At 40.9% G+C, this 216,351-nt stretch overlaps 7 protein-coding genes and 1 non-coding gene across 15 annotated transcripts; 4 read left to right on the top strand and 4 right to left on the bottom strand.

Annotated features, from left to right (window-relative positions):
* Positions 1 to 3,434: 3,434 nt before the first annotated feature.
* On the top strand, positions 3,435 to 64,931 carry PSPC1 (paraspeckle component 1). Of its 4 annotated transcripts, XM_033146281.1 has the most exons (9): positions 3,436 to 3,948; positions 9,814 to 10,115; positions 13,153 to 13,248; positions 14,129 to 14,325; positions 14,908 to 14,992; positions 16,944 to 17,043; positions 38,548 to 38,605; positions 41,781 to 41,959; positions 44,835 to 45,636. In XM_033146281.1, the coding sequence occupies exons 1-9, from the start codon at positions 3,568 to 3,570 to the stop codon at positions 45,018 to 45,020; spliced, it is 1,584 nt and encodes a 527-aa protein (XP_033002172.1). In that variant the 5' UTR covers positions 3,436 to 3,567; the 3' UTR covers positions 45,021 to 45,636. The 4 variants fall into 4 exon arrangements, with proteins under 4 accessions (XP_033002175.1, XP_033002173.1, XP_033002174.1 ...); XM_033146284.1 differs by lacking the exons at positions 38,548 to 38,605; positions 41,781 to 41,959; positions 44,835 to 45,636 and adding an exon at positions 64,877 to 64,931 and having other exon boundaries at positions 3,435 to 3,948; XM_033146282.1 differs by lacking the exons at positions 38,548 to 38,605; positions 41,781 to 41,959; positions 44,835 to 45,636 and adding an exon at positions 27,720 to 27,788 and having other exon boundaries at positions 3,435 to 3,948.
* Positions 15,837 to 16,648, top strand: LOC117045326 (transcription initiation factor TFIID subunit 10-like). Its single transcript, XM_033146285.1, has one exon. The coding sequence runs from the start codon at positions 15,855 to 15,857 to the stop codon at positions 16,557 to 16,559; it is 705 nt and encodes a 234-aa protein (XP_033002176.1). The 5' UTR covers positions 15,837 to 15,854; the 3' UTR covers positions 16,560 to 16,648.
* Positions 61,138 to 61,210, top strand: TRNAK-CUU. Its single transcript has one exon. It is a non-coding gene; the product is annotated as a tRNA-Lys (tRNA).
* A 2,525-nt stretch (positions 64,932 to 67,456) lies between the features above and the next one.
* Positions 67,457 to 88,300, bottom strand: MPHOSPH8 (M-phase phosphoprotein 8). Of its 3 annotated transcripts, XM_033146278.1 has the most exons (15): positions 88,050 to 88,300; positions 86,220 to 86,375; positions 83,862 to 84,983; positions 81,921 to 82,020; positions 80,171 to 80,398; positions 79,271 to 79,396; positions 78,715 to 78,803; positions 78,025 to 78,165; positions 77,334 to 77,420; positions 76,266 to 76,420; positions 74,572 to 74,726; positions 73,173 to 73,300; positions 71,020 to 71,076; positions 70,067 to 70,150; positions 68,664 to 69,473 (listed from the first exon to the last, which is right to left on the bottom strand). In XM_033146278.1, exons 1-15 carry the CDS (start codon positions 88,218 to 88,220, stop codon positions 69,432 to 69,434), a joined length of 2,841 nt encoding a protein of 946 aa, XP_033002169.1. In that variant the 5' UTR covers positions 88,221 to 88,300; the 3' UTR covers positions 68,664 to 69,431. The 3 variants fall into 3 exon arrangements, with proteins under 3 accessions (XP_033002171.1, XP_033002169.1, XP_033002170.1); XM_033146279.1 differs by lacking the exon at positions 71,020 to 71,076 and having other exon boundaries at positions 88,050 to 88,299; XM_033146280.1 differs by lacking the exons at positions 68,664 to 69,473; positions 70,067 to 70,150; positions 71,020 to 71,076; positions 73,173 to 73,300 and adding an exon at positions 67,457 to 67,578 and having other exon boundaries at positions 74,569 to 74,726.
* Positions 88,301 to 90,304: 2,004 nt separating this feature from the next.
* On the bottom strand, positions 90,305 to 134,480 carry PARP4 (poly(ADP-ribose) polymerase family member 4). Its single transcript, XM_033146276.1, has 38 exons — positions 134,448 to 134,480; positions 131,152 to 131,284; positions 130,570 to 130,813; positions 128,883 to 128,976; positions 128,217 to 128,295; positions 127,926 to 128,033; positions 126,392 to 126,541; positions 125,784 to 125,921; positions 125,097 to 125,270; positions 123,793 to 123,944; positions 122,665 to 122,802; positions 121,665 to 121,763; positions 120,349 to 120,541; positions 119,517 to 119,661; positions 118,742 to 118,866; positions 116,610 to 116,741; positions 116,397 to 116,483; positions 115,247 to 115,411; positions 114,950 to 114,996; positions 113,652 to 113,733; positions 112,878 to 113,015; positions 111,691 to 111,889; positions 110,366 to 110,436; positions 108,870 to 109,057; positions 107,095 to 107,194; positions 105,691 to 105,861; positions 104,460 to 104,540; positions 103,701 to 103,781; positions 103,028 to 103,123; positions 101,079 to 101,210; positions 100,853 to 100,897; positions 99,827 to 99,952; positions 98,439 to 98,624; positions 95,652 to 96,404; positions 95,258 to 95,359; positions 94,167 to 94,269; positions 92,845 to 92,974; positions 90,305 to 90,662 (listed from the first exon to the last, which is right to left on the bottom strand). Exons 2-38 carry the CDS (start codon positions 131,281 to 131,283, stop codon positions 90,488 to 90,490), a joined length of 5,361 nt encoding a protein of 1,786 aa, XP_033002167.1. The 5' UTR covers position 131,284; positions 134,448 to 134,480; the 3' UTR covers positions 90,305 to 90,487.
* A 2,185-nt stretch (positions 134,481 to 136,665) lies between these two features.
* Positions 136,666 to 138,934, bottom strand: LOC117045076 (disintegrin and metalloproteinase domain-containing protein 20-like). The gene has a single exon (XM_033145859.1). It carries the CDS (start codon positions 138,856 to 138,858, stop codon positions 136,666 to 136,668), a length of 2,193 nt encoding a protein of 730 aa, XP_033001750.1. The 5' UTR covers positions 138,859 to 138,934.
* A 5,328-nt stretch (positions 138,935 to 144,262) lies between these two features.
* On the top strand, positions 144,263 to 160,317 carry CENPJ (centromere protein J). Of its 3 annotated transcripts, XM_033146273.1 has the most exons (17): positions 144,263 to 144,364; positions 145,669 to 146,168; positions 147,172 to 147,295; positions 148,535 to 148,819; positions 150,889 to 151,027; positions 151,484 to 151,589; positions 152,319 to 153,888; positions 154,312 to 154,444; positions 155,716 to 155,881; positions 156,079 to 156,309; positions 156,656 to 156,755; positions 157,035 to 157,135; positions 157,777 to 157,881; positions 159,097 to 159,237; positions 159,315 to 159,399; positions 159,540 to 159,660; positions 160,049 to 160,317. In XM_033146273.1, exons 2-17 carry the CDS (start codon positions 145,746 to 145,748, stop codon positions 160,239 to 160,241), a joined length of 4,023 nt encoding a protein of 1,340 aa, XP_033002164.1. In that variant the 5' UTR covers positions 144,263 to 144,364; positions 145,669 to 145,745; the 3' UTR covers positions 160,242 to 160,317. The 3 variants fall into 3 exon arrangements, with proteins under 3 accessions (XP_033002164.1, XP_033002166.1, XP_033002165.1); XM_033146275.1 differs by lacking the exon at positions 148,535 to 148,819; XM_033146274.1 differs by lacking the exon at positions 157,777 to 157,881.
* A 236-nt stretch (positions 160,318 to 160,553) lies between these two features.
* On the bottom strand, positions 160,554 to 203,511 carry RNF17 (ring finger protein 17). Its single transcript, XM_033146272.1, has 36 exons — positions 203,374 to 203,511; positions 200,541 to 200,596; positions 200,065 to 200,120; positions 198,617 to 198,716; positions 197,406 to 197,486; positions 195,314 to 195,414; positions 193,634 to 193,805; positions 192,278 to 192,354; positions 190,971 to 191,045; positions 189,361 to 189,635; positions 188,743 to 188,898; positions 188,270 to 188,459; positions 186,702 to 186,873; positions 185,494 to 185,684; positions 183,921 to 184,059; positions 182,896 to 183,055; positions 181,738 to 181,853; positions 181,129 to 181,249; positions 180,259 to 180,379; positions 179,562 to 179,786; positions 177,590 to 177,740; positions 177,164 to 177,282; positions 176,661 to 176,751; positions 174,735 to 174,844; positions 173,727 to 174,031; positions 171,379 to 171,542; positions 170,119 to 170,238; positions 168,478 to 168,558; positions 166,447 to 166,575; positions 165,456 to 165,512; positions 164,816 to 164,932; positions 164,083 to 164,236; positions 162,945 to 163,080; positions 162,569 to 162,755; positions 161,239 to 161,337; positions 160,554 to 160,730 (listed from the first exon to the last, which is right to left on the bottom strand). Exons 1-35 carry the CDS (start codon positions 203,498 to 203,500, stop codon positions 161,245 to 161,247), a joined length of 4,725 nt encoding a protein of 1,574 aa, XP_033002163.1. The 5' UTR covers positions 203,501 to 203,511; the 3' UTR covers positions 160,554 to 160,730; positions 161,239 to 161,244.
* Positions 203,512 to 216,351: the final 12,840 nt, after the last annotated feature.

Below are 216,351 nucleotides of genomic sequence, written 5' to 3'. Positions count from 1 at the left end.
TGTAGTCCAAAAATAGCTGAAGACCTAAATTTGAGAAACCCTGGACTATCTTATTATTTATCATTCTATGCCGTTCTGGGAGCTTTTTTCAGATGAAGAACGGTAAAATGCTTCAAACGTACAGTATAAATAAATAAATAAATAAATAAATAAAGCATGCCCACTAGGAGGCAGTAATAGCTCTCAGTCCTTACCAAACAATGCAGCTCTCCATAAATCCTTCTGCTCTGAGGACAGAAATCATTCCTCAACAAAAAATATTATTGATCTTTTCTGTTTTGAAATTTTTGGGGAAAACAACAGTTATGCACAAAAATGTCACATTGTGAAACAGTTTAATCGGGCTGATAAATATATACCGGTAAATAAAATGTTGGTACAATAAGGAAACAATGTATTAATGAGCAAATAGTATGGGGAAAGAGAAATATAATGGCAAGTTTTTGGGATTTTGCTGCGTTAAGGGGAAATGTTAGCACAATGCTTTTGTAAACGTGCTCAGAATAGATAATTTATCAATATAGTTAAGTTATTTATGACCGTTTATTTTACACTTTCTCATTCCTGGAATGGACGGGCTGTTTCAGTATGACTCTGATGTCAGTAAAATACTTTTTTATTATCTATAGCTTTAAAGGTTAGAATTTTTACTGATGAGATAGTGAGTAGCCCACCATGCTGCTTACTAGCTGTTTACAAATGTTATTAATGAATTTAATTTTTCAATAACATCCTCAACACATTACCAGAGAGTACCAAGTATAGAATATTACATGAGTTAAAAACCGTCCTTCAATCAAAGTCTATTTATGTCATCCTTCAAAATCACAGTTATCCCAATGTGTCTTTCCACAATAAACCATAGGTGGTTGGGGGGTCACCAATCATGTTCACTTTGTGATAAGTAGGCAATAAAACAGAACCATTTGTCCTTAATTGTTGTCATTGTTTTCAGTCTTTGATTTATTAGGATAGTTTTCTTCCATTAAAACAACTGTCCATATTTATTGATACCATTAATTTTAAGATTGTATATTTGCTGCTCTTATTAGTAATCTGATCTACAGGTTTGTTTGTTTTTTTAAAAAATGTTTTTAGCTGATATAGGTCATTGGCCATTTGCATATTGTACTCCACCGCAGGATCCACTGTGATGAAAGGCAAGCTGCAAATATGGCTAATGCATCAATAAACAATGAAATGGAAATATAAGGCATAAAACAGATAAAAGCATCATAAATGACAGCCATAAAACTAGTAAGATTGGGCTGCAGAGCTACCCCATAAACTGTCAGTTATAAAACACATTGAAATATATGGGCACAGAAGAATGAATTTGCTTGGCATGGAAACAAAACAGAGTTGGCATCAGGAAAGCTTTTCACAGAGTGTCACAGTCAAGAAGGCCATGTCTCTCCTCACTACTGATCAATTCTGGGGGATAGGCAGGGCTGGCCCTACAATGAAGCAGTTGCCCCAGGAAGCAGATTCTGAAGGGCAGAGCTTTTTTCTGGAAAAAGTGCCAAAACTCTCCATGAACACCTCCCTTGTTCTCTTAGAATGGCAATGGCGCCCACCTGAGAGGTGCTGGAACTGAGTTCCAGTGAGTTCCAGGCAAAAAACAAAACAAAAACCCAGGCACCCTGGGCAACTTCTAACAAATTATAAAAGCACGGTAGAGTCATACCTCTTCTTGCGAACACTCCAGGTTGTGTTTTTTCAGGTTAAGAACGTGGCAAACCCGGAAGTGTTTACTTCCAGGTTTCACCGCGCGCTCATGCACAGAAGCGTTCTGCGTGGTTTGCGCATGCACAGCATTCTGCGCACTTCATGAATGTGCATAAGCGCTCTATCGCGCCTTTGTGCATGTGCAAAAGCGCCACTCTGGTTGCGGACTTTTCGGGGTGTGAATGGCGCCCTGGAACAGATCGTGTTTGCAACCAGAGGTACCACTGTAAAACAATGAACATTAAAAACTTCCCAACACAAGGCTGCTTTCATATTGTATACCGTACTATACAGGGTGTCCCAAAAGTAGGCAAACTTTTAAAAAACAAACAAACAATAAAAGCTTTATTTTTCTTTACTGATATTGTGAATTATGAGAACTTAAGACAATAACAAAGAAAGTGGTTTCTAAAGCAGTATCCCTACTTTTGGGTCACCTTGTAGTTGATTGTATAGTAACTTATCTCCTTGACATCTGATGGGAGGATGTTTCAAGGGGTGGGCGCCACTACCAAGAAGGCCCTCTGCCTGGTTCAGCCTGGGGGGGTGTGTGTGTGTGAACGGAGCCCACCGCGCCTGCCCAGTCCCTGCCACCACGACACCAGTCCTGAGCGGCATGGCTGTCGCACCCTTCTTGCACCACCCTCCTTTGATCCCAGCCTTGCAAGAATGCGGGGGGGGGGGGGCGGCAGCATGGGGACGCAGCAGTTGTGCCCTCTTCAATCCCAGCCTCACCTTTCTTCGTGAGTCTGGGATCAAGGGGCATGTGGCTGTTGCACCCTTTTGTGCCGCCCTACCCAGATCCAAGCCTCTTGAAGAGGGCGGTGTGGGGTTGGGGTCGAGGGGTGCACGACTGCCACATCCCTTTCATGCCACCCTCCCCGAATGGTCTCACAAAGTGGTGTAGGGCTGGCTCAGGGAGGGCTGCGGGAGCAGTGCAATCCCCTGAAAAATGGACCAGGGCGATCTCCTTGGGAGCCCCCCCCCCCCAAGCCCTGCTCAGAGTGGATCTGTGGAGAGACATTCCCTGCCCTCAGGCTCACACTGTATAAAAGACATGGCGGCACAAGAGGGAAAAGGGGCGAAGAAAGCAACTGCAGCCCCCAATTCTTAATCGGAGTTAATTTGTTTAGTTTTTAAAAGTTTTTATTCCATTTTAATAAAAGTTTAACAATGTAGGACATTTATATACTCTGAATTTGAAAAATACAAAAAACAAGAAACATTTCTTATTGTGACACCATATTTTAACTATTAAGAAAAGAAAAACGGGGGAAATCTTTAAACAGAAAATACAGTATTTGTTGAGCACATTGGTCACCATTATTTCCGTGGCAGCCATCTAATGATAAAAACTTTGCGTTTCAGGGATGATTATTAACGAAGTGCTTCCTTTAGAACGAAAGGTTTCCCCATAGTGACTGGTAACCCCCGCTATTCCTTTCCAGGACTGTGAGATTCAGCGAAGCGGGGGGCGTTTTCTTTTTGTTTCCGCGCATTGCCGATGGTCCAGGTGCGAGGATGACACGCAGGCGCACTGAGCTTCCAAGCCGAGCGCGCTGCCCAGCGGCAGTTCAAATCTGTCGCGCGTGCGCACTAACGAAGCGGGAGGCGAGTTGGAGGGGGCGGGGCGGCGTTACGAGTCGTCAGCGGGTTAGGGCTCCCGCCGCCATTTTGGGTTGGGTTTCTTTTTCTTTTTTTGTGCGTGTGTCTGCGCGCGCGCGGCTTGTCCCTCCGTCGCCGGTGGCCGAAAGAAACGGCGTCGGCGCCCGAGAGCTGCTCTCCGTCCCCCGCCTCCTCTCGTCTCCTCTCCGCAGCAGCGTCGCCTCCGTCGGCGCGATGTCCGCGAACAGGAACCTGAAGCAAGTGAGGATTGAGAACAGCTCCCCGGCGGCTGCCCCGCCGATTAGCATGGTGGGCGGCGGCAGCATGAAAGGGCTGCGCGGTCTGGAGCCTCCGCCGGACAACGAAGCGGCGGCGGCGGCAGCCATGGTGATGGTGAAGGAGGAAGAGGAGCAGGGCGGCGGCGGCGGCTTCACCGTCGACATCAAGAGCTTCCTGAAGCCCGGCGAGAAGAGCTACACGCAGCGGTGCCGCCTCTTCGTGGGGAACCTGCCCACCGACATCACCGAGGAGGACTTCAAGCGCCTCTTCGAGCGCTACGGGGAGCCCAGCGAGGTCTTCATTAACCGGGACCGCGGCTTCGGCTTCATCCGGCTGGTGAGGAAGCGTGCCCGGGGTTTCCCTTGGAAATGGTTTCTCTGTGTGTGTGTGAGAGAGAGAGAGAGAGAGAGAGAGGAAAAGGTTCCCTTGCCCGTCCTCACTCTACTTCACCCCCCCTCACGTGTGAACGAGGCCGTAACGTGTCCATCCTTGCTCGCCCCCTCACTCGGGAACTGCTCTGCAGCAGAAACCGAGCGCGCGCGCACGAGCGAGCGACACTCCCCCTCCTGATAGACTCGCGTACACACACACACTCACACAAGCCCCCACCCCGCGAAGCCGCTCTGCCCGCGGGTGGCCTCCTCCCCTCCTTTCACGTGCCTGCTGTATGGTCCCTTTACGTGAGGCTACGACCTTTCCTTCCGTTTGCCGTTGTCCTCAGTAACCCACGTTCACACCCCAGTTTTGATGAGGAATGAATGGCTTTTGTTCATTTGCAGCGATGGAGCCGATTTTCTGTCCTTCAAACACCCCAGGCACACCTGATGTGGATCCTGTATGAAACTGTTCAGACGAAAGTCCCCCCAACAGAAATGCCATTTGCGATTCTTAGAATTGTAGAGTTGGAAAGGACCCCATGGATCCCTATGCAGGAATATGCAGATGTCCCATACCGGGCTCAAACCTGCTGCAATAAGAACACCATGCTGTAGCTTGCTGAGCTATCCCATGGTCAAGAGTTAAAACGTCTGCACCAATCCTGAAAAAGAGATAAAGCTGTTCCATATTCCCAAGCTCCATGACTATTTCCCTCAAGTTTTTGTCAAAATGGTTACCCCGTTCAAGTATTTAACGGGTGGTCTCACATGTCTTTGTGTGGCTGTGAGCCGCTATCCCCGTTCCCCCCCCTCCACCTCTTATATGCTCATCAAATTGGTTCCACCCTTCTTTATAACAGCTACATGCTGCAATACAGTAGGTGGCTGAGGAGACAAACACGTAATGTTTTTTAAAAACAACAACAAGCAATCATACTGCTTGGTCTGTATTCAGGCTGCTCCACAAATCCAACACCATGGGTTGATAGAAAGTGGGACTAACTTTTCTTTGTGCCCGGAGCAACAACTTTGGTCAGGTAATCCTACTGAGCTCTTCAAACTTAGTTCTAATCATAATTAACGTGTATATCCCCACTTGCTCTGACAAGCAGACATTGACGGGATATTGGAACCAACTCACATCTTTTTTTGAAAAGTATTTAGGCTTCTCTTGCTGCCTCATGATAAAGGGTAATTTTACAGGTCCCCCTGTTTCTTACACCAACAGGATTTCTATGAGAGACACCGTGGCTTCTTAATTCTAAGTGTGACTGGGGACCTCAGCAAACACCTAGGGATGTTTGAGGGTACTGTAGTGTCCCCAGGTGCCACATTGGTTCCCCCAGCTTTAAGATATTCCTCCTTCCCCAACACAAAACTGAGATTATTTTGGAATATTTATCTATGGGACTTCTATGCTGCCCCATAACTGAGGTTCTGTGAGCAGCATAAAAATTACATGGCATTCATAGATTTAAAAGGTGGGGGGGACACTCGTAAATAATAGTCAGGGGTTTCTATGGAGGAAGAAAAGCTGGCTCAGGTGTGGATGTGTGGATGGTTTGACTTTGTGTGGCCTAGGCATTCAAGCTCCAAAACAACCCCCAACCTTCTTCCCATCTTCAGATCTGGGGACGATGCAGTGATCACAGTTCAACTGCTAGGGGGATGATTGGTTTGTTTTTGTTCTCATTTTTATCATGTATTTTGTGTTGTTTATCTTGTATTTTTATGTTGTGACCTGCCCTAAGATTTATAGATGAAGAGTGGTATACAAAATAATAATAATAATAATAATAATAATAATAATAATAATAATAATAATAATATAATTATTCCCAAACACCTCTGTAGATTTAAGCAGGGTTTGAAATTAGCAGGGCACCAGGTGCATTTTGCACCTAAAGATTCTCCATTTGTGAGCATCTCAAAAGGACTGGGTGCCATTTTTTTGTGCCTGGCTGACACTCAAGGATTACAGAAATGTACAGGTGATACTCAAAAAATTAGAATATTGTGGAAATGTTCATTTATTTCAGGAATTCAACTTAAAAGGTGAAACTAACATATGAGATAGACTCATGACATGCAAAGCGAGAGATGTTTGTCATAATTGTGATGATTGTGGCATACAGCTGATGAAAACCCCAAATTCACAATCTCAGAAAATTAGAATATTGTGAAAAGGTGCAGTAGCTACTCAATCCATAACACCTGCAAAGGGTTCCTGAGCCTTTAAATGGTCCCCCAGTCTGGGCTAATAGGAATCACAATCATGGGGAAGGCTGCTGACCTGACACCTGTGCAGAAAACCATCATTGAAACCCTCCATAAGGAGGGAAATTCTCAAAAGGTAATTGCGGAAGCAGTTGGATGTTCCCAAAGTGCTGTATCAAAGCACATTAATGGAACGTTATGCGGAAGGGGAAAATGTGGAAGAAAAAGGTGCACAAGCAGCAGGGATGACCGCAGCCTTGAGAGGATTGTCAGGAAAGGACCATTCAAACGTGTTGGGGACTTTCACAAGGCGTGGACTGAGGCTGGAGTTAGCGCATCCAGAGCCACCACACACAGACGCATCCTGGAGATGGGCTTCAGATGTCGTAATCCTCTTGTCAAGCCACTCCTGAACAATGGGCACCCTCATGGCCCCATAGTATGCCAACATCTTCATGGCAGATTGAGAACAACGTTTCCTAAACTCCTACCTACTCAAATCTCTCTTTTACCTGCAATACATTGACGATATTTTTATTATCTGGATACATGGTCAACAGACCCTGAACACCTTCCACCAGAAATTCAATTACTTTCTCTCCACCATCAACCTAACAATGAACCAATCTATGCAAGAAACACATTTTTTGGACACTACTATAAAAAATATGGGCACATAAACACCACCTTATACCGTAAACCAGCTGACCGACAAACATATCTACATGCTTCTAGCTACCATCCCAAACGTACCAAACAATCCATTGTATATAGCCAGGCCCTACATTACAGCCGCATCTGTTCCAACTCTACAGACAGAAACCCTCACCTACGAGATCTACAGCAAACCTTTTTAGAACTAAAATACCCGTCGGATGAAGTTAAACAACAGATCAACAGAGCCAGACTGATACCCAGAGAGAACTTGCTGCAAGACAGACCCAAAAAAGAAAATTGCAGAACACCACTAGTAATCACATACAGCTCCCAAGTTAAAACAGTACAACGCATCATCAGAGATCTGCAACCTCTCCTAGACAATGACAGTTCTCTTTCTCAAGCTCTGGGAGGAAGACCTTTCATTGCCTACAGACAGCCACCCAATCTTAAACAACTCCTCACCCACAATAATACTACAACCAGACTTAACATGGACACTGGCACCAGAGCCTGAAATAAATCCAGATGCCAACTTTGCTGCCACATACACCCGGACAACACCATTACTGGCCCCAACAACATCAAACATACTATCTCAGGACTATTTAATTGCTCATCGTCTAACATTGTGTATGCCATCAAATGCCAACAGTGCCCTTCAGCTCAATATTGGTCAATCCTGGGCCGTGTTCAGAAAGTGGTGGTGGGGGATGAGTGTTCAGACCCCTGGGCTCTCACTTGCGGGGTGCCTCAGGGTTCTGTCCTCTCCCCCATGCTTTTTAATATCTATATGAAGCCGCTGGGAGAGATCATCAGGGGGTTTGGGCTGGGTGTTCATCAGTATGCGGATGATACCCAGCTCTACCTCTCTTTCAAATCAGAACCAGTGAAGGCCGTGAAGGTCCTGTGTGAGTGCCTGGAGGCGGTTGGAGGATGGATGGCGGCTAACAGATTGAGGTTGAATCCTGACAAGACAGAAGTACTGTTCTTGGGGGACAGGAGGAGGGCAGGTGTGGAGGATTCCCTGGTCCTGAATGGGGTAACTGTGCCCCTGAAGGACCAGGTGCGCAGCCTGGGAGTCATTTTGGACTCACAGCTGTCCATGGAAGCGCAGGTTAATTCTGTATCCAGGGCAGCTGTCTACCAGCTCCACCTGGTACGCAGGCTGAGACCCTACCTGCCCGCGGACTGTCTCACCAAAGTGGTGCATGCTCTGGTTATCTCCCGCTTGGACTACTGCAATGCGCTCTATGTGGGGCTGCCTTTGAAGGTGACCCGGAAACTGCAATTAATCCAAAATGCGGCAGCTAGACTGGTGACTGGGAGTGGCCGCCGAGACCACATAACACCGGTCCTGAGAGATCTGCATTGGCTCCCAGTACGTTTCCGAGCACAATTCAAAGTGTTGGTGCTGACCTTTAAAGCCCTAAACGGCCTCGGTCCTGTATACCTGAAGGAGCGTCTCCACCCCCATCATTCAGCCCGGACACTGAGATCCAGCGCCGAGGGCCTTCTGTCTGTTCCCTCACTGCGAGAAGCAAAACTACAGGGAACCAGGCAGAGGGCCTTCTCGGTAGTGGCGCCCGCCCTGTGGAACGCCCTCCCATCACAGGTCAGGGAAATAAACAACTACCTGACATTCAGAAAAAACCTGAAGGCAGCCCTTTTTAGGGAAGTTTTTAATGTTTGATATTGTTGTATTTGGTTTCTGTTGGAAGCCGCCCAGAGTGGCTGGGGAAATCCAGCCAGATGGGCGGGGTACAAATAATAAATATTATTATTATTATTATTAAACAGGCCAAACCCTACGCCAAAGGATAAATGGACATAAATCTGACATCAGGAATCACAAGAAAGAGAAACCAGTAGGAGAACACTTCAATCTCCCATGACATTCTATACAAGATCTAAAAGTAGCTGTCTTATTAAAAAGGAATTTCAGAAATAGACTGGAAAGAGAAGTTGCTGAATTGCAACTCATTACCAAACTAAAACCTTGGAGAGACCTGGTCTGAATAGAGACATTGGATTCTTAATATACATGACAGAACTTAAAAAAAAAACTTCTCACCTTTTGCTTTTTCTGTAAGACCAATTGCAGTTGTTAACAGTCGTCAACAGGTTTACCACAGCTATCAGCCTATCACCCATTCCCACCACCCTTCTGAGTCATACCCTTCCCCACCCTCTCACTATATATAAGGGTCTGTTGACTTCTATTTCAGTGTATCTGAAGAAGTGTGCATGCACACGAAAGTTCATACCAAGAACAAACTCAGTTGGTCTCTAAGGTGCTACTGGAAGGATTTTTTTTATTTTTTATTTGTTTTTTTTTCTATCCCAGTTTCTAACACTGATTCAATGTTATAAAGAAGACAGTTTGCTTACCATGTTCACTAGAGGGCAGTGGAGAGTGGAATTGTTGAAGCCTGGTCAATTTTCTTTCTATGAAGAAACCCTACTGAGACTCCACATTAATTTTCTCCTCTGGTCTCCTTGCTGGCCCTAGCAGGATTACTCTGACCAGTTAGCCCTGGTGATGCCACATTTATGTTGTATTTATGCTGTTTTTAAGTTGTTTTTTAAACTCGTTTTTAATCAATGTTTTTATGTTTGTTGTTAGCCGCCCTGAGCCCAGTTTTGATCGGGAAGGGGTATAAATAAAAAATTGTTTCTGATTTTAAATACATAGGGTGGGATTCACCTAACCAGCCATGTCTATGGAAGCCCATGCATTCTGAAATTGACTTCGGGTTGTGTGTTGGGAGAAACCCCAGAACAGCGCTGGGGAATGAGTATTGTTCCATCTGGCAAGCTGGAATGCTTGCATAGCTGGAAAAAATTGAAAAGCGCAAAGTTGAATTCCCCCCATAAAATGTTGAAATGAATTATTGATGTGTTATATTCAACTGTACATTATGTGTATATGTTTTTTTTTCCTGAAAAGGAATCCAGGACACTAGCTGAAATTGCAAAAGCAGAACTCGATGGAACTATTTTGAAGAGCAGACCACTTCGAATTCGTTTTGCTACTCATGGAGCTGCTTTAACAGTAAAGAATCTTTCACCTGTTGTTTCCAATGAGCTTCTGGAACAAGCTTTCTCTCAATTTGGCCCTGTGGAAAGAGCTGTTGTTGTAGTAGATGATCGTGGTAGAGCAACTGGGAAAGGTTTTGTAGAGTTTGCTGCAAAACCCCCAGCACGTAAAGCTCTAGAAAGATGCAATGATGGAGCATTCCTGCTGACAACGTAAGTTCCTGATTGAATTTATTGTGGTATATATAAAGAAAACTATATAATTGGACTATCCGATAAAGTAGCAATGGAAGTTGCTCAAAACTCTTGGAAATTTGAACTGATCTCAGAACCTACCGGTAGTTTAGATTTCTTCTTTTCCAGTCTAAAAAAGCTGAATACTGTATTGACAGTGGCTTCCATGAAAGGTTATGACTCTACTTTATAGCGAGTATGTATTACAGATTTCAGAGGCATCCAAGGTAGGGGGAAGTATAAGAGAATGATTTTAATCCTCATGCTACTTTGCAACCCTTCATTAAAGGGTATTGCACCATAGCAGTCTAGTCTGAGAGGTGATGATGAGTCTAAATTCAGTACTTACGTGCTGTATCATGCTGGCTTTTCTACTCATAGCCCTTAGTCTGCATATTTGAAAGATATTGCGTAAGGTGTTGTTTTTTAATGTTTGATGTTTTTTATGTTTCCACATATGCTGTAAACTGCCCAGAGTGGATTGGGAAACACAGCCAGATTGGCAGGATATATATAATAAAATTATTATTTGTTATTATAAAAATTCCTAAAAGGTTGTTAGAGTAATTTAAACTTTGTTTACAATGGCTGTCAAAATAATGGTGGCGTGTCACTTAATATGATAATTCCTTGTTCTTTGTATGCTTTAGCCACAAATAACTTTGAGGTGATCACTGTGTCTGTCTGTTGGGCTAAGAACTGGCCCTGAAATGATATGTTGTAAAATAATAATTGCTTTTATAATTCCATGCTTCGTACATACTGTATATAACCATGGTACTTGGATATGTTTCTTTGTATCCAGTTATGTAAGCCTCTCCCCCTGTAGTAAATCTTTCTGGAATTTTTATTGTAAATGGGATTATTTTAATGAGCCATTGAACTGTAATGAAGTACTAGGTGCAACAGAGCCTCAGAACAGTTGGCTTCAAATACATTTTGCCCAGTAGAGAATGCTGCCGGTTTCTGTGGATGTTGAGGTTCCAATGCATATTCTGTGTAATTTTGAGTTAGGCCCTTTTAGTGTTCAGATTTGTTAGTATTCACAGAGAGCTAAATAAGCTTTGAGAATACTTTTAGAAGTAAGAATGTGTCACCAATAATAAAGCTACAGAGCTATCGTAAATCTGCTCTGAAGTTGCCCAGAGTGGCATCAGCCATTTTTCTTAAGGAATCAGCTGCAGGCTTGGATAAATCAAGCTTCTTCAACAAGTGGGCTGGCCTAGGCCAGCCCTGGTCTTCCCCCAAAACACCCTGATGTGGAGTATTGTTTTGGCAATGGGAATAACATAGGTAGTTCCTTCCATTAGCACCTTAGAGACCAACTAAGTTTGTTCCTGCAAGGAATTTTTTATTTTATTTTGTTTTGACTATGGCAGACCAACACAGCTACCTACCTGTAATAGGTAGTTCCTTAATAGTCCATACCTTTGGTAAGCTCAGTGAGGGCTTCAGCAGTTGCCTGTAGTCAGTGGAGCCCAGCTTTGAGGTTTTATGCACTCAAGAGGTATGTAAAAAGTATTTCAAGGCTATACTATGAAGTTAAAATAACAATCCAATAAGGAATATGAAATCGCATAAAGAAGAAGAAAAAAAGTACAGTACAAAACAACCAGGTTCACAGCCATTACCTCAAAATAATGTACATTCTCTACTTGGTGAATTAAATGTAAACCATATTGATACAGAAAGAATAAAAAGTAAATGTTATGAATAATGGCATATTCCATCTCCATGTTTGGTTGTCATGTAAGCAACAAATAGCTGCCAAATGGAAGTAAAATCCATAAAGTTTACCTGCACCCTGAAATACCCTTAATTTATAAGCCAGTTTCTCATAAATAAATAAAAAAATTACTTTATTGAACCAAATATTTAAAGAAAAATCAAGGACTCCTTTCAGCCATATTATATGGTCAAATGATCAGCTACTAATAGAAAAATTCTAAGTGGTTTGCATAATAAGTGTATTCAGTTCATCAAAAATTGATAAAAGACAGAGTTCACAGGCACTGGTATACTTATTATTTTATTACCTCTTCCCAAAATTTGTGCACATGTTTGCAAGAGCACTACATGAGCCGATAGATTCTGATAGGTTTTGTTAAATAAAGATAAAAGTTGTTAACTCATGGTGACTTTACTCATAAAAAAAAACAAAATTAATTTAAATCAACATTTTCTGTTTATTATTTAGGTACTTCCTAAACAAGTATGGACTAATTAGTTGCTATAACCGCGAATAACACATGGATTTAAAGTGGACCAATGTCTTTATATAGCCTATTTTAGAAAAATGATAGACATTGTGTATATAAAAATGCTTTGGATCATGTCAAGCTTAATTATAACTTAATGCTTGGGATCATGTCAAGCTACTTTAGAATTGCATTGACTTGTTTCATGTAAACAGCACAATAACTGTAATTTTATTTAAAAATATTTTTGTCATATAGTCACCCTGCACCATCTCACACAAAATAAAATCTCCCTAAGAAGGAAAAGCTGCTAGTAGTTACTTGGCATATTGGTGTTCTTTATGAGATGGAAGGTAACTGTCCATGTCCTTTCATCGTTAGTCATAAATAATGTATTACTATCAACTCTGAGCCAGTTAATTTGTATGCACCCTGGTGTTTATATGCAAGCAATATTCCTTCTTAACTAATGTTTGTGTACAGATTCAACATGCAGATTTTGCTTATTTGTCCTATTTGATAAGTGAACTGGGGACATTTGCATATTATGGCATATTATATTAATAATTGGTATTTTCTGGCTTATAAGACAACTGGGCGTATAAGACGACCCCCAACTTTTCCAGTTAAAATACAGAGTTTGAGATATAGTTGACCGCAGATTCTCCACCTGGCGTATAAGACAACCCCCGACTTTTGAGAAGATTTCCCTGGATTAAAAAGTAGTCTTATACGCCAGAATATACAGTATATTAGATTATGTCGCAGATTCATTTTACAGGAGTTTGTTTCATTTATAATGTTGTTTTCTTTTTAAGAACCCCTCGACCAGTAATTGTAGAACCTATGGAGCAATTTGATGATGAAGATGGGCTGCCTGAGAAATTAATGCAAAAAACACAACAATATCATAAGTATGTTTTATACATTCAAATTATAGAATATTATAAAACAGGAAGTAAAGCTTTAACTGCTGAGAGGTGTGGGTCTAATTCAAAAACTTGATTGTTGTTACCAGTAAAGCTAGCCATGACAATGCACCTTTATTTAAAATGGATTGGTGAAATATAATACGAACTAGGGAAAAACTGTTATGGTTGAAGGGCTCTGTTTTTGCCACAACAGAAGTGAAAGCTAATGGATAAGGATGCATAAAATTAGAATGCATCTCACTGGCCTCAGCCACCACAAAACCTACGAAATATCCTTACATTCCACACCGAAAAAAGCTGGCTGAATTAGAAATAGTGCAAGAGATGGGGCTAACTCTAGCTTTCGGAGGGCTCTTGGTAAGATTTTGAACTCCCCCCCCCCCCCGCTTTGATGGGTGTCATGATCACTTTTCCTCTTTGCCCAGTTGGTTTCTCCCTCCCTCTCAGGATTATGTCCAAAGGGATCAGTGGCAGGTAGTGAGGGGCACTGTTCCTTGCTGCCTCCTTGGTTGCTTGTATGAGAGGTTCCTTGACTGAGAAATAGGGGTTGCACAGTAGCAAGCTGTTGGGAGAAGGTTCTGTCTACTGCACTGATGTGCTCCATTTGATTAAAAAAAATTTCCCAGAGCTGTTCCTCTTTCTATGTGTTTCAGGCAGATGTGTGTTTTGAACACTCAGGTGTGTTGCCCCCACATCTTGTTTGGCTTTAAATGAGCTAGATATAAGGAAAGAAATGAATTCTTTTATTTATAAATGCATAAGGTAGACTTGATTAAATAACAGAGAAATTTGTCAGTTAACTGCATTTTGCTGTACCATTTATGAATGCATTCTGTTCATGTGAAATGTGATGTGCTCCTAGGGAAAGAGAACAGCCACCACGTTTTGCTCAACCTGGAACATTTGAATTTGAGTATGCTTCACGATGGAAGGCTCTAGATGAAATGGAAAAGCAACAGCGGGAACAAGTTGATAGAAACATTAGAGAAGCTAAGGAGAAACTGGAGGCAGAGATGGAAGCAGCTCGACATGAGCACCAGTTAATGCTGATGAGACAAGGTATTCTGTGTCCTATTCTGTAATTTTTATTGCATAAACTGAATAATTACTGAAAGTGGTCTGTGTTGTCGCAGGAAATATATATCTAAAGTGTCTATACATTGTGAACATTTCCATATTTTTACAAGCCACAAGCAGGGATTTTTCAGGAAGTTTGTGCAATGTCCAGAGCTAACTGTAGGTAAACATACCATGATCAAACTTAATTGACACTTTGCATATGCTCTGATGCTATGTTCTACTCTATGACCCACAAATGCCAGCTTGCCTCCATTGAAATATTTTACTTCAGCCTTTATAAATGCACCAGGTCAGGAGTGAGCAACCATTATTCCTTTTGTTATTAATGTATGCAGCATGTGTCATTCCTTTTTTAAAAAAATCACAGTTGCATAATAATAATAATAATAATAATAATAATAATAATTAATAATACTGTGACAGGGGTCTAAAGTGCATGTGTAATCTGAAACATAGTTTATAGGTAACATAACTTCATTGTGCTTTTTATTGTCTATTTTTATATTGATAACTGTTCCTGTTAAAATGATAATTACTAGCTGCTGCTTTGACTTTTCACAGATCTTATGAGGCGTCAGGAAGAATTGAGACGTTTGGAAGAACTTAGAAATCAAGAGCTACAGAAACGAAAGCAAATACAATTGAGGTATTCTGTAAATCCATGCTAGAGGGCAATAGCCCTTAGATGTGTGAAATGAGATTTCATAACTCAAAAGATACCATTTAAAACACATACATAGTGAATTGACTACTTAGAGACTGACTACAAAGTCCCATGACCGTGACATAGATGTGGGAGGTTGTGTCAGTAGCTGCCAGTGGTAGTGCCTTGTTTTCTTGATGCAACACTTATTATGTCTTCTCTCCATCATTTTAGTTACAGGAATTATAGTATAGTAATTCAGAAACCTTAGAACTTGTTATAAAATCATTGCTTATATTTTACTATGTTGAATGTTTACCTAGGTTCTTTGTTGAGGTATCTAAAAGTAACATGGGGCGGGGATCAAATCACTCCAAAATGTTTGTGAGTTGTTTAAAAACAGGGTATTAGAAGCTCAATTGGAGTTTATACGGCAGATGAGGAAAGGTATTATGAAGGCCAAGATGATGCCAGTGTGGTTAATGAGCAGAGTCAAATAAGCTATTATAGGCAAGAAGGCATCCTTCAAAAAAATGGAAGTCTTGTCCAAATGAAGAGAACAAAAAAGAATACAAACTTTGGCATCTGGTTGGCTACTGCAATAACAGGGCCATTGGCCTGATCCAGCAGGCTCTTAGGTTCTTAATAATGGAAAAAGTGGTCAAAGTACAACAAATAAAGCAGAGAACAGTAGAAGGATGATGATACCACCATCGCCATCAATTAAATTTCTATACTACCCTTCAACTGAAGATCACGGCAGTTTACAGTATAAAAACACTAGAATATGTAACATAATAACAAACAAAGGGCCATAGATTGTTTAATTAGCCCAAAGGCGGCGACGCTGTTGGCCCGGGACTCCATGAGCGCCATCGGGGGAAGCGGAGGCGGCGGCGGCGGCGGAGGAGGCGGCGGCTTGGAGCCAGACCTCAGCCCGGCCGTCCCCGTCCCCCTCCCCGCCGCGGGGGGAGACAGCGCCAAGGGCAGCCCAGGGCTCGTGGCGGCCGTGGCCGGAGCCGGAGGGGCCGGTGCCTCTTCGTCCTCCTCCTCTTCCTCTTCTTCCTCCTCTTCCTCCTCGTCCTCACTGCTGGCGCATCCCGCGGAGGCGGCGCCCTCGGTGCCCAACGGGATCTTCGCGCCGCCCGGAGTGGCCGCCAACGGGGACTCGAAGTCTGCCGCCCTCGCCGCTGCCTCATCCGCCGCCTCCTCTTCGGCCTCCGCCGCCCCGGCCTCCTCTCCCGCCTCCAGCACCCCACTGGTCGACTTTCTGCTGCAACTGGAGGATTACACGCCCACGATCCCAGATGCTGTCACAGGCTACTACCTGAACCGCGCTGGCTTCAAAGCTTCCGATCCGCGCATCATCCGCCTGATCTCCCTGGCTGCCCAGAAGTTCATCTCCGACATTGCCAACGACGCTTTGCAGCACTGCAAGATGAAGGGGACGGCCTCTGGCAGCTCCCGAAACAAGAGCAAGGACAAGAAATACACCCTCACCATGGAGGACCTTGCCCCTGCGCTCTCCGAGTACGGCATCAACGTCAAGAAGCCCCACTACTTCACTTAGCTGCCTGCCCCCAACCCCCTGGATTCACTCTTGGACTGCTTCTTTTTCTTCTTGGCTGCTGTACCATTAAAGTTCTCCCTTTCTTGAAAAAAAAAAAAAAATTAGCCCAAAGGCTTGGGAGAAGAAAAATGTTTCTGCCTGGTACCTAAACAGACAGGAAGCTACTACAGAAAATGCCCGTTCCAGACCTCTTGTGGAGGAGGCACATGAAGAAGGGCTTTAGGTGATGATTGCAGGGTCTGGGTTGGTTCATATGGGGGCTATAGTTCTTGTAAGATTGAAAATCATGTTTTTGTGATACTTGAAGGGAAGGATTATATAGTTTTTGGAATGAAAAGATGTTATAAGTATCTTAGGAAGATGCATTCTGTGCATAACCATTAGACATGAAGAAGAACATAGGCGCCGTGAAGAAGAGATGTTGCGCCAAGAGGAATTGAGAAGACAGCAGGAAGGAGGATTTAAGTCCAATTTCATGGATAATGTAAGTAGAACTCTTATTTACTGAAATGGACACATGCTTTTTCTAAACCTGTTAGTGATACAAGTATCATCTTCCTGTCTGCCTTTAATTTCTTGTAACTTACTTTCTTTAAAAGTTATTCCTGGAACCAATATAATGATCTAATATTTCTCATAACTCCATAACAGAGAACAGTGGCCACATCTCTAAAGTAAAATGATTCATAATGTAAATGATTACCCCCCTCCTTTTCATATTCATTTCTAACTTATGTTGTCTATGGCTTAGATTCTAAGCATCAGTACTAATAGAGCAGAAACTACTCTGTGTACAATCCTGTGCACTGAGAGCGACTTTCAGAAAAAGCATGTGTTTCAGCTTTCCCAGGTCTGTACTGCTTGTAATTTCCTTTGTGTCAAATTTGCACACACAAAAATGGCATTAATTCAACTCTGATTTTGTCTGCCATGGAAGATTTTGTAGTACACATGAAGCAAGTGTGATATGATGATATGAGAAGCTAGTACATGGAAACTCAAATAAAGGGGTATTTTTGTTCCATTGTTGCTTTCCTCTTCTACATGGTACCGGTAAAAATGAAGAAATAATTATTGTAAATCACCTCAAATAATTCTTCCAATGCAGAATTGCTAGACAGTAACTGGGAACATTTTCTATATCCTATATAAAGACGCGTCTCCAGAAACAAACAGCTTCTAATTGTTTTGTCAAAGGCAAAAAAAGAAATACAGATGATTAAATGAAAAGTGGAAGTAGTACAAAGAGAGGGAGGAGAGCATTTCTTGAAAGCAGAGAAGGGTCAGAATTGTCATTTGGACCCTGTTGAAGTCACCCTTCAGGTCCGTCTGTAAGAGGATATGTTTTTTAATGCAGGTTGTATTTGTCCATAGGAAGGAAATACAACTATAGCCACATTGGTATCCGTCTCCTGTCATTCACTGTAGCAGATGAGTCAGATGCCTGGACTTCTACCCTAGAGTCAAGATGCAAAATTTCCAGAATTTTTGAATACATTTGGGGGGGGATTGCTTGAAAATTTGGGGAAACATGTAAGTTTGCTATATTTAGGCATCTAATCTAAAATTACTACTTTTAAGAATAGAAAATACATTATGTAAATGAGGGGGAGCATATCTGTGTGACAGAGCACATACTTAGGAAGCAGAAATTTCTAGGTTCAGTCCCTGGCACTTTTAAGTTAGAAAAGAAATATGGCAGCAAGTAATGAGAGAGACCTGTCTGAGATGCTAGAGAGCTGTAGCTAGTCATAGAATGATAGAATTGTAGAGTTGGAAGGGAATCTCAACAAAAGCATAATTTTAAAATAGAAAATGGTTCCTAAGACAGTTTACATGTTTTTCATGGAATTTTTAAATAAAACTTTGGAAAAATGCTTTCATATCTATATTGAAAGTTCAACTGCATGAATGGTTAGGAAGGTGCTATATATTATCTTTTATAACTATACTCACCTCTCACATTTAAACTTATATGGAGGTGAAATTCCCTAGAGAGGTTTGCTGAAATAAAATAACGAGTTTGCTGTGTTCCCTCAGTTCTGTTATATGTCCTCGTATGGGTCTTAAATTCTGCTGTGCCTGCACCATTCTTAAGTGTGTTTTTCCTCTGATTATTCATTTGTGTTGCACCTTTGATCCTTTATTATCCCTGTTGATTTTTCTGCAAAGCAGTCAGCTGGCGTGTGGAATGATATGTAAAGGCTTGTGTCATGCTCTTCACCCAAGTGTTTCTAACTAATTAGAGAAAAGTCTTCAGATCATCTCCTGGAATTTTAAAAATAGTGTTATAATACAATAGTGTTATAATACAAAAATAGTGTTATAAAACAATTTTTATGCACTTATTTTTTCTCATTTATGCTATAGCAGGTATGATTAATTCATGATTGTGCAGCACTCAATTACTCCAGCAGAATGTATTAGTCGCCTCCACTGAATTTTGTTCAGGGCGCTGTGAGATGCATGAAAACTGCTGTGCATACATGCAAACCATCAATCACGTTTGTGAGAAATCCTCATAAGGCAAATGTTATTAATGATGAAGATTAAATGATACATATTAGCCATTCATTTTATTTAGCATGGAGAGGGGATGTGAAAGATAGGTTGTGAAATGTGTTGCACTTTTTAAAAAACCTACCTTTAACCTAATGGATAGGGCAAGTTTTAAACAATATCTACATAATCTGGCATCTTAATTTATAGTAAGTGGAATATATATGTAAATTCACAATATGCTATTTATTGAGTTAACAATTTTGAAACTGTATTTGGTTGGTACTGTCCAAGATGCACCCATAAATTTTATCATTGGAAGGCCTACGGTATATATGATCGTATCTTCTGTGAACTAGTGGATATGACTACTGTACTTGAAGTGATGATCTGAACATTTTACGAAATCTGCTGTTCAAAAGAGGATAATCATTTAATGTAGCAGGTAGCTGAAAGTTTGGGGCGGGGGAGGGATGTTCATTTTGCCTTCTTTTCCCAGAACTTGCTTCTAAATCTACTTTTAAAAAGAAGTTGTTTTCAAGATCTTGCAAAATAGATGTAATTGCACATGCTTGTAAACAGCAGTAATAATTACCTTGAGGCTAATGTGCTTCAGCAGCAGCACTTCATGACAATTTTCCATAAAGCTGGTATGGCATTTTTGCTCTATAAGTTAATGTTATGTTGGAATGTGGTATCATCCAGCTGTGTGTAGTTATTTAGCTAATGTTTGCCTACAATTTAATAACCTTTTAAAGTACTACAAAACCTGAAAGATTCTATAACATTTTATGTAGTTATACGTCTTGGTCCACTGGGTTAGCTTTTATGTAGAGAGCCCTGTTTGTCCAGGGCTTTTTCTGCTCTCTTCTTCCAGAGGAAAATATGGGTGGTGCTCATGCATTCTGAACATTTTCTTGTGAAAAAAAAGAGGGTGATGTAACTAGTGGGCGAAAATTTCACTCATATGTTTTCCTTGCTTTGTTAGAAGGGCACATCGTCCTACTCTCTTCCAATGAATGTGGATAAAATCTGCATGTGTGAAGTCTGGATAAGTTGCATATTAAATTAAACATTTATGCTAATGTCTTCTATAATTTTGTAAACGTTTTAATTAGAACTGTCTCCAAGTGACTTGGCCGGTGGTGGCTCCATTGCTACCTCTTAAAAGTTAGAAGGAAGACAATGCAATAAACAGCTTTGCTTGTGTAACCCTAGTTATATGCCATGTGAAGCCCACATGGCATAGCTATGTACATGCTGTAGCCCTTTTAATCTCAGAGACTGCTGTGAATCTTAAAGAGAGCCCCATCCTCATCTTAGGTAGATTTCTTCTCATAGAGTTGTGAACCTGCAAGAGGAAGGAAGAGGACATGTGTGAGGGATGGGGGAGGGGAACTGGGTGGGTAGAAGAGTTCATGCGACTGGCTGCCACTGCAGTTCCATGCCCAATTTAACAGGCTAGTTTTAACTCTTTAAAGCCTCTAAATGATTTGGGCCTGAACTACTTGAAGGACTTCCTTCACCCATATCTACATACCTGCACTCTTTAAGATTAACAACAGAGGCCCTCCCCATTTTTCTGCTGTTTTGGTTAGTAAGATTGGCCAGTACTGGAGAGACTTTCTTTCACTGAAGATTTTTTTCACTGTTTGTGTCAAGTGATCTTTAAATTGGTAACACTTTTTGGATGTGGTACATTTTTCCTGTGCCTCATCTCCTTAAATTATATTTTATTTTACGAGATGAGGTAAAGGTAAAGACATTTTACTGATCCTGTATCTTTGAATTTTAATATGTTAGTACCAGTAGAACATTATTATTCTGTCAAGCAGTGTATAAGTGTTTTTAAATGAATGGGAAGGGAAAACAAAACTGCCTTGTGTAGTGTTTTCAGCAGTACTACTTAACTTCTGTTTTAAAAATCTTTTTACTTTTGGTGAATCACATTGGGGGGTTGACTAATTATAAAAATGTTTATCTGTGTTGTCTGTCCCTTTTATTTTGACAGTGCCACTTTATTGCAGAATTAAATTTGAAACTTTTTTGTATGTATTTATAAACAACTTAAGTTTTGTTTCTTGAACTATGAAAATAAGTCTACTTATGTAATCGTCAACATTTTTTAATTAAAAGGAAGGCATAAATGGTAAGTATACTTGGAATCACAAAAAGAGTCCTTGTTTTTAGAGTTAACACAGAATTGATTTTCAGATGCTTCTACTTGGGACATGTGTGTAGTTCATAAACAAAATCAGCATGTTGTTGTTGTTCAGTCGTTCAGTCGTGTCCGACTCTTTGTGACCCCATGGACCAGAGTACGCCAGGCACGCCTATCCTTCACTGCCTCTCGCAGTTTGGCCAAACTCATGTTAGTAGCTTCAAGAACACTGTCCAACCATCTCATCCTCTGTCGTCCCCTTCTCCTTGTGCCCTCCATCTTTCCCAACATCAGGGTCTTTTCTAGGGAGTCTTCTCTTCTCATGAGGTGGCCAAAGTACTGGAGCCTCAACTTCAGGATCTGTCCTTCTAGTGAGTACTCAGGGCTGATTTCTTTGAGAATGGATAGGTTTGATCTTCTTGCAGTCCACGGGACTCTCAAGAGTCTCCTCCAGCACCATAATTCAAAAGCATCAATTCTACGGCGATCAGCCTTCTTGATGGTCCAGCTCTCACTTCCGTACATTACTACTGGGAAAACCATAGCTTTAACTATACGGACCTTTGTCGGCAAGGTGATGTCTTTGCTTTTTAAGATGCTGTCTAGGTTTGTCATTGCTTTTCTCCCAAGAAGCAGGCGTCTTCTGATTTCGTGACTGCTGTCACCATCTGCAGTGATCATGGAACCCAAGAAAGTGAAATCTCTCACTGCCTCCATTTCTTCCCCTTCTATTTGCCAGGAGGTGATGGGACCAGTGGCCATGATCTTAGTTTTTTTGATGTTGAGCTTCAGACCATATTTTGCGCTCTCTTCTTTCACCCTCATTAAAAGGTTCTTCAATTCTTCCTCACTTTCTGCCATCAAGGTAGTATCATCAGCATATCTGAGGTTGTTGATATTTTTTCCGGCAATCTTAATTCCGGTTGGGGATTCATCCAGTCCAGCCTTGCGCATGATGTATTCTGCATATAAGTTAAATAAGCAGGGAGACAATATACAGCCTTGTCGTACTCCTTTCCCAATTTTGAACCAATCAGTTGTTCCATATCCAGTTCTAACTGTAGCTTCTTGTCCCACATAGAGATTTCTCAGGAGGCAAATGAGGTGATCCGGCACTCCCATTTCTTTAAGAACTTGCCATAGTTTGCTGTGGTCGACACAGTCAAATGCTTTTGCATAATCAATGAAGCAGAAGTAGATGTTTTTCTGGAACTCTCTGGCTTTCTCCATAATCCAGCGCATGTTTGCAATTTGGTCTCTGGTTCCTCTGCCCCTTCGAAATCCAGCTTGCACTTCTGGGAGTTCTCGGTCCACATACTGCTTAAGCCTGCCTTGTAGAATTTTAAGCATAACCTTGCTAGCGTGTGAAATGAGTGCAATTGTGCGGTAGTTGGAGCATTCTTTGGCACTGCCCTTCTTTGGGATTGGGATGTAGACTGATCTTCTCCAATCATTGGAGAAGAAAATCAGCATATCAATTTAATTACAAGTTGCTAATTAAAGAAAACAGTTTACAATTTTTATTGAAGCTATTTTACTATGGAAGCAAACAAATAAAAATTCTGCTGACCTTCAGTAGTGTCCCAGAAGATACTTAGGGTACAATTCAACTGACATTTACTCAGAGAATACTAATTGAAATGAATGGGCTTATATTAGTCGTGCTCATAAATTTCAGTGTGTACTCTTGAGTAAGAATTAGTTGAATTCCACCCACTGTTTACTATTCACATGGTTTGGGATAGTGCTTTTGGCCAGAGGAAAAGTTATTTAACTTGCCTACAGTGCAAATCATTCATAACTTAGGGTGCAGATTAGCATTTTTCTATTAGCTTTCTAAAGTTAGCTTAAAAAGCAGTTCTGGGCAGTCTTGATGGTAAATATAAAATGTTTGCAATTTAATGCCTTTAATCAGTACATAGGTAAAAGCAATCATAAAATGAAATCCTAAGAGAATTGTGGTAGAACATATATTTTGTTTGCAGAAAGTCCAGGTACTATCCCCATCAACTTCTTTTAAAAGGATTAAACAGTAAGTGAGACCCTGGAGTGCTGGTGCCAGATAGAGTAGACCAGTGGTGGCGAACCTATGGCATGGGTGCCAGAGTGGGCACGCGGAGCCCTCTCTGTTGGCACGCGCCATCACGCAAGCAGTGCCGTTGTTTGGGGTTTTCAAATTGGCCAGCAGCTTCCCCCCACAGCTCCTTGTGAGTAAACTGCTCCCACCCGGCCGGCAGCAGCTTAGAGGCAGTTTATCTCCCCAAAGCAGCTATATTCCTGCCTCCCCGCCCCCAGCCATTGGTGGGATTTTTTTACAGCCAGCAGGCTGCAGTTCATGTGATTGGTGGCTTTGTCAAGGGTTTTCGTTGATTGGTTGCTGCCTGCGATCCTTGAGACTATGTGTTGTTTCTGCTCCGCATGCCATAGGAAGCGTTTATAAGGCGTGTGAGTGTTTTTCTCCCCCCCAAAAAACAACTGTGTTCCAAGCCCCCCCCCCTCAACAACTCAGGGCAGCCCCCCCACTCATTTTATTTCAGTATATTAATTATTATCCCATATTAAATTGCTGTGTTGGCACTTTGCGATAAATTAGTAGATTTTGGGTTGCAGTTTGGGCACTCGGTCTCCAAAAGGTTCGCCACCACTGGAGTAGACCATACTTGGTTAGATGAAATGAGCATGATGTGAGGCAGTTTCCTATGTTTTGGAAAATTAAAAAGAGATCCCTGTTTTTGCATTTCACCAGGAGATAATAAACTTAATAGTTCCTATACAGCAGGGGTCAGCAACCTTTTTCAGCTGTGGGCCGGTCCACCATCCCTCAGACCATGTGGTGGGCCGGACTATATTTTTTTGGGGGGGAAATGAACGAATTCCTATGCTCCACAAATAACCCAGAGATGCATTTTAAATAAAAGCACCCATTCTACTCATGTAAAAACACCAGGCAGGCCCCACAAATAACCCAGAGATGCATTTTAAATAAAAGGACACATTTGGGCCGGATTGAGAAGGCGATTGGACCGCATCCAGCCCATGGGCCCCAGGCTGCCTACCCCTGCTATACAGTATACCAAGGATTTCCAACAGGTTGCTTTTGATCTACTGGTTGATCGTGTGGGGTCCGTGGTCAATTGCAGGACCCTGCCCCCCCGACAAAGCTCAACAACTTTGGTAGATCACTGCCAGTTTTTTTTTATACTGAGAGTAGATCAGTATTGAGGATCCTCTAAAATTAGTATGTTTATTTGATTTTAATTTATGCTTTATACCGCAGCTAAGCACCAACAGCCGAGGCTTCCTGTCAAAGTACTCAAAGCTAGCCATTTTTTAAGGTCTTTACTTGAATTGTGCGTCTATAACATGGTGGTACTAATCATTAGTTGGTTTAGCATTTCTTTTGTTTACTGAAAATGCTTTCATTAAGGGTGACTGTTGAATATGTATTGGCAATTTGTGAAGTAAGTGAAAGGCAGTTATTTATATATGTATAATTTCAAATTGGAAACTTCCTGATTAACTTAGTACATATTAGTAGTGACGCAATGAATATATTATTCTTGCTTGAGTTTTTTCTTTTCCTAAAATGTCTTTAAAGGCTGCTGTTCTCAGTAATGGTTCCTTGTGATGTACAGGGTATATGGAATAATTTCCCTCCCTTTCCAGCTACCATCACCTGCAACCTTTGTCAAAATAGTTTTAATATAACTGCCACTAATTGCCTTTGTCCGTGCAATTCATAAATCAAATAAGAAAGGAGACTTGTTGGTGTTTAAATGCCACTACCAAACAGTTGTGGTTGTGGATCACCCTTAATTACATGTAATTTTAATCTGAGAAATGTACTTCATAGGACTTTGCTTGTGACATGAAAATACAAGAGATTCTATCTTAAACTGTTAGGATTGTTTTATTGGAGTTCAGAGGGACAATGACAGGATAAGAAAAAGTTTTGTCAATTAAATTTACAGACTACTGAGTTTCAGCAGAGAGTTTTCCAACAGATTAAATTAGTGTTTCTCAAACTTTGGGTCTCCAGCAGTTGTTGGACTACAACTCCCATCATCCCTACATAGCAGGACCAGTGGTCAGGGATGATGGGAACTGCAGTCCAACAACTGTAGGAGACCCAAGTTTGAGAAACATTGGATTAAATATAGCAAAAACCATACTTCTCCCATTCCCATCTTGGGATGGTGAGCAGGAGGGAAGAGATGCATTGGCTTAACTGTTGGACATTCAGTGAAGGTTTGCTCCATCTGAATACCCTGCAGGACTATTGGCTGCTGGAAAGACAACTACACCCTAGCTCAGGGGTCAGCAAACTTTTTCAGGAGGGGGCCGGTCCACTGTCCCTCAGACCTTGTGGGGGGCCAGACCCACCCCCTCCCGAAAGCACACACACACCGCCGATGCCACTCACACTGACGCTGCCTCGTCTTCGGCAGTGTCAGTGTCCTCTGTCTCAGCGGGGTACAGAGCCCATTCCGCTGGCCTGGGTGGCGGAGGCAGCCTGCATGCTGCTGCCGCTTCCTTTCCACTCAGCCGCTTCCTCCCGCTTGGCCGCCTCAGCAGGAAGGAAGGGGCTGCGCCCAGAGGTGTCCAGCTTCTGATTGGCTGCAGGAACTTCCTGCAGCCAATCAGAAGCCACGCCCATGCAGTTGCCTTCCCAGAGGCATCTGTGGCTTTTGATTGGCTGCAGGAGCTTCCTGCAGCCAATCAGAAGCCATGCCGCGTTGCTGAAGTCAGTCTCCGCGCGGTGAGGCCTCCGTGCCGCGTCTGTTTAGGGCAGGGACTGACTGCGCTGGCGGCAGGGTCTGCAAGGTTCACGGGCCTGATTAATGAGCCCGGTGGTCCGTATCCGGCCCGCGGACCTTAGTTTGGCAACCTCTGGCCCAGCTCTTTATGGGGCATAGCTGTCCAGTTTCGGATTTGAAAATAAGGGATCAGCAGCCTTACCTATCCCGGGGACAGTCACATGGCGGTGGTGGGTGGAGCCAGAAGCAAAAGTGGGCGATACTGGTGTGAACGCGCGCAGTAGGCTTACTGAATTTTGGAAACACTGCCAGTGGGTTATGACACCTGTAAGCACGGGAAATGGCTCCCGCTTGCTTTGAGGCTGCAAGGAGGCGAGGTCTTCCCAGTCCCTGGCCAGCAGGGGGAGGGGGAGGAGCTGCTTCCTTTGAAAAAACGGGAAATTAAAGGGATATAAAAAATAAGGGATAGCAGCGGGAAACTGCTTGAAATAAGGGAGATTACCGGGGAAAACGGGATACTTGACAGCACTGTTATGGGGTCATGAATCCTTTTCTTCCAACAATATTACAGTTTGCTTATATTTAACCATGCGTACCTTAGAACCAAAAGTGGGCCATTTAATTTCTGTCTCCAGCACTCTGTCACCAAAAACACAGTAAAGTGAATAGCTAACTCTCAATACTAGAATGAGGGTTCATTAAGTTAAGCTGAATGTTGGGTGATACAAAAGGAAGTATTTCACACATTGAGTGCATAGTTGAATATAGAATTTTCTACTGCAGGAAGTTGTGATGGTTTGGACAAGCTATAAAAGGGGATTAGACAAATCCATGTAGGATATAGCTGTCAATGGCTATTGGCAATGATGGATATGTTGAAATATCCGAGGCACTAGTCCTCAGAATAACCATTTGCTGGGTATCACAAGCAGGGCGGCTGTTATTGTCATCTGCTGCTGTGAGCTTTCCATAGACACTTGGTTGGCCAGTGTGAGAACAGAATGCTGGACTAGATGTTCCTTTGGTTTGATCCAGCAGTTATGGTCTTACATTCTTAACTGAGCTTTTTTGCTTGGGCATCAGGAAGCCAAGAATCTGGAGGAAATGTGTTAAGAACACATCTTAACACTTCTTAACTGTCTGGGGAGTGGGGAGAATACATAACAGGGGTGAAAGTATATTTAACTGAGTGAAATACAGTGGGGATTAACATGATCCAAGTTAGTCAAAAGGTGAAAAATTAATGTGGATCAATTTTCATCCTGGCTGACTGGTTCTATTGCTAGGTCCAAAGTTCAGGATATTTACTATTTCCCCCCACACCATTATGCCTCAGGATATATAGAAATAATGAAAGTAAGTGAGAAACAGGCTTCTGCCTCGGTGCCACAGGTTTACATAGAGTGCCAAGACTTGGTATGTTCTCATTGTTGAGAATACCAGGAGATTGACATTTCTGTGCTTGGGATGAGGAAGGCACCCATCACCCTTTTTAATGTATCCCAGACCCTAGTGACTCTTCCCAAGTCTCATGCCTTGCTTTGCCCAGGACAGAGTTCTTTGAGCCTCACAATGTTAGTATTGTTTGGGCAATATCTTGGTTACCTTAAATTCTAGTTTTTCATCAAGGTTTTCTTCTCCTTTGCTCATTTTAAACCCTTCTCCCCAATTCTCTGCTTTTTTGCTGTGTTTCTCTCTCCCCTGATTCTTATGGGAAAATCCAAAGCTGTGGAAAAAATAGAGAGAGAACAGGATGAGAAGGCTTTACTTCCTCTCATCGGAGAAGAGGGAACATGACCTAGTTGAGTCTAGGAATCCAGCTGTATTGTCTTCACCTCTTCATATGCTAGCTAGCATTCATGCATGCTAGTTGTATTTAACTGCAGTCTCCCACACTTCTTGCCTCTAAACCTCTTGCCTACTAAATACATTTTGTTTAAGAAGGCTTTTACTGGCGTCTAACTCAGTCATTTAAGGAATGTCAATTGTAGAGCCCAAGAAATAGTTGTATTGTTTTTAGAATGTGTAAATATGGTTTTATTGTTTTTTATATTATAGCTTGTTGAAATGATTTCATTATTTTTAGAATTTGTATCTTTATGTCCTATTCCATTCTTCTATGCTGCTTAAATGGTGTTAATGCTGTGAAATGGTCTATAAATTTGTTAAATAAACTCCATAGGTTTCTGTCTATATCTGTGCCATGGACAGAAACTGGGGAGGAGCCACCAGGGACTGGGATGCATACTGAAGCTAGTCAAACGACTATTTGCCTGTCCCCTGGGTGGAGGAATGGGTTAACCCATTAGTTGATGGGTGCCTTGTTCACTCTAGGAGAGAAAGCATCTTCAAGGTAAGTAACCAATGTATCATTTATGTGTAACCACTGCTCTGTTTCTGTTATTTTCTTGCTTCTTTGATCACAGTTCTGCATATACAGTGGTACCTTGGTTTAAGAACAGTCCTGTTTAAGAATGATTCGGTTTACCAACTCCGCAAAACCGGAAATAGTGTCCCGGTTTGTGAACTTCACCTCGGTCTGAGAACGGAATCCGAACGGTGGAAGGGCATCGGTGGCGGGAGGCCTCACTAGGGAAAGTGCACCTCGGTTTAAGAACAGTTTGAGTTTAAGAATGGACTTCCGGAACGGATTAAGTTCATAAACCGAGGTACCACTGTAGTAGATCTTTGCAGTGTGCTTGCTCACTATATAAATTGCTTTACTTACTATACAAAAGGATAAAAAGTTTATTCAGTACTACTGATCCCTTCAGTTTTTTAATATGGTAGTATTTTGGTAATTGGATTTGCAGCTAAATTAACTTGTGAGATTTTCTGACTCTATGCAGGTTAGAGATACAAACGTTGACCCCCTTGAATGCTTATACAGTACCTTCTTTTCCATGGCATGTTGTTTGCAGTTTGGTTCTAGAACATTTACAGTGGTGCCCCGCTAGACGAAAATAATTCGTTCTGCGAAAATTTTCGTCTAGCGGGTTTTTCGTCTTGCGGAGCGGCAATGACAGCCGCGCTCCGCAAAACGGAAAAAAAAGACGAAAATTTTTCGTCTTGCGAGGCAGCCCCATAGACTTTTTCGTCTTGCGGGGCAGCCTTCCGCTAGACGAATGCCTTCGTCTAGCGAGTTTTTCGTCTTGCGAGGCATTCGTCTAGCGGGGTACCACTGTATTACAGAGATAAAGATAAGGCTTTTATCATTCAATTTGATATGCTTCAAGATACAACTGATTGCATGATGTAAATCTTAGCCACTTAAACTTTTGAAAATGAACTGTACTCTTCGTAGGTGACTGAAGATCACTTCCTAGCCGATGAATTTCCTATATGCATATTACTTTTCATGCATGATGAATATATTTGGCTGTGGTACATGTGTGTTTAAGATTATGCTTATTTGGTGCTCCTGATTGTCTTCCATCCAGGCTGTTGATCAGCTCCATGTCTGTTTATCTGACCATGTTGTGCCATCAAATGTTTCTGTACCATCCATTGAGTTAGAATTCACAAACATTCTAAACAGAAGTGGTACCCATGTAGGAAATTAACATATATGAAGCAGCCTCCTGCACATTTCTTTTTAGTTCTGTTGGCTTGAAGAATGGGGATCTGTTCAGTATCATGTTAAGACACTGAGCCACCACCCACCCTTCTATTTTACTTGTCAGATTATTCTCAGCAGTTCACTGAATAGAGCTAAGATAATGTCTGATACATGGTTTAATTGTGTAAAATCTTAGTATTTCTCAATAAAGGGGCAATGGTGGATGCTGTTTTCTGAAGATTTTCCTTTCATAGGTAAGCACTCATTACAGTCAGGACTTCGTTAGTGAAATAAAACATTTTGGATATTAACTAGAAGAATGCCTGTATACTCAGTGCATTTTTCAATAGAACAAATATGTGCTGTAATTTGCTACTATTCTCAGTTACTAACAGTCTTCAATTGCCAGCATTATAAAAAGGAATATGGAACTACATTTCATGTCATCTATGCAGTAGGAATGTAATAAAATTATTGTCTATCATGAGTGGGTTATGTGTACCCCTCATGCTTCCTTGTACCTCTTTGTACTTACCAAATGATCCAACCTCTTTTGTCAGTAGGCCTTGTAAACTTTTTTTCCTCCTGTTAGCCTCTGTAGTGTATATATGGGTCATTCTTCTGCCTTGTGTAAGGTTTTGGATAATCAAACTGACATTCTCAGCAGCTGCACTGAATTTTCTAGTTATGATTGGCCCTTGTCTCCCTCTGTTGTATTTGAAGCATTAATGATACCACAGCAGCTCATGTATGTTTTTTATGGTTACAGGCAGCTTGTTGTTCACGAAATCCATGCTGCATCTGAGGTCAATTGGAATGTGTATACATTTAATTGTGATACACATAATTTTTAATTACTATTTTAAAAATACATTTAAAATATTTTATGCACAGTAGTTATATTATGGTACAATCTGACATGGTCAACTTTAAATAAGAACCTGATTGTGCTGGAACTGTATAAAAACCACAATAGTAGTAGTAGTGGTGGTAGTAGTAGTAGTAATAATAGTAATAATAATAATAATAATAATAGTTTTATATGCCACCCATCCTGCTGGGTTGCCGGTTTCTTAGATCCAACACCATCTAGGAAATGATTGCTGTATGCATTGTGAATTAAGTATAGAAAATGGAGTCTTGGCCATTGGGGACAGCACTGTGAAATTGTTTCAAGTGTTTCAATGTATTTACAGATATTCTTGATCTATTTATTTTTCATTTCTCTAAGAGAATTAGCTGAATGAAGCAAATAATATTTTTCTTGTGGGAATAAACTTCAGAATAGGTGTTCCAGCTTCCTACATAAGCTTGCTTGAAGAATGAAATGAAAAAATGCCTTAAAAATTGATGTGATAGTTTTCCATTGTTGATAATTCTACCTAAGAATTAAATATAGAGAGCCAGTGTGGTGTAGTGGTTAAGAGCGGTAGACTCGTTATCTGGGGAACTGGATTCGCGTCTCCACTCCTCCACATGCAGCTGCTGGGTGACCTTGGGATAGTCACACTTCTCTGAAGTCTCTCAGCCCCACTCACCTCACAGAGTGTTTGTTGTGGGGGAGGAAGGGAAAGGAGAATGTTAGCCGCTTTGAGACTCCTTCAGGTAGTGAAAAGCGGGATATCAAATCCAAATCCAATATACACAAACATGTCACACGATGTCAATTGACTTATTATGTCAAAAACCTTCATATATTTACCTGACAATAAGTCCATTCTTGGGGGTTAATTATTGTTTGCTAGTCTGTACTGTCAAATATATTTAAGAATAACATGGTATAGTTTTAATACGTGATTTGCTGAGCTATGCAACCACACCTGGATGTATATTTGAGAGAATATTTTTATTTTAACGGAAACCTTGAAAATAGTTTTTAGAAGGAATAAAAATCTTCCTGTTCATTAACGCTTAACCGTTAGGCTCCGTTAATTGAGAAAATACATAATAACAAATAACGTGAATCCAGTAAGACTTTTAAATGAATACTTATGCTTGAAAAATAATAATACATATATGTACGAGACATATGATTTGTTTTAGTCATTCTACAGAAAGAACATTTGCTTATGTATTATAGTGAGACAGTTACTGAGATGGGTGGTGCTGTTTTGCAGCTTTTAAAGATTGGATTTATGGTTGAAGCAATGGAAGTTTCAACCTTAAATCTGGTTCCATATCCAGCTTGGTTCAATATTTTGATTTCAATGCTGCAGGTGCAGAAAATCCCCCTTCATAGAAATATTGTAGGAAAAGGCACAGTGTGCTTCACAGCTTTATTGGATAGTTCCAGGTATTTAGAACAGAAGTCAAGACAGGTGCTTTTGAAGTCAGCCAGAAGAATCATCCTAGGAAAGTTCTGTTAAACTGTCTTGTTCTTTTGAAGTCAGATTGGAGAGTACAGCAATGTCAGCACTCATAAAGGGGTTTCTAATCTAGTTGTATCTTTTCTTGGGAATGGGATACTGTATTTGGAGGCTTTGCACGTGTTCATTTATGTCACAAATTACTTTGTCTGATAACCGCATTTGTGATGCAATTAACAAATCTGAAAGACATAAAAATGTTAGGACTGATTGGCTTAATTTTTTGGTCATAGCTTCTATTTTTATCCTTAACTTCATATTTATGGCCTTTCCCTGATGTCTTGAGTCTGTTCACAAGCTGGAAATAGCAACTAATATGCCAGTTTTGCTAGCCAAGAAAAGTAACTAGAGTAATGTGGAAACCAAAATTTTAAAGCAGAAAAGTCCTCAATTTATCTTGCACTTTGAATGGGTAAGTGAGAGCTTTCCCTCAAGAAAGCATTTCTGTGGATTTCTGCATGTAGAAGTAGTTTCTGGTTGTCTCCTCAAATAGAGCTGCAAAAATTAAGGAGCAAGCCTTAATGAAATTAACAGTTCATATAGTTTCATCTGAAATAGTCCTAAGCTCAATGTTTTTTTTAAAATTTGCAAGTGATTCCCTGTTCTCCTTTGACAGACAGATCACAGGGTGGGTTGATAACACTTGTCAATTATTTGGCCATTCGCTCCACACTTTGCATTTTGAAAGTGAGTTGAGTTCTAATGAGGGACAGGAAAAACAGGCTCCTGCATAGTGCAGAAATGCCTTCCTTGCACCAGCGGGTGGTAAAAGAAATCAAGCGCATGCATTGGTAACTTTGAGACTTGATTACTGCAGTGCTTGGGCCTGGCCCAGATGCTCCATTCTTCACTAGCTGGACCACTGTTCCCCATTCTTTTCCAGTGATGCAGAGGGCTCTTACCCCAACTAGAGGATGGTCAGTATTTATTTATTATTTAAATTGTATAGTGCCCTGTACCCATAGACCTGAGGTTAGTCCTTATGTTCAGGATTCTCCAGTAAATTGGCGTTCATTATTCATGGCTGAGATAAGGACTTCTTTGATCCTGAAATGATTGCATTCAAAGGTGCATCAAAGGTCACAGTGCTTCAGCCAAAGCAGAAGCCAGAGGTTGCTTTGTGTGACACTGCAGTCTGGCCTCTGATACTTAGTGTGAAGTATATGTCAGGATTCATGCCCCAAAGGCATTGGGACATGCCTGGCTGTTGAGCGAAATGAAGTATCGGGACTCTGGTGACTTGTGGGCTCTAAACAGACACAGAACGCAGCAAAATCATCAGTAGACGGTTTACTAAGGCAAAATAGTTTTACATTTGGGTACCAGGTCCCTGGTACAGCAGTCTCAAGCTCAATTCAGAGCGTAATCTAATTACAGTATAAAAATGCCACACCAACGTAAAAACTATATACATAGAGAGAATAAATTAAAGCAAGTACATTAACAGGAAATAAAGAATGAGAGTGAGTTGGCAAGTCCCTGCCAGACAGCAATTATAGCTAGTCCAGGGGTTGTATGACCTTGGAGGAAACAGATAACACAGTATAAAAACAGCAGCTGCATTCCTGCTCCCTAGAGAACTTTTGAATGCTAGAACATACTAGAACACTTCTGTTAGCTTCTATAAGCTTCTATTACTTTCTGTACTTCATAAACATCATCATACCTTAAGAGCCAAACTGTTCTAGCCACAGCCCCTTCTAACCTTCAATATGAACTGCATTTGGTCTTTAGCAGGCCTGTGTTTTAAATATTTTCTCACATATTATAGAGTGTGTTAAATCCACACCAATTCTACTCAGACATAATTCTGGTTGAATTCAGTGGGGCTTACTCCCAAGTAAATGGGATTGGGGTTGCAGCCTGAGTTAGAGCAGGAACTCAATCATATTGTACCAGTACTTTTATCAGTTGCTCAGATTCCCATTCCAACTCTGGACCTAATTCAGATTTCTGGTCTTAGCCTCTTAAAGCTCTAAATGGTGTAGGACCAGGCTTCCTGAAATACTATCTTCTCCAAAATAAACCTACTCAAACCTTGAGATTCTCTTCAGAGGCCCTACCAAGCAAAGTGAGACTGGTGAATGCTACTTAATTGCCTTCTCTGTGGTGGTATTTCAGATTTAGAATGTCCTCTCCAGAGAGCCAGGTGCTGTCTATGGTAATTCTGAGTGTGGTTTAACTTCTGAACTACAGTTTATAAGTTCTGTATGTTTGCGTTGTCTACTTCTGTTCTTCTCCACGCTAGAAATTTTAAATTTCTTTTTAAATGACCCTGTTTTCATTTGTATTTTATATCACGTTGTGAGTTGCCTAGAGAATAGTGCTGTTGGATACTTTTCTACTACCTTTTGGTGTCTTTTTTCCTGGGGTGGGGTGAACAATCTGGTGTCCAATTTCCGACTATATTAAAATCTTTGATTTCTCCATTGATTAATTTGGGCAGCTCTCACTTTTAACTTTGGAAACATTTGTGCATGAGTGGTGCCATTTTGGCTTAATAAGGACCACACTTGAAGAATGAATTTGCTACTATTATAGGACAAATGAGGATGATAGGACAAATGATGTGAAATTCCTTTTATGCTTCTTTGATATAGAGAAAGACTTGGGCACTATCCCAGCAATAATAGCTTGAGGCTGTGTAGAGGGAATGGTAAAATGTGGTTCTGCACTTGCTCATGGAGAGATACGGTGGAGAGCTTATTTGTGGTAGACATCACCCTTCACAACTTCAGAAGATGTGCAGTTTGCCAAGGAGCCTTCGTTTGCTGTAAACTGTCAGTTTGATACTGAGTGAATGTTTCAAATTACTTTATTCTTATTTAGATGTTCTCCTTAAATTATATGAAACAGCAAATTATAGTTTTAGAGTAATCCAGAGCTGCCCCTGTGCCTCAAAGATAAGAAATATTTATTTATGTGTTTGCAAAAAAATATTCAAATATTTCCCCGTCTTGTGTTGCCAGATTATTTTTTGGCCCTGAACCTATTGCTAGGTTTGTTCCTTCATTTCACTTCAGTAATCTGCCCTATGTATTGAATTTTTACTTCTGCTAACTAATACAGAATGCTATGTTTGCAGGTGTTTCCCAAAAGCGGATTGCTATCTGGGGTGGAGCTGCAGTGCCAGCTTCCTGGGAGGTAGGGTGCTGCTGTTTACTGAGAGGGGGAAAGGCAAGTTGGTGAGGAGGTCAGGAGGTTAGCACAAGAACACGACTGGCTGCAGCGATGTGTTTGCGGTATGCCAACCCCTACCTTACTCTTAAGCACCAGCAGCCCAACTGCTAGGAAGCTAGTGTAATGGCTTCACTGAACCCGACGAAACACTACTGGTGTTTCCTCTGCAAAATTAGCTTTCCGCAAAAATCATAGATGGAATGTAAATGCTTTTGCTAACAAAACTGACAGCTAATGGCTGTGTGACATGGCTGTCTCAGAAAAAGCTGCTGAAGCTGGGAAAAGCAAAACAGATTTTGGGTGCTCTCCCACTGAGAATGACCCTTGCTGGGTGTAAGATTTTGTGGACTGACATCTAAGGGTGATGAAAGTTACTTTCTCTAAGAAAAAGGTAAGATATTTGAGAGAGTAATTCTGGGGGTGTTGCTAGACATCACCCATCCATTTTTGCTTTTCAAAGGGAAATATACTCCTTCAGTTAAGTGTGAATCTGATTAAAATAAGATTGATGTACACATACAATGTGATGTTAAATACATGAAGATTGTACCTAATATGAAATGTAATATGAGCCATACATTTAGGAAAACTTGTATTTTCTTTTCTTTCACAATTTACCTGAACCGCCTTGTGAACAAACTGGGCTTACTTAGTCAACATCTCTGTAGCGAAGTATGAATGATTTCTTTTTGTAGATGCAATTTGCACTTTGATTAAAAGGTTAATACAGTAGTTGTAATGGCACAGAGGTTTCAGGATGAAATACAGAGACCCCATACCATTTCAGCGGCAAAGGCTGGCATTGCTAAGCTGGGGGTGGGGAGCGGGATTCTTACTGCACTACTGGGACTTTCCTTGCCATTCAGATTTGAAATGGCCAATCACAATCAAGCTGGTGGGTAGTACTTGGGTGGCAGAACTGACTGGAGCCTATTTTTCTCTTGAACATTTGAACCAGCTGCACAGAGGTTTCAGGATGAAATACAGCTGAGCGGTTTTCACAGCGAGGTGCTGCTTTATTACTCCAACAAAGCTTTTTTTCCCATTTTCTGTTGACAAAAGTTCGAAGTCTTTTCCACCTCAAAATCATACAACTTTCTGTCCATTGTTTTGCATGTGTTATTTGTCCAGGTACATACAACCTACTTCTCTGCTACAATAGTACACACATTCAGCTGTATAAATTTTATATTTCAGCTGTATTAGCTTGGAGGTTCTGTGGTATTTTATCCATTCTGTGTTGTTTATGTTGACGTTACAGATATTCATGTTCTGCTAATTTTTTATTTAAACTCTTGGAACATAATTACACACAAATATGGAATATTTGACTGCATGTCTAACTTTCATTTGTACTTCTGAATACTGGCTTTTAGTACTTTGTGCTAACAATACTACTGCTTGTCCTGAAAGAGCATATGACACTCTTGGTTCTGTGAGTCTGTTAATGAAGTAGAACTAAACACTTTATAATTCTGCATTTTCTTGATTTTTTTTTCTCCACATGAGAAATGTATCATATTTGGGAAAGGAGTATCTTAAAAAAAGTTATGAAAATGTGCTTTCTCATTTAACCTATGACACTTGCACAGTCCCATTCTTGTGACTTCAGTGGAGTCTGCAGTCTGTGCTAAGTTGCAATCGATGTTGGGCACATGGCTTCTCTCAGTATTCTAAACTGGCTTGTAAATATTGTATTGAAGCTGTTTGAAATCTGATGCTTCAATATTTATAAATTGTGTTATGAAATGGTATTAGGAAGTTTAATACTGTTACTGACCACTTTTAGTCTTACAGTAATTTTAATATTTTTGGTTTTAATCTTGTAATGGTTGGATATATTTATCAGAACAGCTTATTTTTGTAGAGTTGCTTGAATTTTATTGGTTTTATTGTGTGTATTGCCTTAGGTGCCTTCTGGATGTAAGGTGGAAAAGAAGAAAACTATGTCTTGCCTTTATTATTCTGTGTTGCAATTTTTAATTACTCCATTCTGAATTTCTTCATGTTCTCTATTAATGGAATTGTTTGAAAACCCACACAAACTTCTAATCTCCAATAATATCTGTTCTACTGGCCTTTTGACTTCACTAAAAAGTCAGCTTTCTCCCCCTTCCCCACCCTATTTTATGAATACTACCATCAAGTCCTATTTTCACCTTTGATAAATATTGTTCCATCTCTTCTATACACCTGGTTTTTAGTAATGCATTCAACAACTGTGTTTTGCATGGTTTGGATTGTAAGGGATAAAATATTAATCTTTTCTTAATTGCACAGTTCAGTGTACCTGCACATTAATGATCTCAAATGATAAGTAGTATGATTTTAAGCCCATATGGCAGTATTGTAAACAAGTCTAATAACACAGAGAGACACTTAATCTTCCACCCACACATAGCTTTTAGTTATGTGAAGACTTGAAAAAAACCCCTTCATTTTCAATTTTCTGAGTTTGCCTGCCTGATTCTTACTGGCCGAGACCATTCTCAATTCAGTGCAGGGTACTGGTGAATGAATATTTGCTCACCTGCCTTATGACAGTGACCTACTGCTGCTATGACTTTACTCCTAATTGTAGTCTATATTGTGAGTTTTCTTAATTTATGGCCATTGCACATAATGCTTCCATTCTGAAACATTTTTAAGACTTCAAGCAATATCATTCCAAACTGCACATTTTTTGATATTATGAGCTGTTATTAAGGCTCAGAAGTATAATAACAACAAAAAACCAATATAAGCAACACTAAATACTTTCATGCTCTTAGGGTCATTACATACTGTTTGTTCTGAATATCTCAGGATTGTCTGTTCCTATCTTTGTGCAAACCCAGAATTGAGAGAAGAATAATACAAACAAATTAAATCCCTATACACTAATTAAATTGTTGCTGATTCTCGATCATGGTAGTTTCTTTATACTCTCTCTGAGTGCACTATGACCTGGTGCAGAAGTAATATTTCTAAATCTATTATCTCTGTCTGTATGGGGACCAGAACATTGCCCCTGTGGCACTGGATGCCTGTGCATCAAAGCTCAATTTGGAGTTGAGAGTATGCAGTCCAGATGTGTAGTCAACCTCTAGGGGTTTGTTTAGTTGTTACCCACCCCTTTGATTCTGCCAGGTATGTGATCAGGAGAGAGTCTAAACTTCATTTACTCCTCCTTGTTCCTTTGGCCTTGAACAAAAATAACATTTACATGAGATCCTCTATTGATCTCTCAGTTGAAAGAATCTTGTGTACTTATACTTTTTCAGCAAGCCCCAAATTGTAGGACTTCGAAGAATTTACTAAGTTTTTAAACTTTTTTTTTGCAGGATTCCTCTGATTTTATGTAAACCAGAAAATTAGATTCATTTTGCAATAACTGTGACAAATTAAGTTTTGCTGATACTTGAAAAGATGAGAATGTTAAAGTAATAAGTGATAGGTTGATTGTGAAAATTATGTTTACTTTCAGAGAGAACAGGAAATGAGAATGGGTGATATGGGTCCTCGTGGAGCATTAAACATGGGAGGTAGGGATCTGAAGCAAAAGGCTCTTGTTATTTCAAAATTTATTTGAGACTGTACATGTTACTCATAAGTATTATACATTGAGAAGTATTCTATATATATGTGAACCTTGTTCTTCAGGAATTTTTTGTTTCAAATGTGAGTTATCTTACAATTAGGAAAAAGCAAATGAACATACTAAATCTGGGCTGGTGGGTTGTTACTTTTTCATTTTAAGACTGTTTCTGAAGAAAAGCAAAATACGAATTGTATCTAATCCAAGAAGAAAAGGTTGTGGGTTTTTAAAAATTACTTCTTGAGATTCACTTATTTAAGTTTTTGAATATGTTGCTATTTATGGAAGACTGATTCTGGAAAACGATTGGAAACATAAAGTACAATTAACATTTATCAAAGTTTCATTGTAACTAGCATTAATGAAGCCCCTTTGTGAAAATTTCAAGCACTATTAATTTTAGCACTATGTGTTCAGTATCACCACAGTGATTTATTATGGGGCAGCACCCAGTTGCCTGCTATGGTTTAGCAATTGAGAATGTGCTACACTCCTTCATGCTTAGATTCCCCCACTCTTCTAATCATGGCTACGTTTTTGTGGCCACTACTGCTTTCTAGTTCTATTTTCTGACCATTTCGAAGAAACCATATTTGGACCTAGAGTCATTATCTAATTTACCTTGTTGATGTTCAAAAGGGTGGTAGCTGCACATGCTTCAGTTAGTCTTGGATGAAGCTGATTATCCAGATTCATTTTATTCTAGTTTCAGACCTAGGTTTGAAACTGAAACTGCTCCGGTTGTCTTCAGAGATGAAATGTGCTGAAGGAGAGTGATGCTGCTGATTCTGTTCACTAAGAAAGCTTTAAACAGTCCTGATTATCTTATGGAATATTGCCTTCTGCATGAACCTCCCTGGCCCTTTCGATCTGAATGTGTGACCCTGCTTCTCCTTACTTCAGATTCCACCTTGTGTGGAGACTGGGCTAGCCTACAGAAGAAGTGAGGCCTTTACCATTGCAGCCCTGAAGTTGCTGAATGTCCTTCTACAGGACCAACCATAAAAGCATTAATTATATATAGCACTGGGCAAACTAAACAAACAATGGATAATAAAGAAGAAATTTGGGTGGGGGGGGGTAGGATTGTGTATTCTCACTGCTTAAAATTAAACCATGTTTTAATTTGAGCTGGTTAGTATTGGTTAGTATTAATTCTGAAAGCAGAAAGTTTCCTTTTGTGAATGGAAATGCTAATTAAACAGCATGTGTTTTAAAAAGAGGTGTATGATTGAAAGCATTCTTTAAAAAAATCTTTAAGATTCTTAGTGCACTTACAGTGAACAAAACTTCTATGAACACTGTCTTTAGAAATAGATCCAGGAATTTTACATGCAACCAGCACACCCAAATAGGGCTTGACTCCACATGTTTAAAAGTGTCCCCCACTTTTAACCTGCTGGAAAGATGTGTAGTTTATTCAGTGAATTTGCTTTAATTTCCAGATTTGTGGGCAGAGGTGGTGGGCAAGATGTCTTGTTGCCCATAAGTATATAACTGAGGCACAGCATTTTGATGTGCACTTCTGGCAGGCAGACCTTTATTGAACTTCAAGCACTTTAATGTTGGAGCATAAGGTCTTTCGTCTTCCTATTACTAGGAAAGAAAGGGAGATGCCTAGTTAAGTCGGATTATCTACATAAAGCTTTGTCAGCTTTGGCACCTGGATTAATTCATAATTCATACATGTGCTCAAGTATGAGGCTTATATGTAATAGAATGAAAGTTCATTTTACTTGTTAGTTTGTTTAAGTGCTTTGTTTACTTGCGTTTAAGAAATATACACTTGGTTTGAGTAATTTCCCCAACAAAACTGTATGTGTGTGTGTGTGTGTATGTAAAAGTGTAAAAAACAGTTGTGGCTGAAGAGTTACAAAGTCTAGCTAAGTAGACTTTATTGAAAATACTTTATTTGAAGCATTAAAATGACAGCTGAATATCATTTTATAGCTGTCCTTAACCAAATGCATAGAGCATACCATTTTGTCACTCATCTCTGTTTCCTAGCACTGGTAAAATTATAACTGTAAATTCTATGTTTCAGAGCCAAAGTAGGTATTATGGTGGAAACAATATTCTGTTTCTTCATGTTTCTGCCCTCCTTTCATGTGAAGCCGGTGTGGTAGAGTAGAGCTGATTTTTCCACCCAAAAAGATCATGCACATTAACCTCCCTGTGCTCTTATAATCATAGGCATTTTTCTGTCAGTCCAGCTTTCTTGGTTTAACAGATAGGAAAGAAGTACAGGAGCGATGGAGTGTGGCAAGATAGTTTGTGTGTGTATAAGGTTCAGGTCTCCTAATTCATATGCCTCTTTTTTATAACATATCAAACATAAACCCCTGCCTTATATGTAATGGGACACTGACTTGAATATACAAACATGTCCCTAAAATCCATGTCCCTGAAATTATGGATCTCACTCTTGCTCTTTCTCTCTGTGTGTGTGCTAATATTTTTTAATACAGTGTGATGATTCCTTCTGCATTTCTATAATGTACAGTTCACGTCTTGTCTCATGGGTATTACTATTTTCCACTACAAGTCAATGTGCAGCTGTTTTTATAAATGAAGAGGTTAACTACTTGAGTATAAATAAGTACAATATGTTCACAAAGTTAAGCGGATTCATACTCTGATTAGTAAAGTTGAGTAAGTTGCGTACTAGTTTCATTCATTCTTAATTGCGCACATGTGAGAGTATCTTCTACTGTAAGCCTCTTAAGTTAATTTTATTTGTCTTGTGATTCAAATTTATTTGCTAAAAACCATTGGGGGAGGAGAAGCTATGAAAAAGTTGTGTTACACACAAATGCTGGCACCAGGCCTCTTTGGATTGGGGCCAACTTGAAAGTTACTGCAGTTACCTGTATGAACTGGTAACTCTTTATGGAAAATAAGTAGAGCTGAAACCTATAAACAGTTTAAACCCTTAATTTCAGCAGTAACTTTCAGTAACTAACTTTTGCTTAAAACCTCATTATGGAAGTAAATGTACAGTCTCAAAGGTTAAAAGCAATTTGTTCATTTAATTGATGTTTTGTATAGTTTGTTATTGTTGTAAATTTTTAAGTCTTTAAAATTCAGTTAGGACAGCTCTAAGTGTAGACTGTTTTGCATAGATGCCTTTAGCCCAGCACCTGCTGGAAACCAAGGTCCTCCTCCTCCACCTCCAATGATGGGCCTGAATATGAACAACAGAGGAACAATGCCTGGCCCTGCAATGGGTCCTGGTCCTGCCTTGGGACCAGAAGGAGCTGCAAACATTGGAGCCCCAATGATGCCAGATAATGGAACTGTGGTAATGTATCACAAAATTTTAATTTTGTCTCTACTTCATTGTGGCACACATCTTTTCTGCAAAGATAACTTCACACTAAAACTAGTTTAGAAAAGACCTTTGAGTTAATAAATACTTTTTGAGATTGAAAATAATTTAAAAACAAACTTAACTGCAGTCTTGTTGACATTGTTATTGACACTGTATTAAAAGTCATTATACCCAAGAATTATGTACACAGAATTAATTGCCAAAATTGGTTTTCAGTCAGGCCGTTTTTCACATTTTGCAATGATCAAAGCAGAGGAATGCAAAAAGAAAACAATATATTATTTTATAGACATCATTCTTATTTTGCTGTATTGGGACAGGTAAACCTATAATACAATTGTGATCTGTTGAAATGACACATAGTGTGAAGATATCTTTGATTAAGTGAATTTTAAGTACAAATTTAATTTGTTAACATGCTAGTGTTATACAAGTGAGGCTACAATTATAGAACTGTCTGTGTGACTCGGCACGCGGAACAGCTTCTTTAGATGGTTAGGTATAATTCACAGGTGGGCAGGCTGTGTTGGCAGACTGCATCTGGTTCTTGCAGTGTGCTCAGACCAGACCTCTGGCAAGAACACATTTCTCCTCGTGGTTCCAGAATGAAAAGGGGTGCCCCTTTCAGCCCCATTTAGCCAGCATGTGCTCCCTGACAGCTTGCCCCTAAATGGTCAGGGGTACCTTTACCTTTACCTTTACTCCTGGTTTAAGTTAACAATTCATCTGCTTAGGTCATAAGAAAGGGATGACTATTGGGTGAATGAAACTTAAAATGTGCAAGATAGCCAAAAAGTACAATTCAAATGCCTGTCAGTACAGTGGTGCCCCGCTAGACGAATGCCTCGCTAGACGAAAAACTCGCTAGACGAAAATATTCGCAGAACGAATTATTTTCGTCTAGCGGGGCACCACTGTATAGCATTCCCTTCTATATCTGAGTTCCAAGGAAATAGTATATGTGCAATGGAAAGAATGATGTTTGCAGATAGAACTTTGTTTGTTGTGTTTTCCTGTATCAGTTTCTTTTTGCTGAAAAGTCAAGGTGATTTTTAAACTTTGTCAGTAAAAATGATTGCGTGGAAACAACAGATAAAGATCTTGCTGTCGCTGATTTTCTCCAATATCTTGAAAGCTGGACTATTTCTGCTCATACTGTTTTTAAAGAGAAGTATATCAGCACCAGTTTTTATATGTATTTTACTCAGAATACTGTTTCCATGACATAAAGAATAGCCAGTTTAATAGGTCCCATGTAGCATGCACAATACTGAATGAGGCGTTTTTCTCTAACCCTTCTCATAAGGGAACCAAAAGAAAGTGGCCTGTATTATGTTAGGTCAATATATTGTGCTTTAAAAGGACATGGAATTTGCGTTTATCAACATACCCTGAATGTTTTGTAGCATAATCATTTATGAAGACTTCTGGAAATGAGCTATGACAGTGCTGTTTGAAAAAGGAATGTTTCTCTGTAGCTAGTTATTTTTTCAAAAAAACTAGTAAACTTTTTTAAAAAATAGCACACATAAAAAAACACTAGTGTACACCCCCATTTCTATGCAGCCCCTGGTGCCCCCAGAAAGTCCATTCTTGAGGTTGGGGGGAGGGGCTCTGGTGTTAGGGCCAGCAGTAGAAATTGGGAATTGTTGGAATTCTGTGTGTGTGGAAGTGGAAATGTCTTCAGCCTATACCACAAAGCCTTTTGGATCCAAGTGTGAAGGAAGTTTATTACTATATTTATATCCTGTCTTTCCTTCATGGAGCTTAAGATGGATGTCTCCCTTCCAGTTTTTCTTTGTGGGCTGAGAGGCTTTTATTAGTCCCATGTCACCCACTGAGTTTCATGGCTGAGTGGGGATTTGAAGCCTGGTTTCCTAGGTCCCCAGTCCAACACTCTGTCAACTGCAGTACGCTATCTTACATTATTTGCTCACTTGAGCTGTCCAAGTCTTTGTAATTTCTTAAATGGCTGAGCCTCTTTTCCAGATTTTTGGAAGGTATACACAGATAGTACTAGAGAAAAGACAGCAGTGAAATCAGATGGGGACATTAAAAAGTATATATTTAAATTTATGCCCCTAGATTCAAAAGAGCGTGTAAGAACTTTACTTATTTGTTCAGTTTGAACTTAGAGTTTTCTGAGTATATCTGAAACTGAGTATAATCTAAAACTATATCATCTAATGCAAAAAATATTTTGCAAATTTTATAATAGCAGATTTTGTTGTTGTTAGTTTTTCAACTAACAACAGGTTTAAATAAAAATGCCTAGAGGATTTGGGGCAGTATGTGGCGGTTGAATGAGCGGGTAACTAATGGCATCTGGCTCCTTTTTTTCCTTCTCCAAAGCTTATTTCCTCTTCTAACTCAAATTAGTCTACCTTTAACTTGAAATGTGCTATAGCTGGTTTTTACTTAACATTTAAAGTATAGATGTGTCTTCCAACAGAAAATGAATTGTGCTTCTACTTTATTTCAAGAAGAAATACTACTTTACAGGAGAATCTGCAAAATATATTTATTATACTTTTATCCTGCTCTTTATATTGAACGCTCAGGGTGGCTTGGAAACTGTTTCTCATAGCATTTTTTAAATCTTTTTTTTTTAAAACTTGGATGTTAGATCCCCTTCCCCTTTTGTCTTAATATACTGGTGGGCAAAACATTTAATTTACTTTTCATCTTATTATTAAAATAATGACTAAAATTAATTGCTCCTTTCTTCCTTCTATGTATCATCCTGATTCTGCTGGACTATCTGCGATCTTCACGAAAACGGCACTTGGTTTCTCCCCCCTTGGTTTTATTGTAACTAAAATGGTTCTAAATGGACTTAAAATAGCATTCTGAAAGATTCCCGCAAGGAGGCCCACCACAAATGGGTTCTCCTATGGTTAGCAGGGCAGGCTCTGAAACTCCTCAGCCAGCTATGGGTGGTGTAGGTGCCGTCAGTGGTGGACCCGGTGGCTTTGGTAGAGGAAACCCTGGGGGCAGCTTTGAAGGACCTAACAAGCGTCGCAGATACTGAAATTTATTTCTTACTTCTGAGAAAATTGATTGACTGTCTGGTGTTATGCCTTTATAATTTTAGCTGTTACCTTGAAAACGGTTTTATTGTTAATGTAGTCATCAAACTTTTTTGGGGGGGTGGGAGAGTAAAACTTACTTTTTTTGTATTCAGTCTTAGGCTTTAACGTAGAGCAGAAATAATGTGCTTCATTTTGCATGTCTGATGTTTGTGACTTCAGCAAAATAAAATGTGACCATGCTGTGAAATTTGTGAGTTCCATACTTACAATAAAATATAATACAGATCTGCTTAAATGATTTTGAAACATTGTTATGAATACTGTCCTTAACTTTAATTGTACGCATAGATTTTCGTTTTTCTTCATAAAGCCTATCTTCTGAAAATTAAATGCTTTATAGATTGTAACTGTATGCAAATGAAAGTGCAGCTTACAACTCATAGAGCAAATGTTGAGGCTTGTGCAACTTGAGAAAATCTGAAACATTCAGTAAGACTTTATAGATCTGTTTTAAAAAGTTCTCACCAACATGTACAAACCTAGTTGCAATGGGAATGTCATAATAATGTATCCTGTGTTCAGCTTTCAAATAAACACTTTGAGTCTTGAAAAATCTCCAAGTAGTAAATATTCACCTGTGGTTTTAGATTATGAATAATAATTTCCTCGCAGGAAACAAAACTCAAATATTCTTTAAGAAAACCAAAATCTTCTTAACTTGACTGGTAATTGTGTGTTAAAACAGTATTTTGCCCTGTAGTTAAGGGTTTCAGTGGATTGTGTAGGTCGGCTATTGCCTTTGTAGAAGATTCATAAAGAATATGAGTTGGCAGTATAGGTTTGAAGACCTTTCCTTCCTTGAAAATGTTAATTTTCCAATGCTCTTAACTAGTACTGTATATGTTTTTTATCTCACAGCATGAAAGAAAATACCTTCCATGTTATAGGGAGCTGGCTTACTATATATATACAGATAATGATCATAACTGCTGCTGGTTAGCTCTTGCCATGGGCAAAATGAGTTTGCATTTGGATGTTTCATTTAAGTACTCACATTTTCAGTAGGATTGTTGGTGCAACCTTTGCCTAGCTTTTTAAAGGCATGGTGTATAGTAGATACAATGTACAAAAGCTTGGACAAAATAAAACTGGGAATTCCAGTTATACAATGCATATTAAATGGACTGATGAGAAGTTACTGACAAATACCAGTATTTATATACCAATATTGTGATTATACTACAAAATGTTTTTCATTAATGTAAATATTGCGTGTTTGCATATGAATATGAACACTGTTAGGTAACATTTTATTAAACCTCAGTGTGTTGGAGTTATATGGAAGACCAGTCCTTCTGAATAACTAAGGTATATTTGAGCTGAGTATGGTTTTGCGAAATATGTGGTAACACCTTTCCCCCTATTTCTATTTCTGCTAAATCAATATGATCATTGCACTTTTTAAATAATTAGAAGGGAAACCCTGTATTCCTGTGCCAAGACAGGACACTAGTGGCCATATTTTCATCAGTGTAACATTTTAGAAATACTGATTTTGGCTGGGTGTTTTATTTTACTCTTCATGGGTGTTGCATAAACTAAATTTGTATAAAATCTGATCTAGATGATCAGTATATTTGTATGTTGCTGTTTGGATCCTGAAGAAGCAGCCATCCTCATCGTATGGCAGGAGTGAAATGTAAAATAATGCAGAAAGATGATAGCCATTTAAATGTAAGAGGAAATGGCTTTTTCCTGCCCTCATTTTACTCTCAACTTTCTAAAAAGGAAAGGTAGAGATAATGTGGACCTTAAGAAGATGAATTTCTTTGAGAAATGATTTGTATGCGTTAAATTTTATTGGTGCATTTTCTGATACTTTCTCAGGTAGGAGTTGCAACACTAGAAAATGTAATGAGGTACCTGAGAATGGGCTATATTGGAAATGTTATATTACTCTTCTACACAATACAAGCAATAGATCTAGGAGGTAAATCCTTGTTAGTAAAAATAATCAATAACTAAATGGTTCACAAGCAACTGATGACCTCTGACTTCACTGTTGACAGTCAGCCCACCCCACAACAACTTGTATTATTTGTGACTCAGCTTAACCCCTGGTGAAGTGGACTATGATGGCTTATGCCATAATAAATTTGTTCGTCTTTAAGGTGCCACAAGGCTGTTGGAATGCTTTCATTGATGAAATAGTTATTCATGTAGTTTAATGGGTGAATTCTGCCTTAATGTTACTACCTGATCTCATACAAAATGGTTTCATTAGGTAAATGTGTGAAATGATTGTTCAAAGGGCTTGAGACAGCTGTTGGTGTTGTGAGCCCCATTATCTTCAGTGGAGCACACTTAGAGAAACCATGAGTAGCACATGCTACATTTTCTTAAGCCAGTGATAGTTCATGTAAACTTCAAGTAAACTTTGTAACCTAATAACTACTTCTGTTTCAGAAAGCTACAGCAAACAAGTTGACGTAACAATGAGCAAGATAAAGCAGTTCAGCTATCACTTTAGTTACCATGTGTTCCTTAATAACTTTTTGTTTTGGAAATGTTTTTCAACATCAACGCCAAACTTCTCAGTTTTCGCTTTTAGTGTTGGAACGAAAACTAATGTTTTCTGTGAACGTCCTTTGAATTGTAGAACTCAATACTTCGTTTAAAACCAGTTTAAGCATTTTGGTATCCAAAATTTTAAAAAAGTGTTGGTTGAGCTGTAAGCCTGTGTTCAGGTGGCACACTGAGCCCAAACTATGACTTAGCGTGGCACAGCAGTAGAACAGGCAGGGAAGAGGAAAGCAGCTGGGATCTCCTCTCTCAGGTTCTACATGCTCATGCATTTATGTTAATCCATGGTTTGGGTTTATGTGACATGGGAATCAGGCCATTGTGTTAATGTTTAATAAGCAAAACATTTATTGAACATAACTAAAAGTTAAGTTAGTAGGTACACTACAGAGATGTTATCCTGTCACATCATTTTATCTTGTACTGGGATTGAAATAAAATAGAATTTTATATCATGATTATGATTCTGCTCTAAGGATATCTTCCTACTTGAGTTTGTAACCTGTGAACTTTTAAATTATATGAATCTCAAACTATACACCAATGGTTTTTATTCTGGTTTGTTCTTCAAAATATATTTTAGATTTCATGGATATGCAATCAGCATAAAATAATGTTTATGGTCAGATTCTTCTGTTTTCTCCTGGTTAGATGTACTATAATGAAGAAACACAATGATTAAGTTTTTGGGACAACTTCAGTTTAAGTAGAAATGCAATCTGACAAACACACAAATTAGAAGAACTTACTCTGTGGCAGTGAAAATGGCAAAGCCATTCTGCAGAATTGATTGAGTAATACTTGTCTTGCCCACTTCCCCGTCTGATGATGTTTCTGGTAACCTGCTGTGGTTACCAAAACCTCTTGCATCTCATCCAACTTGGATTCTTCTTTAACAGCACCTAAATCAGAAGTCTCCTCAGTTAAAAGTGATCTGGATAAATTTCAGTTGTAACAGCCTGAGGATGTTTTGCAAGGTTCTTGTAAGAGTCTTGCCAAATCCTTCCCACATGTTGTGGATCCTACCTTTTCCTTGTCAAGCGAGGCTTGTTGAAGCCATAAAACTGAATATCTCCTTGAGGAGAATGGTTCTCCAGTTCACTTGATGCAATTTATAGATTAAAAACTAAAAAGCAAGAGTCCCTCCTTGGATCCTTTAGATGCAGGAAATAGTTCATTCTTCAGTATATCTTAGTTTATGAATGTGATAGTTGCTGGCATTGAGTCAGCTTCAGGATCTCTTGGATGAGACTGATAACACTGAAGCATTACAGTGTTACCATTATGCTAGTGGCACCATTAAGCATTTCCATTTCCTCAAATTTGAGTGAGGTAGTGGAATTAGGAATCCTAGTTGGAATGCCTAACACGCTGTGCAAGAGTTAATAAGCTGGCACTCAGAATCCTGACTGGAGGTGATAGTAGTTGGTGGGGATTGGTGACTTGTAAACTCTAGATCAGCTCACAGCTTGGTGATACCGTCCTGGATTCCTACCACATTAAGCACTAGATTAGATTACTGAAATGTATTTTATATGGGGATTCCTATGAAAATTACTTTTGAAATAACAGTTACAAAATGCACCTGTTGGAATCAAATAGCCGAATTCTAGCAACCTCTTGTCCTAAAGATAGGCGCATTTGTTTTACAGCACAAATTCAGAATATTTTGGTTTGAATTTTAATACCTAACCTAGCGGTCTTACTATTGCCTATCTGAAAGAACTCAAGTGTTCTTTATGTAACTTCTAGCTCCTTCTTGGTGGTAGCACCCCAGTCGTGCAATTCTGTGTTCAGGGCAGGTCACTTGACATTTCTCTGTGCAGACTTAGGGGGCAGGTGAAATATGTAGTCATCAGACTTGCTTGTTAAGCTGGAAAATAGTTCATTGATCTGGGCTGACTGTTGATTATTTGAACTGCCTTACGGTGTGTGTATACTGATCGCTTGTTTGTATGTTCTAGCTTGGTATCTAATGTTACAAAACATTTAGAGGAGTATATAGTGCAGCACTATAGAAATTTGGGGTGAGATCCAACATACAAGGCGACTTCTCTTCTTCCCTCCCAGGTTGGATTTGATTTAAATCAAACTGATTTAAATCATGATTTAAATCACTAATCAGTAAGGCTTGATTTAAATCATAGTTTTCTACATGAAGACTAATACTTGCTGGTATAACTTTAATATGCAAGTAGATGAAGATTTTTAGAATAACAACTTTTCATATTAGTTTTTTTTACCCCCAGTTTAATAGGTTAATCATTCATATTTGGACAACTTTTCTGTTTTACTTAGGAAGGAGAAAAATAATCATTACCTTAATAATAACAATTTAAATAGATTTATTAAATCTATTCCACTCCAAACAATCAGAAAAATATTGTTTCTATTCTATTCACTGAACTTCTTGAAACTTAGCACTGAAGGGGTTGATTCTGTATTCATAGGTTTGTAGAACAATAGGATTAAGGTCTTTTTCTCAACTCTGTTCATGTTACAACATTTTTGCTGTGAAGAAGAGGCATGTGATCTCTGCTGAGTCAAATTTAGTTTTGAGAACTGCAAAAGTAAACCAAGCATCTGTAATAATATCTTGTAGGCAGAGAAACTGCCCAATAATCTTACAAAAATCTCTGGAAGAGCATGACATTGTGAATGGATTAATGGAATTTATTTACCAAAAAAATTAAACATATACAGCCTTATTTTACATAATTAAAAAACTAATCTTTATTTCATGATGGAATAACCTTTGGATGGTAATATATTTTCCTCAAAAAGCATTTTATTTAAAAAAAATGATTTTATTTATTTATTTATTTATTTTGATCATTGATTTTTATCCACCCTGTTCCCTCCCCCCTACAGTTACCGGCATGCCTCCAAAAATCAGTTCTGGAGGGTTTGGGGACCCCTGGAGCAGATTCTGGTGGTGTAGCGGGGACTGGAAGAAAAAAGAAAAAGGACGTCCTATTGCTTAAGTAGGAGGACATGGTTCAATGTCGTCCTTAGAAAATACTTCAGGTGCCTTTACATTTGACCAGTTGATTTTATATAAAACAAAGAAAAATAAATGTGTACTTCTAAATGTTATTCACAAGGTGCCATGAGTGATAACAAACAGAAAGGACTACTCATTATCCCAAAAAAGTCCTTCATGCTGCAACTCTGTCTAGAAGGAACATGTAACTTTCTATCCATATTAGATTAATTTCTACTAATGTACTTAATATTTTTGATTGTATCCGACTCTAGTATGGTTAGTTTACAGCAAATACCATATACTAAAAGACAGTGCTTCGGGTTCTAAAGCCAGGGAAGTATCTGCAGCATCCTCTGATGGATCATACAAAAATCACCACTTTTAAGATACTTTTAGAAGCAAGAAAAACAGGTGAGTCATCTTGTGTACCCTGATTTTTACCCTTTCTATGAAACTGGCTGCATACTTTGTGATTATTATTTTTTTAATTTGGGAACTAATACAGGAAGTTTGAGTTGTCATCATAAAAAGATAGAGAACTGAACCTAGGATTTTGTAATTAAGGCCATTCAAACTTATCTTTATTCAAAGCCTTCTCTCTCTCTCTCTCTCTCTCTCTCTCTCTCTCTCTCTCTCTCTCTCTCTGTGTGTGTGTGTGTGTTTCCCCATGGAAGCTTATGCAACATGCAGAGTGAAAACTGCATACTGTATGTCAAGGCTTATTGCTAATATACATACTTTTCTAGTTCATCATTAATTGAGAACCAAAAATTGTGCTAACAAGTTTGAAAATGGTTTGATTCTATGTTGCCTTTGGGGTACAACTATTGATCTTTGCTATTGCCCCTTCAGATATCTTTTAGTTATCATTTGGATAAAAGTTCTTGGTCTGTTCTTTAAAAGTGATGTTTTCAAAAAGGTATTTGATAGGTTTCGTTACAGTTTAGCCATTTGTTACAGTGTTGACGTCATTCACTTCCCCTGTTGCTACTGTCATCCATATTGTCTCACTGCTTATAAACAAACAGTGAGTAACTCCTGCAATGAACTTTCCACATTGTTTTACTGGAAATTTTTTTAGAATGTTAGCAAATGCTACTGTTCTACATCTTGAGCATTTCACCTGGGGGATAGATCTGAGATCCCACTGTTGAATAAGGAACAAGTATTCAGAAACTCTTTAATACCTAATATTACTGCAGTATACATTTCATATAGCTAGATACATAATGAAGGTAAGAAGGATTTTAGTCACCAGTGGCTATTAGAGTAAATCCAGCTATACCGATATAACCAGTCACATTGCTTTTCTTCTGTAGTGTGTCTGCACTGGCTTTTTAAACTCTTACATTTATTTAAGCTTGTAACTATATCTCTTGGGGAGAAAAGCATATGGGAGTGGGATAATTTTAGGTGGACAAACAGCAAATGAAGGAGAGGGTTAAGTATCCTTTTACCCCCGTTCTCTACCCAACTAGTAGCTGCTTCCACCTGTAGGGAAAAAACCCAGGAAGCTTGTAATTCTGTATGACTCTTGAGAAGGGTTTTGTTTAAAACCTTGTGTTTGGTGTGAAAATTACTGTATAACTAATTGTAATAAAAGCCACTTGAGCGATCGGTCAGATTTGGATTTTGTTTTAACATGTGAAAAGATGTAAAAAGAACTGAGAACTAATCCAGATCAGTTCAGACGTTACATAGCGATAAGATCAGCATGGTTTGTGGCATGAAGAAACTGTGGTTCTTTTCTGCAGTGGTGCTGATTTCCTGGAACACCCTCTCCTTTACCTCCTCCTCTGAGAGGTGTCAACCGTGATGTGCTTTAGACACCTTTTTAAAACTTCAGTACAGTATTTAGATGGCACTGCTCAGTATTTTGTTATAATATTTTGATTCTGGGTTTTTATTGACAGTATGTCTTTTCATTTTATTTACATCATTGTCGACGTTATAATTTCTACATTGTAAACTGGTTAGAAAAGTGTGTATTGGGGGGGTCTACAAATTAATTAAATCATTTATTGTTCATGTTCTTATGTTTAAATCACTTTGAGATACTTTATAGGAAGAGATTTATAAATAAAATAAGAAAATGAACAGGAAACACTTTACCATGGAAAAAGTCTGATCGAGATGTTCCATTGGCAAGATGGATTCAATGTCAGTTTATTTTTAAAAAGAATCAAAGCAAGGTGATGCTTTTCTGTGGGAAGATGAAGGGCTTTTGAGATTTCAGCATCTAGCCATCACAATGAGGCGAAAACATGAAATAAGACAATAGTCGTGTTTAGGTTCAACAGGAAACTTGGGCTTCCTATTATTACATGCAAAAGTCTCTGGTTCACATTCTCCTCCCCCTTTTCATCTGAACTGGTCACAGGAAACTCTGTTTAGTATGAAATTGGAAGGTAAGCTTGCAATCTTCTGTGGTGTGCGAAAGAAAAATATGTATTTGTGTGTACATGGATGGCCTGTGCTTTTAATGGGAAATCATAATTTCCTGTGGTATGTGGATCTGGAAAACAAATTCAAAAATGTAGGGTTTGAAATTATATTGACAATGCTTTCTGAAATAGACACAACCCATAAAGAAAACTGCAAACAGGTTTCATTAATATAGTGCATGGACTGACTGTCTCAGATTAAATATATTTCCTATCCTATCCATAGTCATGCTTGCCACATGACCCGGAAAAACTGTCTGCAGACAAGCACCGGCTCCCTCGGCTTGTAAAGCGAGATGAGCGGCGCAACCCCAGAGTCGTCTGCAACTGGACTTAACTGTCAGGGGTACCTTTACCTTTACCTTTACCCATAGTAAATTTGCAGAATAATGGATGTTGTTGAACACTTGGTGAAATCAGATTTCCTTTCCCTTAGATTTTAATCTTTACAACTAGAATTCATACTTTTATGAAAAATGTGGTGCTATAATATTCTGTGCTTGGGGTTCTTTTAGTGCTTCATTTAAGTCTTCATTAAGCCCTTATATAATTTACCTAAACTAGATTTCTTGAAGCAGTGAATATATGAATACTGATCCCATGGATTAGATCTTAATTTAGGTGGGACTAAAGCTGTGTATACAGTCAACCTACAGGTAACTCTTCCATTACTTAAAATGACGAGTGATCATTTATAGCTACTCAAAAGTATTATTGCAATACCTTGTAATGAATATAGGTTAAAGGGTTTTTTTATTTAAGAATGATTTTTTTTACCTCAATATGCATTGGAAGTGGTTTTGTTTGAATGACTAATTAGATAAACACATGGTAAGGCATAGTTTATTAAACCATGGTGTGTTTGATCATTTGAGCTGGGCCCAGTGGCTTAAGCATAGTAGTTTATTAACCATTAATAAACCATGTTCATAAGCCATGGGTAATTGGATAAACCTTCACAATGTTAACCATGGATTAGCATTGCATGAGAACCTGGATCACAAATGGGTCCTGGAATTCAAGGAAGTTATAACACAAGTTTTAAAATGTGCTATTCAGCAGTTTAATATTGGTTTAGCAGAAGACAGCACAAGGCAACAACAAACATTGGACTCTTGTTTCATTTTTACAAATACTTGCTGATCATTCTGGAAAACTAATTGTTCAGACATCCAGTAGCATGCTCTTGTGACCTTTGTGCTTCATGTATTATGTGAGATGTTCAGTAAAAATGCTCATTTGGTATCATATTATGTCCATAAACCTGTTGATTAAATCATAAATTTGTCCTTATTAGATATTTTTTGAACAGAGGGATTATAAAGTATAGGAGCATATGAAAAAATACTAGGCCATTTATATGTGTTGTGGCAAGCTTCCTCTCCTTTCTCTGTCATTCGTGCACATGCATGATGTGGCTTAAGAAGTTAGATCTCCAGAAAGACTTAAAATCTGCTGACAATATTTTGGAAGTGGAACTAGGACACTGGCCTTATATCCTGGTGCCTCCTGCAATCAAAGGTAAGATTAGACACAGAAAAGGTGATGCCAAGGACGTTGTGTGTAATTTTGCATTGTGGAAGAGGGACAAATTCTGGAAATCATCCTGTAGGGATGTGATCTAATGTTAAAAATATGGCAACCCAAAGGTGCCTATGAGAGCCTGTGTGGTGTAGTGGTTAAGAGCGGTAGACTCGTAATCTGGTGAACCGGGTTCGTGTCTCCGCTCCTCCACATGCAGCTGCTGGGTGACCTTGAGCTACTCACACTTCTTTGAAGTCTCTCAGCCCCACTCACCTCACAGAGTGTTTGTTGTGGGGGAGGAAGGGAAAGGAGAAAGTTAGACGCTTTGAGACTCCTTCGTGTAGTGATAAAGCGGGATATCAGATCCAAACTACTACTCCTCCTCCTCCTCCTCCATATCATGGGCATTTTGCTTTCCTAAAATGTACCTGTAAGGTGTTCTTATTGGACAAAGGTCAGAGGTGGGAAATGCACTAGTTGAGGAAGTAGGTGGTGTTTCATTGCCAGTGACCTTAATGCATATTCTAACAAGTCCAACTTCAGGCAAAGGGCAAACAGCACATAAGGGGAAGGGAGCAATCAAGCCGACTGCTTCCTCAAAGAATAAGCAAACAGAAACTGGCCAGTAACAAACAGTGTAACATAACATGGTGCATACAGGAAACCCAGACATAGACAAAAACCTGAGTAACAACAAATCCTAATAAGCAAGAGAAATGCTACCCCTGAGCCATCAAGCCATTGTAGTTAAATACACTTGGAAAACAGAAAAGAATGGAACTGGGCACTCACAGGAGTAATGAGAAAGCCAGAACAATTCGGAAATGGAGTTGCTGGCAAACAAAGAGTACCTACTGGTGTTTTTTCTGTCCTCAGCCACTAGATGGCAGAGGCCTCCCCCTACACAGCTGTTAGTTCAGTGGAAAATATACCAAGCCAATCAAATATTTAGGATTCTGCTCTGTGCTTTTGAAGAAACCAGAACAGACACTTCTATTCATAACTTTCTAACAATCCTCTTAACCAGATTTATTTGCATCTGAATTGGGATGAACGTTATTAGGGGAGTATGGATATTCTCCTTCAAAGAGTGGGATGCCTACTTCATAGCTTCCTCATATCTCTGTACTTTTAGGATTATCAAAGAATGGGTCAAAGAATAAACACATCCATTAATTTGTAGAAAATTTGTGTGTTGAAAATGTGATTTCATGCCCCCAAACCACCCACTAAAAAAAAAAAAAATTACGAAATGCAGATACTATATGGGAATCTCTATTCCCTCTATTATATTATGATCATTTGTCATAATTACGATTTTGTTTGTTAACATGATTTTCCAAATTAATTTTGTTTCATAGGAATGTAACATTTTCTGTACTACTATTCAGAAGAATCCAAACAGACTTGAGAATTTTGCAACACAAATTTGCTGATTCCTAAACTTTCACAAAAGTTCGTGTCATGTTTATTGGGACTTTATAGAAGACTAAAACCAAAAAAAGACTCATCATATGAACATAGAAACTTTGCTTGCTCGTGTAGTAGTTACGAAAATGACATATGCAACAAGCCGTGCTTTGTTCTTCCAGTTTATCAACTAAATCTATAGAGTTGAAACCAGAGAAGTGCAAGCAAAAGTTCACTCTGCAACAAACTTCCACTGCATCTCCTTTGAAAAGCTGCTTTTGAAGGTTGGGGTGCTCTAGAATTGTGGGGAATGGGCTGTGAGGGGCTTGAGTTGGGAAAATGTAGAAGTGATTTGGGGTGGGGACTGTCTCATGCAAGGCAATTTTTGGATCCAACCCAAAAGTCTCTTGGACCTTCAGGTATATTTCCATTAACTCCAGCACACTTGTAAATTAATCCTTAAAGAATACCCCATGTTTTCCCCCCCTTATGGTTACAAGGAAAAAGAAAAAAGAAAGTGAATACCTAGTTGCTATGGTCAGATACTTTCATTTTTACCAGTGTGTTTTGCTGTCCATTTCAGTTGCTGAATTGGATTTAACTTAAGACCTCTGCTTTTGAATTCACAAGTATTTTTTTATTAAAATTGCTTGGTAAAGAGTTGCTTTAAATTTAACTCAGTTTTGTGAAATTGGACTTGTGACAGATGCAGGGCGGAATTCAAAGTCGTACTCCTTGAGCTGTTACTGCAGCACAAGCATTTCAGATTGTCTGAGGAAACAATCTCCCCTGACCTCCCCCCTGCACACGGTTCCTGTTGCACTATCAGGACTCATTGTGCTGCCTCCTGCTAACTCACTCGCTCAGCTGAACCCAGCCCAAAGAAGACGGAAGATCCATTATAATACTGTTTGGAAAGACAGCATTCCCTCCTGCCCCTGATTTATATGTTTATTTAAAATGGTAGTCTTCAACCTTTTCAGACCTGGGATCCACTCTTAACTCAAACATGAATTTGAATAATGAATATGGCAGTAGTGTTGGTATTGCAGCCCACCTTTTATTAAGCTGTAAGTCTGTAGTGGCTGCAGCCCACCAGTTGAAGGGCAATGGGTTAAAATATTTTGGGTGTTTGCTTCTAACGCCCAAGGCTTTACATGGGACTTTAAAATTATTATTATTACTATTATTATTTATTATTATTATTTATTCAGACCAAACTTCGGAAAATCCAAACATCAATAAGGAAATTTTATTTTAAAAAGACACATTGTATTGCATTCACATTGCCTTATTTTGCCCAACAGCAACTAAATCCACAAAGAATAATGTATTCTGCAAGCACAGAACTGCTAATGTCCAACCAACACAAAACGGGGAAACGTGTCTTTCAGATTACGTGTAATTGAACACATTAGCGCCGGTGTTTCTGCCTACCCAAACTCAGTCGGCTGCTACTTATGGTCGAGGAAGACACTCGTGTTGTGCTTACAGGCACATGGGCATCTATTTGGCAGCTCTGTGTGATACTGGATACTGGACTAGATGAGCCTTTGGTCTGATCTAGCAGAGCCATCCTTAGCTTCTAAGAAGTCAGTTTATGGGTTGGTTTTCCCATAATGTTTAATTTTTTGCTTGGTGTCTATTGCTGCCTTGGCCATTTTTTAAAAAAATGGCAATATTTTAAACATTCGGAACAAACCGTGTTCAGATCCCTGAAGACGTTTGTTGAAATTGCCTGTCTTGTTCATGAAATTGCCTGTCTTGTATGTAGAATTTGATCCTGAAGGATAACTATTCAAAATGGAGGACAGTTTTGTATGCTTCGGTGGTGGTCAGCCTTCCTGTCAGCTGTAACCCACAGGAAGTCTAAAAAAATGAAATAGTACCAGTCTGGTGTACTCTTGTATATACACACATGGGCCTTTCCCATTTACTGAGGGGTGTGTGTGTGTAGATTTCTGGGCTAACAAACAATGCAGCAGCACAGTTTGAAGGAGAAATAAAGGCCTGACACTGTTGCCATTGCCCAGTTGCTTGAAACCTATGCTCTCTGTGTTACTTGTGTCGGTTACCCATGAGGTAAATTTGAAAAAGTACGCAGTTTTACCTACGCACCTACAGTGAATGTTTTTGCCTGTTACTGTTTGTCAGGTTAAACCAGTGTACAATCCATGGATGCACATCTAGGATAACTTATCTTGGGGTGTTTTGTTTTTTTACTTACATGCCCCCCCCCCCAATAACTAAGACAGGTGGCGTACATTTCTTCTCAGAAGTGGATTTCCCCCCTTTGTCTGTGGACGATAGTGGGCATGCTCTGATTCTAAAGCAATTCCTACTCCTGGCCATTGAGTCCACAGCAGTGGAACGTCCTTTTCTGATCAACTATTGTGTTAGGTAATTTTTATGCAAATTTTATAATAATAACAATGAAGTGGGTGGGATCTGAAATTAAAAACATTTAATTGAGTATTTTGAGACAGCTATAAAGGAGTCACTTTTCTAAAATGTTAATAGTAGCCTACTGAAACTAAAACAAGGTAGGAGAGAAAATATGAAAATCAAGAAATCCTTTTTATGTAGTATTGAATGTATAGTGACTTTCTTCACTGAAATCTTGTGAATTAAAGATAGGGGCCTGATACTGAAAGAGCTTTGCATAAAGAAACTCCTCTTTTAAAGTCTGTGTATCACCACTTCTGTGTATACTTCTGTCTCGCTGCAATTTGTTAGGAAAAAAAGACAGTAGAAGGGATTGCAGCCTAAATTGAGGATTTTGTTGTATTAGGACATAGCTAATTCCAAAGCATCAAATATGTAAATCACAAGAGGCTATTATTTTAACTTCTTAAATGTCTTAGAAGGCAATCTGTTGATAAGTATATGAATATACATTCATACTGAAAGTTCAAACTTGGAGGCCGGCAGAAATGACCAGAGAGATAGAGGCTTAAGCCTTCCCTTCCTTGATGGTATATCAAAAATATTTACACACTGAACAAATGAGAATTGTAAATTAGTTACGGTAGCTTTACAGAAGCGTTCAAAATTCGTTTCAGAAAACCTTTTAAAGAACAATGGAGATAGCATGTTTAGAAGATCAATAATATACCAATATTGTGTTTAAAAATGGGAGCTTCCCCAAGTTTTTTGGGCCAGCAGGCATAAGAAACAGATGGTAGGTAGCATGTGATACCCATTTCTCACTACTTGTTACTTTATGAAGGGCTATAAACGTCAGGGGTTGCCAAAACTGAACCGACAAGCACACACCCCTGCCCACCTCCTGGCCTGCCTTGGTGCCTACAAGGTGCTTTACTCTCCCTCCCCTCTGGTTTGAAAGAAGCGCTCTATTGTAACCAGTGTGTTAGGTTTTGCTGTGTATGGTGCTCATGACAATTTCCTTTAGTTTTCAAATGAGCCCTCAAGCCCTTCCAAAGTTGGCAACTCCTGATCAATGTACTTCTGCAGTCTGTTCTGGCTTAGCGATGCAGTGTGTATCTGTAATTGCGTGGCTCACAATTCACTGGGGCAGATATGTGTAACAAAACAATTCATAAATTTCCATGCAATTACTAAGTACCTTTGGGTGGGGAGCGGGTGAAGAACTGGAAGATATTGCATAATGAAGCCAATTGCACAGTAAAGGGAAATGTGTCTGATAGTGCATCCCTTAAAACTGGCATTGCGTGTTTGGGGTAACTTAATTTTTTGAAAGAGATTTAGGCCACCTTTCAGCCATAGGTGGCTTTCAAAGAATAAAACAACACCAAATGTAATGAAAAATAGCATTAAATTTTCTCAGATACACATTTTTGGCAATTTGCAGCGGCTGTTTCACATTGTTGTGCATGTAATGTGTGGTAGGCTTACTTCAGCACGATTTTTCATTCCATCTGAGGACAACCTATCTACCTATTGCTCATTATGCAAAGTGAGATGCCTGTTCGCAAGGGCAGGCCATTGTGCCTTGTTCACTATTCAGAGCAAATGCTTGCTTATTGTGCAGGCTGCTCTGTGCCTACATATATATGATAGATGGTGAAAATACCAGCAGGAAAGTGGTGGATGGGATGGTGTACTTCTATTTAGTTTTAGTTTTCTGAGTTGAGACCGAGCAAACTATATTCTGCACCATTCATTATACATATAAAGCTAAACAGCTAGCTAAGGCACTTCAACGGGTGTTATAAAAATGTGACTGAAATGTGAGTTGTGCCTCTTTTGGATTTCAGTGCAATAATTAGTTTTAAAACTATTACCTAATTGTAAAATTAAGGTAGCTATTAGGATTTGGGTTGAGGGGAGCTGGAAAAAAATGAGAAGCAGCAATGTTTTTACAAGCCTACCCAATTCCCATTCTCTATTAAAAACAGCAACCCTGGTTTAGTTGAAAAGGGAATACCGTCAACAGACTATATATCTCTCTTTCAGCAAAACTTTTGACTTACTCACACATGACAGCTTCCTAAATAAACTTGAGAAATACGGATTGGAAAGGACATAATGGGGCTACAAAGTTGCTTGAAATACTGCACATAAAAGGTAATCATTTTAATGGATTGATAAAGAGAATGTAAGTCGATATTGAACAGCTTCAATTCCAGGAGTCGATCTTGATTTCAGCATCATTGCTATACCTAAGGAAGGAATAAACATCTTGCCAAACTTTTGGGGGATAAAGTGAACATGACAATTTAGTTCTGATTGGGGAAATTATACTGATCAGTATTACTGAGCAGTACTGAGTTCACAACACTTCTAAAGTTTCTCAACAATTTTAACAAAACCTTGTTCGGTCAGTATTATCCACATATTGCAGGTGGGCTGTTGAGGTTTTAAGAGGATATCTGGTGTAAGGCAACCCAATATCATTGCCATCATTTATGATGCTTTTACTTCTGTGATCGGGAGCAAAACATTCTTCTAGTGGCTCAAAAGATCAAACAATGTATATATCTAAAAACTACATCTTACAATAATGAGATTAAAGAATATAAGAAAATTTAAATAAACATACAAAGGAGGATATTGACAAGCTGGAATGTGTCCAGAGGAGGGCAGCCAAGATGATCCAAGGGTCTGGAAACAAAGTTTTATGAGGAACAGTTGAGGGAGTTGGGTGTGTTTAGCCCAGAAAAGAGGAGAGGAGATTCAATAGCCACCTTCAAATTGGCTCAGTTGGTAGAGCATGAGACTCTTAATCTCAGGGTCGTGGGTTCGAGCCCCACATTGGGCAAAAGATTCCTGCACTGCAGGTGGTTGAATTAGCTGACTCACATGGTCCCTTCCAACTCTGCAATTCTATTATTTTAAATACCTAAAGGTCACATGCAGAATGGAACAAGCTTGTTTTCTCCGGCATTGGACTGTAGGACCTGAACCAATGACTTCAAGTTAAGAGAAAAGAGATTCCGACTAAACATCAGGAAGAACTTTCTAACAGTAACGTCTGTTTGACAGTGGAAATGGGCTTCCTCTGGAGGTTGTGGAATCTCCTTCCTTGGAGTTTTTTAAGCAGAATCGAGTCTTTAGTTGAGATTCCCGCATTGCAGGGGGTTGGACTAGATGACCCCCCCAAGGTCCCGGCTACAAAATTAATAGGAACATCTCAAATAAATATACTGTACTTTTCTGTGTGTAAGGCTAGGTTCTTTTCTTTAAATATTATGCTAAAAAGTGAGGGTTGTCTTACACATGGATAGTGCAAATTTTGTTAAATTTGAGTCCCCCCCAAAAGGAGGCATCTTAAACACGGAAAAATACAGTACATAAAAATTAAACAATCCATTAATAAATTATGGTAGGATTTAGCAGTGTAAATATGAGACAAACTGTTCTGCTCAACAACAACTCCTAAACTAGACCTCACCCTAATTGTCTTAGTGCACATGGAGCAGCAGGAGCAATCTTTGGGTTGGAGTGAGTCTGGGCCCTGCCATCTCAAGTCAAGTGGAAATGTGCCAGCCAGCAGAGACTGGGTCTTGGGGGACTCACAGCTAGGTGGTACCTTCAGTGAATTTGTGGCTGATGCAAGATGTGTACTGAGCCAGTGTGGTGTAGTGGTTAAGAGTGGTAGACTCGTAATCTGGGGAACCGGGTTTGTGTCTCCACTCCTCCACATGCAGCTGCTGGGTGACCTTGGGCTAGTCACACTTCTCTGAAGTCTCTCAGCCCCCACTCACCTCACAGAGTGTTTGTTGTGGGGGAGGAAGGGGAAGGAGAATGTTAGCTGCTTTGAGACTCCTTCAGGTAGTGAAAAGCGGGATATCAAATCCAAACTCTTCTTCTCTTACTCTGCACCAGAGATCATGGTAGGCAGTGATAAAAATTTTAATGGTAAGTCCAAATATAGTAAGAAAAACAAACAAACAAACACTAGTATATAACATTGCAATTTTTTTACTTTTCCCCAAATTACAAATGTGTCAAGAATCTAACATCATGGCACCAATATGAACAGCCAAATTTCACTTAGATTTCAGTAAGACAAGTGTTTTATCCAGGGGTCAGCAACCTTTTTCAGTTGTGGGCCAGTCCACCGTCGCTCAGACTATGTGGTGGACTGGACTATATTTTTTGGGGGGGGGGGGATGAATGAATTCCTATGCCCCACAAATAACCCAGAGATGCATTTTAAAGAAAAGGACACATTCTACTCATTTCGAAGGGAAGACTGCATAGGTATCTGTTGCCAGCAATTCAAAGTACACAATGCTGCACTGGGCATTTGTTTACCCAAAATGTCAGGAGTCACAATCCTGTATGCAACTGAAACACATCCAGGACTTCTGCAAGTGGGGTAGAAACTTGCACCTTCCTTACTTTCAGCTTGCAAGTGCCTAAAAGCTCCAAGTCACTTGAAGAGCATTATGCAGGTGCCGGAGAGGTAAGGTTACTTGAAAGGCTTTTTTCCGATTTTACACTTGTGATAGCTGTTGGAAGGACTGATACCCTCCTCCATGCCACACACACACTGAAAAATAAGTGCGCAATACTGTTGGTGATGGAGTTTGGTCCCAGCACCAGATCACGAAGGATAGTTTGTCCTGCTAGGGTGTCTGGGTGTATTTGGCTTAGCTGCAGTGCTTTGGAATAAGAGATTGAAACCCTGGATTAACTGGTGTTTGGAAGCCTGTTAATGTGGTCAGGAACTGCCTTAGGGTTGGCATGTTGGTAAGTTTGACCAGTCAAGCCCTGCCATTTCGCTGCCTATTTGATCAAATATTGTCAAATGTTACATGGAGTCAAGAATGCTTCTATTTAGAGGGAAGCTTTTATTTTATTATGCTGCCATTGATTAGCAATGACAGGCATTGGGGGTGCTCAACATTGCTACTTGGGACTTTGACGACGATGGAGGTAGAGCCAATTGAAAGTGATACCGAGTAAAGCATTGACATGTTTTCTACTTTCCACAACAGTTTAAAAACTGGCTTGTGTTTTGCTCTTAGTTCATTTTGTTTTGAATTGATTTTTTTTTTTTAAATCTTGTGATTGTAGGCTGACACTAGTGTTCCCAAGGATAAAAGCCAAAGAGTAGAACTGTCCAGTGAACTGACCACATTTGTAAGAATTCTTAAATAATGTTGTTAAATATTATAATAATTCATTAAGATTTCTTCTGAAAAGTGAGTTTTAATTGTTTCATAATCTGTTAACTAATAGTTTTTTAATTAACAAAAGTATATTTTTTTGAAAATATCTGTTTATATGTATAGTCTCTTCAAATTAATACTTAACATGTGTGATTGTTATTTGACAATATTTGACCAAAGTCTAATGCCATTCTGGGAAACTGAAACGAGCAAGCACTTTCTCAACAGTTAGGCTTTATAGCTTTCTGGATATGATACCACCACATTTCATGATATGTAGCTGAGTAAATGAAGAAGTGTCGATTGTAGAAATATCACCTTGGAGACACGATGAAAGAAATGTGCTTTGATCTGGGGCTGGGTGTACTTGGCTACTTAAAAGGACCACCACAAAATCTTACCTGTGTTTTGCGAAGCTGGATTCAATGGCCTTATATATGTTTAAGTACACATAGAAAAGTGTTTAAATTTGCATGCTGCATCTAATTCTACTTCTACTAGACGCTGGGTATGGGCAGTGTCCCACCTCCTGGTACCTGAAACCCTATTCAGGATCTGAACCTTCTGTCACCACCACCCTGACCTCTTAGATTTCACCATCCATTTCCAGTGTGGATTGGCTTTCTGCAGACATAGGCTAGAAGTAGAGGATCAGTTAACTAAATTAGTGGATTCTTCAATGGATGAAATTGTTTGGCTTCTTCCATTTGAGTATATTTAGTTAAAATAATGGATGGTTATGAAGTGGTTTTAGCTATGCTCTCTTTGTGGCCACCACATTCCCAGAAAGTGGGAGGGTTTATAACTTAATACTTTTGCCTTACTACTTGTCTTTACAAAGTCACACCCATTGTTGAATGTTCCTCAGCAGGAAATGGGAGGCACATCAGTCTTTTCATGTGTGTTTCTAGATAGAAGAGCAATGCCAGCCACTTGCAGAAGGAAAGCCCTAGCCTGATAAACTGTCATGGAAGGATGTTCTGAAAAAAGTAGAGGAAATTTCTCTGCCTCTCATTGCCCTCTCTGGCTGGGAGGGAGTGAAGAATTACCTATACCTCCTGTAGCATGTGCTAAGTTCCTGAGCAACCTTAGTGGAACAAACGTTGATATGAAATGGGTCTCTAATCTGATGCATTGATACAACTAAAGGAGGGAGGTCTCGTCGCATCATCTTTATTAAATGGGGTACCGTGTAGCACTATGTGAACTGTCCCTTTTGATGAATATCCCTGATGCAGGGAAACAGTCTGACATGCCAAATTAAGAGATGATCATTTAATAAGCTTTAATTGTTTTTCTTCTTCTAGGAAATTGTTATGATGCTGAAGTGCAGTTGAAAATGTACTTCATGAGTGCTTTGTCCAAGGAATATAGCAGATGAAGTTCAATCCTTTCTTCAGTTTCAGGTATCTTTCTTCCACCATTCCCCAGTCTTCATGATGGCTTATTTCTGATTGCTTTACATTTTTGTAAAGAAGGGGAGAGGAAAATTTCAAAGGGTTCTCAAGACACATGTCTGAAGACATCTTTCTTTTTTAATCTCTAATGGGAAGAGGAATTTTTGCCTGCTGGATTATGCTGTGATAAACTGTGGACCTGTAGAAACTGCTCTGAGAGGGGCAGATGCACATTGATTCAATATGGACCTATGAACTTTGGGTGTTCTATGACTTCTCTATGGGGATGGTGTGGCTGCTTGAAGAAACATGAATGTTCTTGATGCTGCTGTTTGCTCTCCCTTTATGCTTTGGCATTAATATTAGATTGGCAAACATCCAAGTTTATTACTGTCAATTTATCATATGTATAACAGATCAGCTGTCATGTAATTTGCAGTTCTGGGTTTTATCCAATGGTGATTTTGCCTTAGTTAGAACAGAAGGCACTTATGCGTATGCAAATTGGGGTACCCAGTTTTGTTGATTTGCCTGTAATTTTCTTTCCCAAGGGCTGATCCATAGCAGAATGGAATATAAATGGACCATGACTAAAATTCTGTCTCTAGACTCTTGTGGTTGCTGCAAAGGAAAAACCACAATTGAAGTCAACCCCCAGTTTCTAAGCTCTGTGTTCCAATTGGTATGAAGAAGTGCTATTGATTTGTTTTTCTTGTTTCCTAGTGAATGTATGCAAGGTATATTTTGGAGGAGTTGCAGGCAATCAACTACTGTACCAGAGGTAGTCGGAAATACAAAAGAAGGAATTATTTGAGGAGGGTAAGTAGCTTAAAGCTGCCAGAGATAAAACAAGAATGACATTTAAATTTCCATTGTGGAGATTCTTTCTGGTGTGCTTTGGACAGTCAATGGGTGCTTGTTACATGTAGAACCTGCCAGTCATCTTCTTTAAATAAGAAGTGCTGTGTGGATTCCATATAACTCATGATTTAATAGTGCAAGCATGAGTGCTATGTGATGGAAAAAATTGTAAGACTGATAACATACTTAAAATGAAACCTAATAATAATAATAATGCACTCTGTGCGGTTTCCAACATAATAAAAACACAGAAAATATCAAACATTAAAAATTTCCCATTATAGGACTGCCTTCAGAAAGTTCTGTAGTTGTTTATCTGTTTGAATTGTTCTCGGAAATCCTGGGAGCCAATGTAGGTCTTTTAGGACTGGTGTTATGTGGTCCCGGCGGCTGCTACCAGTCACCAATCACCAGTCTGACAGCTGCATTATGTTTTCACTTGAGTTATAAACAAATACATGGTGTGTGGTGTTTAAAAGGGGCTAACATACTATAATTTGCTCTTGTGTCTCAAACATCTGCCTTTGGAAACTAGGAAGCAGAATTGAATGTGCAAAAAAACCAGGCAAGTTTGTCTTACTTCATTCTGGCCATGGATTTTTGGTTTTCATGTAAATTTTAGATTGTAAAGCTTGCCTGTGCTAAATTGTAACCAGTAGCCAGATTGCAGCAAGGCTTAGTTTTCCATCAAGTGCAACTGGATCATTTGAGACATGGAGCTCTTAATAAAAATAAGAATGTTAGTATTGAATAAACCACTAAACACCCCCAAATCACAAAGCAGTGTATGAGAGAACAGAAATAAGACAAAAATCACTATAAGGCAGTGTAAAAATAATTCACAGAAGCCAGCAAGATATTTTATTTGCTTTAAGAAATGGGTATACCAGACAAGCCTACCCAGATGCTTAGGAAACTGAAATAATTATAATCCGTTTTGTATTTTAAATTTTGTGTTTTAAAGCAGTGGTTCCCAATTAGATACCGTACTTTTCGCTCCATAAGACACACTTTTTTCCTCCTAAAAAGTAAGGGGGAATGTCTGTGCGTCTTATGGAGCGAATGCATGGTCTCTGGAGCCGAATTGCCTAGGGGCCAAAAGCAGATTGTGCTTTTTTTTTTTTTACAAAGAGAGAAGGGGGTGTTGAAAGGAAGCCACTGAACAGCTATTCAGCAAGTGATCGGGAGAGAGATAAGGCTCCCTTTCCAGCCCCGCCCCCTTGCCCAGGCCTCCATTGTTGAATGCAGAGGGAGGCTGTTTGTTTCCCCAGCGACATGTGACTGGCTGATTAGATTATCCACCAATTGGGAATCACTGTTTTAAAGTTGAGTTGTAATATTTATCTTGATATTATTGTTCTATCGTCTTGTGGACCACTTGGGGAGGTTGTGGACTCCTTCCCTGGAGGTTTTTAAGCAGAGGTTGAATGACCATCTGTCATGGATGCTTTAGCTGAGATTCCTGCATTGCAGGAGGTTGGACCAGATGACCCTTGGGACACTGGAACTCTTAAGATTCAAGAAGATTGAATCTGTTTAATATTTCTGTAAAGACAATAAAGCTAATAAAGCTTTAAACTGTATTTTTATTATTTTTTGCTGAATTTATAAACTTTGGATACTTAGTTGAGTAGTTTCAGCTATTTACACAGGTAACACTGTTGCACTTCTAAATAAATAAGCACTCAACCCCCTACTTTGATATGATTGGAAATGGTTGAAGTTTGTGTGTGTACATTTAAGAATGCCAGCTAGAGGTAATGTATATTCATTGTGCCAAAACTTTGCAAATGCCTATCTTGCCAGAGATGATCTTGCAAACGTTTGTGGTTGTTGTTTTTGTTCTCAACAGACTGGATAAAGCTGAAAAATGTCATTCAACTTTCATTGTGAAGAATTCTTCATGGAAGTTTGAGCAGAAACTATTTGACTCCATGTACCATATTGATTTGCTCATTTACCTAAAAAAATCCAGTATCTACAGTATTACGGGATGTTCTCATTAACTGCTTTCAAACAAAACTGGCCTGTTTTACCTCATTTCCCCATACTGCTGTTTTTCTCTATTCTGGTAAGTTATTTGGGGACAATATATCCTCTATCATTCTATATGAATGGAACAAATTAATTTGTTGTTTCAAAAAAAGTACTACTGCTTATAGATTACTGTTTATAGTAATCAACATCCAGCTGGGATGAATATACCTACTGCATATACTTCACTTTCACTTTCCCACCTGTTTCATAAATGCCTCTGGGGCAGTTCAGTAGAGCTTGTTCAAGGGAATCAGAAGCATTCAAAGTTCAGGTATGGTTCTAGCAGTTTTGATTTGAGGCTTCACTTTCTGCTTTGTGCAGAAAGTTCATCCTCACTGAACTGCATTCGTATCACATGGAGCTACCACAAAGCCAAATGCAACACAGATCATGCCCTGGTGGTAATGCATATCGTTCTCCAGCCAAAAAGGACCCAAAGCAGAAAGTGCAGCACTTTACAATTATTACAAAATGTAGACAAATCAATCAAGTGGCCCACCAGGAGCTTCAGCAATTTTCAAGTGATAGGGGGAAGTTAGGTAACCACCAATGTACTATCAAAGGTGTTAGCAACTGATATTTTCTTTGGAAAAAGGTATTTATAGATGGTTATCCTTTGAACAAATATGGGGAAACCAAGTTTTCTGTTCCACAATGTATACCATATTGAAGCTGCCTTTTGGGACTTTCATTTCTCATTTAAAAGTTGCACTACCTATAATTTTTCTACAATTTCACTGACACATTGCTTGATTATATAATAGGAAGAGTTTCAATATTAAGTTTGATCTTTTAACTATTTCATCTTACAAAGGAGTTTTATAATTCATGCAGCTTACATTTCATTACTACAGAAATGCTGCTAGCCAATAAAATTGTGTCCATTTATTAGGACACCAGATGAATCCTTTAGGTAGTCAGGAGATAGAATAAGTCTATAAATATGGTCTGCCTTAAAAAAAAAAAACAATTTGAAAGTATCTGTTAAAAGTTTAGTTATGGGAAGAAGTACAATTACACACAGCCGGGGTTTTTTGTTCAGGCTTCTTAACCACAACCACCGCCATTGATAAGCCACAATATCACCAGTCTTTTATTAAAGCAGAAACCTATCTATATTCCTGTATTTAAACAGCAATAGCAAATGTAGCTCTGCCTGCTTTAAAAAAACGTTAGTTTAAATATAAACACTGAAGTAGGACAAAAATTTAGCATTTACAATCAAGAACTAGACTTTTAAAAGAGTCTTAACCATTTTAAGGGTTTTGCACCATTTCACATGGTGCAAATGCTGAAATAGCCAGTCTGAACTTTGAAACGTAGAATTACAATCATTGGCACAAATGCCTATATACAATCTTGTCCACTTTCTTAAGCAGCACATGGCTGCTAACCTGCACAAAAATTCACATGTAAAATGGAGACCAGGTAAAAAAGAAATGGATTGAACCAATTATCAGAGTACTGACTGCACCAAGAGTTCCCAAACTGCTTGATCAGTCAAAAAGGAAGAAGTAAACAATACTTCCAAGAAAATAACTGCATCAACAACATGAAGTTCATGAGGTTATGGCAGCTGCACTCTGTATGCACCTATCAGCAGCTTCACCTGTAAGGAAAAAAAATGCCATTGATTATTCATCCAATTACATGCTGAAAAGGCAAGGATGACATACTTGCAAATACATGTATTCTCAAAGCCCTGCTAGCTTCACTCTCAACAGTGATTAAAGTATGGGTTTAGTTAATTTGCACAATGAACACATTTTATACAGGTATATTAAAACATTCTGATGCATGAAGCAACTCCTAGTCTGAGGGCCCTGCAAAAACTACTTCATCAAGCAGTAGCTCTTGCATTTTGTTACAATACACTTTGGGGACCCTTGTAAGAGTCAAAAAGCAGGAAAAAATTATTTTAAAATACGGACTAATTTGATAATTTAGTAAGGAATATATTATTACGTATTTTTGTTTTATTGTGCCTTTTGTCTGCTTGTTTTGTATTTTTGTGAACCATCCAGTGATCTCTGGATGCAGGGCAGGGTATACATTTAAAAAATAAATATATCTGCATTGTTTCCAACCACTTCACGAACTGGGTAGATCCACTGAACTTGTTGGTGATGACTAACTTAAGCTGATTTATTTCCTTAGCTCTATGTAAGTTGGTGTACATACACCTGGACTTGCATTTCTCACCTTGGCAGTAGGAGCTTCTACCAATCGTATGAAGAGTTTGTTAAGGCCTGGAATAGGACTGAAGGAGTAAATGAAGTGACTGTCCTAAAAATAAAGAAAGAAAAGACCAAATTATTCTTTGCCCACATGTAACATTACTATGATCCTGGTTAGCTAGACAAGCTGCAAGAGAACCATCAACTTTTCACCTGCAACCCCTTTTTGAACTACACGTGTGCGTGTGACTAAGCTGAGCAAAGACCCAATGGTGGCCATAAGTTTAACAGGAAACAAAAAAAAAAAGAACTCTGCTGCTGCTGCAACATCACATTCTTGGATGGTTCCCTCCCTGCTTGTTCACCTACGCAGCCTTGCACTGAATTGAATAACAAACTCTAATGCCAAGTCTGGGAGCTCTGGCACAATGGAGAGCACACTGTCTTGGAGACAGATGGCAGGGGTGGCAGCAGAAGAGACATCTGAAGATGGGTTAGGGTCTCACCATGTTCTTACAGACTTAGGCTTTAACAAGCTAAAATGAACAGCTGTATAAAAGCTCAGGGGCAGTATGCTACTCCCTACCGGTAGCTGGGAAACAACAGGAAGAGGGCTACTGCCTTCATGCCTTATTTGCAAGCTGCTCTCTGAGGCATCTTGCCACGGTGGGAATAGGATGCTAAATGAGGTGAAGCTTTGGTCTGGTTCAACAGCTGTTGCTTTCTTAACTGGTTTTGATGCCTGGAATTCTTAACGTGGGTGGAGATGAGCTTAAAAGCTTCCTTTCGAAAGTCCCTGTGAAGAGAGGTGGAGCTTGTCTAGCCCTGCCGATTCTGTTGGGCAGACACTGGCAGGGGACTTAGTGAACAGTTGTCTTTGTAGCTGCTCACATTAAAGGAGCCCAGAGCAGGGAGGGCGTGAGGCTGGGTAGAATTGGCACCGATGCCAGAGTAATATTAATTAGCCTAGCCACTCACCTGGAAGATCCGCGGAGATAAATGCTCATTCCACGAAGGATGAAAAGCTCTGTGGGGCTGGGAGGGAGGGTGAGAGGATGAGAAGAAGGCAACGGGTACCTTAGCTACTCTTAAGTATTGAGCTATAGGACAGAAGGGAGCAAGTCCTCCACATCCTGCTCATTAGTATTTACTACTACTATTACAATATTTATAGCCCACCTTTCCTCCAAGGAACGTAAGATGGCACACATGGTTCTCCACCTCCATTTTATCCACACATCAATGCTGTGAGGTAGCTTATGCTTAGATACTGTGCCTGACTAAAGGCAAGCTTCACAGCTGAGTGTGGATCTGAATCACGGTCTCACTAGTGCAATACTAACCACTACACCAGACTGGCACGCAACAGGGTCCTAGGAAAAGAGCCGATTTTTATCTTCCAGCAACATGTCACTTGCAAAGCAGTTGAAGATGTCTGCTGCCCACCTCACCATCTGATATTCCAATTAAATACAGCTTTAAAAAACCCCACTGTGGAATCTGCTTAGCTCCTCAGATTTCCCCCTACTTCAAAATACATTTATTGTGATAAGCAACAGGGTCAACTAAGAGCTGTGCCCAAAGTGCCTAGGAGGAAGTAGAAAGAAAATCTGAACCCCATTTACCGGTAATTTGCTTGTGCCTTCAAAACCAGAAAAAAACTAAATGCGCAACACTGTTGTTAACAGAACTATTAAGTAGTACGGAAATATTCCAAAGCTTGCTATTTCCCTCCCATTTGATAAGCTAGCATTAAAGAAATGTTTACTTGATGCTATATATGAAAGTTAAGCTCCCTTTTTTACATAAAATCATAGGTAATCCTACTAGTCGCTTGGAAAAAAATCCAAGGTGTATAGTAAGCCAACTTTTATTAGTGCCAATTAATATGTTATGAAGTAGTAGGCAAGCTTTAAAGTTCTCCAAAAAAAATCGTCTTTATGCAAATCAAAATTTTGGGGAGGTGGACAAAAAGCTGGGAATTATGTCAAAACACAAAAATCTTACTATTTGAAGTTGTCTTAATAAAAGAAATGTTAGGCAACTTCTATTAATAGCTGCTAGGTGCAAAAAGATTTCAGGATGCACCAAGAACTGGTATAAAAAAGACAAAGGCTATTTCCCTACTAAGCAAAGATTGTCAGGAAGTAGGGAGAGTTTCTTGTGCAAAGGTGCTTGGGGTGCCTTTATGCAGCAGGGCCAAAGCTGGCACACTTCCTCTCATATTTTTCTTCAGGAATGGCCTGCAGGGCTTGCACTCGGGTGAGGGGTGGGAGGCTACACTGCCCAGCAAGGCCAGCAAAAAACTGCAGGCAACATTGGTAGGCATCCAGAATGAAGACATTACAAATAAGAGGGCCACCATTATTTATACCCTCAACTGATACCTCTCAGGTTTGAAAATTTTCCAAGGCATTTTGCTGAGCTAAAAGTGCTTATTTAAACAGTAAGCAATACTAAAACAGCATTTAAAGTGGGCTGACACATTCTGTTTGACATAACAAAGTATGAAACTCTGGAGAACAGGCTTACATCCAAGGTCTACCTGAACAATAACATTGATGAGGAATGTAGGGGCTTTCAGAATTTTCTGATACCCTCAAAAGCTATCATGCCAGCCATCAGGCTTTAGTTGAAAACTCTTTAATAACTTTAATAGATTTAATTCATTTTACTCTTACTGTATTGAGTCACCTGTACACTTGTTAGAAACAACTGTGATTAAGCAGTATACAAATGGTTGATATAATATGTCTGGTATAAATAATAGAGAGTTCGAAGGTTACCTAGTCCAACCTTCTGCAATGCAGGAATCTCAATTACAGTGGTACCTCGGGTTAAGAACTTAATTCGTTCTGGAGGTCCGTTCTTAACCTGAAACTGTTCTTAACCTGAAACACCACTTTAGCTAATGGGGCCTCCCGCCGCCACCCCACTGCTGCCACATGATTTCTGTTCTCATCCTGAAGCAAAGTTCTTAACCTGAGGTACTATTTCTGGGTTAGCAGAGTCTGTGACCTGAAGCCTATGTAACCCGAGGTACCAATGTAAAGCATCCATGACACATGGTTACCCAACTTTATATTTCTGAATAATTGTTATATGGTCAGAGAAGAACATAAAACATTTACCAAAAACACAGGGAACTGGAATTTATCATTCAGAACCACAGCTTGTACACCGCATGGTCCACAGAGCCGAGCAACAACAAGTTTACCGAAGAAATTTGCATGGAAAATAAATAAAAGAATACCAGAACCTGTGGAAAAGAAACAATCATGCATTAAGTGAATACAATACAAATGATGAATTGCCACTTACATGAGGAAATGCTTAAAATCTGTCTCAACAAGCAAATGTTTGAAAAGCCTGAGATTTTTACTTAACTGTGGGTAACATACTTAAATACCAACAGTCTGATCAAAACTGATCAGATGACTCAAAGAATCTGTAATCCACTATAATAAAGTGGAAGTGTCTCTGCGTCCAGTCCCTGTGTCCGTGGGATTGCGCTACTGCGCATGTGCCCCACAGACAGCCGTTGGGACTTGGAGCGCAGAGACTTCGGGAAAGGTCAGCGCAAGGAGAAGGAAGGGTGGGGCCAGCTGGCTGTCAGTAAGCAAGGAGGCGGCAAGCCAGCCAGGGAATGCCCAGACGTGAGAGCGGGAAGGGGCGGGGACAAGAGCGAGGGGGCATGACTGCGAGGCTGGGCGCGCGGGCGGAGGAGACCGGGCTGAGAGCGTCGGTGTCACCTCCCCCTCCCCAGCAACAGCGCTGCTTGCTTCTCGCAGCCCCGCCCGCGGCTCGAGATCGTGCAGCCAAGCGTGACGCGGTGTCCTAGTGCCCGTTAATTTAACGGGCATAACACCCACTAGTACCTAAAAAAAGCTTGGAGAAAGAAAGACTCAAAAAATCCTCGTGGAAGAGGATAAACTGGCTACACATCCTGGATTACATTGTTCTTATACTAAGCCCTCAGTTTACGCACGGGTTATGTTCTGTGGATCGCACCTAAAGCCAAAATCACATACAGTCAAAACACATAGTGCAACGGTGGGTGGGATTGCCAAAGTCTTTTTTCCTAGATGCAAATTCCCTCCATCCGCCCTTTTAAAACAACTATCCCTGTTACAAATCAGAAAGAGGTACTCTGGACAGCAAATCCTGAACAGCTTCAAATGCATTTTGAGATGTTAAGTATCTGCTTCCATTGCCACTCCTGAAAAGCACACGATTGCCAGACAAGGAACAAATAAAATAAAGCAGCCGCATTTCATTTTAGCGACTAGTTCTTGTTCCCTACCATTTGTTTCCAATAATTTTACCATAACATTTGGATACGCTTTTTTCTCTCTCGGACCATAATCTCTACTTCCAGAAGAAGCAGGTAAACTCAGCGTTTCAACTACCCAGTTATTAAAGCATAAATGCTGCTATTAAGCACAACTTAGTCTGTTTCTGATCTGCCCAGAGGGTGGGTGGACTCACACACAGTTCAATGTTCGAAGAAAGAATGCTTTCTCATACAACCTTCAGGCACATTCTGCGGGGGTTTATAGGTGAACTCTGAAGAATAATCTGGTCCCTCACAAAGCCGATGACATGCAATATCAAGCACAGGTTCCATCAAAATAAGACGGGCTTCAAAGTATTCCCTGATTGTGTCTTCTGCCACTCGCGAGAGTCTAAACAAGAAAAGACAAAGTCAAGCTGTCAACATTATAATGTATGTAAATAAATTATAGTTACCCTTTTTTCAGTATCATATCTATTATAAACACAAAACCTTGACTACTACTTCAAACTAGCAGTTGACACAATTTTGTTTTCAACCATTTCTAGTTGAGTAGTGTAAATCCAACACCATACAGAAGCTCTGGATAGAATTTTATTACCAAGTGTTTTGATTTTAAAATATTGTGACATGTGTATGCACTTCCACTGTGCTTTTAAATTTTCATGCAGGAAGAGCAAAGCCCAAAGAATCCATCAACAAAGGAAAATATAGTTAGTCATGGCAGCATCTTCCAAACCACTAACCAACAGCGAAAGAGAACAAAAACTCACTTTATAGCCAGTGTGTGGAGCCCTTTGTCCCATCAGCTGTTGCTGAACTACGACTCCCATCATCCACAGCTATTGTCCATGCTTGCTGTGCTGATGGGAGATGTAGTTGAGCAACATCTGGAAAGACAAAGGTTCCCCACATCTGCCTTATACTGATGATGTTCAGTACATCAGCCTTCGTCTAGATACTTTGCACCCTTACATTAGCTAATGAATAAGCCAACTTGGCTTACAAATGTACAACGCTGCCTTATTTGGAGTCCACTTAGCTGAATAATGTCTAGGCTGGCAGTTGATGCCTATGGTTTTAAGCAGGAGTCTTCCCCAGCTTGACTTGGAGGGGCCTATGGATTAAAATGTAAGGCCCTTTGTATAACTGCTACAGCACCTCCTCAAACTGAAGTGTAATTTTTATTCTTCAGCAAATTCCATTAGCTATATCTATTGGGTTTATCCAGAACCTGTTGGGACTTTGGCAAGGCCCCGAAACCTGTTGCAAATTCTCTAGGCAAAACTATTCCCTTGGGTCTAGTACACTTCCAAGTACCAGACCCCTTTGTAGCAGAGTAACATGCAGCTTCCAAGTGTGTAGGAGTCTAGCATGGAAGGCAGAAATAAATCACAGGAAACAATTCAGAACAGACAGAAGTTTTTTTTTTTTTTTTTTACTGTCATTCTCAAGTGTTAACAGTTACAAACTATACAATCATCTATCAGATCCCTGATAGAGGTTCACCTTAAATGCTCAAGGCCTAGCCCTAAAAGCTGCCAGACCACCTCTCACGTCTTCACACTATGAAAGCAAAGATCAGACTAAATATCTCTCTCTGTCCAGCCCAGAAGCCATGCATGTGTAGAACATTCTTGGAGTGACCTTGCACCTGTTGTAAACAAACTGCTTTGCACAGTTTATGGAACTTCACACAGTGTTTCTCGGAATGAATGACTCCCATCCGTGCCTATATACAGCTGTTGTATTTCTGAATTTTAATCTTTTAACCTGTCTTGAGAGAATTCTGTCCAGAAAGCAAGGCTGTAAATACTTTAAACAAACTAAAGGACTTGCCAGTTTCCCCTCTTTAAAAACTAAGACATCAACTTAAATATAGTCCTTGATTCACTGGGGAAATTGAATAATCTCTCAAGCAAGTACTTACGTTGCCAAGTGACTTGTGAGGAGTTCTTGTACTTGTAAGTTATTATACTGTTTGGCAAAATGAAGGGCACTGGTCTGATGCTTTGATGAAATGTTGCAGTCTGCTCCGCTTTCAATCATGAGACGTACAAGATCGTAGTTCCCTCTCCTGCAAGCCTGCGAGTGAATGTTGAGAAAGCAACAGCAAAGGCACCATTATTTGCCGAGTATTCTGGAGTAGGAATTCTCATGCAAAGAAAGGAAAAGAAAGTAATCCCTTATGAGGTTTTAAACACCTTTCAGGTAGAGACCACACAGTCCAAATAACAGCACCAGTCCTGTAGCAACCTTCACTCAATCTTGGGGGAAGAGAGAATGTGACTGAGAAGCAACCTCACACTAGATGTTTGGGGTGGAGTGAGAACAGCTGATAGTCTTGCCCTCCATGAATTTGTGTAATCCTCTTCTGAAGCCATCAAAGTTGGTGGCCAGTTTAACTATGCATTGTGTGCATTCTTTTATCTTAATTCAGTTTTACAGGACATCCACAAGTCCTTGTGTTACAAGAGAGTGAGAATTATTTTTTTCATCCCAGAGTTTCCCAAACTTGGGTCTCTAGCTGTTTTTGGACTACAATTCCCATCAACCCTTACCACTGATTCTGCTAGCTAGGGATGATGGGAGTTGTAGTCCAAAAACAGCTAAGACTCAAGTTTGGGAAACCCTGCTTTATCCACCTTCACCCTGTCATGCACAATTTTACAAATTTCTATCTTATAGGCTGCTACTTGCCTTTTCTCTAAACTAAGAAGTCCCAAATGCTGCAATCTTTCCTCACAGGATAATTGATCCATTCCCTTGATCAATTTGGTTTCCATTTTCTGGACCCTTTCCAGCTCTGCAGTATTGTTTTTGAGGGCAGGCAACCAGAACTGGACATGAACAAGTTAAAAAGAACAGGTCCCAATACTGATGAAGTTGGTCCCATCAATGTCAATAGGTCAACCCTGAGTAAAACTTAGTTGAGTATATCCAGTTTTTCCAAAATTATTCAAATCTACTCCTCATAAGTCAGGCAAATAGCACATACCTTCATTAAAGCTGTTTCACCATTATTTTGCTGTAAATTTACATATGCTCCAGCTTCCAGAAGGATGGCTGCAGTAGTTAGGTTGTTCTATAAGAAACAAAATAATGGTTCAAGTATGAATAGTCTGAACCTAGATAGAATGTTGAAAGCAGAGAATTTTAGTACAGCGAAGAGCAATAAAAACTAACTTAAGGCAGTCCTGTAATAGGCTATTATTTCTCCTTAGATATCTTTAAATAAAAGTTTTCATTAACCAGTTCTATTCTGCAGGACCGTCTATAGCAAACTCTAGTGCCAATGATAGCCATTTATCATGACTCCAGATAAAAATGTGATAATTTTATTTTTTTAAATCTCTAAAACATCCTTCAGATGTTTTGGAATATAATTCCCATCAGTACAAACCAGCAAGAAGCCTGATCAACAGACTTGTAACATAATCTCATAATTTTAGAGAGTGCGTGCCCCCTTAAAATTAAGACACTGGAAATTCAGTTTCTTTAAAAACAGTAACCAGATACAGGGACTAACAAGTAGATCCTGGAGTCTGGAAACCTCAGCAGTCCAATCATCCTGCTACAGACCTAGCTTTTAATTTATTATACCAAACAAGCAACATTAAACACATGAGAAGAGGTTTTAAAGGAAATGTCCTCAATTTAAAGGGGAGGCAGACAGAAAAGAAACTCACTTTTTCAGCTGCTAGAATCAATGCAGTTGTTCCATTTTTTTGTTGACAATTAACTTTTGCTCCTTTCCTGATGAGGAAACGTATGATGTCATCATGACCTCCTGCAGCAGCGAGCATCACAAGAGTCATTCCACTAGCATCCTGAAACAGTGGTATATTATTGTTTGGGTTTTGGTGACATTTTTCTAAGATACAACAGGACCAAATGATCTATTAGCAAAAGGTAATTCACAATGCTACTTTTTCTTAAGGCGGTCGCAGATGGGCAGGGTATAATAAAATTATTATCATTACAGCAAAGAAAAGAGGGACTATTTTTTTCATACTTCATTAGACTACTGAGACAATGGAATTCATACCCCAGGTTATTATTTTTAATGTTTATACTTAGAATTTTATTCTGTAGATTTAAAATCTTCTCTTTTGATTGTTATCTTCAGCGTGGCTCACAACATTTATTTTTAAAAATGCATTAAAAACCATACACTGGGACTCTGGTTTCATTTTTACATTAGTTACCGAAAGACTGCAGAAGGCAACGTAGTTCAATCTACATTAAAGACAACACTACTGTGTCATCTGCATGTACAAGAAATCTGTTGAGTTAAATAAACTGAAATGAACACTCAATTAAATTCCTGCTGTATTTTATACAGAGATTATTAAACTATCTATTTAACAAAAGCTTACCTCATGATCAAGATTATATTCTTCATTTGAATTAAGCGCCCTTTTCACCATAGCATACTGTCCATTTTTAACAGCATCACGCAGCTGAGCTAAAAGTAAATAGGTTCAACAGTTCAGTTTCAAAACTAGAGGTATGAAGATGCTCTCTGTCTCCACACAAACATATCCCTCTACTAGCTTAGCTTAGTTTAGCTTATCTATCTATCTACACTCCACCAACCACAAATAAAAAGTTGAGGAACATAAGACACATAAGATTTTTAACACAAAAAATTCAGCAATATATATAAAAAATATCTAAGGGTAAGTTCAATTTTCTAAAATCTAGCAACTTCTTATCAAAAAATTAGAACCGTCCAATAAAAGAAGCAACAGAGACTCTGGAGGTTGTCTCAAAAGGGATTATGAAATGGGGTGTGCCATTGCTTTTTTAGCCTCCTGATAATAATTGCATTTAAAGAGAACATGAAACACTGACTCCACCTCTCTGTTATTTACAAGGGTTTTGTTATAGCCGCCATCTAAAAGTTTTGAGGGCAAGGCATTTGTTACTGACCAGGTGATATTGCTTCAGCTGCCGAGTCATTCTCATCTTCTCCATCAAGATGCTTTTGAAAGTCCTCCAATGTCAGCCGCTCTAACTGCATGTCCATGCCCAAATTCACAGTCTGTTGCTTTGCATCTACAAAGTTTGAATTTTTAGGGGGGAAGAAGAGAGACAACTTTGTCATCACCAACTAAATCACAGCCTCTGCAGACATTTTATACCCTTTCTTTATCACCTATCCTTCTCAAAGTCAAACAGAACCATAATTCACAATGCACTGTAGGCTGGAGGGCCAATAAAGTGAAGCTTCATCCAAGACTGACCCAACCTGATGGGTGGCTCATCTCCCTGCTGGATGGATCTGCACTCCTGAAGATAAACGTTTGTAATCTGGGGCACTGATCCATCTTAGTCAGTGGATCATTTATTATCCAAGCAGAAATGGTATCACAATTGCATTCCAAGTTAACGTTCCTTGGCAGATGATCCCATAATCAGACCCAAAGCATCAACTCATAATTGCAGTTTTGCCCTTAGCCACTTTTGAGTTATTAGAGAACATCGGAGAAACCACTGGATTCCCTGGAATACTGAACTGCTCAAGTTGTAGATTTTGAGATTCAAAGACGCTTCAGACTAAGAAGTCTCGGCAGCAGGAAATAGAAAGACCAACATATACCTTGTTTTGGAGAATGGGCACTGTCGGAGTGTAAAATGGGGCATGACAGGAAAGTAAAGCAGGGTATGTAATTCTGAGCCACCTGAGGCCCAAGTATGTGGGGATTTTGAAACAAGTTCTTCAAGCCAGAGGACATAACTAGAACCTGCACTTAGCAAAGAACTCAAACTCAAGTGATCTATGTGTTGTTGTTTTTATCTTTTGTCCTCTACTTCACACTTCCTACATACCAGAATTGTCCTCAATGACATAATGGTCCCCCTCTGCTGCAATATATGCCCAGGTATCTGTCTCATCCCTTGTGCTTCTGCTGTATGGTTGTTTGTCTTTTGATTTGAATGCCTCTGAAGATCTGTAGTCCTGCCCTGATTCTTCTTTTTTCCGGTTGTCCAAGTATTCATTTTTTTCTTCTGGAGAAATGCTAAACCCACCAAGCGCACTCTTGAACTCTTTCAAACCTACAACACAGTTAGCAAGATCATTGCCAATGGCAGTTTCACTGGGTATAAAGCCTAGCATAAACAAAATCTTTTATATATTACAGCACAATCTACTTCATCAAAAAGTGAAAGCCACTTTCTAATTACATTCCAGGGATATTATATACATTTTCAAGCTGTTCAAAGTCAAGACATTTTGAAACTGCTTAATTTATAGTTCATGTGAAAAGGATCTAGGGGTCTTAGTAGACCACAATCTTAACATGCGTAAACAGCAGCAAAAAAAGCTAATGTTATTCTAGGCTGCATCAACGCAAGTATAGTGTCCAGATAAAGGGAAGTAATAGTACCACTATTCTGCCTTAGTCAGACCTCACTTAAGAGTACTGTGTCCAGTTCTGGGCACCACAATTTAAGAAGGATATTGACAAGCTGGAACGTATGCAGAGGAGGGCAACCAAGATGATCAAGGGTCTGGAAACCAAGCTTCATGAGGAACAGTTGATGAAGTTGGGTATGTTTAGCCTGCAAAAGTGGAGACTGAGAGGAGATGTGATAGCCAGGTTTCAAGGCCATATTTCAAGGAATGTCACATGGAATATAGAGCAAGCTTATTTTCTCCTGCTCTGGAGTGTAGGATTTGAAACAATTGATTCAAGTTAAAAGAAAGGAGATTCCAACTAAACACCAGGCAGAATTTTCTGACAGTAAGAGCTGTTCAACAGTGGAACGAACGCCCTCAGAAGGTGGTGGATTGTGCTTCATTGGAGGCTGGCCATCTGTCATGGATGCTTTAGTTAAGATTCCTGCATTGCAGGGGCTTAGATTAGATGACCCTTGGGGACCTTTCCAATTCTACAATTATCTGATTCTATGGAGAACAGATTGGGTGGCATTCAATTAAGATGTACTCAGAGTAGACCCATTGAAATCAAAGGCCCTAACTTGGTCATGTTCATTAATTTTGATGAGACTGCTCCAAGTAAAACAACCTTTACATTTTTAGCTTTTGAAAGGCCTTCAACATTTATTATGAGCGACTTGATGAAGCTTAAAAATATCACACATGTACTGGTGCTTATTTATAATGATACTTTACTTTAGTACACAACTACAAGTTTCAAAAATATATTCTGCATTGTTTTACTAAACTGACTAGAACATAATAGCACCAAAGTGCTAGAGTCTTCAGATCTTCCGGCCTGCACACATTATTTGGAAATTTAAGGTTGGGAACAAGCAATTTCCCCTGGCTATTATCAAGGCATTTGTACAATATTACCTGGGCAAGACAGTAAGAAAATATTGCATAACAAAAATAATTAATTCGCTAGTTTAGCATATGGAATGTTGTCAAAATGAAACTTAATTTTCCACACTAGAAAGATATAAGCATGAAATAATTCAGGACCAAATATAGCTAAACTGAACATGGTTGCAATATAAACCATAACTTTAACAGCGGCAAACTGCATACTGTACATAACTCTGGGTAGATTACACTGATGTTCTAGAATGACTTTAGAGATTACACACTTACTTTTCAATCCCTTAAGATCTTTTTTGCCTTTTTCCTCCTTTTCAGAGTCAAACCTTTTCAGAAGCTTCTCTTTTGATTCACTTTTTTTGGCTTCTTTTTCCTGGAAAATAGCACAAAATATAGAAAGCAGGTTCTTAAATGCTTAATGGCAACAGAAGTTAAGAAACCTTGAAACTTTTGTACTTAACCTTATGCTTTGTTAGTAACAAAAAGAGCAAGGCTTGGATATTAACTTGCAGATAGTCTAAGAAGCAGTAAACATATTTTCAATGGCCAGTCTGTTCCACCTAAAGTTCAAACAAAAAAACAAAAACAAATTCCTTCCAGTAGCACCTTAGAGACCAACTAAGTTTGTTCTTGGTAGGAGCTTTCGTGTGCATGCACACTTCTTCAGATACACTGAAACAGAAGTCACCAGACCCTTATATACAGTGAGAGGGTGGGGAGGGGTATGACTCATAAGGGTGGTGGGAATGGGTGATAGGCTAATAGCTGTGGTAAACCTGCTGACGACAAGGACATTCTATACAACAGGCATGTCCAACAGGTAGATCGTGATCTACCGGTAGATCACTGGACGTCTGTGGTAGATCACCGGTAGATCAGTGGCTCCCTCCAAAGAAGCTAACAAACTTTGGCTCCCCTAAAAAAAGCTCAACATCTTTTCCCTACACCCCTAAAATGACATGAACCACCAAAAATAGGGCTTTCCTTCCTAAAAAAAAAGCTCAGCGTCACTTTCCTCTTCCCTAAAGAAGCTCAACACCTTTTACATGAACCCCCCAAAACAGGGCTTTCCTTCCTAAAAAAAGGCTCAACAACTTCGACCTGAACCCCCCAAAAGTGGGTAGATCACTGCCAGTTTTTAACTTTGTGAGTAGATCACAGTCTCTTGGAAGTTGGCCACCACTGCTATACAAGATCTCAAAGTAGCTGTCTTATTAAAAAGGAATTTCAGAAATAGACTGGAAAGAGAAGTTGCTGAATTGCAACTCATTACCAAACTAAAAACCACGGAAAGACCTGATCTGAACAGAGACATTGGATTCTTATCTCATTATACATGACAAAGCTATTTTTAACCTTCTCACCCCTTGCTTTTTCCTGTAAGACCAATTACAGTCGTTAATATTTTGTTTTGACTACAGCAGACCAACACGGCTACCTACCTGGAACTCCACCTAAAGTTGGCAGTCATTGAAAATAAAATTGAGGTGTATTTTAAGATGCTTAAGGATTCATGCAATGACCACAATCCAAAAAGCTGCTAAGGTGCACTTGAGGGTTTAGACCTGTTTAGTGGAAATCTTTGATCTTTTTTGAACAGATTCATTAGCTTTAAAAATGGTTTGCCATATTGAAGATGATAAAAACAGCACAGCACTATTAATGCCCTTTCCTTTAAAACCACTCAGTTCCCAAAGGCCTGCATCTTAATTGCATTTAAGCCATTAGTTTGGGGACGTTAAACCACAGAGCCTAGGGCTTGCCGATCAGAAGACCGCGGTTTGAATCCCTGCGACGGGGTGAGCTCCTGTTGCTCGGTCCTGCCAACCTAGCAGTTCGAAAGCATGCCAAAGTGCAAGCAGATAAATAGGTACCACTCCGGCGGGAAGGTAAGTGGTGTTTCTGTGCGCTGCTCTGGTTTGCCAGAAGCAGTTTAGTCATGCTGGCCACATGACCCGGAAGCTGTACGCTGGCTCCCTCAGCCAGTAAAGCAAGATGAGCGCCGCAACCCCAGAGTCGTCCGCGACTGGACCTAATGGTCAGGGGTCCCTTTACCTTTTCCTTTGGCTCTAAGACCACTAAAAAGAATTGAACATGAATTGAAGTGCCTAGAAACGTTAATTAAGAAAAGCAGAAAGAGGCAAAAAGATGTCCAGAAAAGGGCACAAAGTGAACTATAAAACCTTTGATTATGCATTATCCAGTTTAGATTACCTTAGATAAAGTGCTTCTTTCCTTTGGGATGTCATCGGTATTCGGATCACTTTTAAAGGTATTCTTCTTGCTGACTGTGTTCCCTCCTTTACTGTTTTCAAAACCCAGGATGAATTTTTCGAACACATTCTCACCTACGGAATGCTGAAAAGGCCTCTCTTTCACCTTCTCCTCATCTGCTCTTGAATTTATATTCTTCTCTTTGCTTTCAACAGCAGTTGACTTTAAAGAAACATCCTTGGCATAGGAAGGGCTTGACTTGGTCTCTTTGATTTTCAATTTTGAATTATTGCTTACTTCCCCTGCTGAATCAGTGGACTTGCGTCCTCGTTCATCAGCAGACAGTTTCACACCTTTCTGCAAGGGAGCAGGTGTAGCTGGCCTCTTATTGTCAGCCTCAGCTACAGCTTTTACTTTATCTACCATCTTCTGCTTTTTGTGTGTATGTTTTTTCTCCAAATTCTTGTCTACTTTTCTACTGTCCTCAAGTTCTTCAGACTTTACATGTTTCTTCTTTTTCTTTCCAACCCTTACTTCAGAACTATCATCTGAGCTTGTTGAACTGTCTAGCTGCCAACGTGAAACGCAGGGCACATTTTCTTCTTCCAATGGGTCTTTCCCAGCAGATGTCTTCTGTTTCTCCCCACTGCTGTCTGAATCGAAATCTGCAACTTCAGAAAATAAATCTTCTAGCATGCTAGATTCAGCATCCAACTGTTGCGTACTGAATTTTCCCTTTTGCAAATATTTGTTCTCTTTAGGCTCCTCTTTTATTTTTTTCTTTCCATCTTTGATTTCTCCCTTTTTTTTACTGGTGTCTTTTAGATCTTCTCTCCTCGGCTTTTTGGAATCTTTTGTATCTTCCTTTGAATCTGAAGTCCTTTTCTTTGGTTTTGAATCTGAAGCCAAACTATCAGAGGAATTCTCACATTCTAGTGCAGGTCTTTCTTTACCTTTTGCTGATTTAGACTTTTTCTTTTGCATTTCATCTTGGCTTTTGTCCTCCTTCTCTTTGTGTTTTTTCTTTTTCTTCTTTGGAGACATGTCTCCTTTTGTATCACTTTGCCAGTCACTGTCTGCTTCAGAATCTGCTTCAAAAAGATCGTCATTTAAAGGCAGCTTCTAGAGAAGAGAGGGAAAGTTGATTTAGTGATCTAGTGCCTAATTAAATGGATAAATCTGGATTAATGGAAGTCTAAAGAAACTTGAAGCTGACTGTTGCTTCCAAGGATTTTGTTTTGAGTAAAAGAACTGAACTGAACTCATGGTCCTTTCATACAAAAGTCCAATCCTGGTTACCCCCCCCCCCAAACTTTCTTAATTTCAGCAGTATGGTTTAGGGTTGGGGGAGTAATTCTGTTGTAATTGTTAAACAACTGGAAGTCAGAAATCCTTGCTGATCTACTGCCTATCACCCAGAGATCCACTAGTAGATCCCAATCTACCTCTTGCTCATCCTTGCCCTACAAGAGGACAGAATCTAAAGGCACAACCAAGGGCTCAGATGTTCCCAGTAGCATTTTTACTATATTCTCTTTGATGAGGCATACTACAAATTAACTCTAAAACGAACCTCTTTCAAGAAACCCCAGCCACCCTGAGCTGTGTAGAACTAATCTGCATGATTCTTTAGTCTAAAACTGTAACTCCTAAAAAGCATTTAACAAATGTTCAAAAACTGTGATTCTCAGCTAACAAAAACGAACATGTTACTAAAAAGAACTAAGTCCTATTGACTTCAGTGGATTTACTCTCTATTAAATGTGGTTTTATCATTGTAGTCTTAAGTAAAAAGGTAATGATGAGCACTACCCTCTTCCTTATTAAAATGAATGATAATTGCTTACGAGCACAGTGAAAATGTGCAGATTTCACAAGGATCAAGATGACCAAACTAATTTCCTTTGTAACAAACAAGCAAAATTTCTGTTTCAAGATTCCCTCCTCCTCACAACAGATGCTGATAGAATTTTCAGTAAGCAGTATCTAACCAAAGGGGCTGCACATAATAAACTAAGGCTATTTTAAAAACCACTACAGGAAAACAACCACCATAGTTCATTGAATAATGAAATGCTTTCTCCCAACTAAAGTAATAGGAGCAGGTTATATTAACGATAGGTGCATTTTCAATCATAGTAAAACATCCTAAGCAGGCAACTGATTAACCCTGAAGACAGTAATTATAGACAACAGTTATCTCACTACACAGAATTTTGCCAAAACAGAAGGAAGAAAACCACACAGCCCCCCAAAAGACCAATTTCAGTTAAAAGGGTAGTGCCCTTTTTATCATAGGGGGGGAAAGGATATAAAACAAATTCCTTAGTGGTAGATAAAAATTGAAATCAAACATACTTGTATCTCTTTTTTAACAGGTTTAGGCTTAGAATCCACTATTTTCTTTCGGAACTCAAGCAGTACTTCTCTACAGTCTTCTAAATGTTCTTCAGGTTCCCATGTATCATCATCTGGTGAATATCCTTTCCACCGTACTTTGTATAGTACTTTACCCTAACAAAGCAAAGAGAGTTAGTAAGCACATGGAGGAGGAGGAGTAACAACAACAACTTATTATTTATACCCTGTCCATCTGACTGGATTATGCCAACCACTCTGGGTGGCTTTCAACTCAATATAAAAATACAACTAAACACCAAGCATTAAAAACTTCCTGATACAAGGTTGCCTTCAGATGTCTTTGGAAAGTCATGTAATTGGTCATCTCTGACGTCTGATAGGAGGGCATGCCGCAGGATGGGTGTCACTACCAAGAAGGCCCTCTGCCTGGTTCCCTGTAACTTCACTTCTCGCAGTGAGGGAACAGTCAGAAGGCCCTCAGAACTCGACCTCAGTGTCTGGGATGAACAATGGGGGTGGACCTGTCCCTTTAGGTATACAGGGACACGGCCATTTAGGGCTCAGCACCAACACTTTGTGCTTGGAAACATACCGAGCCAATGTAGGTCTTTTAGGACTGGTGTTATATGGTCCCGGCAGCTGTTCCCAGTCAACCGTCTGGCAGCCACATTCTGGATTATTTGTCATTTCTGAGTCACCGACAAAGGTAGCCCCATGTAGAGTGTATTGCAGCAGTCCAAGTGGAAGATAATCAGAGCATGTACCACTCTGGTGAGACAGTGTGCAAGCAAGTAGGGTCTCAGCCGATGTACCAGATATTAATAGTATAATGGGCATAGCCAGGATTTATTTTAGGGGGGCAGGATTTACACTGGTGGGCCCAAACAATTATCTGTGATGCAATTGATCAGTTAAGTATTTTTTTATTTACTTGATTGGAGGGGCTGTCTCCCACCCCTGGCTGCACCCATGAATGCACTGGCTCACTGACTGGATATCCTCTGGTTCATATATGGCTAAAGTTCTCTCCATCTCTCATGTGTTTTGTGGGGGGTGGGGACAATGAATATATCCATTCATTGATGAAATGCTGGGTGCTGAGTGAGTGCATGCACCATGGATTTAAGGGGCAATATCCAATTCTTCACAGGGTCTCAAACTGCAAGTAAAATTGCCACAATCCTCACCGACATACTTGCTGCCAAATCCTGCAGTGCCAATATGGATAGAAGCTCAAAAGTGTAAGCACAGTGTTCAAAAGTGGGTTTTTGTTTTTAAAAAGCAGGACCTGACTACCTCTGGAAACAGAACAAGACAACATTTGCATCCAATACAATATACTGACACTAGCGGGGGGGGGGGGGGCTCTCAGACCAGCTGTTTTGCATTGGTTGCAGAAAGAGGAAAATAGGTACGAATTAGGCACAAGGTACAAAAGCAGAAGTACTTTAACGGCATTTAACAAGGATGCGATGAAGAAGGGGAAGATGAAGAGGTCCGCGCCGAAAAGAAGGCGGCGTTTTAATACGGATTGGGCAGTTTTAAGGGCGGAAACTGAGCGCATCTTAACACTCACAGAGTTGGTGCGCCTACTTCTACTTGACGCTGCCTATGCTTTAAGTTATTAAAAACCCCACATATATAAAATGCCCACCCTTTTCGTGCCATGTACACATTCCGGGACAGTTTGTGTCCCAACTGCGTGCTAAAAATCAACAGGAACAGTCCGGCAGCATCAAGGCAGAGCATCCTGCTGCAAGGCAAAGGGAAAGCGCCCTGCCAAGATCTTCACTGCCTTCTCAAGGCCCGACGCCCCTCCGGACTCACGTCTTCGGTTTTCACGTCCAGGATCTTCTCCACCTCATAGACGTCGTCCTCATCTTCGTCGCTATCGAGGCCTCCGCCGCTTCCCTCCGCCGCCGCTCCTTCTCCTCCTGCAGCCGCCTTCTCCTTCCTCGCCGCCTCCTCCTCAGCCCCACTCACGACGGCCGCCGCCATGTTGGAGCCGAACGTTCCAGCGGCGTCTGTGAGGAGAAGCTGCGGCGTTCGCCTCTCCCTTCTTTTCACGCACACACGGCTAAAGGCAACGAAGCGGCCTAGCGGGTGGCGAGGGCAGCCCGCCAATCCGCGGTCGGCGCCATCCGCTGCAGCCAATCAGGGCAGCCTTCGGGAGAAGCGGCCAATGCGAGGCAGGTTCCGGGAAGCAGCCAGTCAGAGAAGGAGGCGGGAACCCTTCCTTCGGTGTTCTGCTTCCATTCTGTGAGGCGGATGTGAGGGGGTTTCCATGGAAACCGATAGCTCTCTGAGGCGTCGGTATGCCTGTCTGTCCGACTGGGACAGTTTTAGAACTTTTTTAAAAAAGGAGCCCGTCTGACACAGGAGTGCCAACCTGAATAAAATGTTGTGTGGGCCCAGCTAAGCCCCGCCCCGCATAATCGATCGCATGATGCAGTGCAACACACACTTTGTGGGGGCCTGATCCCCTCAAATGTTTTATTGTTGGGGGTCCACGGCACCTAGGAGTTGGCCCCTATGCGTCTGCATGTAATGTAGTTAAGTCGATACAGCGTGAGACTCTAAATCTCAGCGTCGTGGGTTCCATACGCATGTCGGGCAAAAAAGGTTCCTGCATTGCAGGGGGTTGGACTAGATGACCCTCGGGAGTCCCTTCCAACTCTAAAATTATATATATGAGGCCCCTGAATGAAACAGAATCCAGGTGGATGTCCCCCGAGGGAGCAGTACTGTAGCAGAATGACATCTGGTGGGATGGAGGAATCAGTGTAGGAGTCTTAAGGTGGGAGTGAAGTTGGAAAAAACCTCCAGAGAAACAGGGAGAAGCCAGTGTTTGTTAACACAATCTTGTTGCCTTATATGGCATTAATATTTGTTTTTGCTCTGGTTTAGTATTAGGCTCCCCCCACCTTCGTGGTACTAAATACAGGTATGTGTTTGTGGAGAAGTAGTACTTATAATTGGATAGGCCTTGGAGGCAAGTGGTATCACTATGAATTAAAAGCAGCAAGGAAAGGAGTCTGGTTCAAATGAAGTTTATCACCAATACTTCTTCATATATTTCCTAAAGAATGATGCAAACCTGACCACCAAAACATGTTAATTTGCAGCTAAGTGTTGAATCTAATGATGCCCATCCACAAACATCCTCTTCTGCCTGCATATTATTTATTTAATCTTTTATTCTTACACAAGAAGGTCTTGCATCTCTTCATTGGACTGTACTGCATTTTGCACAATTTACATATAGAGAAAGTGTCTGTATGGTCTTATTTATGGCTAACACACATGACTGTTTTTGAAGTGTTGGAATATAGGAACCTATGCACTGGACCATTTTCCTTTTCCCCATTCCAGCATTCCTTTTCCTAGCTGCATCTTCACAAAAACAAAGTAGCAAATAAATTTCCATGATTTGCAGGTAGAAAAGAAGGCTGGATAGTTACTGAGCAGATTAGTGCAGTTTATTTTCATCAGGTGAAATTATATTTGAAAAAATGATCAAAATGGTTATTCACACAAAAATATTTGTAGCTGGGTAGATGTATTGGTTTAGTTCAGAAAATAACTGTTGGGCTAATGTGTCTATAATGATTACTTATTAGTTTTTAAAGAGACAGTATTTACAAATCCAAACTATCCCAATACATTCTTTAATCCACTCTGATAGAACTTTCTTTGCCAGCATTAACTACCAGAGGCAATAAGATTCGGGAACATTTTCATTGAATCTGTTACACTGGTGGAAACCTGTTTAAAAAAATAAATACTACCTTGCTGGTCTATGACCGTAATAAAGTTTATTATTTTTTAATAAATACTACGCAGTCAATCTCCAAACAGTTTCCATGCCCACAAACTTGTTTAAGCTTCTGCCCCACCATTTGCTTGTCAATTTTTATATTTCACTTCCCCATAATGACCAGGTTCATCAGCTAAACTTTTGACATGAATAGTTCTGAGCCTCCTGGTCAGAACGTCTCATAAAACAGAAAGCAATCATTTTGTAAATCAAAATGAACCCCAACCCAAAATGAACATGGAGAAAACAGGTCCTAATATTTATACTATTTTTTTGGTGTTTTATATTCTTGGTTACAATCTGGAGTATCAAAGTTCCATGATTAAATACATAGATAGAAAACCAAAATCTTAATTAGATAAAATCAACATATTGAATCAGATAAAATCAACATATTATGATTGGAGACAAACAAATAGATGATGGTGCCATTTTTCTGCTAGTCTGACTAGGTATGAGGGGGGGAAACAACAGTGATGCCGATCCCAATCTCTTCAATATGCAGCAGCTTCTTCGTGGCAAAATCCCAGTCTTTCCCCAGATCAAGACGCTGGCAAATTGCTGGAAATTCTCGTTCAGTTCTCCTTGCCCATTCAACTGCTTTCTTTACAGGTTCAAATGCCCTGTGAACAGCGGAGAAAGGAATGAATGAAATGACCATGTCGAAATGAAACAGCAACTTGACCATAGCGTCAAGAGGGAAAAGACTTGTTCTGTTGCCCATAGAGGACAGGGCTGTATCTAATGGGCCCTGTGACTACAATTGCATAGATTCTGGCTGTACATTAGGAAAAATCTATTAACAGACCAGTCTGAAAATGGAACCAATTGCCTAGTTGGCAGGTTTTCCTTGGTAGAGGCTTTCAATTAGAGGTTGGATGCTCTAGTTCTGGATTCTCCACATCAAGGAGGGGGTTGAACTAGATGGCCTAGAAGACTCCCACCAACTTTACTGATTCTTCCTTCATTAAAACAAAGAGGGCATCTGAAATCAACATTGTACAGATTTGTACGCATGAAGGGCCATGGGCTCGGTGGTAGCAAAGCACATGCCTTGCATGCAAAAGATCCCAGGTTCGATGCCTCACATCTCCAAACACAGCTGGAAAAGATTTCTGACAAACTCTGAAAAGCTCCTTCTCAATCAGCTTAGAAAATACTGATCTAGATGGACCAATGATCTGATCTGTGTAAGGCAGCTACTGACATTCCTAAGCCTCTTTTATTTCAGTGAGATTTATGTGGATGTTTCAATTGGATTGCGAGTACCCTTAACATATCTATTTGTTGTTGTTGTTCAGTCGTTCAGTCGTGTCCGACTCTTCGTGACCCCATGGACCAGAGCACGCCAGGCACACCTATCATTCACTGCCTCCCGCAGTTTGGCCAAACTCATGTTAGTAGCTTCGAGAATACTGTCCAACCATCTCATCCTTTGTCGTCCCCTTCTCCTTGTGCCCTCCATCTTTCCCAACATCAGGGTCTTTTCCAGGGAGTCTTCTCTTCTCATGAGGTGGCCAAAGTACTGGAGCCTCAACTTCAGGATCTGTCCTTCCAGTGAGCACTCAGGGCCGATTTCCTTGAGAATGGATAGGTTTGATCTTCTTGCAGTCCATGGGACTCTCAAGAGTCTCCTCCAGCACCATAGGAGGAGACTCTTGAGAGTCCCATGGACTGCAAGAAGATCAAACCTATCCATTCTCAAGGAAATATATCTATACCACAAACTAATTACAACAAACTGTAATTCAGGAAAACCTAAGAAGAAAAACTTGCCACAGTCCTTCAATGGTACAGGAGATGGGTATCTTTTGGGGGTTGGTGTCATTCATTCTCAGAAAGCAAGAACATTCTGTGTTGCTGTTATCTGTGAGAAGCTAGTTTCCAGATAGCTTGGACAGCTACAATGTCAAAGGAGGTGGTAATCTGGGAATGTGCAGCTTCTGGGGAGTGATGGTGAGAACTCTTTTAAGGAGTCTGATCTTAGCCATCAAACTGGCTGGATGTAAGGAGACCTCTGCCTGGAGAGGCAGAAGCAATTAACTCTTTGTAAATAGTGTTTGTAACCTTCATGCTTTTTATGACTGGCAGTAAAACTACTTTTCTGTCTGAAGCTGGAAATGTGTGATTTATTTGCATCTTCTCTCTCTGAACTCAGCCTGGATACCTTCCACGCTGGAAAGCTACGCTTCTTTGCTAATTGGGCCAACTATGTGGGAAGCATCGCTGGTCCCATTTTGAAGTTTTTACAACAGTATCAACCCAGGTAGAAGATTTATCTCTAAAGTTAGCATTTGAAATGGATTTAGTTACAGACTGGGTGGTTAGAACCTCAGACTTAGCCTTCTCCTGATGTTGGACATGGTCAGTCCTCTTTTTCCAAAGCCTAAAGTTTCATATTAAACAAGTTATTATTATTTGAAATTCAAGTTACTGTTTAAGCTGCACTCAGATGTCACCCACTTGGAGTCTCATATCCTGAAACATCCCCCTGAATATGTGTTTTACAACCAGAGGAGGGCAAATGGAACACCAACCTGTCTGCCCTCAGCCAGTTGCCACCTTTCCTGCTTTATTTAAAGCCAGTCAGAGTGGCTCTACCTGTCAATGGAGCAGGATACATTGCTGGTCTCCCTGACTTCCATCTACAAGTCCCAATGGGCCCCAGCCCCCCGTGTTTACAACCTCAGTTTGCTTTGACTCAAGGAAGACCTAGCACTATGGATTAATGCCCACAACTGATTTAAACACTTTAGCTTTTAGAGAAGAGTTGCCTGAAATGTTAAGTCTGCTTAGAAAACGTACCATGATGGGGGAGAGTCATTCAATGTTGTTAAAGATCTGAAGACGAGGCCTTCCAGTCGCTTGAAACGTATAACCTGTAGCACCAGAAGTGTAGCAATCAACCGCAACAGCTTCTCTTTTCCTTTGGGGCCTGGATGAATAGAAAAAAGCAGTAGCATTGAACTGGCTATGTTTCATATTAAAGAATTAATTCTTAAAAGTACTCCTAACTAAAGTGTCAGTGCTGTTGTCAAGCAGACTGGTGGTACTGACAGAGGAACCCTGAATATCTAAAACTTATCAAAAAAATTGCCTCTAAGAGTGCATGGATTCCGTCTGTCAGTTTGCATTTCTCAGTACAGAAAGTATTAATCTGATATGTAGAGATCTTTCCTATTCTAATTAATTCAAGAGGGTTCTGGAAGCTTCTCTGTGTGAAAGAAACAAGCAGAAAATTCATGATGTTTGGGTTATTCCTTCAGAGAAGCTGAGTGAGTACAGCTGGCTTAAACTGGTTCTGTTATCTCTTTCAGTCAAGGTCATGCTGACTATAATAATAAGGCCAAAAGGAGCCTGGGTTTCTCTTTCTATCTCTCTTCCTTCTGGTGTGGTGTTCTGTACACAATATGCTTAGTGTGAAGGTTTAGCCTTATTATAAGTCATTGTAAGTTTGTTAAGTCTGCTGCAACTGGATTTCTTATGGGCAGTGCCAATCCTGAATGCATTGGATTTGTGACCATTATGCTCATTTGCCTTCAGTAGCAGTAAAGCTTTGCTGGATGAAATATAATTGCCTCTGGTCTATTTTTGGGGAATCCCGCAACATGTTTAAGTTTTTACTCTGCTAACTATACATTGGGAGTTCTGCTCTGGATCATATTAAGTAGAATTCAATGACACCCTCACTCCCCAAATCCATTCCATTGAGCTTTTATTATAGCTGTAAATAGTATTTCTGAAAACCAGAATGTCTAATTATATAAAAAAAGATTTTGATGTCAACTGGATCATTTACTGTTGTTGAGTGGCAGGCCCACAGTTTGCTCATCTTGCCCTGCTGCTGAACTGGAAAGAAGTCTGTATACAGCCATAAAGCAAACAACAGCAATAACCTTTTTCTTTTTTGTTCATGTGAACTTTTGTAGGACAGTTGTGAGTGTGCCAGCACACCACAAAAACCACTCTAGGTAGCTGTATATGCAATTTATAAATACTATGCCTAGATTCCACTGAAATCAATAGGATTTAAGTTAGTCATTACTGACTTTTCACAATGCTTTCAGTGGGAATAAGCATTTCAGAAGTTTGAGTACACTGTATAAAGGAAGTAAAATGGGAATTACCAAGTGAATTAATTCCCTTTTTTGCAAGTGAAACGTTGACAAAATAATCCACATCGAAATCCAGAAGAGTCCCAAGCTCAGGGATCAGCTGCCAAAAACCACCCTGGAATATAAAAGGAAAACACATTCATAAAAATAAAATGGGGGGAGAAGAAAATTGTGTGTGAAAGCTATTATTTAAAAAAAGGAAAATAAACACATGTAATGAATGGCTCTATAAAAAAGAAACCAGGCAGCCTCCCCAACATAGGTGAGGCACAAATGGGCAAAAAAAGGTAAGGTTTCACATGTAACAGAGGTGGAAAATTTGTCTTCTGGATAGGGCTGCATTTCCCTGGGGGTAATCTGTTTAAGGCTGCACGCCAAGAGTGGGCAGGGCCAGAACCAAAAATGGGGTGGGACACCCCTTTTCTGTTTTTACTTTCTCCCTCCCTGTTTTTGCCTTTCTTTCCATCTGCATGAAATTAGGCCAAATATTGTGTGCATCCCTCATGGTGTAGGTCATTAGCATGGGAAGAGACCCAAAGTTTCCCCCCACCCCACCCCCGGTTATACTTTGTGTTTTCTGTGAGATCTTACTCTGAATTTCTTTCTGTTGTTCTATGCTATGTTTCATTTTTGTTTTAATGTCTAATCTGCTTGACGCCCGAAGAACCTGTGTATTGAGGCATCTAGGAAATGCAAATACATAAATAAAATACTGCTTCATTTAGGAATTTCTATACCACCCCATCAATGGTGTCCTCTTTGGCCAGCTCACAAATGTGAATCGATAAAATATAAAGACAATCATGAAGCTGCAACAACTAACTCTAGTCAAAACGTCCTTCCCCCACAGTATCAGAGGGATAGGCCCTCTGTTTCTGCAAAATAATGGTAGAGTCATGGGTGTAACCAGCATTTTTGTAGGGGGGGGACAGGACTTTGTTGGAGGGGCAGGACTTTTGTTAGGGGTGCAGAACCGACGTGATTGGTCAGTTAGTTAAGTACCCCCCCTCTGCTCCCCCTGGCTATGCCCATGGGTAGGCTCCATTTGTCTGTTTTTTCTTTTCTTTTCTTGCAACAGCTGTAGAAAAAAAGAGGGTGCATACCTGATTTTGGAGTTTAAAGAGTTGAGGCCAGGCTACAACCCTTAGCGGCTTCTGTGCAGGAAATGATTGACGCTTTATTTTGCACTTCTTCATGAAAGCATCCTTTAAAGAGAGAGACATACAACAGTGTAGAGTGAAAAAATACCCCCCAGAGCTAGTCCTCAAGGGATGTGAAGAATCACAACCTAACCCAGCACACCTAAAAGCCCTGCTCTCTAAGGGTAGGTGTTCCATCAAGAATAGTAGTATAGGCTAGAGAAGCAATAAGCACTGATACACACACACACACACACAGAGAGAGAGAGAGAGAGAGAGAGAGAGAGAATATCACCCAACCTTCACCAGAATGTCCCAGGGTGGATTACAATTAAAATAGAGTTTAAAGACATCTTACCTCCTGCAAGCTATAGGGCATCCTGTGAGAAGCCTCCAGGGTTTCCTTTGAGCACTGCACTTCTGGCACTCTGCGAAGAGGGCTGACCGACTCCTGTGCACTTCCTTGTGCAAACGCTTTTACATGTGCTGGAGAAAGCTTAAGAGGAGCAAACGCTCTTTCAGCTGGAAGCGTTGGAGGTGGAAACGGATCCTTCTGCTGAAGCATATCAAATTTCCTCAAGCTAAAGGCTTGGGGGGTTGCCTGTGAACCAAACGGACCAGTGGCAGGTGATCCAAAAGTAGAACCAAACGGACCAGTTGCAGGTGATCCCGAAGCAAACATGTTGAGGGTGCCTCCAGGCAGTGGAGGTGGTGGAGCAGCAGCAGCGGTGCTTATCGGAGCTTGGGGAATTGCCTGTGAACCCAAACTGGGACTGGAAGTAGAACCAAACAGACCAGCTGCAGATGACCCAAAAGCCAACGTGTTGGGGGTGCCTCCAGGCAGAGGCGGCAGTGGTGAAGCAGTGCTTATCGGAGCTTGGGGGACTCTCTGTGAACCAAAATGACCAGCTGCAGGTGATCCAAAAGTAGGTGATCCAAAAGCAGAACCAAACAGACCAGTTGCAGGTGATCCAAACGTGTGGGTGTTCCCAGACAGAGGACGAGGAGGCGGTGGAGGAAGGGCGCTTATAGGAGCACTATTTTGGATTCCAAAACCGAAGCCAAAGGAGCTATCCCCAAGCTTGCTGCGAGCAACAACAGCAGAAGGCACCTATGGCGTAAAAATTGTTATTTTAGACTTGAATTTGGTTCACACACATTCTGCTTTTCCTACATTAACTTCCACAGCCTTGAAAAATCTGCTTCTGAAACACCTCGCACAAAACTCTTGTAATTTTAAGGTATGCCTCCCACCAAGTTGTACAACTGATTAAAAAAATGTCTGCCTTGGGAGAACTTCTTTAGAGGACCTTTGGATTGTTGCCAGATTGCTGTCTAATGGGATTGCCTGGCGGCAGGGGTGTCTAACCAGTGGCTACGAGATGTCAGTAGACTCCAACTCCCACCACCCAGCATGGTAAACAGTCAAAAGTGATGGGACTTGTAGCACAGCAACATCTGAAGGGCCATGCACGAGCCACCCTTGCCTTGGAGTATTCCCTGATCATAACTAGGGATTTAACAGAAAAATGTTAGCATTTCCTAGTGGTTCAGCATCTTTACAAGAGTGAATTGTGAGAAGATAGTTTCTTAATCCTTCTTGAATGTTTGGGGTGGGAAAAGCAATCAATGCTTAGAAAAGGGGGCACACCCAACAGTGTGTGTGTGTGTTTATGCATAAAGGAATGTTTTGCAAGGGGAAGAAGCAGAGTTAGCTGTGATCTGAAGGCAACTGGTGGTATCTCTCTCTGGGGACTGGATGCGAAGGAGTAGATCAGCTGCATGGCAGGAGAGCATATACCAGTTGCCTCCACTTGTGTGCTCCACTTCTGTATTTGTAAACAATCCAAATATTACAAAAATGCTGTAGGTATCCAAATAGCACGGCTGACCCTGGAATTTCTCGCTGCTTGGGAAAGCAGTGTGCATTCCACATATCATCAGACTAGGAGGCTTTCAGAATTACCTGCAAAGATAGTCAGCTAACGGCAATGCAGCTGCCGAACAGTGAGGGGAGAGAAATCGGGAGACTCTGTTTACTGTTAAGTTTACTGGAGAAGAAAGCTCATCTGCTAATTCAGACATGATGTCAGGTGTGGAAGTATCATTCAACTATGAAGAAAAATCAATCCATTTAGACTCAAATGTGGTTCATACATGTTATATGTTATAAGGGATGTGGGCAGCACTGTGGTCTAAACCACTGCGCCTCCTGGGCTTGCCAATCAGAAGGTTGGCAGTTCGAATCCGCACAACGGGGTGAGCTCCTGTTGCTCTGTCCCAGCTCCTGCCTACCTAACAGTTCAAAAGCATGCGAGTGAGCATAGATAAATAGGTATCGCTGCAGTGGGAAGGTAAATGGTGTTTCCGTGTGCTCTGGTTTCCGTCACGGTGTTCTGTTGCGCCAGAAGTGGTTTAGTCACGCTGGCCACATGACCCGGAAAGCTGTCTGTGGACAAGCGCTGGCTCTCTCGGCCTGAAAGCGAGATGAGCACCGCAACCCCATAGTTGCCTTTGACTGGATTTAACCATCTAGTGGTCCTTTAGCTTTTACCATTAGACATGTAATGTTTTCCCTAAATTATCATTCAAAAACTTGGAAAATCTGTTTTTGAATCCCCTCAATGTTTAGATGTGCCTCCCACTGAGTCATACAAGTGGTCAAAAAGATCCTCAGAATTTCTGTCTGAAGAGAACTTTCTTAGAGGAATTTTAGAAACGCACACCAAATAATGTTAATATTTCTTGGAAGTTCAGCACAGCCAGTGGGTGTGTCTTTTCTGAGAGCGCATTGTGAGGAAACAGTTTCTTGATCACCTTGGAATGTTTGAGATGGAGAAGCTATGAATGCCCAGAAACATGTGTGTGTGTGTGTGTGTGTGTGCATAAAAGAAAAAGGGAAGCAGTTTTTGGTATCTTTCTCTGGGGACTGGATGTGAAGGAGTGGGTCGGCTGTGTGGCAGGCATAAACATGCTGGTTGCCTCTGCTTTTACTATATGTGTAAACAAACCAAGTATTACAAAAGTATTCTAAGTGCCCAGTGCTCTCTTCCTCCAAAAAAAGACACCTGTGTGAAGTAGTACTGACTCAAGGGAAGCGGTATGCAGTTAGCATATGCCCTGGCTAGGCAGCTTTGGGGATTACCTTCAAGTCAGAACTGAGAAGAGAACTGCTCATGTCACCTGCCGGCATGCCACCTGTAAATTCCTCTGGCATACTCAAATTCTCTGCCTCAGTAAGTGGAACTGCCTTCTCAGGTTGCTTCTTAAGAAATGACATCTCATTTTGAAATGCTTCAGGCTCCTGGTCAGCCGTTGAAACCACAGACTTCTGTGAAGTAAAATTTATTCTTTTAGTCTCACAGCTGGGAAAACACACATTGTTTTTATATATCATTATTCACAATGCTTATATAATTCTCTCCCCCCGTCCCCAAATTCTACGTTATAATGTATTCATGCATATGTTCTTCAATGTAAATCACTTGGAGACCTGTTTGGTGACAAGCAACTAATAGGTTTAACAACAACAACAACAACAACAACAACAACAACAACAACAACAACAACAGTAATCCATGATCTGTTGGAAAGAAACCTCCTTAAGAGGATTTATTCGGTAAATATAAAATACAGGCACCAAACATTAAAAATCATTTTTACTTAAAGGGAAAAAACTATACTAGATCTGTAGTCAACCTAAACTGTAAATAATATTATCTGGGGCTAGGCACTGAGTGCTTTTATTGTTTTAATGCTAGTGCCACAGGAAGTTACTAATTTGTTAATTGATCCCATTCAGCAAAGTTCTAAGTAAACACGAATGGATCACAATAATGGAGGAAGGCATTGTCGGATACCAGAGCTTCCCAAATGGATTACAACTCTCTCATTGTCCCTAACTAGCAAGACTCAGTGGTCAGGGATGATGGGAATTGTAGTCTAAAAACAGATGGAGACCTGAGTTTGAGAAACTCTGCTCTATACTGTGCTGTGTAGAGCTACCATTTTAATTCAAGCTAATTTAGTGAAAACCTTAGTTCTGGGCTAGCATGGATAAAATCTGTGTTTCCCCCCCCAGAAATAACTACCGGTACATCCTCACATGTATTTGTCTCCACTGATACAGGTAGGCTTCTTAGGAAATAGAGGCAGCTCCTATGTTCCAAATAGTTGTGTGTGCAACTTATGATTAACTGAAACTTGCGAGTGTTTTCATGACACAGGTTTAACTGAAAAGTTTCTTGGGAAAAATGCTTTCTAGAAGTGAATCAATGAGGCCTTTGAGTTATGTTGGATTAGTTCTTAATCTTGTCTAACGAACACCAAGAGTGCATTGATTATTACACTTATTAAAAGGGATTTTAATACCGACTTCAATGGGACTCAAAGGTCAGAATGTGTAAGACTCCATCCTTAAACTTGTGCAATGAATTAAAAAAAAATCTCTAAGTGTGCAACAGCTCTATTTAAAATGGCTGACCAATAAACCGCTTCATGTTTTTTGTTGCATTTTTTTTTGCACCAATGTACCTCAAGTTCCCTTGCCATTTTTTTGCTTTTCTTTTTCTTTTTCTGCACAAATTCTATTTTGTCCTTCTCAATAGTCACTTCTTCATAAACTCCAAAATCTTCTGCTAAATGAAAGTCAAGCATCGCCTATATATGGGTGGTGAGAGGTGGGGGGATAGAATAGAAGAAAGCATAATTAGTAATGATTATTGTACTAGTAATAATAAAACATGTCAGAAGTATAGTCGGGATCAAGACTTTGATACATTGAGGTTTTTGTTTTAACTTAAAAAAAAACTCCCCCCCCCCGTGCCATATCCCTGACAAAAACAATGCTCTCAAATGTCAGTACAGTGGTACCTTGGTTCTTGAGCATAATCTGTTCCGGGAGTCCGTTCGACTCCTGAAACCGTTCAAAAACCAAGGCGTGGCTTCCGATTGGCTGCAGGAGTTTCCTCCCACAGTGTGTCCCCTTCCCCACCTTTGAAAAGAGTTGTGGGGGGTGAAGAGCTCTTAGAATTTGAAATGCAGAATAATGTCTTCAACCCAGCCAATGTAGTGCAACCTATACATTTTGGATCACAACTTTCACCATCCCTGACCACTGGCCATGCTGACTAGGGCGGATGGGAGTTGAGAGTTCAAAACATCTGGAGGGCACCACATTGGCTACCACTGTTTTAATTTCATTAAATTTCATTCCAGTGTCTCAGTGTTCAAGACATTTGCAAACGAAGATGAACAAAGGCAGAACAGGCAAATTAAACGCAATACTTCAGTTCGCTAAATTAGTAAGAGGGAACTGACCCATTAGATGCCCCTTCCCCTCTGAAGTATAGCCCTTGTTTTCGTCTAATGAAATGTCAAGGTTGTATCTAAGTATAATTACACTTATTAATACGGATTTTAATACTGAGTTCAATGCAATTCACAGGTCAGGACATGTAAGAGTCCAACCTTAACCTCATACAATTTAGCAAAGGCAACAACAATTAAAATGGCTGACCAACATACGGTTTCAAGTATTTTATCTTTTTGTCAACATACTTCATGGTCTATTTCCTCCTCCTCAACGATGCAGGCTCTTGATGACTGGGACACACAGAGACACATATATAGAGGTGGTGGGGAATAAGATAAAATAGGGAAGGAAGGAAAATTAGTAATAATGAAAAGTGCATTTTACCATGTAATGGAACACAGACCACTTCATAAGATGCATGAAGTGGAGTGCATGAAGGGAGAAGAGGACCAGAAAATGTTGGATACATACAAAACTTAGAGACTCGCAAGGAGCCGTCTGTCCTTTTGACTCATATTCCATGTAGGGTAAGATGTCTACATCCACCTTGGCTACAAGTTCCAAATCATCCAGAGTATCAGCAGTCTGGTCTTCATTTGTATCCTGAATGGGGGTGGAGGATGGGGGATGAATAAAAAGCACCACAAAAGTAAGTATTAAAAAGCAAGGTTATAAATTACGTAAAATAATGTGCACGCTTCAAGATACAAAAATGAACACTGGAATTAATCTGAACTGGGATGGGGAAGTCTTAAGAAAAACATAGAAGCTTTAAGCCAGAGGTGGGGAACCTGTATACCTGAAGGAGCCTTTCCACCCCCATCGTTCAGCCCGGACACTGAGGTCCAGCTCTCAGGGCCTTCTGGCGGTTCCCTCCCTGCGAGAAGTGAGGTTACAGGGAACCAGGCAGAGGGCCTTCTCGGTAGTGGCGCCCACCCGAACGCCCTCCCCTCAGATGTCAAGGAAATAAACAACTATCTGACTTTTAGAAGTAATCTGAAGGCAGCCCTGTTTAGGGAAGTTTTTAATGTTTGATTCTATTTTTAATATTCTATTGGGAGCTGTCCAGAGTGGCTGGAGGAACCCAGCCAGATGGGCGGGGTATAAATATGTTGTTGTTGTTGTTGTTGTTGTTGTTGTTGTTGTTGTTGTTGTTGTTGAACTACCATACCTAACCATTGGCTATGCTGGATGAGCCTGATGGAAGTTGGAGTCTAACAACATCTAGATGGCCAAAGTTTAGTCACCCCTGCTTTAATTAAATTCATCATGTTCCCCACTATGTGCCGCTCTGCTTGGCTGTAGGAAGCCCCCTGTTTTCCCCAGTTTGCATTGGTCCATGAGTAACCCAGAGTGGAGCTCCTTACCCCACAGATGATGCAACATGCGAGTTTGGTGCTTCACACTCAGGCACAAATGATGTGAGCAGTCCCTCTGTGCAATGGCATGGAGCAGCTAGTTTATTATGTTACATCATCATCACCATCATCTATTTATACCCTGCCCATCTGGCTGGGTTTCCCCAGCCAATCTGGGCAGCTCCCAACAGAATATTAAAAACATGATAAAGCATCAAACATTAAAAACTTCCCTAAACAGGGCTGCCTTCAGGGCAGAACCTTGGATGCACCATATGTTGCTGAACTCTGGTCCCCTTCAGCCACAGCAAGCATGGCCAATGGGAAGGTATGATGGGAGTTGTAGTTTAACAATATCTGGAGGGACAAAGGTTTCCCACACCTGTGTTACATCATCTGGCCTGCCCCAATTTTGCAATGTGTCCAAGCCATGAGATTAACAGATATGCTACTTTGAACAATTGTTCAATGGCGAAATAATCATCTCAGTTAAAAAGTAAATCTGGGTAACCAAGTACACTCCCCTGCTTGTACTCCAAAACAGAGACCAGTTGAAAATGCAATGCATTTTACAGCTGTTCTGAGGAAAACAATGCCAAGGGAGAGAGGGAACGAGGGGTGAGCAGAGAAGCAGAAGGAAGAATAGAACAAAGATAAAGCTTTTTGAAAAAAGAAAGAAAAGAAGTGAAGGTGAAAAAACCAAGTGAAATAGCATCTTTAGATTCCAGGGAGAAAAATAGTATTTAGACTAGACACGAAGGTTTTCAAGAGATGAGATGAAAGAAAAGCACTGATTCTGGGGAAGGCATGAAGGGGATCTGGGTGGAGTCTCCTAAGCAGGAGTATAAAAGGATCCATGGATTACATGACCCAAGCGGTACCAGGATACAACCCATCTTTGGGTGCTTCTTCTTCCCAGCACGTTCTATATTTCTGGTGCTCGGTAATAATAAATGCAGTCATTAATATTAGGTCAATAAGAGAACTGATGAAGTATGAATGGTGGGCCCAAGGATTAAGTGACAGCTGATGCATACAAAATACCTCAGTGAACACACGTACCCTTTTCTCAATTGCCACAAAACTTGTAAACTGGGTCACAATGGAGTTCTTCAGACTCAGCTCAATGATTTGGGACTTCAACAGCTGCTTCTTCATCTAAATAGGTAAGACACGGGCAGATTGTTATTTCAAAATAACACAGAGAGCTATAACTAAAGCAGGTGAAGTATAGGGCTGAAAACAGTGAAAAGGTGCTTCTCTGAATGGTGAATCAAATAAGCGTTGCCAAACCACTCCCATAATAATAAGGTCAGTATGGCTATATTGTGGCTGCTGAAAAGAAAAGCTGACTACAAAAGCTGTGAGGTTTTATATTTGAGGGCATCTGTTTTGCTCCACATACAATGACCCCCAGTCCCTTCCCTGTCAGAAAGGGATTCCTTCCCTCCCCAAAGTGTAACTGAAAACAAAGCCGCATACTAATGCATTTATTATTGCCCAGGGGCTGAAACAGGAGCAGGGATTTCATTCGCTGCATATTATTTGACATTATAAAGAAACATTTTGCCCTACATTATTTGCTCAACGTGTTGCCTTTTTTCATATCCTGCTTGTAGTTTGCAACACAGGGGTATCTTTTTTATATCAGCTGTAACTACAGTAAAATGGCTGGCCAATAAATTGTTCCATGTTTTTCACTTTTCATTTTTTTGTGGGGGGGGGGGCAACGTACCTCATGTTCTGTTTCATCTTCATCAAGAATCCCTTGTTCATAATCTCGAATGAAGGCTCTTGCTGCAAGTTTGTGCAGCATCTATACAGATTGGGCAGTGGGGAAGGTGGCGGGGCAGGGGGGCGGAAAGAGAACGAAGAATTAGTAGCAGTAATAAAATATGTATATACAAAAACCTAAGTTTTAAAAAATAATTATTACAATTTAAGCAACATTTAGGCTGCAATCCCATATGCACTTACCAGATACTTAGACTCACTGACCTAAAAGGAAGTTATGAGTAGACATTTATAGGATTACTACGTCCAGTCAGGATCAATACCATGATACATTGGGAAGGGTTTTATTTTTTTAAGGGAAAAAACTTTTCCTCCTGTGCCATGTTACTAACAAAAAAATGGCCACAGGGGTCAATTGCAGTTTCCCTCCCAGAGCAAATGGCAGCTTTTGGGGGAGGGGCACAATTTATCCAACAATTCAGGGGGGGGGACCTGATTAGATGACATTGATTGGACAAACACACCTGTTTCTGCCACCTGCAATAATAATTATCTATCTATCTATCTATCTAGATGGCAGGGTAGGAGTGTGTGAGAAGGAAGGCGGGTTGCACAACAGCAGCAGCCATGCATGGGAGTGAGGAGGGATAAACACTGTGAGGGGGGAAAGTGGTGGTTTAAAACAACAGTTTCTAGATCCCCTATTCCGACTTATTCGTTTTAGACCCTGATGTAGCTTATGAGAGAAGCATGAGCTCACCGTGCCCACTGTCTTCTGCAGCTCAGTTGTGGACACCACAGTCTGCAGCTCTTTGTTGTCTATTAGTGCATTTAAAGTGGCCTGAAAGAAAGAACAACAAGCAGAAATATTCCTTTTATTTTAATCAAATATGCTGAATATTCACTGCTACGGGTAACAGAATGTGCTGTGTTACTTTTTCATGCAAGTACGGTGACATAAATACAGCGTGCAGCATGATTGTTTGGTATCTCATAAAATGAATTACTCTTGTAGGTCTTAAGGACCACCTGACCCCTTATACCCCTCACCAATCACTGAGCCCCATGGCTCTAGAAGCCGGGCATTCAGTGTTGCGGGTCCAAGGCTACAGAACCCCCTCCTAGCCAAGATTAGACAGGCACCCTCAGGCACTAACATTTTCCTATTCCAACAGGTGCTTTAAACTAATGTTTGGGTTTCTGCTTGGTTTTAGGATGGCCATTCATAGTTTTATTCTCCATATGGTTTGTTATTAGGCACACCACTTAAGAAATACTAATGATTCAGTGGCATATAGTGTGCGGTGGCATCTGTCTGCCTTGGGAGTCAATGGAGGAGGTGAAGCCAAACTGTTAGAAGGTTACACAGCCTGCTGTGGCTGTAGAGACCGATAGGGGAGAGACATGTTTTGTTGCATCTGGAGAAGATGAAGGAGATGCCTTAAATAACTAAATAATACATGCTGCATATAATATCTAATTGGTGGTTGCTAAAATGGGCATATTTGTCCAGAGGTGAATTTAAGACTTAATAGTCTTAAGGGGGGGGGAAGGGTGTCCTTTTTAGATGATGATGTTAGAAGGTGGTGGGTGGAACTTTGAGGTCTCTTCCAACTCTACAATTCTACTCTAAAATATGGCCAGGCCGCTCAGCTGTGTTTGAGGTGCCTCCTGTTCGTGCCAAGTGGACAATTGCCCCAAAGTCGTGCCTTACAGCACAACTGCATTTGTCATGCTTACTGCTGCTATAGTATTGTTTTGCCTGCTCCACAATTCTTAGCCAAGTCATTTTTACTTCAGCAGAAAGGGACCGTTCTGGATATACCCCTCAGCTTGTTCATCGTTCTTGCATTTCTCCACTCTCACTTAAACTTACCATGTGCACCATTACATGGGAAAAAAATCCAAAGCACTTGCATGGAGCTAAAAGTATTAGGCAGCTGCTTGTACTACACAAGGTGGTGAGATTAGGTTGGCGACAAGCTTATTACCTGAGTACAGTGAGAGATGAATCCATAGATCAGAAGTCGGTCGTGATTGAAGAGAGACTGTATCTGAGCAGGTGCGTACATTAGCTCAGGTGCATCAAAATCAAACTGCTGCCATTTGATGGAAATGGCATTGCACCCCACAGAAGACATTCTTGATGTCTGACTCTTCATCTGGATGCAGAGAAGGAAACAGAAAATTATTATTTGTTGCTTGTCACTTCGTACAGGGTAAAAAAAAGGACACGAGAATTATACAGCTATGCAGAAGTGTTTTTGTACGACACTTCATCAGGCAGACAGGGGGGCAGGGATATATTCACCTGAAGTGCAAGGCCTTTTGGCTTCCCTGTGCCTGAACCCACCCACCCCACACTCCAAAAAACAAAACATCCTAATGATGAAGCTGCCATCTGTGCATGTCCACTCATCTGCATATGTGCAATGGCTGCCTCAAACGTTCACACCATTCTTAAGTAGAAAATGAACGCGGCTTTCATTTTCTAGCCAGATTGAAGCTGGGCTGAGAAAGAATGCATCAAACAGCAGAATTCGTCAATAAATGACAGGCTTGTGGATTGTTTCTAACGTCATGTGAATGGGGGTCCAAAAATTTGCAGTGGGAGTGCACTGGATGAGGAATAAGTAGCAATGTGAAGACACTCTGCCACTGGAATACAGATGCACCTCAGCCTGTTTCTCTGAGGGGTAGCAATCTAAGCAACCTTTCCCTGTATATGCTGTCCTCTTAAAATAAAAAAGAAATGGGCACGGTACTTCTAGACTGGTTCACAGACAGTAATGCATTTTGAAGCATTTGATGTATCACAAACACAGGGATATTGACTTATTATCTGAGTATGAAGTGCCTCGACAAGGTTTCATATATTTTCCACATAAGCCACAGGTGCCCTTAGGCCTCAACATATAGTATCCCCATCACAGTAAAACAAAAAAAGAAAGCCTCCACCAAATATTCCCACAGAGCGTAGGTGCCAGGAACCAGAGGCCCTTGGTGCCATGGCTCCCACAACATTTTAAGTGAGGGGGCCAGGCACATACAAAGTTTGGTGCAGCTGCATGTGGACACACCCCAGTGCGTGAGCTACATCATCACGCCCCCCGCATGCACCCCTATGTCACTGCGCCCAGCTATGTGCGTGAGTGATGTCAGCACACCAGGGAGGTGTGATGACATAATGCATGTGTGGCAGGGGAGTGATGATGTAGCACACGTGCCACACAGCATGCTGCGCCCCCACCACCACAAGGGCACATGGCTCTGGGCACCCGCAGTCGCAGGGGCAATACAGCACCGCTGCCACAGAGGAAGCTTACAAAAGCAATCTCACAGAGGTAGGTGGCCCCTCTGCGGCTACAGAAAAAAGATATTTAAAATATACTTGCCTTTTTCTCCCAATTATATTTGGATTTTGCATCAAAATATTCAAAGGCTCCAGCTCCATACTGGGCTAAAGATCTCAGCATGTGACGATTTGCTGCGGGGCTAATGTAATTTGCAAAGGTTAAAGTAAATGGCCAGTTTAAATGAGATGTGGAATTTAAAAGGGTGGGGAGACTGCAGGAAAATATCAACCTGAACAGACAACACTGAATATTTTGCTTAGTATATCCTGGACATTCAAAGCAACCAACTCCCTGCTTGCACAGGTCACTGTGCGCATTGGCGGAGCAAGCGCAAACCTGCCCTGTACTGCCCCCTTCCAGGCCCAGAAACAGTGTGCACATGCCTTGGTCCCACTCAAAATGGTTGTTCCCTCTACTTCAATTGAACCACATATCTTAAATACCCATATTTTTCCATGTGTAAGACTAGGTTTTTTCCCTAAAAAGCAATGTCAAAAATTAGGGGGTGTCTTATACACGGATACATCTCCCCCCATTTTCTTAAATCTGAGTCCCCAAAAATAGGACATGGGGCGACTTATAGAGGCAAAAATATGGTAGCAGAAAGCTGGGCAAAGCTAGCCAAGAGATTTGGGAGGGCACAGTAGCTCAGTAGCTGAGGACATACTTTGTGTGTATAAGGAACAAGTATGAAGATCTCAGGTTCAGCCAAGCTAAGCTACCGTTGCTGCTCCTGGCTCATAGTGCTTTGTCACTGCTAACTGTGCTCCACGCCTCCAGTCCCAGCCTTGCTCTGAGAAAGGGAGGGGTCCTTCCTCAGAGAGAGGCAATTCTGGGAAAAGTGGCCCAGGAGGGAGCCTGCACCCCCATCACTCTTCCGGAGCAGCTGGACATCTTTAAAAATTATGAATAAAAATCACTTTAAACCCAAGTTGTATTTGAAATACTTTAAAATACCACCCTCCAGCCCCTGCCAATAGCCTCATTTTGCCTAATGAGTAGGTCAGCTATGTCTCCACTCAAAAGGATCTCAAGGAAAACGGATGGTCAGAATGAACAATACTGAGCTAGATAAACCAGGACTTTGACTTAGGATATGAAAGCTTCATATTTTAGCTTCTAGGGGGGGCATTCCAAATAGTGCACTTGCACCCCCTCAGGTACAACCTGGTTTCTCCCCAGAAGTTTACACTGCCAAATGCTGCAGTGACAAACCATATTATCAGTTAGCTTACATTATTGTCCCTTTATCTTAATAATAATAATAATAATAATAATAATAATAATAATAATAATTTATTTGTACCCTGCCCATCTGGCTGGGTTTCCCGAGCTACTCTGGGCGGCTTCCAACAAATATTGAAATACATTAAAATGTCACAGATTAAAAACTTCACTAAACAGGGCTGCCTTCAGGTATTTTCTAAATGTCAGGTAGTTGTTTATCTCTTTGACCTCTGATGGGAGGGTGTTCCACAGGGCAGGCGCCACTACCGAGAAGGCCCTCTGCCTGGTTCCCTGTAGCTTTGCTTCTCGCAGTGAGGGAACATTGATACAAAATGCAGTTATGATCCCAGATAATTATCCTTTACAGAAGGGAGCTCAAGGATACACATTTTTTAAAATATGTGCAAACGTTATAATAATAATAAAAAAATCAGATACTTGACCACTGGGCTGAGAGCTACTGATGCCCCAAGTCTGCCAACCAAAGCATTATGACTCACTCTACAATCCTAAAAGCCTGGCATATTAAATACACTTTGTAATTTTCCCATAACACAAAACAAAGTGTTCAGTCAATTTGGACCTACCCCACTCCGCATGTGAATATTCTAGTGTGGTGTGAATTTTTCTTCAAAATCTGCAAGGTCATGCCTTCGTTCTGAATATGTCCATCAGATATAAGAAGAATGTTGCGCCTGCTTTTAGAAGGGTATAGCAAACTCAGGTAATGCAAAACCTTCCATATATCAGAATTTCCCATTGAAGCTGTGGCAGACTAAGGAGGAGGAAGGTAACAAGAAAGGGTAATTTCAAAAAAAGGTATTTATTTTCTAGTTGCAAAATTGTACACACCTAAATCATAAAACATGACATGACTAACGAAAAAATGGGGCACTAGGGAGGGTAAAATACTAAACATTTTATTTTACAATACATAATAAGGAGACGGTTTCAGTAAACCAGCAAAATGAGTTCACCAGTAAGTCAACTTGGAAAACACAAAGAAGAGAAGAGAAGAGTTTTGGATTTGATACCCCGCTTTTCACTACCTGAAGGAGTCTCAAAGCGGCTAACATTCTCCTTTCCCTTCCTCCCCCACAACAAACACTCTGTGAGGTGAGTGGGGCTGAGAGACTTCAGAGAAGTGTGACTAGCCCAAGTCACCCAGCAGCTGCATGTGGAGGAGTGGAGACACGAAGCTGGTTCCCCAGATTACGAGTCTACCGCTCTTAACCACTACACCACACTGGCTATCACAAAGTGATATGCATGAGCTAATGAGTAGCGCCTGCTTATCTATGCCATATTGCAATATATGTTGTGGGTATTTCTTGTCCTTTTTTTTATATATACAGAAAGGGTCATTTTAGACCCTTGTTTTTAACCAAATAGTGATCAGGTGTGGATAAAGGTGGTCAATTGCTCCACTCAATTTTTACCCGTCAAATAGGTCAACATTCTGTACTAGATATTGTGTGTGGCTGCAGTATTAGTTCAGGGTCCCCTTTCACTTGTGGGAAACCACGCTATAATAATTTGGGTGCGAATAAATTTTCTTAATGTTGAAAGACATGAGCACACTGTTATTCACTGAAGATACAATCAGATGAAGCTGCTTTGCACCATCATGCCACCTGTCTACTGTGACTTGTAGCAGCAGAGAAATAAGGAACTTCATATCCTGAATGAAGCCAAGCCTAGCTGGAATGGGTTAGTATCGGGGTGAGAAGCTGCCTGGGAACCCTGTGGATTTTTAAAAGCTCCATGTTTGTTTGTTTTTTTAAAAAAAATGTGCTTTTATTCAACATAATCCATAAAAGGGTGATACTGAAATGTGGGAAATGAAGGAATATGAAACTAACTGATAAGAGCCAACAACAGAGATCTCGTTACATGAGGGAAAACACTTTATTATATTTGGAAGACCACAAAAGACTTAAGTGCACAGATGGAATGAATGAATTAATGAATAAATAAATAAATAAATAAATATTTATACCCCACCTACCTGGCTGGGTTTTCCCAGCCACTCTGGGCAGCTCCCAACAGAATATTAAAAACACGATAAAACATATGCACTTACTATAATAAAGTTTTTCAGAGCTGCAAGATCTGCCATGTAGGGTTCAGGATTGAAAGGAAATTCTTCAAAACCTGTACAGGAAAACCAGAACACCACAGCATTTTATCAATAAAAATTTTACACTGTATTTTTACAGTGGAACCCTATGCAAATCTATGCCAAAGTATGTCTCACTGGTTTAAACGGAGCTTACTCCCAGGTTAAGCGGGGTATAGCAAAGAAATATCATGCTAGCAGAGAAATCCAATATCAACATCCCTTTTTGTCAGGCTGTGGGGGTGTGCACTGTGTAGAGGTGTCCTTCCACTAAGCTTTGCTGGCTGAGTTGGCTTCCTGCCAGCTACTAGCAACAGTGTGACACAAGCATCACTCCACTGTGGCACTGACCTTCTGCTAGCCAAAAATGCAAGCAGGCCGCCTGCTGGTGCTATTTCTGCTGACGGGCCAGTGGAAAGCCCTAATATGAGAAGTTATCGGGACAGGAAGAAAAGAGGGGTGAGCTGCGCCTGGATTCCTGTCATTGGGTCTGATCTGGACCTGATCATTGTGCCAACCCTGTCAGCAGGGGGTGGGATTGCACCCTTAGATGCTAAATGAAACAATAAGTCATTTAGGGATGCCTCCCGATGAAAGAAATAATATGCATTTTAGACAACATCCTCAATCCAAATTGCAAATATCTTCATAAAGCCAATAGATCAGCCCTGAGCCTTAGGGTGGTCCAATGATCACCCACTGCATTGTCGGGGGCTGGACTGAGGAGGAATGGTGGGAAATGCCCCCCCCGCCACTTCCTGCACCTTCCCGAGAAGGAGGACAGTATAGATTTAGAACAGTGGTTTGCAGAAGGTCATAGTTCAGAGGCTGCAGAGGGGAGAAGCTGGGAAATATTGGGGGAGCAGCAGGAAGAAGAAGCACCAGGGGAGAGACAGCTAAAAGACTCAGTGTCTCTTGAAAGCATTCCTGATCCCCCCTCTCCCAGAACCAGGCGTGCCTTGAGGGTAGTAGAACAGAAAGCTCAGAGACAGAAAGCACAAATCATCCGGCACAGGGATGACGTAGAATAGCAGGGACTGAGGGGGTGGGACTTTACTTGGAGCAACACCATTATCTAAGAGAGACCACATTCCTTCATCTCGCTCTCACTCTCTCTCTGCGAATATTGAATAAACTACTTGGTAAGAACTCTACTGGGTTGGGTTTTTTTGTGCTTCTTGGCATTCCACCATGGGAGGGATAGGATTCCCTGAAGCCTTGACATGCATGGAGAGTGAAACATACACAAAAGAGAGAAGTATGTCATAGTTCAAGAGCTCTTTTCTTACTTGTGCCGAATTTGATAACGCTTATATTTCCCGTAGTAAAATTACACAACTCTAGAGCATATAGTGCAATCTGCTTGGCTTGCTGGAATGTCGAACCTCCCATGGAATTGGAGCAATCGAGGCAGATCACGGTTTCCCCGCTGGTGCTTAGAGGGTCAAGTGCCGATTCAAACTCCGGTTGAAACACAAGCATGCATGCCTAAAAGGAAGAAGATGGGCAACAGCAACGAAAGGGGTGTCCGGCAAATGTCCAACAATGCCAAAACAAGAGAGAAATGCATAGCCAGAGGTTGGAAAGGTCAGCAAACCTGCGTATTTGTTGGGATCCAGAAACTGGCAACAGACCAGCCGGTCTTCTTTGTGTGCCACGAACATCATCATTCCCACCCCCGCAAAAAAGTAAACTGGCCAGATGCATACAAGGTGCTTCAGGGCGGGGTCTTTAGTGGACCCAAGAGGGCGTACTGCACAGCTGAAGGGTAAGCACACCTGGGGGAGGAAGGCATAACTGGCAGTGGTGCTGAGCGGAGGGCTTGAACCAATGGTGGCTGCAATGCCAGGTGGGACCCTAATGAGGATGGCAGCAGGGTCAGCCCCCATGAGCTGGGCTGTAGCACGTGGGCCCCAGTAGAGCTATGGGTTCGAGCCCCATGCTGGGGAAAAGATTCCTGCATTGTAGGGGGGGTTGGACTAGATGACCTCCGTGGTCCCTTCCATCTCTACAATTCTATGATCTGCCTGGCTGTGCAGGGCCTGATCTTTGTTTATAACATGCAGGGTTAGAAGCAGGCATGGAGAGGAAATCTAACCCTCCCCCCCCCCCTTAAAACTACTGCAGTATTGAGAAAAAGCCCTTTTCTAAAGCTGATCTTTGCACTGAGAGAAAATTCCCCAACTGGGCTCTGTTAATTATCAGCTCTCCTCTTTTGCCAACGCTGCTTACTTTTAAAAGAAATCTGCACATTACTGTAAATGAAAACTTAACATCCCATCTAGTTTGTTCTGTAAGAACAGATGCTGATCTCTTGAATGCTGCTCTAATGGGGTTGTTTTTTTTTAGTTATTATTTTCACAGCTGCTGTATTTTTATTGTTTTATTTCAATGTACTATAAGTAAACTGCCCCTGGAAGATTCATTCAAAGATGCAATAGAAAATATCTTAAAGAAAGAATAAAATAAGAGTTACCTCAGTCTCATTGTCCGGGTGCTTTTCTACCCACATTCTGGGCAAATGAACATCACCGATAAGGATTTCCATTGTAAAGCCACTGGTGTCCAAGAAACTGTTGTGAACAGTCCGAACCACAGCTTTACAGTCAGTTGTCTGAAAGAGGGAAAGGAGGGGAGAGATTGGGGGGGGGGGGACTCTGTTGTTGCAAAAAGGCCTGAATAATTTGCATCCTAATCTGTTGAGAGGTCCCCTCCCAATTTAGCTTCCCCACAACAACAACAAAAATGATGTACTGTGGTACCTTGGTTTACAACCATAATCTGTTCCGGAGGTCCGTTTGTAAACCAAAACAGGTTGTAACCCAAGGCGCACTTTCTCCAATGGGGCCTCTAAAAAAATTTTTGTTCGTAATCCAAAAAAAGGTTGCAAACCGGGACACACATTTCCAGGTTTGACATGTTTGTAATCCAGAACGTATGCAAACCAAGACGTATGCAAACCAAGGTACCACTGTACTTGTGATGTTTGGGAGTGGGGGGTGGCAGGGGCTGTCTAATTCATGATTCCTTTGTAAAGCACCTTACAGCTGCACATCTGGAAATGCACGGTATAATTATCTATCGGTCACTCTCTCTCTACATTTCCACGTTGCAAGCTTGCCTTCTGCACAAATATAGATTGTTACTTTTAAAACAGGAGGTGCAACTTGGCTCACTTATTCTCCCCCCCCCCCCATTATGAACTGCCCTGCCCTGAAAAACAGATACAGTACCAGGGAGATTTGCTTACCTTCATTTCAAGCTGATGTGTCCAGCTGCTAATGTGTTTAATTTCAAAGGGCATTTCAACTGACATTTCCAAAGAGAACCCACTGAGATAAAGAGAAACCTCATGTTATATAATACGTCAAGATTAGTGTGTGATATTCACACACACACACACACACGAACGAACAACATCACATGTTTTCTTTCATATTCACTAGATTTCACTGTAATCAAAGTGCTAATTAATTAGAAGAAGAAGAGGAGGAGGAGGAGGAGTTTGGATTTGATATCCCGCTTAATCACTACCCAAAGGAGTCTCCAAACAGCTAACATTCTCCTCTCCCTTCCTCCCTGACAACAAACACTCTGTGAGGTGAGTGGGGCTGAGAGACTTCAAAGAAGTGTGACTAGCCCAAGGTCACCCAGCAGCTGCATATGGAGGAGCGGGGAAGCAAACCCGGTTCACCAGATTACGAGTCCAGCACTCTTAACCACTACACCACACTTCCACCTAGCAAAAAAAAAAACAGCTTTGTAGATGATATACAAATATGCTATTTCACTATGACTTGGTTCCTAAGGTGTATTGATGGAAGGTAAAGGACGTTTATGGAAGGTAAGATTCCTGTCCACTCCTTCTCACTGCAAATCTCCAGGAAAACCATCTCTAGAGGGCCCGGGATCCTTCTGCACAGCATGGGATAGGGCAATGGAGGCAGCTGGGAGAGGAGGGGAAATCACCCCAAATGAGGGTCCGAGCCTAATATAAGCTCTGCCACAGTGGGGAGCAGAAGCAGGCAGTCCATTTTGGACAGCCGCTCTTCAACTTGCAGAGGGAGGCAGGGTCAGAGGGCTTAGCTAACACACTTGTCCCCAAAGCTCCTCTTCACATGTTATATTCCCTGACTGAAGAGGTCTTTTTACCCCTTTTCAAGATAAATTGATGAAATTGCTTAGAAAGCACAGAGAATCTGTCTTTTCATGGCTATAAAAACCATAGAATTATAGAGTTGGAAAGTACCTCAAGGGTCATCTAGCCCAACCCCCTGCAATGCACAAATCTCAACTAGAGCATCCGTGACAGATGGCCACCCAACCTCTGCTTAAAAGCTTTCAAGGAAGGAGAGCCCACAACCTCCCGAGGGAGACCGTTCCACTGTTGAATAGCTCTTACTGTCAGAAAGTGAGGAAGAATAAATGCAAGCGAGGAAAAATAAATGCTTCAATCTGCAACATTGTTTTTTGAAGAAAAAGATCCCATGCATTTATTTAAAATACAGACAACTTTTAAAGGACACATTACAATTTTAGTCTACTTACCCTGGTTTTATTCCAACTTGCCTAATGGAAACTTTCCTTACTGAGTCCTAGTTAACAAACAAAAACAATGAGGTCTGTATGGGTGCGATCAGGGCTTTTTCCGGCTGAAACCCACCATTAGGTGGGTGCCATAGCCATTATATAAGGGTGGCGTTCATGGCAAGTTCCAGCACCTCTCTTTCTAGGAAAAACAGCACTGGGTGCAATTAAATATGAAGTTGTGGAGAACGGCAACGATTGTGTTTTGCACCATTATAATGCAGGATTTCATTCCTTCTGATTGAAAGAGGGACTCACCTGTGTGTTCTCATTCAGTGCTTTGTCTTGTTGCCAAGGAGCCACAGCAGCCGGCAAGTGGAAGGCAAGGCATTCGTTCTCATAACTGAGCTCCGTGATGTAGGTGATTTTGATGAGGACTTTGGTTGAAGGAGGCACGTTTCCCACAGAAACAGTGAAGATGTCCTACAGAAGGATATTTGAAATGTCCACAGAAGCAAATCGCTATTTACAAAACAATGACACGGCCTGCTTTCTTTTATAGGATACTGAAAACGTTGCTTTAATTTGCAGTAGCAATTCCAAGATAGGCTAACCGTAGGCATCTGTCCCAGAGGTGACTAATCTGTGGCCCTGGAGGAACTGCTGGGACCTCACCTCCCACCAGTCCTAGCCAGTGGGCCTCCCACTTCCAGTGTCCTCAGGCACATGCAGAGGACCTGGTGGAAGGGTCTCCCTCATGTCACACAGGGCTAATGGAAGAAGGAAAGGTAGTGTGGTTGGCAATAACCACAAATAATTGCTGGCTAGAAGGGCTTGACCACACTTCTGCTTGTTCCATGCCTAGAAAGCACAGGATTGAGTGGTTTCCCCCTTGCTCTGCTCCTTTTCCAATCTGGAGAAAACCCAAATTGCTGCTTGCTCTTCAACTAGGCCTTTGGCTGATCGAGATCCAATCTCCTTTTACATGTGTTGTGGGGGGCGGGGAAGATTCTTGGTTTGTTTTTGTTCTCATTGTTATGATGTATTTTTTTAATATTGTATTCTTATGTCGTGAACTGCCCCGCTATCTACGAATGAAGGGCGGTATACAAATTTTAATAATAAGAACAATAAGAACAAGAACAATAATAAGAATAGTAAGTTTTCCTTGGGGGAAAGCAGTGGCGCATGAGGAGGTGTGGCTAAGCCCTAAGTGGAGGCAAAAAACAGAGTTTGCTACGGTGCCATTCTCCTTCATCTTCGCCTGCTGATTGACAGGTGTGTATGTGTGAGATACTTGCTATATGATACATTTGGTTCTGGGGTTGTAGAGCCTTATCTGTATATATACATTCAGAACGTTTTTCATATGCAGGATACAGCTTTCAAGCAAGAGCCTTGCTTGGTTTCATCAGTAAAACATACGAAGGCCAGTTTCTGCTTAAGTAGTTTTTGTTACTATACCTACAGGTGCATCTTGATCCATCAAGTAAGCTCCATGTCCTTGACTGATGGCTTCTCTGTATTCTCTGTGTGCCTTCTCTTTTTCCTTAACCTGTTGAAATTATATAATAAATCATCCTGGTTTGTTTTTTAAAATAGGTTCTTTAGAAAAGTCACATTTACTGCAGTCCCACTGCTGTATATCTTGTCTCCTCCTCCCGTCCCTGAATCATCTTACCTTTCCTATTATATGCTTCCCTTTAATGAAAGCCTCAAATCCACATACAGCGGCTGTGTCATCCAAAGGAAATACGTATTTTGCTTCAATGGGTCTGTCTGATTGATTTTCATAGACCTGGAACAGCACAACCTGAAAGAAATACATGCATGTATTGCAGATAGATATGAGGTAAACACCAAGCCATGGATCCCAATAAAAACATTTTTTTATGGAAGCACTTTCCTTCCCAAGATTAACATTTTAAATAACATTTCAGGTGTTTCTTCTTCTTCTTCTTCTTCTTCTTCTTCTTCTTCTTCTCCTCCTCCTCCTCCTCCTCCTCCTCCTCCTTCTGCGATCACTCATAGCTGAGTAATATTGTCTTCCATGAACATGGTCTTAACAGTGAGTCCCTAAGTAACTATGGAGGCCAATTCTGGATCCACATGTCCTTCCACAGTGGGGACATAGGTTTCCAGGTGGGAGTTGATCATGGTGAGGGTTTGCCAAATGTGCCTTCCTCTTAGCACGTTTCTCCCTTTTGTCCTGAGTTTGAGCATCTTCAAAGTCCATGACACCTTTGGTAAAGACTATAAAAAAATTCCTTCCAGTAGCACCTTAGAGACCAACTAAGTTTTTTCTTGGTATGAGCTTTCGTGTGCATGCGAAAGCTCATACCAAGAACAAACTTAGTTGGTCTCTAAGGTGCTACTGGAAGGAATTTTTTATTTTATTTTGTTTTGACTAAGGCAGACCAACATGGCTACCTACCTGTAATTGGTAAAGACTGTTCTCCAATTGGAGTGCTCGCAGGCCAGTGTTTCTCAATTGTCAGTGTTTATATTACATTTTTTAAGATTTGCCTTGAGAGAATCTTTAAACTTCTTTTGTTGACCACCAGCATTACACTTTCCATTTTTAAAAAAAATATTTTTATTAAAGATTTTCAAAGGTAGTACATTGTCTCTTTCGAATTTTTCCATATAACATTTTTATAAGTCTGTGTTGGTGAGACATTAGAAAAGAAAGGGGGGAAGAAGTGGGTGGGACGGGGAGGTAGGTGGGGTGGGGTGACTATGTTTCTTTTTTACTTGATATGAGTAGGGTTTGGTGTCAGCATTGCCACCCCCTCCTCGCTGGCCCGCACCTTGCCTCTATGCCGAGCTCCGCTGCTGGCTGGCTTGCGGAGCCGGGGCATGGAGAGGGGTGGGCCAGCGAGGAGGGACACCCCTCCTCGCTGGCCCGTCCCTCTCCCTGCCCTGACTTGCGCTCCACCAAGGGAGCCCGGGCGGCGGATTCGGGAGTCTTTGCAGCCCGCAGAGACTCCCGAATCTGCCGCCCGGCACCCCTTTGTGCAGCGGCTGCTCGCGCAGGCATGAGCAGCTGTGGCACGAAGGGGGGCTGGCGCCAGGTTGCAGCTTCAGGAGCCTCCCGAAGCCGCCGCCTGGCACCCCCGGGGGCGGGGCATCGCGTGCGTCATGAAGTCATGACGCACGCATGCACCGCAATGCTCCGCCCCCAGGGGGGGCCTCTTGGCTTCCCGCCCCGGGCAGCCAAGGGGCTAAGAACGCCCCTGGCTATACCTTTAAAACACATTCAAGATACATTATTTCCCCCAAAGAATTCTAGGCACTGTAGTTCACCCCTCACAGAGTTACAGTTCCCAGCAACCCTTAATGAACTACAGTAGCCTACCCAGAATTCTTTGAGGGAAAGAATGTGCTTCAAATGTGCTTTAAAGGTATAGTGTGTGCACAGCCTTAATGGCAGCATCCTAGTCAGTATTGGGGTTTCATTATTTCTTTGCCATCCAGAAGGCCCACTACTTATTGATTTCCACCAGATTTTTAGTTGCTTCAGCACCTTAGGAATGGTGTGTGGGAAGAGACACATAAACAAATAAATAAATAAATGTATTTGTGTTGCCCCTAGTGTCCCCTAAAAATAATAATCAAAGTTTTAATTTAAAAATTGAGTCTGCTGATATAACACACCTAACTCACTGAATATTTAAAAGCAATGTTAATCAGGGCTAGGATTTGTCTACAGATTTGCTCTACAATTTGTAATAAATAAATAAGCATAAAATAAAAACCCACAAGGAAATTTTTAACATCCCTAAAAAAGAAATACAAATGCCTTGGCATTACCTCTGCTACGAAGTCTACTATTCGTCCCTTGATATGAAGACCTTTGAGAGGAATTGGATTTCCAGATCTGTCCAGAAGACCAGCAGTCACATTATTCAGTAGATTTTTACTTGGCATTTTATAATCTAAAGAAATATTAAGAGGCAGGGTGGGGTGGGGGAGAGAGATGATTTATTGAAGGCAAACCCACTTTATTGTAAAGGTTCAGAGTAATTTTCAGCATTAAAAATGTAACAAAACAAAACAAAACAAAAAACACAAAACCCTCTGTAAGCAACTATCTTGCCTGGCCTTGATGGCAAATGTTAGTTCTGCTACCTAAAAGCAAGGAAAGAAGCAACAGAGAAACTAAATGTGCTCATATGCATCTGTATTCATGTAATGAAAACGGAGAAAGAGTGAAAGAGAATAAAAGCATTAACAATTCCTGCTAGTCAGACCAAAAGCCGATGGGATAAGCAATCCTATGGCTTGGGTGTTTACACAAAAAACTGGGGCACAACTTTTTTTGTCCAGATTTTCACTTTTTGAAATATGGCACAGAGAAAAGAAAAGTAGAGCACACCATAGGTAAGATCTGTATGGGAAAAAAGATGTGATCTTATGAAGGGAACAGGAGTCACCTTGGCCTCCTCGTTCTTTCATGGGCGTTCCTTGGCATAATCTTTATAGCTCCACACTAAGCTCCACACCAAGGAAACTGGTTAGGCTTCAGTTTCAAACTCCAATTGAAGAATACACCAAAGAAACACAATTTTAGGTAAGATTTTCTCACCTTCAGGCTGTGGTTGATGGTCTAGGGAAGGCAGCACTTCCTGAATTTCAGGATTGAACTCCTTCACTTTGTCACCGGTGAGGGAAAACTGAACCACATATTTTATTTTGACCTGACTAGCTCTGTACACCACAAACTCGTCATCCTTATGAAAATAAAAGAAAACAAGAAGTAAACGTTAAGAGCTCTACAAGAGCAACTGATGCATTAGTGAGCGAAGCCAATACATCACCTCCTCAATTTGGAAGCTTTTGAAAGCAGGCAGCGGCAAAAGGTCAATTTAGCCAGAGGAGGTTCCACAGCAGCCACTTACAAGTCACCGAGAAATATACAAAAAAGGCAACAGACTTAAGAGGTGGTAAGATGGATCGTGGAGAGGTATGCACAAGACACAGAACTGAGGCCTAGGGTTGTATCCAACTGCATTCTACTCAAAACACAGTCATTAAAATTAATGGCTCTCAGTTGGTTATTTCAGTGGGTCGACTCTGAGTAGGGCTTACATCGAATACAACCCCTTGGGCTGGAGGGTTTATGTCAGGGACTTTTAGAAACTGGTGTGCCTTAGTTGTGATTTTGATTTTCCTCTTCCCTCCCAGTCCCTCTTCCCTTTTGTATCGTGCTTTTTTTCTTTTTGTTTTAGATAGCTGGTAGAGACTGTCTTGTTTTGATTGTATGTAAGCTGCTCAGGGAGCCTTTTTGGCTGAAGAGCGGGGTACAAGTGCTCTAAACCAATAAACAATAAACATTTTCAGAGGCATAGCTTATCAAGGCATATTATGCCTTTAAAAGACAACAGCGGGCAACACCACAACATAGCTCGAACCGGTACCTTGAAGTCTCTTCCCTTTCTCAGTTTCCCCTTTTTCCTGGCAAGTCCATGCACGCTGTCATAACCTGGCGGTGCTGCGGTTAACGAACTGTCCATGTGACCTGTTTCAAAACACTTTCCAAGGGCTACATCGCAAATCAGCAGTAACCGGGTTCCATCTGTTCTGTTTGGCCAAGAGTAGTTGATGCATGCACTGTTAAACAAAGAAGAAGAAGCTGGTTGGTTATACTCAGACAAATATTTTAAGTACTTGCCATAGCTTGAGTTTAATCACTTCAGGAACAGAAAAGGGTAAGTGGGGTTTGCAGCTCTTGCCACATCAGCCCAAAGCTGTATACACACCATCCATTTAAAGCACATAACTTTCACCAAATAATCCTGGGAACCATAGTTTACCCCTCACAGAGCTAGAATTCCCAGCACTTTTGATGAACTACAGTTCCTAGGATTCTTTGTGGAAGACGCATGCTTTAAATGGACTTTAAGTGTATGATGTGTGTGCAGCCTAAGTTTATTATGGTCCAGACCCTACAACAAACCCAAATGCCAACTCATCTGCAGGACCTTATAGTGCTAGTCACAACATCAAGGGTTCCCTCATCAACGCACCTTCCAGTTTGATACATATGCCATTCTGCATTCCACATAAGGCAAAATAGTGGACGCAAATTTAATGTCACTGGTCTCATGCTGCTCCTCAGAGCTGCAGCTCCCAGCACCCTTAGCAAACTACAGTTCCCAGGAATCTCTAGGGGAAGTCATATGCTTTAAATGTTTGCTATGTATGCAGCCCAAGTCCAATACTCCACTCTGGTTCTCAAAAGGGATATCTCTGTGGGGGAAAGCACGTGAAGTGGCACTTAAGTTTACGCAGAAGCAAGAGGTCCAGAGGGCAGCATCATGAGGATGGGCCTTTTTTGTGATGGCTCCCCATTTGTGGAATGTTCTCCTCAGGGAAATTCACCTGGCGCCTTCATTACATATCTTTAGGAGAAATGAAAATGTTTCTTTTCGACAAGGGCCTTTGGCCGATTAACATTCTATGCCCTTTTAAATCCACGGGCACAACTTCTCAATCAATGTTGCCCTTTTAAATGTGTTTGTTATTGGCTTGTGCTTGTTTTGTTATGTATTCTGTGTTCTCATTTTGTATTTTTATGTTGTGAACTGCCCTGTGATCCTCAGGTGAAGGGCGGTGTTCAAATTTAATTAATTAATAGTAATAACAACAACAATAGGAGCAACACACTTAGCACTCCCCATCAGGCAATGAATTATAAGATCTCAACTGTTATTACTGCCAGAGAACTGCAGACCTTACGGAGTCGCTGAAATAGATGCCGCTGCCCAAGTGCCCACAATCAGTTCTTTCCACGCCATGCTCTTCAACTACAATCTTTGGCAAGAGCAGTCCCCTAGAAAAGCAGAAGATTTACACAGTAAAGGTGGAGAATCTTTCTTTCTCGCTTGAGGGATGCAATCCCTCATAGGCCGCAAGGCAGTGGCAGGAAGGCCAGAGGCAAAAGATGGCGGAGCTCTTGTATGTATTTGAGCCGTGCAAAAACCGGGAGGTTTCTAAGCACATACCCACATCTCTCCATCCTCTGTCCAGGCAAGCAAGAGGCATTGCCACAGTGCAAGGACAGAATCTGGCAAGGCAAAAGCAGGAGGGCGCAGAGAAGGGATGGTGAGGAGTTGGCTCAGTGAGGAGGAATGTGGCCTGGAGAAAGTTCCAAGGGCTAGAGAGACAGAACTGGAAAGCTGCACTCAACCCCTAGGCCTCAGGTTCCCCACCTTTAAGGTAAAGCACCTTGCAGATACACAGCTTTTCTACACTTGAAATATGTGTATCAATATTGGGAAAGGGAAGGGGGAAGGGATAAACCGACAAAAAGGAGCCCATGTTGTGTGGAGTCTAGTTATCTCCCTCATTCTCCACCATCAATGGATGAGGACTATAGAGAGATGGGCTGCCCTGCTCCACCCAAACTTCCCTGCTTACAGCTTGCAGACACCCATTGCCTACACAGGGGTGTCAGTAAACCACAGTTCCCTCTTTGGACATTGATGGGAAGCTTTTGGGTTTGCTTCACAGCCTGCACAGACAGAAGAGGAAGCAGTAACAAGGGTGTGCATGTGGGTGCATGCGGTTTGTGCATATCCTGACGTTAAGGTAGAACTGGACTGTCCGAATGCGGCCATTGTCATTGAAAGATAACCGAGCCTTTGGCCAAATGGCTCTGTTGCCTTCTCGCCTCTCATGTGCGGCAGAAAACCATATACAAAGCTGAGACAGACCATAAGGCAAGCCGTTACCGGGAGAGGATTCCAACAAAGTTGTGAACAGATGAAGCATGGTATAAAGACTGGACGTTGCCAAGATGGCTCTCGAAAGCCGCTACTTCCGTCATTCTGCCTACTCTATAGATCTCCAAAACTTCTACATGATGTTCACTGCAAGAAAATTTAAAACGAATAGAATGTTCACAAAATGCATTTTTTCCCCTTCCAGTTTATGGCCCCAGATTTATTCTGGCCCCAGAATCACTAAATGAAATTGAACACTCTGCCACATGCATTGAATATGTCCGAGGTTCTCCTTAGAAGAACACGTGATTACATATTTCATGTCTAACAAGATTTCGTAGAGCAGTAGTTCTCATCCAGAATGTTTGTGTGTTTCTATCTGTCTGTAGTGTGTTTCTATCTGTCCAGTAGTCTGATGACCTTCACAGTGGTCTGGTTCACACAAACAGTAATCCATGGTTTATTAGTCAAAGCTTGATTTGTTTGAATGCACTAATCCAGTTTGTTGATGGCTTATGAATGATGGTTTGTTTTAACTATGGTTTGGCTGCTTAACTATGTTTTTGGGGGGCACCAAGAAATTTATCATGCAACCAAGGCATAAGATACTAGCCATAGCTTGTTTGCATGTCTGTGAGATGACTCATGGTTTGTTGTAAACCAGTGTTTTTCAACCTTTTTTGGGCAAAGGCACACTTGTTTCATGAAAAAAATCACGGGGCACACCACCATTAGAAAATGTTAAAAATTTTAACTCTGTGCCTATATTGACTATATATAAAGTAATTTTCCCACGGCACACCAGGCAACATCTCGCGGCACACTAGTGTGCCGCAGAACAGTGGTTGAAAGACACTGTTGTAAACCATGTCTTAGAGTTGTATACAAATTTAGTGAAGTTTAGTGTGAACAGACCTTTTCTCTGAAATTAAACGCAGAGGCCTTTGAAACAAGGCTCTAAGAGTAAGTGTGTTTTCCTATTAACATGAGTTTTATAAATGCTTTGAATCTTCCATATATGTCAGTGTTGAAGAAAAGATTCTTAGAGGTCATTCAAAATCATATTACGGCATTAAAAAATGATTATTGAATCTGGGTAGTACAACCCAGAAATTATACATCACAACTGAAACTCACCCAGTATATTGGTCCATCATTTCTTCAACATCCATAAACTCATCTCCAAAGACAGGACATATCCTGCATCTCAGAGCTCGGTACTTGGAAAGGGACGGTGGGTTAGGAATTGACATGTTTGTTTCATGAACGTTCAGCATGTCCCTGATTAGCTATAAAAAAAATAATATAGCAACATTCAGTGTATGTATTTCTAAAACAAAGCTTTTATTTGTTTATTATCATTTACATTCTGCTCATTGTCTGTAGGCCCGAGAGCAGCTTACCACAGAGAAAACATATACAACAAATAATATTTTAAAAATTTGTTAAGACCAGGGATGGGGAGCTTCTGACCCTCAGAGCTAATGAACTCAAGTAAAAACTTGGAGGCGACTTGCAGATACCACTAATAAGCAATACCTGCAAAGCCCTTCCACAAAGTGCTGAGCAAGACAACACTTTGAAAGGGGCTTCAGAAGATCCCTGTGGGCAAAAGAGGTCACCTGTCAAACTTCTCGACTTCTGCATTTGGGGGTGGAAGAAACCAAATCATCAACTGAACAACCAAACACCTACAAAATAGTCAGCAAGCTTCATAGGACTCTTCTACTCAGAAAATCCCCAGTGACAACACGGAGCAAATTTCAGAAATGTAAATTTCAGAATTAAAATAGAAACTTTCCTTTTGTGACTCCTAAGATTGAATATATGGGATGGGTTCTAGGCCTCCCCCAAATGATGCTTGGGCACCAAATATAGTGCCAGAACTGGTTCTGTGTGATGTACACACATTTTCATATATGCTGTAAGCTGCCCAGGGTGGCTGGGGAAATCCAATCAGATGGGCAAGGTATAAATAAATAAAAAATGTTGTTATTACAAGCCAAGAGGACCATCCAAGAAATGCTCAAGGGAGCACCAGACAAACACCATTATGATGACATAAATATTTTCCCTCTTGGCAAATACTTTCAAATCTGTATTCTGGATCAAAGTCCACAGGAATTCTGGAGCATATGAACTCTCTATTGTTCAAAGAGGATAGGACCATATTTTCAGCTCATTTGAGGGCTGAAATTTATTCCATCAGGCTTTTAAAATGAATTCCGATTTTATAGTTTTACCACACTTTTAGTTTCACTGAGTCCTCTTTCATGGACCTCTTAGAGACAACCATAATTAAGCAGTACATACATTAAAAAAAATAATGCAATTAAACAAACATCTGGAGGGCTACAGGTTCCCCACCTGTGCGCAACACACCCAAACTCTGGTTGCATACAGGATACACTGAAAGCAAAGATCAGATTCAACAACGTTACCTGACAGAGACTGTGCTTGGTAGATAACAACTTTCTGGTTACATCATAATCCAGCCCGCTTTTGTGAGGTATGATTTTATAAAACTCTGACATTATCTCCATTTTCTCTTTTGGAGATTCCAATTCATCCAGTGCCTTCCTTGCTCGGAGCAAAATACCTTCAGCTCTGCTCACCTTTTAAGAAAATGTGGTATAAAAATGTGTTGTTTTCTTTCTTGCCTTCCTTTTTTTTTTAATACGCAGACAAATGTGAGGAGAGACAGACAAGGAGGGCTAAGGGTGCATATACATCCCATATATTTAAAGCACATTCCTGCCTGCCTCAAAGAATTCTGGGAATTGCAGTTTATTAAGGGTACTGAGAACTGTAGCTGGGGGAGGGAGAGTTCAGTTTGCAGGATGGGGGGGGGGCATAGCTACATGGGATTCCACTACAAGAGAATGACTTCCACATAGCAGGACATGCACTTATGCACTGTAGCCAGAACAGAAAGGGACGAGAGAGGTGCAACCCTTGCCTTCATAGAAATAAACCATTAACACGTTTAATGACAAACCTATCACAGCAATGCAAGTTGTCACAATCCAGAAACAGAAAGCGCATTTGCTTGGCATTGTATTTCTGTTGGCATTAAAGGGAATTAAACTCTCTCAGTGTGCCAATGTCTGTAAGTGGGATTGCCTTACGTCGTTGAGGCTGAGGTCGGTTACTGGTTTAGCCAGCAGGGGAGTCAGGTGTCCAAGTGCTTCAATCCAGATCAGTTCCACAAACTTGCTGACTGTTTCAGGCAAAGAGCTGGAATCCATGGCTTCTGCTATAAGCACCTGCAAACATACCACTGCAATCAGGCCACCCAAAAGTGCTCAGTGGTAAATAGCGGTTTAAAAACAGAGCTAACAGAGAACATGTGGTGAATTTCAATAACTGACATTTCTCTTCAGAACGGCATTAATAATATTTTTAAAAATAGGAACAGAAGCAACTAAGCCTATTATTCTATGAATTAACGTCCCAGTTCATATGCAACGTTAAACTTTAACTATCAATAACTTTTGGTTTAAAATGAATGATTGCCATACTGGTGCATACTGTTCTTAAGGGCCTGTTTGGCTCCTTCCCCACATGTGATTTTGCCACATCAGGGGGGAAGCAAACCAGAATCTGACTTTAGTGTTCTTCTTCTTCTTATATATTTATTTATACTCTGCCTTTTCCCATGATGGGACTCAAGGCGGCTTACAGAACTGCTAAAAAGAAAAAAGAAAACTGAATCCTTAAAAAAAATTACACTAACCTCTTGCAGCTTTTCTGAAGCTAGATATTCCATCTCATAGGGATCATATTCTTTGAACTGGTAATTCTCATTTTTCAGATTTTCAGTACAAAGTTCATAGACTCTTCTAGCTTCTTCAGAAGTCTTTGTTGGTATAAATCGTTTACGGCTCTGAGAACAAAAGAGTGTCCTAATTGAAGTATTATTTTTTGGGGGGGGAGGGAGAGAATCACAAAAAGGGAGACATTTCTCATAAATTATCCTGGCATTGAGACAAACTTAAATTCTAGTTTTCCTTGTGCTGTGAGGCATCCAGCTGTGGGTTTGAGAAAACACACAAACCTGCTCCAAATGTGATTGCAAGCAGCGAACCCTGGGAATTGTTGTTCTGTGACAGTTCTTAGGTCACAGGGTAGAAAAGGCGGCCCTATCGGCTGCTATAGACAGGCTTATGCTCGTGACTGGAAAGGTCCCTCGTGTGAAATCCTAGAGACCCATTGCCAGTCAGTGTGGACAATACAGTATTGGATGGGCCAATGATCTGACTTGGTATAATGCCACATTTCCTAGCACAATTCAAAGTGCTGGCACTGAACGACCTTGGCCCTGTATACCTGAAGGAGCGTCTCTGTCAGGTTTTCTGGGCATCTTAGAGTTAATGATGCAAGAGGCATTCTGATCCTGGGAGCCTTGCCCACAGTAATACTGGCACTTTTCCTTTGTCTAGAAAAGGGGAGGTTTGGTTTCACTTTCCCCTTACTGCTGACTTACTGTATGCTGTTGTATTTTCTGATGTCCGAGTGAGAACGCTGCAGACATGCAGCTCGAGTCTGTAGGACGTTTGTGTGTGTGCTACTAAATAAAGCTACGTTAGTTTAGTAGCACTGGTGTCTGTTGAGTTATTTCAAGACACCACGAAGAAGCAGACCTCAACAAGCCATCCTGCCCTGCGTTAAACTCTGCTACTGAAGAAGGCTAAGAGCACAGCGAGAAGTGTGACTGAGCGGCCATTTGATGTCGGAGAAGACCGTAAAGGTGATTGATTGCAGTGCCGGTCAGCAGCACTACTTGGGTCAAAGGTTTTATGACCCAATACCACAATAGTCTCCAACCTCATCATTCAACCATCATTCAACCAGGACTCAGAGATCTGGCGGTTCCCTTCTAGCAGTTCTCTCACTGTGAGAAGTGAACTTACAGGGAATCAGTTCAGAGGGGGCCTTCTCAGTAGTAGCACCCTCCCTGTGGAACACCCTCCCATCAGATGTCAAGGAGATGAGTAACTATATAACCTTTAGAAGACATCTGAAGGTAGCCCTGTATAGGGAAGCTTTTTAATGTGCAATGTTTTATTAATGCTTTTATATACTTTGGAAGCCACCCAGAGTAAACTAATTTATTATTATTATTATTACTTAAAACAAAGAAGGGGGAAAGAAAATCCATGAAATTAAGCAAGAGCATAACACAACATATGAAACCTCTCTCATTCAAGAGCATTCACAACATCAAAGAAACAAACTAATGCATGGTCATAATAACCACACCAACTTACCTCTTTCCCTTCCAACTGACTGTAGCATTTGCTTATGCAGAAAGGATAATCACAGTGCTGCCGAGAGCACTGAAGTTCAACCACCACATACCTGCCAGGTGTCGTAACCTGGGGCGGGGGAAAAGGTGTTTAAGTGCATTTCAATTTGGTAGGCATTATCAGACTCATTTATTCGATTAAGTTTTTAACCTGACTTCTCTGCTAAACTAACCAAAGCAGCATATCTTCACAAAATAATTAAAAAGTCAAATAAAAGCCATTTAACACCATCAGCAATATTAAAGCTCTTACCTGTTCAAGGAAATCATACTTTGCAACCACAAAGTCTTCAGGGAAACAAGGAACATTTTCATCATTATTTGAAAACCATCTGCAACCAATAAAACAACAACAACACCACACTCTTTATTACTGAATGCAACTGAGGCCACAATCCATCCCACCAGGACTCACTTCTGAGTAAACTGTAAGCCTATGATGTTAAAGTCAGCCACCTAATGGAAACATGTAAGACTTCTGAACTCTTAAAAGTCAGTGGTGAAGGCTTGCATAGGGACAAGAGTGTGATCAAGTTTTATTTTAGTTAATAGTGCTAACAAACAAAGGCTGCTGTCCTGCAGCAGGTTTCTTTTTGCATTTTGCTTGCTTATTTAAATATGCCAAGGGTTCTATATGAAAAGTATTTTAATACTGAGTAGTGTCATGGTTAAAGTGTTTAACTAGGACCAGGATTAAAATCTCAACTCAGCCATGAAGCTCAGCAGATGATCTTGGGCCAGTCACAAAACCTGTTTGATCCTGCCAATTCTAATAAGAGAGCAGCTGTAGGGAACCTTGGAAGTTCTCCCTCCAAAGTATTAGCTCTACCCCTGAGCGCTGAATCCCTCTCCAAAGGAAGAGAACATCTGTTCTTCTTTAAGTGAGAAAAATAGAAGCTAGAGAAGCCAAGAAAATTACCTCAGCTCACCCACATTGCTGTTATCATGGGCCGTGCTGCTGTCCCATTCACTCTTTCCAGGAGTCTTCTTTTCTAGGTGGTCATCTCTGTAAACTATTTAAGAAGACAGTAGTTATTTCCCTTAGGCCCACCAGCTGCTTTTTGAATTAGCATTCACGTATATGAACCACAAATAATAAATCTCAAAAATCAAGAAAGATAGTCAGAATTTGAAAGGCAGTTTTTGATGAGGGATGTATTAAATAATTTTGCTTCGCTTCAGCCCACCAAAGTACGCTGAAGACAGCAAGCTGCTTGATTTGCTCCCAGGCACCAACACACAGCTCAGCGCTTGGATCCCACCTAATTTTAGGGTTTAACCACATGTGGGCTGCCACTTTCCCTCAACCACTGCCAATACACATTATCTTCCTGCAACAATAGACAGATCCTGCCATTTGCAGTAAACCTACTCTTTTCCTTCCACTCTCCAACAAGACACAACGGCTGTCCATTACACTTCACAAACAAAGGAAATGATTAGACCACTTTCTTATTTCCTTGGCTTTTCATCTGTATTGTGTTTGAGCCTATTATCAATAAGAGATATTAAATATTTGTTTTATTAAATTTCTATACTGCCCTTCATCCGGGAATGACAGGGCGGTTTACAATACAAGCGGTGGCCATTTTGCGTGCGTCCAATTGATGTGTGGCTGCCGATGCGCAGGTCCTTTTGGACCCAGAAGATGGCAGAACAGGGGCAGAAGTGGGGTGGGGCAGAACGGGTCGGCCAGACTGGAGGTGGAACAGGGTGGGGCAGAGCGGGCTTATGCACGCTCCAATGCGCATGGGGACCGGAAACAGAACCACGCGCAAAATGGTCACCACCTGTATAAAAACACAAAAATACATAACGTAGTAATAAACAGAAGCATTATCCAACACACACACAGTTCAACATGCCATATATTATGTAATTGGCCAAAGGCCTGGGAGAAGAGGAATGTTTCTGCCTGGTGCCTAATTGTTATCAGGGTACTCTTAGGAACAAAGAAAACAGCCTAACAACAAGCCACTTCCTTATTCCATCAAGCTCAGTGTTGCCTATACCGAATGACTCTCTAGGATTACTGTACTAATATTATTTATTGAATATACAGGTATATACCGCCCTATACCCGGGGGTCTCAGGGCGGTTCACAGAATAAAACCAATATATAAAACCACAAAACACCCCCCCTCCCAAAATAAAAACAACAACCCAATAGCCCCCACCCCCAAAAAACACATTTTAAAAGGGCATAGAATTTAAATAGAATCAGCTAAAGGCCTGGTTAAAAAAAGGAACATTTTTGCCTGGCGCCTAAAGGTGCATAATGAAGGCGCCAGGTGAACTTCCATGGGGAGAGCATTCCACAGAAAGGGAGCCACTGCAGAGAAGGCCCGTTCTCATGTTGCCACCCTCCGATCATTCTAGCCTTACCTGGAAATGCAAGTGATGGAACTTGAGACCTTTTACACGTGAAACATGCACTCTAACAAAGAGCTATGCCCCCCCCCAGCGTCAGCTTTCTATTTACTAGTACAGAAATTCTGCAACCCAAAATCTTTTTTGGGGAGGGGGAGGCAATGTGAATGAGTTAGGCGAACAGAAACAAATTTACACAATCTTATTCTAGTTCAATAGACTTCAAAATGCTCTACCTCCAAAGAAATGTTCCGACAGCATCTTGTCTGCCGAGGAGGACTCTAGTCCATGAGAATTTTCCCTATCAGGTATGTGTGTCCGTGACTGCTGGGCTTCGTAGTCATCAGCCTGTAAAAGTCTTCCTTCTTTAACCGCGTTCCATATGAAATCAGCACCTACAATGGGCAGCTGATATTTCTTGATGGCTTTCAGATGAATGGAGCTGAGTGCATTAGCGTCGTCAGTGACTACATGAGTACACTAAAATGAAATGAGGGGTTCACAGTTTAGATAGTGAACTGTTCATACTAAGGAACACATTGTGGGTCTACACAAAAAAAAAAGAATATTGAAGGCACAGATGAGGCAACAGTCACTACACTACCTGCCAAGGCCATTACTCAGTGCCATACCAAACCCAAGAAATAGAGGCATCTTCAGAATCCCCTCCCGTTGAGGCACATATCCTCCTAAGGCCACATATAAGCAAAATATATAAGATACTAGGATTTCTATAATGCAACAGCAGCCAGAACATAAAGTGCTAACATTGCTCTACACCTCTGTTTACAACAAAGAACTAAACATTTAAAACTTACCTCGTGATTTAACACAAATTTAATCTGCCCACCATTTTCTTTAATGCAGCCATTCAGTCTGCTCTTTTCCAGAACAGATAATTTTTTCACTTTCACGAAGAATACACAGTTTGCAAAAAATTTCACCGTCATCCTGCAAAATAAAATAAAATAATAATAATAATTTATTATTTATATCCCACCCACTCTGGGGGGCTCCCAACTGAATACTAAAAACACAGTACAGCATTAAACATTAAAAACTTCCCTAAACAGGGCTGCCTTCAGGTGTCTTTTAAAAGTAAGATAGTTGCTTATTGCCTTGACATCTGATGGGAGGGCATTCCACAGGGTGGGCACCGCTACCGAGAAGGCCCTCTGCCTGGTTGTCTGTAACCTCACCTCACGCAGTGAGGGAACTGCCAGAAGGCCCTCAGCGCTGTACCTCAGTGTCCCAGAATCTTTATCTAGGTAAAGGAGGTATGGTTTTCAAGTTACCAAACAACACCCACAACACCCATTCATGATGAACCTATCATTTCCTCTTAATATGCTTCTAGGTCCCTATCCTCCATGACATCTTTATCATAGAAATTCTATATGGGAAACATCCAAACCTGGCATTAATTAAAGCTTTTTACTAGTCCACATTAGTCTCTTGCTCTCCGAAGCATAATCTGACAATGGCCTGGTTTGCACAGGAAAAAGTCAACCCATCCTGAGCTCCTACTCATAGGGAAGAAAAGTGGAGATACTCCCCCCCCCCTTTCCTCATAATGTAAAAATCTGAAGATTTGAGTTGAGACCCTACAACAAACCTCAGCCGTCAACTCTGTGCCCTAATCACAGAACCTAAATGCGTCAGCCACAACATCAAGGTCTTGTTCACCTGCTGGTATTCCATTGTGATCTATACCAGCAAAGCCCTACTGTGTTCTACAGAAGACATAATAATAAATGGACGCAAATTTAGTATTGCTGGTCACATGCTGTGGAACACTCTTCCAGCACAGATTCTGCAGGCATCTTCCTCACTGTGGACTTTCAGGAATCTCTCTAATACTTTATTATGCCAACAGGAATTTTCAGCCATTTAATTTTATTTATTTTGATCAGCCAGTCATTTAACGATTGTCTGTATTGTTTTAATTGTGATATTTTATGATGTGATGGTACAGTAGATCATGTGTGCATTTCATTTCTCTCTCACTTTGCTGCTTGCAACCAACCCCACCCACAACAACAGATATACCTGTCAGTTTAGGGATAATCCTCAGATATCTAATCATGTAGTAGATTCTGGTCTACAAAAACTTATGTAAGTGTGCTAGTCTTTGTGGTGCCAGAATACTTTTTGATGCTTGCACTGCAATCCAGCTAGTCCTCTGAAAACTACGGTATATATAACCTTTGGTGGAAAGTGGTTTTTTTTTCCTCCTGGTAATGCAGTCCTACACATGTTGACTCAGAAGTAAACTACACTGAATTCAATGCAACTTACTTCCAGGTAAGCATGTACAGGTGTGAGAGAGAACTGTGGATGCTTCTTGTTTCTAGTACCTATGCATATAAATGCATGCACTTTTACACAAAAGGCTCCATGCAGGACACAGACTACAGTAGCTCCCAAAGTTTCCAGAAATACCCCTGAACAAACTTATGCTGCAATCTGCTCCCATAAGACTTAAACATTCCTGATGCAAAACTGTCTATACGTCATTTAAAGGTAAAGGTAAAGGGACCCCTGACCATTAGGTCCGGTTGCGGATGACTCTGGGGTTGCAGCGCTCATCTTGCTTTATTGGCCGAGGGAGCCGGCGTACAGCTTCCGGGTCATGTGGCCAGCATGACTAAGCCACTTCTGGCGAACCAGAGCAGCGCACGGAAATGCCGTTTACCTTCCCACCGGAGCAGTACCTATTTATCTACTTGCACTTTGACATGCTTTCGAACTGCTAGGTTGGCAGGAGCAGGGGCCAAGCAACGGGAGCTCACCCCATCGCAGGGATTCGAACCGTCGACCTTCTGATCGGCAAGCCCTAGGCTCTGTGGTTTAACCCACCGCGCCACCCGTGTCCATTTACTGTACTTTAAATCAGGGATGGGAAACCTTTGGGCAGCCATATGTATGCTGAACTTCAGCTCCCATCAGCCCCAGCAAGCATAGCTAATAACCAGGGATGAAGGGGGTTGTAGTTCAGCAAGCCCACATGCCAGATATAACCGCATCACACCCACTTTTTTGAAATACATCTTACAAATGAAGCAACATAAACAGATGCATATCAAAGCAGACGGTAACACTCTGTCAAATTTTTTATTTTAATTTGTTTTACACTATTCTGTTGTGGTTTTTAGTTTTTGTATGTTTTAAATTATGGTTTCACTTTTTAGTGCTGATTTCATTCTTGTAAACTACTTTGAGGGTGTTGGGTTTTATAAAAAACACAACAACAACAAGAAGCAGTATAATTTTTTTTATGAAATACAGCTTACAGTAAAGTTTTGGAGAAACAAGTTCTGCTGCAAAGTTAGGAATGGTGGGAGTTCTAGTTCAGCTACATCGTGAGCATGGGCGGGGGGGGGGGCAGCTATCCCCGCTAAATAAAATAAAAATGGCCTACTTAACTAAAAGTATCTAAAGGTATCTGAAGAAGTGTGCATGCACACAAAAGCTCATACCAAGAACAAACTTAGTTGGTCTCTAAGGTGCTACTAGAAGGATTTATTTTTTATTTTTTATTTTGTTTTAACTAAAAGTAGAAATTGTAGAAAGATTTGACAGATTTTTCTGAGCACTCGGGAGTCAAGAGGAAGTGATTTAAAACAACTGCTGTTGAGTGAGACATTTCATTCCGAATCTGCTACTAGACAGAGCCAGAGAGAGGATGATGACAGGTGGGTGCTAACATACCGTAAATAATCCTGGCTACGCCCACAATCGGGAAGTCCCTGTGCTACCGCCTGACCCAAAGAGAAACGAAACACAAGAAAATGCAAACCCAGAGGGAAAACAGGAGGACCCTTTCACAAGTTCACAAAGCTGCCAGCGCCCTTATCCCTGTGCCTTTAATACAACCGTGGGTGGGGCTTTTTTTCTTTCCCCTTCCTTCCCCCCACCCCCCGGCCTGCAGCGAAAGCGAAATCGGTGCCTGCTGTCATGCAACAACCAGTAAATAAAAGGCACAAGAACCTTGCCGGGCAGGGGCAGGAAAGTTGGCAACCCTTCCTCTTCTGTCAGACGGCACCGTTAACTGATCTGCTCCGCCTGGAAATCAGAAACGAGGACGAGTCAGGAAATCCGAAGAGCAATTTACCTGCTTGCCGCCCGTCGCCCCAGTCCTGACAACAGCTCGCTTCCTGGTTCCGACAAGGCTCACGCCACCGAGTTTGCGCCAGATTCCAGGAGGGGCCGCTGCAACCTCGCTAACGGAGGCCTCCAATCAGGAGTCAGCACTGGCCCGCATCGGCGAAGCAAAAGCAATGGAAGGGCCAGGATCTGAACTTGGATTAATGTTTTCATCGCTGCTGGGTCATGATTTATAGCGGCAGCTGGAGCTTAAGGCTGTGTGGCGGGAGCCTCAGGCAGCTGACTAAGGCTGCACTGAAAGAGCTAATCATTTGGGACAATCTGCTAAGGCGGAGAGCAGAAGGCTCCCAACTGCCTGTTATTTAAGTGCTTAAGAAAAGCATGCCATTTTGCAAACTGGACATAATCAACTTTATTGCCGGCGTACCTGTATGGTTGAGGCTGCAGTACTTTGGCCACCTCATGAGAAGAGAAGACTCCCTAGAAAAGACCCTGATGTTGGGAAAGATGGAGGGCACAAGGAGAAGGGGACGACAGAGGATGAGATGGTTGGACAGTGTTCTCAAAGCTACTAACATGAGTTTGGCCAAACTGCGAGAGGCAGTGAAGGATAGGCGTGCCTGGCGTGCTCTGGTCCATGGGGTCACGAAGAGTTGGACACGACTGAACGACTGAACAACAACACCTGTATGGTAGAGCATTTGATTTGCACCCAAATAAGCAAGCCTTTGGGGCAGAATATCTTGACTTTTCAAGTCACATGAGCGCTGTATTTCTAGTATTTGCATAATCGGTGCTTAATCTCTGTTGTTTGTGATCATTTATAATGGTAGGCTGTTTCATTTCAAAATTAACATTTTGTACTATCACTGCTATCGGTTTCACTTTTCCAATGGGTTTGCTGGACTAGTGTGAATTTACTATACAGTACACCAAAGTGCAAGTAGATAAATAGATACTGCTCCAGTGGGAAAGTAAACGGCGTTTTTGTGCACTGCTTTGGTTTCGCCAGAAGCAGCTTAGTCATGCTGGCCACATGACAAAATGTCAGCTCCCTCCGCCAGTAAAGTGAGATGAGCGCTGCAACCCCAGAGTCATTCGCGACTGAACTTACCTTTACCTTTTTTACAGTACTAGCATAAAAACAACGGGACGCGGGTGGCGCTGTGGGTTAAACCACAGAGCCTAGGGCGGTTCGAATCTCCGCGACAGGGTGAGCTCCCGTTTCTCGGTCCCAGCTCCTGCCCACCTAGCAGTTCAAAAGCGCGTCAAGGTGCAAGTAGATAAATAAGGTACCGCTCCGGCGGGAAGGTAAACGGCATGTCCGTGTGCTGCTCTGGTTCACCAGAAGCGGCTTAGTCATGCTGGCCACATGACCTGGAAGCTGTACGCTGGCTCCCTTGGCCAGTAACACGAGATGAGCGCCGCAACCCCAGAGTCTGACACAACTGGACCTAATGGTCAGTGGTCCCTTTACCTTTAGCATAATAGCATAGTGGGTGGTTATAATAGTGGCGCTGTGGTCTAAACCACAGAGCTTAGGGCTTGCTGATCAGCAGTTCGAATCCCCGTGACAGGGTGAGCTCCTGTTGTTTGGTCCCAGCTCCTGCCCACCTAGCAGTTTGAAAGCACGTCAAAGTGCAAAGATAAATAGGTACTGCTCCGGCGGGAAGGTAAACGGCATGTCTGTGTGCTGCTCTGGTTCACCAGAAGCGGCTTAGTCATGGTGGCCACATGACCTGGAAGCTGTACACCGGCTCCCTCAGCCAGTAAAGCGATATGATCGCCGCAACCCTGGAGTCGTTTGCGACTGGACCTAATGGTCAGGGGTCCCTTTACCTTTACTACCATAATAACTGAAAATTAGAGGATTTGGGTGGTCCTATCCCTGTACAACTGAATCATTAAAAAAAATACCACTGCTTAATTTGGTTTCTGTAGGTATGGAGTCCTCCTATTTAATTTGTTTATTTCACTCAGAGTACATAGTCAATCATTGTACAGCACAGATTTTCTCCTGAACCCACTCTAGGATAGAAAAAAATAATTTTGCACAGAGACAGACCTAACATATAACAAATGTTTTTTGTTTGTGGATGAATCAGTTATTTATGTGTAATACATACTGAATTAACAAGCAGGTTTTCTTAAAAAAAACAAAACACCTTTATTCAAAGCTTATGCATTTCACTATATGTTATATAACACTCTTAGATATCTACATTCTACAAGCCTTCTTCGCTTTTGTGATCTGTTGAGGTTTCTCCTCCAATGTCGATTCTGGCACTTATTCTTCGAAGCTGCTGTCTCAGCACAACCCTGTAATACAAAGCCATACTAACACCAAGAGTTACAACAGAAACAAATAATACGCTTCCTACAAAAGTTCCCATAACAATACCACTCCAGTCTTTTGCTGTTGGTCCACTTTCAAGGCTGCCACCATAACCTTGCTTTAGGCAGTCAGGAGGGGCCCAGCCATAATTGCAATGGCAGTTTTTATGGTTGTTGCATATTCCCCTATTATTGCACTTTGTGACATCACAATCATACTTCAAGAGGGACACATTCTTGCATTCTGAATCAATACACATCATACCCATGCCGCAAGGAGTCCCGTCTTGTACTGCTCCAATATCACCTAGCCCTAGCCCTTTGTGAAAGTCTGTACTCCAGCACTTAGTATCACCAACAAATGTTTGAATTAGGGTGCTGTGTTCTGCCAAAGGAGGTAATCCACGAATATTATCACACTGGATTCGGCCACACAGAGTATTCTCAGCATTACATTTCACATAAGTACCATGCATAAAACCACAGTTGCCAAAGCGATCGCCTTGAGCATTCAGTATTCTGAAACAACTCTCTGCAGCAACTGTTGCTTCCTTGCCAAAGATCGCTTTGCACTGCGTATTGTGAGTAGTACAATGACCATGATAGCAATAGGCACCATCACTGCATGGGGCACCATCTTGCACGTAAACATCCTCAGGACACCCCTCTGAAGTCCCACTGCAGTACTCTGCAAGATCACAGACACTGGTATTCCTTCTGCAAGTGTATCCAGCTGAACGGTACTGACACTTGGCACAACACTCTCCAAAAGCACAACTGGCACCTGGACGCAACATGCAATTAGGCTGGCAGCAGGGATCCAACTCACACTGAGAATTGGTACCACAATCACATTGCTCTCCTTTTTCCACTACTTTGTTCCCACAGATTTCAAATTTGTATATTTGATCAGGGTCTGGAGGAATTAACAAGCAAGCCTTGTTCCTATTTGTGTAATACTCTCCATAACTGCAATTGCTAAACTTATCAGTGTTTGCCGCAGTAGCATGCATAATGCAGAGACGCCTATCACATTTACAATCTGCTGCATCATGTGTCATACCAAGAGTATGGCCTAATTCATGGGCAAATGACACAGAAAGTAAGTTCAAATCTACAGACATTAATGTTTGGACAACGGATGCCCAACTGGAAGTACAAATAGTGTTCACATAAGCCATTCCAAGATTAGTTCCAAAATGCTTGTGCGTAAATAAGTGAGCAACATCATTCTTTAAACGTTTAAGTAACGTGTCCCGTCTCCATGTATTAAAAGCATAAAGTACTGCCCCAATGTTGTCACTAATTGTTATTAGGTTCTTTTCTGACCATATCTCAAGCCCCACGAGAGAGATCTGAAGACCAAGTGGCTCGTAGAATTCATTTGCAGTATGGATGACGTAGAAAACAGTCAAAGCAGTATCAGTTTTGTTTTTATTAAACTTAACATACTGTTCATTTGTCACCACAACTGCCACCTTTGCGTATCTTTTGTGTGGCCACCAGCGTCCCGCTGGAGCACTTTGCACTACGACATGCTCTGCCTCCCGGATCATGGCCTCTTGAAGACTTTGCTCTTTCTCCGTCAACCCGCACCTCATGCGCATGACATCTTTGTCCACACTCAGCTGATACACCACATGTTGAAAGGTGGCAGATGCCAGGGCGGGCTGAATTTCATACGTCTTGTTTTCTAATTGGAACACGCCCTTGAGTCCTCCTGAGCAAGTGGTGATGGTGGCTGAAGAGTTAGGATTACCCTGTATGAAGCCACTGTAGAAACAATCGTCCCTGATGAAAGGATAGTCAACCTGGAGGTTCCCCTCATTGTACGTGAAGATGGGAAAGTGTTTAGGAACAATGCCACTCTTCTGCCTGAGATGCACCACCTGGCTCTTCCCCTCAATCTGCAGTAGGTAGCTGACATCCTGGATTTCCTGTTGTCCATATCGGAAGTCTAGTTTCCTTGGTATGGTCACCTCATAAGAGGCATACCTAAAGCCCTGTGGTGGTGTCTGGCCACCAGTCTCACTCAGGAGATTATTTAAAAGCATCACAAGTAGCCATGCCACAGTACCAGTCATCTTCCCAGAAAGATGGAGCAGGAACCATGAAGCATCAAATTTGGCATCTCATCTCTGAAAGGGAAGCCCTTTGACAGGTTAGCAGATAGATGGGAGAGAGCCTGTATGCAATTTCAAATAGGCAGAGGATTCTGAACATAGCAACAGTAAATAGATTCCCCTGTGGAATGGGGGTGGAGCTTGGAATATAAAAATGGAATAGAATGACATAGGAAGGAAAAGGCTTATGGGAAGTGGCTGGGTGACAGGGCTGCAGGAAGAAAAGTTAGAAAAAGTCTAGTAGCACCTTATAGACTTAACAGTTTTTGCTTTGCCATATGATTTTGAGGACTTGGAAAGACCACCAGATGGATAGTGATTATATGATCAGTTGTCAGGGTCATTTCGGTAATGCTCATATGCTTTTGTTATATCCTATTAATGCTGCTGTGAAAAGGACACTTTGCATACATTTAAGCACTAATTGAATTATCACATACTAGCAACGGAATCCCCTTCATGGATCACTGCCTTGTCGTGGCGAAGGGGCTTGAATTACTCAGGGAAGCTATGGACAGATCAAGATGGACAGGTCATAGTGGAGAGTTTGGACCAAACATGATCCACCTGGAGTAGGAACTGGCAAGCCACTCCAGTATCCCTGCCAAGAAAACTCCATGGACAAAGACAACAGGCATATAAAAGATATGACGCTGGAAGATGAGCCCCTCAGGTCGGAAGGCGTCCAACATGCTACTGGGGAAGAGCGGAGGACAAGTACAAGTAGATCCAGAGCTGATGAAGCGGCTGGGCCAAAGCCGAAAGGACACTCAGTTGCGGATATGCCTGGAAGCGAAAGGAAAGTCCAATGCTGTAAAGAAAAGTATTGCATAGGAACCTGGAATGTAAGAACCATGAACCTTGGAAAGCTGGATGTGGTAAAAAATGAGATGGCAAGAATAAACATTGACATCCTAGGCATAAGTGAACTAAAATGGACAGGAATGGGCGAATTCAGTTCGGATGACTACCATAGCTACTACTGTGGGCAGGAATCCCGTAAAAGAAATGGAGTGGCCCTCATAGTCAACAAAAGAATGGCGAAAGCTGTACTGGGATGCAATTTCAAAAATGATAGAATGATCTCAATACGAATCCAAGGCAGACCTTTTAACATCACAGTAATCCAAGTTTATGCACCAACTACCAGTGCTGAAGAAACTGAAATTGATCAATTCTATGAAGACTTACAACACCTTATAGAAATGACACCAAAGAAGGATGTTCTTCTCATTATAGGGGATTGGAATGCTAAAGTAGGGAGTCAAGAGATAAAAGGAACAACTGGCAAGTTTGGCCTTGGAGTTCAAAATGAAGCAGGGCAAAGGCTAATAGAGTTCTGTCAAGAGAACAAGCTGGTCATCACAAACACTCTTTTCCAACAACACAAGAGATGACTCTACACATGGACATCACCAGATGGGCAACATCAAAATCAGATTGATTATATTCTCTGCAGCCAAAGATGGAGAAGCTCTATACACTCAGCAAAAACAAGACCTGGAGCTGACTGTGGCTCAGATCACCAGCTTCTTATAGCAAAATTCCAGCTTAAACTGAAGAAAGTAGGAAAACCCACTGGGCCAGTAAGATACAATCTAAATCAAATTCCTTATGAATACACAGTTGAAGTGAAGAACAGGTTTAAGGATCTAGATTTGGTGGATAGAGTGCCTGAAGAACTGTGGATGGAGGCTCGTAACATTATACAGGAGACAGCAACGAAAACCATCCCAATGAAAAAAAAATGCAAGAAAGCAAAGTGGCTGTCCAATGAGGCCTTACTAATAGCGGGGGGAGAGAAGGCAAGCAAAATGCGAGGGAGATCGTGAAAGATACAGGAAATTGAATGCAGATTTCCAAAGAATAGCAAGGAGAGACAAGAGGGCCTTTCTAAACGAGCAATGCAAAGAAATAGAGGAAAATAACAGAATGGGAAAAACCAGAGATTTGTTCAAGAAAATTGGAGATATGAAAGGAAGATTTCGTACAAAGATTACCACAATTAAGGACAAAAGTGGAAAGGACCTAACAGAAGCAGAAGACATCAAGAAGAGGTGGCAAGAATACACAGAGGAATTATACCAGAAAGATATGGAGGTCTCATACACCCCAGGTAATGTGGTTGCTGACCTTGAGCCAGACATCCTGGAGAGTGAAGTCAAATGGGCCTTAGAAAGCCTTGCTAACAACAAGGCCAGTGGAAGTGATGATATTCCAGCTGAACTATTTAAAATTTTAAAAGATGATGCTGTTAAGGTGCTACACTCAATATGCCAGCAAGTTTGGAAAACTCAGCAGTGGCCAGAGGATTGGAGAAGATCAGTCTACATCCCAATCCCAAAGAAGGGCAGTGCCAAAGAATGCTCCAACTACCGCACAATTGCACTCATTTCACGCGCTAGCAAGGTTATGCTTAAAATTCTACAAGGCAGGCTTAAGCAGTATGTGGACCAAGAACTTCCAGAAGTGCAAGCTGGATTTCGAAGGGGAACCAGAGACCAAATTGCAAACATGCGCTGGATTATGGAGAAAGCTAGAGAGTTCCAGAAAAACATCTACTTCTGCTTCATTGACTACGCAAAAGCATTTGACTGTGTCGACCACAGCAAACTATGGCAAGTTCTCAAAGAAATGGGAGTGCCGGATCACCTCATTTGTCTCCTGAGAAATCTCTACGTGGGACAAGAAGCTACAGTTAGAACTGGATATGGAACAACTGATTGGTTCAAAATTGGGAAAGGAGTACGACAAGGCTGTATATTGTCCCCCTGCTTATTTAACTTATATGCAGAATTCATCATGCGAAAGGCTGGACTGGATGAATCCCAAACCGGAATTAAGATTGCCGGAAAAAATATCAACAACCTCAGATATGCTGATGATACTACCTTGATGGCAGAAAGTGAGGAGGAATTAAAGAACCTTTTAATGAGGGTGAAAGAGGAGAGCGCAAAATATGGTCTGAAGCTCAACATCAAAAAAACTAAGATCATGGCCACTGGTCCCATCACCTCCTGGCAAATAGAAGGGGAAGAAATGGAGGCAGTGAGAGATTTCACTTTCTTGGGTTCCATGATCACTGCAGATGGTGACAGCAGTCACGAAATTAGAAGATGCCTGCTTCTTGGGAGAAAAGCAACGAGAAACCTAGACAGCATCTTAAAAAGCAAAGACATCACCTTGCCAACAAAGGTCCGTATAGTTAAAGCTATGGTTTTCCCAGTAGTAATGTACGGAAGTGAGAGCTGGACCATCAAGAAGGCTGATCGCCGAAGAATTGATGCTTTTGAATTATGGTGCTGGAGGAGACTCTTGAGAGTCCCATGGACTGCAAGAAGATCAAACCTATCCATTCTCAAAGAAATCAGCCCTGAGTGCTCACTAGAAGGACAGATCCTGAAGTTGAGGCTCCAGTACTTTGGCCACCTCATGAGAAGAGAAGACTCCCTGGAAAAGACCCTGATGTTGGGGAAGATGGAGGGCACAAGGAGAAGGGGACGACAGAGGATGAGATGGTTGGACAGTGTTCTCGAAGCTACGAACATGAGTTTGGCCAAACTGCGAGAGGCAGTGAAGGATAGGCGTGCCTGGCGTGCTCTGGTCCATGGGGTCACGAAGAGTCGGACACGACTGAACGACTGAACAACAACAACAACAACAAAGCAACGGAATAGAAAAAGTACATATGCATCCTACCTTTTTTTAATAATGTTCACCATGTGTACAAAATAGTGTTGAATATTGTCCTTGGGACTGCTCAGCCCTGACTGCATAGTCTGCTCAAAAATAAAGTCTTGAACCCTGCAGCACTCCTAAAGTACAACCTTCAGGAGTGATTTTCCCATTCCGGCTAGAGAGCTACCAGCCTACACTGTCATCTTGCTGCCAGCCAAGCTCTACACCTTTTCTGGGTAGCAGGGGCAACTTCTGACTCCTCTCTGTCTGACTCCGTAACATACTGATCCCTCCAGATCGCTCACATCGCAGCCAGATCGCTCAAACACTCTGCCTATAGCACATCGCAGCTGAGCTCAGCTCATCCCTTCTTTCATGATAACGTTACTACCACTGCAGTGTCTTACACCACAATCCAGGATCTAAGCCATGGTGGGCAGCTCCCACCACTCTTCTTCATCCAGTCCTTCCCTGACATTGTGCCATTTTGCACCAAGATGGCAGACCAAATTAACCCTAATTATTAAATAGTAGCTCCCCTCCCAACAGAATTTATTTAGGGCTAGGTCAGATGCTCTTCAGGTCAGGCTGGAATACTGAGTTAGTATGGATGGATGGATGGATGGATGCACAGCCAGCCCACAATTTCACAAATTGCACTATACATTATTTTCTTTTTTGGTCCGTCGACTTCCCGGGCAATGCTGGGCACTCCCCGCTAGTACCTAATGTTTGCTAGAGCTTATTCTAAATTAAGTGCACACCTTACACTCATGCTAGGAACGGTTAGGACATTTTTCACTCGTTTATTTACTTTGGCAATTAATGAAGAGAAACAGGATTCTGAGTGGGCAAAGGGTGGAGACTAGGGGAATGTTTCCAGGCACAATCTGGTTTGTTGCACTAGTAACCTCAGATATTACGATCCAGTATGTGGGGACCCCTATATAAAGGCCCCGGAGAGGGGGTTGTTGCCCTACCCTCTCTCTGTGCCCGCTGTTGTGGAAGCTTGTGCCATTGATCCGAATCTTTCAGCACCTATTCTATATTTTTAGGGTGTTTTTTTTTTACTGGGTGTTAATTCACATTCCTGAAGGTTGCTCAGAATAAGTATGATTGATGATCAAGCCTAGTTGCTAGCCCACACCCTCCTCTCAACTACAGCTTGGTGGAGATGTGGTCTCTATTTAAAAACAAAAGGGGGGGGGCGCGGCAGCGAATATTGAATTGCACAGTAGTGGGAACCAGCTAGAAAATATCCCAAACATTACACAATCACCACAGAAATTTATTTTAAGGTTACGTTTAAAATTCTTTCATGATAGCGTTACTACTACCACTGTCATTAGCCTTACTATTTGGGGTTTTTAATGGATTGTGATTCTTAACCATTGACGTATCTTTGTTTTGACATTTTATTTATCCTGAGTGTGCGTGTTTTTCTTCTTTAATAAATGAAGAAAGGCCTTTTAAAAGGAACAATAATATAGGTTTCTCGAGCAGGAACCAATGGAGCCCCGACGCCCCAGCGCTACTCCTCGCCTCCTCAGAAACAGAGCGACCCCACCCTATAACTGCCGCTGGTTTGGAAAGTCAAGCGCAGTATTTACTAACGACGCCTATTGTAACGTCCTCTTTTTTGCAGTGCTTCATGGGAAACGCAGTCGATAGTGGGCCGGCTTTTCCCTCAAAAGCGAGGACCACGGCCGCCAGGAACTGCAACTCCCAACAAGCATCGCGGCCGGCATTGTCCAGCCTGTGGCGCTGGGAGCAGGAAGGATGGCGGCAGGTTTGTAAAAAGTCTGGGGGGTGTCTTCGCTGCGGAGTAGCAGCCCGGTAGGAGGGCGTGGGGAGGTTTATACGCCGCTGTGAGGTAATTTGGGGTCTCCCCAAATATCTGCGGAAATCCTCTTACTACATTCAGTCGGTCTCCAGAGGCCGCTTTCTTTTCTGAATTTTGTTATCTGTATATGTCTGTCTGTTGTGTTTTATTCTCCTTACTTTCCCTACACTCTGTATTTATGGGTTGTTGCCTTTTAATAAGAGAGCGCACAGGTGGAAAATATGAGGTGTTGCCGTTTGTGACCCTGGCTCAGGGCTCAGCCCAGTTGTGGCTTCTCTGATATATATACTAAGACAGTGTTTTGTCTGTGCCTGTGTTAAGCCCAGACGCTTATTTATCTCAAAAATTATACACATCCCACACACTCTTCTTTGTGATAACAAAAGCTGAGGTGGTTTCCAATTAAAAAAACACAAATGGCAATAAATTTAGAAGCAATACCAGCTATGAGTCCCGATTCTTAAAACTTTTTCTTTTTGTTTCCTGTTTAGTTTAACAATAATTTTATTATTTATCCCCCCCCCCCCAAAAAAAAATCTGGCTAGGTTTCCCCAGCCACCCTGAGCAGCTTCCAGCGGAATATAAAAAAAGAAAAAAAGTTAAAAACATCAGATGTCTTCTAAAAGTTGTGAACTTCTTAATCTCTTTGACACCTGAAGAGAGGGTGTTACACTTTGCGCATTGAGGGAACCAGCAGACCTTCAGAGGAGGACCTCAGTTTCCAGGCTAAATGATGGGGGGTGGAGATGCTCCTTCAGGTATACTGGGCCCAGGCCGTTTAGAGTTTTAAAGGTCAGCACCAACACTTTGAATTGTGAGCAGAAATGTACTAGGAGCCAGTGAAGATCATTTAGGACCAGTGTTATATGGTTATCTATGTTATATAGTTTTATTCTCTGTAATCCAATATCTGATTAGGGATGATATTCCCGAAACCACTGAGATTGTTTCAGGATACTTACCGGTAGTTGAGATTTTTTAAGTCAAATGTAAAACTTCTTAATCTTTCTTAATGGTGTCTCTGAGTTGAATGAGTAGTATTAGTCTTGATTTTTTGTTAAGTTTTATTTCCTGTTATAATATGAATTAATGTTATAATACAAATTAACGATTGCCTAGACTGCCCCATATTTCATGTAACCAAGACTGAAGGACCAGGCTGGTTCTATCTGGACTCTAAGTGAACACTGTCATGCAAAGAATGATGGATTCTGTGTATCCACTTGATAAATCTTTGTTTTATTGTACAGGTACTGAAGTTGGATATCAAAGACCTTGGCTAGCGATATAGATTAGTTAAGGTTGGACTACAATAATTATTTCCCAGATGGCCACCTCTACAGATTTGAATTGGGAAGAAAACTTGGTCGCACACTGGATGTCTAATGCTTCCCGTGCTGGAGTTATATTAAATCCTGCTTTCCATAGTTTGAAAACCACTAGAGCACTCAGTATTGACAATGCCTCACCAGGTATTTCAAGTAATTCACTACACAGTTCAAGCAGCATTTCTCTAAGTGAAAAATCTCTACAAATAGAGCAAGCCGTAGCATTGAGCAGCCCTTGTGGGGACAAGTTGGACATACCCAAAACACTTCCTCCAATTTCATTAGCTAAGGAGGAGCAGATGCTAATTGTTAAAGATACTCCAGGTCAGTGGGTAGCCCTGCAAAGTGATACTGAATGTGATCAGCTGGATGGTCCAGATGAAGAATGTTGCACTGATCTACTTCTTCAAAAGCTTGAGCAGGTAAAAAAAAAAAGTGCCACTATTTACACCTATTATTTATTTTGTCTAGAAAAAAGCAGTATTTTCTCAAGTCAATGCTGCACAATTTGTGACCCAATAAGCTGAACTTGCATACTGAACCCTATGAAACTATGATGGTTGCAGTTGTGCTATTCACTACTATATTCTGGCTTTGTTAAGGAGGCAGTTTAGCTTATTCTTTGGCAGGTACATTCATGAAACAATGTTCTTTTGCTTGAGACTGGTAGGCTTTGCTGATAAATTTAGGCTTGGATTTCGGTATGGTATTGCAATGCCTATTTGTCTATTTTAATTCTAGTTGTGTTGTTGTTGTTTAGTTGTTTAGTCGTGTCTGACTCTTAGTGACCCCATGGACCAGAGCACGCCAGGCACTCCTGTCTTCCACTGCCTCCCGCAGTTTGGTCAGACTCATGTTGGTAGATCGAGAACACTGTCCAACCATCTTGTCCTCTGTCGTCCCCTTCATGTTTCCCAACATCAGGGTCTTTTCCAGGGTGTTTTCTCTTCTCATGAGGTGGCCAAAGTATTGGAGCCTCAGCTTCAGGATCTGTCCTTCCAGTGAGCACTCAGGGCTGATTTCCTTAAGAATGGATAGGTTTGATCTTCTTGTAGTCCATGGGACTCTCAAGAATCTCCTCCAGCACCATAATTCAAAAGCATCAATTCTACGGCGATCAGCCTTCTTTATGGTCCAGCTCTCACTTTCATACATCACTACTGGGGAAACCATAGCTTTAACTAATACAGACCTTTGTCGGCAAGGTGATGTCTCTGCTTTTTAAGATGCTGTCTAGGTTTGTCATTGTCTAGTTGTGTACTAATATGTAATTGTAAAGTCCAAATGGCACTTGTTGGACTTGGGCACTAGTGTAAATTGTGGTCACTTTAGTGTATTCTGATGTGTCTAAACTATTTTCTTACAAATAAAGATTAGATTAATTGCTCTAATATGCGAGCTCTAATAATGTATTTGGCTTCATAGCTCAAAGGACTGCAACAGCATAAGCAGGAACAGCTGAAAAGGCATCAAATGGAGCAAATTCAAAGGCTAATGGAAGAACAACAGAAACTACTTTCAATGGTCTCTGAGCAGCAAACACATACTGGTAAGCGGACATGCTGAAATTGTTTTACAACTGTGTTGTTGTTGTTTAGTCGTGTCCAACTCTTTGTGATCCTATGGACCAGAGCACGCCAGGCACTCCTGTCTTCCACTGCCTCCCGCAGTTCGGTCAGACTCGCGTGGTAGCTTCGAGAACACTGTCCAACCATCTCATCCTCTGTCGTTCCCTTCTCCTTGTGCCCTCAGTCTTTCCCAACATCAGGGTCTTTTCCAGGGAATCTTTTCTTCTCAGGAGGTGGCCAAAGTATTGGAGCCTCAGCTTCAGGATCTGTCTTTCCAGTGAGCAATCAGGTCTGTAGCATGGTTAAAACAGGCAGAAATAGAAAAGGTTTTTTTATGCCTGGACAGTGCTAAAATACATAAACATTGCTTAGTCAAATAGTTATTTGGTCAGGAATTCTTGTATCAAATCAGAATTGGTACCAGGGTCTGCTTTCCATATTACAGCTTCCCAATAAGGATCTGTCCTTGCAAGTTCCTTTTGCATCTTTAAAATTAGTATTTATTGGGATGTTGCTCCACTTGGGTGCTGCCAATGTTTGCAGGTCCTTTTCTTTTGCTTGTATAAACTGACATGCCCAAGTTGCATTTTAAGGACAGAATGAACATTGTGGGAGTTCACTGATGCTGGGAAATCATATTGTTTAGAATAGCTTTCTTTAATCTTCAGCATGCTGAGCAGAGTCCATAAGCCATGTTTTGTGGCCTGCCAGTGGCCTGACATCTCCTCTTGCCCCTTTTTGTGTTTGCAAGCCCAGATAGGCAGCAGAAACAGGAGGCTTACTGAACCCTTAGTGGCCACTGCATAGCTGGTGGTTGTGCTTAGCTCAGTGGGTCACAAGATATACCAATCTGTTCTAAAAAGTGATGCAGTACTTGTGATAACAATACTGACTACTGACTACCAAGAAATGGAATGTTCTAGTTATTTTGAAGAGCTTCTTGATCAAAGATGAAGTAAACAAGTAGTGGAATATACAGTGGATATTACAAAATCCTCAACCAGAAGTTTTGCAGTTGTTTCTTCTTATCCATCTTTTGCTACATGGATGGTTGGCAACTGCATGCCTAAAGCATTGCCAAGTTTCAGGCTTTCTTGATAACGGTTCTAAAAATCCTATTACTGGCAGAATACATAAAGACAGGAAAAACCACACCCTTTCTGCTATTTCTCCACATAAGTAATACAAATATCCTCTGCTACTGTTTCTGTTTAACTAAGGCTTTCATGTAATGGAAGATGGCTTGAATCAAAGATCTGATCATCCATTTCACTCGCCTCCTGTGCCGTCTCTTCCACCACATCGCAATGGAGACGGTGTTTATTGGAACAGTGGGTCTTGCATTCCTTCTCCTGTTGAACAAAAGGATTCTCTTCAAAAATACAAGAATGGCCAAATATTGAAGGAAACCATCTCTGCAGATCCTTTTTGCGAGAGAGAGACTTCAGATTTGTCTTTCAAAATGCAGAATGAATTGAAGGTTGAAGACCAAAATGACATTTCTGGTAAAACATTCATCTAACTAAACTAATTATTAATACTGCCTGTTTGAATACTAATATCAGAGGTTTTTGTAAAGATTGCTGAGAACATATAAATATTGAGGTCCAGAAATGTGCTTGCTGCTGCTGAGCATGTTCTTTAATTCTGGTGAGATGCTGCTTTTTCTCCAGAGTTTCAAGCAGTGCAAAGAATCTTCCAGACCTACCACTGAATATCGGTGGTAGATCATATTTTGCTTCTTTCTGAGCCTTTTCAAGGCTCTGCGTAAGGCGTAGGAAATCTCTTCCCCACTCCTAGCTCTATAGTGCTAAGAGGAGGAGGAGGAGAGGGACTTTCCCCACAGTAGCACTGGGCCTCAGAGAAGCTCAGAGCACCTTTGATGCTCATAGTGGTAACACAGAATAAGAAGACACTGTCTGTCCTCCTTGGAGGAGGGTGAGTATCAGTCCATTAAAGGTAAAGGGACCCCTGACCATTGGGTCCAGTCGTGTCCGACTCTGGGGTTGTGGCGCTCATCTTGCTTTACTGGCCGAGGGAGCCAGTGTACAGCTTCCGGATCATGTGGTCAGCATGACAAAGCCGCTTCTGGCAAACCAGAGCAGCGCACGGAAACGCCGTTTACCTTCCCGCCGGAGTGGTACCATTTATCTACTTGCACTTTTGACGTGCTTTTGAACTGCTAGGTGGGCAGGAGCAGGGACCAAGCAACAGGAGCTCACCCCGTCGCGGGGATTCGAACCACCGACCTTCTGATCGGCAAGCCCTAGGCTCTGGTTTAACCAACAGCACCACCCATGTCCCTATATCAGTCCATTAGTGAGCAATTATTTGGTTGGCTATTAAGGCCAATAAAAATTTTAAGATCACTTTAATACTGCTTTTCAGCCATCTCCTTCTGTAATAGTAGTAGTAGTAATAAATGCATTGGGGACAATTCATTCATGCTTTAGACACAGAAGGCCCAACAGGGCTCAGCAGTAACCTCTCCCCAGGTTACAGGCAGTAACATGGGCTGTAAAGGGAAGGGGAAATTTTTGTAGGATAGACATATTCTAAGCAAATACATAAAATCATTGGTAAGCATGGAGGCAGAGGATATGATTATATTGAACCCTGTTAGGTTTCCTGATTACACCTATAACATTTAAAGTGGTGCAGTTCATATGTTCAAAGCACTTCACATCATGACCTTGGAAATATTTTAAATAACCCTGTAAAGTAAATATTGCACATGGGGTGGGGGCTAGTTAGGAGAATTAATGGTATATATCAGATCATCTATTGAGTTGGCGGGTGAGCTGAGCTGTGATTTAACTTTCTGGATCATAATTGTAGCGACTGAGCTACACCAAATACCTTCATTCAGTTAGAGATAAAACATGTTGTTTTGCATAGGAGATCATATATATTGTCAAGAGCCAGTGGACCTTCCTATTTAAAGTGTGAAGAACTATATTCATTAAAAGAGCTTCTGGATTTGCAGTTGTTGTAAAGATAAGGCTGAAAGATAAATTGACTGGCTAGACAATGACAAAGGGACTGATTAAAATTCGGTTCCAGGTTCCTGCTGCATTGTGACACAAGTGTATGTAGGCAGGTGTAACTTTAAGGACTGGTGCCTGTTTGCTTATTTTCCTCATCATTCCCTATGATTTCCTTTTGTTGTGTTTGAATTGTAAGCATGTGGGCAGGGACTGTTTTTATTTTATTTCTGTGCCAAGGCATCTTACATATATACAAAAACAAAACTTTAAACTACAACATCCCTTCCTAAACTGTCTGTTGTTCTTATGTAAACTACTCTAATGCCTCCTCATCTTAGAAGTTGAGAAAAAAATCTTAAATATTTGTGAGCTAGTAAACTGGTACTTTGAGTAGAAATTGGCTAGCTGATCAGCTGCACTGCTTTTTGCAATAGATAGCGCAAGAGGCCGTCTGTGTCTTGAATAAGGACTTGATCAAACAAAGAAAAGCAAGGTTTGCAACTTGAATGAAGGGCCGGTGGGGGGGCTTATCTCCTCTGGCTTCATGCCAGCTGAGTGAAATGTCAAGTTTTTTCTTTATTTTGCAGGAGAAAATAGTCAGATTCTGGAGCAAAATCTACTTGGACATGCAGATGGTGACATTAGTTGTAAAAACACCAGGAATGCAGAGACCTCTGAAAGCCGGACTGGAGGGAAGTGCTTGGAAACACTCAATGTTGAGGAAAGGTGAGTTTGTATGCAAAATGGCCTTGATGCCCAGTGAACAACCCCCCACTTCTCAAAAATGAAACCCAGTTGTGAAGGTAGAAAACTAGCAGTGGCAACTACCCAGTGTATTGCACAGAGTGTCATATGTTGTACAATGACCTGAAAGCCGGACAGAAGTTATGGGTGTATGCTTGTTCTCTGAGAGTCAGGAGCACACTGCACAAGATTTCTGTCCCCTTGAGACCAAGGTAGCTAACCTGGAGAAAATGAAAGAGCCCTTTGAGACATACCGGTAGTTGAGGTGTTTTATTATCAGGGTCCTCTTCTGTTATGGGGAATAAGGGTCTGTGGGAAGGAGGTTGTCACTCTGAGAAAGAGGGACATGATTCATTTGAAGCGATCCATTTCTTTGTGATGAACCAGTATCCTGTATTTTATAAGATCTGACAATTAAATGTGAGTCTCTTGCAATAGACCTGTTCCTGCTAGTATTCAAGAAAGAAAACAGTCATTTGAAGAGTTCCTAGAAGAACAGATACGACTAGAAGAGCAACGGCTGAGCCAAAAAGGAAATAAAAAGGTTAGTAATTAGAAATGCTTCTTCTTGTTGTTGTTCAGTCGTTCAGTCGTGTCCGACTCTTCGTGACCCCATGGACCAGAGCACGCCAGGCACGCCTATCCTTCACTGCCTCTCACAGTTTGGCCAAACTCATGTTAGTAGCTTCGAGAACATTGTCCAACCATCTCATCCTCTGTCGTCCCCTTCTCCTTGTGCCCTCCATCTTTCCCAACATCAGGGTCTTTTCTAGGGAGTCTTCTCTTCTCATGAGGTGGCCAAAGTACTGGAGCCTCAACTTCAGGATCTGTCCTTCTAGTGAGCACTCAGGGCTGATTTCTTTGAGAATGGATAGGTTTGATCTTCTTGCAGTCCATGGGACTCTCAAGAGTCTCCTCCAGCACCATAATTCAAAAGCATCAATTCTACGGCGATCAGCCTTCTTTATGGTCCAGCTCTCACTTCCGTACATTACTACTGGGAAAACCATAGCTTTAACTATACGGACCTTTGTCGGCAAGGTGATGTCTTTGCTTTTTAAGATTAAGAAATGCTTCTTACTGTGATATATAAAATGTATCATAACTGTGAGAATAAATTCCTGCTTCAGTAATGTTGGTTTCACTCTTATAGGGCAACACATGAAATTCCAGACTTCCCAAAAAGTTTTATATGAGTATTTTGGTAGAGCAAGCAAAACACATAAACAGAAATATAAGAACATTAAAAGGTCTTTTTGTTTTTGATTTTTAGGATTCTGAAAGATCAACATTCCAGAAACCAGTTGCAAAACGACCCTTTCTAAAACGAGGTGAAGGTTTAAGTAGGTTTGCTGGTGCAAAATCCAAAGCAGTTAATCAGAAAGAAAGCAAAGTAACTCCTCACCTTAATGCATCAGAAGTAAAAAACTCAGTTAAAACAGACAAGCCACAGCTTCACCGGAAAACGGCCACTTCAAATAAAGAACAAACTTCTGACAATTTTGTGTCTAAAAATGGTAATCAGAATTGTAAAATGAAGAAAGCTCTTCCCGCTCGAAAAACAGCAGTGCTCAGAACTTGTGCTGGGAAAGCTTTCCCTCCATCTACAAGACGAAATCCCAGTGAAAGGAAATCTGGACAACTGAGAGAGTTTGCCAGGTCAGAAATAAATGGTGAAAGAGAAAAGAATAAAGATAATATAATGGCACTTGCAAAGCTGGATGAAATTGGCTGTGAGTTACCCAAAGAAAAGTATGTGCAACCAGCACAAGTGACCAAACACCTTACAAATTCCTCTGAAAAAGACCTAGACCTCTCTTTTGAACTTTCTTTCCAGAAGAAATTGGAAAACTGGGATACTGAAAAGGAAAAAGAGGAAATTGAATTGGATGAATTTTTGTTTCTAGAGCAGGCTGCTGATGAAATCTCCTTTGCCAGCAATTCCTCACTTATTGTAAGGATCTTGGATCAAGGCCAGCAGATTTCTACAGGTTGCAGACTATCTTCTACTCCCGTTAAATCAAGGCAGCAACAAGAGCAGATAAATGTGCAGGACACTACAGCTGTGGAGAACAGAAATGGAGACACATGTGTTTCCCAACCAGCAAACAATGAGAGGGACAGAGGAGTGATCACTGAATCCCAGGCATCTGAAATGCTGAAGGATCATCAAAATAAAATTCACAGTAAAATGCTTCAGGCTTTTCCCACTGAGTTTCAGGGTTCTGGAGACACTGAGTGGGACGAAGATAAATCTGGTGAAAGTAGTGATGTGACTTCAGGGTCTGAGGAGGAATTTGAGACTACTATAAAGCCTGCTGAGAGAGCTAAAAAGTTTGATTTGAGTCATAGAGGTGACAGTCCTGAATTTTCAGAGTACAAAGAAGGCACAAATAGAGATGCCAGCCTTGGCTTACTAGAAAAAAATGTTGGTAGTATCCAGTGTAGCAAGATAAACAAGGGTACCGAATCTGAAAGTGTGTGTTGTGCAAATAGAAATCAAGTTGATTTTGATGATGAAACTTCGTGGACGGACTTTGACAAGAATGGGAGTCAGTGTACCCAAGTACCAAATGATGACTTGGTTATTAAAGGACCATTGTCCCCTGACTGTTCAGCTAAGAGTGAGGCATTTTTTCCAGATAAAAGGATAAAGAGGAAGATTGCCGTAGCAAAGAAAGGGGATGTTCTGCCCAGGCAAAATGTGGCAGACAGTGAGGCAGTTGCACCCCCCACAACAGATCTGATGCTGAAGCTCTTTCCTTCTCTGAGGCCCAAACAGAAGGTAGAGGCACAGCAAAGACATGATGCCAAACCCAATGTGTCTCAGGAAGAATTGGGAGGTAAGCAAGAGGGATAAATGAGTATTGAGCGTAATAATCAGTCCCATAACTCTCTTCAATAGCAGTAATAATCTTCAAAGCCTATATCCCTGTGTCCTAATCTCAGGGTTTTAGATTCTAAACAAACTGCCAAGCAATTTATTGGAGCCAATTTGCTTTTCAGACTGGTTTCTATTGTAAGGGCTACAATTTTATGTGTTTTAAGCCCATTTATTTCATCCAGTCTTACAGCGACTCGCTCATAGTTCCAGTCTGGATATGTATGTAAAAGCTGACCTGGAAGTCAGTGGAGTTGGCTTTAAAACTCCTACAAAGATGGCAAAGATCAGAGAGGGTGGGAAACTGGTAAAACGTTACCACACGACAGTATGGTGCATACATTGACATTTGTTCATCAAACATTGTGCACCTGTTCTTTGTCAGGAGATACGGCTCGTTCCCAGCTATTGAGAGAGAAACTTGTTGAATTGGAAGTTGAAATTGAACGGTTTAGGGAAGAAAATGCGTCCCTCACAAAACTTCGAGAAGAGCGTGAGAATGCTTTGGAAAAGTTCAGGTAACTTAAAGAGCCTGTCTGATTTCTATCCTGTTGGTGTGAAGTTGATTTAACCTAGAGCAGGCTTGCCACTTAGGACCCACCTGCCATCTATGACAGCCCATTCATTTAAAATATATCCATCCTTTCCCGTTAAAAAGCTCAAGGTGGCTAACAATGTATCAAAAATAAATAAAACCCAAATTACTAAAAGCAGCAAAAAACAAAAAGATAAAATGCAGCTATTGAAAACAAGTGCATATTCTCAAGTGATAAAAACATTTCAATGCAGCTAATTACAGTCTGGTGCAGAAGCTTAAAATGACCCCCCCCCAAAAAAAACCCCCTCTCGTAAGCAGGAAGGAAGGTTTTAATGAAGTGATGGGAAGAGTTTTCTTTGTGAGGGTCTTTTATAACCTGGGTGGAGGCCACTAAAATGGTTATGAATAGTATGCCTGGTTCTACTAGGGCCCTCTTCAGGGTGTCAACTAAGCATAGTTCAGGGCAATGCACAAGAAGGCCTAATATTAACAGAGGAGTGGGTTCATACAGGACTAGGTTGCCCTTCAGTTATCCTGGTCCCAAACCATGAAGAGCTTTAAAGTCGCCACCAGCACTTAGAATTGGGACAAGATACAAGTTGGAAGTCAGGGCTGTTGTTTCACTAAGGAGAGTCACATACTCTGGTGAACCACTGAGCTGCCATGTTTTGTACCAGTTACAGGTTTCTGGACATTCTTAATAATGAGGCCCTATACAGAAGGCATTATAGTAGTCCAGCTGTTTAGCATGGGTTTAAAATGGCATGCAGGACAATGTGTAAGCCAGTGGAACCCATAGCCCAGGGGCAGAATAGTACCTAGAAATACCGTCCCTTAATATTAAATCTCAAAGTACTGACATCTAGATAACAGTTGATAACAATGCAATTGACTTCAGCTGCAGTAATAGATGCCACAGACAATGCATCATACAGGGCTAATACAATTTGGTAGTTTGCAAACAATAAACTAAGTCATGCAGATATTTATACTGGGCAGCTGGAAATTACTGATTTTGCTAACCAATAAATATTGTGGAGTTTCTGAAGATATAGCCTGTTGGTTTATTGGGATTTATGTAGAGAGCCAAAAAGGATGACCTAAGAAAGCGTGAGGCCTGTTACAGCAACAGTGCCTGGTGGTTGTGTTCTAGGAGAGCTTTTAAAAAATATATTATATGGGGTGGCTTGTGGAGCTAACATTCCTAAGTTACAATGTTATCAATAAAACATAATTACTGGAAATTTTCAGGAAAGAAGTTGCTGACTTTGAACAACAGAAAACCAAAGAGCTTACTCGAATAGAAGAATTTAAAAAAGAAGAAACAAGAAAGCTGCAAAAAGAACGTAAAGTTTTTGAGAAGTATGCGCAGGCAGCTAGAGCAATTCCAGATAAAAAGGAACGGGATGAAATTCAGGTATGAATGCAGGGGAAAGCCTATATGGTCACTTTGATTGGGATCAGATTTACTGGTTGTTGATTTACTGGTTGTCCACTGAGTAATTTTATTACAGATGTTGCACTTATTACTGCAATGTAAAGTGATTTGTCTTTTCCTTCAGTCTGTGTATTTTAACAGCAGAAAATGACCTGCTTGCATGTTGTTTTCTCAAGGCTTTGAAGCAACAAATGGCAACCTTGCAGGAAGATTTAAAAAGAAGAGAGACAAAATGGTCAACAACCCACATACGTCTTAGAGACCAGATAGAGGCCTTAACTAGGGAGAATGTGCAACTACGGGAAGAGATCAAAATTATGGAACGATTTCGTTTGGATGCTTGGAAGAGAAAAGAAGCGTCTATAAACAAGAAGAAAACTGGCTGTGATAAGAAAGCAGAGTCAGCAGTAAGGTTTCTTTCCCCCTTCTATCTCTTTTCAGGCGTAAAAGTGGTAGAGTGGTTAATGTGTCACACTCAGACTGGGAGACTGACGCAGGTTCAAATCCCCACTCAAGTATGATTAAGCAAAAGTGCATACATGTTGTAAACAGCTTCCTACCATATTGACTTTAGTTTTATGTTGCAAATAGCTTTGTGAACTTAATTTTGAAAAGTGGTGTATACCTGTAAATATGGTAAAATAATCACCTTTTACTTTTCAGAGAAAAGGTTTGTGTTCCTGAATATTATCATTGTAGCATTTTAACAAAAAAAATTCTCAACAGGCCCCTGCTTCACATTCCCCCCACCAGCATTCTCCAGCTGTATTGCAAAAAAACCAGACTCTGCCTTCAATTCCTCAAGCAGAAAAAAGAAACAAGATGAATGGCAAAAGTGATCTGTCATCAGAAGGTAACTATACTTAGGATACAGTACCATTTCTAGTAAGTAGCAATGACATTTTACATGCAAGTCTGCTACCTCCCCCCCCAAAAAACACCTCCCTGCTACTGGTATGTTTTACAGCAAGTTACCCAAGAAGCAGTAATGCCACTGATAATATTTAGTGTGGGCCTCAAATTAAATAAAGTATGAGGTAGTAGAAAATTAGAGAGGGATGTACCTATCTTCTGCCCATGTCCTAGAAAATATAAAATATTAGAATCATACTTTTATTCTTGTTTGAAATAGGAAGACCCTGTGCAAAATTTAAACTAGCAGCTGCACCTGAAGAGAGTTGCTTGAACAATGTGGCAATGACTTTTGAAGATTCCTCCAAAGCATTTATGGCTGTAAGTAAAGTACGAGAATGTTGGCTCCTGGTTCCATAAGGCAGCCTAGGGCCTTCAATAGAAATGATGTTTAAGCTGTGTAATAGATAACCAAAACTGACCCAAGGAAGTAAGAAAACGCTGGGGAGGTTGCTATGTTAAATCTCCTCTTGCTCTTCTTGACTGTTCATGCTGCTCTTTTGGTTGAGAAATAATCCAATTTTTATGGATTTAATTTATATTCAGTATAAAGGTTTGCAAGGTTATAGATATTAAATTCTAGGGAAAAGAGTGTTGCATTCTAATTTAAAGAATGTAGGATACTGTAGTTGTGTAGAAGATTTTAGTCACGTTTTGCTGTTGGCATCTTTTCTCTGCAGAACAAGAATAGAGCATGCCTCGCAGGTGTAGTATTTTATGGAAAGGATGAGTATATTCCAAGAAATTTAGGTTTGCGCATTTAAAGCATGGCACACACGTCATTGTGGAAAGGGTCCTTTAACCGTAGTAAGTCTGAAGACCACTTCAGTAGAATATTTCAGTTTACATGAATAAAGCTTGTCTTGTGGAGAAGCTCCCAGTTTGTCACCATTTAGTGCCCACAGTAATATGATTTGCCTCTCAAGACAATTTTATACGGTTTTCCCCACCTCCCATTTCAGAATTTACCTGGTAATAGAACTGTTGAATCGTCACCATCGCTAAGTCCTGATTCATCAGACAGTGAAGAAAAAATAGAGAGTGAAGCCAATCATTCTGATGGAAAGGTAGGAAGTGCTTTTTTCTAGAGCATGGGTGGGAGAACCTGTGGCTCTCCATATGTTGCTGGACTCAAACTTCCTTTGGGGCCAGCCAACATGGTCAAGTTCAATGGGAATTGTCATCAACATCAGGAGGGCAGCAGGTTTCCTATCCCTGCTCTGAAGCGATTCCAGAAGGTGGTATCGGGAGAATGTTGCTATGTAAAGGAAATGCTTGCTCTTTCTTGCTTCAGAAAGGATGAACAGTTCCATACCTGCACCACCTATGAAAGTGCAGTGCTGCTGCTGTTCTTGGGAGCCTTTTTGGATCTGAACTAGATGTTTATGCCAAATTGCCTAATTTTCAGAATGCAGGGAAAAATAGGAGGTGGTAACTATTTAACTACTATCATATCTAAACACTGTACAAGAAATAAAAGAAAAGGTGAAAATTGGTTAAAACTATAAAACCAGTCTTAAAGTCTCCTGGAGTTAAAGTATGGAAGTTCAGGGAGCTTCACCAAATTAGGCCTGCAATACTAAATGCATGGCTTCCATCTGTGCTACAGTAGACCACTAAAACTGACTCTGCCAAAGACCTCAGTGACTGGGCAGGGATTAGGCGGTCCTTGGGGTATCCTGGACCCATGTTGTCAAGGCCCTTGTAAAGACACAGTCTTTACCAAGAGATTTATCCATGTTCTCCTCAACTAAGCTTTCATGATGAATTTAGTTCCAGGCCCTGTTATGCAGAGGAAACCAAATTGCCTACTTTTATACAGTCTTATAGCTGTTTCCCATGCATTTGCCTAATACTCAGGGTCAGTTCATGCTCAGCCACAGCTAATGGTTATACCCCACAGCAAATGTGGGAATGAACCTCAGGCTTGTATGGTCTTTCTCAGTGCACAGAGAAACACTTGTGCTTATTTGAAGGCCTAACTTGAGAGTGATCTGCCTACAAAAACGGGAGGGGGTTAGTTCTTTGGAGTGTGTGTGGCCTACTCATGTAAGCTGCAATTAAATAACAAACATCCTACATCAATTTCTGGGCCTCTGGATTTGTGAAGCATGCTCCATACTCTTGAATCTCTAAGGGCACCATATTTAGAATTGGGAGGGATACTATCCCTTATCAGATAAGCTCTGTTTAGGTTTGTTTGGGACTCTTCCCCTTTGACTTAGCCGGTAGAAGTTCAGTCAGAATTGTTAAGATATATGCTTTTATTTCACTTCTTTCAGGTTGAAAAGATTTTAAAAAATGGATCCCACCTGATTATTTTCCCCAATGGCACACGGAAAGAAGTGAGCTGTGATGGGAAGACTACAACTGTAACCTTCTTTAATGGGGACGTAAAGCAAGTTCTGGAAGATCGGAGAGTGGTATGTATCCAGTAAGAAGTATGTGCCATTCAGATAAAGGTTCTGTTAATGCTAAATTTGTTAACTCTTCTCAACAGATATACTATTATGCAGATGCCAAGACTACGCACACCACCCATCCCACAGGCTTAGAGGTCCTACATTTCTCAAATGGACAAATAGGTAAACAGAGACCTGGCTGTCTTGCTTGCACTAAATTGCTGTGTATTTGTGTGTATTGATGGCACACCATTAAATTGCAAAAACTACTTACAAGGTGTATGAGTATTCTGACATGTGGTATGCTCATTCATTCCTTGCAGAAAAGCATTTTCCAGATGGAAGGAAAGAGATTATATTCCCTGATCAAACCATTAAGAACGTGTACACAGATGGGCGAGAAATGACCATTTTCCCTGATGGCACCATTGTCCGTACGCAGCAGTAAGATTTATTTTTATAAAACTATCTTGAGAGTTAAGTTTGGACTGCATTTACTGCAGCCATATAGAAAAAGTAGTGACACACATTAAGAATGCCTTTTGGGGAAATAAGACTGTGGATCAAGAGAAAAGCTGTCAAGAACAAAATCCTCAGTGCTGACTGTGTTATGACAGTCTTTATGCTACCCTTACCCAGTCTGGCCAGTTTCAGGATACAAGGTGGGTGCCAGAAAACATGAAGCTGCTTGGCAGATAATAAATTGTATTTGTATCCTGCCCTCCCCAGCCAAAGCTGGGCTCAGAGCGGCGATGTCAAGATGATAACGTAACATTGGTTTTAAAGGTTGATAACGTAACATTGGTTTTAAAGGTTGCCTTTGTATTTTAAGGGATGGAAGTAAGGTTATCGAGTTCAGTAATGGCCAGCAGGAAGTGCATACGGCCCATTTCAAGAGACGGGAGTATCCAGACGGTACCGTTAAGACAATGTATGCCGATGGACGCCAAGAAACACAGTATGCTTCAGGTCGAGTTAGAGTTAAAGATAAGGATGGTGAAATTATTATGGACACCATCCTCTAAATGTTCATATTTTGTTCAGGTCTTAATATATCCATGTTTTCTCTTCTCAGAAGATGTTTGTAAAGGTTGTACATAGATAGTAAAAATGTTTTGTCAATAAACTTGTTTTTAAAGATTAAGGTTATTCCTACTCACACAAGTCCTAATATGTAAATAGCAATACACTTCAAAAATGACACTTAAACTTTCAGGTTTTTGGACAACTTGTTGCCAAAGCAGGTTATGACCATTTTGCAGCAATCATACACACTTTGTTCCCTTTTACAGTAAGCCCAGATCTTTCACTTATTTAACCTCATAAACCAATACAAGCAAGATTTTTTCTGCTTCAAGAACAATTTTTAATGAACATCCTTTAGTTACTTGCACAAAGCAAGTACTTCAACAACTTGCAACAAAAAAGGTAACTACACTTATCAGGGAACAAACAGTAACCAATCAAAATGAAATCTCTTTATTCTGGTATAGTTTTCATGTAATGATCTGCATCTGAAAAACAAAACAAAAAACAAATTTAAAAGCCTACAACCCCTTGCCTTGATGTTGTAGTATTAAAATGTTACACGCTCTCCCATAGCAAAAAGCCAAGGTGGACAACTAGCATCACCACTTGGTGCATGCTTTGCTGCACTAATTCTGACAGGATGAGGCTGAGGGTCACATTTCTTTTGAGGTAACCTTTCCCTGGCTGCATTTTTAGACTTTCCAATCTCTTCCCCCCTATTCCCAGCAGGGGCACATACTCCAAGCTTTCATTTTAAGAAGAGTGTCTACCCCTCTTCTTAAGCAAAATCTGCAAGCACCTGTCTAAGCAATTTCTATGAAATGAGAAGAGGAGGAGTTTGGATTTGATATCCAGATTTATCACTACCCGAAGGAGTCTCAAAGTGGCTAACATTCTCCTTTCCCTCCCCCCCCCCAAACAAACACTCTGTGAGGTGAGTGGGGCTGAGAGACTTCAAAGAAGCTTTTAATAGGTAAAATTGAGTGTGCTTACCAGTCACTAGCTTAATTCAGCAAATCCCATTTCTACTAGTTTCATGTGAACTAGGTGCCCATCTTGATACACAAACACGGTATGCTCTGGTGAGTGCGTCTGCAAGTAAGATATATATGGCCAACGTCAACAGGCAACATTTGAGAATCAGTACGTATTAGTTTCCAAAACTAAACAATGATGAGAGTTCTAAACTTCTGTTCTTGGCCATCCAAATCTTGTCTGCTTCCTAAGCAAAACTCAATTATAGAGGGGTGACACACAGCTGGATGAAACTATTCCAAGACAGAATTGTAGGCTTTCACTAATGAATGTTCTGAAAGAATACTGACAACCCCCACCTCACAAAAAGCCCCAAATATGGCAACATTGATCACTCTTGCACAGACTATAGTATTTAATTTTTTAAAAAAACCAGTAGAAATAGGCATAACCCCTCCCCCCCCCCAGCACAAACCTTCCTTTTGTCCAATGTGAAACATGACTGACTGGCTGGATAAAGTTGGCAACTTTTATGTTTAGTGCAGTGCCTGCAGTTTTTTTTTTAAAGTACATAGGTAACAAATACCTGTCCAGAATGGGAAAAAGGTAGTGGAGATGGGGGTGGAGTGATTGGGGGGACGGGACAGGAAAATGCAGCTGAGATACATCTAGTGGTGCGGACAGCAAGTTGCAGAATAATAAGGTTTATGAATGAAAAATCAGGACTAGACTAAAGCTTGCAAAACACACACACACTTGGAAGCCTTCTAAAAATCATTCAGAGGAAATCATGCGAATGAGATAGCAAGAATTAAGAAAGTGCTGGTTCAAATTGGCCTTAGAACTTAATTTGTGTACAGGAAACCCTCTACTTACATGGGGGTTGCATTCCAGGGATGGTGTGAAAAGCCAAAATCTTTTGTATAGTCAAAACACATTGGGTTCAATGGAGGATGGGAGTGCTGATCTTTTCCCCCAGACACCCTCCACCTTAAAAAAATTTTTTTTAACCAAAAACGTAAAGCTGAATGTGCACAAGTTAAATATGCGTAAGTTGCAAGTTACTTGTATTTATTTACTGCATTCCTATCCAACCCAAAGAATGCCAAGGTGATAAACAATGAAACAGCAAAATAATGTTTTCTTTTAAAAACATTTTAAAAGACCAATTATCCTGATAGCTAAGTAATTTCAAGGTTCCCAGGAACAATACATTTCAGCAATCAGATGTCCGGGTGAACAGGAACTTTTTAAAATTCCACCTGAATACTGAAAGTGGGAAAGGGAATTTACAGTTAAGTCTGTGTATGGGAAGAGTTGTCTGGGATAAAATAAGGGAAGACTTTACCAGTGAAGAAGCATAGAGATTTTTCCCTTGGAAGCAGTCTATCATGGTCCACAATGCTTCCATGCTCCATTCGGAACAATAAGGAATTTTTGCGTGTGACTCACACAAAGCTGGTTTAAATCCAGCCAGCAGAACTTTGAATGCTTGAGCAGGATACTGCATGAACTCGGGAGGAAGCTGACGTAACCTGAGGCAAAATTAAAGTCAGTGAATAACACTATTCAGGATGACAGCCCACAAGCAATTTGTTAGCTGCTACAAAAAGTGGTGGTAAAGGATATTAATATGTATATTCAGTACAGACCAATGTCCGATTATAATTTCACCTGCCTTGAATAGCAATTTGCACTAATAAACGAGCAATGTATAGATTTACCTGTTTGTAGGCACTGTTTCGCTGGATCCATAGTCAACAAATTCCACCATAATCGAAAGAGGATTGCATTCATGAATTGAGATGAGCTTTGCCCGATACCAGAAGCCATCACTATACTTTGCAAGGCATGGCATGTCTAAAAAAGGGAGAAAAGCTGTTTAAATTACAGCATCCAATGCTGCAACATGGGTTGCTAACCTGCGATCTGGATCTGACTCCAAAGTTTTATGTACCCCTCATTGCTTTTTTAAAATAAAGTTAATTTGCCCCCAAATGTATACCAATTCTTTTTTTTAAAGGTTTTTGACCATGCCCACTTTGGTATGCAAAGGGTTGATCATGGGTGAGTGAAGTCCTCCAGCTGAAAAAAGGGTACCCCCCCTCCTATAACCATTTATATTGCACTGTGGATCATCTTAAGCTAAGCAAAACTGGGAAGGCATTAAATAAAATTATCGGAATATATTTAGGCTTGTGTTCTACATCCTACTGATCTTCCAACATTCAACTTAATTGGATGGCTCCCTAGCTCTACTATTATGAGATGTGATAAACTGTAGTTAAAAGTTTTGCAGATGACTACTGTGTGCCAGAAACACTCCATGGCTGTCAGTCCCCCTCCTAGTCATTACGATCTGGTTTTTTTGATGTCCTGCTAGAAGTGAAGTGACAGCTAAACCCACTGAGAGACTTCCAGCATCCAGAGGAGAACAGAATAACACACATCAAAACACCCTACTATATTTTAATAAATGCTTTCTATAGTTTAATGGAGTCCACTATTTATCATGAGATACTTTCAAGAGTAGTGATGCTTCAGCTAAATTATTGCAACCTCATAGTACTAGCATCACTACACTATCTGAAGTTCAGCAGAAACTCAAGAGAATTCATTGCATGGTTTTTTATAGCAACAAGCATACATGAACAGCTTTCAGGAGTTTATATGCTGTGAACTGCCCTGAGATCTACAGGTATAGAGTGGTATGCAAATTTAATAAATAAGTCTGTTTTCTCTTACTTGATTCTGAATGCAAGCAGACTATAGAGAAGTTTTGTTCTAAAGTAGTTAAGTAACTTTTCACCTTCAATTACAGAATGTATAAATGCAAATAATATTCATCAAGAAATAATATACCTTTCCGAAAATCAGTTAGGAAAGGGATGGACTCCAAGTTCTCATTACACCGACTCAAGGCTTGGTCTAGAGTTTCAATGTCCCCACTGACTTCTATGTCCTCTTTATCATCTTGATGGTTGGGACTGTCTCGCTGATCAATGGTAATGTACACCTAGGACAAAGTAATTGGTGTCATATATAAAAATATACAGTGGTGCCTCGCAAGACGAAATTAATTCGTTCCGCGAGTCGTTTCGTATTGCGAAAATTTTGTCTTGCGAAGCACGGTTTCCCATAGGAATGCATTGAAATTTAATTCCCATAGGAATGCATTGGAATTTTCGTCTTGCGAAGCACGACCATAGAAAAATTCGTCTTGCGAGTCACCTAAAAAATCGCAAAACCCTTTCGTCTTGCAAGGTAACACTGTATATCAAAGATCTTGAAGTGAGAGCACCATCCAACATACAGGATGGAACAGTCTCCCAGTTTTAACTATCTGAACGGAATCAAAACTAGAAATACTAGCAATTGCCCATGGCAAGTGCCCATAAACCATAGATAGCTTCTTAGGCAGTCTTGCCTCATGCTTCGAAAGCTATCGTTATACATCTCAAACAATGGATGTAACTATTTATGAAGGATCCTAATTCTCCCAAGTTCAAGTTCTAAAACACAGGATGAGCTTCTGTGAAAGGATGCAATTACAACAGACCCGATAACAGCAAAAATATTTACTTCACCATGATACCTCATTAGGTGACACAACATGTGTTACTTTAATTGGAAAAAGTTCTCCAAGAACAGGCAGCAATGGCGAGGTATAGGGTGGCAGTAGGGGAGTATCTACTTCAGACATCAGTAACTCCTAGAAAAAAAAAGGAGGAAGCAGGAAATCTTTATGTGTCTAGAGATGCAAGCAGCAGCAATATGAGCTGTGCAGAGAGAATGACAAAGAATGCAACTTGGGTGCACATGAATGAAGTTTGTGCCAGTGATGTCATGAAGACTATTCTGTGCAAGACTCACTATTCAGATTGGTGTGCTATTTGGGGAGCAAGGAATAGAGCTTGTCTGTGCCATTTTAAAATGCTGGGAAAATGCAGTATGATGCATTTCATTAAAGATGTCCGATTTGGGCTAATCACCAACCACTGCACACTTAATGTACACCTTATCCCAAAACCCACTTTCAGGAAAGGCATCAGAACTGACCCAATGTCTCCCCCACAGCAAAAACCTTACAGACTTGATCCACTCAATGCAAACTATAATGGATGTTAGTGGCCGGGGTCACAAAAGTTGGGAGATACCAAACTGGCTTCAACACATTATCAAGATAATTATTAGTTTGAAAACCAAGAAATCCATTGACATATTTTAACATTTACCTCATGACTGATTTCACAGTTTTGCTCCAAATGATCTTCACTGCAATAGGTTATATCCTAGAACATATGAGAAGGGAAGAATTTGCTTTAATTTCTAAAAGTATATTAACTGACTTGCAAGCTAATGCCTGCAGCAGTGGTTTTTCTCAAAAAAAAATTCAATCCCTTGGATGGCAATCTAGCATTCTGAAAAAAGTAACAATTATGCCAAAAAATCAGGGCTAATCTGGTGCATAGTGCACTTGTGCAGGTACAATAAAGGTAAAGGTAAAGGGGCCCCTGACCATCAGGTCCAGTCGTGTCTGACTCTGGGGTTGTGGTGCTCATCTCGCTCTATAGGCCAAGGGAGCCGGTGTTTGTCCGCAGAAAGCTTCCGGGTCATGTTGCCAGCATGACAAAGCCGCTTCTGGCAAACCAGAGCAGCGCACAGAAACACCGTTTACCTTCCCGCTGGAGCGGTCCCTATTTATGTATCTACTTTCACTCTGACGTACTTTCGAACTGCTAGGTGGGCAGGAGCTGGGACAGAGCAACGGGAGCTCACTCCGCCGCGGGGATTCGAACCGCCGACCTTCTGATCAGCAAGCCCTAGACCCTGTGGTTTAACCCACAGTGCCACCTGGGTCCCCGGGGCAGGTACAATACAAGTCCTTAAATGAAACCATTAACACCTTATTGTAACTGCAGGGTGGGGACCAAATGTGGACAAACTACCCCCAGGTGGGGGAGCACGTGTCCCCCACCGGAGGTACTACCCCTTAATTTTGAGCTTGTTGCCTTTTTACATACATCTTGCATTTGGTAGCAAATTGCTTTTGGATTTAATAAGGAATTACTTTGTTTGATTTGCCAGTAATTGCAACAGTATCAAGTACCAACTGAAAACACTGGATATGACATGGAAGAACTGTAATGCAGGAAAAATAGCCACACTAAATAACATACCCCTGTTAAGCTTTATATAAATCTTAGAGCTGAAAGAAAAGGTTACCAGTTTTGGCATGTGACCGGCATCATCTTCACTAATGCAATGTTTATGGTACGCCATGAAAGATGAGAGTGACATTCCAGAGAAACAGAGTTTAACAGATACTTTATCCCATGGGTTGTCTGAGTGTTCCTGTTAAAGCCAGGCAAAAGATTACTGCATTATCATTTCTGCTACTGTTTTAACCTCAAAAAGTGGGCCTATGGCTGAACAGAGCAAAGCTACTCACAGAACCCTGAAGAACAGATACAACAAGAACCACCACCACAGGTCTGTGGTTCCTGATTCTATGTATCAGTGCTCGAGTGGAAGCATAGAAAAAGAAAAGTATCTGGCACAGTACAATTCCATTGCTAACTAGGTGGCATGTATCTTATTTCTGAATATTAACTGGAGACAAATTACGGAATTTCCTCCTAATGTTTTTCATATTTGTTTCTAACATTTTATAGTTCTATTATTTGTCTGATATCACTCTTGATAATAACATGGCTTGTTCTATAACTATGTGTCTTACCCCATCCCCTAATTTCATAATTAGTAGCCCAGTGGTTTGATTAAAAGCATATTAATATTTACATTTCAATACAGTAAGCTCGCATCTTATGCAAGGGTTCAGTTCCAAGGGAAGCCAGGAACCTTTGGACCCCCCCCCAATGCTTCTTGCCCAGCTTTGGGAAGGTGGTGCAAGAGCTCCAGAAGGGTCCTAGAGTCCCCACACCTCCTTCCCAAAGCCTACTAAGTGCTTATTCAAGCTTTGGGAGGGAGGGCTCTGGGTAAAGGCTTCCTGGATGGTTATGTCCAGTCAAAGGCGACTTTGGGGTGCGGCACTCATCTCGCTTTCAGGCCAAGGGAGCTGCTTTTTGTTCAGACAACTTTCTGGGTCATGTGGCCAGCATGACTAAACCGCTTCTGGCGCAACGGAGCCCCGTAACAGAAGCCAGAACGCATGTAAACGCCATTTACCTTCCTGTCACAGTGGTACCAATTTATCTACTTGCACTGGTGTGCTTTTGAATTGCTAGGTTGACAGGAGCTGGGACCCTGCCAGAGCCCTCGTGCCCCTTCCCAAATCCAGGTAAGCCTGTAGATCACAGCTTTGTGCAGGTGTGGGGGAGGGGTAATAAATAAACAGGGAATTGGTTTCCTCCACTCTCCATGTGTAAGTAAAGTGTAAGATGCGGGTTTACTGTAAAAAGGAACAAAGAAAAGGTAACTGAACCCTCTCCCTTCACCATCTGTTACCAAAGGATCTTACTTTACTTCCAAAGACTCTGTTCTATTACCAGAAGTAAATTAAGAATACCTGAATCATGAAGTGTGATGGTTGACTTCCCCTACATACCCCGTTTCATATTATGGTAAAGTCCTCCCCATCCCTTATTTTATAAATGTACAGAACAGGGGAGAACAAATAGGAATGCACTTGTAATAATAATAATAATAATAATAATAATAATGATAATAATAATAATAATTTATTATTTATACCCCGCCCATCTGGCCGGGTCTCCCCAGCCACTCTGGGCGGTCTCCAACAAATACCACATCATAATTGGTTTTGAAAGTGAAATAAATCCAAAATACAGGTGAAACTCGAAAAATTAGAATATCATGGAAAGGTTCATTTCTTTCAGTAATTCAACTTAAAAGGTGAAACTAATATATGAGATAGACTCATGACGTGCAAAGAGAGATATGTAAATCCTTTATTTGTTATAATTGTGATGATTATGGCGTACAGCTGATGAGAACCCTAAATTAACAATTTCAACTTGGGGTTTTTCATCAGCTGTACGCCATAATCACCACAATTATAACAAGCAAAGGCTTGACATATCTCGCTTTGCATGTCATGAGTCTATCTCATATATTAAACTCCAGTAGCTAATGAAAACAATTGCTTACATAAATGGACTTTCCCACGATATTCTAATTTTTCGAGTTTCACCTGTATGTGCAGCTTGCTCCTGGAAGTCTAAGGGAACGATCCGACAAAATCCACTGGCAGAAACAATTTGTTTTTATGCTTACCATAATATTTATTTCAACGAGCCTTTTCGTAAGTAGTTCTTGAAGGAGTTCAACTGCATCCTGCTGCCAAACAGTTCCAACCTGGATAACCAATGTACAAAAATCACCAGCACATCAGTAATTATGTAAGCCCTGAGGTTTATATAAGAAGTATATGGCAGACAAGACTTCAATTTCCTTTCTGCTAACAGGAATGGTATGTTGGGTTATTGCTCCACCTTCTGACCAAGGCAGGAACAAACACTATGGAGATGGCTTGGGCTCTCATTATGCTCTTGTTAGTTTCCTGCCTTCCTCAAAGTTCAGTTATGTTCATAGTTACCCGTTTTATCTATTCTCCTCAAGCTAGTGTCTCCTCAGGCTAGTGAATGGCATGTCAGTCATTACAGGAAGCCCAACTTAAACAAATAAATAAAATAAAATAAATTTTTTTTATTTATACCCCACCCATCTGGCTGGGTTTCCCAATCTGGGCAGCTCCCAACTGAATATTAAAAACACAAAACATTAAAAACTTCCCTTTATGTTGATGCGGCCTGGGACATTGCCCAGTGACAATTCATCCATGCTACAGCATAATGCCATTGTTTAGACTAAGATAGGAAAGCAATACATCAACTTTAATATATTGCTTTGTGGAATAGTCTGCCACCCTTTTAGCGCAATCTTTTAAGAGTTTTCTCTTGAGCAGTTTTTCCATTTGCAGAAAAATCCAAAAGTGTTCTGAAACTTATGAAGGCACAAGTGTTGCTTGTGTAATTGTTTCTTTGCTCCCTGTTCACAAGACAGGTGCTTAGTACATTTCAAAATGCAGCCTCTAGAAATGTGGGAAAATTTATGGAAAAAACATATGAAATTTACGGCATGTATATTGTTAAAGGAAAACATCATGAAAATGATGTATCGATGGTATCTCACACCCGTAAGATTGGCAAAAATGTACAAAAAATATGATAAGAAATGCTGGAAATGTGAGAAGAAGGATGGTGAGTTTTACCATATGTGGTGGACATGTGAAAAAGTCAAACCTTTTTGGGAGGCTATTTATAATGAATTAAAGAAAATTTTTAAGTATACATTCCCAAAAAAACAAGAGGCTTTCCTGATTGGGTTAGTAGGGGAAGAGATTGAAAGAAAAGATCAAAATCTCTTCTTATATGCCACCACAGCCGCGAGAGTACTATTGGCGCAAAAGTGGAAATTAAAAGAGGTACCAACAATAAATGATTGGAGAAGGAAGGTATTGGAATACTCAGAGTTGGCAAAATTAACTGGGAAAATAAGAGAAAAAAAGGATCAAAGGTTTCAATTGGAATGGGGTAAATTTCTGGAATATATAAAGGACTATAAGGAGGTGTAAGCACTTACGGGGTATAATGGAATTCTTGTAACAGGACAAATGAGTAATGAAAATATGAAGATAACAAAACATGTGAAAGAAGAAAAGAGAAAAGAAGAGAAAGCGTAGGAAAGAGGAAAAATTAGAAAGCCAGAGAAGAGAGGGGAGGAAGTCAATAAAAACTCGGCGGAGTTTAGTAATATTGTAAAACTTTATTTGACATGTATATTTGTGTTTTGTAAGATGATGAAAATAAAAAAAAATATTTGCAAAAAACAAAACAAAATGCAGCCTCTACTCACTGGTACGGTTTTATAGAGCCGACACGGTATGGAAAATGGCGGTATGTCTGCATACAAAACAGTTGGATAGAGATGACATTGAGGAATCTTCTCAATATAGCCATAGTCCAAGTACTGCACCTACACAAAAAGCAACACAACCAGTTGATTAATTCCTAAACTTTCATGATGTGATCCTATTCTGCCTTTAAATGCATGCCAGCCAGACACAACAGACCCGTCCTTCACTTTTTTTACCCTAGAGGTAGTTTTGGGAAGTAGGCATGACCTAACTGTTGGGGAAGGGGAGCTATTAAAGTCTCTTTAAGGCAGTAGTTTCTACCCGCCCACCCCATCACCATGGACTACTTGAAAACTGCTGATGGTCTTGCTGGGCTGCTTATTTTTCTGCCTGTTGTAGCAATTGCAATGCACTATGCTGGATGAGTCTTAATTGCATTTTTCTTCCTTTATATTATATTTTACTGTATTACAAATCTGAATTCTTCAGAGACATGCTACAGCTCACGCACAGTTTGGGAACCTCTGCTTTAAAGGAAATAAGTACCTCGATTACAAAATCAAGAATTATGCAAGTTTAGTGAAGTTATTTATTAACACACAAATTTATCAGGACACAAGCAAGAATTACAGGCAACACCCCCCCCCCCATATTAACGTGCATCCAAGCCCATCTTGGAAGTGACCCAAAAAACATCACAAAAAGGGGCAGGTTGTTTGCAGCCTTTTTCAATGGTGTTTCAAATATACAAAATATACACAATGACCACCCCTACACTTGCCTGATACACAATGTGGCGAGGTGGTAGCAAACACCCCTTGATTCTAATCAAAACTCACACTAAGAGGCCATGATAGGAACACATGAATATGCCTTATCCCAAACCAGACCACTGATCCATCTAACTTAGTACAGTCATACCTCCTGTTACGTTAGCTGCAGGTTGCGAACGGTGGGGGTTACGAACGCATGCACAGAAGTGCGATATCGCGCATGTGCGATATCACCGCTCTGGTTGCATACTTTTTGGGGTGCGAACAGCACCCCGGAACGGATCAGGTACTTAACCAGAGGTACCACTTTACTGTCAACACCAACTCACACCAGATTGCCGGGGCTTTGGGCAGAAGAGATTCCCAGAGCTACCTGGAGATGCTAGGAATGAGCTAGGGTCCTTCTACATGCCAAGCAGATGCTCGGCTACTGAGCTTTGGTTCTTCCCCATCAAGGGAATGCAATTATTGTCACACCAGTCTTACCTTGGTAATGCCACTGCCAACTTCCATAACTTCCCCTCGATACCACAATGTATCTGCTGCTCTTACAACGCAAGCTTCTCCCTTTTTCCAACTGTAGGGTTCCAAAAGACCTAGACATTTGAAGTTCTTCTGTATATCACTCATCAGCATATTTAGCTGCTGCTCTGGAGAAAAATTCCAAGAATGGAGCTTTGTTAAAACTATTTATATGATCATTTTAACCAAGTTCAATATATTCATATAGTGGAATATCAATATAATGGTTTAACAGAATAGTTTAAGAGTTGGAACATAAAATATATTTGAATAAAATGCTTAAATTTCCTTGAGGTATGAGTGGCAGCATTATTTACACTTTAGGAGAGGCTGGTCTAGTTCAGAGAAAGTAGAAACAGTCAAGAAAGAGGCAATCCTTCTCCCGGGGAGGATTTTTTTGGGCCTCTTTCTCTACTGTTCCTACTCTCCATGAAACAGACCTCCCTCTGCTACTGTAGAAATGCTACCTCTAATATAAACTTCTTCATGATATACTGGCATTGTGGTGTTTTTATTATTAAAAAAAGCAAGTACTCATTTGCATACTGCATGTATAGGGACGTTTTTAATGTTTGATCTTTTATTGTGTTTTTAATATCCTGTTGGAAGCTGCCCAGAGTGGAGGGATATAACAATAATAATTATTATGTACAAAATAGGACTGTCTGTTAACTAACTAAAGGTTTGTGCAAAGTACTAAGATAGGGATCATAACAGAAATTAGAGAAGCCAGTTTACAGCTAACACATGGCTGGCAATGGACTCGTGTGACATTCAATTATATACAGGTTAAACTCGAAATATTAGAGTATCGTGGAAAGGTTCATTTCTTTCAGTAATTCAACTTAAAAGGTGAAACTAATATATGAGATAGACTCAAGACATGCAAAGTGAGATATGTCAAGCCTTTATCTGTTATAATTGTGATGATTATGGCGTACAGCTGATGAGAACCCAAATTCACAATCTCAACTTTGGGATTTTCATCAGCTGTATGCCATAACCATCACAATTTTAACAAATAAAGGCTTGACGTATCTCACTTTGCATGTCATGAGTCTATCTCATATATTAGCAGACCTAAACTGCAGTAGCTAATGAAAACAATTGCTTACATAAATGGACTTTTCCACAATATTTTAATTTTTCAAGTTTCACCTGTAAATCCAAATTTGTCACCGCTATTGCTGGAGCAGGTGCAGTTAAAGGCACACCCTTTCATTTATGGAAGGCATGGGTCAGTTTCCCAAACTTGGGAAAAATCATTCCTAGCTAGCAGGACCAGTAGTTAGGGATGATGGGAATTGTAGTCCAAAAACAGCTGGAGACCCAAGTTTGGGGAAAACTGGCATAGGCAATGGTGCAGACTTCCTGGCACACCATTTTTGTTTCTGTTAGTTCCATTTTCCAGCAATTTCTAGTACTTGATCCTATTCCGCTGCTCTCTCTTTAGAATGAGTAGTGTCATATAAAATATTTGATACTCAAATTCCTAGTGGCTGCCAGACTTGAAATCATGGCTCACTCAAGCATCTGAGTGGCTGCTCAATTAATAGTTTGTGTGCTAGGGTCTGGCAAATGGCTCTGGCTGAAAAATTAACAATGCAGAAAAGCTAGGGGAGAAATACACACAGACAAGTTCTCAGCAACACGGTTCCAATTTATTATATATGCAAGTACTGAGATAAAATGCTTTGGCAACCAGCGAACAATGTCTTCTTTTAGAGGGACTCTGGTTTCTGGTCTCAGAGTTTGTTTCCTTTCTCTGCATCCAACTCTGGCTGCTTTTCCTGCTATGCTATTGAGCTGTGGCACACAGCTCAGTTTATGTTGTTTTGCAAGGTTTGTGTTGCATTTCATTGATAAAGGTAAAGGGACCCCTGACCATTAGGTCCAGTAGTGGACGACTCTGGGGTTGCAGCACTCATCTCACTTTATTGGCTGAGGGAGCTGGCATACAGCTTCCGGGTAATGTGGCCAGCATGACTAAGCCGCTTCTGGCGAACCAGAGCAGCGCACGGAAACACCATTTGCCTTCCCGCCAGAGCGGTACCTATTTATCTACCTGCACTTTGACGTGCTTTTGAACTGCTAGGTTGGCAGGAGCAGGGACCAAGCAACAGGAGCTCACCCCGTCGCGGGGATTCAAACCACTGACCTTCTGATTGGCAAGCCCTAGGCTTTGTGGTTTAGACCACAGCGCCACCTGCGTCCCATTTTATTGATACAAATCAGTAAAAATCAAAAGTTAAGAAAATCATGTACCAAGGCTGCAATTGCATACCATCACTGCAGCACATTTTCCCTTTTACCTTGTGACTTTGGAATCACATAAATAGTTCCAGTGTCTGAAACGCAGCTGACGACAGCACTGAAGACGACTGAGGTAGGGACAGCTGGTGGTTTGTAGGCTTCAACCGTTACAGGGCGAGTCAAAGAGACCTTCAATTCTTGCTCTTTGTGATCTGTGAACGAAGGATCAACGTCTTTCTCTGGTTCGGAAGAGGTTGGTGTACATTCTGTGTCTGCAGGCAATTGGCTTACGTCTACATTCTCTTGCTGGAAGGGCGTGTCAAGTGGCTTCTCAAGGGATGCTGTACTAGCTGCTCTAAGGGAGCTGCAACAGAAAATATGCCAGCAAGTAAAGGAATCAAATAAAATTAAAGCTTTAATTTTATTTCTAGCCCAAAGACTTTTTCAGGCCATTTCTTTTCTTGAATTCTGCAGCTTAGGAAAGTTACTAAGGGGACCTGACCCTGCACTTACCTACTCATGGGACAACTTGACAGGTGGGTAAGACAACCTGCCTATTATTCACCCAACATCATGAAGAAATGATCTCCATCTGGCTTTTCCAAAGAGCTAGATGATACTTGGTGAAAAATACCCTCTAATACCTTTATTAAAGAGTTCTAGTGCTAATTAGTCCTCAATACTATTGATAAACTAAACAGAGTCTGGTTGTCTGAGGTGCTAGCAGCTGTTGGCTTTGTTAGGAATTAGTAACATTAAACTTGATTCAAGTAACAAATAATAATACTTCACATTTATATAGTTCCTTTCAAATGTTCAAAGCTTTTTATATAAAGCATCTCAGTTATTACAATGTTCTTATATAGTCTAAAGCCACAGGCGATAGCTTTGCATAAGTGGTTTTCTCTGAACAAAGGAAGGAAATGAACTTAGGCTTCACTAGGAAGGAAGTACTAAATACTTCCTTTGAAGTCACACTATTTCCTGCCTTCAAACGATAGGGAGCGCAAACTCACTTGGAGACATCCAGCACCCAAGAGAGCATAAATATTTTGAAAAGTGCATACCTTCTTTTTCTAAATGCCAAACCTTCTTTAATCATGTATTCCGAAATGTCAGTATATAGCCCTCCATCTTTGCTAAAAACTTTCACAGGTAAAGGTGACGTGTTACTTTCCTGGGATAAAACATACTTTTTGTAAGAAAAGGCAGCTATTGTTGGTTTTGCATTACTACTATAAAGTGAAACAAAGTTCTTCATTGTGCAGCAACTGGCCAAACCATCAAATTAATACACAGCAAACTGCCAGTTTACTGACATATGTCAGGAAATGCAACAAATCCTAGATATTTGTGCTAAGTTCACAACTTCTATATATTAGTAAATGAAATGGTAAACAAGCACAAGCTTCTGTGAGAAGAGTATGGCTAACTTTCAAAAAATATGTATTTATGATTGGACAGAAGAAGTACTGGACTACCAGATTGAGGAATAAATTGGAAAGGAATTGGGTAGATATTATTATTATTATTATTATTATTATTAAATTAGTATACTGCCATTCATATGTAAATGGCAGGGTAGTTCACAGCATAAAAATATAAGATAAAAACACAAAACATGTAATAAAACAAGATCAAATTTTAGATCTTAAAAGTCCAATTGGGTGAAGATTAGTGAGAAATGTTTAGAACTGAGGCATCTTCTGTTTAGTTAAAATGTGTTCCCTTCACCACCAAGCCTGATTTAAACCACCCTCAGCAAGTACAGTGACAGAATTTGGGAACCCTCCATATGCTAATCGATGAGATAGGCAATTAGAAAGCCAAGTACTGTCATCCAGACTTAAGACAATAATTTGTATTCCCAGATGTGTTTACAGCTAGGACATTAACATACAGTGGTGCCCCGCTAGACGAATGCCTCGCTAGACGAAAAACTCGCTAGACAAAGGCATTCGTTTAGCGAAAGCACGGCTGTCATTGCCGCTTCGCTAGACGAAAAACCCGCTAGACGAAAATTTTCGCAGGACGAATTATTTTCGTCTAGCGGGGCACCACTGCACATCATACAGAAAAACTGAAGAGAATGTTGTTGACATCTCTACATGATACTCTTTGCTAGATATCAAACACTAGCATAGATGTCACCCTGTTTGCAGATAAACCAGATATAATCATCAACAGCTATCTTGCATATTTGGACACAGCCATAACCTCCCTTACAGGATGCAGTACAGTGACCAACCCCAAATGAAGGGTTCTGGGATACAGAACATCAACTGCAACCTCCCAACAGTTTTACCTCACCCCCAAAGGCACACTCCTCCATTGCCTCTCGAAACAGGTGGGTGCCAACCAAAGTATTTGCTTGTAGAGCAGGCTCATACTTAGGTGCATTTTAATTGCACAATTTCAACTTTACACGCTTGGTGGCTGGCCGGTTGAAATCACAAATGCCAAAAAAATTATGCCAGGAAGGACTTGATGACAAGCCAACGTCTCCTTAAAGTGATCTTCCCTCTCCCTCAACCTAAGCTGGCAAGTTTTCACTAAACTCAATGTTTTCCAAAGGAGACTCTGAAGTGTCCTTAGCCAACTACCTGATTCGTTGTCAATACTTAACCAACTGGATTCTATCACAGCAGCCAGATTGTGCTCTTTTCACTACAGGGAGAAGCTGGTTAGAATACTGGCCAATTCTAGTTCTAACAAAGTAGAACCACACATACATTTTGTCACTTCCTCCCTGGAGAGGAGGAGTGTTCAAGGTTGTGTGAGCTAAGGCATATTCAAAGTCTCCATCCAGACAGAATCTTGGGGGCCCGAAGTAATAGAGGGACATGTTCCAGTATCTTAGCCAGCTACATACTCCACAAGTTTTAGTTGTACAAAGAGGTTACAATTCTCACCGAAAGAAAACTTGCACAGGCAAATCAGACGTTTACTACTTACAAAGCTCTCTATTAAAGTTAGGCTATACTGCTACAAACCTGTATTATTAGGTTTACCACAGCTCCAGTTAAGTAACGTGCAAGAACATCGCAGGCAGTTCCTGTCCACTGCTCAGTCCCACCAGCTGGTCTAAAATGAGATGCATGGAGAGGAATGAAATAAAAATAATTTCATCTCAAATGATACCCTCTCCCCTATTGTTCATACAATTGCTGGAGAGGACACAGATCTTCCAGCAGGCAGAACATCTGTAACAGCATCAGTCTGATTAAGCATTATATTTTTCAACTGCCCAGTGAGTCTCATTCCTTATTTTAAAAATATAGAGAAATTTCAAAGTCCTGTTGACAAATACAGATGCTGCCCAAGGAGCACTGGAAATGGCCACTCCTAGTGTTCCTACATGGCATGTGAACATATGGTATAGCAGATACAGGTCTGGGCACCCTGCTTCAGGCCCAAGTTCAAATCCCCACACTGCTGCAACACTTGCAGAATGGGAGAAAGCATGTTTCAGAACCGAATGAAATGGACATTTTACCTTATGTCTGTTAGTGAGCACTCTATTGCAAGAGGATTGCGCATCTTCAGATTCTGGTCAAGTTCTCTTAAGGAGACAGTATCTATAGTTTTAGTTATGCCAAAGTCAATGAGGAACACCTGCAAAAGACAGGTGTAAGAAAAATAGTTCTTCAATGGCCCACATTAGACTTATCACAGACCTACAAAACTCTGGCTGGCCTTGTTAGGAAACTTCTCTTAGCCGGCTACAGAGTACAACCTCATTACGATACTGCAAAAATCTCTCATCCATTTTCAAAAGAAGTAATACATCATTCAGCCTGTTTTATCTAGGATAAAGAATGCATTAAATTCCACGTATTAAATCACTAAATGAGTGCTTTCTAGTCATAATGAAACAGTGATACTTATCTATATAAAGTAGTGGTTTTATAATGGCATTTACCTCAAGTTTATTTTCTGAAACAATCCTGCGGATTTGGCCTCTCTGCCACTGATTCAGATCATGTACATAAGCAGCACAATTCATATCAATTTTCCATTCAACTGTTTCTCTTTCTGATTCCAAGTAAGTGGCTGCCATCTTTTCCTGTAAACTAGTATTATAAATAGCCAAACAGACAATCAAATATACATGCCAGTATTGTTCTGAAAAACCCCAGGGTCAATAATTTATTTAACTGTAAAGATTACAACTGTACATTATTTTCTAGTCTTGAAAATAATGCACAATCTTGTCTGCTTTGTGCGTTTAGAACCCGCCCTTCACCATTTAGTTACAAGGACGCTAACAAATATGACATTAACAAAAAATAATTAGCAATATTTCTGAAGGGGAACACATAAAACATGAAATCATAGATAAAGCATCAATAAAACTGTACATGGGATGTCATTCCACCCCATGGACCTTAATCAGCAGCAGTAGCAGCACAAGAAGGGACTCATCTCAAAACGTTCTTTCAAATATTTAGACCCCAAGCTGACCAGGGCTTTCTTTATATGTCATCATAAGCACCTAATAATTGGCAACCAATGCAATTCTTTTAGAATCTGTTATATGAAACCAGACAGTGGTGCCCATTAACCAATGGTGCATTTCACAACATCTGAACCCTTTCCAAAGGCAGCACCACTTAACAACACATTGCAATCGTCCACTCTAGTTCATATAAAGTGTCTAACTGCAGCTGGACTCTCTCTGTTCAGGAAAGCCTATAGCTAATGAACCAGCTCAAGCAGAGAATAGCATCCCTAGCTACAGAAGCCACCCGGGCTTCTAGTGATAATATAGCCTCTAGGAGCAACTCAAGCTACGCACCTACTCTTTCAAGAGGAGTCCAACCTCATCTAGAACAAGGTACCTCTTCAAATCCAGTATCCAAGAACCCACAACTTTGTTTTGTATGGTTTCAACCAACCCACAACCGGCCCATACTGCCTCTTCCGAGTCAGATGGAAGAGGGGGAATTTTCATGTCGTCTGCATATTTGATGATACTTTACTCCAGCTCACTTTTGTCAGCAGCTTCATACAGATGTTAAATACCATGAGAGTTGGGATCAAACCATGCAGAATCCTGCAGGTCAGCTTCCACATGGCTGAGCAAAAAAAAACCAATTACTATTCTCAGAAAGCACCCCCAGCAGGTAGAGTGGAATCCACTGCAAAGCCCTAAACCACCAGAGGATCTCCAGGACACTGTGGTCAATGGTATAAAAAACCACTTTAAGTTCATAAACCATAACCAGGGCTGCATTCCCTGCATCCTTTCTTCCAGATAATTAATTTGCTCCTAGTATGCTTATAGCTGAACTCCCACCATTATCTTGAGCATGTTGTCCAAACAGAGCACAGAGCACTTAGCTTGAATGTTACCTTCACAGAGTAGGCAGGAGCAAGCCAGAAAGAGTTGGTTACTTTCTTCCACCGTTTATGTCAGGTAAAGGGATGAAAGGACCATAAAAATCTGGTCCATCCCAGTTCTGCATGAGGATAGGACTAAGTCTTTCCTGTCCCCATACATGTGTATGTCTATCTATTCTATCTATTAATCCATCCATCTACGTAAAATATTTTTTTGTCTTTAACGTTCAAGCATTGGCATGCCACCCACCCACAATCGGAAGTGGCCAACATGCTGGGTGTCTTGCCACTGGTACACTTTAATCACAAATACAGCAAGTCCCTGGGAATGACACGACATTCTGATGACATTCTGTGGTCCTCAGGGGGTATTTTATGGAGAAAACATGGTACACTGACAGCAAAGACTCCTTTCTTAGCTTAATGGCTATTTTCATCATCCTGTAGGAGCTGTGGAATACGTGAAGTTAAGCAACAACCATTGTCAAAAATGAAAAGAACCAAAAAGCATGAAGTGCTCTGACCCAGGTCAAGTGGGAAAAGGAACTTACCCTTTCAGAATCTGTTCTGATGACATCAAATGCACGTAGAACTTGCTTGGGGACACAACGTGACTAATTCGCACCTGCAGTTCTTTGCTGCAATCTAATTTTGTATCTTCAAAATGTATTGGCTCTTCATTCCCAGGCTGTAAATCATCGCTATGTGCTTTGAAGAGTTCTTCTGGAGTAGGATCCCAAACTTCAGGATGTGATTTGGTAATCATTTTGGTGTCACTGTAGAATTTGGTTTTATTTAGTTTTTTGTTTCATCTGCCAATATCAGACAAGTAGAAGCAGAAATGCCCTCCACAAAACATGACCAACAAGTTTTAAACAAAGACCTGGCATGTTAACATTAAGCCAAACCATGGCTAAGTATAAACAAGCAAGTGATTTTTTTTTTTTTAAGTCACCACAATGTCACTCTACCCTTGCTATGCGCAAACTTGGGCTTGTGGTGTGATTTGTCTTGCTCCAAAACGTACCATGAGCTGTAAACCAAGGTTTGTTTCTTGGCTTAGTGTTCAGTTTGTTTGGAATGAGACAAAATTGTGAATTTACGTTTGTACTCAACACTAAGCCAAGCCATTTAAGCACTACCTGAGATGACGTTACATACACTTCACTGAGAAATATTGGGCTGCTCAAATTCAGAAGTTGAAAAAAGATTATGAGCATGTTGAAGTTAATGAAGCAGCACACTCACCTTAATACGTAAGATGCTAGACCTTCTTTAACCAAGAGGCTGTTAACACTCCAAGATGCCTTTGGTGGCACACATACACTTTCATAGAGCTCAACAGACAGTATATTGTCTTCAGACTTTTCTAGAGGTAGTTGAAAGAGGTTTAAATTAAAAATGTCAAAGGAAAAAAAATTAGCTACGAATGTTGGGGAAAGGAGGCGGCATGATGAAGGTCTTAGCTGCAAACCATTTTATTTTACTTCATTATGTTGGGATTTTATTGCTTTTACCTACTGTGATTTTTAATTGCTTTTGCATTTTGTAAGCTACCTTAAAAAGTTACCTAGAAAGGTGAGAAACAAAGAAAACCAATTATTAAGACCAGAAAGCTGCTTTAAGACAATTACTTAATAAAATGTAGTGCCTGTGTATTGATGTGGCAGATAATTTAAGTCTCTGCATTAAAAAACTAGATAAAAAAGTGTTCTGAAAGCCTCTGATATTTCCAAAGTCCACCCCCATCATTCAGCTCGGACACTGAGATCCAGCGCCAAGGGCCTTCTGGCGGTTCCCTCACTGCGAGAACCAAAGCTACAGGGAACCAGGCAGAGGGCCTTCTTGGTAGTGGCGCCCGCTCTGTGGAACACCCTCCCATCTCATGTCAAAGAGATAAACAACCACCTTACATTCAGAAGACATCTGAAGGCAGCCCTGTTCAGGGAAGTTTTTAATCTGTGACATTTTAATGTATCCTAATATCTGTTGGAAGCCGCCCAGAGTGGCTGGGGAAATCCAGCCAGATGGGCGGGGTACATTTATTATTATTATTATTATTATTATTATTAGGCTCTCAATTACTGAATAAGTTACTCAAGACAGGCAAACACTTACCAATAATAAAGCAGAGCATACATTTATCTTGAATTAGTTCTTCAAATCTGTCCTTTGATTTACTACTCCATTCATTTGCTCCTGCTTTTGGTATGATATGGGCCAGCTTGCACCTGATGGCCTAAATTATAAAACATAGCCTAATTTATTTATTTAGTTTCAATGTCATTCTTCCTTTAATGAAATTTCAGTGCGCTTACACAGGGCTCCCAACAATCTCTAATCTAGGCAACAATTAAGTACACATCTCCTGTAGGGCTTTCTTGCTATAGCACAAAGTATTCTCGGACCCACTGCTGAGCCGCAGGGTTCCTACGTTTCGCACAACAGCAACTTGCCCCGCTCTTAAAACATGGCACTTGTGTGCAAAATTCTTTGCATGTGTTGGAGGAGAGAGAGATTCTTAGAGAAATGTTTGGCACACGGCTCACTTCTGTTACATTTATCATATTGTTAGAATTTAGTGGACACAGAATTACACTTTATAAGAGGAGATAATTCACAAGCATTAGGAACTGAGCTCCAAGCTGTGCAGAAGGTGCTTTGCCAGGAATACATGGAATTCTACATATTTAGACTTACCTCATGCAGGATGCAGTTCTAACTTACCTTTGCTGGGAGAGCTAAAAACTCATCTTTGATTTTACGCATGTCTTTCACATTTATTTTAGCAGTGTTCCCAAAGTCAACATATTTAACCTCAACTTCTTGGTGGCCTGGCAACCCTTTAGAAAACATTATGCGGTTAGGAATCAATGATACGTGGACATTATAAAATTATAGCAACAATAACAGTCTCAGTCCAGCCGTACCTCGGTAATTGATTTGCAGCATTAAGGAAAGCCACGTTACTGCAGATACATGTAATGACAACTGAGCTCCACACACAAACTTTGAAATCAACACCACTTCCTTCAAATCCATGCCACATCAAATACTGCATAAATGGCAATTTTTAATAATGGCAATAGCAACACACAAGAGTCAGATACTCCTTTACATTATTAAATAAAGAAAATTTGTTAGCCTGTTTTTCAATAAAAATATCTATGGTTTTATATGTTGTATTAAAAAACTAAGAACGGTAGCATGTTAATGAACAAGTTACGGCACCCCATATCTGAAACCATGGTTTAACACAGGGGTCAGCAATCTTTTTCAGCTGTGGGCCAGTCCACTGTCCCTCAGACCATGTGATGGGCCGGACTATATTTTGAAAGAAAAAAAATGGACGAATTCCTATGCCCCACAAATAACCGAGATGCATTTTAAATAAAAAGTCACATTCTACTTATGTAAAAATACGCTGATTCCCGGACCATCCGCAGGCCGGATTGAGAAGGTGATTGGGTCACATCTGGCCTATGGGCCTTAGGTTGCCTACCCCTGGTTTAACACTTGCCCCACAGATCAGAATTAAAACCTAAATTTTGAAGTGGGTTTCATATTCTCATTTGGAGCTCAACTGTGAACCATCGTTTGCCTGTTTTTGCTGCAACTTCAACCTACCTATGATTTACCACAAACCAGAAAAGGCGAGCCATGTGGCTATTAAACCCTTCTTCATTGTAGGAAAGATGTGTGTATTACTTGGACATAAGAAAAAGAAATCACAGTGGGAGAATGAAATGAGAGAAACCAGCATTCATTTAAAACAGAAAATGAATTAAATAGGCGTCTTGAAAATATTGAGGTGATTTGATATGGGGGGGGGGGAGCGTCAAAACTAAAGTCCTCTAACTTAATACCGGTACTACAGTTACTTACCAACAACCTGTGCCCGGTACCAAACTCCATCCTCTTCGAATTTTGCTATGCATGGTTGACCCTGGACCGGACAGAGGATTTCCAAGCCAACTCTGTTGTCATTTTTATATACTTCCTCAACTTTGCTCAGAAAAGCTGCAAATTCTGGACCTTCTTCTACCTAACACAACGGAAACAGTATTAATCACTATGGATTGTAGTCAACACACTTACTAAATGTTACATCACACAGAAAGTCAAACTTTGTACCTAAAGAACTCGATTTTACATCTGCTGAAGAAATGGGGGAAAGTAGCACATGACACACTGAAGCCAGACGTTGATGCGTGAAGATGCGTATCAGATAGCTGAGAAAGGGCAGCTAATATGGGAGACTTGCTCAGTTGACATTGCAAATTAATCGCATGCAAGGTGGAGAGCTCTTAAGCTCTTTCCACGCCGAGTTTTTCTGGCACGACAAGAGATTTTAAGCTCTCTGCCTTGCTTAGTGGGTTTTGGGAAGGTCTCACATGGGCTCATAAGCCCCATAACATCTCACGAGAACCTCTCAGAGCCCAATAAAAGCAAGGCAGAGAGCTAAAAAAGTATCTGCCTTGCTTCAGGGTGATGGTGGTTAAGATTCCTTTAGTGTGCTGGCTCCGGAAAGGACGATTACTTGTGAAGGGGTAGTTCCTAAGGCAATTGTGGCTTTATGTCTCTGGATCATAATCCCCACGTAGGTTGTGAGTGATCTATATATAAAGCAAGCACTAGAAAAAGATCTATTAATGTATTTTATACATCTGAAATGATAACTTGAAAAACATACTACTCCCAATTTCCAGCAACAAACTTATCTTTTTATGTTCCAAAATAGAAAGTGTAAATCATTTCAGGAAACATTTTTCTTTTCTTTAAATATTTTTTATTAATTCTCCATTAATAATATTCCACTTAATAACAAATCATATAATATCATTCCAAATCTCAGGAAGCATTTTTCAATAATGTCAACACAAAAATTAAATATATTGAATAATACTTACTAGCTGAATGTAGAAATCACCTGGGCTAGTAATGTAACTAACAACAATGGTGACTTCTGTATTTTCCTCTGGTATCGCAGGTGACCAGTACTGCAGGAGTTCAATGTTTTCAGGTTGATCAGAAACTTCAGCACGAAACCTAATAAAGTAAGAATCTAGAATGAACTCCTGAAGTCAGCCACAAGAGGAAGTTTTCTATGGCTCCCACCACTGCTTTTTTTTCTAGAAAAATAGGTGCCAGTACTCATGATGAAGTTGTTACAGTAAGTGCCACATTTTTCAACAAAAAAGAGAGGTGCCAATACTTTGTACCCTTTAGTACCCCTTAAAAAAAGCACTGGCTTCCACTGAATTCCACAGAACCAATTTAATGATCTGCATTTGAAACGCATTTGAGAAGGCGCAAGACATACTTACTGTATTTTTCCATGTATAAGACTATATTTTTCCTAAATTTTAAAATAAGAGGTCGTCTTATACACAGATAGTGCATAGTGCATTTTTTAAAATTTTGGGTTAAATAAATATACATGGGGTCGTCTTATAGACAGAAAAATATGGTATTTGAGTGTAAGATTGCAGGCCAAGTATAACAATATAGGAACACGCACAGCCGACAGTTTCCTCTTTTCTTCTTTCTAGTGTTGCCCTTTTCTGCTTTACTCTGCCTTCGCCCAGTTGCAGCCTCACAAGAACAAATCAGCAAACAAAAACGAAATGCCCATGACCAGTAAGTAGGAACAAGGTCTGAAAGTTACTGGGCAAGCACTAGCAGTTTATTTCATGAGATGGAAATGAAAGGCCATTATTTGGCAGGTAGAGTAGGATATGCAGATGTTGGGAAAGATCAGATTGATGCTTCATTTACACAGAGAAGCCTCCTTCAATTCCATGTCTCTGGTAGAGGCACTGATCGGTTTAAATATATAAACTATGGGGCTAACATGTTTATATCCAGATTTCATATTACTGTATTTTAAGAAAAACATAGCATTTACATTTTAAAATAAAAAAATTGAATCATAAGACATTTATCCACTCTGGAAGGTGAGGAAATAAACTGAACAGATTAAGCGAAACCGGATTATGGAAAAATGGTGAAAACTGACTTTAGGTCCCTTCCAGTACCACAATTCTATGATTCTCCATTCTCACCCTCACTACACCAAATCTTTTTTAAAAAAAATTGTTAGTGGTATTTAACAGCGGGCTTTAGCCAATTTGTGGCCAATTCTTGCTCTCTGTTATAAAGGAATACAGTCATACCTTGGCTCCTGAATGCCTTTAGTATTCAGTTTGAATGTGAAAAGTAAAGTGGCTGAAAGACCAACTGGAGAGAACAATCTAGAATTTTAGTAATTAAGCATTTGTAGCTAGTCACGCTAGCAGCAGAGAAAAATAAGACGTTATCATCTTAATCTAGCCTTTATAGCACACATAAGCTACCACAACACATAATCACACTCACCTAAAGTGTGTTCCATGATTTCAAGAGGAATTAGTTTTAATTAAGTACATTTTAAAAAATAACCCTATTTTATCTCTAACCTGAAATGCTTTGTATTGCATATACCTTGCCAAGTCCATAAAAACTAAGGCATCTCTGAGAGATACAGGCATGTCACTACTTATTTTGTTTGCTGGCGGTTTCATCAGATCAACAATAAGCACACCATCCTCTTCTCTGAAGACTTTCATTAGAACAGCTTTGTTTTTTACCATTTTCAAAAATTCTGTCCTTGCTTTTTTGCTCCAACCTTCAGCCTGTTGCAGGGGGAGAGAGAAGTTCAGAATCCTATCTATCTGCAGACTTTAGGATTTAAGTACAGTACCAAGAACTACTAAATACCCAATATGTAACAAAATTCAGGACTTAACCACACTGTTATGTACATTTCATGACGTCCAGATGCATCAAAAGACTTTTAAAATATTTAATCTTGGGAGCACAGCTCACCAACTTCCACAGGATGTAGAGATTTTATTCTTCCTTCCTCAGCTGCAACCCTAATGAAAACCACTCCAGCACCAAGCTGCCATTAGAGATAGCATAAAAGCTCCACTGGTGCCTGCTGCTATCTCTCCATCCCCAATCACAGCATGGAAGGGCTATTTCCATGGGGATCACAGTTGGGAATCAGAATTGTAAGTTGGAAGGGACCCTGAGGGTCATCTAGTCCAACCACCTGTGATCCAGGAATCTCAACTAGATCAAGCATGACACATGGCCATCCAAGCTCTGCTTAAAAACCTCTAAGGAAGCAGTCCACCACCTCTCATGGAAGTCTGTTCCACTGTCAAAACGGTTAAACCCAAGAATTCCCTAGGATTTCAGTCAGCTGTATTTCACAGTCCTACCTGGAGTTGCTCTGGATCAAACCTGGGGCCATTCACCTGCAAACCAGATGCCCTACCAGTGAGCTAGGGTCCTTTCCAGTTCTGATTTACTGACTGGTGACAAACCACTGCTTGTTAATTCAGACACCATACCACACCAATTTTTCCGAATTGAACTAGCAAGGTTTACTCATAACTTATTTGAATGGGTATTCTGTGCAATCACAAATAGAAATGATCTGTGTAGAAGACAGGTTGAATCTTCTAAAAAGTTAGGCGCATTAGGTTATTACCTATACTGAGTATAAGAATTACATCATTACAAAGGAAGAGAAAGCCATCTCAATCAGGAAAAGTCAGAATATGAACATTCTTTTTTTAAAAAAAGTTATTATCTAACTTCTCTAAGAATGCAGAAGTCCAGACAATATAGTTCTTACTTACTGAATGTTTGGGAACAATGTCCTTCAGGGAGCACTGTAGTGCTAAATGATTTATACCACTAAGTTGTGCCTCTATATGCAAGTCAGGTTTCTTCACAACCAAGCATAAGTCTTCAGTCACTATATATTCTAGAGTGATATGTTCTGGATTAATGCCAATGTTACCAGGTACGCTTTATGGCAGAAAAAAGATAACCAATATTATTTCTCAATATAAACTTGGAATAAAGCTTGGAATAGGCAGATTTTTAAAGTCTAAAAAGTCTTCTGTTGTTTAAGAGATGCTTTACTGGGAACTGAACTGTATTATTCAAAAGAGAAGGGCTGCTTCCTCCTCCTCCTCCTTTGCCACTGTCAGTAGTGGCGGAGGAGGAACGAGCAGCCTGAAAGCAGTCCTTTTGGGCTGCTTGTTCTTCCACCACTGCTGCCGCCGCCACCAGCCTCTGCCTCTCAGCAGCACCCTAGGTAGGCAGGGGGACGTGAGGGGCTGGGGGGGGGGGAGTAGCTGGTGCATTTCCCACCCTAGGCTTATACTCGAGTCAATAAGTTTTCCCAGTTTTTTGTGATAAAATTAGGTGCCTTGGCTTATATTCAGGTCGGCTTATACTCGAGTATATAGGTAGTTTTATAAAAAGTTGTTTTATACCAGCTCCAACTACAATCTACTCTGACAATAGCTCTTCAGTTAAACGGTTCAGATGATGGGACGGAGCTCTGTAATAACCATCGAGATGTTCAGGAACTGAACCAGAGGTTTTCCATGTGCAAAATAATCAAACTGTTGGGTGGCTCATACGACCGATAACCCCCAGGTTAAGACTACTGCAGTATGTTGTGCGTGAAGTTAAAAACAGTTTGGAAATGTCAGAATCAAGGGAAGCCAATGAACTCATCCTGGAGTCATTGGGGAGGGATTTGCAATTTTCTCTCATTACACACCAGTGTAGTTCTGCATACATGTCCCCTAAACAAGCAGAAACCATGATATCATGGTTTGTGGGTGGCAAACTGACAGGCATGGTACCACCCAAATCTGGAATGTGAACATGAAGAAGGCAGGAAGGTCTATTTGTAAAATTCCCTTATACCTGGGCTTTATGGTGGCCTGGCCCTATTTAAAAATGTTTAATCAATAATTGGGTGGAGGACGAACCGGATTCTATGCAGAGACCCAGATTACATAATCCATCTACCATGAATGGATGTAGAAGAATCACATGTTGACGGAAGACCTACATGCAAAATTCACATCACCACATGCAGTTAAATGATAGCTAGCCTGTGAATTTTTTATATATATTTAATGCCTGAACACTATTTGAATCACACCAGCAATTAACTGAGCGACTTATGCACTCTTATTGTTGTTCAATTCTGCCTTATGAAGATTGTTTTTGCCACAGGTTGTCTTGAGATGCTCCCTGTATAAGGCAATGAACAACTGAAATGGTAATGAGGCTTTAAAGCCATTCTCCTTTTCATCACTAGAAATTGGTACACCTTATACATTGCCACTAGAAAGCAATATGGCAAAACCACCATATGGCAAACAAAGGCAAAAAAGCATACCTTGAAATAGTTAAAGCTTCAAGATGCCCAAAGTCCACAAGGAATACTTTCATCATTGCAATATCACAAATTTTGTACTTCGTTGGACCACGGGGCTTCAGCTCGTTTGTCTTCTGCAACGGCACCAGTTCAATGATTTTTCCACGACACCATATTCCATGTTCCTTGCTTTTAACAAAGATTCTTGAACCTGAAATAAGTTTCAGTAAACAATTTGTTGCAAAATATTCTCATTGAGAGAAATATTTGAGATTAGGCAGTCTATCACAGCAGCCATTTTTTGGTGGTATCCTCAAGAGACTGATTTCCAAAGGAGTTCCTGGGTCCAATATGACTGCAGACCTCTACTCTACAATATTAAAAGGTTACTTAGTAAAACCCACAATATATATCCCCCCACCGGAATAAAAAAAAAAAAAATTCTGAAATTATATAAACATTATTAAGTCAAAAGATTTGAGAAGTGTTGTTACCTAGTTCCAAAATGTCACTAGGACAGGACCTTTTATGATTGCAGAATTGCCTCAGAGTTTTTTCCAAACGAACAGCTGCTTTCTTCTGTGAAACTTTTCGAACGTAGAAGTGGCAAGGATTTAGAACACTGCTGACAAAAACTAATTCGGGATCATCTGTGTGGTACAGAGTGGGTAAGAAAGGTAATGTAACACTGAAGGAAGATCATAGGGAACAATTATGCACACTACTGAAAAACAACATTTTGAGACAGTAAAAATTAACAAGTTTTTATTGTTACAGAAAGGGTGACATGCATATTCAGAAATGATTTGGTGCTCATTTCTGAGAAATGATTTGAACACATCAATGAATGTGTAAACATCCCTTAAAAATATGCTTCTTCACTTAATCAATCAATACTTTATTAATGAAATCAATTATGTAATAATTGATTTCATTAATAAAGTATTGATCGATTGGTAGATCCCTTCCAGCTGCAGCATATGTAAGAAAAACAATGCATCAAGAGCAGGTTGCTATTTACTTTTAAGAATATTGTTTTAAAAACAAAATACCCTTATACAAAAACAAAATAGCCACACAACTCTGGTAAGCAGTTGGAAAGTTCTACTCACTTTCTTGATCATCTTCAATGATTTCTTCAATTATGACATCTGGAGTGGATGCTGTCCAAGGTAAAGCAGAAATGCATTTCTGAGTGAATGGAGGAGTCATTTCTTGGAGGTGGGTATAATTTCCTTCAAGACATGCATCAGATTCTGGCAGAGGAGCAACTGTGTCCATGTCTTCAACAAGAGGTTCAAGGTCTTCACTTATATGAGATGGAACATCAGTTCCCAATTCCTCTTCCATATTGCTGAGTTTTAGAAGGCTACCTTCAGAACTGCACCTAGGTTGACAAATTGTTCAGAAAATGTATTTTAAACAGTAGCCATCACTAACTAACATGGAAGAGCAAACACTCGGTAGAAATAATAAAGTGCCCATATGGTTTTAAGATGCACACACAACACCCATTAATATTTCAGATCCATTAGGTTTGGAGAGGAGTACAAGATAGGGCTGCCCTTTTTCTATATTTATGTTTGAACTGTTGGCATGTGCAGTCAGATAGAAAAAGGAGATTTACAGTTTTGTTTGTGAACCAGAAGAATTTAAACTAGCTTTGCATGTGAAGAGACCTGAAACTACATCATCATCATCACCACCACCACTGAAATGAATAAAAAATAATTAGTAGTTTGGGTAGAATTTCAGGGTATACAATTACTTGGCTAAAATCTGAATGAATGCTACTTCATCTGCTGACTGCTCATTTTGTTGGTACTCAGAGGTTATAACATATCTAGGCATTTGGATTCCGAGAGATATTTCTCATGATTAAAATGAATTTAACTTGGATGAAAAAATGAGATTTCCAGTGATTTGGAAAGATATGTATTGCTTATTAGTATTCAGGGTTAAGTTAAAAACCCCCAAGATGAATATTGTTCCACAGATATTAAAAATACTTTGTTCCCAGTGTATTTTCAAAATATTAATGGGACATTTTGGAAGTTTTATGTGGGATAACTCACCACCATGCTTGTCACATAAGAGAATGCAGCTACTAGGATCAGAAAGAGGTTTTAATTTTCCAGGTATTAGGCTGTATCTTAAGATCTACTTGTTGGCACTTGCAAGTTTCTATAGCCTACTCTAGCTAGGATGTCCTCCCAACCATCACAGGGCTATCTATTACTAAATGACTAGTAAAAGGTATCATTTTGATTTGCTGTATATTATTACTCTTTTATTTTTTAAATGCATTGATATTACTTGCACACAACCTTGGAAAAACTACATCCTAAAACATGGCGTATTAATAGTAAGCAAATCCTAGGCTTTTAATTATTGTTTTTGCACAGTACGTAGCAACTCAGCAATTTTTAAGTATAATTCATGACTACAAAATTCATAAGGTTTTCTGATTATATCCAAGCTATCAAAAATCCTATTCGTTATCAGAACCTCAGAACTGTTTGACCATTGCTCTCCAGTTTATTTCTGTATTGTTTCTAGGTAAACTGCTTAGTTTCTACCCCAGCACATTTCCAAATAAAAAATTTCCTGTATTACTGAAGTACCAGATGACGCAAAATGATGAATGCTGAGAAAATTGACAAACCTGCAGATGCTATTTTTATATATATAGGAAAGCTAACACCACAATGGACGTACTTACATGTTAGGCGTATAAGGAAAAAAATTCCCCAGGTTTTCTAACATGGGGGTAATCTTTTCAGAGTCCATGTGAAACCTGTATTAGATATACAGGAAGTTCAATTGTTTGCAACCACAATAATTCATTCAGGACAACAGTAATTTTGTAACACCATAAATCTATTTACTACATTCATAGCACAATTTTATGTTAATGCCTCAAGATCACAATCAGGTTTAAACGGCAAAAACCCACAATCTCAGAATTACTTCAAAAAAATGTACACGAGATAACCACCACCATGAATGCCACAAGTAAATACAACAATAAAAGCGTTAACAGTAAAAACCATCTAAGAAACTCCCGTTCTAAAAGCCTTCCCAGTTGGCTATTTAAAAATGTTTTAAAGCATCCAGTGAAATGCCGAAATTGGCAGTGTTGTGGTGACTGCCAAGTGTATCTAGTAAGTCCTATTTTACAGATTAACTGACGCTACCAAGAATGACCTGCCCTGTGCATAAGTAGAACTTATTCCCTAAAAGGTGGAAAGCTGACGTGATCATCTCTCTAAGCTCAGAGTCCAGGAGGGGATATACAGGTGAAGGTTCTCTATAAGGCCTGGTGGGTAAACTTTTTTTGGCTCAACCACCAACATTCACCATTTTGCCAAACCTCTGGAAACTGCATGGCGGCAGTGGGCGTGGCCACCAGAGAGTGTACACATGCATGTGTGTGCGTGCACAGACATTCCCACTCAGTTAATATATGCATGTCAACTAACGTGGGAGGGTGACCACCGATTTTCCGGTTATCAAGCCATCAATTTAAGGGCTGAGGAGGGGACGAACTGCATGCTCACTGGGAGTTAATGAGAGTTGTAGTCCAAAACATTTGTAATGCACCAGGCTGGTAGATCCCCCATATAGCATGCTGAACTCCAGATCTCCAGCAAAGGGTCGACTGAAGTACAGTGGTACCTCGGGTTACATACGCTTCAGGTTACATACTCTGCTAACCCAGAAATAACTCTTCAGGTTAAGAACTTTTGCTTCAGGATAAGAACAGAAATCGTGCTCTGGCGGCACAGCGGCAGTAGGAGGCCCCATTAGCTAAAGTGGTGCTTCAGGTTAAGAACAGTTTCAGGTTAAGAATGGCCCTCCGGAACAAATTAAGTACATAAGAGGTACCACTGTATATGCAACTCTTTAATTTTATTTATCAGTTCTACAAATCCAGTATGGTGTTTTTTTTTAAGGAGCAGTATGGCAGTATTTTTTAAAGGTGCAATAACTCCGCTATCCGTACTATGTAATTCTATGAATGTTTACCTTGGAAGTGCTCTTTTTCTCAGACTATCTAGTTTTAAGACTTCTTCCTCCAAAGTCATTTTTAAGTTGCAGAGAACCTAGAATAAGAACATCCTAATTTAATTTACAGTAAAATATAGCAACTAATGGGAGCTGAACGTGGTCTTGAACGCTGGAGAGCTACTGCTTGTGTGAAGTTAGTGATGTCCCATTTGATTTCAAAGGAAACAATTTAACAAGTCCTGGCTGGTGCCCACATTGCTGCCCTAAAGATTTCACAAAGGATGATTGTGCAGAAATGGCCGTTGCTCTGGTCAAGCATGACTTAGGAGACGTGAAGGCAGATGCCAGGCCTAATATGCTGTAGAGAAATAAGTCTTGAACTGGCTAGGATGAACCTTGAAACTACAGTGGTACCTCGGTTTACAAACTTAATGCGTTCCTTTTCGTCCATTCTTAAACCAAATCCATTCATAAACCGAGGCGTGCTTTCCCTAATGAGGCCTCCCACTGCCGTTCGTAGACCAAGGTAAAGTTCCCAAACCAGAACACTACTTCCGGTTTTGCAGAGTTCATAAACCGAATAGTTCGTAAACAGGGCTGTTCGTAAACCGAGGTACCACTGTACTTCTCTGAGGACGTGGTGTAAAAGGGGGTGAAAGCCTAAAACCTGTCTATATGTATTTTAAGTGCTCTGTGCACATCCAGCTTCTGCAATGCCTTCTTAGAGGGATGGAAAGGGTTGGGACAAAAATGGTAAGCTCTTAAGATCTATGAAAATGTGCAGTGGCTTTAGGAATAAAGGAACTGAAAGAACCCTGAAAAACCCTGTAGCGGAGGCTACAGACCTAAATCAAATGATCCTACCTTGAATGCTTCTAGCACACTAAACTACTGTGACTTTTCATCAAAAAGACAATGCTTTCCGTAAAAAAACAATTCAGTAAAAATAAAAACCAAGCCAAAGAGGAAGAATCTTCTCATGACAGCTCTGACATGAGAAATTAAAGATGACTGGAGAAAGTTCATTATTTCCACTTGCTTAAAGACGATTTTGTTTTCAGTCAGCTATATGAAGACTTCACTGGCTTGCAAGTTACCACAATAAGGAAATGAGTTCAGCTCCTGTGCTTTTTTGATTTTTATTTTTTTTAAAAAAAGGTAACGTAAAATGTTGGGCTACCAACAATGCTTGCAAACTCTGCAGTAGCTGCACTGATGTCATCTGGTTGTTGAAAATTGTGGTTGTATTACTGAGAACTGCTTTGAAAACATAAGTTTCCTGAAAATAGGACAGAAAACTTTCAAACAAACAAACAAATAAACAAATACCCAGAAGGAAAGTTAAGGAATCAAGTGATTTAATATTAAAGTTACCTGATTTAAATTATGGCAAGGCTTTAAGGAATGGGTTGCTTTAATCTCCCTTGCCATTTTTATGGCTCCATCCAAACTGCTTATTTTCTGCATAACCGATACCTGAACACTATGTATATCAGTTATATAGTAACTGGTGTTCATTATCAGTTCTGTCTCCAGTTTCCTTTTCCTAATTGAATACAAAGAAAATCAGACCTCAGAAAAAGTTGACCACGTTACAAATAATAACTCTGAATAGTAAACTATACAAAACAAACATACAGTACTCATGTTAAAAATAAGGTTTTGGTGACGATATTAAAATTACAAACTACAGAAAATGCCAGATTTATATTTACTGGGTGATAACCAAGACATACTTGGAGTCGATCCACTACAATGAGTGCACTCAATGGATTTCTTGAGTGTGATTAATGCTGGATAACTATCACCTATTGTCCTCATAACAGGCAACTGACTGATACTGCATACACCACATGAAAATGCATCCATAACCGCAAGCTCTTCATGCTGAACAAATTCTAAATGCTCAAGGGCACAAGACGTGTGTCAGGGAACTGTCCCAGGCTCAGCGCAGGGTGGTGGAAGGGCCAGTGTGGTGTAGTGGTTAAGAGTGGTAGACTCGTAATCTGGGGAACTGGGTTCGTGTCTACGCTCCTCCACATGCAGCTGCTGGGTGACCTTGGGCTAGTCACACTTCTCTGAAGTCTCTCAGCCCTCCTCACCTCACAGAGTGTTTGTTGTGGGGGAGGAAGGGAAAGGAGAATGTTAGCCGCTTTAAGACTCCTTCGGGAAGTGAAAAGCGGGATATCAAATCCAAACTCCTCCTCCTCTTCTTCTCTCGGGATGTTACAGAGAGCCTCAGCCCCACCTGAGAGAGAGGCGATGTCTCTAGTGGGGAGGGGCAGGCTGCCCAGGGACTGAAGAGCCGAGGCTCTGGGGATGTTGGAAGGGCTCTGCACTCCCCTCGCTCAGAGGGCGAGCAGGGAGACACGCCATTTCCATCGCCCCGGATGCATAGAGGGGTGAAACGCAAAGAGGGGAGGCGGGGATTCCGTATACAGAAACTTTTGTTGAGGTCAGAACCGGAAGGGGCCATTCCCGGATTCTGTCGTCGGTTGATACAGACATGAACTTTTAAGCTCTGCACTGTACATAGTATGCACAATAAAATTACCAAAGGAAAGGTCAGAGTCTTGCCTGTTTACTCATGAGCAACTACCTACGGACCTTACAGCGTGCAAGCTGCAAGCATCCATAGTACTCCAAACAACAACTACTGTAGTAGAAATGAAACTGTAAAAATCATAGGAAAGATGTGCAAGAGGAGGAAAATTAGAAGGTGGATGTTTTGAAATATTCTTGTTTTGAATATGCAACAGCCTTTTAATTGATATGGGCATATAGTGAAGTATTGCACTAAAGGTCAATTACAGCAAGTGCAAAAAGCTACCCTGAAACTTGATGGTCAGGTCTTTGCTGACAGCAACTCCACGGTAGGGTAAACAATGGATGCGAGCTCACAGATTCCCTGTGTCTTTCCAGGACTCCTGCTACATAGTCCGTCCCACGCATTTTGCTAAACGTTTTGCCACACAGAAATCTGTATTATTATAGTTATGTAATACTTTTCAGAGAAATTATTAACATCAAAGTAAAAGCTTTAAACCAGGTTACCTTGAATTTAGAGAAGCAATAATATCTGAAAACTTGTCATTAATAACACCTGCAATCTTGCTTTCTTCTTGTTTTGCTTCGGTGATCAAATCCTCAAGCATCTTTTTCATTTTGGGGGGAAGTGAAAAAACAACAACCTGTAATTCTGTATGTGCTCTATAGCCAGCAGAACTAGATTTATAAATAATAAAAGCAGCATATAACATTCAGGAACAACCTTCCCCCTTTTCTCTCACATGGTGGCAGTAGTTAAGAAGTAGTGATAAACAAGAATACAGGGTTGAGGTTCATATTTTATAATGGCTACATGGATGATAAGTAACATATAAGGTTGAGCAAATAATTATTAGTATCCAATTGTTTAAAGGTACTTCAGCAACTTCTAAGTATTCCTTCATCACTGGACAACACACAAAAACATCAGTTAATGGTGCACAATGCAGTAGAAATTATTAATGTTATGAAATGATTTCTATTCTGCCTTTGGATTCAGGAATCAGCAAGGCTGCACACAGTACTATATAAGCCACAATACAACTGGGGAAAAATGATCAGGACTATAGTACAGTTGCAGCTAATACAATGATGAAGACAAAATCTCTTTTCAGAACAGCCCTATATTGGAAAAGCAAAGAAGCAAGACAAACTTCCTTAGGGAGGAAGGTCCAAAGATTGGTGCTACCTCTGAGAACGTCCAATCCCCCAAAAAATTTATGGTTAGTGCATCCCGGGGCTTCATTGGAAGATGATGATGTGCAGGTCTGCTCAAATGGGAAGACGATACTCTTTTCCTTAATCTGTACTGTACTGATTGCAACCATTTTATCTGCATTAATAATTGTATACTATATATGTATACTATATTGTTGTAGCTGGCCCTGGAACCTTATGGTAAAGAGCAGGCAGAAAATATTAATACATAATTGTAATTTAGAACTAGTCAAACCTCGGGTTGCGAATGCTCCGTGTTACGTACGTTCGGGTTGCGTACTCCACAAACCTGGAAGTGTAACACGGAGAGCGGAAGCTTCTGCACATGTCTGCGCAGTCCGCACATGCACAGAAGCATCCTGTGCAGTTCGCGCATGTGCAAAGCACTGCCCGGGTTGCGCACTGTTCGGGGTGCGAATGGCACCCTGGAATCAATTGTGTGCACAACCTGAGGTACCACTGTAATGTGGATGTTACTAGGGTATAAATTATTGTGGCTCCAGTCTTTTCTAGAAAAACACAAAGCTGCTAAGCCTGTCTAAAATGGTAAAATGCACTCTTCACAACAGTCTCTACCTGAACATCAAGATGCAGCCTGAAGCCTAAGACTACAAGATTGAGTCCTATGGGTATATGCAACTCTGTTCCAATATATGCTGTATCTCTATTCTGCTTCAGACTAATTCTCAACAGTACTTCCATCCTATCTGCATTAAGGTTCAATTTTATTCACCCTCATCCAGTCAATCACAAATGCTGTCCCAGAATTTTCCCAGCCTCCCAATGATAGAGACATAGAACTATCATCAGCATACTGTTGACGCCACATTCCAGATTTTTGGATGACCTCTACAGTGGTTTCATACAGATGCTAAATACCTTAGGCTTGCCACTGCAAGCTCCAAACACCACCTTCTGAGAGCTACCCTTCAAAAAGGACCAGGACCAAATGCAGCACAATGCCTCCCCTCCCAGCTAGGAGATCCAGGAGGATGCTATGCTAGATGGGATCAAAAGCCAGTGAGAAGTCCAGGAGAACCAACAGGGACCCACTCTCATTGCTCATTTCAAAGCATTTTTACTAATCATCCAAAGATCTCAGGGCGGTTCAGGGCAACTGATGAAGTTCTGCTTCAAAACCAGCAAGAAGTCAAGGTGAAGATCTAAAATAACTGGCATTCTCCAAGAACACCTGGAGCTGACATTAAATTTTATAGCACCTTGCTGAAGTATTGTTGTTTAGTCGTGTCCGACTCTTCGTGACCCCATGGACCAGAGCACGCCATTGGTATTGTTAGAGAAATAATTTCTGGAAACAGACATCAGTATAAACTAAAATCTGAAATATTTCAAACCAAGACACAGAATTCTCTTGGCCTACCTCCTCCGCACTCTTTAACCGCCCAAGATTATTTTTAGCTACTTCCAAAGCTTTCTCTATCTCTTGTAGATTTTTGCTATTCTGGGGGAAAATAAAAGGATAACAATAAAATTAGCAGAGAGCTGCTTTAAACAAAGGCCCTAATAGCATTGTAATTCAATTAATTTTGATCATTATCTGTTTTTTAAATGCATGTGTATGAAGTTGTTTTCAACAAGTAGCAGACAGGGTTTGTAAAAATAAAACTGGGGTATCTCAAAAGAGTAGAAATCAAGAATCCATACCCTCAGGCTAGATAATCATTTAATAATGTGGTATACTGTAGTCACTACAAGGTTATGTATCTCTAACAGTTCATATTTCATTCTTCTTTTAAAAAAACAACCTTTAAGCTTTCCACACAATTCTTTTTTCATTCATGAATGCAGAATTGTTAATCACTTCTTTCAAAAAAATCCAGACATATTTCTGAAGAGATGCCAAGACTATGAAACTCTCTCATCTAAGAAGGCTGTTTCATAGTCTTGGCATCTCTTCTTCAGGAGTATTTTGCTCCTTTAGCCATTTAATTCTTTGAAGGTTCTGCTCTCCTCTTCTCCACTGTTGGGAGTTGACAACTCAGTCCACTATCATCAACCGACAATCACCAAACAACAAATTAAAGCAGGACACTGAGCTGCCCCAAATCTAGTGATAGTAATATAAATATTAAATGTAGGTGTTTTATTCTCAGGTGAATGAGAAATCTTCTCAAGGTGACATATTTTAACCCAGAACACATTATGGACTTCAATGAGTTTGAATAATCATTGATCCCCACTTATGCAAATGGCTAAAAAAGACAATGCAATGCTTTCTACAAATGCTACAACACACTTGGGGGGCAAGAATCAAGAGAAGGCTGTCACACTGCAAAAGAAATTCTTGCAGGTGTCACCAGTAGTGGTGAACATTAAATGACCAAAATTGATGAGAAAAATATCAGTATCTGGTCTCTAATTCTCTAGCCTCCAGTGATTTCCAAAAAAGGCATCACTTTGTTGCTGTGATTTTTACCAGCAGTCCAACAACACATAAGTTTAGCAAATATTTCTTCAACTCACACAATGTCATTGTCACTAGTCCAACTTGGTTACACTTAATTTGAAATTAAATAGTTGAACTTACACTTTACTAAGCAAACACAAAACCAAGTAATATCATTTACATACCATATCTGCTGTAGATGGTTCTGATCTTAGAGAGTGAGCTGGAGTCCAGTCAGCAGAGTTAATCAGCTTACTTGGCTCATTGATACTTTGAGTATTAAACCTAAAAAATCAAATTGTTATATTACTTAACAAAAATAATACCTTCAACACATGCTCTTCTGACTTCCATGGGAGGAGCACAGTGGATTGCACGAATTTTGTCAGCACACTGCCGACAGATAAATTATGTGGCAATTGATGACAGCCAGACATAAATCTTGGCTATTGAATTCAGTCTGGAAAAAAGTGTTTACAGGGGAATAACCTTTGGTGCTCTGAAAAAGCCATTTTCTGCATCAAGAGAGCAGGAAGCTGTCAGCTCCTAAGAACCCTGATGGGTTTAAGTGACTTGTAAGCAGAGGAATCAGCATCTTGCCCAAAAGCCTTGTAAGAGCCCTGATGGGCACTGGATCTGCAAAAGTCTCCCTTAATCATTTCTAAGATTGTTATAATTTATAACAGTCATTTTTTTCCCCTTTCTTTGCTTTTCTCTCCTTTTTTCTTCTCTTTCTTTCGTGTCCTCTGCTCTGGGCCATTATTGGTCCAAGGCTTACACACACGAGGGTGGTAGATGGATGGAAGGATTCTGAGAGGCAGGGAAGGGAAGGGAAGACCTCCCAGGGGAGAGACTGGAGGAAAAAAGGAAAGCTCACAGATGAGAGCTGGGCAGGTTCACTACTTTCTGTGTGAGACAAGGGTTAAGAGCTACCTTTGAGAGAGGACACTGTATTTTCTTTTCTCTTTCTTTCTGTTTTTGTTTATAATTAGACTGGTTTATTTTATCTTACCGTATCATGAAAAAGCTTTAATAAAATCTTATTGGGGGGAGGACACATGCTCTTCTGAAATATTTTTTGTTGCTAATTTTAATAATCTATAAATGTTTTTAGTTGTTTTAAACTTTTCTTATTGATAATTTTAAGGATTCTTGTAAACAGTTTTCCTACAATGAAGTAAATAAATTTTGTAAAATAACTAATAACCTTTTATAGTCACCTCAAACTTTTTTTCTTTTTAAACAAGACCAGGCTATTTACCCAAACATTTTTAGAGATAAAACATATAACTCCAAACCTGATCAAAGCCCAAAAAGGTAAAATGGGTTGACTGGACTTTTATAGGGAGTCAAGAAATAACTTTGGCAGAATGAATAAGTTGCAGCAGCCTAAATGTCATTTTCTTAGTTTCTTCAGCACACAGAACCCAGCAGCACTGAATACTGTATTAACTATTTCACCAATTGAACAAAATCCTAACAGATATCCTTGTAAACAAGAGCATTTTAAGAGCCAAATGATGAAATAAAAAATTGTTTACTAAAAAAACTATTATTAAAATTTAGAATATGTTTCAGCACCACATGCCAACTCCCCCTTCGCTTCCAGTTATCAAAACACACTCAGATTTACCTTTTATATTTTTGCAGACTCCTAAGACGGACTTTTTGTTCAAAATCTAAGGTCACCTACAAGAAAGGAATGAAAAAGCTCATAGTTAAGAATTTTCAATACAGTACTGAAAACTATTGGATCCAATCTTTCTTAGATTGCTGCTTATATTTTTATTTCTGTTCCAGGTCAGCGATAGAACATGACAGGAGACAGTAGAGACAACATGAGAACTGACAATGTCCTACCCATGTACTCTTAAGCTATTCTCCCACAAAATGTTTGGTTGCGGGTTTAATTTTGTTAGAGGCAGATTTAGGGCAGTGCAACCTAGGGGGCAGTGCAGGCGTCACAACTATGACATACATAGTTAGTTGAGCAGAATGGAAGGCGAGAGGTGGGGTGCCAAATTTGGCTTTGCACAGGGCACTGCTGAAATTTGAAAGTCCAAAGTCAGCCCCGATCCCATAAATCCCCAAAGAAAGCAAATCAATTACTTGTGAAGTATAACTATCATATGCACCAGACCTGTTGGAATTCTGAATCTGCAAGTCTAAAAAGAAAAAAATAAAGAGATACAAAAACAAGTTAGTATATTATATGATCTGGTTATTTAAAACAAATTAACACACATTTGAAACACAAGTTTGAAAACAGCAATTTCCATGATTCCATAGCAGGTCTTTGGCTGGTCAAGATGGAGGGAGGAATTGGGGAGGGAGAAGAATTACAGCACTTCCAGAAAATGTACTTATTGTGCATCCATCCTACCTTATCTGTTCACAGGTAGATTAGTGTGGGAATACGTTTTTGGTTTCTCCCGCACGCAATAGCCGCTGCACTGATCCTTCCGCGCTAATGCGCAGAAGGAGAAGAGGATCCGGCTGGAGTTAGAGCCAGGATCCCTCCGCGCTACAAAAGCGCGCCAGGAAGCCTCCTGGTAACGGCTGCAAGGCTGGTTTCCCGCCTGGAAAAGCTCGTTATTGCTAAGTTGTGATTGGTTTATGCCGAGTTGGTGACGCTGTATGATTTTCTCAATAAATAGCCCCTGCCTCAGTTTGAGGCGACGGAGAGCTCGCTCGCATTCAGTGAGTGCACTTCAACAACCGACTGCAGTCTGATTTATTTTGGCCTCCTTCTGCTTCTTCGGCTGCACCTTTTACTTTTCTTGCTGCCTATCGCTATCCTCTTCAGACCTTCTGCAACTCCTAAAACTCCTCACGACCTTCAAGAACCCTCATAACCAGCGGGAGCAGGCTCTCCAGCGACTGGTTATCCCGACAGATTAGATGATTTTGGAGACTCAATGAGCAGTCACACAAGTCTTGTTTCAAGAGTTTTCTCACTTTCCAGTGCATTTTCTTATCACATTCCTTACTGCAGAAAGTTTTCTCTCTTGGGGAAGTAGGTTTGTTGTGAAAGAACTGCCAAATAACTAACTGCACAGCCCGAATTTGCCCAAATTACACCCCCCCGGTAATTTATGGACCTAATAGTTATCTAAAGCCATTTAGTGTGCAATGGGCCAATGGCCGTAATAATAAATATCTATCTATCTATCTATCTATCTATGTATCTAAAGCCATTTGCACATGTAGCCATGCAACCAGTCAAAGCAGAATGTAGGCACCCTACATACCCTGTTTCTCCTAAAATAAGACATAGCCATAAAATAAGCCATAGCAGGATTTCTATGCATTTGCGAAATATAAGCCGTTCCCCAAAAATAAGCCATACCCCGAAAATAAGCCATAGTGACGCGGCACCTCCCATTAAAACAGCCTGGAGAGGCGTGGCTATGCAGCGTACCGATGCGACACGGTTAAAATAAGACATCCCCTGAAAATAAGCCATACTGTGTTTTGTTGAGCGAAAAAATATATAAGACGGTGTCTTATTTTAGGAGAAACACGGTATGGAAATGAGCAAACCAGTGATATTTTAGGGAGCAGGCGGCATCCATTACTTGCATCATAGGAGCCTACACAACACAAAACACTGTTGCTGTTATGTAGGTGTTTTTTTTTTAAATCTTATATTTTGGAAATGTTTTTCCCCCTTTAATTTTTAGGGGGCCCCAAGAGAGTGGGGCCCTAAGCTATAGCTTGTTTAGCTTATACATAAATCCGGCACTGACCCCCCCCCCCAAAAAAACAGCAACCTGGAAGCGTTTTTGAGTAAAAATTACAGGTTTTGCCTTTGGTTGACTTCTTCACATAAATCATCTGGGTTTGCATTCTACCAAAGTCTCTAAAAGCTGCAATCCTGTGCAATTTACATGAGCACCCCACTAAAAGAAAACACACTTTCTTGTGAGTAAAAATGCATAGGATGGGGTTTGGAAGGCAGGAAATAATATGCCATATGCTTATAAATTAAAAGTCAAGGCCCACTTGCATTGTATGTAAGGTTTTCCTTAAGTCTAAAGGAACACCTAGCATTATTTACAGACGGCCCTTAAAGTAATTGATAAGAAACACCTCAACTCAAAAAAAAACCAACCCCACACCAAATTAACAGCCTGGGAACTACCTGTATTTTAAGAATCGCTGCGCTGAGACCCAAACCTAAAGCAACTGTGGGCGATGAGGGCCTAACCTAACTGAAGTATATACTAACTTTCCGACAGTATAGATTAGTCTTTTTTCCTTGTTTCGATTTCTACACAAATCCTGCTCCATCACAAACGAAGGAGCTCCGAGGTAATATATGGTTTTACATTGGCGTCAAGTCACCTAAGGAACTTCTTAATTAAAAAGTCGGGTCACGCCGATGGAAAGATGGCGGCCGACTGAGGCGGCGCAACCCCGTCGCTTCCGACGGCGGCCTCTCGCTCTTCGTCTGAACATGCCCGTCGCGTGTCGGGGAAAGGGGGGGAAAAAAGAGGACCCAGATGGCCTGCTTTTCTTCCAGAGAAACGGGAGGAGGCGTGAAATGAGATGGTTTCCCAGCCAAATGCTGCTGCGGAGGAGAAGTAGGGAAGACGGGGAACTGGCCATCCCCGCCAAAGGGGTGTTTTATGCAGAGTGACTCTCCAGGGAGGAAGCAAGACGGTAGTTTCGTGCTTACTCGGACCAAGCAACAAAACGCGGCCGCAAAGCTCGCCGAACTCAACAGGTTCCGTTTGCGAGTGTCTAGGATCCAGCTGCGCGGGTTACTCAACGGAGCGCGCGCGAGGGGTCCCGAGCCCCGGCCTCGCCTACTCGGAAGCAAGCAAGCAAGCCGCCTGCCCCGGATTAAGCGGGGTGTTGTTTTTTGCAACCCCCCAGTTCTGTAACCCGCCGCCCCTTGCAAAACCCTCCGAAGGAGCGTCTTGTTCGCACACTCCACCTGAGCCGGCGTCTCTCAACACCCGTCGGGACGGGGCTCCGCGGTGCCGGCCGCCCTCGAACGGGCTTTTCTGCTGGAACCTGCCTCGCCTCTTGGCGGAAGCGCCCGGGAAGGACGCCGCCGCCATCTTCGCCGCCCTCTTTCCCTCCGCAAACCGGCCAAAATCCGAGTCACTGGCCAGTGCGCGCGAGCTCCTCTCCGTATTTGTTTGCGCCCAGCTTCCCCGGCACGTGCGTTCCGACCAATGGGAGCTCCTTAGCCGCCTTTCCGCAGCCAATCGCTGCATCTCGGGATGGAGCGGGGGCGGGAACCCTCAGCGTGTGCGTGGCAATTTAAACAACAACAACAACTTATTATTATTATTATTATTATTATTATTATTATTATTATTATTATTATTTATTGCTGTATTATACGTGGGATGGGAATTCACAGGAGGGCGCTACTGTACAATTGATTGTAATCATTGATATGCCTTTAAAGCGGATTTCATATATGTATATAGTTTTATTTCTGTTAATATTTGATTGTGTTTTAATGGATGGTTTTTTCCTATGTTTTTAGTGGTTCTTGTTTTTATCTGTAAGCTACCTAGGGACGGTCCCGTCAGGGAAAAAGGCAGGGTAAGGAGGAGGAGGAGGAGGAGAATTGGGTTGAAACTGGGGGTTTGCAAGTCCAAAGGTACCATCTGTTATAATGCATTAATCACAAATTAATATTAACGCATCTATAGACAGGATCTTTCCCGCAGAATCACCCAAAGCGCTCCCGCCCCGCCCCCAGCAACATTTTCTTCGCTTTTGGACAATGATGCTTTGCCCAATGGAGTTGAGCTTTATTATACTTGCATACCAAGAACAAACTTCGTTGGTCTCTAAGGTGCTACTGGAAGGAAATTTTTTATTTTTTATTTTGTTTTGACTACTGCATTACTGTAGTTGATTTCTTTTTCCTCCTTTCACAGCTGCATCATATCTTGTTGCCTCAGTGCTGGGAAGCCCTCTCATTGTTTCAGGTATGTTTACCTCACAAAACTAATAAGTACCTTATGTGGCAGAAAGCCCCTAGGATATTGGGTTTTCTGTTTTTAAGAAGAAAAATAAATTGCATATTTCAGACGCAAGATGGCAGCAAGGTTTAGCTATAATTAGAATGGCTGAGAATAGCCATACCTAATAAGATGGACCAATATCCCCCCATCATTTTCTTGGCTTTGTGTGTTTTACAGAAACTCTACAGTGTTCTCAGCACAATGGTTCTCAGCACAAATTATATATATGCTAAACATTTCATTAGTCAAAGCAAGCACCAATATAACCTTCCAATAGCTGTTTGGAAGGAATCCTATCAGTGCACAGATGGGTAGGTATTTTATCAGATGGGTTAAATTTACTGGAAAGGAACACCTGAATCTAAATTACCCAGCTTTTTCTCATGCAGTCATCTAGGCAAATTCTGTGGATGACATGAAATGGAAAATATATGCAACTAAAGGAGACATTCCCAAAGGCTTCCCAGTGAAGTAAATGCTCTTAGTCCCAAGAACTATGTAGTCGTAGAATAACACTGAGGACACCCACTAATATATACAATGTGCAGCTTATGGTGCACTCTGAGTATGTCTACTCAGAAGTAGGCCTCACTGAGTTGAACGGGACTTTATCCCTCACATTGTCATGAACTGCAGGACCAAATTCACAGTTTACCGGATTAAATTTGAGTTCAGTAACAAACTGTTCAATGGCATCTCCATGAATCTCTGAATGATTCAAAAAGGAATATATTTAAAGCACCACATTCTTACAAGAGAGACCATATTCCCTCATATGAACCTGCCTGGGTTTTAATTCTATCAAGCTGCCTTGAGTTCCTGTCAGGGAGAAAGGTGGGGTATAAATCATAGTATTGTAGATTTGGAAGGTACCCCAAGGTTTATCTGGTCCACACACCCACCCCTGCAACTTATAAATAAATAAATATTTTAAAAACCACTAAATTGTTCAATGACTACTGCTATGTCTTTGGTCCTTCATCAGGGAAAAACAAAAACAAAAGTCTTATAAGTTGCTATAACTTCCTTTCCCACACAGTGCAGCAAAATAGCTACTTGCAGGTTATTGGAGACATTATCAACTCCAGCTGCAGTCAAATATAGTTGAAAAGCTTGCTCCCATCCAATTATCTGCCAACTTGCCTTGTAAAACTAGTGCAGGCAAGAGGCTGCATACTCTGAAGCTAATGCAAGTGTACAAAAATGCACCAACAAACTCTCAACTCCGAAAAAGAAGAAAAATCCACACCAATTTCTGACACCATGTTAACAGTTGGTTCTCAAAGGTTCTGTGGAATAAACTCAATAATGCACAAGCCTCCTATACAGCATACAAATTTATCATTTTTTTCCAAAGACAAGCAAGTACAAACATACACATCAAGAGATAGAACCTCAGATCAGAAGCAATAGGCTGATAAATGTTTCTCACAAGCAGTTCATAGTCGTTCCCCAGAATCCTAAACATATCAACTCGGTGTTAAGTCACATTAAGATGCTGTCATTTATTCCTAGGAAATTATGCATAGGTTTGCAACTTTACAAATGCTTTACAGCCTTGATAATTAGGAAACATTCTGGAAATGCCAGGAGAGAGTCCTTTGTTTCCTCCATCTCCTGATACCGTCCTCATTGTCGCAACACATTTCTGGTTTTAATATAATTTATTGTGCTTGTATTTTTCACAGTGGCGGGGAAGTCACGCTTTTTAAGTGGAGCAAAACCAAATCCCCGTGGCACATTACACAATGATCCATGTAAATGTAATTGCTAACAGATTATTCCTGTACCATGGAAGCTCCTCTGAGTGTTTTACCAGAAGGAACGGGGTGTCTTTAGAGCTTTGTGTTAATAAACGTATGCAGCAATTTGACAAGTACTATTACTGAATGAGGCAATCAATTGTGAGATTAAAGGGATATCTGCATAGATGAAATTTCAAACTAAGCTTTTAAAAATGGATTGTTCTAAGCAGGTTAATTCAGAAGTAATTTTTCATAATGCAAAAGGGCCATATCTATACATATGCACATATTAATAAAGGTGTGTGTGTGTGTGTGTGTGTGTGTGTGTGTGTGTGTTTCTCAGAATCATTTCACAGGTTGAAAATACTGTAGGGCTATTTTATCAATATTGGAGGTAATCTCTGTCTCTGTCTCTATCGCCTCTATCTGTATGGCCTTTTTGAAGGTGGCTCCCAGATCTGGGTCAGATTGGTTTAGACCTGTAAATGGAATATAATGGGATTTAAAGGCCTCCTCGTCCCCCACCACCTTAAAAATGAGATGCTTTGTGTTTAGCAGTTTAAAATAAACGTTTTTGTTAGGCCAAATTTTGTGCAACTTAATGCTGTGGCACAGCGAATTTAATTGTATGTATATCAGCAGCAGCAACATTTACTGTAGCCAAACACTGGAGGACAGTGAACCTGGATGGAATCTACACACATATAAAAACCGTTCTGAAAATGCTTTTTTTTAAAAAAGCGTTTTTAAAAATACATTGAATTTTCCATAAGGCTCACCATCGCCATCTAGTATCACATTGTATATTGCACTTAAAACACACTTGAAATAATAATAATAATAATAATAATAATAATAATAATAATAATAATTTATTATTTATACCCCGCCCATCTGGCCGGGTCTCCCCAGCCACTCTGGGCGGCCTCCAACAAATATCAAAATACAATACAGAGTCACAAATTAAAAACTTCCCTAAACAGGGCTGCCTTTAGGTGTTTTCTGAATGTCAGGTAGTTGTTTATTCCCTTGACTTCTGACGGGAGGGCGTTCCACAGGGCAGGCGCCACTACCGAGAAGGCCCTCTGCCTGGTTCCCTGTAGTTTTGCTTCTCGCAGTGAGGGAACCGCCAGAAGGCCCTCGGCGCTGGATCTCAGTGTCCGGGCTGAATGATGGGGGTGGAGACGCTCCTTCAGGTATACAGGACCGAGGCCGTTTAGGGCTTTAAAGGTCAACACCAACACTTTGAATTGTGCTCGGAAACGTACTGGGAGCCAATGCAGATCTCTCAGGACCGGTGTTATGTGGTCCCGGCGGCCACTCCCAGTCACCAGTCTAGCTGCCGCATTCTGGATTAATTGCAGTTTCCGGGTCACCTTCAAAGGTAGCCCCACGTAGAGCGCATTGCAGTAGTCCAAGCGGGAGATAACCAGAGCATGCACCACTCTGACAAGACAGTCTGCGGGCAGGTAGGGTCTCAGCCTGCGTACCAGATGGAGCTGGTAGACAGCCGCCCTGGACACAGAATTAACCTGCGCTTCCATGGACAGCTGTGAGTCCAAAATGACTCCCAGGCTGCGCACCTGGTCCTTCAGGGGCACAGTTACCCCATTCAGGACCAGGGATTTCATTTCATCCGCAGCTGTAGAGCCGAGTCCCTGATGCCAGCCTGGCAGCAGCAACTCTGCAACTTGGCTTTGATGGAAAAGTTAATCCATCATGTCCAAGCATGTCAAAATAATCAAACAGACACTTTTGACACCGCCCCTAATTTCTGCATGGGTCATAAATACGCAGTTGCAAAAGAACTTGCACTGCATGGGAATCTATGGCAGGACTCTAATAATGCAACATGTATAAGTGATGTAATTGACTTCTGGAACAATACAGGGCACTTATCCAGGTTGTTGATGTGTAATATCGTAACTTGTGCTTGCTTACAACTTACCCTCCAAGCATCCATACTTTCCCTTACTGTTTTAGGACCTGATCCAGCAGATGATGATGGAAGGCATGAGACCAGCAAAGATGCCCCACATTGTCCTATACTGTATTGCATTATGCAATAACTAAGCCTTAAAGGTAAAGGTAGAGAGACCCCTGACCATTAGGTCCAGTCGCGGACGACTCTGGGATTGCGGCGCTCATCTCGCTTTACTGGTCAAGGGAGCCAGTGTACACCTTCTGGATCATGTAGCCAGCATGACTAAGCTGCTTCTGGCGAAACCAGAGCAGCGCACGGAAACGCCATTTACCTTCCTGCCGGAGCAGTACCTATTTATCTACTTGCACTACGTCCTTTCGAACTGCTAGGTTGGCAGGAGCAGGAACCAAGCAACGGGAGCTCACCCCGTCGCGGGGATTTGAACCACCGACCTAGGCTCTGTGGTTTAACCCACAGCGCCAAAGGAACCCTTCTGTAAATTGTTGACGCATGCCTGTTTGTTGGATGGAAGCATGAGTACCATTATCAAAATTATGTCGATGTCAGATTTTTGTGGCAAATTCAATAAAAGTCAGCTCAATAAATGAGGCTGTGACTTGTTTTATTGGTGGGGTTCCTTCTCACCCCCTTTGCTTTCCCTTCCCTTTCGCTCGCTCATTTTCTTTGATTTTTTTTGGTATAATTATACATCTGCAATCAACTGTCAAAAGCCTGCTGCAAACAAAAGCAGCTAGCAAAATTGGTTTGTGCTTCTTGATTGCAAATGAGTCTTCTGCTTCAGATAGTTCAAGTAGCGGTTTCCATAAACAGTTCAATTTCTGATCCTTTTAAGGCCTTGGTCTCTTGTCTATTAATATTTTGTGTGTGTGTGTGGAGGGAAAGCATTATCATCAAGCTGGCAATCTGCCAAAGATTTCAGAATGGCATGGAAATTAGTAATCACACATGATGAAAACATTTATGATATTACATTACATTCATTTTAGATCATTGGCAGACACATTTCAGGAAGGTTAACAATATTATACAAATTCTAGTGCTCTGGTAAACAAAGGGATTTAAACACCCTTGGCTGAGGCTGCTGGTAATATCCTCGGCTAAACTACCAATCATAATGTTTTAAAATCAAATTAGGATTTTCTTTTCCTCTTTGAAACAATTCTGTGAGTAATAAGCAATAACTTAAGCCCCCTAGCTTTTTTTTATTTTGCCTCTCAGTGCATTTGTTCAAAGACATTTATTATAAACAATTTTAATTCGCATATCATGTTTTCCTGTCAAGAGAATGTAAAGATCTGATTTGGTATTTCCCCAGCAGGAGAAAACCTAGATATAAGTACGGAAAACACTCAGCTGAGAGCTAGTTTTCTTACCTTTCTTCCTGTCTTAGGAATCAGCCAGTAGCTTCAGATCTCCTGGAATACATTCCTCCTTGGCCCAAAACAAAAAATGCACCACAGAGTGACATATATATACAGTCTGAAGGACTAAAGGAGTTGGTTTCTCTTTTCCTCCTCAAGGCCTAGGTTAGCCAGGGATGGGGAACCTCATACCCAAGGGCCAAATGCAACCCTCCAGACTTCTCTATCTGGCCCTTTGAACTCTTCTCAGGCTACATCCTTAACTTGCTTTGCATCTTCCTTTAGTCAAGGAATACGTTTTATGAAGTACAGAAGTCACCAGAATGTTCTGGTGCATTCTAAGGTTTTAAAAATTGAGACTACATAACACCAGTTCTGAAAGAATTACATTGACTCCCAGTATGTTTCCGAACACAATTCCAAGTGTTGGTGCTGACCTTTAAAGCCCTAAACGGCCTCGGCCCAGTATACCCAAAGGAGCGTCTCCACCTCCATTATTCTGTCCAGACACTTGAGGTCCAGCTCCGAGGGCCTTCTGGCGGTTCCCTCCCTGCGAGAAGTGAGGTTACAGGGAACCAGGCAGAGGGCCTTCTCGGTAGTGGCGCCCGCTCTTTGGAACGCCCTCCCATCAGATGTGAAGGAAACAAACAACTATCTGACCTTTAGAATAAAATAAAATAAAAAATTCCTTCCAGTAGCACCTTAGAGACCAACTAAGTTTGTTCTTGGTATGAGCTTTCGTGTGCATGCACACTTCTTCAGATACACTGAAACGGAAGTCACCAGACCCTTAAATATAGTGAGGGAGTGGGGAGGGGTATTACTCAGAAGGGTGGTGGGAATGGGTGATCAGCTGATAGGTGTGGAAAACGACTGCAATTTTTACAGGGTCTTACAGGGAAAGGCAAGGGGTGAGATGGCTAAAGATAGCTTTTGAGATAAGAATCCAATGTCTTTGTTCAGACCAGGTTTCTCCATGGTTTTAAGTTTGGTGATTAGTTTCAATTCAGCCACTTCTCTTTCCAGTCTATTTCAGAAATTTCTTTGTATTAAGACAGCTACTTTGAGATCTTTTATAGAATATCCTGGGAGATTGAAGTGTTCTCCTACTGGTTTATCTGTCTTGTGATTCCTGATATCAGATTTATGTCCATTTATCCTTTGTGGTGTAGGGTTTGGCCTGTTTGTCCAATATAGAGAGCTGAAGGGCACTGTTGGCATTTGATTGCATATACAATGTTGGAAGATGAGCAATTAAATAATCCTGAAATGGTATGTTTGATGTTGTTGGGGCCAGTAATGGTGTTGTCCAGGTTTATGTGGCAGCAAAGTTGGCATCTGGGTTTATTGTATGCAATCAAATGCCAACAGTGCCCTTCAGCTCTCTATATTGGACAAACAGGACAAATGCTGCCCATGGTCTCTTTCCTCCTGTTCCTCTCTCAAGAAAGGACTGTCAAGTGGGCAGGTAGAAGAAGGAAGGTGCAACTCTGTACACTTCTGCAGTGTACATTTCTGTGCTGGTTGTAGAGGAAGTGTTGTTCTGCTCAAACAAGCTATTTATCTTCTGTTTGGTATACCGAGTACACAGGCAAACATTTTAGCAAAGAGCTAAATGCTGTACAATCATAGTTGGTTTTTCTTCTTCTTAGCAATGTGCATGAATGCAGTACAATCCAGTTAGGACGTTTGTGCTTAATGGAGACAGCTGCTTATGTGGTCAAAAGTTGATAATGATGGGAATGATTAAGGCTGCTCCCCAGGCATCTCCAACCCCTCCAATGGAAAAAGAGTTCATGGAACCCAGGAGAATGCAATTTATGTCCATCTACACCTGATTTAGGCTGTGAGGCCCATAATCTCAGTGTTTAAATGAAAAGGTTTAATTTTATCCTAGGAAAACAAAGTGGAAAAATAAACAATGTATTATTTTTAAGGTGTCCAGATTTTTTTGGGGGGGGGGGAGGGACAATACTTTTAGAAAAAGGAAACACGCAAGATCAAATATGTCTGTTGTATCAAAACACCCCCTGTATTATTGTCTTATGTTATCTTACACAATTCATATGTAACTATTTAATTTGCGGTCCGGAAAAAAATCAACAATGCCCTGAGCCAAAGAAAGAATAATAAATGGATAGTCAGTTGAAACCCTTGTTAATGGTACACACGGAACATTAACTAATAGAATCAGCAGAAATAAATTAATTCCAAATGGAGCATCTTACATTTTGCAGGGGAAGGTGAAAAGTTTGCTAAACAACTAGGGCTTTTGGAGGTCAGTACTTCTGCTGCTCACAGGAGCTATGCATTCTTGCTCACGCTGGAAATGAGCCTTTCCCTAATCTGTGTCAGACAAATTGAAACACAGAGTCCTGGCTGTACCACTGGCATAAATGTGTTAGATACAAAAGGCTGGAGAAAAATGTTGGTAGCCTGGATCCTCAATGGCTCATTGAACAGTACCAGAAGGATAACTATTGGATTGGAGGGAGCATTATTTCAGATTTCCATTATTTTAAGATTTCAACAATGGGGACCGAGTCCAGCTCTGGGATTCTTTCAGGGTTAATAATGTGAAAAGTACTTAATTTGAGTACATTTGTTGCACACACACATGAATTTGTCTAATCTTTAAAGCCAGCCAAGCTGGGGGCCATCACTGCCTCCAATGGGTGTGGGTACCTTAGTTATAGTGTTGTGAGAGAGGAGGGAAAACTATTATTTATCTCCCCCCCCCCATATTTTTATTAAATTTTCTGTTTTACAATTTAAAATATTCATTTAAACAACCTTAAAATGCCAATGACTTACATTCTTCTCTTTCCATGGTTTGTTTTGCATAACATAAACCCCTGCATATTTTATATGAACCAAACCGTTCAGTATTCCATTATTACTTCCACCAAAACTTATTTACACTGTTGAATTTATCTTAATGCTGCCAATGTTTTGAAATGTACGCAATTTCCCCCCATATATTAAATAAACGTTTTCCAATCTTCTTTAAACGTATGTTCTTCTTGTTCTCTTATTCTTTAAGTTAGGTCCACAAGCTGCACATATTCCATCAGTTTAAGTTGTCGTTCTTCTTTGGTTGGGACCTCGCTCATTTCCCATTTTGGGGCTAATAAAACATGGGCTGCAGTAGTAGAATACATAAACAACATTTTTTGACACCTGGGAATTTCCGTCTGAATTATCCCCAACAGAATGGATGCTGGGGTTTTTAAAAAGTGCTTTAGAACATTTTTTTTCCAATTCATTATAAACTATTTACCTTTTACCTTTTAACAGGTCCACTACATATGAAAGAATGTACCCTCGACCTCATTGCAAATTCAGGGTCATCAATACAATAAGGTACCAGACACCAGAAAAATAGCCATGTTTTCTTAAATTTTGAAGGTGCTCCAGAAACACACTGGGACACAGGTGGGACCACACTGGGACCACAAAGCCTAGGGCTTGCTGATCAGAAGGTCAGCGGTTCGAATCTCTGCTCCTGCCCACCTAGCAGTTTGAAAGCACGTCAAAGTGCAAGTAGATAAATAGGTACCGCTCTGGCGGGAAGGTAAACAGCGTTTCTGTGCGCTGCTCTGGTTTCGCCAGAAGCTGCTTAGTCATGGTGGCCACATGACCCGGAAGCTGTACACCGGCTCCCTCGGCCAGTAAAGCGAGATGAGCGCCACAACCCCAGAGTCGTCCGAGACTGGACCTAACAGTCAGGGGTCCCTTTACCTTTTACCATAAACATACACCGCTATTTAAAAACACCACAGCAGCATTGGGGTGATTCCCTGACAAATTTGTGGTACAGTAATAACCACTGGAAAGATTTTCACACCTGTAGCAAGAATAATACACTTTCATCATCCTGGATCCATTTCACTAATCTTTGGTTATGCTTGTTCAGTATCACTTTATTTCCGTGAAGTGCAACAAGGTCACACAGGCAAAAGACTGATGTAAAGGGCAACAGCTTATCAGCCCCCCACAACCTGGTCCACTGGCCATTTTGTTGTGATTGTTGTGACTGTGGTACTCTGTTCTGACATTTCATGATGTTAACGTAACTCTGAAAATGTCATGCTTATTATCAAGATCTAAATGTCAGCATCCTTGACTGCAAAGACCTGCAAAGATCAGGAACTATAAAACAAAAAAACCCTGTCCAATTCCTACCCTTCATTCATCACTTAGCAGCATTCCCCTCCCCCTTTTCCTAATGTGCATGAAAAATTCCACCCGTGTTTTCTTTCTATGTAAAGTCACAGGGATAAAACAAGTGATTAATATTACAGACATATGCTTTCTATGAATATTAGGTAAGAGGCAGGATCTTTTAAAGACATACGTGGAATTGTACTAGGTTGTTTGCACACCTTTTCAGAATAAAGCCAGTTCTTTTAAAACAACAACAACAATTTTTGAGAAGCACCTGAATTTAAAGGTGATCGTTGTCATGTTCTCAGGCACACTTTGGAAATATCCTGACTTGCTTCAGATTACTTTACTGATGCGTGTGGAGCAGCTGTAGAGATTCATAGTAGGACATACGATGCCTTAGGGTCAAATAACAAATTGTCCTTGAGATCTATGACTGGGTTTCATGATGCTTTTGTTTTTACTTTAAAGCAGCAGCCAGGAACATAGGAAGCTGTGCTATATTGAGTCAGACCATTGATCCACTGAGCTCAGTACTGTCTGCACTGACTGGCAGCGACTCTCCAGGGTATCAGGCAGGAGTCCTGGAACATTCTACATGCAAAGGAGATGCTCCACCCCTGAGCTGCGGTCCTTCCCATAGTGTGTGTGTGTGTGTGTGTGTGTGTGTGTGTGTGTACATGCATGTATGCACATTCACACAGTCCAATTTTTATCAGAGCAGCAGTGCTAGAAAACAAAGTATTTTATCATTTCCCCTCCTGGTGCTTTCCAGTTGAAATCCCATCACTTGCAATAAATGTTCCATTTGAGAGCCAACACGGTACAATGATAAGAGTTTTGGACTGGGGAGACTCAGTTCAAATCTCTGTGCATCCATCAAGCTCTCACTGGGCATGTTACTACTTTTCAGGGTTGCTCTGGTGATAAAATGGAGAGCAAAGAAGCACGGGGCATAAATGCAATGCAAGTGATTAATAACCCTATAAAACGACAAGTACAGCAAGGGGCAAAAGTAGTAGTAGTAGTAGTAGTTTTATTACTACTACTACTACTACTACTACTAATAATAATAATAATAATAATCATTTTATTATTTATATGCCACCCATCTGATTGGGTTGCCCCAGCCACTCTGGCAGATCCCAACAAAATATTCAAAACACAGTAAAACATCAACCATTAAAAACTTCCCTATGCAGGGTTGCCTTCAGATGTCTTCTAAAAGTCAATTAGTTCTTTATTTCCTGGACATCTGATGGGAGGGTGTTCCACAGGGCGGCCGCCACTACCGAGAAGGCCCTCTGCCTAGTTCCCTGTAACTTTCACAAGACATACTGTATTTTTCCGTGTATAAGACGAGGTTTTTTTAAACCCTAAAATTAGGTTATAAATTGGGGCTCGTCTTATTCACAGGTAGTGCTGTGGGGTGTTTCCTTAATTTAGAGTCCCCCAAAATAGGGGGCGTCTTATACATGAGGGGGCGTCTTATAGACAGAAAACTACAGTAAGTACATTCCACCAAGTAAAGAATAACCAAATAACAAACAGAATGAGATAAATGGATTTGTTCAGTAGCTCCACATTCATGCTTGGCCACCCCAGTAGACAGAATGTTAGATAGCATAGGTCTTCGGTGCTCTCTTTTAAGAACTTAAGAAGAGCTGTTATGGATCAGGTGAAAGGCCCCATCTATTCCAGAATTCCTCTGCCATAGTGGCCAGCCCACCAAGCAGGACCTGACCCTTAGGACAGTTTTTACATTTGCACCTTTATCTTGCCCCTCCTCACCTTACGATTTCTTAATAAAGGAAACTGCAGTGACACTAGCTTGTCTCTCTTCAGTCTTGTCTGACAAGTGCAGCCTCTTGATCAATACAAAATGAGTTAAACTGCAAATGCTAATATAGTCTGTGACCTTTGCATAAATGAGAACGCTCTCACCTTCAACACCTCACCGATGAACAGAGATCTGGTGGTGATGCCATTGCTCATACATTGTCAGTTCCCTACACTTTCTCGTACGCATAAATGCAGCACATATTGCAAGGACCATTGTGGGGACTGGTTTCCATGCATGCCCTTCCCTCAAATCCCTTCATGTGTTCTTTCAACGTGTGGGTGTCTGAAGCCCTTGAAATTATTGGTCCAGGGAAATTTACAGGTGGGCTATTTCTGACCTGGAGATGTTGCAGCTGACACATCAGCCTAAACTGGCGGGAAAGTGCTCTAGTCACTTGAATCTCCAGTGGCAACAATGGATCTCATAGTACTTATTGTATGACTCTCTCTTTCTGAACAAAAGGGAGGAGGAATTCTGGGCTGAGCTGAGAATTGAATGTCTAGACTTTTGTGGCTCAACTGAATTGGTTCTTCTGTAAGCAGAAGAGACAGGTCAAGGGGCAAAATCCTTGGCAGTTCCACAGTTAGTGACACATACCACACTGAAATGGATGGGATGTGCTCAGCAACACAACCACATTTCTGCACAAGTTGTGGTTCCCCTTACATATTTCTGCAGTAGATGCAACTTTGTTCAATTTTATATGTGCGGGTGGCATTTCCAGTAGTTTATCATGTTAAGATTGTTCTAATATTTATATTAATTTAGCATTATCATAATTTATTCCTTGTTGCAAATGATAAAAATATATACTAGTACTACTGTAACTACTAGCCATGGTAAAAACCTGTACTTTCAAAAGTTCC

The sequence above is a fragment of the Lacerta agilis genome, chromosome 4 (genome assembly GCF_009819535.1).
Source record: "Lacerta agilis isolate rLacAgi1 chromosome 4, rLacAgi1.pri, whole genome shotgun sequence".
Classification (NCBI taxonomy): domain Eukaryota; kingdom Metazoa; phylum Chordata; class Lepidosauria; order Squamata; family Lacertidae; genus Lacerta; species Lacerta agilis.
The sequence above is the reverse complement of the archived record's forward strand: the minus strand, read 5'-3'. Positions and strand labels throughout refer to the sequence as shown.

Bases quoted from the DNA above. Each gene is read 5' to 3' on its own strand.
- PSPC1 (XM_033146281.1), top strand. From the start codon at position 3,568: ATGTCCGCGAACAGGAACCTGAAGCAAGTGAGGATTGAGAACAGCTCC. The intron at 13,249-14,128 runs GTATGTTTTATA...ATGTGCTCCTAG, and splicing joins AAAACACAACAATATCATAA to GGAAAGAGAACAGCCACCAC. The intron at 17,044-38,547 runs GTAAGTAGAACT...GTTTACTTTCAG, and splicing joins AGTCCAATTTCATGGATAAT to AGAGAACAGGAAATGAGAAT.
- LOC117045326 (XM_033146285.1), top strand. From the start codon at position 15,855: ATGAGCGCCATCGGGGGAAGCGGAGGCGGCGGCGGCGGCGGAGGAGGC.
- MPHOSPH8 (XM_033146278.1), bottom strand. From the start codon at position 88,220: ATGGCGGCGGCCGTCGTGAGTGGGGCTGAGGAGGAGGCGGCGAGGAAG. The intron at 76,421-77,333 runs GTATGTGCTATT...ATTCACTCGCAG, and splicing joins GTGAAACAGCTTTAATGAAG to GCTTGCAGGAGAGGGAACTA. The intron at 70,151-71,019 runs GTGAGTGGCTAG...CTTTATTTTTAG, and splicing joins TATCTCCGCGGATCTTCCAG to GACAGTCACTTCATTTACTC.
- PARP4 (XM_033146276.1), bottom strand. From the start codon at position 131,283: ATGACGGTGAAATTTTTTGCAAACTGTGTATTCTTCGTGAAAGTGAAA. The intron at 128,296-128,882 runs GTAATTTTCTTG...TATTGGTTGCAG, and splicing joins AGCAATGTGGGTGAGCTGAG to ATGGTTTTCAAATAATGATG. The intron at 96,405-98,438 runs GTAATCCCCAAA...TTTACGCCATAG, and splicing joins TTCTCAGTTCTGACTTGAAG to GTGCCTTCTGCTGTTGTTGC.
- LOC117045076 (XM_033145859.1), bottom strand. From the start codon at position 138,858: ATGACTGGTACTGTGGCATGGCTACTTGTGATGCTTTTAAATAATCTC.
- CENPJ (XM_033146273.1), top strand. From the start codon at position 145,746: ATGGCCACCTCTACAGATTTGAATTGGGAAGAAAACTTGGTCGCACAC. The intron at 156,756-157,034 runs GTAACTATACTT...TGTTTGAAATAG, and splicing joins AAGTGATCTGTCATCAGAAG to GAAGACCCTGTGCAAAATTT. The intron at 157,882-159,096 runs GTAGGAAGTGCT...CACTTCTTTCAG, and splicing joins CCAATCATTCTGATGGAAAG to GTTGAAAAGATTTTAAAAAA.
- RNF17 (XM_033146272.1), bottom strand. From the start codon at position 203,500: ATGGCGGCGGCGTCCTTCCCGGGCGCTTCCGCCAAGAGGCGAGGCAGG. The intron at 185,685-186,701 runs GTAAGTAAGAAC...CCCCTGCAACAG, and splicing joins ACATTGTTCCCAAACATTCA to GCTGAAGGTTGGAGCAAAAA. The intron at 181,854-182,895 runs GTAAGTAACTGT...TGTTTTCTAAAG, and splicing joins GTACCGGGCACAGGTTGTTG to GGTTGCCAGGCCACCAAGAA.